At 42.2% G+C, this 288,358-nt stretch overlaps 3 protein-coding genes across 5 annotated transcripts; 1 reads left to right on the top strand and 2 right to left on the bottom strand.

Annotated features, from left to right (window-relative positions):
• Positions 1-5,049: 5,049 nt before the first annotated feature.
• Positions 5,050-31,765, bottom strand: tmem102 (transmembrane protein 102). Of its 2 annotated transcripts, XM_079370853.1 has the most exons (7): positions 31,416-31,765; positions 29,142-29,224; positions 28,831-29,034; positions 8,802-9,149; positions 6,967-7,160; positions 6,554-6,766; positions 5,050-6,359 (listed from the first exon to the last, which is right to left on the bottom strand). In XM_079370853.1, the coding sequence occupies exons 3-7, from the start codon at positions 29,030-29,032 to the stop codon at positions 5,760-5,762; spliced, it is 1,557 nt and encodes a 518-aa protein (XP_079226979.1). In that variant the 5' UTR covers positions 29,033-29,034; positions 29,142-29,224; positions 31,416-31,765; the 3' UTR covers positions 5,050-5,759. The 2 variants fall into 2 exon arrangements, with proteins under 2 accessions (XP_079226979.1, XP_079226980.1); XM_079370854.1 differs by lacking the exon at positions 29,142-29,224.
• Positions 31,766-43,974: 12,209 nt separating this feature from the next.
• Positions 43,975-46,693, bottom strand: tmem256 (transmembrane protein 256). Its single transcript, XM_079371250.1, has 4 exons — positions 46,553-46,693; positions 45,620-45,657; positions 45,261-45,341; positions 43,975-44,653 (listed from the first exon to the last, which is right to left on the bottom strand). Exons 1-4 carry the CDS (start codon positions 46,632-46,634, stop codon positions 44,510-44,512), a joined length of 345 nt encoding a protein of 114 aa, XP_079227376.1. The 5' UTR covers positions 46,635-46,693; the 3' UTR covers positions 43,975-44,509.
• A 24,252-nt stretch (positions 46,694-70,945) lies between these two features.
• Positions 70,946-287,643, top strand: LOC306841788 (neuroligin-2-like). 2 transcript variants are annotated; one of them, XM_079371775.1, is made up of 9 exons: positions 70,946-72,131; positions 149,363-150,211; positions 186,868-186,921; positions 212,764-212,913; positions 276,318-276,503; positions 280,638-280,903; positions 282,329-282,482; positions 283,442-283,808; positions 285,962-287,643. In XM_079371775.1, exons 2-9 carry the CDS (start codon positions 149,704-149,706, stop codon positions 286,794-286,796), a joined length of 2,520 nt encoding a protein of 839 aa, XP_079227901.1. In that variant the 5' UTR covers positions 70,946-72,131; positions 149,363-149,703; the 3' UTR covers positions 286,797-287,643. The 2 variants fall into 2 exon arrangements, with proteins under 2 accessions (XP_079227901.1, XP_079227902.1); XM_079371776.1 differs by lacking the exon at positions 186,868-186,921.
• Positions 287,644-288,358: the final 715 nt, after the last annotated feature.

The raw sequence follows: 288,358 nt of genomic DNA, 5'->3' as shown, positions 1-288,358 counted from the left end.
AGCACCACTTTAGTATTTCTTATAAGAAATATTTTCCCAAATAAATCTACAGAATTAAAAACACTAAATTGAAGGGCAAAAGAGAAGTTATCATAGTTATTTTAGAATATTAAAAATGTTTATTAGAATGGATTATTGTGGAAAAATATACAGAAGAAAGCCAGAATGATACCCAACTGAAAAGGTAAAAAACTTGTAATTTAGGATAAATTTGTGACTTTTTTCACACACAAAAAAAATCCCACCTGGGACATATGAGATAAGCAGATGACTTAGTGTTTAACTCAAGCGCAAGCATTAACTGTGTGATAAATGAAGCCAATGCAGAAGTGCAAAAAGAACATCAAGTGTCTGCTTGAAGCTCCAGGAACAAAGGAAGTCACATTCATGACTGGCAAAAAAAAAGCCTAGATGTTTACAGCCTGGTACAAAAAAAGAAATAGGTCTGATAAGTTATTGTCATCATGGGATGAATTTCTTCTCATTTCCAGCATGGCGGCTTCTGCTGACGAGACTCTGGAGCCCCCTGCAGGAGCAGAGTACTGACTTCACTCAGGCTCCGTCCATTAATAGTTACAGTCTCTGATCACGACCCATATATGCTAATAGTTCTCCAACAGGACGACCCCGGTTCAATTCCGACCTGAAGTTCCTTTTTCCACAGGTCATTTCTGATTTTCTACTCGATCCGCTGTCCTAAGACAATTGGAGAAGGCAGCCCCCCACCCCCCCAAGAAAAAGAAAAAAAACTTCCTCATATTCATTTTTTTGTTGATGAAGCCTGAAACTGACCCTTTCAGTTGGATAAAAAATGTTTAGTTAATGACCTTTAATTAATTTAATGTAATACATTTATTAAATGTCTAATCCTGTAAGAGTGTTACAGTCTGACCAAACAAAAAAAGAGTCCTGCACTGACATTCCCCCAGTCAACATGTGCAACTCCCAGCAGGTATGTGTGTGTGTGTGTGTGTGTGTGTGTGTGTGTGTGTGTGTGTGTGTGTGTGTGTGTAGTGTCTGCCTGAAGCACCCTCGAACTCTCCTAACTCAGTGTGACAGAGCAGAAGAGACCCTTAGTTAAAACACTGTCTTAGAGCACCCTCTCTTGGCCAGAACCTGTATTGCAGCTGAAATGAAACGTGCCACTGTGCAACATCAATGAAAACAAACAAAAGCGGAATCATTTCCACAACGTGTTGTTATTAAATGCACTGATTTATTTCATGCTAAAGCTTGAACATCGATCGATATAAACCCCCTGAAAACAAGAAATAAATACAGCAAATCAGTAGTGATATGATACAGAGAAAATAATTTGCACTTTAAGAAGAAAAAAAAAAATCAAGTCATAGAAAGATATGAAATCATCGAAAGATATGAAATCCAATTTCTCAACACTGGAGTGATTGGAGTAGAGATTTGTATCGCAGCACAGGCCGAGGAGAACATCAGTTCAGATAGCTGAGAGGAAATCATGTCTGATGTGTTCTCAAGCAGGGAGCAGATTGAAGAGATGAGGTTGATACATTCATTGTGGTGGTCAGTTCTTTATCTGCTGAAGTTGAAGGAGTGTCAAACGGCTTCCTCAGAAGAAGAAACACTCAGTAGTGATTACATAAGGAGCGGTGATGTTGGGAGCGCCGCCTGTGTTTCATGCAAACCCTGGACAGCAACGAGAGCTTCACAAATAAAGTCAAATTCACAGTACAAATTCCAGAGGGGATTTTTTTTTTTTTTTTTTTTTTTCAAAGAGGGGTTGATTGCATATGTTAAATCCAACTTTCTGAACAAATCACGATTTAAGATTCTCCACAAAGATTTCATGTGCACAATTTAAGAAAAAAAAAAAAGATTGTTTCCAGTGATTTGTTATCTCTAACTCAGCTGATGAAGATACATATTGGGACGTTTTGCACCTCCAGCTCTCTCAGTTCATCATTGAAGTGAGAAACGGGGGAGTACCTTTAAATTCACTTGAGCTGTTCATTTAAATAAATGCTGCAGCTTTCTTTACGACACAACGTGGAGAGTTTGGGTAAACGGACGTTTGAGCCCGTCTTGGAAAAGTGCTTAAAAAACCCACATCTGGCGACCGATAAGACATTCTGTACTACCTCAACCACACACTTTGGTTTTCTGCAAACTCATAGTCTCACACACACTCACTCACTCACACACAACCATCAGTCCAGACACCCTGACAAAAACAATCATTCAGTAGTAAGCACATGGAGCTTTGAAAGCAGATATTGTAACATGATGCTCCATCAGCAGCTTTTAAATCTCTTAAATAAACCACCATCACCTCCATGTTCATGTAAACATAACCGTTACCAACCTTGTGCTTGTTGTGTTTTATACCCTGCCGGTTCACCAACATCAGAAGGAGAACTTTGGTGCCCCGTAACCCTCATCAAGTCAAAGGTTAACAATACGTTTGTTTGCAGATGTAGTTCGGCTAACTTTCTCCAAAGTAAACAAGTTAAACCCGCCCAATGAATGCAGGAGCAAGAAGAAAAAAAACACACTAATGTTTGTCTGTTGGCTGTGCTGTAAAGCTCTTAATCATGTCAGCGGAAACTGTTTAAACATAAGGTTGGACTAGAACCAAGTTTAGAGCTTTGTGTTGCTCTGGACCATGAGTTCTAAAAGACAGAAAGTCGAGCCAAAATGTAGTTTGGAGGAGGAGGAGGAGGAGGAGGGGGGAGCCATGAGAGAGTTAGAAAGGGAAAATGAAGCAGAGAAAAACAGCAACAGTCCCAGAGAGAGGCAGTCATCCAGGCCCCGCAAGGCCCATCTTCCCCTCTTCAAAGGAGCAGAGAAGGGCCCGCCTCCCTCCATCCATCCCTCCTCCCCCCGGGATGACTTCCGTCTGGTGAGAAACGATAGGACCCAGCGACTAACACACACCCTCTGAGGGTATAATTCACTGGCTGGCTTCGGAGTGTCTGTCTGCGTCCTGCTGTGTGGTTTTGTCTCTTGTCGAAAACACACACTCACACCCGCACACAGCTCATTAAAAAAGACCAGCCAAGCAGAGGAGACGGGGGGACAATTATCAGAATCAGCCAAGTCAGAACCAGTCGAAAAAAAAAAAAAAAAAAAGAACAAAAAAATTCCAAACAAAAGAAACTGTGACTTTCTTGAACCAAAAAGTGAACTGAAGCGCGAACATGACGCGTGACAAGATGAACTGGGCGCACAATAAAGTAAATCCAGACTCTACAGCTCTCCTGTCCCCTTCTCCTACTGCAACTTTGTTTCTTTGATTATACAATTCAGCTAATCTGACTCTTCCACGGACAGCGTCATCTTTTCTAAAAGCCTGTTAAAAGGCCTAATGTCACACTGCACACCAGACATGACTGCCCAGGAAGAAACACGACGTTCAAAAACTTGAGTTCCATGAGTTCACCAATGTAGTAAAAACTCTTATATACATGTTACAAAACAAGAAAACCACTGAATTATCTTATTAACTAATCAATTTAACCTGCCTACCAGTCTTTACTGTTTTCCAAGGCCTGGTCACTCCCCCAAGCAGCAGGCTGATACATCCTGTGCCTGTACGTGACATGTGTGGTTGTAGAAGCTTAGCGACGCAGCTATCAGGGATGCTTCTTTAGTGGTGACTATTTGGTCTGGAAATAGCAAGAAAACTAAGAAAATGACCACTACGAAGTTCTATAGTAAAAAAAAGGGACCTCTTTAGCTTGTTTGTCAAACCTTGACCGAAAAAAGCATCAAAACTTTGTCAACAATTCTGGTGAAATCACTAAATATTCTCCATTTTTGGAAGCCAATTTGAAAGTGCAAAAAGCTGCAGTTCCTTGAGTGTCCACTTGAGGCTGGCTCCAAAAACCAGACAAGTCCCATAATAATCCCTGTTCAAAATGCTAATTCTGACAGCAGAAATAAACAAACATAAAGGTTTACTGGTACAAACAAGTGGTCTAAATCGCTCATTTCTTTATTCATGAGATTAAAAAGGATGATTTATCTGCATTTTTCATCCGTTTTGATTAGATAACTGTTCAATTATATGAGTGGTACCTGAACTCCACCTCCCTAGGTTGACCTGAAATTAATTTGACACCGCATTTTCAATATGGTGACTTCCATCTGCCGGCTTCAAAATTCCTCTTCAGAAACAAATAGATGACATAATCGGGTCGACGTCCATGTTTCATACAGTCTTATTCATGTGAGTCCGAGCGGCTGGCTAAGCTCACAGACAGCCCTATGACAGGCGTCATCACATCTTCTGCCTCTCAACATGACTGCATGTACTAGAGCTAATTAAGGCAGCAGTTAGATCCGAACCATGTCTACATAAAAGATACAGTAGAGATAACTACGGTGCATTCAAAGAAATGTGTGGAAACTTCGGCCGTTTATCACCCCCCCTCTCGAGTTTTGTTCTGAATTGTAATCGTTGGTAAAAAAAAAAATCAAAAAAAAATCATGTTAACGTCTTTCTAATTGTCAATAGGCATAAAGAAACTCATTAACTTGGCTGCTGAGGGGAGAGTTAATAAGTTCATGCTCCATTTTTAGGAGCTGTAAATTGTACTTTGTACTCATCTTTCGTGACTTTCGGCTAAACATCTTTGAGCTGTTAGAACTCGGAGGAAGTGAAACCAAACTAGACGTTGCGAGGCAGCCAATAAGCTTACAGATGTCTTCATTTATGACGTGACAGCTCTCCGTCCCTTCAAGCAAATCCACTTTTTGTAATGATTCGCCGCTTTCAATGAGGATGTGACCAGGCCTTCTGGAGGACAAAAGGTTAATTAACATTCTGACCGTTAGTCTGTAGATACATTTGAAGTTAAGGAATATATATATATATATATATATATATATATATATATATATACACACACACACACACACGCACACATATAATGCTTGTTCTGTTCTCTCCTTTCCTAAACCTCTTTGGTACATTTCATCACCATATGAAATGTGAGTGGCGCTGAAATATAATTAAAGAGCTTAAAAAAACAATTATATTAATTTAAAAAAAAAAAAGATAAGAAATGTAAGTACCTGAGATTTTTTTCTTTAATGAAATCATGCTATAAATCGAGGCGAAGGGTGGAGAAAAAAAAGAGAGAAAAAAAAAAAAAGGGGGCTAAAATGTAGTTGGCAGAGAAAAAGAGACTTTTCGCTCAAAGACTCGGCAGTTCTGGTCTCAACATTACATTCAGTTACATCAGCCACACCTTGTTTTTCCTTTCTAATTCCGCCATCACCCACTCTAAACTGAAATAAAACAGGGGAGAAATGCAGCAATCAACGAGCGTTTCTCCCCCTCACTTTAGAAGTCGAAAACCCTTCGGCTAACACACACACACACACACACATACACACACACACACGGTTTTGATCTCCACTGGACTTCTTTCACAAGACTGAAGCCGGCCCTCGTCTTTGTAGCACCAGCTGATAAGTCTCGTTAAGGCCAGCTCGTTAGGAGAGGGCCGTCTCCATGGCAACAGCTGGGTGACATCACTGTCTCTTTGTGCTACGTCCTTCAAATTGGACGTCTTTTGTCAGTAGAAGGACGTGAGTGTTTTTGGTTTCAAAAGTTGGTCGAGCAGCACAACGTCGATGCACTGTTCGGCCTTAGGAGTGTGCAGAGTCTAGAAGATTCTCTCCTGCCTCATTTCTAGTCTCTGGTGTGATCTCAGAGCTTTTCGGAGTGAAAGCTAAACAGACATACTTCCACATTTCCTCTTAGCAGCATGTCTTCATTAGTAAAACTTGTCGTCGATGCGGAAGTGCGGCCTGGTGACATCATCCGGGTTGAGGAAGACAGATATGGATTTCCCAGGGTTCTCTGTGACCAGCTGCTGCAGACGCTGAGCCAGCTTGTCCTCTGAAGGTGATATGATGCCGTTGGCTGGGTGGTGCCCAGGGGAACCATGGCCGTTGGTGCTAGCCGTTAGCTCCTTCTTCAGCTGGCCCGCCTGCTGCGCCTGGTCCAGAGCCGCACGCAGGTGCTCGCTGGGATCGGAGCGCACATGGGCCAGTTTCCTGGCGACGAGCAGCGCCTGGCTGTCCGTCAGGTGTTCCAGCATGTTGCACTGGGGCAGGAAGTAGTTTGGGCAGTTTTTACCGAGAATGCAGTGAGCCAAGTCGTCCAAGAGACCCAGGAGGAGGCGGCCTGGGGTGTCGGGGTCAGGGCAGGACAAGTAGGCAGCAGGGAGTCGGTCACAGGCCCAGAACAGAAGGGTACGCAGGTGGTAGAGGCTGAGGCCTGTGCGTGGTCGGGCCAGGATACGAGACAGAACGGCTTTGGCTGCCTGGAAAGCCTGGGCCATGGGGTACGGGATGCACTTCTTTAACTGGACCTGGTTATAAGATATATAAAAGAGCCAAGATATGAAGAGTGACTTAACGTATATATTTAAGTACTTCAAAAATGTCTGAGAAAAAGAAAGAAAAACAGATGGATATGTCGTATTGATTCTCTATTTGACATGACACGAGCAGACATCAAACATGGCGCCGCAGTCAGTGTACATTTTCATTTCCCCCCCCTCACCTCGCTGCGGGAGAATGCCAGCCTCCACTCCCTGTCAGGCCGACCGCCCAGCGGGGAGCAGCAGGGCAGCAGATAGAAGCCAGATATGGCCTCCTCTTCGGTGATTTTGCCGTCCCAGAAGTGGTTGGCGGTGAGCCAGCCTTGGGCTACAGCAGGCCAGCCGCGGAACGACACCACAGGCAGCAGGTCGTACAGCACCCTGCTGGAGCCCGCCTGCAGACAGGAGGGTGGGGAAGTATTAGAACAGCAGCTACTCTGTCTTTCATTTCTGTTCCTATGAAAAGCAAATTTGCAAAGTCAGTTCTTGAAAGTTAATTCAGTATTTGACTTCGTCTGCTTTATTATTTAGCAACCTGAAGGTATCCTCAAGAGATCGCCACGACTTGTGCTATCGAGATAGTTGCCTTGTGTACCTGGAGGATGATGGTGGTGAGAGGCCCGTTCCTCTCCAGCCGGTCCGGGATGGGGATGCCTCTCTGAGGGCTGCGTCTCAGCTCGTCCACAGCCTCGCTCACCACCCCCCAGAACCAGTCTGTCACCAGGCTGGGAGAGAAGTAGCAGCCGTCCAGAGACTGAGGAGAGCCCAGGGCGGGGATGGAGCCTTTACCTGAGAAAGGGAGAGAGTGGGAATGAAAGCACGCCAGAGTCACCAAACTCAACATAAAAGGAAATAATAATGACACTCTCATGGACATCATCGAGAGACGACCGACTCCACCGCTCCACAGCAACCCCAGTAGCAAGCGTCATCGGTTCTGTCAGTCATTGAAGTTTTTTTTCCAGGCCAAGCTGTTTTCATTCTATGGTTATCTCTCAGTATCTGATTTGTAAATCTAACAGATTCTCTGGCGTGGTTTTAGTCACGTCCGTGTTCCTCAGTGATGACGTCTTCCTGTCGCGCAGCTTGTGGTAACTTTCAAGAAAGAAATGCACACACGCTTGAACTCATGATCACGGATTACGGCGACGGTCATTCGCGAGGCGTTCAGGTGAACAATACGCCGGGGAACACGGGTATGAACGCAAAGATTCCAGGATGCAGGATATGAAGCACAGAAACACTATCACACGGCTCCTTTAGTTAACCCTTTATAGGGCACTCATTGAAATACTTCAACCTCAGAGTGTTACTGGGGAACATAACAGAACTTTATTTCTGTTAAAACATTTTTCAAAACAATTTCATGTAGAAAAATAAACATTGATGAAGTTACCATGTTTGGTTCAAATGCCACAATAGCAGGATCTGTGACGGAGGGTGATCTCTTCTGATTGGCTAAGTGAGGATCACATGCTTCTTGACCTCAGGTGCAGAAGAAATGATCAAAAACAGTCACTTACCCTACAAAGGATTAACTTCATTCAATGCAATGTTGCCCTGTAAAGTTAAACATACTAGACTTTGTTCTGCTTTGTTTGAGACTGTTTTATCAGAGCTGGATTTGTTGCAGCAACCTTCAACTTATTCCAGCGTTCTGCTTTTGTAACATAAAATTTAAAAAAAATCTCTCAGCTGTTATATAATGAATGATGGTGTGACGTGGGGTAGTGTAACCTGTAGAAGGTATTCACAAGCAGACTCTAGCTCATCATTTAGTGGCCACGTATTCTCTCAACTCAGCCTCTCCTGCCGCCACAAACACAGCAGCACCAGACACCATGAGAAATGTTGGAACTCGACCGGAGAAAGTGGCAAATTTACGACCTGAGGAGTTGAAAATCAAAGCGATTCATATCAATAAAACGTCACCGACTCCTCTCATCTCTGGAGTTCTACACTCGCAGTGTTTGGCAGATTGATATCTCCGTGTAAACTTGAACTTTTCCGTCGTGAAGTCAAACTCATAAATGCTGGAGTGTGTGTTTCTTTGTTTTTTTTTCCTGGGGTGGCACTTTGCAGTCTGCCTCACCTGGAGAGTTAGATGGAGCGGGCCTGGGCTGCAGCTTTGCCGGTGCCGAAATTGCATCACAACATCATGCATCAAATTATCTCGGCGAAACACGAACAAAATTCAATCTTCTACTTTGCACTGCTTCGAGCCTTTTTATTGTTTTCTATTCCGCTCCTCTCTACCTCTCCACTAATCTTTGATGTTTTCTTTCCAGGATATTGAGGCTGCTTTTCTGTCTTTTCCTGCTTCAAGCATTCATCCTTTTTGTGCCCCCTTTAACCACTTCCTCATCACTCCCTTCTGTATCGCTGTTCTCCCTTGATCCCTCAGTGATGACACTACCGTTTCTTACTCACCCATTCTGTCCTCCTCCTCCTCCTCCTCCTCATCCTCCTCGTGGATGAGTCCGTTCTCCTCCTGGCAGCAGACACTCCAGCGGGACAGGATGTTGGAGTCGCAGAGGCGGAGGCTGAGCCAGGAGTGGCACGGCGGGGAGTGCCTCATATCCAGGGTGACGGGCTGGTTGCGGTCATGGAGCTTGAGAGCGGGAACCAGCAGGGTGAAGTCCAAGTCGAAGTCGGCCCCTCGGGCGTAGTCCCCCAGCTCCTCCGGGTTCAAGTCCAAGACTCCCTCCCTGGCTCCACCCGACAGCAGCAGGTACTCGTTAGCCACCGGGAGGCGCTGGTCTACCTTCTGGACTAAGCCTGGATAGGATGAGACAAACAATCATCAGGCTCTGCAACATTTTATTTCACAGGAGTTGGCATGTGAGGGAAATTCATTTCACCTGCAGACGTTGACGTAAGGTTTTGAGAAGCTCTCTCTTCTCACACACGCACATTAAAAATACATTTCATATTCAGACGCACGTACAGAAAGTGAGTGAGTGTGGGAAATATCCGGCTTCTGCATATATTCATGAGTCAGCGCTGCAGTAATATTGACACAAGGAGAAGTGTGAAATTAACAAGCCACCTCTCTGTGACCACTGGGCAACAAACGTCTGATAATACGAGAGGCTCGCCCCCCCAACGTGTGTACTCAGCCAAGCCTTCACTTCAGCATGGACATGCGAACACAAAGCATCCTCAGCGTGACTGACTCGATTTGCACAGAGTGTCTGTGGCTGCTCAGGAGGCCGTGAGGTACATGTGTTTTGAAAAATATTTGATGGAATACATTCACCTATTTCTCATCTGTTTCAAAGACGGTAGAAAACACGGATGTTATCAAGCCCCATGACGGCAACCGCCCCTTTAAAAATAATACATACATCGATTTAAAAACAGGAGTGACAACATGCAAATTAATGCATACCTCTTAGCCTCTTCGTTATAAAGTAAAATCAGCCATTTGACAAGTTTAACTCATACAGATATGAGCTGTAAAGATCAAAACCTTTTTTTTTTTTACATTGACCCTGAATGGGGATTACTTTGATTTTGGAGTGCAGTTTTTTTTTTTTTTGCCATACAGCAATTCTTCTTTATCAGCGAAGAAAGGCTGTGCAAAAATCAGGAGGGAGGTCTGTCTGTTTCTCTTCTGAGGAAAGCAAAAGATAGATCAGCAGGAAGTAATTCTCTCCTGTGTCTTCAATGTCTTTTGTTCTCTCAGAAAGCACAGAACATAAACATGTAATCTAAGATTACCTCAGTCCTTTCTTTTTTTTTTTTTCTGCCATCAGGTCGGGGATACAGGACTCTGACCTGGAAGAAGGCACGCTTTAAAAAGGAGCTAATGAAGCTCTGCTTAAGATTCCATCCTGACCGGACTCTTCTGTTGTCTGTGTTCATTCCCTTTGCCTGTTATCATACCCGTGTACATACCAAATGTGCAAAGCTGTGACAATACATGTCCCCCCCGAGGTAATAATGAGGTATTATAGTGAATCCAGGCCAACCACAGCCTCCTTACACAGGACATGCACACGATACTGGCACCCCCGTCGATTTCAACTGTTTCACAATACAGCCATTAAAAAACAAAAAAAACTGCAAAATCCAAATGTCTTGCAGCGAAAAAAAATAAATAAAAAATGTGTACACAAGCAACGCTTTCTGACTCGGCATGTGTACATTTCATGGATTAGATAGGTTTGGTACCATTAGTCAGATGAGCCAATAACTATCAGCTATGGTGAAAAGAAAGCTTATAAATAAGTAACTAGTAACAGATGAAGAACAGCAGATCAGCAGTCAGAATCTGGGAGTTATTCCTTATACACACCTCTAACTTTTTTCTTTATTGTGCTTTATCATGTAATCTTAACATCAAACAATGTTATTGCTCATCACTTTTTTTCTCTGATTTCATGCAGGCACTTTGAGCTGACCCCTTCAAGTCTACAAGTGGAAAACACTTAGATTTCTCCTTTTAGACTGTAGCTAAAAAAAAAAGACAACGATTCATTATTTAAAGGATGCTTAGTTCACATCAACTTGGCTCACATTTTAGCAGTTTAGTTCGTTAATTGCCGAGGTCTTTGAATGCGGCAATAATCACTAAAAGGAAGTCTTTGACGACCGTCTTATTATCTCTAAGCTCGTGCTTCTTCATCATTTCTCAGAGTGCTAAAAAGGCACCCCCCCCCCTCTGAACAGTTTATACAAGAGAAACTGGAGCCTCCAAATCCCTTTACAGGCAGTTAGCTGTGTTGTAAACTTCCCAGGCTGTGGGCCCATGGGAGTCACAGATCTGGAGTCAAGTAAATCATGTTTTGCCAGCTTTAAGCAACTGAGCAAAAAAAGCTTGATCCAACGGCCCCGACCTGTGCTGGTTTTAGCGGGGCTGAGTGTGAGCCACAGCCACTACAGGTCAAGAGGTAAAGCACTGACACTTAAAAAGCTCTTTGCAGTGGACAGATTGTGGGAGCTTGAGCTCAAGTGTTTATCCCCTGCAGGGCAGAGAAGTGGCTGCAGAAAGCTGAACCCCGGGCGTCGGAGCGAGCCGGCAGGCCAAGGCCGGGGGCGCAAAGCTGCTAACATGATTCCACTCATCCAATTACATGGGCACACAACCTTGATGGCATGTTTTCATGTGAAGGCATGGAGTGTGTAATCTAAGGTGTGTTAATGTGGAAAAAGTGGGACAAGCCAATGATGGGAGTCAGAGTGGTATCAGTGGAACACTTTAGGAAAATATTGAAGTTGCTCATGGATGATTCGGCTGCTGAGCTGAACTTGTGACATGTACTTAAAGCATCCTTTTTTCTTTTTTTTGCTAACAAATCCTCATGTGACTGGGGAGCCAATCCTCACCCAGGTTTTCATTGACTTAAAAAAAGATTGGAAATAAAAAGGGGGACGTTGGGACGCCGATAGCTCAGCGGCAGCAACAGCGCGCGTACCATGTTGCGAGGCTTTACTCCTCGCGCGGGCGGCCCGGGTTCGCGTCCGGCCCGGGTTCGCGTCCGGCCTGTGGCCACTTTCCCGCATGTCTCTCCCCACTCTCTCCCCCTTTCCGACTCTATCTGTCCTATCAATAAAGGCAAAAAGGCCAAAAAATAATCCTTAAAAAAAAAAAGGGGGACGTTGGAGTAGACGTCAAACGATTTCAAACAAGCCTGTTTTTTTTTTTAGGGAGCCACTTCTTAAAAGAAGAAAAATAAAGTCTATGAAAGCGTGCCGTTAGATTAAGAGATTAGCCAGCACCTTCACGCCGCACTCATCTCCTGCTAACACTTCAGCAGCTCAGCCTTTCTCCTGAGTGCTAAATCTTCTACGAATCTCCGTTCCTCAGATTTATAAAAACACTGCACTGGTGGCCCAGTAGTGTTTATTAATAATGCAAGTTGGTCATTTATAATGGCACGTCATGATATAGCATGTAATGAAGAAATGAAACTGTCCCTTACAAAAGCAACATTTATGATTGTTGTACTTATTGACTGAAGTGTGGTTTCCGTTTCATCACACGTCATCCTTCCACTCCTATAACCTCGCTCTGACATCATCCTGCTGTCAACTTTCTTCGTGCTCTGAAAGACGCTCCGAGACGTTCACTGACCACCGGACCTCCACTCTTGGTGTCTGAGAAGGTGTCGGAGCAGCACAAATCAGCACCTCCTTTCCAAAGGCTCTTCCTGCTGAAGGTGATCTTAAAAGCCGTCTCTCGACACGACATGATTAAAATGAGCAGAATGTGGCGGTTAACTTTTGGTCACAGAGGCGGCAGAAAGTGTAGTCGCACAGTGTTGTTGAAAAATCACAGCATAAGTGTAGCAGGTTAAAGCTCACTCCATTCGATGTTAAACACAGTTTATTCCGAGAAAGTTCTTCTCATTAAGTTCCCAGTTATTATGTCATTATAATGATTTCATTTTGAAAATAACAGGGAATTAGGTTTTCGGCAGGAAATAAATGAAACCACACAAATTCAGTTCAAAGCATGGACTGTTAAAAAAAATGGACAAAGCCTGAGTGATGTCACTGCAGGGGGTCTAGAAGCCCGTCAATGGCGATCGCCATGCTGGCAATGCTGCCTTGCCCTAACCTGAGGTCAACCTAAGGACAGGCTGAAAGCTGAGGCGGGTTTAAAGCCCGTACGAACCGCCCGTCAATCATGAGCTTAGCAGAGCAATTCTGTTCCTTGAAAGAGGCCATGACCATGTTTATTTCTGCTGTACAAACAGGCGTTTTGGTTGTACACTCAACAGACTGAAGGTTTTTACACGTCAGCATCGACTTCATTTTGAAACACCGCAAGAGAACCCGTTCTGCAGAACCTGTTCCTGCTCCATCATGACTGTACAGAAAGAAAACTCATCACCAAAGCAACGGCCACATGACTTTCAAAACTTCAATTGTAACAGGCTGGAAGGGCGGACAAAAAGGGGCGAAACACTGAAGGAGCAGATCAAAGAAAAGAGGATGTCAGAAGGAGAAACATCATCGGACGCCAGCGAAAGGGCAACGTGAACTGTGACTCCTCTGATTTGTTAGCCTCTATCTGCCACTGATAAACTGGGTCAAATAGCTAAGGGAGGAAAGAGAATAAACCGCATCTTATCTCTCCAGCTGAGGCTTCAGTTAGAGAGAGAGAAAGAGAGGAGCGCAGATGAAACACTGTATCAATTAGCAAAACTCCTTCAATCTGCACGCCGGCTGGGGAGAAGTCTGGGGATGGTCCAATCTACTTCTTAATCCAAACTCTCAAATCAACAGTGGCACACTGCTTTACTGGGCATCTGCCAGAGAGCACACATTCACACATGCATGGACACACACATCGACACAATCCTAAATATATGCCTGTAGACTCTCACACTCTGAGAATAGAGCTGGAATGGAGACGGCCTAGGCTTGTTTCACAGCCACGGATTAAACCTAATCCTGTAAGAAATGTCTTTGAATTTAGATTTCCATTATAGGGACAGGGTTTTTTTGGGGTTTTTTTTTTCAACAGAGCTATTTTCAGACAAGACCCAGCTCCAAGTCTGTGAATCTACTATTTGATTGATATTAGTGACTCCATTCGTCTCAGCGTGTGGCGAGTGGTGGCCTGCCTACCTACTTACCTACAAAGCATGTTTGGACACGCTTCTCAAAGCCCTGGAGATGAGTCTTAACTCTGCACATAAACAAACAACAAACACTGAGTCGTACAACTGTGTTTTATCCTGAGGATAGGATTCCACTTTAAAATAAGTTTTTTTTTTTTTTTTACAGGTCTGTATATGCCTGAGTTTCATTTCTATTTTTAAGGAGGGTGACCTCATTTCAAGTACACATGTATTTCAGGGAAATTTTGTGATATTTTAATAGTCGTAATCATTTTAAAAAACAAGTAGAAGAAGTTTGAATGTGACTTTGACGTCATCTTCAAATGATATTTTAGCTCCTGGTTGTAATGTTGTACTTTCTCCAGATGGGGGCTGTAGCGCATCTGAAAGCTGTTTGCTAACTGCTATCAAAAAGAAAACAAAAGAAGAAGAAAGCATGACTTACAGGTGACTGTAGAGAAGTAAAGAAACTAACTTAGCATCTGTCAACAAAAGAACGATTGTAAATGACCGCTAATTGTATACTAGCATGTCAATGGCAATTTAAACTATGTGCTAGCATCACGCTAAACAACTAAGGTGAATAATACAACAGCCCCCACTGGTCTATATTATGAAGCATGGATCTGTGTGAGTCACTTCAGTCTGGTATCAGCTGCTTTATACATTACTCAGGATACTTCTGTGCTGCATGAGGGCTGTTTTTAATCATATAGTGCTGTGTGTTTATTTGCACATGAAGCGAGAAAGCGAGATTCAATCACACCCTTTCACTAGTGATGCTTCCAGATGGACGATCACACCAGGTGTGTGTGTGTGTGTGGATGTGTGTCATTCAAAATACATTTAAAAATTTAAAAAATACAGAAATAGATGAGATTAAATATGAATGTATCTTCTCTGTACTTTCCATGCTACACTACTCTGCTGTATACTTACACCCACGTAAATGGTCTTAAATCGAACCACCTATTGAAGCATTTGATACAAACTGAGCAGATTGGAGAATTTTTCTGAGCACTAGGATGTCTTGAGATTTTAAAGTCACTACATGTTTGCAGTGGAGGGAGAGCTGCATCTTCTGTTATTTGGACTTCTTCTAGTTTAAGGAATTCTTCGCTGAGTTTTTTGGTTTGATTTCCTGTTTTTGAGAGCTGACGTTTGGAAAGCTGATGAGTTGCTGCTTTTCAACACACTCACCAGTTAAATATCCCTAAAATACAATCAGAAATAACCTTCAGAAAACATACGAGTTCTTGTATTTTTTCTTCCAGCATCCAGTCAAATGAGAAACGAATCTTTGAAGGTTAAAAATCATGTGGCTGTTGCAATCAAGAAGCAATCACTGGAGTCTTTGAAATGACCTGCTCTGGGAGATGAGGCTGGCGGGGGGGGGGGAATCCGATATCTGATTTTGATGTCAATAAATCATCACAACTTTAATCCAGGGAGATAACTTTGATTGCCATAAACAAACAGGAGGAGGATCTGCCGCTGCTGCCGACCTTTACTCTGAGATCCACTTTGAGAAATGTTCGGGAACTCCACCGGCTTTCATGTGAAAATACTGAAAGTCTCAATATTATACTCTTAAAATGCATAGACTGAATAGTAGGGACGGGTATTTCAAGGAAAACTAAAATTGGAAAGTCACCAGCAATAGTTCCAATTAAATTCAGCGATCTGCAATAAAACAATGTCCTTTCTTGTTTTGTTATTTAATGGAGGTTATCAAACAGCTTTCAGATGCACTATAGCCACAGTCTGGAGGTAATACCAAATTACAGCAAGCGCTGGGAAAAAAAGAAAAGGCAGAGGGAATAGTGTTATTGACTATTCAAATATTCAAGTGAGAGACAGACGCTACAAGCTTAAACTAAAACACGAGAAGAGGACAAGCAACAACACCTCGACTGTGACATTGAAATATGTGGGAAATGTAGTCCAAATTCAATCTAATTAGACAGGAACCTCTGTGTGTGGGGTCTTTATGTTCTTCCTGTGTATGCGTGGGTTCGCCGGCTTCCTCCCGCGGTCCAAACACACGCTGGTTAGGTTAACTGCCGACTCTGTGAATGTGAGTGTGGCTGCTTGTCTCTATACATCAGCCCTCTGATTGACTGCCGAACAGTCCGTCGGTGTAACCCCACCTTCTCGCCCAATGAAAGCTGGGATCGGCTCCAGCCCTCCTCAACCCCGAACGGGAGAAGCAGTATAGATAGGGGATGGATGAAAAAAGATTTATTGTGAGTTTTAAATCCACAAATAGTTTTTTTTTTTGCCAACTGTCCTGAGAGTTTGTGTTACATCTCAATAAAGCAGGGTAAAGCATTTCTAACATGAGCACAGCTCGGCCTCTCGTACTAAACACGCTCAGCACAGACTGTGCATTGCTCAGATATGTGATTTGATTTCTCAGCTTTTGATTTTACATTTAGAAAGAAAAGTTGTACTTTCCTGAAAAGGAAGCGACTGACATTCTCCCGCAGACCGTTACTGAATACACGTGTTACCCTCTTGGGACCATTCAAAGATGCCTGCGTTTTAAAATGATGCTGCAGAGCGACACCGCTGAGAAACCGCCCTGCAGCAATGGCGGCGGCGGCAGCGGCATCATGGGAAAGACCTCCTTTCTCCTCATCGCGGTTAGAGCGGAGTGAGAATATTCTGCCGCACACCTCGAAGTTTGATGGGAGTTCAGAAATAGCTCTGTAAATCTCTCCGGAAAATGGGATTCCTCTAAATAAGCCGACGACTTTGAGATGCTGCTGCTGAAGCTGGAGAGAGAAAGGGCAGGTCTCGCATACAGAATGAATCTGCTCTTAAAATGTGGCGAAGAAGAAACAAGAATTTAATTCATTTTATTTTTATTTCATTTATAGTAGTATTAGTATTTCATTAAACTGTTTATTTGATGATGAGAAAACCCTGCGAACCAGCAGAACAGTAACTCTTCAGAAAGAGTCCAGAGAGGTTAAATGGTTTATGGGCTTGAGCTCGTCTCTCTTCTCTCGTCCTCTACTTAAAGCACCTTTACATTGTGAAACTGACCCGTCGTCTTTTGACTTTGAATAGGAGCAAAACAATAAAATAAATAAAAGATCGTAAATTTAAAGAGGTGCTACATTTTTCAGCTTATATTTACTCTGAAAATGTTTTTTCCCAAATGATGCTCACGACAAGAGACACACTGTTACAGGGTTAGTTTGTCTTTTTGCTTCACAAAGTTGAACATTAATGAAACTTTGACGACATTTTTTTGCTTCTTAAAAAGTCAGAATGTAAAGTAAACTGTCAAACAGAAAAATAAATGGAAGTTCATTAACGCTCATTGTTTCTTATGTCATGTAAATCTGATGAATCTATCGTGTCAGGAAACTCACCGTGAAGCAAAAAAGCTGATCTTAGGTTTAATAAAATACATATTCATATAGACTGCATCAGAAATGGTTAAATGGTTAAAATATACCAAACACCAGGGCGCCATTAGCCTAGCTGTTAGTTTACACGACTGTACTCAGCACATCAGCAGTGGGTTCAAATCCCACCTCACCCTTAGCTTCATGTCACCTCTCCTCCAAACATTTCCTCTCTCTCTTCAGCCGTCCTATCTAATAAAGGTAAATATACACACACGCACACACACACACACACACAAACGCCTGTGAAACTGTTTGTCTGGTAATCAGAGGAAGACAGAATCTTTGTCCTTTATAAATACCTGAGAGAGACAAACAGCTGAAACAGTGACGAGCGTCTTGTGTCGGGGCACCTTGGTGCTGTTGTCTCGCATTGAGATGATTTTCTCAGACACTGTTGCACTTCCCCTACCGCCATGTGACCTTTCTGTCATGTTTAACAATAAACCCCTAATCCAGCAGAGCAAGCCACAATACTATTCTTAAAGCAGCCTCATCCCAAAAGCAGACGTTCAAGTCTCTTTGATACAAATGACTCCTGACTGCTTTTGTCCTCACCAGATGTTATCTGTGCTGTTCAAGCAGCCTCGCCTTGCACATTCATAGCAGGATTAAACCCAGACAACCCAGACGCTGAAAAAGGTGAGCCATTCCGGCTGCTCGTTGTTTATGGATTCATATTGAGGATGGAGATTAGGTGAAAAATGGACTTTTTAAAGGAGAGGAATGAGCAGGAGTCTGGAATTTCATCTAATAGGAGAGGGTTGTCTCAGGCCGCAGAACCAGAGGTATACATGAGGTAAAAACACAACACGCACACGGCTCAGGGTGTTGACAGAGAGTCTGTCTGAACCGCCTGCAGAGGGAGAGGATGCAGGAAGCTGTCAGCGTCTTTCACCTCTTCACTGCTGCTTCGATGCCTTGCACACAGTGAGAGCTCGTCCCACTAAGTGACAGACAATTATCAGTGAAAGGTGAGCGCATCAGTGCAGGTTTTCTTTCTGATTTCAGAGCAGCACTGTAGCCAGGTCTCTTAAGAAAGCAAAGCTGAACTGATCCTGAACTTTAAATGATGTGCAAAATACTACACTGAACTCAATCAAGGACGGAATAAACTCACAAGCTTACATTTGGGCCCAATTAAAGGAGAGCCAACATTTCAATTTTAAATCAAAATCAGCCTCTACTCGTGAATAAAATGCAAAAACCGGCTGGCTATTCTATCACTGTTTTTTCAACACCCATAGGTATTCAATGCAGTGAGTCTACAGAAACCACTGGTGGGGATTTGAGTGGGCAACAAGTTTAGAGCTACCTTAATCTTGTCTGTGAAGTTTCTTGTTGTAAACCCAGTCTGATCCTGTACTTAATCAAGCCTATAAAGCCTTATATTTCAGCCCTGCTCAGAACACACTGTTTCTGTGCCTGTAGCTTTAAATATGTAAATGAGCTGTGTCTGACCACGCCCCTCTCGAAGGGGTTGAATGGCTTGGACTTTCTCGCTCCATGCCTGATTGTTTACGATGAGTCGGCAGAACAAACACCAAGCTGTGGGAGTGTCACCCACCCGGGGGAGGGGTTACTGCCCTTTGTGATGTCATGAAGGGGACAATTTCCAAACAGCCTGTTTAAGCAGGCAAAAGATGGAGACGGTGGACTTCTCTCATCATTGGAGGAGGTTTTCGAGGGACACACAAAAGTGTTAGAAAAACACAATCGAGTATATTTTGCATAATATGTGACCCTTAAAATGATAATTGTACTTTTATATCATGTATCTGTCTCCATCTCGCTTGTATACCGTGTCTGCACCATGCGCTGGTCACAGAATATAAATCTGGATGTTATCTTCAGATAACATCCTGCTGCGCTCTCACGTCAGCCCACACTGACTCGCTGCGGATAAAAATAAAAAGACGTCTGGCAGGAGGAACTCCAGGTTTGCCCTCACACATTCTGTGCAGCTCCTCCTGCAAATCCCACTGGGTTTTTAAAAGTCTTCTGCAGGTGAAATGCAAGTTCTTCTGGATTCCCTAAACATTCACACAACTAGCAAATGGGCTCTTTTTTTTAAGCAACTGAGGAACAAGAGGAGTAAACTTAAAAAACAAAAAGATGCACAATTTTTGAGGGTGCACCGATGCTCATGAGAAAAGACGAACAAGCTCATTACCTTAAAAACTTCCCTCAATCATATTTTGCTTCATAAGCAAAATAATTGAAATCGAGTTAAAGCTCAACTGTCTTTTTTTCTATCAGCGACATTATATGAGACAATTCCTCAAATCCTCCAAAGTATAACCCTACTTTCATCACACTAGGTGAGCAGGTACAGAGTGAACGTGCTCGCTGCATTGCTCTCTCTCACTCTGTGTCATTCACCTGAGTTTTACATCAAGCCTCAGTCACACTTTCCATTAGCGCACCGAGCACTTAGAGACAATTTCTATTGGAGTTGCGCACAGTTCACAGAAATTTCACTTTAGGTATTAAAAATGTGAAGGGCGATATGTCACTTCTGGGAACATTATTTTTTTTCTTTCAAGATCATAGAAATCGGCGTCAGCCATCGCGTGACGACTCTTCAAGAGCAGAAATCCTGACGTCGGCCTCGGCCATTAAAAGCAGCACGGCAGATGATCAGTCATGTAACGCCAGTGAACATATTTTAACGGTAATCAAATACAACGAATCACTTTGTGATGAGATGTCTGTGTGCTCATGTTTAGTCACTTCCATTGGTTTTAAATGACAACCTGTTTTCAGCACATTGATTGGTACAGTTAAGACAAAGAAAGGTGTCAGTGAACAACAATGACCCGCATTAGTGAGAGCCAGAGCTGAAGGAAGCTAAGCAGAAACAAAGCCCAAACTAGTCAAACCCAGATATGTCGTGCAATGGCACAGGCATCAAATCCTGCCAAAGACACAATGCTATTAACGAAGAATTATTCAGCCAGAGTGGCCTTGTGGGAAGTCATCCCGAGCATGCGTTAAAGACAAAACTACAGCAGAAGTGTGGAAGCATCAGAGTGGGGGCACAGCCAATGATCCAACATGTCACAGCAGTGATGTGGGCATCCAGCTGGGAGTCAGTCATCCGTACATCAGATCAGTGTTAATATGCCGGAGTGAGAGTCCGCTTCAGCACCACATGGATCCAGAGGCTACAAGTACTAACAGCTTTCCCAGAGGGGACGTACAGGAAACTGTCATGCTAAACATTCAACCAGATGAGATTTCTTTTTCGGAAGCTCCGATTTAAACAATCCAGTTGAATCAAAGTTGAAGCCTTTGAAAGTAACACAATGTAACTGGAGATACAGTCAGATGCATGAACACACAGACTGTGACTCCTGAGCAGTTTTCAAACGCCCCAGCTTTAGTGAAGTCCATCCTCTCCGTCTTTTGACTGCTCCACTTTTTCAGAAAATGTGAACTCAAACAGGCCGCCTGGAGATTTTCACAAAACAAACCCAAGCATATCCAAACACAAGCGGTAAGAATTCTTCATTTATCTTTATCAGTTTCTCTTTGAATGACTTGTGGTGATCGTTGTTAAATACAGTCAGACGTTCGACGTTACAACAACATTCAAATTGGTTACTGCTATAACAGCACCTCAGATCAATATCACGATTCATTGAACCTTTGACCTCCATTACATTTAATGAACGATTATTTGGTTTTTGCCTTCATACTTTACTGACATGGTCTCCAATGTAAACATCCTCAACTATTACAGTTGGGGTATTTTTGTCTGATGAAAGAGTGATCATATCTGATCAATTGTTTTTTTTATATATATTTCAGACTAAAATCAAATTAAGACAACACATTTTAGTTTTAAAGTCGTAATTAACTTCTCCAAAAGAGTAGCAAACACATAACTTGCATTTCTTGTGTGTTTACACTGGACTTGTTTTTGTTCAGCCTCGTCTTCCCCGAAGACAAAAAGTGTCCAAACGACGACGTTGCCTCCGCATCACGGATTGGACCTGTCGTCATGTGACTATGACCTGAAAATAATTAAAGAGTAACCGGGTACGGTTACATTGGTTCGAAGTTGTGAACGCCCTTTGTGCTGGTCTGTCTAAATCAAAACGACTCGCTCGTACATATTCGTCTTTTATGTGCTCACAGCTCCTGAATGTGTAGAAATGTTCATTGGCCTTCAAAGCAGAAGCATCAAGTCATTAACGCATTAACCTTTCGTCTGGAAACAGCGTAGCGCCCAGTTAGCTCTGTTTTGTTAGCAGCGCCGCTAAGAGTGAGTGCCTGGGGGTTGCCGGTGGCGCAGCGGCAGTGCGCGCGACCCCACGTATTGAGGCTCAGTCCTCGCGCGCGGGCGGCCCGGGTTCGCGTCCGGCCTGTGGCCCATTTCCCGCATGTCTCTCCCCCCTTTCCGACTCTATCCACTTTCCTCCCTCTACAATAAAGGCATAAAAAGCCAAAAAAAAAGAGTGAGTGCCTGGTTGGGTTATTGATTTAAACTGTTTGTATTTACACACTTAGCGTTTAAAGTAACTATTGTGCTAAGATGAGGTTTCAATACAACATATTGGCTCATTCATGATTAATCGATCAAAGATCGTTAAGGTGTTCGCCTGTCAGTTCAGAAAAACGGGTGAAATTGGACCTGCTGCTAATGCATTCTGTTTAAAGCCCAACAATCACAGAGGAGTGTGGAGAGGCTCCAGTGGGACTGATAAATATGCAGAGACTCTTGCAACATCACACAGGCAGGCTTTGTTTTGTTTGGTTGTGTTCTTCATTTTTTATAATAGCTCAAGGTGAACCTCTGACATCTGCCTCTCCTGACTCTGAAATAAAATAACAAGTTCAGGTGCTGAACAGCCTGCTCCGTCTAACAGCCTCCACTTATCACGACTTCACAGCAAAATGTGCATCAAATTAAGTGGCTTTAGTGTGAAGGATAGAGGAAAACGAAAAAAGGGGGCTGATGTAAGAAGCCCACCAGGAAGGCAAGAAGGGGGAGTTCATAGTGGGACAATCAGAAGATCTGATGCAGCAGATGAAGCGTGAGAGAGCCGCATATGAGCAGTTCTTCACAATAACTCAATTCTTCAAAAAACCGAGCAGGCAACAGGTTGTTTTTCTCATCTCGCAGATAAAAATGTTAGAATCTGGGCTGAGGCAGAGCAGTGTTCATGCCTTTTTAAACTTGGATCAAGACGTTCTTTTTTTCCACAGACATCGGGCGGGGGCGGGGGTGTGAGGGGGGGGAACTGTGAACTAAACTCTCTCTTAAGCTTGCTCACAAACTTTAAGATCTGAAAAGTTGGGTTCGGGTTAGCATCAGATCCTTCTGCTTCACCGGCGGAGCAGATTTCTTCCTGCCTTCATCAGACTTTTGTTTTTCAACAGTAACATGCAGTGGGCCCAGCCACGCTCGCCTCCAGGCAAACCACAGTGTTTACTCAAACGCAGCGTAAATAAGAGCCTCTTCTTGGATCTGTCAGTCTGTGAAGAAACTCACTGGGTGCACTTCTCTGTGTGTGTACACGCAAGTTAAATCTTTTCCTTTTTCCTCATCCTGACAGTGAGCAGAGCCCGGTGGGGATCCCTCTGCGGCTCAAACTTTAGAAAAACCTGACAAAAACAGCCACAGCGGCTTGTGTTCAGTATCATTGCACAGATCCCTGCACGCACACCCACACGCGCGCGTGCACACACACAGCGGTGACGAGTCCCAAATCCAGCAGGCCGGCGTGCTGTAACAAGACCACTCTTTAAAGACGATCTGCTTCTCCTCCTCCACAGGGCCTTGAGAGGCGTAGAGCTCCTTATGCAGCTAGCATCGCATGCTTCACTTTATATTCTTAGAATCCGACAAGAACCGGCTCTCTGCGTTGAAAGTGCAAAACTTTTTCCCTCTCTCTCTTTTTTTTTTTCTTTGCCTTCCAGAGTCTGAGATGTCACAGCAGGCGGTGAGGAGCAGGGTACGGATATACCAGCAAACAATATTGGCAGGGGAAGGAGAGACCCCTGAAAGCTAAGAAACAAGCTGAGATACTCTGAACCAAGAGGGAGAGGGAGCAAGGGAGCAAGGGAGCAAGCGAGCAAGCGAGCAAGGGAGCAAGCGAGCAAGCGAGCAAGGGAGCAAGGGAGCGCAGAGCACGAGGTTCACCGAAAAATCTTTGAGACTGTTGGTGCTCCACCAACAGTCTCAAAGATTTTTGAGACTGACTGAGCTCCAGTGAAGATAAGCCTCGTCTATTACTCAAAAGGATGGATGAAGTGAATGAAAACATCATATAACAGCAATTCTGAGAGAATTGATCTCCTGCACAACATGCATAAATAGGAAATGAAAGTGAAAGTGTAGAAAACTTGTAAAAAGCTTTTCTACTCTTCTGCACTGCTGCTTTTACAATCACGCTCTGAAATTAAAGGCAGGGTTGGTCCTTTTTAAAAAATTAGCCTGATTTTATAAGCTGCATTTCCTCCGTGCTTAGACTCCTCCCCTTTGTGCTCCCTGAAAAAAGCCACGCCCCCTTACGTACATGCCCATCGCTCGCAATGTGTCGAAACTGCGTCGCCTCAAGTCTCCTTATCGTGACACGTGTAAGATAACCCGACTCTTTTACTCATCTAGTGCAAACAAGGGGTAGAGAACGGGCAGGGAGACAGCGAGGCGTGTGATTGGTTCATCAGATTGGTAACTCGTGGCAGACATTGGTCGAAGTCTTTACAACTGCTACAGATTGTCTTTGTTCCTTCTTCAGAGCACATGAGTGAATTATTTTGTGTCAGGACCTGAAGTTACCAATCCTGCCTTTTACAGGTAAAGAAAAACACAGCTGGGTCTATGTGTGGGGTGATGTCAGTGTCTACAGGGGGGGGGGGGGGGGGGGGGGGGCACAGTCCACATGGTCAGGTGAGCAGCAGGTCCAGAGTCACATGAACAAACAGACAGGAGGACTGCAGCATAGGACCAGACATCAGAAGGGAAACAAAGAGTCCTGTATATATTATTGTATCATTGTTAGTATTATTTTATTATACTCATTTTGATTTCAATTCTAGATGAATCAGGTTCTGTTTGGTCCCTTTAGGTGCTCTCAGAGTCTCTCTGTGGTCACGGTGATGAAAAAGAACGACCGCGCTGCATCGTTGAGTGGCTCTACAAGACGAGGCACAAGTACATACAAGGCTTGATCCAAAAAAAAACATGGATGACTGAAGGTGACAATAAAAAGCAATATCCACCGCATGGCGTCCGTCATGTCATCCTTTCACCCGCTCCTTTCAGCTGCTTTTAATGAATTAAAATGAGACGTTCAAAGTGGAAGTGGGGTCTTTCTTTTTTATCACTGGGATGACAGAGAGACCCTTCGGTTGCTAATCTACGGCGGCCCTGAAGGGACAAAACAGTACGTGATGGCATAATGTTAATGCATTAATTATCTGATTTGATCACATCACTTTTAACCCTTTAATGTCTTAAAAAAAAAAATAGTGGTGTCATTTGTAGAAATAAAATGTGGACTAACACTGTTCGTCACAAGTGACAATCAGCCACGCCCACATTTAAAACAAAGGTAAAGGGAGTTACACAAACAAAAACGTCCCTCTCTGAACTTTTCCACCGGACTTTTAAATCTACTGTTGTCCACTACTTCACTCACATCTCCGCAGACTGGCTCCTTGCATGCATGTATTCTAATCGTCATCATGAAACACTTCCAACATAACGTCTTTTTACCTGCCACAGCCAATGTTTACTCTGCGTTTGGTGGCAGGCGATAATTTCCTCCCCTGGTGATGCAATCAAATGGGGAAAAAAAAAACATTCCTTTGTGCCGTTTTGATTTATAAAAGTTCTCCCTGAGTGAGGCGGCCTGTTTGATGAAGCTATTTTAAAACCAACAGGAGCCATCCGTCAACCGATGGAACAACACTAAACGAACAGTCACAGGAAAAGTGTGATATTCTGGGACACATAACGGGCCGAGAGGAGCGCTCGCCAGCTTTAAAGACAAGGAAATTAAAAAATACCGCTGTAGGTCAAGCATGTAACTACAGCAGAAAGTGACAGAAGTTAAAAAGGCTGCAGGACGAAACATGTGGCGGAGAAAGTATTGGTTCCAGTGGAGAACGAAGAGGACGGGGGACAGCAGGGAGGGGGGAGGGTGCCACCTATTGGACAAACAAACACACTTCACTTTTTTTATTTTTTTATCTCACAACTGACAAGCTCAAAGCAGTACAGATCTGAGTCAGCACGCTCGTCTCTCAGGAGTTCAGGCTATGCTCGAGAGTCAGGGAGCAAGGAAGCCAAAGAGAGCCAAGCATCGCACAATGAACCTGTGAATCATCGTGGATGACGCTTCGATTCAAACCTCTTTATATTGCACCTGATTTGCATTTGAAAGACGCCAGAATGTAAAGTTTTAAATCAGTTCCTCCCCGCTGCCACACAGCGTACGCCTCTGGATTCGCCCAAAACAACGAGTCTGTCAAAGGATTCAATTGGAGATATTGTACCTGTTCCTTGATTTCAATGCAGCCTTGATCTTGTTTGTCCCACATGCTGCCTCAGAAACCTGAAACATACAATGTGTCCCACAAAGAGAGCCACTTCTCACGTCGCTCACAAGAGGTATGCAGATTTCTGCGTGTTGACTGAATGTACACGGAAAGCGTGAAATGGAAAACAAACGAGGGCGAGGGAGCGGGTGCATCCCAAATCTCTTGAAATTGCATCAGTGTTCCCTCATTCGCATCATCGTCACATCTGCCAAGGAATCAGGGGAATAAGTTAGAAGAGGAATGAGAGGTCCTTTCCTCTGAAGCATCAAGGGAAGCAGGACTGGATGCGTTTCGGATAGCGGCGGCCAATCAGAGTTTGAGTAGCTTCCAGTCAGCTTTAACATAATATTAATGCTAATAGCAGGACGTAAGATCATATACCTGCACAGCCTGTGTTTATTCTGTGCACTATGTAGCAGTATGGCACACAAACTACTGCTGGCTGAATACATTTATTGAAATGACTTTTAAACCTCCCTTGGCTGATTTGAAATCACGATGTCTTGCTTAAAGGGAGTCTGCGTCTTTCCTGTATCTATAAAAAAAAAAAGTTAATCGGGTAAATTAAGAGTATAAAACGATCTAATAAAAAAGGTCGTTTGTGATGCTTTTCATTTTTCAGACCTACAGTTAAAGGAGGCGTGTAACTCATAAACAAACTTTTTTGTAGTCCTCACTCAGGTATCATTCTGTGCTGATGTGAGAGAGGAAGGGGGGGGGGCTTTTATAGGCCAGTAAAGACCTCCCACTTGTACTGTAAATCCTGCTTGAGGCTTTCAGAGATCACTCTTCACTACTCCATCTATGGAGCAGAAAACAGACTTTTTACACAACCTGCAAAATGGAAAATCTGTAAAAAAAAAACTTCCTGTTCAAAGAAGTAAGTAAGTAAGTAAGTAAGTAAAATTTATTTATATAGCACTTTTCACAGGCAGGGGCCACAAAGTGCTTCACAAACAGGGTTTAAATCATCACAAGCAACAAACAGACAGTACAGAGACCATAGCAGCCCTAAAAGAGACCAACCAAAAGCCTGGACAAATAAAAACGTCCCCAGTTGACTCTTGAAAGTGTCGGAGTCACATTGAACGAGTATCCAATAGGCCAACGTGGATTGACGTCTCGGAGGTAGTGTCCGTGTTGCGGAGCGGGACTGGACGAAGGCACATCCAGCGGTCACGTGAGCTCCAGCTGGTCCACGCTGGAAAAGCCGGCATAAACACGGAAGTAGGCGATGGCGATGAAAACCCCTGACCATGGCTCCAGCACTGTGAAGGGTCCAGGACAGTTGTTGAAGCGCGGGCAGGCGGCAGCGAGGACACGCTGGCGCACATATCGAGGAGAGGAATCCGGCGCAGGAACCGAGCGTGGTCCCGGCAGCCAAAGACGACGGAGCCCCCGGCAGCCGCAGCACACCCTCGCCTCACTTGGATACCGGACCGAGAGCCTCTTCTTCTGGATCTCCTGGATCTCCTGCGGGTCCTTCCCGGCACCCGATACAGCATCAAGCAGTCCTGTGAGTCGGGATCGACCCCAAACGGAGGCAGAAATGCCCGTTTGTAACGGTCACCAGGCATGAAACATGTCCTCCAATGACTCTTTGATACGAAATAAAGAGTCCCGATCATAGGTTAGTAAAGCCAGGACACTTCCATTTGTCATCTGGGCTGCTAAGATCACATATAGTGAAACAATAATCATCAATAATCTACAAAACAGAGAGCGAACCGTGGCAATGCCAGTCACAGGCGCCAGTACGGTTTGGTCTCCATGCCAACTGAAGGAGCCAGGACAGATCAAATAATGGACTTGAAATGTAGCTGAATACACCCTCTGCCTAAATCCTAGATATAATAGAGCAGCAGAATGTTTTGATGAATTTCAATAGTGTACAGAAAGAACACAAAGAGAAGCAATTAAAACAGAGATTTAAAGTACTTCATGTTGAAGCACAGCACGCCTCATGTTGAGGCTTGCTCTGGATCCAATTGATGCACTTGGTCGCTTCCAGGTGAAAAAGTGTCACGGTGCGTGAGGAGAGTGGAACAGGGCGTTCCTGGGAAAAGATATGTCATTGTTCTCAGTGACATACCCTGAGTAAATAAAGGGCTGTACTGTTCTTCCCCCCCCCCATACATTGAAAATATGCACTTCTGCAAACGGAGCCAAAGCGGGTGAAGAATAGAGAGAGCGAGGTGGAGGTAAAAAACCCTAAATAAGCAAAGATATGCACTAAAAATACACACTCATAAGCTCCACAGAGAAGTTCGGGACTGAATATTGACAGTAAATCAAACTCTAGACAATAAATAATAACCGTCTCCGAGGCTCGTTCTCCTTCAGAATCAGATTCTGTTCAACGATGACAGAGATTTTTATACAAAAACACATTAAGAGCACTTATGCAAACTTTACCGCAACGATTTTTCAAAAATCTCAGTCAGTAACTATAGTGGTTTTAATTCTAACAAGGGCCCGACCAATATGTACAAGCTAATTATCAATATCGATATTGGGGAGAAAGAAAAAGATCTGCGTTTTATAATCCATGCAGCAATCTCTGCTGGTGGCAGCTAGAAACAGAAGTGCCCCACACTCAAATGAAAGATGCTTTGATTGGTAGATAAATCTGGTAATATAAGAACATTTCTGCGATACAATGACCCTATATGGATCGTCACTGTATATGCTAAAAACAGGGATATTAATCCATCAGGCTCTGATTCTGACTCCAGAAAAAAAAAATTAGAAATGAGGCTTCAGAAGGATTTATGATTGGATAATGCTGTTTTAACACCCTTCCACCCCAAACATATCAGCCCATACACTACATCAAACCTTGACACAGTACACAGGGAGAGTTTGTTTCCTTTTAAAGTTCCGGTTTCGGATAAACTGAGGTGGACTTACCCAGCATGTTGAAGATAAAGTCCTTGGCAGTGTGGACCTCTAAGGCGGTCTGGTCTCCAAACTCTCCCTGTTCCAGTATTACAAGCTCAGACACCTGTGACGACAGCTGATCCAGCGTGGCCCCCGACCGGAAGTCCACCTCTGACAACTTCTTGGCGGGGGCTGGTGAGCGCGGCGCCACCGCACTCATCAGGGACTCCATGTCTACAAACGAAGCCGGGTGAGGGGCGAAGAAAGAGAAGCAGTTTCAGATACGTCACCGCAGAACGTCAGTGTCTTTTCTTTATTAGTCACAGAAGCTCTAGTCTCACCATTAAGAGAGGGAATATGGCTCCCCTGAGGGATGAATGATGCCGTCAAAGTACCCAACTTCCAGGGTTATTAAATCACAGAACTGTAGAACAAAACACAGAGCTAAATAAAGCTGTGTTATAAAAGAAAATGTATTTTTAGACTAAGTGCTGTTGAGCCTTCGCAGTGTCATTGCAGCATAATGCTTGCCTTGTTTTTAGCAGCCTTGTGTGAATCATGAGACAAGGCAATCCCTGAGGAACAAATAACATCTTATAACAGAAACGGTACTCTGATCCAGGCGTAATTACAGCCTTGATTACCATCCAATAACAAGCATAGTGCAACATAAATGGTGTTAGCACTTACAGTCATTCATCCTGGTACTGCTAACTAGTCTGAGCAAGCCCAAAAATGCAGAATAAACTAAATCTGTGAGCACGGGTGAAATGCTGTTACTTGTCCGGAGTGATTCAGCGTTACACATCAGTACAGGGACAAAGAATCTGTACGTTTCAAGGGTACCTAACCACAAAGAATCAGAAACAATGCTCGATCAACATCGTACAGCCTATGCAAAACACGTAAAATGATTAGCAAGTTTAGCTCGGTTATTTAGCCACGACGACGACTCCAGAAGTAAAAAATGACCAGTCTCTTGTGGGCCACGACCACACGGTCCACAGCCGTATCAGTTTAAGCTGTTAGCGTGAGCAGCGAGTGCAAAAAGACAGCCGATGAAGAGGGCAGGACGAGCAAGGAGAGGGTAGCCGATGGCCCTTGGAGGATTTGAATGTTATGGCGTTGACATTTTTAAACAGTGCAGTTTCTGCACTTCGCCGTATTTTGCGTCAATCCACTTTGATTTCAGTTATAAACAATCTGCGATATTCTATTATTCCACTTGACTCCCTAAACAGGGTAAAGTGTTGAAAGCTGGCACCACCTACAGTATGTCACCTGCCTCCACATCAGCCAATAGTAAAGTTCAATTGCAGGAGCTGGAATGCTACCTGTAGAGGTCGCATTGCGTATTTCTAACACAATATGTAGAATTTTTCAACTTAAAACGTAATTTTTCCAGGAATATCATTTAAAACATTGCACGTTGTCCAACACAAGGCAATCGATTGTAGGGCCGAGAAATTAATCGAAAGCGACCTAATCTTGTTCATGTTGTTTATTTCAATCCTTTGTCACGTGATCGTTGTTTGGACACATATTGTGTTTTAGGAAAAACAACGCTGAACAGAAAGAAAACAAGTACAATGTAAACACTGCAGAAAAACAGTTTGTAAGAAATACAAGTTTTGTTTTAGAAAAGTCAAATGTTCTACTTTAATACTAAAATGTGTCGTTTTCATTTCAAGTCACTGACGGATTTCATTCGAAATATTCAATAAATATTCATCAGATATGATCACTCTTTCATAGTTGAGCATGTTTTTAGTGGAGAGCATGTCAGTGAAGTATTACGACAAAAAAATGAATGTAATGATGTCAAATGTTCGATTAGGTCATATTACCAAGCCTTATTCAAGTTGTTGGTTAATGTAAACCAGGTTGAAATGTAATTTACTGTGCACAGAATGTTAATATTTTACATACCAGGAATAAAGACTAAGTAGGGCTAAGCTGAAGTGGCTTTAAGTTAGTAGTGACTGTGTTTAATAGAGGCAATACTTTAAAACAATGTTTACTTCACTTGACGGGTCCAAAACTTTCCAAGTAAACAAAGTTCAGTGTAGTAAATGACAACAAGGCCTCTGACCCTTTGAAACTAATCTAGGTCAATTATCGAGAAAGCTGCTCGGCACCTACGTAGCTGCTAAGCTAACATCCGAGCTAATTAGCCAGCCTGCCGTCTTCAGTCAACATAAACTAATTAGATAAAACCGAATTACAACACAATTAGCTGCTTTAGCGTGACATATTCATATAAGAGCTCTGCAGGTGTTATAAGAGAGCATTTTGACTTCAGTGTGGCCAGAGTGAGGTCAGTGTGGCACACTGCCCACACTCACCCGGCTAATTTCAGTTTATTAGCCAGTATTAGCCAACTAGCTTCAACAAATTAGCATGCTAGCTAACATGACAGGTGGGGAGGGGACAGTGAAGAGCACACACACAAACACAAGACACAAACACAGAGGGGCAAACACATTACACACTTAAAATCTATAGCTGCACACGCTTACTCTCTTTCACACACACGCACTCTCGGCTCGGGTTAGCTCGCAGAGAGATCATTAGCTATCACAGCTAAAGCTGTGCGATATCACAAACAGACACACACCCTTTACACAGCTGCGAGGGAGTCTCTTCGCTATCTTCTACGTTTGCTGTTATTGTGATCCCTGTGCTTCAATCCGCCTTGCTTAGCTGTCATTTCCAACAGGTCCCAGGCGCCACCTTCCCCCCGGCAACACCGTCCAGTCACAAATCATGGTCCTTCTATCTGTGAGGATCCTGGGATTAGTAGTATGTTTGGCACGCGCGCGTCACAGGAAAAACTACACGCGGATTTGTGAGGTCAGGTACATGGTTCAAATTGCGTCTTGCTGAGAAAACAAGGCAGCGCTTCACAGCCGGTGTTTTAATGCATGTGAGCGTTTGAGCAGCCCCTTTGCAAGAAGTCCAACACATGCAGGGTGCTGCATGTGTAAATGGGTGCTGATTCAGTGCCCTCCCCCTTATCTGTCAATAATGCCTTTGGATATAGGCTTACAGGGGCTTGCTACGCTTCTCCTCATGTGGCAATGTTTTAAATTAATCATGGAATTAAACAGTTGTGTAGTAAAATGTGTTTGGTTTAGATTTACGACCGCTGTATGTGAATATACACAAAGGGAAATGCACACCATTGTGAGGTTCAATACAGATCGTATAAGCACAATAACTATAAATAGTCATCACAGAGTTTTTTTTATTATGTCTGGGAATGGTTATTAGCCATCTGGGAGAGGGCAGATGGTGGTAGTGGTTGGGGTTATTGCATAATCTAAGTTATACTACACTGTTTCTGTAATGATACTGTGAAGATTTACAGCTAAAGATTAAAGTTTAAAGTAATGAATAGCCTTTTTCTCCCATGGCCACGGTTAATTTTTATCCCTTGCTAGTTCCTGTACTTTATTTATTCCAGTTTAAAACAGCATTTTCTTTTCAGCCAGCCTTTTCTAGGCTACCTGCAAAATGATCTTGTACCTCATCTGAGAATATTTTAAATGTAATTACAACATAAAAAAAAAGGGGTTAATCCATTTTGTTAGAATGCAATCCAGTATATACTGATCTAAAATAAAACTCTCGCTCTCTTTTAAAGTGATTCTCAGAACAATCACTGTGCCATAACCCTGTGACACCAAAATAAGATGTGCCTGTAAATCAAAGGATTTACCTTCATTCATTGTATGGACACATAAATCCACTCTTTTTGACGTCATTCGCACATCTGGCTTTAGTCTATTCCTTTTAAACAACTACAATAGCCTGTCAAGCCATGAGTGAAATAAATATGTAGTTTCTTACAATGGTTGTTTCATCATACTGTTACTGTTCATAGTCGTGTTGTGGTTCTTGAAATCGGTCTTGGTCTCAAGACCATGAAGGTCTCGACTCAGAATCACAAGCATTTTAAACTCAGTCTTGGTATGTTCTCAGACTGTGCTGACTCCAGATTTCAAATCAAGACCCCTACTGACAGGCTATATTTCCACACCTCTACTGTGATGAGTTGGAAAACGTCTCTTATGTAAAAGAACGAATCATTTGTAGTTGAATTTTTTCCCCTGGATATGTCTGCAGCCTTCTCACTGTTATGGTCTAAATGAGTGACGCACCCATGCTGACAAGATGAGGATTTTTCATTGATACTTATGGTCTTTGTCTTGACTTGGTCTTGATCCATAAATGTCTTGGTTCTCAGGTATGTCTTGGTCTCGGTTAGACTTTTTTTTGTTTTTATTTTTACACATTTGTGTATATACTATTTTCTGCACCTTAATAATGTTTTTTTTTTTGTTGTGGGGGGGGGGGTATTTTTACTTACTGAAAGTGAATGAAATAAAATAATTTAAAAAAGATTTTGTTTGCACACCTCACTACTGCACTATATTGTCTTATATGGTTTGTAAAATGAATTTATTTTGTAATTTTTATGCTTGCACATGGAGAAAAAAGTTATCCAGTTTGTGTGTGTGTGTGTGTGCACATATTCCAGTCCAATTAAGATGATTCTGATTCTGGTTATGTGAGTATTTTATTTTGATTGTAACTTCCTGAAGTCCAAAGGGAAATTCCAAGAGCCAAAACTGAAAGTCTGCATCAAAGGCTGGACAATCCTGTCCTCAAGTCTTTCATATCAATTAAACTGGCTACGCAGTGGATGATTTTAGGTTCAATTTTGAGCCCGACAGCTCCCCCACCTTCAATTCGATTTGAGGCCTGTCACAGCAAGTTAATTGTCAAAATAATCTTGAGGTCAATTTGACTTTTGTTACTGCTCCCCCGTTGAGTCAGAGCCTCCCAGATCTGGAATTGTAAATTGCATGTTTGTAATGACATCATCTTCCCCTGTAATGACGATATTATAATCCCCCTGGGGCAAAACGGACGAGTGGAGGTGAGTGAAAACCTCCTACTTCTCTGGTCAAAACAAAAACCGAGCATTCTGAATCAGAATTGAAACTTAGGAGTAGGATATATTGATCGCGGCCAGCCCTTCAAGCATGGAAAGAAATATAATAAGGTCATCTTATTAATAATTCAGTAGATATAGAATATAATAGAATTGTACACCAGAGGTGGAAATTTGCCCTAGGCTCTCCAGATGCATAAAAAAAAGTTTAAAAAAAACAACAAAAAACATTCAGGCCATCAATAACACAGACAACATCGCAGCTAGGTTTACACATTAAACATTTACACATGAAATCAAATTATATCCAAAATGGTTCAGATCTGATCAGTCATGCTGTAAGATTAGGATAAGCAACACATTTTTAGTTGCCAGACGGACTCTATAGTTCCTCCCAGAGCTCAGTGACTCAAACTGGATGGGACAGTAATACATTTTATTTTTTATTATTTGTTCAGCACTTTACATTTGTGAGTCTCAAGGTGCAACAGAGTTAAAAGGAATAAAAGAGTTTTAAAAAATATAAAACACCTAAAAGCGAAATTAGCAGAAGGCTTTTCTAAAAAGATGAGTCTTGAGGCTTTGTTTAAAAGCAGCTGTCGTCTGTGGCTTTCAGGTGGTCAGGGAGAGCGTTCCAGAGTCTTGGGGCAGCAACAGAGAAAGTCCTATCGCCCATGGTGCGGAGCTTGGTCCTTGGTGTTACGAGGGTGTTACAAGAGTGTGTGTGTGGATGTTGAATGGAAGGTGCGTGAATTTGTCTGGGGGGTGAGGAGCTCCTGGATGTAAGGGGGGGGGGGGGGCAGATCCGTGAATGCACTGATGGGTTAGGAGGGAGACCTTAGACTCAATTCTGAGTTTGACAGGGAGCCAGTGAAGGGATTTGAGGATGATGATGTGTTTGTGTTTGCACACACTCATTAGGATCCTGTATGCTCTTGCCAGGGATCCCGATGAGGAGTGCGTTGCATTAGTCCAACCTGGAGGAGACAAAGGCGTGGACGAGCTTCTCTGCATCTACCAGGGTGAGTGAAGGGTGGAGTTTGCAGATGTTTTTGAGGTGGTAGAATGCGGTCTTGCGGAGGAGATTGGTGAGGGTGTCGTAGTTGAGCTGCTGGTCCCTTTTAGCACCCAGGTTAGTGACAGAAGTAGAAAAGGGGGATGTTTTATGGCCAGAGAAAGTGATATTGGTGATGGGGGAGGAGCAGAGCGGAGCTGATGTGGTGTGCCGATGAGAGTGGCTTCAGTTTTGGAGCAGTTCAGTTGGAGGAAGTTGAGCTTCATCCACGCCTCTATGTCCTCCAGTCAGGTGGTCAGTGTGGATGTTGGCAGGGGGGAGGAAGAAGTGGGGGTGGTTCTGATGTAAAGCTGTGTGTCATCAGCATAGCAATAGTGCCAGTGTTTCCTCCGAGGGAGCCCTCTGTGTCGGGAGCGGTGGAGGGCTGTGGCTGCCTGGGCGCCGTCCTGCGGTGTCTGGGTGGAGGTCAGGGGTCCCGGCCCCGCCTCCCCTGGGCACCCTGTGATGGTGCCCCTGATGGCCGTGGCCGATCTGCCGCTCTCGATGCAGACGGCTCCTCTTTGGCGTTTACTTACCTGGTTCATCCGTACTCAGCCTTCTGTCCATATCATTGATGCTGGTGTGTGTGCATGTGTGTGTATGGGTTTAGGTCTGCGCGTGTGTGTTGGAGCGTGGGGTGACTGTGAGTATGACTGTGAGTGTGATACTGTCTGTATGCGTGGGGGATGGGGGGAGGGTGGGAATGATTTTAATGTGATTTTAATGTGATGTTAACATGTAAAGCACTTTGTGCTACTTTTAAAAGTATGAAAAGCGCTTTATAAATAAAGTTTGATTTGATTTGATTTGAATAGTCACATAACCCATGCCTGCTGATGACACTGCCCAGGGGAAGCATGTAGATGGAGAAAAAGGGTGGGGCCTAACACCGAGCCCTGGGGGACTCCGCAGGTGGTGGGTGTGAGACTTTACTTTTCCCAGGGCAACGTGCTCGGTTCTGCCAGTGAGGTAAGAAGTGAACCAGCTATGTGTGTTTCTTGGGAGTCCAGAGGCGTATTGCAGGCAGTGGAGGAGGATGTTGTGGTCGATTGTATCAAAGGCGGCTGTAAGATCCAAGAGGATGAGAAGTGATGGGGTACCTGTGTCTGCTGCCATCAGGAGGTCGTTGGTGACCCTGATCAAAGTAGTTTCTGTACTATTGCCAGGGTGGAAACCAGACTAAAATTTTTCAAACAGATAATTGTGAATGAGGTGATCCTGAAGTTGTCCTGCAACAGTTTTCTCCAGAGCCTTTGAAAGAAACAGGAGATTGGAGATGGGCCTGTAGTTGGAGAGAACTTCTGGATCCATGGTGGGTTTTTTCAGTTGTGGTCTGATGACAGCAGTTTTTAATGCAGGTGGGATATGGCCGGCCAGTAGGGAGTGGTTTATGAGTTCAGTGATGAATGGAGAGATGGCAGACATGTTGAATTTCAAAGGGGAAGGGAAGGGCAGCTCCATTGACACAACCTCGTGATCTGAAACTCCGAGATCGTAGACCTGTTATCTGCTACTCTGTGCTTTCTCACAACTAACACTCTTACATTCCGTCTTATGAAGGATCAGAACAAGCTTTCTGATTCTGAGTAACAAGATTTTCGAAATGTATTTAGACGTTTGTACTGTGTCTTTTCTCTCTCTACATAGGACCTTTAAGATCCTAAAACAAAAAAACATCACACTTTCCATCACACTACTTAATTGAATTACATTTTTTCTTAAAATAAATCAAGAGGAGTTTTTTTGCACATCGGATCAAAGTCTTTAACTTTTATTCAATCTATCTTATCTTAACTGGAAACACATGCATATTTTACCTACAATGATTTTATAATGGCTTCTTTTAAATGCTCAACGTCACTTTTGGAGTGAACTTTTTACAAATGAAACTCTTGCATCTCTTCTACAAAGGATGAGATCGAAGACCTTTCTGATTGTAAGTCACAACATCTTTGAAATAGACATTGTGCAAGGCAGATTTCGGGACACAATGTGCATTTTCTTTCAGTCTTTAGATCGAAGCCTCAAAAAATACATCACAGAAGATATTCCTGTGAAATTTATAAGTTAAAAGTGATATTTGTGTAACTGCCAGAGTAGCTATTTTCACTAAATCTGCCCTTTTTGATAAACATATATTGCAATATACTTTTAAATGTTGGAATTCGTTCAATTCATTATTTAAGGGAGGAAGTTTAAACTTTGTCTTTAATGTAAAACTTTGTCTACGTCTGTACTGAGACATTATGTCTTGCAGTCTATTTGAACCACTTGCTGTTTAACATACAGTTTGTGCATAATACTACCTGACTATACTGCAAGTTATTCATTTCCTGCATCACTGCTAAACCTCTCTGGATTGATAGAGTCGGGAATAACCTGTCAGACCTCTCTCTTAGCCTGTCGATGGATCATTACAAGCTCATACACTGCAGCATCAGCGGCTGTGTGAAGAACTGTCTGTGGAGTGTCATACAGTGTTTGATTCATCAGCCTATTCTGCGGTGTAAGTGGAACATTTATCAAGATAATGCTGCACCAAACAGCACTTAATGAGCAAGTTGAGGGAGTGACACTGCTGTTCTGCCAAATGAGAGGCAAAGAGAGAAACCCTGGCATTCAGCAGACACAGTGAGACAATTCACAATGTGATATCAAACTCTTGACATCCTTCTTGCTTTTTGTTTTTATTTGCCCCCAATTTAACCCTGATAGAGCAGGAGAACGTCACTAGATGATTTACCATTTCCTGATAGATTAGCTCTGTCTGGGACAAAATCTTCCAGATTGCACATCAGCATGAAAACAAAAGCAATTTAAATTATGGTAAGGGTGGAAGGCTATGGTGATCATAAGTACAGATGTGCTGTGCCCCGAATCAAAATAATATTTTAAATATCTATAAAACACAAATAAGTCCTCTTTTTGAACAGTCCATGTCCCAGTTTTAAGCTATTTAAATACCGAAATAGTAAACCATGCTAACATGCTGAAGATATATCAGTCAATAAAGACCCACCTTATCAATCTAGCATTTAATTAATAGTGATTTTAATGCTTGTATTTTATTGATTGTGTTTGTTTTTTCTTTCATCAATGTTTTTACATTTCTTTTATCTCTTGTTTTTTTTTTTGTGTTCTCATTCTGTTCTGTCTTTTTTGTGTATGTATGAAAAGTGCTATATAAACGAAGCTGGGTTGAGTTGAGTCAATGTCTTTGCCAAGGCTGTTGTGGTTTAAACCAATTTAAAAACATCACTAATGCATCATAAGTCAAAGTTCAAAACTGATTTGTCTGTACATGTGTCAGTCAATCTCATCTCTGGCTTTTGGCCGTTGCTAAGCTAGCCTCGCTTATCAAACTAACAGGACCCTGCTAAGTGACAGGAAGGCTAGCCGCCGTGCATAAATAGAATTCAGCAGAACTTGAAACATATGTCACTGAATATGCTGCGTTTTGCACATCCATTTCCAGTCACCCATGGTGGAAATGCTGACATACAGAGCCAATATTATAAAGACCAAAAACAAATGGTTGGTAAAGGCTGAAGGTTGCATTGTTTCCACCTAATTCAGTGAAGCACAAACCACTTATGGCTGCTCAGGACAGAACCTTATCTTGGACGGAACATGGATATGTGGGACTAAAGGTATGGTCACCTTAGTTTACCCAATTTATGGACAATAAAAGTAGAAAGGATATAGGAACAGGACATATGGCTAGCAATATTGAATACCTTAAGCACTAAGATATCACAGAAAAATACACAATGTGTAACTTTTTGATCCAGGAGAAGTCGCCCTTAAGCGTCAGCATACAAAACCAAAACAAAGTGCAGTTTGGCAACACCTCCGCTATTCTGAAGCCTCCGCTCCCCTCCAGCGACACACACAGTTAAGCACAATTAAGCACCATTAAGCACAAGCGGCAGACACAATTGGGAGCAAATGCATGTTGTCTCACATATTTCCCTCCTTTGTAGACTGTCACGACCATAGAGAAAAGGTAACTCATAAATCCAATCCTTTATTCTTATTGATAACCATCAAAGTGTCATTAGCGGTTCGCATTTATGCAGCATTAACCCAACTATCCACCATCTGGTACCCAGCTGGCTAAAAATAGTTCCCAGACGAGGCATTATTCTCTGAGACGACTACTTCTGATAGTGGATATGCTGATTTGGTAACAAAAGCAGCTCCCCCCAGGATTCATCCCTTTAGCTCCCCTGATGCATGGCTGTCATCGCTGTGATACAATTGAAGTGAAATGATGGGGTTTAAAGCCGAGAAAAAGGAGGCTGTAGTGATGGGGCCTCAGTGTCCATTGAAGTGAAGGAGTAATCTATCTGAAGGTGTGATAGTGCTGACCATTATTTAAGTGGCTTTGAAGGGTCAGCTAAGGGACCAGGATGTGAAAACGCTCGGGACGACCATTATAGTCATTCCGCTTCACTGTCCGAGATTGATGCCCGAATGAGGATTTGGCCCTTCTGTGGTGTGTATTATACATCATGCACTTTAATATATTGCCTGTGTGTGTGTTGTTGGGTAGAAATTTGTGCGTCCCCCTGCTCCATGTGAATAAGAGGGGAAAGCTGTGGGTAATCATTGAAGATAGCCAGAGCACAGAGTTTCATTCCAGGGATCTTTCCACATTCAGCTCCCATAAGCTCTCTATCACCTTACCCACGACTCTCAAAAAAAACACTCCCTTTATCTTTGACCACAACAGACTCAGACCAAGAAAATCAATGGAACAAGGAGACTCTCCCCTGTAGAAGAAGCTGATGTAATTAAGTCTGTCTGCGGGGCAAGAGAAATAAAGGAGAGGGAAACTTGTGAAGTGTAGGGGAAGTCCCTGAAGGTGTAATTAACAATATCTACCATTAGTATCCATGCTTCTTCTTTCTCTGATGCTCACAACAGCAGGCTTCAGTCAGGCACAGAGGAAAAAGTCCAGACAGACTTACTGCCAGCGGGTTGGATTCGGCAGGGCTTCCTGATTTAAGTTCTGCGGATTGAACGGCAACATAGAATGCATTAAAGAGGAGAGAATCTCACAAAGTGAACATTTGTTGACCTTGAAACTCAACGCTAAAGATCAAAATGCAGAATCGCTGCATTGCTGTCTCTGCAGACACAGTCACCACCTTGTCAAGGAGGTCCAGTCTAATGCAGACAGGGAGATGGAGGACCAGTAAGTTTTTTTAAACAGAAAGCCCTGTGTAGAAAGATGGCAGAGGAGATGCACATTAAGAAGAAAAAAGCTTTGGAGGAGGCCTTTTATATCAAGGAGCTTAAAGATGTTAAAGCTCAGCTCAGTGTCCAGACCTGGCTCGGCTGAGAGAGAGAAACACACGGAGGAGCATGAGGCTGAGCTGGGAACATCCCATCCCTGATGCAGCCACTCGCGAACCTTAAGAGGAAGAGGAGGCTGAGGTCCCGGTGAAGCCTTCACTCTGGAAAAGGTTTCGACACCCTATTGGACTGAGGAAAGTAAAGTGTTGGAAGAAGATAAAGGAGTCCGTCACCTAATCCTTCTGACTTCTCCTCACCTCCCGAATAACTCCTCTCCTCTCCCCTCCTTCCCTGGGTCGCTCCAGTCTGTCCCACAAATTCAGAAATTGAAAAAAATAAATATAACTAATTGAATATTAAGAACTGGTTTAGATAAGTTATTTAATCGCAATAATAATCATTGCCTTTTTTTATAGCCTTTTTTATAGCCTTTTTTGTATATTTTTTTCTGCTTCTTCCATGCATATTTTTTGTATATTTTTTCCAACGGAAGAGTGTTCTATTATTTATTCTATCTTATTCTTTATATTGTTACTTCTTTTGTTACCTGCTACATTTTATTTTATTGTATATGCTGCTGGAACCTAAATTTCCTTGAGGGAGTCATCCCAAAAGGATCAATAAAGTTCAGTCTAAGTCTCGAAGTCTAAGAATTCAATTCTGTTGTCCACTGTAGGAGCATCTAAATTCATTATGCTTGAATGACATTATTATCAGTAGAAATCTTGTTTTTAGTTCAAAGTAATGTCAGGATTGAATGCAGACAAACAAAATAAGACCTGTGGGGTCATCTACTGTCAGACCTCCAGTTCAAGAAGTGGTTTGTCCAGTTCATTTCAGCTAGTTTTTAGTTTGTTATTTCATTCAAAGAAATATGACGTGTAGAGGGATTTAAATCTCTGGATCACTTCGGATGAAATATGGCCAAATCAGGAGAAATTCAAGAGGAAAACAGGAAACATTTGATCATGTAAAACAATAATCCCCCTTCTAGGGAGATGTCATGTCTTACCAATTTACTGCACTGAATCAAAAAGGAAGAATCTCTGACTCCATTCATAGGACTTATAGATCATTAAAGGGTGCCGCCAAAAGTTGTTTTGATATGTCACCTCTTACGCTGCTTTAGGACTTACCTACTGAAGACTCTTGAAGAATACGTTGTAAACATTCATATCATGGTTACAGTAACATGTCTTGTTTTCCATTGTTGCAAGATGAAATGCCGACTGTAAAAAAAGGGCCATCGGCTGAAGACGTAAGTTCGTTCTTTAGGGAAAACTCCAACAACTCTACAAAACTCCTACAAACGTAGGATAGAGTAATGATACAAGGAAATGAATAAGTCTTTTATCATCCCATGGATTCACCAAATTCAATTACGAAATCCCAAAAATCTCCTTTTACATTGGGTTTATGGGGGGGTTATGCAGCAGACTCTTTTTTTCCAAGTGGTGTCTCTTTTTCCTACAAGTCACTGCTTCAACAGGTCTTTATAACAAGTTAGGCTAACCGACTTATTTTCCTCTTATCTTATTCAGAGCAAAGGAGAGAAATCCTCAAAATGTTGTACTACGGCTGTCCTTAAAAACCAAAACCCTTTTTTTTTTTTTACAATATTCTTTTTCACATATGCATTTGGTTATGTAGATTGTATGATTCAGCTCAAAGAACATACACGGGTGTAAAATACCTCACGTATAAATTGTTTGTTCCACTGCCTTTTCCAGTGTCGAGAGTCAATAAACTGAGACTATTATTAAAGCGGATGAATAATTTTAAATCTACATTAAGTCAGGATGGGGGGTGGGAGGGGGCTGGCAGGAGCCCTGAGACCATGTAATAGATGAATCCGGCCATGCGTACGAGGGATAGTTGGTAAAATGAAAGTAACAAAGTACTTAGCACATGATTTTGAATGAGTTGGATACTTATTAAACATGTATTTTGTACTTGTTCTCTGTATTGAGACGTGTAATGTTGTTTTTAGGCAACAGTAAATCCAGTGGAGAATTAATGCAAAGATAATATTAGCACTGTTAACAAAAATATTGGCAGGACTGCACAGCTTTGTCTGAACAACGGTGATATTTATTGTAAAGGAGATTAAAGCAGACACAAGTGTCTCCCTTTATCTCACTTGCTATTTCTCCCCTCTCTCATGTGCTGACACATCAAACTTGGTCTGCCAGAGCAGAACATCGGGACCTGGTTGGATTTAACACAGAGTTGCTGTGCTGGCATCAGCTGCATCAACACATCTGAATGTCAGCTAAAAAGAGAAATAAATAGCCTTTAAATAAAACCGCTGTGTGAAAGTGGTGAAATTCTCCTTTCACTGAATCATATGATTTTGCCCCTATTAACACATGGCAGAAAATGTGATGATGATGCTTGAAATAAGCGTCAGACAGCGCAGAACACCCAGTAGCTTTGAGTCAGGAGTCTGACACCCATAAACTTTTAAGTTGTTATGGGTGTCAGAGCTTCTTGTGCTGAATGATTGGTTGGTCCTGGAACAGCAGAATGCTAAATTCTAATGAGGATTTTATGAGTCGTGATCAAGAGCTCATTGGCATCGTGTTCAGTCAATAGAGCCTTCTCTTCTGAGCTGAGCCTCGGCTTATGTGCCGACCCTTGCAAATTGACCCGGAGATTTATACAGCTATTTTCTAAAGGTCTCCATTCGTGGGCCTACAGTCAGGAAGGCGAATTAGTGTTTCAATGGATTTCACTTTCAATTTGAAAGCGGAGTGGTTTGAACATGGCCCTGGCTAAAGGGAGGCCATGGGTAATGAACTCCTTTGTATTCGGCCACTTAAGAGGATCAAATGCTTGAGGCTGTGAAGACATTCAGCACTGCGAGGGAGAGACGATTTCCTTCAGCCGACATACGTGGTGAATCCTATGGGTTTTTTCCACCCTTTTCTGAAAACGACACACTCTAGAGCCCTGTTGAACTGGCAGTGTCCTCGGTACGTTGTATTTAGTTGTAACTAAACGTGTAAATGCAGCCCTGGAGCCGGGTGGCTTGGTGTTTGATTGGTAGTTAAATCTCTCTTGTGCTTACATGTGGAAAACTCAATGAATGTGATTTATTATGGCCCAACGCAATGAAGGTACGAAATCAACGAATACTTTTTTTTTATCGTATTAATAGCATGCTATTTTGTCCCTTTAGCCCCTGTTGTGCCTTTGAATAGCTCAATTTTACATTAATAAACTTCCTGATAGCTCAGTTAACAAGTCAGATATCAAACATTTCACTTGTTACTGTTCCCTTTAACTATTTTTTTTATTTGGTTTCAGTGCTTAAGTTAATGTTGTACCTTTTAATCGAGAAGTACCTTATTTTATTTGAAAATAAAAGCAGGTCAGTATCCTAACAGTGAGTAAAGAACCCTAAAACAGTGGATAAACTTCAAAATAAAAGCAAAACAAAAAAAACTTTTTGGAAATGCAAAATACTCTTTTAAAAAGATAGGAAAGGTCAACTTTAGCTCCATCCCATGCAACCTGCATTATAACCTGAGATGATGTGAGTGGGTATGATCATACCATGATGGGTACTTGAAGGATAAAGGGAAGCAACAACATTCCTGGGGCCATCCGGTGGGCACCTTCTTTCCTAGATGTTTCGATGACAGGCCAACGAGACCCCTCATCCCAGCTGTGCCCCCCCACCCCCCACCCAGCTTCTGTTTCGATGCCCCGAGGCAACACTGGAGAGAGCTGACATGAGCTCGGTTATATGCATTTAATTTTACTTATTGATGAGGTTTTCTTTGGAAATATTACTTATTTTTCATTTATCAAATAGGAGGAAGCGAGGTGATCAGCTGAATAAAACAAACAAATGTTTCTAGGAAACTTATTCATTTATTTCATTTGAAATCCTTCATATTTGTCTTTCATAATTGTGTACTCTTTTTTTGTCATATCTCTGCTTTAAATAAAGAAAAACACAACCTATATAACAGCAAGTGGCCAGAAATTAGGGCAAACACACACAATGAAGTTGAATGTTGATCTTTTCTCAAACACAAACTTAATGTATTTCTATTAACTTGTGTTGGATTCTCTTTCCTTGTTCCAAATTGACATGAAAATGTCCGGCGTACTGATTTTATTTCTTATTTAATGTGACCAAAACAAAAACGGAGAGGGCACCAGTCAGAAGAAGACAGCAATGGTTCAAAAGTGATAATCCTGTCGTGACCTTATCTCCTGTTGACACCCTCGGCCCAGGACAGGGAGCGGTTACACGGGTGTCATAACTGATCGCTTTCAACCTCTCACGACAACTCTCACAGGCTCTCCAGTTCATCCATTCACAGCGTGTCACTTCAGCGTCACATGGCGGCGCGCAGTGGACGAGTGAGAACTGTTACAGCTCAGAGAATAATGGCCAGCCAGCCTGCGATCATAGCCATGCCCCCCATGGGAGCCACCTTGCGCAGACCAGGGTCCCCCGTCAGGGCCTGGTGGTACAGAGAGCCGCAGAACATCCCCATGCCTGCGATCAGGAGGGCTCCAGCCTGTACAGAGGAGACACACAATACACGTTAACATGTTGAAAGATTAACCCCAAAACTCATCCATGTTATGTGTACCTGTGTGATCAGTTTTGTGTATTTTTAACAGCAGCCTTTTTGATCAGATGTGCAACTATTCAAATGTGTTTTTCCTACCTAGACATTTACATAAATCCATATAGTGCTAATTTGTACACATGTGCTTTTTTTGTCCAGATCTCATTTATGTTAGTACAAATTAGCTTGCACACATACTACATGTAGTCCCCAAAGTTAGAAATCCTGTGCACAATAGCTCAACTTCTCTTTTTGCAACATTTAACTTGATGCAGCGCCGAAGAGGTCCTGATCCTTCACCGTCACTTGGTATTCTATTCATGTGGACGATTGATTTTCAATTCAGTGTGAAGTGATTAATGAATCTTTAACAGGCCTTTAAGCTTCAATGAATCAAGTTTTTGCAGGTGTTGGGAAAACTAGCTACACTGATGTGACAAAAAAAACTAGCACGCACACAAACATATCTGCTGTTATGTTGAAGGAGGATCACTTTTTAAAGTCTGCTTGAGTGCATCTAGTCCTCAGTGTCGGTTGAAGCTCTTATACTCACCACAGCAGGTTTGCCAGAGTGGGCAGCACCCAGCAGGGCCAGACTGTGGTAGAAATGGTACTTGTTGGCAGTTTCAAAAAGCTGCAGAGGTAAAAGGCAAAGAGAAACGTCAAGTCACCTTCACCTCAGTAAATCGATTATTGTTGGAAAAATTCTTAAATCACATTAAGGACAATGAATTAAACTCGGGCCATTAATCAAAAAAAAACCAACAGTGAGAACCTCTAACCGATAGCTCTAGCTTTCCCATGTCGATTATTTTGATTATTTTCAGGTCAGAGTCACGTGAGTCCATCTTTTAGACTCTTTTTGTCTTTGTATTTATTACACCTATAAACAGTCTGCGGACGTTCACATACCACTCTTTGGTAGTCATCAGGGTCGCTGTTTTTGAATCCTGAAACAAGAGGAAAAGAAAACAGTTAAGCCTGCATGTGATATCTGAAAAGGTATTCACACTTCACGCTAACTTAAAGGTGCACTATGTAGATTCTTTAGTGAAATCTGAAACAATACTATTCCATATATTCTCAAATTAATAAAAAGACTATTTAAAGGGAAAAAAATATGTTTGGATCTATAAAGCTAACAGTATAGAGTTAAACCTGATTCACGCTTTTTGCAGCCGCCACAACTTCTCCTATAACTTCTGATCTTCACACAGTGTTTCATGGAGCAGTTTCCTCTGAGGACAGTTTGTGGACAGAGTTATGAACATAAACCACAGGATCTGTACATTTCTCCAACTTTCACATTTCTCAATAGTGCACCTTTAATATTCAATATGACTTCCCTTGGAATTGGGGCTACTGCAATTTTCTTCAATTATTTCATGTTTACTAAAAGAAAGAACCATCCCTATGTCATTGAGGTTTCTGACAGAGTGGACTTAAGGTTATTCAATGCTTTTAGAAACCGACTCGAGTAAAAAAAAAAAAAACAGCCGCTCTTCAATAAGTCGCCTTCCACCATGACACTTTGGAGGCGGGTCACCTTGATTACACAATTTGTTATTTCACATAACATAATAGTCCTGCAAAATGTTCCATATGGAAGCCGAATTATTCATTTGCATATTTAACACAAGCAGCACGTGTCTGTTATCATGTAAGTGTTTTCAGGCTGTGATAATAAGGAAGCAAGCCTGAACTTTGCATTTTGGTATACGGGCTCTGGCGTGGTGTGCGCTCACATCACAACCTTTCCTTACTGTGTTTTTGCTATCGAACCAACTCTCACAGACACAGTCACATTGCGCATGAGGCAAAAATCTCTGAAGGCCAAGTCCCTACCGTGTGCCCCGTATGCCCCGGCTGCCACGGCCGACGCGCCGGACAGAGCTGCTAACCTCCGGACAACAACAGAAGCCGTCATGTTTTTGTGGCGTGCCAAAAGCCGACAAGCGGAAGACTCACGGCGATGTTGCCTTCACTGTCTGTTATAAAGCTCCGACATGTGGGATTCGACAGGACAGATTATTCCGTTTGTAAAACAAAAAAGACAACATGTTGACAAAATACAGCAGGAAATATGATGTATTTATTTAATTTACAATATATTGTATATTGTAAAGTAAAGTGACGCGTTGTAAATAGCTTGGGAGGAATTTTCCCACTAATGTGTGCATATATGTAGCCTGCTATTTGTTCTGCTGACAATTGTGTCTATACGAAGTTACTAAAGAAAGTTAACACGAAACATACCTGTCCAACTTACTTCAGCAATGTCATAACGAAGAGGCAAGTCTCACGTCTCTAAACTATTTTACTTATATAATTACGACATTTCGCTCGGTCATTGAAGGCAGCACAATCTACAGATGACACTGCGTTCATCTCGCGGCTCTGGCTGCTCCCAACGTTATCCGTTTTGAGGTTTGACCCAAAAAGCCGAATTCCCTGCCACAGTTTTAGCCCCATGGCAAATTTTACAATATAAAGTTGCTCTGATACTGGCATGCCACATGAGCAGCAATGTAATGCTGCTATAGGACTCTATAAGCTATGAAGGCCAATGTGATTTAAAACTCATGGTCAGTCAGACTGTCAAAGCCATAGGCTACTGAAGAGTCTATAAGGACATATCTTTTAATTACCTGTGTTACTGTATGTTATTGTATGCCTTTCAAATGGACCTTGAGTCTTCCAATAAAGAAATACTAATATAAAAATAATAATAATCATTTTGTTCTTGTTGTGTTGCTTTAATGTGAAGTGTTAATATTGCCCAGTCTGAGCCTGGTGAATAAAAACACAGTGTTTCAGTTACCTATACTTTACAAATGGAAGAGAAAATCAAACACGTTTTTGTCCAATTTATTTTCCTCTGCTTTGTTTAAGACCTAACAATTTAAATGCATTATGCATGGCAGCCCAGAATTACACTATCGTGCCTCTTTGCTATGAATAATTAATATTCTGCACAGAGGGGATGCTCGGCTTTAGAAAGGGGTACCCTTATTTTCAGCATTGTATATGTACCACAGTCCCAGATAACGCTGAATGATGGGCTCAGTGGTGCAAAGGGTGCATTAGTGTGCAGCACTTTGCAATTTGTCCATCACTGCAATTTGGGAAACACTGGTGAATGTCTCTCTGTGGTGAATTACTCTGAATGTTTGATGTGCTTCCCTGCCAGCAGAGGTGTTGGGGACTAATGCTGTTATTAGTCTTTGATGTAACTGCACGAATCCCTGCAGAGAGCCTACCAAAAGGGGGTGCTGTATTGCTTCCTCATCTGCAAAAGTCTGTCCATAGATGCGGCGTGTGTGTGTGTGTGTGTGTGTGTGTTTGTGAGCGTGTGTTCATTGAGGGGGCAGGGGGACTTCTTCCAATTATCATTTTGAAATTACACAGGGTCACACTGCATTACTGGAGAGCCGCTAAATCACAGTTTCCGCCGCTCCTCGTCCTTAGCTGACTTTGACACAGCAATAACACAATGCATACAATTAACACATTTTAATGACCGTGTAGCTAATTAAAAGTAAGCCTTATGAGTCACAAGCCTTCATCATCAACTGTGAACTGAACCTTTAGCCATAGCGGATGTGTGAGAGCTGACTTCGAAACCCTCTGAGTGTGCTCGTGCACGTGCAAACTTTTTTTTTTGGCAGTATATGCAGCATAGTGTGCTGTATTCAGAAGGATCACTAGCTTGGACACAGAATCCACTCACACATACACGCGGGTCATTTTCATTGCGGCCCATGGCAGATGGGACAGCACAGACAACAATGAAGTATGGCTTTACATCTTGTTTTCACAGACAAGCACCAAATTATTTCTTAGTCCCAGCAGTAGTGAGCTGTGAGGTTCTTCCAAGATGCGACATCTATCTCACTTCATCCAGCTCGCCTGCCTGTCGTGTCTCCTCCTGTCCAATAACCGCTTTTCTCTCCACTAATACTTCTGTGTTTGAGTCTCAGTGTGTGCATGTATGTGTCTGATACAGTCAGATTGTTTGACCCTGGCCTGTCTTGCCTTGATTGAGCTGTCGTCTGGGGAAACATTCGTCTTTGGAGAAAACGGTATAAATAAGCACTTTCTGCAAATAGAAATCTGTAGCATGTCGTATGACTCAAACATTTAAATAGCCATTGCCAAACACTTTTATTTAATCTTCGTACAGACCTATGACAAATGCATAGTGTGAAAACGACAGTAAAGTATGCTTCAGTCCTGAAAAGCAAAGAATGTTTCCTAACCATCTATTTTTAATTTACCTGGAATCTTTTCTTTCAGCTTAATGTACTGCCTTGGGTTGTTTTGAAAAACCCAATTTCCTCATTTCTTGTGAGCTTTATTGTGAGGTACTATATCTGGTGGCGATGCGTCTTTGTTCTGTAGAGGATTTAAATGCGAGGCAAACGAAGTGCAAACAGCCTCTCCTCAGCGTGAAAATGAAGATTTTGCTTTGTTTTTTTTTTGTCAGCAAGTAACAAGACAGATGGGAACACAACTGTGAGATTTCACATTTGTCGTTATTTAAAGAAATAGGTTGCACTCTGAGTGATGCTTTCTGAAATGGAAATCTTCCACCGTCATACTGTTGGCAACTGCAGAAGTGTCATTCATCTGTCACAGTTTTCTGTGTGTTTGAGTGAAGATACAGCAGGGGGGGGGGGGGAATCGACAAACCAGACTGCAACGAAATATCCTTTGTGTGCCGAAAGCTTTGCCTGCTGGTTAGCGTGCTCCCTATCCTGATACACAGATTTAGAAGGAACCCAACATTTCTAAAATCCTCCATTAACCTTGATGTGTTTTGACGGCTGCAGCCCTTCCCTGTCTTCCTCTCGCTTTGAGAAGCAGCAACCGCGGCCAATTATCTATCTGTTAGGGCGCTTTCATGTCTCCAAGATGTTTAGTCACAAATGTATGTATTGTGGCCCGGTGTCACAGCTTTTCATGCTGTGGCTCTGTCACACGTCCATGTCATTACATCCCTTTCAGCAAAGAGGAAAGAATGAGGGGAGAGAGAGAGAGGGAGGATGAGAGATATAGAAGAGACAGGCCTGTCGAATGACATTTTGTCTGGGTGTCCAGGCTATTGTGTGCTGGGGGAGAAAACACCAGTCATTGCTATTACATTGGCTTGCAGAGCAATACACACAAACGTCCAGAAACACTGGACCACAATAGCCTCAGGTACACACCCACAGAATAGTTTCCGTCTCTATTCTCGTGCCAAACTGAAAAATACAGTAACGTTTTCAGAGAAATAGTTCCATTTTCTTCTTCTGTTGTTGAAAACATGGCAGTGTGTTCCTGATACAGAGCTACCTATAAGTGCAGCTTCCAACAGTGCAATCAAAGCACATTCAGATGTATTATTAAGCCATTAAAAAGCAATCAAGCCACTCTCTCCTTAATGTCAGGTTGTTTTTCTCTGCATTTCTTCACATACAAAAACAGGCACTCAGGAATGCATGAGCGGTAAATCTCAAATATGCATACACACACCCTCGGCTCGAACACACAAAGTTGCGGTTACAGCAGGCTCCCCACGCCGAGCGAGCATAATTAGCACACTCGTTAAGCTCATCTGCATCTCTCTTCAAAGGAGATCGATGCAAATGGATAGGATTTAGCCACTGGCAGCAATTAGTCCCCCCAAAAAATATCCTAGCTGGAGAAACTCGGTTAGAGGCAGGCAAAGTTGCTTTTCATGGCAGGGAATAAATGCATTTTCTGCCCCTGCACTGAGCGCGTAATAGAATCCTAAATAAATGCTTTCATTTACTCTTGTGTCAAATGAAGTTCTGTTTAATCACGTTTGGTTCGAGCCCTCCTGGTTATCACATAAGCCTGGTCTTCAAGGGAGTTTCATCAGGAAAAGTGTTACACTATCACCCATTTTTTCCACTAACAAGTGTCGGCTTGGTTGTCGTTTCTTGGTTTGTCCTCTTCCTTTGTACCTTAGGGCTCCGTTGATGACCACAGACCTATGAAAGCACAGCAGTGAAGCACTCTAGTGCTGCTTAACTAAGGGAAAAAAATAATATCAATACGATTTAAAAAAATGAAAGCATTCATTTTGGACCTTACAGTAAATCAATAATCAGATATTGTTGTGTGCTACTAACGATTAGCAACAATCAATTCAGCGAGAGGAATTGGATTTTGAGTAGAACAGGTTCCATCTGCTGTAGATAAGAGGCAACCGCAAGGCCCCCAAACCGTGACTTCGAAATGTCTTTATCATGACTTTTTATTATTTTGAAGGCCGAATGTGTTTGTAACATGACGATAAAGATCCAATTTCCATGAGAAAACAGTGAACAGGGCAAATGAAAAGGATACAATCAAGGCCACTCAAAGGAGGGGAAATGAACATCCCAAATTTAAGCAAAAAATGTAAACCTAAATACTTACCAACACAACCAAGAGACACGTTTTATTCAATTTAAGTATTATGATTCAGTGACATATGACTTGTGGACTTGTGCCCATTAAGCTTAACTCTTAGGCCAGAAATGTTGGGTTCATTATAGCTTCACCAGCCAGGAGGCCAGAAAGAAAGGCAGCATTTGACCCCGAAAGTTTTGTAGTAGCCTCCAAAATCTGATCAAAGACAAGCAGAGGAGGTGAATATTAACCAGGAGGCTAATGCTACTGATCCAACACGGTGGGAATGATTTGCTGACATCTGGAGGGCGCAGATATTTCTGTGGTCGGGCCTGAATATAATGATGACATCTGTGTTTTTGGTCCTGCAAAAATTCACACTCTTTGAATTCAGTCCCAGCTTTGACAAAACCAATGTTTCACTGCACACACACATGAGTCATGCTTGTCATTCTTTGTTATCTTTGTATTGTTAGCATCAATAGGATTAAAATATCTTTGTATATAACCTGTCATAAGTTGTCACAATCAACGGAGAGTGAGAAAGGGTTACCATATCTTTTAAAATGTCTCATTTATTTAGCTTGCAGCCTTACAGGAAGAGAAATGAAGTCTGAGCGGAAGTGATAAAATGTGTAGTTGCTTGAGAGTCTACTGGAGACTAGCACCAAAGGTAAGTCAGTTCCCTTAGAGTTGAATATGTTAAAATTCTCACCCTTACAGCAGAAGTAAAGATGATCATAGCCATGTGCAAGAAACATTTTTGGATCTATATCTTATATATCAGGGCACAGACTTATGCATCATTTATGGGTGTTAGCTCCAAACTAAAGGCCTCTGTCAACTACCTTTTTTCTATTCAGACAACCTCCATTTTCGAAATTAAAAGGTTCATTTGTGATTTGACAATGTCCGTTCTCAACTTTTAGGATAACTGTGGCAAGAAAGCTGAAAATATAAGCACACTTCCAGCATGTAATGATGTCTCTGCGCACTCCTACAGTGGACACAGGCGCTAAAATGTGCGAGCTGCAAATATCTGCTGGTCATTAGCTTTCAGTCAATAAACTTTACCTCTCTGCTGAGATTGTGCTGCAAAAGCCTTTTGGTGATTTTTCATGCATATTTTCTCATTGTGCACTTCACTGTGAAATCATCTAATTAGGCCATGCTCCACTTCCCCCAGAAAGTTAATTCTCATGTTGTTTTATTTATACGTTAGCACCCATCAGCAGGTGTCTGTCTTGGTGTCTTAGCTCCTTCAGTGTTTGTCATATATTGATTTATTGGTGGAGCTGGATTGTTGATCCCTGCAGAGGAGACTGCAGGACTTTTAGCTATGTGTGTTGCCCTCTCAACTCTTTCGTTCTCTGGTTATTCATACAAGCTGTGAGCTTGATATGTTCCACCCGTCTCTTAGCTTCATTATTCTGACAGAAGAGAACATCTCCGCCGTACAGCCTCTCTCTGCAAAACAATAATAAAAGAAAAAGGTCGGAAAGGAAGAGATGCTGGTGTTAGGATATTAAAAGCCTGAAAATGTTGAACTTATGTACAGAAGCATCCATCTCTTTCCTCCTACTCCCAGCCTTCAATGTAGCTCCAGGCGTCTACGCGTCCATCAGTCCGCTGTCATGGAAATTCAGGTGTTCTGCTCGAAACAAATAAGCATTCAGAAGGGGCCTCATTTGAGGATGAAAATGGACTGACAGTGACAAAAAACTGAATTAATAATCAAGGTAAAATGACAGAGACGGATGTCCAAAGCCAATAAGGGATGGATAAAGCCACAATGTGACTGGTGTACTGTATGTGTCATGCTGTATGACAGCTTTGATTAAGATGCTTGTCACATCTCACCGCTGTACCTCTGGCACAAAAATAAAACAGGGACATGTAAAAAAATATATATATAACCACAAATGATTGGACTGTTAAAGCAACAGAGTGGGCTGGTGTGTCTTTAGAGCTCTGCAGGCAGACTCCATTGTTTCTGTTTTTATGGGTTTCCTAAACACCCAAACTAGACTAAGAATCGAAACCAAATGGTACATTTTAGCCTCATGTCGCCATAAATGTCCATCTCTGATATTGCATCATCTGATTTTTATGATAGTTTATCCAATCATTGTTAAGGTGTTAGTCCATTTAGGTCAAAGCTGAGATCAGCAGGTAAAAAGAAAGCTAATTCAACCAGGCCAGTACACTTTGGCTTGTTTCCTGTTGTCATACCTCCTGACTAACCTGTGTTTTCTCTGTGAGGCTCCTGCTCATCTGTTTGGCTGCATGCCTCCACCATTGCCTGCTGCTCACTCTCCATTGCAATTCCTGTCACACTTAAGCCTCTTGATCACCTGGAAAAAACGTGTGCCTGCACCAGCCTGAGAGTAGACCTTTACGAGTAGAAGAAGAGTACGGTAAATCTTTTAAACTGATTCCTGAGTTTTAGGCTACTTTTGAGCAACATATTTAAGGTACGGCAGTTTCAGGCTGTATCTGAAATCACTCACTATTCACTTGGTAGTGCACTATATGGTAGGTAAGTAAGTAAGTAAGTAAAGTTTTATTTGTATAGCACTTTTTAAAACATTATGCTATAAAGTGCTTAACATAACAAAAGAATAGAAAAACAGTTTCAACATGTAGATACAAGCTTTCACAGTAACAGACTTTCATAGTAAGACAAAAGCATCTGTACACATGCATGCCCACACACAAACACATCGTGCACTGTCCTGATTTCAGCAAAAGGCCTGTTTATAAAGGTGAGTTTTTAGGAGTCGCTTGAAGCTGTCTATGGAGTCAGATGATCTGATGGACTGGGGGAGACTATTCCAGAGGGTTGGGGCCAGAAAAGCAAACGCACGGTCGCCTTTTGTGGATAAATTGGAGCGGGGGATGGATAGAAGGTTGAGGTTTGATGAACGGAGTGGTCGTGAGGTTGAGTAGGGAGCTAGCAGGTCGGAAATGTAACTAGGGGCAAGGTTGTGCAGGGCTTTGAAAGTAATAAGAAGTATTTTGAAGTGGATGCGGGATGGTGAAGATGTCATGTTGTTGTGGTGTCCAAATTCTGAGTGAGCATAATCACAATGCAGTGTGATTGTGAAAAGTTGTGTACAAAAGTCACTAAGTCACAAGCATGTGACATGTACCATCATGCATTGCACATCAAAGATTTTTACAAGGGGAAAGTGGTGCTTGAATTGACCACTCTCCTCAGATAGAAGCAACCAGCATGAACATGGAAAGACAAAAATGTCAAATTTTTCATGTACTGACATTGGTTTGTCCCAATGAGGATGAAAGTATTTATCAGTTCTTTAATGTCTTATGTTTATGTATTGTTTGTATTATTCATCCTCGGCTGGCGGTAAGCTGCACTCGTTTTTCGACTCGTTTGTATTGTTTCAACCTCAGCTCCTCAGTGTAATTATTCCCCTGTTTATGTTAGCTTGTGAAGCTAACACGTGTGTTCTCTGTTTGCCTCAGATGACCTGCCACTCACCTTCTTGTGCACCGCGTCAGACTTGACTGGATCTCACGGACAGTGCACTGTACTACTAATGCACTGCAGGTTTGCACTGTGGGTTGAGGGGATTGTAATTTCATCTGTGCTGGATGTTTAACATGGAGCATATTTGACAAATAAAGCCTACCTACCTACCTACTCACCGGCTACATTGGAGTGGGACTTTGCACTAACCCTCCCGTTTGTACCTTTTTGAGTCACGTTGTTAATAAATTCCTGTTCACTTATCCTACCTGTCTGATTCGAGCTTTTGGGTCCAGATCGAAACTATCATTAACACAAATGGTTTTGAGTTAACAAAAAGATATTTAAAGCAGAAAACACATGTCCTTCTGTTTCACTATGAATTACTATGAACGTTTTTAAAAAAGATATTTAAAGCGGAGACTATCCTTAACAACTATAGTGTGAAGGGAGGAGGAAGTAAGTTTGTGATTTAGGACAGTTCCTTAAGGTATAGAAAGATAGACTGCACTGTAGGTTTTTATGTTTTTATGGGATTTACTAAGCATAAGAAGACAACTTGTGCTTTGTTCACTTAATCTTTCTCATGTATTTTCCATCCCATAATATATAACATAAAAGAATGAACGACAGTGGCCTCTCTTTAGCAACAATTAAGGCTTTAACATCAATCAAGTAAAGGTGACAGAAATTATACGGATCCTTAAACATCAAAAACCACCAAGAAAATGTGGCCATAAAATCCATACTTTATTTTTGTATGATCTAAATGGTGGACAAAAGATCTATATGGAGTGACAGTAAGCCTGTCAGATAGACCTCACGCATGTTGCGCTCCCCTATCATTTCTCCATCCTCCGTGTGATAAAAAATTCAACGGCTGTCACAGTTGTGCTCCTGTGCTCACCTGCCTTCACTCAGTCCCTCAGCACTTTTCCACTCACCCTGACTCTGCTCCACGCCCACCTCATCAGCCAACTCCACTCACCTGTGCACACAGCGGCCTCTCATCTGCAATCACGCCAGACTAAAAGCCTCTCCTGCTCCCGTAGATGCTGCCACACATATCAATAGAATGTAAAAATACAGGATTATCAGACATGGGGATATTTTTGTCGTTTCATTTAAAATGTTGTTTTAGCTAATTTGGGAACCACCGATCGATTGCAGAAGCGTACATATTTATGCAATCAAAACAGATGTCTCTCTTGCTTGCAACTTTTGATGGCTTCATAAATCTCCATCCTGCATGTCTGATGAAATTGATTACTTTTTTTTTGCTACAGGATTATAATAATTTAAGTGACGTTAAGTGGAATGATTTTTTTCTCTCTGCATGATTAAGGCAGTTATATCTCATCTCAACAAAGAAGAAGAACATGCACTGCTAAATCGCTCTGACGTTCAAGCAACTTTCCCTCGGACTGATCACTCGTTTACGCTCCTGTTCCCGTCTTAACTGGCCAGCCTTGTTGTCCTCATGCAAATAACCACAGTCTTCCGTCCTCGACCACAAGTTCTGATTCTGGCTTCCTGGTTCCTGTCCGCCTCTCACTGGGCAGTTTAGCTTTTCCTCCTACAGTCCTGTCTCAATTTGCTGACATATTTACTCTCACTTCAAGACTCTCTCTGTGTGGATCTCTCGATTGACCGACTCAGTTTAAGGACTTTTACAGCTCTTACAGATTTGATATTGAGCTCTGTCCTTACCTGCCTCCTGCCTGTACCCGTTAGTGTTGTGGTTTCAAAAGAAGTGGGCATACTCTTTATTTTTTCCTAAGGTACAAACAGCCTGTTGTAAAAAAAAAGTGAGTGTGTAAGTAAGTGTTCTCTTTAGTCCATCGTGGTCTGGTAGAACGCCGTTGATCTTGCGAACCTTCAAGTCCAGCTGCTCATGGCTGGGCTCTGCTGCGCCTGCGGTTAAATCATCTCATGGGGTAGGATGCACATCCTTGGATGAAGCAAAAATGATGTCGACAAGTCACGCTGCTCACTCGGCTCCTGTGGAAGCCGTTCGTAAGGAGTCCTGTCCTATGCCTGAACACAAGTACGGCCCCTTTTAACACGCTGCCTTGTCCATAGTAGGTGATAAAACCAACAGAATTTTAAAATGACTCACATGAGCTTTCACACATTAACAAAAGCGCCTAATACTTTCAAATGACATCTCATTTTTGTTGTTTTCCAGTCCTGTCCTGGATTGTGCTTTTAGCAGTTCTTTTGCTACGACCGCCTTTCAGAAAAAGAGCAGTGAGGAATCGAAAAGAAAGCATTTTCCAGCAGCATCACGGCAGGTATTGTTATAATGCGACATCATTAGCCATGTGTCTGGAGAGAAGATGGAGAGGGGTAGAGGAAACTAAAAGGAGACATGTATCAGGGCAACATTTTCACAATGGAATGTCTTTATACATCCGTCAGTGTGCTCAATTGGTGACACATTTCTTGCCGCAATGCTCAGCTGACAAAAAAGAGGCAACATGATAGATAGATTATAGGTAGATGCTCACACTGCACTGTCAGTTTGCACCTTTTTGAGTCACGTTGTAATAAGTCATTTTCTGATCCTAGCTGTCTAAGTCGAGCTTTTGGGTCCAGATCGAAACTATCATTAACACAAATGGTTGTAAGTTAAAAAAAAGAAGATATGTAAAGCGGAAAAATGTGTCTTTCTGTTTCACTCTGAATTTCTTTAAAAGTAGGGGTTGATAAGTTCAGGTTTACAAGTCTGTGAGTCTGTGAGAGCAGCTGAAGAGAAACAGGAAACGTTGGATGGATAGAGTGGGGGATGACATGCAGCAAAGGACTGGATTTAAAACACGGCAACTGCAACAAAGAATATCGCTTCTGTTTGTGCCCAAAAAATGTTGTAGATTAAAAAAAAAGTTTTGGTTTTTTTTTGTTTTCCTTCAGATTGCCTACAAGGAATGTTTAATCTCTTAAAAGCTTAATCACATTTTCTTTCTAAACAAAAAGAATGCTTGAAAAGATTTACTGTATGATCAGAACCGTGGTATTGAAGCACTCTTCACCATGGCCTACTTTAAAACATTTCATGGCCCCCTTTCCCCATGAATACTAATACAGTGTTACATTAGCAAATGGTAAACAGACGTGTTTTTCTTATTTTCACACTCAATCAGATGATGCACCCAAATTTTAAACTTCAAGTCGCTGGGCAAAGTTCAGTTCAAAAACAAGAGGCACAGGGGGGTAAGTCAATAGAGATGAGCCTGCATCTGAAAGGCACGAATAATGAGATGGAAGCGGATATTTATTTTATATCCAAATATCTGGTTATCTGAAAAATTTTTTAAAAAGGCGATTTTTATGTTAATGCCATTTTTCACAGTCCATGTGCACCGCCGTTTCCAATCTAATCAATGCTCCTGTTTCCACATCACGCACAAAATAAAACAGAAATATTCGGATTACTGATCTCATAGTCCATCACTTTTCCCCCATTATGTCAAAACAGGCACCAAATGAAAGTAAATCATCTTCAGAATGATAAAGCAACATGTTGTTTGCTCTGAGGAACTGACACCAGCACAGGGGAGAGGCGGATGGAAACCAGGGAAGCAGAAGAACAATCTGGTAAAGTGTATGTAACCAGGGGCGGCTGTGGCTCAGAGGTAGTGTTGGTTATCTCTAAACTGGATGGTCGGGGGTTTGATTCCCAGCTATTGAAGTCACATGCTGAAGTGCTTTACTACCCGTTTCATACTGTAGCTATTCTGAAGTGACTCACAATATCATTGTCTAACCAACACACAGACACACACATTAGTTCTCTAGTTAGTGCTTAAAGGTCCACATGCACATTTCTTCTGTTTTCATTGCTCACTATATTAAGAATAATAAGCAGGCAGAGACCTCATTTTACAGGTTATTAGGCAGGCTTATACTGACCCTACGTTTCATTGACTGTAATTGTTTTCAATATATTAAACTCATCTGGTGCTCAGATTCTCCTTTGTTAATTCCGGCTAGCTGCCTTGGGAGCAAAGCATTTGGAAATGCAGAGACAACATTAGGAGCCTTTCTTAATCAACATAATGAAAGTAGAAAGCGGCTCCAGTGGGAAGAATATTCAAATGACAGGTACCTCAATGACTTTATCACAAGCAACATTGTTATCTTGGAAAGATGACAGTCCAGCTTTAAGCTATAGTTTACTCGCACTCCTTCGAACACTTGAACTTTGGCATTATTAGATGAGATGATTAGATGAAACTCTAATGGTTCCCACTGGGCGTGTTGATGCTGCAGCAGAGAGAGAGAGAGAGAGAGAGAGAGGATGCAGAATTAAACAAAGGACGTATTGAATGTAATGCAACCTGCAGTTTGTACAACAGAGCATACTGGCTGACAGTTTCATTTTAATATTTTTTTAAAAGCTGTTCAACACTGACAAGCTTAAAACTGCAGTTAAAGATTTGAAAGCTGCAAAAAAACAATATTTTGTGAACGTGATGTTACTTTGAAAATGATTAGGAATTTAATGAATGATAGATTGACCAAAAGTAATCATCAGAGTGGACTGTGCCTCCAAGACAAGAGAGCCTTTTAGCCTCTTTCAGCTTGTTTTTGTTGTAACTATTAAATGGACTTGAGGAAGGTCATGTTTCTCCATGTGTCTGCTGTGTCCTTGAACAAGATGCTGAACCCTTTGTTGCTCACGCTGCGTCATCATCCATGTATGAATGTGTATGGATAAGTCGATTTTGTTACTTCTGATGATTTCTTTACATGGCGGCCTCTATCTTCGGTGTGCAAATGGGTAGATGTGACCTGCAATGTAAAAGCACTTTGAGCAGTCTGCTCGATACAAGTTCGAGTCCGTTTGTTTTATGACTCATTTTCACAGTGGTGGTACAAGCTGGGATGTAAAGTGTCCATCAATATTAACTAATCCAATCATACAAATTCAGAAGCCTATTTGGTGTTCAGCGTCTTGCCCAAGGACTATTTGACATGTGACAGCAGGATCCGGGAATAGAACCCCCAACATCCCAAACTCTGACCACTGAGCCACAACCAGTCACTAAAGTGTCTGATGGCAGCAAAGAGAAAAGACTGTGAATGTAATAACTTACTTAAGACTGTCACTTATCACTTTCATGACTCACTCCAGCTCCATCAAAGGTTCCTTTAAACAACTGTATATCCTCCACACCCACATAACATGTACACTGTAGATAACATGTGCAATAATGTTAAAGTAAGCGTTCATACTTTACAATATAATCTGGAGTAGTATGTTTCAAGGATTTGAGGAATGCAAGACAAAAAGTATCGGGTGGCAGGAAAAGGGGAAAAAGGCAAATCTGTCTAATGGATTTATGAATACACGTTGCTGTCAGGAAACTTGTATTTCTGGCAAAAGATTCTAAATGAGACAAATCTGACTCTGTAAATGAAAACTGGAATCAGGTGAACTGGAATAACATATTCAACTAATAATAAGCACCTCAGCCGAATGCTAAAATCTTTCTGCCTCCACAAGATGGAGAGAGAAGGATTGAATTTTAAAGCAACTTTAGAGAGGAGTTTTGGTTTGGTACACTTTGGTGCCTACTAAAGGCCTCCGAGTGCAATGCCATGAAACACACATTGTTACCTAAGGAGTGCTACATCAAACCTAAGTTTGTGTCAAACAGTACCAAGATTGCCTAAGCAGTGTCTTTTAGCTGAAGGCTGGTGAGTGATCCAGTGCCATAAAGCCGTACGCACTTCTCAAGGGAGAATTGCAACCCCTTCCCAAAGTTACATATTGCTGAAAGCTAGCAGTGGGGGAACTCTGTCTGGAAATGGTATGGACACCATTCTGACTTTCTCCTCTTGAATTGACTTTCATATTGGGGAAGTACTTTGGTCATCCTGGTAATTTCCAAAAAGTTGAAACAGTGGCAACAAAAGGCTGGAAAAAACATGGGACATCTAACAAATACTTAGATGCTTTCTCTCAACAGGTAACATGATTGGGTATAAAAAAGAGCATCCCAGTGAGGCTCAGTCGTTTGCAGAGGTAAAGATGGGGAGGTGTTCATCACTCTGTGAAAGACTGCACTGGAAAATGTTGGAAAAATTCAAAAACAATATTTCTCAAAGTGAAACTGCAAAGACTATGAGAATTTCATCATCTGCAGTATCTTAAAGACAGGCTTTGGATCAAAAACATTTCTACAATCCTTAACAGACAGGGCCTTGTTTATTTAGGCAAGACGATACCGAACCAAATTCTGCAACAGCGTGGCACTGTAGTTAACAGAGTCCTGATGCTGCACTGAACTGCTTGCTGTGATTATTTGGTCACAAAACTGGTAGAACATCTGCAGCAGCTTTTTGCAGATGCTGAAGGACCCCTGCCTTCCCATGAAGCACAGACAGCTCTGTCCCCCTCTACAGATAGAGTCCAGATTGATGGTGAGCAGTCTGGCCTTTCATCCAACTGCAGCTCCAGATACCTCTGGATATCTGGAGGTGCAGTTTTTACACAGCTTCCCAAACTTCTTTGGGAAAAGGGTTGTCAAATTTTTTGCAAAAACTAATGACTGTCACGTTCAGAGGTAGAAAAACTGGGAGGAGGACCCATGTGCAGAAAAAACAAAATATTTATTAAACAAAAGGCAAAAGAAAAACTTACTCAAACAATAAATCCAGAGCGTCCAAAAAAGCCTCAAGGAGAAACAACAAGATAATCCACAGGAGCACAGAGACAAACCACACCAACAGGCTACAAAAGACAAACTGACGACAATAAACAAAAGACAGACAGACTACCAGACACAATGAACTGACAAGAAACTGAGGGAAAACACATAAAACTAAGACTAAAACACATGAGACTAAATAGACAGGGGGGTATTCAGACGCAGGTGAGACTAATCAGACAGGTGAGGACAATCAGGGTCATCAAGAGAGGAGGGAAACACAGAGCAAATAACACAAGACCAGAACACTGATGACAACTACAAAGTGAAACCTGACGCCGAAAACACATCCTAAACCAGATAATACAAAATAAAACGAGACTAGACTAAGAAACATTAAACACCAAACTAAGAACCTTAAAACACAAGTAACACTGGAAACAAGCTTACGGACAACATAGGTTTCAACACAACAACACAAGAATACACTAAAGACTAACATGAATCACACTATAGGAATCATACATACACAGAACACGAGGGAAATCAAAACTAAAACAAGATGAAATACAGAAACAAAACCAAACCATGACAATGACAATGACAAGATAAACGATAAGAAGGTGGAGGATCAGATGGACAAAGAAGGACACATCCATTCTGGAAGGTGGCTCTGGAAACTCCTCAGTATTCATTTTAAAGTGTGTGTGAGTGTGTCATGAACTTAGAAATATCAAAAGTCCTTATAGGCTGATAGGCTGTAATAAATCTATTTTTTTTCTCATCTTGAGCAGGAGGCATACAGGAAATTGCTATGTTTTATTTGAAGTGAGACTAGTCCAGCTATTAACAATACAAATGTTTTGTAAGGCAGAATATATTTGTGAGTACACTTAACATTTGACACCATCCATCACTGAGACCACCTCCATGCTCATATCAAATAAGCACATTTTCCCTTTATGTGAGTTTACTCTCCCTGCCATGAATAATACATCAGACATGAGCAGCTCTCTCAGCAGGTTCCCACACGCTCACACACTCTCGCACACACTCAAGCCACACAGGCACCGGCACTAGTACCGACACAGTATGCCAACCTATTAATGTTAATAATGTCTACATGTGCATATATGATCATAAGGCCATAAACCCAAAGTTTCCGGGGCAGAGGAACTAATGAAAAATGCAAAGTCTCACTGTGAAGGTCTCGTTATTACATTTTTTTGCTTCCAACCTCACCGTGGCAGCTTGCATGATGGGACATTTTAAATTATCAGTGGGCGATTCATTGATGTTGAAGCTATGCCAGTGCTCAGATGGGTACAATTAAAAGCAGATGCCTCTCCAGCTAATAGGGTGTGTATGTATGCGTGTTTGTTTGTGTGTGGTAGGGAATAGTTCGGTTATATAGACAGAAAGAGAGGGGGTGGCATATGGTGGAAACCAATGCAAGAGAAGCTACTTACATACTAATCGGGTAGGCTTGCTGCTGCTACAGATCAGAGAGGAAAGATATGATCCTCAACCTCAGGAGGCTGGAGGCTTGCTTTTGTGCCGAGATACAGGAAAACATGCAGGGGGGGGAGGGTTGGAAGAAACAGGTGGTATGTGTGCAAGGTACAACAGTTCTTCACCAGTCAAGGACACAGAAAATAAGAAAAGCCTCGGCCACCCAGTTCAGAATAAATGTAGGTAAATTTTAGGGCTCACTTGATTTTATTATATTCATGAATTCCAACGATGAGGCAGTACGAATGAGGAAAATGGAAAATGAGTTATTGGATCTGTTGAACATCAATCAAAACCATCGATTCTCACGTATAGAGTTACTTTTAATTAGAATTGAAAATGTTGCCCATTAAACCACAAGTTGGGAAGCTATATAAAATTGAAGCCTAGACACAGATGTCTGGGGCTGCAGCTGGATGACAGACTGGACTGATCCCCAAACATGGACACTATCTGCAGGAAGTCATATGCAGTGTACTTCCAGAGAAGACTGGGGTCTGCAAAAAGCCACTGAAGATGTTTTATCAGATTATGGTAAATAATCTGGCTGCTGTTGCTCGCTTGGTAGAGTCTGTCATCTCTCAACTTGAAGGTTGGGGGTTCAATCCCCAGTTCCTACTGCTACATGTCCAATATGTCCTTGGACAGGACCCTGACCCCAAGTTGCTTCAGCAGCAGCATGTGATTGTGTATGAATGTGTATGAATAGGATTAATTACCGCTGATGGACACATAGAAGCCTCTACCATCACGGTGTGAATGGGCATGAATGGTTTAGTACCAGTCGTATAAAAACACTTGTGGGACTGCAGATTTTTGCACCTCCGCATTGACTTCACTTTTCCACACTTGAGGCTTCCACTTGGCTGCTCTTTAAATCTCCCAGCATTTCTTCAGATGTGATGTCTTTTCTACCCTCACTGCCTCTGCTGCTTCCCATCAAGTACATTTTATAAAGAACACGAGGCTGGAAAATAACCGAAAACATTTTCGCCTTAAAGCTATTGCTCGGAATTATTTCCAGGTTATAAAATGGGATTTGACAATGATGCCTTTATATGAGCTACAAAAATGAATGAGGCCATTATCATCAAGATTGACTATCTGTTTGTATTGATTTTCTTCTGCCTGACGCTACAGCAGGGTAGGTGTCAGGCTCAGTAATTAACTGCTTACTGCTAAAACAGCCTCGTATTTTTCTCAGCAAAGATTCACAGAGAGACTGATATCTTTGATTGTTGAAATAAATCAGGATTTGATTTTTTACTCAGAGAACCATGCAAATGTGTACAGCGGAAAAAAAAACAGGAGAGACATATGAGGTACTGGTTTCGACACAGGAGCTGCTGCCAAAATGGACATGAAGTGAAAGTTCCTCAAAGGAGTTTTAAATAAGCGCTTGAAAATGAACTTTGGTCTCTTTGCTGTTTTCACAGATGAGGATTTTCTTGGCACACATCTTCAAATGCAGTGGATTAGAAAGATTCAGTAAACCACTTTGGCTTGCTTTGGGGAATGAAAAGTGTTTGCAAAAAAAAAGCCACACACCAGACACATTTGAAATCGTAACTGATTTGAAAAATGTTGCAGACCACAGGCGTACAGTAAGGAATGTTTCAACTGTTTTTCCATCGCTGTGATGCTCTGAACGCACACGCTAGATGCTTCGGCCAGGCATGCGAGACCACACAGATGCTGTTCATAGAGATCTCACAGATATTGCATGATCAAGCGTGACTGCAGATGAAAAACAAATATGGAGGACAATTGATATCATCACATGGTATGTGTTGCATAAGCCCTTCAAAAGGCCCTTCCTTGTGTTGTTGCCGTAATTACACAAGCTGATCTTCTTTTCTAATATTCCACTTGGCTCGGGGCAGAGTTGTGTTTGTGTTCGCTGCTATGAATGTATGCAACGTCCAGTTTGTGATGCTTCCAGGTCTGCTTTCAGAGAGATCAAAGGTAGATCATCTTCAGTAGACTCTTCATCACAACATGATGATGACGACAGACGAGGATGATGATGGTGATGGTGATGGTGATGGTGACGACGACCACAGTTGTGCCAAAAATGTGAAAAGCACAGATCACTCAGCATCCTGTCTCTGATCCTGCTCAGAGCAGAGGCAAGTCTTCCTCCCCGTCTTCAATGTCCTCCGCGTCCTGCTGAGGCCTCCTCGTCCTCTCATTGTCCCCTTTCTCTCACTCGTCTTCTTCCTCTCATTCATCCTCCTCCTCTCACTCGTCCTCTTCCTCTCACTCATTTTCTTCCTCTCATTGTCCTCTTTCTCTCACTCGCCCTCTTCATCTCACTAGTCTTATTCCCCTTCCTCTCTCGTCCTCGTCCTGTCTCCTCTCAAATCTCAACTTAATCCTATTCAAGATACAGTTGGCCCTGACTCGATAGGGAGCAGTGAAATAATGGCATTGACACCACACCCTTGAAGATCATTTGAGCTAATCATGGGTTAAGACAAGCTTCGAATCAGGTATTTTCTGTAGTCATGAACTAATACAGCTTTTATATGAAGCTTTTATATATCTTTTTTTTTTAAAGAAAAGGCGAACAAAAACTTACGTAATACCAATCCAATCAAAAGATGAAACCACAGGGAGCCTAGAGGAATCACAAGGGCCAAGAAACACTGACAACTAACATGAACTCACATACGACAATGATCTGACACAGACTGGAAGAAACTCAGAAGAAATAGACATGGGGTAATCAAACACAGATGAGACCGACAAGACACAGGTGAGGACAATCAGGGCAATCAGGACTGAGGGAAACACAGAGAGGCAGGACTGAACACAAAAACAGAAACACTGAGGACAACTACAAAGTAAATCATGAAACACTGAAGACACAGAACTGAATAATATAACAAAACACAGAGGGTGCGTTCAGATTGTTCCTCCTATCCACTTTCACTCTCCTTAAACCTGGAAGTATTTAAGTGGCGGCCATGATAAGAGTCGTTTGAATTCTCTAAAAGTTAAGGAAAGGTGGCTCAATGCTTCCTTTATAACTTCCTTTAGCATAGGAAACACTGGACCATCCTTTACCAAAGGAGATGAGAAAGTGCCGCCCCACAATTCATTGCGGCCACAGGAGGAGAAATGTGGAGACAATCTGCATTTAATTTCTATATTGATTTGACTCATTATTACTTACTGTCTTCATATTTATTTTATTTCGCGTGTATGAAGAAGGTGAACATTGTTTTCATCATGTTTAGTGGAGATTCTTTGCTGTTATTTTAAGTTGGTTTATTACGAGAAATTGTTATAGGCCTATAAAACCTGACACAGATCATGGAAGTTAGCACTGTAATAATTTGCCTTAAACAACTTTGAACAATTAAACCCAGAGGTGATGAATGTGATGCTGATGCTGTGAAACGATCGAAGTGAAGTATCCTGGTGCTTATATTTTCTTTCACACCTCGTGGTTATTAGGATTATTTCACCGGTAAGAAGGCACCGGGGAAACATTTTTAGATGAGCATTTTGTAGTCCATTTTCTGAAAACTGTAGTTCCACCACGGCAGACTCACGTCACTAACCTCCGCCGTAGTTAACCGCCAATTCAAGGCAATCATTGTGTTCATACAGTGGGTGCTGCGTTTGTCTCTGGAGCAAGCCACGTCGCTCTGCTCCATTTCAAAAATGCTGCAGGTCTATTTTTGATAACACGCATTGACACGCATTATTAATCTGGACATAATATCACCACCCCGACGGGAAGTCTGACAAGTAAACACGCAGAGTATCCAGTCATTTTCAAAATAAAACACAATATGACGACTCGCAATCGTATTTTCCTCACTTTTTCAACGTAATGTCAAAACAAATCACCCTCAGAAAAACAGACAATCATGCCATCTGCATGTTTTTGTCTTTATTCTCACGTGATCTTGTAGTTCTCCTGTCGTACAGCTGATCATGGCTGCGCGTCACTCCTCAAACGTTCCAGAAACGGATCCAGAGTGAATGGGCACGCACCATCCGACGGAACAAAACCGTGGCGCTGACGGACCACGGTGCTCACAGAGAGTGTGTAAATGCGCATTGAAATTCAGACACATTCTTGCTTAACCTACTTTCAATAAACGATTCTCTTGTCTTATCTGCTCTTCGGGCACAAACCTTATGTGACATCGAGCTTCCATGTTTGTGCTTATAGCCCAAGAAGAATTGCCAGCTTTGGTTAAGAAGTAGCCTAATAGCCATTGGACTACATGAGGCCAGAGATTGACTCATACAACACATTATTGGTGGGCCACTTTGCCAAACAAGAAAAAAATACTCCTCACAATACATTGCATTGTGCTCTAACATAAATCCAAGCTAACAGTGATAAGTGAGTATGTGAGACACAGAACACGCTGCCAGGAGTTAAAGAGCAGGAAAAGGAGGTGGGAGTGAGATTGGAAGAGCACCAGTTACCTTCCCAGAGGGCAGGTACCTCTTGGTGGGCAGGAAGGTATAAAGTGAGATGAGAGAAAAGAGAGCTGGGAATAAATGCGAAGGTACAAGGAAGTCAAGAAAGATTACCAGTGATGAAGTGAGGAGGGGTAAATCTGTGTACGGAATGCAGACAGCGTGCGATGTGTAAGAGGTTTAAAGGTGTGAGGGTGCGAATGAGGACTACGAGATAAGGACACTCAGGGGAGAAGGAGAGGGGTGAGACTTTGAACTTCCAGTGTATAGGCGCATGAGCACACATCAAACTGTGCAAACATCCAGTCTTTATTTCTTTTTTTATTTTGGAATAAAAACACTTTTGGTGTCTGATTGACTTCATTCAAACATTTGGAGTAAATGTAAGCATTTCATACGTGTGCACAGATGACAGTGTACAACAATAATAAACAAACACATTTTTTTCTCCGCTATTCTATTTTGTGAAAATGCAGGCAGTCACAGTCTGCATAGAGAAGGGATTTGTGGGCATGCTCAATAGGTCAGGATGCAGGAAAGGTAAATTAGGCGTAAAGAAAATGGGCTTTCTGCCTTAGACAGAAAGGTTAATGGCTTTATGAGATTGCAATGACATATTACTGCAAACACCTCCAGGCAAATAAATAATTTGATTGAAATATCTCGCAAAGCAGTCGTTGCAGCCTGTTGTTAATGGAATATTAAATCCCCAGGCATGTTTAAATGTTTGATAATGGCTTACAGCAATATGAACACGCGTGTATGTGACAAGTTAAACAATGATTTACTCATAGTCTGTTACAAGTTCAAAAAAGTAAAGTACATTTCTGTTTTTAAAGTTATGGTTAAATCTGTTTTAAGGTTGAATTAATAAATATGCATCTGTAAGACAAAGCCCTATTGTTAAAAAAAAATACATCTCAAATGCTGCAGTGGTGTTAATCTCTTTTTTCATTCCATCCATCCATTTTTTTTCTGCGCTATCCAGGGCCTTGCCGCAGTCGAAGTTGCCCCAGGCGTTCCTTTCCCCAACAACCTTTACTGGCTTTCTAGGGGCATCCCCAGGTCAGAAGGGATTTATAGTCCCTCCAGCGTGTTCTCAATCTACCCCCGGGTCTCTTCCAGGTGGACATTCCTGGAAGCCTTCCAATGGCAAGCAACTAGGAAGCATCCTAATCAGATTGACCCACCTCAACTGACTCCTTTCGATGCAAAGTATTCATGATCTCATTCCTGTAAAGGTCAGAACCATGAGGTGAGGGTTGGAATGAAGATCGACTTGTGTGTCCAGAGCTTTGCCTCGCAGATCTCCTCCCTCTCCACCACAGTAATCAGGCACAACACTGCTAACGCTGCAGCAGTCTGTATATCCATCTCACACTCCAACTACTTATTGTTTTACTTAAACTGCAAAAGAGTCTATGTCACCTGCAAAGCATTGTGATGAATCTGAATCTGAGATTTTGCCATGAACTACAGTTTCTACTGGCCCCAAAAGCCAAGTGATCCCCATTCGGTCCCATGTTAAAATGTACATCTTCAGAGCAGAAATAAACGTATTTTAAAAATGTTTCTGCAGTCAATATTTCCAATCTATTAAAAGCCATCCATGGGCTTTACAATGCCTCTTCAGGAAAACCGTCTGTAAAATGAAAAAGAATACCATTTCCATGTTTTATTAAAGGTCCCATATTATGCCCTTTTTGGGGTTGGGGGTTCTGCTAACAGGAGGAGGTAGGAGAAGCCGCATTTCCGTGGACTTTGATTTTTTTTTTGAGTGCGTCCCTCTTTGTTTGTATCGAGGAAAAACTGCAGAACTGTCACAGGAAACTTTTATACATTTTTTTCAGACAAAAAAAGGAGGAGACCTTGTCTTATCATTGTTGTGATTGTTTCTCATCATTTTTCAAGGGCAAACAATTTGTGCGTGCATTACCATTTCTAACAATAAAAGCTTTCATGTGTGTGTTATTTTAGAACCTTTAAAAGCCAAGCAACAGAAAAAGACAGCCTGCCCTGGTGTCTTCAGGGGCTCACGACTCAGGGGCCACATGAAAGGGCCATTAGCAAGGTCACTTATACGTCAAGCAGTGCTAATGCTACAAGCACAAATGCTGTTCTACTGTACAAGCATCAGAAAAGTCTAAAACACTTTGGAGGAATTCTCTACAGAACAGCAGCTCCCCCTGGGGCTCTGCAGTGGCAAACTTAACCTCAAACCACATATGTGACACCTGCAAGTGTCTATGTGTAGATAGTGTGTCGGTGTGTTGAGGGGAAAGGAAGAGGGACTGTGTGTCATGATACATGTGTTTACTACCCCTGTATCAGTTTAGCTCATCAGACAAACCACAAGAAGTTGTGTCAGATAGGCATTGAGGTGTGTGCTCGTGTGTGTGTGTGTGTGTGTGTGTGTGTGTGAGTGTGCTGTGTGTATCCTGGGCTCAGCTGTCAGGTCTCCCTGGTGGACCATTAACGCTGATGCTTGGCTAGAGTCTATCAAGTGTCGGATATCAACATCACCCTTGTACATGAAGACACACACACGCTCACACACACACACACACACACACACACACACACACACACACTCACACACACACACACAGAGGCCCTCTACCTCGTCACCTTGGTCTGATGGGATATCACTGGGGGAATGTACATCCACCACCAAAGACAATTTGTCTTGATAGGCGAGATCGTAGCCCCATAGCGATCTTTCTGTTCCTCTCTCTCTGCCTCATCTGTGTCCCTCGGGTTGCTGGATGTGTCCGAAGGTAAAAAGCACGACTGGCTGACATGATGTTTTGGCTGATTGACGACAGGCTGGCTCCCCACATGAGTGGAGAAACAGCCTGTCTCCCCGCCTGGGGTTTATACGAGGAACCGAATGAGCACTGGCACATGGATGTTAAGCAGTAAATCTTCTCTTCAATGAGATCCGGGTGCTGCCTGAAAGCACACAGCGTCATTCAGATATAACTGGGGGTAGCACTCATTATATTTCAGCTTAAGTGGCTGCAGATAGCAGCATGAAAATAAGCAGAGATTGAGCAAAATTCAAAGTTTTATCAAATGAGCTGGGTAAAATCCTGGCAGGCCTCAGCCCACCGACTGTGGATACATGGCTCTGTAGTGGGAGAGTGACGGAGGCAGATGTTTGGCTGTGTTATGACCCTGGTAATAGGACAGACATGTGGCTGTCCTGCATCCAGAGGAGCAGGTGTTGCCACAGAACAGCCATTACCATTTGCATTGATGAGATCAGGGACTCAGCCTTGCAGCATACTCGATGGTTATTGCACCTAAAGTAAAACATAAAATAAATAAATGTGCAAGCTGGTAAAGTTAGCAATCCTACCCTAAAAAAATTTGTAAAATATTCCCAGTGGGACTTGTTGAGATGATTAGTGAGTGAGTGAATGCATCATGTCCAAATCGCATCATCATTTTTATCTTGTGTTGTTTCACTATACAAGTCATTTAATACCCTATTTGGCACTCTAAATGCTTATGTGATATTTAAACCCTCTCTAATTACAATTGTTGGTCTTGTACAGGGATTAATGCAGGCAGAAATTAGGAGAGTGGTATTCTGTATAAAATTGAAAAAGATAAGGTGTAATAACTGAGGATAGGACGGAAGGATGCTAAAAGTCGATGGGTGAACAGTGAACTGATATTGGAAAGGGAAGATACAGGGTGGAGGGATGGATGAGGAGAGGAGGTGAATAAATGGGCTAGTGTCCCTTTAACGTCTTCTGACGTCATGCTGATGCAGATCTGCCCGGCTTGATGCGAGCAGAGGAGAGGAGAGGGATGCCGTAAAAATTAAACTCCTCAGCACTAATTTTCTCATCCCTCTACAGGAGAAGATTGAGAGCAACCCTCCACGTCACCTTGCACACAAAGAGTGGATTAATACGCGCTTCACCGCTGAGTGACAAGGCCGTCAACGCGACAGAAACTGCAGTATACACGACACTTTTTTTTGTAGAAAAGCGACAATATTGAGGTCAGAGGAAAGCGTTGCCAGGGCGACCAGCTTGCTGGGGAGGACACTGCGGCGCGCGCAGGGAACCGAGCTTGCGTGCCTGCGAGGCTGCGCACGTGCGCGCGCGTGCCAGAGCTCGCTTCGACGGACACGGCATCCACACAGCGGCAGCAGCGGCGGCAGCAGCGGCAGCATCTTCTCACAAGACTACCCGGTCCACTGAAAACTCCACGTCCACCTTTACAAATACGAGCGACAGCCAGCCGAGGCTTGAACCAGGAGCAGGTGTGTCGGTTGTTCTCCTCGAGGAGGATTTATGGAGTATTTATCGACGACGTTCCAGAAAAAAAAGCTCAAAAACTGAGTAGCTGCGGTCATTGGTCAACACAGATAATACTTCCCGACTGTCAAATTCACCGAGACCCCGCAGAGCTGTTCGGGTTATCGGGGGTCATTTTGCTGTTTTAAGGCGTCGTAAAAAAAGAAACCCTTCCTGAGGTGAAAGGGACTGTCAGCTGTGAAATTAATTAATTTATCTTGCCGTGCTGGAGAATACAGGGACTGAGCTGAGCCGAGCGTGCCTGCTTGGACAGGGAGTCATGCTATGTCCTGCTGTATTTGCTGTGTGATGCAGTAGTGCAGTCTTATTTTAATTTTGATTTGTTTTCCGCCTTTCCCTTTCCCCGTCATTGTCGCCGGTCATGAAGTACCACCTGCAGCCCTAGTTGGATTGAACGAGGCTCAGCTGTTATTGTTTTTTTTTTTTTTTTTTTTTTTTTTTTTTTTAAACGAGCACTTTTTGCTCGCTTTACATTTAACGCTGTCGGAGGAAGATTTTTGAGAAGAGGAGGACGAATACATCTTGACAACAATTGGTGGGAATTTGGCTCCCAACCAGCCACGAGCGTCACAAATTAACAGGTAGGCTTGCTTTTACATTATCTCTGAAAATAAGATCTACACACATAAATACATTGTTTTAATTAAGTATTATTCGAAATCTGCATCTAATTTACATATTCAATTGCATGTCTTCGTGCGCGCGTGCAGAAACAGGAAGCCTTTACAATTGTACAAAGATTCTGTTTGTGAGCTTGGTCACTGGCTTTGATATTTGTTGTGACAAGCGATTCTAAAAGATTTTTTTTGTGTGTGAAAGAAAACATAATAATCTGGTGATAATATGTTAAAGCTGTATAATAAAAAGAGGAAACGTAAACTGCAAAAAACCCCACAAAAAAAAACCCACACTTGTCATAAACATGTCTAATGACATGTCTTGTTTTCTTTGCCAATATGGTTTCTGCTTCACGTTTTGGTATGTTGAATGTGTGTGCATTTGCTGTAAGGCAATCTCCAACATTTTACAATGCATCATGCAGGCAAGCTTCATAACAGAGAAGATGTATCCACCATACCCACAAGGAGGTCTTGGGACTCAGAGATCCTTTTGATGGAATGAGACAAACAGAGGCTGCTATTCAGTGAGGCTGAGCTAATTTCTCTGTCCTGGCAACATGCAGAATTTGAAGCTTTGCTGAGATGCCATCGATGCTGGATTGGTCACGTGTTGTTAACTGTGCTATTTTTTTGTACCTCAGTATTGTTTGAAGAAGAGTTGAAAGGAATAACATTTCAAGGAATAGGTTGAAGGCCAACCAGTCTGTGATGCAAACACTCACTAAAGTCTCTCTTCTACATTAAAATCCTTTAAAATGTTAACGAACTTAATATGAGCCTGTTTTCATGGGTGCTTTATACTTAAAAGACCAGAAATGCCATGACCATGAGGACAAATTCCCCTTAATAACCCCCCCCCTCCACACACACAAATTGATGCGCACACACAGCACGAAGAATGGGGTGCATTTATATGCTGTGGCTGGTGTTGTGGGGCATTCGGAATCGGCAGGGCCTGCGAGATGATAGAATTCAGCAGGGACAAGAAGACCTCTGTTCTTATCTGCAACGATGAGGAAGGGGAAGGCAGCTCTGCTCAGCTCACCTCGGCTTCTCTCCTCGGTTTTTAGGCAGCTAGCCTGCCCATATAGCAGATAGTGAAATCTACTCTATGGGGAGAAAACATTTAAATGGAGTCGAGGGGAAAATATGTGCAACGGTGCTTGTGTTAAATAAATGTTGCCGCGGAGGAGTTGATATTTATCTCACTGGTTAGTTGGAAATGTTGAAGACCTATGGAGATGTTTAAAGGGGATAAAGAAGGCTCACTAATGCAGTCTGTTAAAGGGATTGTAGTTATGTGGGAGAAAAATGAAAGCAATGAGGAGACATTATGGAGCGTTTCTACAGCAGTGCGTTACCTTACATTTGTTTCGTTGACTGTTATTTACACTTTTGTGTGTCTGAACCGATATGCAAGGCCTCATGAAAGCCTGCTCAATGCTTTTCAAATTGGAAAGGAAAGCTGGAGGCAGATGTTGTTTGGTAGATTGATGGCTCCTAGAGCAGGTCGCCAAGCAGTCAACAGATGCAAGCTAGTGTGCTGCCAAGGTGGGTTGAGATAGTCATCACAATCAGTCCTTAAAATTCCCATCACTCCCGTGTCCTACTGCTTATTTTATAACTCACTATTTATTCTGTGTGTAGATAAATCAGTGACAGCCGGCCCCCCCCTGTGCGCGGGAATGTTTTTCTGACTGGCTGACAGCAGTTGCTGCTAATTTTAGGTGAGAGATGTCATCAGTGTAAAAAATCGTCAGCATTATGGCAGCTGACATGTTGACTGGAGAACAGGGGACCCATCTGATGAATGCGGGTGAAATTAAATGTTTGTTTAGTAAAAGCGAAATTAATTAGTAAAGCAAAGGCTGGCTGAACACCAAGTCCTCAGGGAGGCGCTGTTGCTCATATCGCCCGTCTGTTATGAGAAGCAGATGAAGGAGAACAATTTGTCAGTCATTGCTTTGAAGGTGCAGTATTTATTTCAGGACTGCTGGCATCATTTTGTTTCCTCAGTAGCTGTATGTCTCGTTCTTCTGGATAACTTGAGTAGATGTAGGCGTTTATGGGCGGCTGTGGATTAGTTAAAGTTAGTCGCCTCTCAAACGAAAGGTTGAGGGTTCCATCCCCAGCTCCTTCAGCAACACGTCAGATGTGTCCTTGAGCAAGACACTTAACCCCAAATTGCTCCTGTTGCTTTGTTTGCAACGTTTTAGATCAGTTACTTGTGATGGTCACATCACACCATCAGTGTGTGACCAGGTGTGAATGTGTGAGTGTGAAAGCACTTTGAGTAGTCTGTAGACGAGTAAATTGCTCAAGTCTGAGGTCTATTTACCATATGGCAGAACATTGATTGCTCAGAAGTTGAGAAAAAATATTAATAAAAGTGTCTCTAAAGAAAATGCATATCATGGTCGGTTTCTTTTGTAATAAATAGCCCAGGTAAACTCACTTCCAAGAGAGCTGAATATTTGTCCAGTTTGTGCGCTCACCTATATAAATATTAAAAGACAAAAAATACATAGTTTGAAGGGCATTTTGGATGTGGCTGTCCTGTGGCTTTAATGACCACCTCTTGTGTTGAAGTAATAGAGAAATATGTCTCCCTGCGATAACAAAAGCCTGTTGTTGTGTTGTTATTCGTGCCTGGCAATTTGATTGTTTCAATTTCAAAAATGATTTTGACTTCGATCTCAGTATCAAACAAAATAATCATGGTTATCATGTTTTCCACCATTGAACAACCATAGTTATCTTCTATGTAAACTGATCTGTCTAACAAAGTCAATGTGTGTGTGATATCACTGTGCAGCATCGTCGTGGGTTTAAGTTTTTTTTTCTTTGGTTCCACTTTTAACTACTTTGAATTCTGTGCCATCCATCCATCTGTGTTTATAGAGGCTTTGGAATAATCGAAAAGCACATTTCAATATCAGCTGCTGCTGAATTCAATATGCTGGAAGTGGCTTTTTTTCCCTTCTTTAATGATAAAGCAAAGGAACCATTTTTCCTGGGGCTGTGCAAAGTCATCAAATATTGTTCAGACTCATTTTTAATATTAAAAATAAAACAAACCTAAGTATTAGCACGTCATATTATTCACCCTCTTTCACAGCGGCTAATGTCCAGTGTTGTACAATGGGGCAGTGCATGCCTGTCTGCAGTTGACCAGACGATATTCTGATGAATTAATTGAAGAGGTAAATATAAATAACTTCAATATGTATCGTTGAAGGTTGTTCTCTGAGGCGAGTACCTCCATCTTCCGAGCGTAGTCTCTTCTGTTTTGTTGTGGTTCTCTTTAGAGAGCTGGACTCCCACAGTCCCTCCACAGTGGCCGCTCTCTATCCTTTGTCTAAGGCTGTTGAATAAGAGCTTTGCTCTCTGGGCTGCAAGATGGAATCATGACAGAAGTCAATCATGACGGAACTCACTAAGTTCCCCCTCATTGTTTTTCAGCTTCAGTCTACATCTCTGCTGCGTCCTGCCTTCATTTTGTTTGTTCCCTCTCATCTTGTCTTTCTCTCACATTTGTTTTTTAAATTTCTACCTCTGTCTCCTCGCCTTGTCTTCAAACCTCCATGTTGTCTGTCATCCTCGGGCAGACTTTGCTGTAGTGTCCCCCCAGTGAGCTTATTAAGGTGAGAATCAAGGTCAAACACTGTGACACATTCGATAAAAACAACCTGATGTGTGCTTTCTGAGTCTCAAGCCAACAGCCGCAATAACAAACCTTTATATCCCCGACCCCTCCTATCTCCTGCTGGAACCAAGGCTGACCACCGCTCAGGATCAATGGACATTTAGTCTCTACTTCAAAGAGATAAAAGCCCAAGAAAGTCAAAGACATGGCAAGAAACCACCCACAATACCCATCTCCACTGTGGGGGCGGACCCCAGTACGGCTCTACATTCCCGTCGACAGTGTAAAACCTGCAGAGATTAAAAACCACTGTCGAGTGATCCTTTTTTTACCCGTGATTTTTAAAGACATAATTCCATTCATCACAGAGGTGTGAGACTACGATGGGATTTCCTGCCTCTGTGTTGAAGAGTAAGATCCTGAATAGAAGGCATGAAACACATTTGATGGAATCGACATCAGTCAAGTCAGCAACAGCTGGGATTAAACACATCCTTCTTTCTGGCCAATCAGATTGACTGACAGTTGGAATCCATGTTCCTCTGAGTCGTGCGGCTCATCCCTTTAGCAATTGGTTGACTTCCCTTTATTGTCCGCATTGGAATTTCACCTGCGTGCTTTGTTTTAGACTTTAATACCCCTTTGCAATCCCTTTTGTAGACTAGGGATTTTATACAGAAATCTCAGTGCAACATCATTTTGGAGATTAAAGTGTTTAAGAAAAATCTCCCATGTTACTTATTACATTGTCTCTTTAACACAGAACTACATTTCATTTGTGTCTCACACGCACACACAGCGTTACATAGGGAAGCATATCAATTGAGTGAGTTATGGTATTGACAGCATCTCAAGGTCAGGAGTAGCCACATCTTTGCGAGTACTCCACAGTATACCCTCAGCATCTCAAACAAGCCCAGGGGTCAACAGGTCTGGAGAGAGGCAGGTAGGCAGGTCGCTAGTTCTACCTTCTTACCCCAGACAGAGAGGAAGAGAGAGAGCGAGAGGGGAAGAGAATGTGCTCTGAAAGTCAAGTGACCTTGGATGTCAGGAGGAACCGTAAAGAGCAGAGGAAGGAGGAAGAGTGTTTCAGAAAAGCAAACTGTGAAGAGGCAAAGCACACGACAAGCTAAGAGACGTCACAACACCGCAATTTCTATTTTGCAATCCTAACATCTGCTGTACGCTCCCTCTTCCCTGCTGTTGTAGCCACATTAGTATGGGCTGACACACCAGCACACATATTAGTATGAGCTGTCAGTTGGAGCACTAACAACTAGCCAGAGAAAGACCTGTTGAATCGTTATGCTGGCAAAAGAAGCAGCAGCAGTTGCGGATGTGTTGGCCAACATACTGAAGTGTTATCACTGTGGCTGCACTGTATAATGATGAGGGTTGTTATAAAAACACACACTCTCTTCAGCCGGCACACATACACACACCACTCTGACTAGCAGCCTAAGCCAGTCAAACATAACAAGCCTCTGTGGCCGTCCCTTAGTACAAGCAAGGCTGTTACCTATTTGATATCCATCTGTTGACATAAGCGATGATGGTTCGAGTGCTTAAGTTTGAAGCATGGCCAGAGCTGCCTTCTAATGGCAACACTTGGGGATGCTGAGACACCAGTCACCGCTGTCAGTCTCCCAGGGGTAACTGCTGCTAAGAGTGCTGCCTTGATGAGCTCTGGTTGAGCTGGGGTTTTTTTTTCTGTACCATTTATGCTATCTCTTCTACTATTAAGGTATTTATTTGACTCCGTAGGAGTGCACATACTTTGCGTGTCACCCCTTCAGCCCAGCTATGCGCGCCTCAACCTCTCCACCTCTGAGCAAATGGAGCGTTTCAAGTACTTCCGTGTGCTGTCTAGCTCCGCTTGATGCATTGTTTTGGCTGCTGGGCTTTAGCTGTCATTATGGCGGACGCTAATGAAAAGAATCAGCCTGTTCTTACATAGTGAATTAGGATGTCTCCTTCTTGACAGGCCCTTGCAAGATTCAGGATATGCTGGTGTGTTTGTGTGTATGCTGGTTGAGGGGGGAAAAAAAAAGCAGAGGCAAGACAGTGATGAATGAGTACCCGGATGGCAGCGTTACACTTCCACGCTCGATGATGCCAAGCAGGCAATGATCTTCGCTGTTATTGTCACAATCAGCAAAGAAAACAATAACCCTCTGGAGGAAAAAAAAGGACACACAAATATGCATGTGAACACACAACAAGAGAGTGTGCACGTTCTCGAGGGAAAAATGCCTCACAACCGCTGGCACGCCTTCCTACTTTGATTTGTTTTAACCAAAGGCACATTCTTTTTTTTGTTTGTTTTCTTCCTGTAATATTTAAGGATGCGGCATGTGTGTCCTCCATCCTTCATTGAAAACAATGTGTGTTCTTGAATCATTCATCTGCGGCTCTTCACACTGTCTCTCAAGGCTGGAGCAATTGTTCTGCTGACAAATGGTAGCAGGAAAAAAAGAGCTAAATTCCAATCTGTGTGGATCACTCCTAGGCCTAACTCTCTGCATGGGTGGATTTTTTTTGTGTGTGTGTGTGTGGAAAATACAGGTAGCATCAAACAGCACAAGGGACATAAATGTCAGTGTTCTGGCGCTTACTGAACTTTATTGAGTGCACTTATCTGCTACCCTCAGGCCTCAGTATCTTGGTGAAAATGACTCATCTTTCCTGTGCAGTGCCCTTCATGCGTCCCTTTGGAGGCTCTGAACTTAACCAAAAGTGCAAGAAAGGGAAAAGGAGGTGATTTTTCCGGTAAGGAGGCGAAAGTGATCACAATAGTAATATAAAAGAAAGGAAATACAAGCATATGGACTATACGAGTTGAAGAACAAAGAATGTACAAGTAGCTTGTCAGGGGAGGGGAGCTCTACTGCAGGAGGAAATATTGGGTCGTCATTTTAATTAGCTAAAGTAGGAGGATGTAACCTTGATCACATGCTAGCACCAACAGTTAATCAGTGGTGGTATTCTATGCAGAGACATGTGTTGTGTGGATTGCCTTTCAATGCTGAAAAATGGTTGGTGGGTGTTGTTTCTGCAAAGACAAGAGCTGGGAAGAAAGCACCCAGAGCTCCCCTGGTGCTTACATGAAACAACCTCTTTCCGTTTGGGTTCAGACACCAGGGACTTGGCTATAAGAAGGGGGCGGCGATTTAAAAAGGCTTTGAGTCAGCAGGATTTTTCCTTTCTGCCTCACTTCTCTCTCCTTCAGAAAGGAATAAACATATTTGAAATGAAAAGCTCTGTCCTTTTGAATTGAGCGTGTTTTGTATTCTGGAATACAGAACAGTACGCTTTGATGTGTTGACATGTGTTTTCTCCCTTTTCACAATTTTCTACCGGCATTCAAGTGAATGTGTGAATTGATTTTCCAAAGGTCTCTGAAAGACTGCCCCTCTGGATTGTGTTTGTTGACATCTTCTTCTGCCAGACTTTGACTAATCTGAGGAGGTGGAGAACCATTGATTCATGTCGGTGGCCCGATAGCTCATAATCATAACTAAAATTAAAGAGTGCCATTCATTCTTGTTGGATAGTGTAAGACAATTTAGTAAAATACATGAGGGAATCAGGCTTGATAGTTAGCTCCATAACCTACCTCTCCTTTTGTCAACCTGCTGACCTCCACCAATTTACCCTTCCATTCCTCCTCCTTTTTCTTTTCCACTGCTCTCCAGGCCAGCCTCTGCCCTCTCCATTTTCTCCTCTCTTCACTTAATTAACCCATTGATCAGGATGCTCATAAATTAGCCCTCTGGAGAGGCCCTCATAGAGCACTCCTTCCTTTCTCCCACACCCCCCACACCCATTAATCCTGGGCCACACCACTGTTACAAACAAGGTTCCCGGAGCGACACAGGCTGCAGTGGTGTCATCGCGTGCTGCCAGATGTACTTTTCAAGATTTCATTTGATTCAGCTGAGAGCAAAAAACTGAAGGATCGTGGAATTGGGAATTACAGCAAGTCGGAAGCTTGGAGTTGGCTAGAGGTCAATGCTGCCCTTGTACAACCCCTCAATTCATTAGACGCACATAGCTCAACCTTTTCATGGCAGCCCCCTTGTGTCTGTAAATGTTTTCCCCTTCCTTCCGTCTCTCTTTTGCTCTCTCCGTCTGACCTGTTCTCCAGAGCAGGGTGCGGGGTGCCTGCTCAGAGATTTGCCCAATTAGGAGAATCTCCGAGATCATTATGGAGGGAGGCCCCACTAACACCCACTTCTCAACATCCTCTTGCTATTATTTCCATTTCTGTCCTGCCTCTTCACTCTTAATTGCTGTTGAAATTGCTTGTACCGGCCTAATCAGCTCCATCTTAACTCTCTACCTCGAGCAATAATCATTGCCTTTATTTCCTTTATCAGTATACCTTTTTCCTTATTTGCTAAATAGCATGCTTGACGCTTGCATGACTTTCCTACATATGTAATGCCGCACACATTGCCCGATGGTGCATCACACCTTAAGCCCTCTTTTCAGTTTTCATCCTTTTCTAAAAGAGTGCTAAGTTGAAGTAAATGGATCTGAACTCGAAATGTGTTTTATATATCGTCTGATTTTGGGTGGGTGGATGGTTTGATTTAAAAGCCGAGCCCATCTGTACATGATTCATGCATATCCCGAGGTCTCCTATTGGGGCCACAGCCAGGAATGGAAATTTTTCCTGAGCCAGAAGCTGTGTGCCCTTCTGAGGGTTTTCTTAATATAGAATTATTTGGAAAACGGCTGAGGGGAATAAGAGAAATATTTCCTGTTAAGAGAGTAGCAACAAGAACTTTGTCACAATAATACTCACATGGAGTGGGCTACAGTGGAAATAGATTTATCCGCCACAATTGTGAGGTTTTCTCCTCAGCTTTGGTGCGTCTAGCTGCACACGGTGCTTTATCAACACCTTTGGCGAGTCGCAGCTGGGAGGGAGCCACACAAGAATACTTTCTTCTCTGCAGTTCAGCAGAGGCTCAACTGTAGACTGTGTTTTAGAAGTGGACCTAACCACCTTGGTGTCTATCTCTATCTCTGTCTCCAAGTCGTGTGCAATATTTGTGCACCATGAGTATGTGTATGAATTGGAGCTGTTATGCAAACTTCTCTGAAATTCTAACAAAGACATTAAAAGGCCAATTGTGTGATGGCCTTAGTTTATTGGTTTATTAGACTGGGGATATGCACAACTCAACTGTTGAACCAGAGTTAGCAGTAAAGCTAATTTGCATTCTTTTCTAGGAGCAAAAGAAAGATGCTCTTCTATAATGGTTTCCATGGCTATGGCTGCTATTAGACGATTTGTTACCGTATGAAGCCGTATTTTTTTTTGTTGAACTATAGCTCTTGCGTTAGTAGTGAAATGCATTCAGACGCTATTACCATCCCTTGTGGTGTTCTGCAAATGAAAACGGCAAAGGCAGTGAAGGTTCAAAGGTGCAGGGTGCCTGCAGGGAACATGTGTGCATGCCTGTGGCTGTGATGAATGGATTCCTCCCTGCCACTGTGGTGGCCTACAGTTGGTATGACTTGAGGGAATAGATCCTGAAGAAGAGGATATTGCCGGAGATCCGACTCAGGCGGCCTGCTTTGGGATTACATGTCTTTGTCCTATGGAGGTTTGGCCGATACGTCAGAAATAGATAGATAGATAGATAGATAGATAGATAGATACTTTATTGATCCCGAGGGAAATTCAGGGCATCCAGTAGCAGTATACAGACAGGCAGGACACAAGACACAAGACATTGGTTACAGTACAAAACATCGGTTACAATACAATACACACCCGCTGTCCCCCCTCCCCTCTCTATACAATAATCCCTCAAACAAGATTTAGCAGCCCCTATGTGACTAAGAGTTAAGGCATTAGCATAAGATTTAAAACTTATGTAGCATGGTGTACCTAACCTGTGAGGAGAGAGAAGCATGTGCGCTGTTTGCATGAGAGAAGCATGTGTGCTGTGTGTGCTGTGTGTATGTACAGAGGTCTTTGAGCTTATGCCCGAGGTGTGAGTACAGTCGTTAAACAGTCGTTAAACAGTCGTTAAACAGTGAGCAGTGATTTGCATTAAGTGTCCTAAGACAAAGAGGTGAGACTAGGGATGATTCGGGTGATTGCCAATTAAGTACCCAACTATTGAGGAGCATATTAGCATTAAGTGTCGAAGACAATAGAGTGAAACTTGACCTAGTTAGGGTGATCATGTCAACCCTTACAGATGTAGCATAGCAATACAGTAGGGTGGAACCAGATGATTAGGGTGATTATCGTTAAAGTGACCAGTGCTCAGTAAGGTGACCATCAATATGCGTTAAAGTGTCCAACTGGAGGCTGACTCTGAGGTCAGCAGTGCAGATGAGGAGTGAGAAAAAAGTGAAAAAAGAGTCCAGGGATCACCGTGCGCTTCTTCCCTGCCGTGACAGTGAAGTGTTGTACAGTCTGATGGCCAGGGGGACAAAAGAGTTCTTGAGTCTGTCCGTGGAGCACGACTGTGACAGCAGTCTGTCACTGAACATGCTCCTCTGGCCGGTGAAGGTGCTGTGCAGAGGGTGGTGTGTGTTGTCCATGATGGAAAGCATTTTGTCCAGAGACCTCCTCTCTACCACTGTCACCAGTGAGTCCAGCTCTGTACCCACCACAGAGCCGGCCCTCCTCACCAGTTTGTCCAGGCGTGCTGCGTCCCTCTTCTTGCAGCTTCCTCCCCAGCACACCACGGCGTAGAAGAGGACGCTGGACACCACAGACTGGTAGAACATCTGCAGCAGCTTTTTGCAGATGTTGAAGGACCCCAGCCTTCTCAGGAAGTACAGACGACTCTGTCCCTTCCTGCAGGTAGTGTCCATGTTAGGCGACCAGTCCAGCTTGTCATCCAGCTGCAGCCCCAGATACCCGTAGGTCCTGACCACCTCCACGTCGACCCCCCCGATGGAAACAGGTTCTAGATGTGGTTTGTTCCTTCGGAAGTCCACCACCATCTCCTTGGTCTTGGAGGTGTTTAGCTGCAGATGGTTGTCACTGCACCATGTCACAAAGTCCTTGATCAGGCTCCTATACTCCTCCTCCTGTCCATCCCTGACACAAGCAACTATCGCAGTGTCGTCCGAGTATTTCTGCATGTGGCAGAGCTCAGAGTTATACTGGAAGTCAGAAGTGTACAGGGTGAACAGGACAGGGGAGAGCACGGTCCCCTGTGGTGCTCCGGTGCTGCTGACCACAGTGTCAGATGTGCAGTCCTTCAGTCTGACGTACTGTGGTCTCTCTGTGAGGTAGTCCGTGATCCACCTCACCAGGAACGAGTCCACCCTCATCTCGGTCAGCTTGTCTCTCAGTAGGAGGGGATGGATGGTGTCGAAGGCGCTTGAGAAATCAAAGAACATGATTCTCATCACGCTGCTCCCTTTGTCCAGATGAGAGTAAGCCCTGTGTAGGAGATAGAGGATGGCATCGTCCACGCCCACCTTTGCCTGGTATGCAAACTGCAGGGGATCCTGTGCGTGTTGGACCTGAGGTCTGAGGTGTTGGAGCAGCAGCCGTTCAAAGGTCTTCATAACGTGGGATGTCAGAGCGATTGGTCTGAAGTCGCCCGACTCACTGGGGTTTTTCTTCTTGGGGACCGGGGTGAGGCACGAGGTCTTCCAGAGTACAGGAACCTTCCCAAGCCGCAGGCTCATGTTGAAGATATGCTGAAGTGGCTCCCCCAGCTCAGCAGAGCAGGCCTTTAGCATCCTGGGACACACCTTGTCTGGGCCGGCTGCCTTCCTGGGGCGGAGTCTCTTCAGCTCCTTTCTAACCTGGTCTCTGGTGATGGTGGGGGGGGAGGGGGGATGGATTGTCTTTGGGGGTTGTGTTTGTCCTGGTGGAGGTGTTGGGGGGAGTGAGAGGGGGGGGAGGTGTTGGGGGGAGTGAGAGGGGGGGAGGTGTTGGGGGGAGTGAGAGGGGGGGAGGGGGTGTGTAGAGGTGTGCTGGGGAGGGGGGGCGGGGGACAGACACTGGCTGCAGCGACGGGGCTGTCAAACCTGTTAAAAAACAAGTTGAGCTGGTTTGCTCTCTCAGGGTCCCCGTCTTCTGCGTTGTTATTTTTATTCCTGCAGCCTGTGATGGTTTTCATGCCCTCCCAGACCTCCCTCATGTTGTTCTGCTGCAGCTTCTGTTCTACCTTCCTTCTGTACTCCTCCTTTGCTTCTCGGAGTCTGACCTTGAGTTCCCCCTGCACACGCTTCAGCTCTGCCTGGTCTCCCTCCTTGAATGCCCTTTTCTTCCTGTTAAGGATCTCCTTGACATCGCTGGTGGTCCAGGGCTTGTTGTTCCGGAAGCAGCGCACAGTTTTAGTGGGAACCACAACGTCCATACAGAAGTTCATGTAGTCAGTTGTGCAGTGTGTGACCCCCTCAATGTCATCACCATGAGTCTCTTGCAGGGCACTCCAGTCAGTGGTCTCAAAACAGTCTCTGAGCGCCTCCTCTGCCTCAGGAGACCACTTTCTGAAGGTGCGAGTAGTTATCGGTTGTCTCTGGATCTTAGTCTTGTACTGTGGCTTGAGTAGGACCAGGTTGTGGTCGGACTTACCCAGAGGTGGTAGGGGGGTGGCAGTGTAGGCGTCCTTCACGTTTGCATACAGGAGGTCTATTGTCCTGTTCTTCCTGGTGGGACAGCTTACAAACTGGTGAAAGTCCGGTAGTGTGGAGTTCAATGTAACATGGTTAAAATCCCCTGAGATGGCAATGAAAGCATCCGGGTGCAGCGTTTGTAATCTCGCGATGTTTGAGTGGATGACGTCACACGCAGTCTCGGCATGTGCACGGGGTGGAATGTAAACACAGACCACGATCGCGTGAGAGAACTCCCTCGGCATGTAATAAGGACGGAGACCCACCGCCAGCAGCTCGATGTCTTTGCTGCACGTTGCCTCCTTTACAGTAATATGTCCATGGTGGCACCATCTGTTGTTAATAAACAGCGCGAGTCCTCCTCCTTTCCGTTTACCGCTGAGTTTCGTGTCTCTGTCTGCTCTCACTGTAGTAAAGCCCGGTAGATCCACGTTAGCGTCCGGGGTGTTTTGAGTCAGCCAGGTTTCTGTGAGGCACATTAAACTGCACTCTCTAAATGTCCGGTTGTTCCTCACGAGAGCAGCCAGCTCGTCTGTCTTGTTGGTTAGACAGTTTACGTTCCCCATAACTATCATCGGAACCGAGGGCTTGTACTTCCATCGCTTAGCCGCGAGCTTAGCCCTTAGCAGAGCCCCAGCTCTACAGCCTCTGTACCGCCGCCTCAGCTCATCAGGTATCGGGTGAACGACGCCGGCTTGTCCCGCTGACCGGAGCGAGAGCAGCGTCTCCCTTGAATAAGAAAGTTTTCCGCTGCTATTTCCACGAAAACACGAAAAAGTATCCATAGGATACATGAAGTTATACACTGAAAGTGTACTATAACAACTATAAAACTATAAAAGTAGAAGTTGGCACAGAGCCAAGACAAACAAATAACATATCACGACAAGTACGACAGGGACGGAGCTACTGGATATGCGGCCACTCACGTCGGCGCACAGGTGACGTGAGAGAAAATAAACATGTCTTTTGAGCATATAAACACAACGAGGCAAAGCAGGGGCTTCAGTCACCTGCTGTTACTTTCTGGGGAAATAGAAGAGCCTCAAGTTCTGGTGAGGTGAGTGTCCTCTTGTTTGTCAGACCACATTGACTTAGATATTGCAAGATTGCTGACTCGTGTGTTCTCCTGTGGCTCAGCCTGTCACGCACTTGCTCATATAAGCAAGGACACACACATGCAGGTTTAACAGCCCCGGGCATGTTTCACCATAGCTGTCACTGCAGCATTAGAGTAAATATGTTTGGGAATTAGCTGATCTGCCAAGTGCCTTCCCTAGCTCACAAGTCTACTCTGTACAACATTTAAAGTGCTATTACATTTACTCTAGTCATAACCACACTTCAAGGTCAGTTGCAATAGACAAGGGTTTAGAGGCAGAACTAAGCGGAGAACTCGTTTAATATTGTGGTTTTTATGCATTGGAGTAAAGCGGTTCTCATGGGTTCTAAAAGTCAAGGTCAGTGATATCACTATCACATGCAGCGAGACAGGGAATGCAACATTAAGTGCCAACTGTATCCCTGGACCCATCAGAGCCTGCTGGATCCCAGAACTTCATCTGCTGGTGTCACCATGTTCACTGACAGAGGAAAAGGCATAGCAGCAACAGAAAAAAGTTTCAACATCCTGGGAATTCACGTTCCTTTAGTTAAAGTGGCATGGCAGTTTTCAGACTCTTGGTTCAGGACTTGACTGTATGTTGAACAAAGCTAGACATGGAGTTCTGCAACAAATGGAAACTAGGTCAAATATGTGTAGTTAGGATTTAAAAAGTCTTCATAAGTTTAATAGAATTTTTTTTTTATCTCTTTAAAATCTAACGTATGTTAATGTAAAGAAATGCTCTAAGACGTCCCTCAAGACTCCATATTGATCTGTTTTAATGATAAACTGCTGGATGATCTATAAAAGAGTTGTGAACATTTTCAAGACTTCAATACATTTTCTCCACCACGTTTTAAAAAAGAAATGATCTCCATTACTGTTAAAGGTCAATAGAATCGTTAAATAACACAACGTCAGCCAACCTTAGAACCAAAAGCTGCAGAGAAGACTGCCATTGATTTGTGCATTTAGACAGTACAGTATGCAGCAGGAGTTTGGGTGCTGTTTTTGTTTCTGTGACATCGAACAGGAATCAATATTAGTATATAGTATCTTTTACATCGGAGCTCTGATTCTTGAAAATAGATCTCAATTTATTTATTAGCTGGGTTTACTTTGCTCAAGACTTTATGATTGTTTACCATAATCCATTCCATTATCTTTAACCTGGAAGCACTGACGTGGTAAATAATGACCCGCTGTCTGTCGTCATAGTGCAGCTCTGTTCTGCTGATGTAAGCTTTGAAACCGCAGCTGTAATACCCAACGTCAGAATATTGCAGTATCATTTCTATTTAACATCTTCCAAGCTATGTGAAGGACCTTTTATGTGTTATCTGATTCACCTTCACTCATGTTTTATTTAGTTTTCCCCACAGAGGACTTTTATTTCTTCAAAGTCAAATTCTGTGTTTTTTTAAAGGGATACTTCACCCATTTGCATGAAGCTTTGTATCATTAGAAACATGGTAGTAATATTGAATGGTCATGAATCCAAACCTCATTTTTCCCTGAGCTTCATGCAAATGGGTGAAGTATCCCTTTAAGACAAGATCAGGAGTTTTGGTACATTTGGCCACTCCAGTTCCCCTACCGTCAGTGATCCTTGTGTTGAACGGTGACACTCTAAATCAGAACAAACATCCAGTCTATCATGTTATCTACAACCGATGCATGATGGGTACAGACCCTGGCACAAAGCAGAAAGCATCCTTCAGATCGCTGCCGGTGTCTGTGATGGAGTGGCTGCTGTGGTGCAGGACCGTTGTGGGCTCTTTGCGCCCCATTATAGATGACAGGCAAGGCGCCGTTCGCATATATAAACAGGTTTTTCTGCATTGAGAAATGTATGAAAGCAGCTTTGGAGAGATAAATGCAGAGAGAGAAAAAAGGAGATGAAAGCTGAGCGCAGAAGTAAAAGATGAAGCATGCGCAGAGTAGAAGGAAAAGTTTTATGAAGCCTAGTTACTCCATCATAGTCCCAGTCATATGAAGTCTGGTCTCAATGTGATAATTAGATCCCTCACTCAAAAACCATTGAAAAATGAAGTTAAGGCCATGTATCACCATTGAAGGAATCAAAGTGAATTGCAGGGGAGTTATTAAATCTGCTCTGCAGTCTATCAGAAGTTAACGAGACCAAAAGAAGACAAGCAGCAGAGAAAAGTACCAGGTCCTTGCAGGTGAGTCACTCGGAGTTGTCTGCTTTGATATGTTCCATAATGAAGGAAGAGATCGCGGCTTCTTTCATACACTTCAGACACAGCTTGATGCATCAAAGAAAGAACTTGACTGCTGTTGTCAGAAGCTCGAGGAAAAGAAGGAAGGGCTGGTCAGCATGAAGTGCAACGTTGCCAGTCAAGTGGGAGTCCACTTTGGTCTTTTTTTTTTTTTTTTTTAGGGCAGCAAAGTGAGATATGATTTAATGGTTAGGAAACGCTTGTTCTGCACATTTGGAACCTGTTGGGTTGAATTTGACTGCAGAGTCAAGGATGCAAAGCTAAACCATTATAACCAGGAGGTTCCTGAAATTTATTTATGACAGCTAAAAGAAAAAAAAGAATCATCCTCATGACGCTCTTGAACTCTGCATGACTCTACTCCGAAAGTGATTAAGAAACACAGAGCAGGCTGTCATGAATTTGAGATCACCCCAGAATTAAGGGAACTCACTAAAAAAAGAAACTGTGCAAAAAAAAAGTAGAACAGCAGGTTCTCTCAGTCAAATTTATAAAAGGATACAGAATACTGTCACAGTATTAGAAAAAGAAAAGGAGATTGTTGTTATGTAAATAAAATTACAGTCAATTATGTTTTCTAAATGTGTTCCCTTTACCTTTAGTAGTTTATTCAATGAGATGAGCGGTCTTGACTACAGCGTGTTCACAATGGTAGGACTGTGTGATGCTAGGAAGGTAGAGAAAGCAATGCTCTTTTTATGTCTAAGGAGAGTAGCTGGAGAGAATGTAAAAAAAGAATAATGTAGGCTCGACACACGTCTGAGCACACTTTATGACTTGAAGGTGTAAGTAGACACTGCTGAGTACAAACCTGTGTATACTTAGACACATTGAACATGTCCAAAGCACTCGCACAGTTTGTCTTTAGGGGGACGTGCATCATTGAGTGTGTGTACAGTCATGAACATAACATACAAATAGTTTGTAGAAAAGCATTAACAGTAAATGTATGCAGGCAAACCCAGCATACTTCATCACACTTGGTTGAATGTAAATTAAAAGTCAAAAACGCACACTTAAAAACCACTTCAATTCTGTCATAGTAATCTAGATTAACTGCATGAGGTATCCCATGTGGTCATTTATTTGTACCTTATTCAGTCAGTAAACATTACACTCAATCTAATCTTTCTAAAAGGCTCAATTACTCACACAAGGACTAGAGATTTCTCATCTGGGCATCTATTTCCCCCAAAGCAGGTGTTACATGCTAATGATGTTTGAGCCAATGCTTGTTATCTGAAACCAAATCAGTGCTTTCATTCAGATTATGCATACATTTAAACTTCCAAACATGGACGCTCACAGATGTATACCTTCGTTCACTGTAAGTTCTCTTTTTGTTTTCTGTCTCCATGTGCGCTGCGTGCATCTGTGTGGTCGGCACTTCCGTAAGGCCCTAAAGCAGGTGTTGCTGAGAGATTGTGTTTTTCAAGCTATTTCTGCTCACAGGTGGACACGGACAGTCAAAGCAACACATCAACGCTCCCCAGACAATCCTCCCATTTGGGAGCCCAGATGTTTTAGCAATGGCAGGACTACTTTAGATCTATGTGGGTGTGTGTGTGTGTGTGTTTATAAACACAGGTATTACTGCAGTAATAGTGCTTACAATGACATTGAGGGGGGGATAAACAAGTGTAAGGCAGTACAATGCTCTGATTGTATCTGTCACAAATACGTTTATTTTGTACTTAAAGACGTTTAATAGCCTCAGACTGGATATCTGACTTTTGCTGCAAATACATTTTGTGCCATCTTGCCACACAACATACATGCTCCTAACTGCTCCGAAGAAGATAAACATCCTCGAGGCGACATGTTTATCTACAGGTTAATGCAGCACAGGAACATTCTCCGTGATCGCCGATAAGACACAAAATGGGATCTGAAGCGCGTCTCGGCCTTGACGGTGACGCATCTGGTCTTCTATGTAGGTGTACATTTTGTGTGATGCTGAGATTAGAGCCCTATTTTCAATGATGCGGTTGGCTTTTAGAGAGTGACGTGTGGCCTCACTGATGCCGTTGCTCTGATGTAAAGCCATATCCCATTACTGAGACCTCGGCATTAGCACTCAGTCACTTACCTCAGGGAATGACAGACGGACAGAAAAGAAGAGAAGGAGAGAAAACCAAGGGGACACGTGAGATTACGGAAGGGGGGGGGGTTGTCGTCGGCTGTAAAAGATGAGGAGGGCTGGCTGAATGAGGAATAGAATTGAAGAGGGGGGGAGCATAAAAGAATGGGTTGAAAGAGCAAAGATGAAGTGAGAGACTGAGCCCTGCTGCATGGATAGAAATAGAAAGGGGCAAGAAGAAACGGCAGAAGCATGAAGAGAAACCAAGGCAAGACATTACAAGGAGGGGAGAAAGAGAGAGCTGGAACACCAGATAAAAGCCGATGATGAAGATTTGATAGTGTGGCTGTGAAAGAAATAGAGTGCATTAGGGAACAAAACCATGAATGATGCATCAAAGAAAGGGCTGTTTGAGTTATTGGGGCTGGGAATAGGGTAGATGGGGTTGGCTTGAAAAGAGAATTCTATAAAAAAAAAAGGGGGGGGGGAAATAAAGGCGATTGGCAACAAAAGAGCAAATGGAGGATTACTGCGGATGGCAGGAAGACGAAGAAAAGATGGAATGAAGGGGGAAACATGTGAGATTAGAGGCGGAGAGGAGTCATTCCTGGACCGGTGCGACAGGAAGATGAATAAGAGAAAGGTGAATGAAGAGGGTGAGGTGTGCATGAGCAGAAAGGAGAGCTACAGGGGGAAATGCAAGAAAGAAGAAAATATAGCTACATGGAGAAAGACTGATGAAAACAGAGGACAGGTCATTATTCTGTCAACCTCTCTCCCCTGTAGATTGATCCAGTGACACACAAACATACAACCCCTCCACACACAGGAGCAGTGGACGTTGAACCTGCATTGATTTGATTGGGATCCTGTCTGGTCCTGTGTTGGCCTGTTGTTTACGAGTTCCAGGCACAGCGTCACACACATGCACACATACAGCCCCGTAGTTTACAGCCTGACTGCAACGTTGCCCTTGAGTGTGTCCATAGTGCAGACACAACCTTCGATCTGCCACCCTCGCCCAGTAAATTCAGGGCTGCTTCAAAGTAAAGCTGACAAACAGACAGCCTTTAGGAGACTTTAAGCACATGGTCAGACAAACATAAGATCTCATAGTGATGGCTTTGACCTATTTCAAGTTTGACCTATACAATTTTAAATTTTTAATGAAGCAGTTCAGATGAAATGGGGAATAAATGTTTGAATTAAAATGTTTCATAGCAGTCAATGATAGTGTGTCATTAGTACCACAAAATCACTGAGAGAACCATTATAGCTTAAAGCTAAGTCATTTTAAATATAAAACGACGATTGGCATTGGGATTGGCTACTTTTTATGAAATGAACACAGCTATCCGTGTGGAAACATTTCTGCTTGGGGTAAATTAGGCTTATATAAAAGTAGGAGGTAAAAGCCCAATGATTTAATTTACCAAGTACTATATTATGTCTTTATATGCTATTATAGATTTTGCTATAAGCTCCAAGGTGAAATTCAACCATCTCACAGTATCAGCAGCATTATCAGCCTGTTTCTTTAATAGTTATTTGGCAACTAAAGCAAACCCACCCCCACGCCTCAGCGTTGTCTGCCGTTGGTCTGACTTGTCCTTATGAGGCAGCTTTGGGTCTTGGGTCTAGTTTTTGGACAGGTAGTTGTGCATTAACAGCTAGATCGATGATTCACAACCTTTTTTTTGGAAGTCCCCTCCCCTACTTAAAATCAAAGAAAAACCTGAGTCCCCACAGGACTCGGGACCCTTCGACCTCCCAGAGATCATGGGGCATTGGGAACCGATGGGTTAGATGATTGGTAGCTGGTTGAGCCCTGAAATTTGGTATACACGTCCCATTTTGGAGATTTTTCTCCTTGTTCCAAACTGACTGTAGATTTGTTGACAGCAAAAGTGTGTTTCAATACATGTTGTTTTGAAACCAAAGGAGCAGTCGATGCATGCTCATTGATGTAAGAGAAGAGTTTTTATCATTGTAAAAAAAAAGGAACAACCCTGAAATGTGTGGTTATGGTGGTAGCTCTCCACTTCCTGCATTTGGCTTGTCAAGAGGGCAGGATTCCAAAAGTGTGGCGTCTCTTTACAAAGACAATTTGTTTCTAAATATTTTGTTGGCTGGACCATTTTCAAGAACATATCAATCAGTGGTAGCATTAGGGGTGTAAGATCGAGTGTGCTGGTACAGGCTGTTTGGTAAACCATCCAAGTGTCTAATATTTATTTCGATTCAAGGTACTGGAACTGGACCCAAGTGTAGATACTGAAAGAAAAAGATAAAACGAAAAGGCAAACAAAACTCCTTACAAAAAGTGTTTAAACAAAGTCCATCAAAATTCAACAAAAAATCCACAAGGAGAAAACGAGATAAACCCCAGGAGCACAGGGAGACACCCGACAAAGACTACATCCAAGAACTAACAACAACGATCTGACACAGAAAGGAAGAAACACAGACACTAAATAAACACAGGTGAGGACAATCAGGACTGAAGGTAACACAGACAGGCAGGACTGAACACAAGACCAGAAACACTGAAGACAACTACAAAGTAAACCATGAAACCCTGAAGACACATAGAGAACTCGCAAAACAATAAAAATTACAGAAATAAAACAACAAGGACTGAACTAAGAAACATGAACACACAAGGGAAAGAAGCAACACGAAGGAGTCATTTAGAACTACAACAAGATAAGAAATCCAAACTCTGAAAATACACAACTAAACAAAACAAAACCTATGAGACCCAGCTATCAGCTAAGCTGTATTTCAAAATGAAGTTTGTAAATTAATGCAATTGGTTCAAATGCAGTAAAAACAGAACACATATATTCCTCTCATGATTTCTTGAGAAATTGAAGTCATAAAAGCTGCCACCTACACATGAGTTTGAGGTGGGTTTTTAGAGTCAGTAGAGCACAAAAAAAATTCAAGTAAGTGGAAGTAACTGATTTAATTCTGTTAAAGGAAGATGAACGTCAAAGACATTTTGATTCAACATGTTTGCAGTCAGGTACAATTGATCATTTAACAAAGATTTCTGGAGCTAGACTAAAGGACCATCTACAATGTTACCTCACAGCACACTGAGCTTCAAAAACCTAAAAAGTAAATTAAAGGTTTGGCTGAGAGGTACATTTCTAAAAGAATCAATTCTCTTAAACGTAAGCACAATGACAGAATTGTGATTTGTATCCGGCTCCTGTTTCTTTGGGGAGCTTTGCCAATATGTGTGAATATGAGCACTGTAAAAGCTGCTGAGTCTCTCCTGAACTATGACGTCATTGAGACATAGAACATTAACCTTCTCCTGATTATTTATAGAAAATAGAGGATAACCTTTGTAGAACTTGGACGACCAAACAACCTTTGGTCGTCCTCTCAGTAACAATAATAGATCTACCCTGGAAAGCCACTGAAGCTGTGCAACACAACACTTCACATTTGTCTCTGGTGGGAAAGAAGTTTTTAAATCCGTGTTGATCCTAAACTTTACTGATACTTCGACGGTATTCTGTTCTTAAACTTCTCCGCCGGTAACTCAGCTATTATAAATAGCAATCCTGTGGGAAGCGCTTTGTCGCATACTTCAAACAGAAAGAGAGCGCTGTACTTTCAAAGAACAAAAGCTTTTAGGCCCTCTCAGAATGGCAGATTACAGAATCACAAACGTGTATTACAACATCTTTAGTCTCTTCTTAGAAAGTAAACAACAGAAGGTAATGCATCTAGCCTGACTATAACCTTCCGGAGTAAACACAGCATTAGACATCTCAACATGACGAGACGAGCAAAAAACCAACCCTGAATACTGTAAATATTGAAGTGAAATGTATGTCCTCTTGACATATTAAAGAGATTGAAGAACATGCTGTGTGCTACAACAGTATTCTTACAGTGTGCAAATCATGTACAGTATTTTGGCAATAAGACACATCACAAAAGCCTAAAAACCCAAATGTTCACACAAGCAGTCCACGAACAGTATGTTGTAGGGTTGTGTCGATGCATCAGTTTTACTTATATATCGGTGGATGTTGACAAACAATGGCCCATCATCGGCCAATGGCATGAAGCCAATGTTTATCTGTCGTCCCTATCAATTTAATGCTGGTAAGCAAGTAAACCCACCTGCTGATTCAGAGAAGATATTTCTTATTTAGCAGAGGAAGAGCCTCCTGGACAAACTGACAGGATTTCATGGTTAAATGTGAGAGCGAATGCTAGCAGTGAAGGAAGTCCTACAGCAAATGAAGTGATTGTTCGGACATAGCTATCTGTATGGGCACTGATTTTCATGGGGTATCTCTGGTATACATGTTTGCTGTGTCTACAAATGTTTTTTTATTTTTTAGTCGTCGACACTAAAAACACTAGAATTTATCCTTGTAATAATGATAATGCACCTTGAACTACAAAGACCTGTGTTTGTGTAATAGCATTAATAAGGAAACACCCATAGGTCAACTTTTAGTCCAGTGACTGCAAATAAGGATACCATTTGTGCTGGTTGTCAGCCTCTATTGACTCTTTAGAAAAATGACAGCATTTAATTTGTTTCTAAATTATCCCTTCCAGCCAAAGCATGTTAGCCAGTTGAGAATTTGTCATTTTTTGCCCACAGAGGCAGAAAGGGCCAGAGTCAGTCGATAAGAAGCTGATGATGTTGGGGAGCCATCGGCCATTTGGCTTCATAGTTAGATTCTTTGGTTGTGCCAATCACTGGATAATAGAGGCACAAAAAGGAATACATAGTGGGCAGTTTTTTAGAGGAATGCTGGGTACAAACCAATGAGGCTGCGAAGAGAATGAAATTGATAAGAAATGCACCCTCGCAAGCTACGATGGTTTATTAAAATGTCAGGGGGACACGGTCAAATCAAAGGTCTTCTACATTTTGAACTGAAGTGCTATTGTGTCTAACGCGTGACAAATCATTAAATACATTTTCAACTTATCTATTTCCTGGGAAAAAAGTATCTCACAAACATTTTAAGGAAAATAAAAAAAATTGTGTGGCAGGTTCTAAGGCTAGCTCTTTAACTCAGTCGAATGCCAAACGGAGCAGCAAGAAATTCAGCCAGTCCCACTGATGACTGGAGTATGATTCAAAAATACTTTAAATTGAAAGATTCCCAGTCCTAGTCGTAATTCCTTCTAAACGATACATTTTAGCAGGAAAAACTATTTAAGGACACCTATATTAAAAAGTCATTGTCACAAATATTGTTATTAGATGACTTACATATTTGATTCCCACCCTCCCTTTTTCCGTTCACGTTTCCATAATTCCCCGAGCATACTTGGCGATCCCCCGTGGCTTCGGGAATCCCACTTTGAAAAACACTGATTTTAGGGAAGCGAGCTGCCTTTGAAATTGCATGAACACATCTAATGGAAAAACAAACTATAGTATAATTATGGGGCAACAGCAGATTTTTCAGAGGGAACAGGTGTAAATATTATCCGGAAATAAATACAGCCTTCAAATGGAGTGCTTGTACAAAATGTGAAAGGCCATACAGAATGCATTAAGTGAGTGCTTCCCTTTAATGGCAGGTTAGATAACAGTGCACGTGAAACACGTTGCTGATGGTCCAGAGTGCTGCTGTTTATTTTTCGTCTGATGCAAAACTGCAGAGTGTAGTAAGCGGCAGATTTTATATGAAGTCGTTTTTAAACGTGTTTTTTATTAGCCTGGTGTAGATGCTGTGTAAACAGTCTGATGCAGCTTAGAATTAAAAGCATGATGCCATTCAATGTCGGTTTGGGATTTAGTCCCTGTTTACTTGTTTAAAAAACCACCAATTTGTGTGATTTTTTTCAGCATAAAAATAGCATCAACTCGTGGATGAGTTGGAGCGCCATTTGTTCGTCTCTTGAACTGCTTTATTATCGCTGATATTAATTGTCCTTTCTTTATGAGTTGCAGGACTTTCTGTGGCTTCGCTGTCTTTAAGTAATTGAGCAGTGTGTTATTTTTATGTGTTTTGGCGGCGCAGTCATCCCAGGCTCATGATCATCGCAGCGCCTTGGAGACCAAATGCTGGTTGCTCCAACAAGAACCTTACTATTAATCACAGAGCGGTGAGATTGAGAGGAACCTGGAGGAGGATGGTATTTCAGGATGACATTAAACTGAAGGTGCAAATATACAAAGTGTGTTGCATTGTTTTAGCTTCTCCTCGACAGTGTAGCTCAGGTTGATTGTGTCTGGTGTTGAAGGGTTTTGGTGCCTGATTTAAAGCATGGCCAAATAAAACAGATGTGCCTGCACTTTGGGGCTGCGACTGGAGTGCCCTCATGGTGGCCCAAATGGAACTAGCTCTGCCAGTCTTCATTAAGTGAAGCCGAGCTCTGCTGTGCTCTGCTCTGACAGCTGACACACTCTCGGAGAGGTACTGGGAGCCCCTGGAGGGCACAAGACACACAAATCTAAGATCATGTAGGAACAGAAAACAGTGACACAGACCTGCAACACACCTCCCACAAAATAAAAAACACACACTCTAACCTCTTACCTTACTCTTCACACCAAACCTTTTAGCCCACGAGTGGTTGAGAAATGAGAGAGAGGCTTGGAGTGAAGATGGCCCCAGTTGATTAGGAAGTAGCCAGCATTTACCTCCTTGTGTAAAGATGATAATGACATCTCGAGCATCCCCTCGGCCACAGCGGACCAGCTTCGAGGGCCATGAAGAGGAGCTGGAGTAGATGGTGGGCAGAGGTTTGGCTCTTCAGGTTGAAGGACGCTCAGTGATACCAGTTGTGAACTTATTTTTTTAACAAGCTCTGCGTTGTCCAGAGCTGCCCCGGGAATAGTGAGCGATGGAGAGTCAAGGAGTAGAATCTGATGAAAATCCAATGAGGCAGATTAATTATTTGTGTTTTACACCGCTGACTCTCTTGGATGCTTTTCTGGCCTACTGTGCTAAATGTTTTTAATACGACAACAAGTAAAGAATACTCAACCACATCAAATGAAAAGTCGTTGATTGAACAAATGTGCAGATGTTTATGTTGTGATTTAATCATCTGCAGATTAGTTTTGGAGATGCTCTGGACCAGTCATCGAACAATCACAATTTTTAATGTCTCTTGCATTTTTACTCTTGCCCATTTTTCCTGCTTCCAAACCATCAACTAAGACAAAAATAATGACTGCCTGACTTATCAAACCCAATGACAGGTGTCATTGTTAAGAGATAATCAATGTGATTATCTTCGCCTGTCAGTGGTTATTATGTTACGGCTGAACAGTTTAAGAATGGAAGGGTTTTTCACTCATATAGGCCTATCAGGAGCAAGCATTTGGCTGCAGTGGCGAGTAACAACTACCTTATAAAAGGTGGGAAAAACTTGACTCATGGTGAACATTAGTCACTAGGTGGGCCAAGAAATTTGGAGATGCAGTAAGAGGGAATCGAATCCAGCCAAAAAAAAAAAAAAAAAGATTCCATATGGTTTGGTTGAGCAATGAGAAAGAGTAGGTGCCACTTTTTTTCCTCTTAAAGACAGACACCTCTGGAATTTATAGACAGACTTAATATAGGGTGAGCACATAGTACTGAAATACCACTTCACTCTGTCTCTCCTCTCTGGTGACAGGCAGCATTTTCCTTCTGCTCCCTGCATGACTCTCTTTTATTGCCAGCCCCCCTTCTCCTCTGTGCATCCATTTCTCCTGACTCTGCATACCCTCATACAGATATTACCAATGGTCCCCATGTCAGAGCAGTGGGTGGGAAGCCAGATCTGCAGATATGAGCCAGTCCTGCCATCAGCAGAATGGAGCGGCAGTTGTAGAGGACTGGTACGAGGCTTGGCCGGGCATCAGTGGGCACTGAAGGGCAGACACGGGCGAGGACAGCCGAGACCTGCTGCTGCCAACATAGGCTTTGAAGGAAATTGATTGCCTGTCATACTGAGGCTGCAGTAATTTGATTTCAGAAAATCAATATTTGTAATCACACATATGCAGAAGTAATCAGCCTAGAAGAGAGAATATTAACTCAAAAGAACAGGTTTTGTTAAGCACAGTGTAAAAAATGGGACGAGAAGGCATGAATTCATTTCTAAACTAATAATCAAAAGACATTCAAGGCGTTTTTTAATGGTTGGTTAGCTGCCTGTAAGTAGTGTACAGTAATCATGTGTTTCTCTGTAGTTTAGTTGAGCAGATAAATTAATTTCCTGATTTTAAATGTTAATGTGCCTTTCCAAAATGTAAATGAAATGTGTCACACCAGAAACTGCAGGGTTCCTTTGAGCTTTGTTTGGTGTTAGGCATAATCAATAGTCAAAGGGGCGCAATAGATAGCCTATTGGTTACGTCCCATGTATGAAGGCTCATCACCAGGGTTGGAATCTGATCTCGGCCCTTTGCTTCATGCGGGCGGTTCAGTCGTCATCTCTCAGCGGGAAGGTTGAGGGTTTGACCCCCAGCTCCTGCAGCAACATGTCCAATGTGTCCTTGGGCATAGACATGTAAATGAGATATGTAAAAGTGCTTTGAGTAGTCAGAGAATTCAAGAACCTCAAGTCCATTTATCGTTTACCATGTCATCCCTCTACTCTCCCTCTCAACGTTTCCTCTCTGTCTTCAGCTGCCCTGACAAATTAAGGCAAAAATGCCTAAAAAAAGAAACAAAAAAAGAGACAAATATCAGACAGTAGATGATTCATTCCATCCATCTATCCATTAGTAGTACAACTCATCCTGTTTGTGCCGCATGGGTTGGAGCTGATCCCAGCTGTCATTAGGACGAGAGGCCGGCTACACTCTGGACTGGTCTCCAGTCAATCACACAACCTCTTTAAGGGACTCTAGTTCCTTTACCATTATGCTGCCTATTTGTCTGCCATTTTTGCCGAGCAGGATGTGCCAGCTGTTTGAATCTTGGATCAAATTCAATAACCCCTGAATAACTTAAATACTAAGTATTTAAGTTTGTGGCAGAAAATCCAGAAAATGAACTGTCAGACGACGACCAAATTCGCCATTGTCCTCGCACGTCGAAGCTCTTTTGAAACACTCAACCTTTTCCACAGCTATTTCCCATTTCTTATAACCAGCATTATACATTTTGCTGACACCGATTCATTTGTGGTTGGGCAGTAAATAGTTTGCCTTTCAAATGTAATTGTCTTGCTTTAATCTAAATAGCATGTTTATTTGAGTGCATGGGATATTGATGGCTACATTTAAAAAATATGTAAGGTTTAGAGTGCCCATAAAAAACGACTTAAAGTAAGAAATAAATAAGAACAGCTTGACAGAGTAACGTTTGCATGCAAACAGGCTCATTACTCTTGCTAAAGTTGCCACTGGTTGATGAAATAGACTAAAAGCTGTGGTCAGCTGGCAGGGAGCCACTCTGTGTTGGTCTGCAGCTCCTCAATCAGCTCTCTTACTCGCCCAATGCTCTCTCCCACACTGTGTTTGGAGAGTTGTAAACAAAAACACACACATAACCCCCTGTGACGTTTCGACTTCAGTCCTTAATGATCTGGAGGCTTAAGTGGGGGAAAAGTGACCCCTCCTCGACCATCATGGAGGTAGTAACAGAGGGATCACCCGATACAACTTTTTCACTTCTGATACAATAACGATATTGCAGCCTTGAGTATTGGCTGATACCGGTACGATATCAGCTCGAATCATACATACTTTTCGGACTTATTTTGTACTGTGGAATGTTAGAAAAGGCTTGATCAAGTGACGTTACTCAAACAGAGAACAATACGCAGCAACAGTAGGTGTAAGAAAAATTGATCCATTTATTATTACATACATAAATTTTAACCATTAACATGATATCTAAAGTATTTTACAATTGAATATAAACATAGACAATTATAGACCCTGAAAAATGACCGAAATAAACCCAATAAAAACAAAAATACTTTTAAATGGTCTGCTTATCGGAGCGCTTATATCAGAGATTGTAGATGTCAGATTGTTTTGTGGTTGATATCGGACCGATAACCGATATGAATATTGGATCGGGACATCCCTAGTATTAGCACAAGGGCTTTGACTATGTGGAGCTCCTGCTATTCATTGTTGTAAGACAATGTGAAATTACAGACAGGGACATCAATATTTTGCCATCTCAGAACTAATATGAATGTAAAAGGAAGTAAATTTGCAAAAAAAATGGAAAAAGGTGAGTGAATCTTCTTCCTGCAAGATGCCATTAACCTCTGTGTCTGACACTGACCCGCTCTCAGCCGTTTCAGGCATTAAAAAGGACTGTAAAAAAATTGCCAACCTTCTTCTCGATGCTGTGGTTTACTCTTGTAGGTCATTTAGAAGCACCAGTGTTCATTTTATTCTGTTTCACAGCCAGTTCAAAATTTCTCACTGGAACTTTTAAAGTCCAATTCCAACTGGTTGTATTCAAGAAAAAAAGATTATATGAATAATGGTAAGACCGGAAAAAGGTGGTTTGCCCTCTTCGGGTCGGTGGGGAGTCCTTGCCCCAGGTGGAGGAGTTTAAGTATCTCGGGGTCTTGTTCACGAGTGGGGGGAAGATGGAGCGTGAGATCGACAGACGGATCGGTGTGGCGTCTGCAGTCATGCGGTCGCTGTATCGGTCCGTCGTGGTGAAGAAGGAGCTAAGCCGAAAGGCGAAGCTCTCGATTTACCGGTCGATCTTCGTTCCTACCCTCACCTATGGTCATGAGCTTTGGGTCATGACCGAAAGAACGAGATCTCGGATACAAGCGGCCGAAATTGGCTTCCTCCGTAGGGTTGCTGGGCGCACCCTTAGAGATAGGGTGAGGAGCTCGGTCACCAGGGAGGAGCTCGGAGTAGAGCCGTTACTCCTTCACATTGAGAGGAGTCAGTTGAGGTGGTTTGGGCATCTGGTCCGGATGCCCCCTGGACGCCTCCCTAGGGAGGTGTTCCGGGCATGTCCCTCCGGGAGGAGGCCTCGGGGTAGACCCAGGACACGCTGGAGAGACTATGTCTCTCGGCTGGCTTGGGAACGCCTCGGGGCCCCACCGGAAGAGCTGGAGGAGGTGTCTGGGGTGAGGGAAGTCTGGGTGTCTCTGCTTAGACTGCTGCCCCCTCGACCCGGCCCCGGATAAGCGGCAGAAAATGAATGAATGGATGGATGGATGGATGGATGAATTATGGTAAGTTCAATAGAGAATAAATAATGTGTTACCATTAAAAGTGTGTGTGTGTGTGTGTGTGTGTGTGTGTGTGTGTGTGTGTGTGTGTGTGTGTGTGTGTGTGTGTGTGTGTGTGTGTGTGTGTGTGTGTGTGTGTGTGTGTGTGTGTGTGTGTGTGTGTGTGTGTGTGTGTGTGTGTGTGTGTGTGTGTGTGTGTGTGTGTGTGTGTGTGTGGTGACTTGTGCATATGCAAACATCAGAAATTATTGAGTAGTTAAAATACCTTTAGAAACACAAACCAAGGGTAACACATACAAACAGAGCCAAACACACACACACACACACACACAAGTTTAATTTAAATCACAGCCGCACCCGCGTACGTCCCAACACTCTACTTTTAATAGACCTCTGCCTCTTTATGGCTTTCCGCCTACTAAACCCATCAATCGTCTCCCCCCCTGTCTCCCTCTCCTCTCTCTCCTCTCTCCGTCATATCTGATTGGAGCTGTGACGCAACCTTCCTCTCTCATCCAGCCTCGGTCTTAGTCTGCTTTATCTCCCTCCTTCTTTCTGACACACTGCAATCATTCTGTCGTTTTGTTTCACTCCTCGTTCAGTCTCTCTCCTCCTCTTCCTCTTCCGTCTCTCCACCGCTAGCTACCCTCTTGCACTCGCTCAGTTTTCCCTTTTCTTTTTGTTACTCTGCTCGTAAGAGAGCGGGAGCCAATGCAGCAGTGCATGTGGAGAGGGATTAGATAAAAGAGAGAGAGAGAGAGAGATGAGTGGAAAGTGAGTCAGAAAAAGAGACCAAGGACAGCAAACAGAAGGAGACGACTTCGACTTAGAGGCAGTAAATGAGTGTTTAGGAGGAATGGATGGAAGGATTGAGCAAGGACAGCTGCTGCACGATGGATGGACCGATCCAAAATGTTGACTTTTTCAGAGCTGAGCTGATCAAATGTTTTGTGAATCACTGAGCCATGATTAAATCATGCTTTGAAAAAAACTTTAGCACTGTATTCAAAGTGTTGATTAAAGAAGGAATGTTATCATCGGAAACAGTTTGTATTATACTTCCAATTTCTGATTCATTAACAACAAATAACTTCAAGTCAGCTTTTGGCCCTGCTAAGGTAAACCGGACATGGTGTCCTGTCGCATTGCAATTTTTTGTGATTTTTAACAGTTTAATTAGATTTTATTGGGTTGTTTTTAACAGGGGCCATGTACAACACACCTGGGGCCAGAGTTAGCTACAAAGCTAATTGACATGTATGGTCCCACCAGCAGGAAGGATGTTAAAAAATAAATATTATAATAAAGATTAAAGTCCATACACAACCAATGCAACGCTACAAAGAGTGTATCACATGAACAGGACATTTATGAAAACTCAGTTTTCAAATCAGTGCTCTCCTTATTAGCAACATTTATGTGTTTGGTGCTATTCAAAGTAGTTTTCCGCTACATTGGACAGAACTGAGTATGCACACACAAACTGGTTTATTCAGATGGGAAGGATTCTTGCCGTTGATTGGCTCAGGTGACATGGACCGTGGTGGGGTTTCGGGTTAGGAAGCAGCAGGACCCTGACCAAATCTCAACACCTGGACCCTGCCTCCCACCTCCAGCTTCCCCGCTCCTCTAAACAACTCCCCACACAGCACTTCAATATCAATTACTCTCTGCCTCAGCCTTCCCTATCCTTGTTTCTTCTTCCGTACCGTCAGCCACCTCCGAACCTCTCACCTCTCTCTCAGCTCTACACCCTTCCTTCAACACATCATCAAAGAAATAGATCAGCCTCAAAAGCACTCCATTTGTGATCTCCATGGCTTCCATATAAAATAACTGATGTGAAATACTAAATTCAGTTCATGAATATTAAACTTAAATTAATCCAAAACCTCACTGGTGAGTTCCTACACTTGTGTCCCTGGCAGGGCTGAGTAAGGTTAAATGTGTTTGATAATTAAACCATTAATTGACAATGTGAAAGACACAGTTGTGCTAAATTAATCATGACTGGGGTCCTGTGCAAGCCCTCTGTTCTTCCACTGAACACACTCCTGTATGTAGAGTTGTAAAACTATAATTAGTGTGATCCCTGTTTAGATGGAGGATGCTGTTATTACGTTGAATCAAGGGGGTTGGTCTTGGGCCACTGAGCTCAGGCAAATTGAAGATTTGCTATAGAGAGGAGTCAAAACCAAAACTATAAATACAGACTTTAGAAGGAAGAAAAACATAGTATAAAAAATGGACAACACATCCATTCAGAAATGAAGCCAACCGATTTCGAGCTCCCCCTGTTGACTGACTGCAGTACAGGTCTTCAGCCCTGCCTCCTGCATGTTAGCGAATGAAACATGGGGCTAACTTTAAAATGTGAATAAACATCAGGCACATTTTTGTCAAACATGGTTTCTGTTATTAGTTTGTTCACTTTTCCAAGAACTTTGGTTAAAAGTTATTTGTTTTAAAAAAAGAGCAGATGTAACATCATCATTGACAGCTTTGTTGACATATGCAGCTCGTGCAGCGTTCCTTTCCTTTCCTTTGTTTTGATTTTATCGTTTTACCAAATGCATCTCGAAATTCAAAGTTTTTTGATTTACCTAAAGTGAGGTTTGGCAGTGTCCATTTTTCAAACATTCTATGGTTGAACTCATTCGTCGATTGGGTTAGCTTTGTAATGGCTAGCATATTAGATTAGCATTGTCATTGTGGAGATGTTAATATTAATTTCAGCTCAGAGCCCTGCTGCACTCAAGTACAACCTAACAGTGCTGCCTTAGCTGTACTCTGCTATATTTCTATATGTAATAGGATATTCACAGGCTAAATAGCATTTTTAAAGGAGATATTTCTAGCAGTGAACACAACTTGACCATTTCAGCGAAAGAATTTATGAGCCAAGGATATAACCCCCATTAGACCTATAGCACCTGTGAATAAGTGGCTTGGGCAGTTTGGTGTGGAGGGAATATAATTTGAAGTGGTGTATTACAAAACTTGCCTGTCAGGCTGAATCACTCCATCGCTCTCTTTCTGAGCGACTCTGACAATCACACACAAACTCACACGTACACCAGGGGGGTGTTGAGGTGAACTTTGAGGCCTCAGTAATACCTGTGTGCACAGGGGTGTTTCAGCGACGAGACGTAGCCTCCTCAGAATAATAAGAGGATGGACAAGGGTGAAGAGGAGAGGAAGAGAAGGGCATGAAGAGGAGGAGGTAGAAGAAGGAGGGGTTAGGAGGGGGGGATACAGAAACTAAAAATAGCACAGAATGGCCAGCCTCTCTCGAAACAGGCTTTTGCGAAGTCACATTTGCCCCAGGCGAAAGATTTGAAGTCTCCTGGAATAATTGATTCTCCATGCACTCCTTTCTTTTCTACATGACTTTCTCCCAAACTACAAAGAGCTGCAGTACACGGACAATCATTTTTTCCCCCCCTCCATTTAGACCCAAACAGTTTTCTGTTTAAACAAGGCCTGAGACAACGTCTTGTAATATTGATGGCATCCTTTTGATGTCAATGAATAAATTGATCTGCAAGTTCAGAAAGACATTGAAGTATTTATTTTCTCGCTCTGCTGCCACAGATTCTATTGAGGAGAATGTAAGTCAACTCATTACGATTCCAAAATGGATTTATAGTACAGTACTGCATGTGCTAGGAATGGTTCTTGACGGTATTGCAATTCATTGTATTTAGTAATAATTCATGCATGATTCTTGAAAGTGGAGGAATTTAGAGGCTGAGGGAAAAAAAATCCATGTGAAAGTATGGCAGGTTTTGCAAGTTGACTCCCCCCCCCCCCCCAGATGTTAAAGTGGCCTTCAGTACGTGAGAGACAGGCAGTAACCTCGTTGATTTTGTGACTGAGGGAAATATCAACCTTGTGCGCTTTGGACAAACCTTTAAAAAAAAAAGAACTCCCGCTGTATCGATCGCTTTAGGGAAATTGTCTCGCTGGCACAATCTGACCACAGTGAGGACAGAGGTCACAATGGGCTGTAGAAAAAGCACCCCGAAGCGAGCGGGGATACAGTGTATTGCTCAAGGACAATCCAGCAGCTGCTCGCTGATACGGGTCTTGAAAGGTTAAGGAACATCCTGCTGGCTAAATAATTGATAGAGGAATTTTAAAACGAGAAGTTGAAAGCACAAGAGGTTATTTCAGTTCTCTGTCTGCAGCAGTCACATCCTCAATGTGTGGAGCGTACTTTTTACACCATAGCTTGATAAGAAACTATCTTGTAGTGCCAAACAAGGACAACTTTTGTTAAGAAGAAAACAAGTCAGAAATATGTAATGCTTTTATCTCTGACTTCTTTGGAGAACTAAGAAAATGTCAGTGTGTGCTCTTCAGTTTAAAGCCATCAACAGGGTGAATACCATCTAGCAGGCTTTTAAACAGTACATTAGCCACATTGTAATCCAGGGATCATAACAGGGTTCCTTAAGAAGTCTTCAATAAAAGTTTTTAGAATCGAACTTCTCAAAATGTCTTAAAAAGAGCAGAGAGCTCGTAACTTTCAGATGGCTTCCACTGAGGAATGTTTTAACGTCACGTCACAGAATTTAAAAAGAAGTTTTCTTTTCTGTTGATTTTTCTCTTTAACGTGACAGTTCACAGCATACGGCTGCATTTACAGCAGCATTTTTGTGTACTTCTGAAGAGGGGGAGGAGAAGAGGATGGAGAAATGCAAGTTTAAGGACACGTCAATACAGGGATTATCAGAGGCAAACAACGGCTATGAGGCGACTTGTAAGATACGTTTTTTCATTTTGGGACAGAGCCGTTGAGTCCCACATGAAATCTGAAAAGCGCGACTATGTGCAAAATGAAGTGTTTGTCACTTGGAAACGTGTGCTGCATCCCTGGATGATGGCTCTCTGGTCCTTGCTGAAAAAATTCTACAGATTTCTAAATTTCATAATTCAGTTAAATATGTTTTAAAGACGAAAGACTCTAATTACTTTGGGAACTGGGAGACTTTACCTTTCTCCCCACTGAATAAACATTTGTTGTTTTCCGAGTGTGAATCAAATACCTGTTAAACTAATTCCCATCAGCCTCAGTTGCAAACATTATTGCTCTAGGTGATTGGAAAGGCTGTCAATCGTCTCCTGTTCGAGATGTTCGAGAGCTGCTAGAGAGGCTCTAGACATTGTCCTTGAGGGTGACATCAGCGTAACTACTCTACCACCAACACATAGATTCCATAACAAACGTAAACTGAAATGGAAGATGGATAGAGAAATACCTGCCTGGGAGTGAAGCCAACATATGTAGCGCTCCTTTTGCTTACTGGCAGAAGTATAGGCCAGTAACTCCGCCCCTCCATTTTAACAGACGGGACATGGGCCAAACTGGAAAATCAAAGCACACAAACCCGAAATCTGTTGTGAAAGTTAGTTTTTCATGATGCTTATTTATGTCAAAGTGTTTGTGTATAGCTTCATTTTTTTTAAGAATAGAGGAGTAGCACGGATGAGAGAAACTCAAATTCTACCAATCCAGTCACTGAAGTGTCCATAAACAGTGTTTGTTCTGATGTGGACAAGAGTTTGGTAAAAAGTACTTGTTCCACAGTTCCACCAGCTAAAATCGTCATCCCTCGCTGGATGGGCATGGGTCTACTGGATAACTATTCCAACTTGGCATTCTTGAAGCATGCAGGGAAACCTTTTGGGACCCAAGAGGCACAGCCGCGCCTTGAGAATGTCTGGAAAGATGCTCCCACCGAGCCAAAGGTCACCGCTGCTTGATAGAGTATCATACAAATGAAACCTTGCTGGAAGATGTGGGCAGACTAGACACACACACACACACACACACACACACACACACACACACACACACACACACACACACACACACACACACACACACACACCAGTGGTTTCAAAGGTGCTGGAGGTCATAATATCAGTAATGATTAACCCCTTCTGTTACCGTGCCAGTCCAGCCACCAAGATACATTTAAACTGTTCTGTAGCGAAGTCGAATTGGGGTCATGAAGCCTGAAATTCCAAACGATTTCACTTCAAAGTACAAGTTCAAACATTCAGGCAGCCAAACTGCTGGATACAAACATCAGGATGATTTCCTGCTTAAATTGTGCAGGGTAAACAAACAGTCAAATACAAACTCCTTCGGTCCCTTGATTCCAATCCCCCTCAATCCCCAATGCAGCCAACCGGATCGTGCTCGGGTAGCAAAAGTAAAATCAAAGTGTTGTGTGAAATATGGCTGGGATTCATTATTAGGTGCAGGCTTTGTTTTCCCTGGCACGCAGGCAGACTGGGGGATTTAAGCCTCCCTATTGGAAGGCATACAGATGAGCCAGGAGGGAGGCAGCCGCTGCAGCTCGCTGCTTTTCAAGTTTGTTGCATGGACAACTCTGAGCTGGCCATGGGTGGAGGGGAATGGATAAACATAGTAATAGTGCTCTCCATGGCTCCTGGAGAGCGGAGGAACCGAGAGGTGAAAAAAAGAAAAGAAAAGTTGAGCGCAAGGTCCAACTTCAGATGAGGAAAATACTTTAAAATATTTCTGAAGTGCTGAAGTAAACAAGATTTTTATTTGTTAAATCTATAGCTTTAAATGTACACGTGCTTAAAGGGAAAAATAACAAACTCCTCCTTTTAATGTCATTATCCGTTCTCAGTTCACTGCACTTGTTAGGTCAGCTGAAGATGAAAGCAAATTACTCATGCGTACTAATATGCACGGAAAAGGCTTCTTTAATACATCTACCTGGCTATTTTTATGCGCTATAGATTTCTGCATAAATGTACGAGAGGAGAAAAAAGCCCCTAGCTCAAGGGCATCGGGCTACATGTGGAACACGCACTTAGACATGCTAAGTGCTAGCATGCTAGCGCGAACACACAATATATACGCGTTTGCACTCGGGATGGCTTTTGTGGGGGGGGGGGGGGGGGGGGGGGGGGTTTGGCTGCGCTGTCCTGTCATCTTTTATTCAGTGCCGCTCTATATGTCTATTTTCAGCTCAGCATCACTTTGTACAGCCGAGCTGCTCTCCACCGACAGGATTTAGGAGAATGGGATGATTCCAGAAAATTGTTCTTCCTCGCTGCCCCTTTCCTGCCTGTAAACAACCACACACACAAACTGTGCACACACACACACACACACACACACACACACACAAACAAACATTATGTTTAAATTACACATGATGTGTAGTTGCTTTGCATATTCATGGAGGTGCTTTGTGCCAAACCATGGCAGCTTTCCACATTTAACAGCAGGGTGACACATTCATTTAAATACTGCTCTCACGCACTGCTTTCTGCCTACACCAATTTACTATATATAGACACCTAATGAGTGTTTAATGTCATTGGGAGGCAGACAGAGTTTAAAAAAAAAAGAGGAGAAGAAGAAGTGCAAAAGGAAGATTGGACTATCCTGCCAGAAGTAGAGGTCTAAAGTGCCAACTACCTTGGGGAGCAGAGATGTGGGGGGATGAGAGGTGAGGAGGTTCTTCGGAGGCAGCCACAGCCCCTCTGGTGGCCTCGATGACTCAGCTGTGGAAAACCTGTATAATTAGAGCCACGCTCTGGGTCTCGGCCATCATTAGATTGTTGCACATATTACATATTCAATGAGACATTTTGGGCCGACGTGGACGGGAGCAAGTGAAAGGGCAACTCTGCTCGAGTACTTGCCGTGAGCAGGCGACAAAGATATATGAACGTGTGCATGTGTACTTTCCAGGGCTGATTTGTGTACTCGTGAATGTACATGCACGTATATTTAAGGCTGCCTCTCGAGTGGCTTATGCTAATAGAGCTACTAATCTAAGTTTGACCCTGGTAGTCAAGGACATCAGTGCTCTTACAGAGACTGTGAAGTCTGTGCATCATAAAGGCAGCGGCCCTGAAAACTTTTAATTGCTCTTGCAGCTCTTGTAACAATTGTTTGGATAAAATGTTCAAATGACTCACGACTTAGGCGACCGTTTGCTCGATAATAATTAGACATCAACAGAAATAAAGAGCCAGCAAATGAACAGGCACGGTGAGAATAACACCTGATTAAAGTAGAAAAGAACCAATGACGCACCACACGCTACAGGCCCGAAAAAATAAATCTCACACTTTCTGAAAATGTACCACAGTGCACCAAATCAAATCTACAAAGTACAACTTCAAAACACCAACAATTTAAAACTTTGGGCAATTGTGACACCTTTGGGTGCAAAACTACGAGTCTTATATCCTTGTTAATGTAGCTCTGTGCATGTGTCAGACAACAATGTTTAATGTTTCTATTTTTCAAAGGGCTCATGCTCACAATGAAACTTGTGGCTGATAATCACATTGTCTTGACACTTACTCTGCTGGTAAGATGAAAAGTAGACAGAAATCACCAACCTCCTGACGAATGCTGCGGCTTGCTTTAGTCAGTCTGATACAGGCATCAGTATTAGTTTCTGACTGTTTCATAACCAGCTTAAAACTCGAGCTTTAAAGAGACACCTGTCCAGTGATAATACTAACTGTAAGAACATTTCAGACCTTGAGCCTTTTTCACATTGATGTAATATATGTCTTCTTCAAATCCAACTGGATGCAGGATTTCACATCAATACTCATCCATCACATTTAGAATCTATTAAAAAACAAAACATGAATCGTTAGTGGGACAACTGTGGCTCAGTCGTAGAGACGCTCCTTTCTCAACTGGAAGGTTGCAGGTTCGATCCCCAGCTCCTGCAGCCACATGTTGGTGTGTCCTTGTATAAGGCACTAAACTCCATGTTGTTCCCTCTCTTTCGACTGTGGAGTGAATGTACGTGAGTTGGATCTCTGCCAGCAGTGTGTGACTGAGTCGTTGTGTGACCTGCTCAAGTTTACAGTTCAACAGCTCATTTTGGGAATATTGAATGTTGTAATTATGTGTAATTGTTGTCTAAGCATTTAACAATGAGGTTTTAGGTCTTGGTCTTCTTAGAGTTTGGTTGGTGAGTAAATTTTTTGGCCATTCGGAAGCTGATGGAGACGGGACATCATGGGAGTAGAGGGTGGGCTCCAGACTGGTTTCCAATCCACAGCTTGTGCAACAGTACCCTGTGCTCATCGAGGCCACAGTTTGTTTGTGTATCTGCGCGAGACCATCATCATTCACCATGCGAAAAAAAAAAAGGAGAACAGCACTACCACGCACAGCTACTTACAAACAGATGCAGGTACACAGCGGGCAGATGGAGTTTTCTCAGGCACCTGTCCAGGTGCACAGAGAAGGAAAAAGCCCATTAACCTACTGAAACAACAATATGGCCGTGTCCCTGGGTCACGTCCTGTTTTCCTCAAAGACAGACAGATCTGTACAGCCAACCCAGATGCTGAACAGACCCGGATCACTGGTGCTGCCGAGCCAACTTGATACCAATGCTGTGATAATTACAGACTTTCTAACGGCACGAAGCTGTGAGGTTTTTCTTCTTTTTCTTTTTTTTTGTATTCGTCGTGTGAAACACAATGAGCACAGGAAATCAAAGTCAAACAACTGCTCAAATGTTATCATCTCAATAAGTGATGTTAAAATAAAGTCAGTATGTCCATAATGAAAATACAGTTAACACATTTATACTTTAGAACCGCTATGAATTTGCACGGTAATGAATCTTGTTAGCCAATTATGACTGTGTCAGCCTTTAAATAAATGTAGCTTCTTCTTTCTTCCAAACTCTACACACGTTTTCACATTTGGTTTTACTTACAGTGTGAGAGGACACAATGAGCTGCACATAATCATTTCTTCAAACTACTGAGGATTTGATTTGGTGGTAAATTCTTTGCTTATATCGAGAAAAACAGGAATAATTGCTTAAGATAGGTAATTGTTTTGTATTTCTTTTGTACGTCATGATTTCTGCGTTTATCTTTTTAAGTCCTGTTGCGTGTGAAATTCACTTTTATGTCTGTGGTGGTTTTTAAATGATAAGGGAAGAGGAGGTAGGGAAAGTAGAGTGTTTTTTCCCCCCTCCACTTATTTGCATTTTAATTCGTCCATCCCTTATGGGTTGTGATAATTGGGGGGGGGGGGGGGGGGGGGGGGGGAGGAGGAGGGGGGAGAAGGGGGGAGAAGAAGTTCCACCAAAGTCTTTCCGTTGTGCTGGTAAAAATAGTTTAGCCCATTATCTATGATCATTTCTGCCTGCTCCTTATTTCAATATCAAGAGTCTGATATTGGTTACAGATCAAATATCAACATCAGATTTTACAACTGGTCTCGACTTGGGACAAACCAACAAATCAGGACCCAAATGTCTGATATTTATTTAGCCAATAATTTTAATTAAATTTGAAATTGTGCAGTTTTGGTAATTTTAATTATTGTCTAGTTTGATCTCAGATATCTAACAGATGCTGCAACTGTTGTGTATCCAAACCTTAGACTGGTCGTGTACATTGTGTACTTCCAGTTGAGTGACCATCTTATCTTCATTATTCTATCTATATTTTGTTATATTTTTTAGTCTATATGTTTTCAAATGTTTGATCACTTCATTAAAGATATAAACGCAATAAATGCACATCTATATATCTATCTCTATGGATCACACATAGCTGTCGGAAAGATTTTGACAAATTTATTGATATCGCATTTGTTTGTCTTCCTACTTTTGATTTCGTTTTTAGCCCCTAAAATCCCATATGGGTCGGGCCCTATTCAAGACTCCTCTGCAACCCACTTTCACCAGTTGAGAACCACTGATCTATACGTATATAAGGAGAAAATGTTCATGAATGAAGTTTTTGTTTTGCCTTAAAGCTCCTTCCCATTTAGAATTCAAGGCTCAGACACCAACAAACAAAGGATATTTGTAAAGGTTAGCTCCTCCTCTTTCTTTTCCGTGGAGCCAACCATTATTTTAAGACTCCATTTGTGAATGTCAGCAGATGTCACGAGCGACAGTTTGTCCTGTAGCTCTGTATGTCCAGTGGGCCTGATTCCAAACTCTTCAGACAGCGTATCCACTCTGAGTAAGACATGTTGGCATATTGCTGTGTAGAATAAGCCTAGCACTGAAGAAGACAACCATTTCCACACTATTTTCTCCATCAATCCTCTTTGGAACAACATGCTTGCTGCTTGTGTCTGATGTATTGCGTCTCTCCATTGTGCATTGGGGCTCCATTTGTCTCAATCACCAGATTCTTCTATTATCATTCCAGCTCAGTTACTTTGGGGAACGGTACCACACATAACAAATGAATAATACTCCACATATTCATTACACAAATAAAATGTGAGATCTCTGCATGCCAAAATACCCTTCTTACAAATGGCTCCTTTGGCTGTTGATTCACCAACGCTGCATTTAGCTGAGGAATAATCACAACAAAATATACTGGCATCAAAACTAATGGCCAACGGAGATCAACAAACAAATGTATCAGTGCAATAATTTGGCAGCTGAACTATTAAATACGATTTACACTACTCTTGGAACTAATAAGTTAAAGTGTAATGTAACAGTATCACAGTCCCGGCCAGTTGTTACTGTTAAATGAACAATTAGCACAGTTTGGGGAATGGACCAATGCTTCAAAATAAGACTAACATCATGTCTTGCTTCTCATATTGATGTTCCATCTAATCAGACTAAAGACTAACAGCACAAAGGCTTGGTTGGGTGGAGATCTGGGAAGTCAGATAGGTCCACCTTGCAATGGATTTTCATCTACCTTTGCAGGTTTCCATTTTTATCTTCAACCTCTATTCGGTATTGACTTCTCATAATAATTGATTTCTTTTGAAGTAAGGCAGAGTAAGGTATAAGTTACTTGACATGCGTTTGTAACATCATCTATATAACATGCGTTAGTGATGCTAATTTTCTACACTTTAGTAGCGTTAAGAATAAGATAAGTTTTAGTTAAATGATGTCATGCTAGCTAGTCGACTCCATCCCAGTTGGTTGAACTTAATATAAATGTTATCAGTTAAATGTTGTCTCTAAGTTGTAGAGCAGCCACCTGTCACACGCCGGTTGCTGAAAGCCGTAGATTGGACGGCGCCGTGTGATAATGGGGTGGACGCCGTTCTTCCTGCTGCAAATAATTGTACTGTTAGATATATCATTCCAAGGTGGCAAAGTAACACATTGATGTTTCAATGCAGTTAAAAAAAAAAAGATGCATTTTATCATGTCTCTATGGATATTTGTTCAGATTTTTCTACCCATCTACAAAATCTTTACAAACCTGACAATCCAGTGATTTTTGTAAAACCTACTCTTCAGTTAATTCACTATAAAAACTAAGCAGAAGCTGAAGTCGAGCAGGAAAAGTTTAGAAAGAGCTAAACCAACTGCAACAAAACAGTCCTGCTTAATCTACTGGAAGCACGCAGACCAGCTCCGTGGGAAGATGCTATCTTGTACTGCGGAGTGTACTGGCAGTATTTTGATCAAGAAATTGGAGCTAAAATTGTATGTAGGCTGTGTCAGCTTACATCAGTCTGAAGCAGTGCGTCCCCATCACTGGCATGGGAATGTTAACCTGCTAGTAGGACTGAAGGCTGAGTAAGCCACACTTGGCAGATCAGCTCGACATCGTTTACCCACCGACTCGGTGATCTTGTGTTCAGAAGAGTTCAAAACATAGTGCTCAATTTTAAAAATGTTTTTTTGTTTGTTTTTGCCTTCATAGAATAAGACCGCTGAAGGCAACAAGTTAATTTAGGGAAGAGAGGGGAGGGTGACATGCAGCAAAGGGACGAGGTCGGATGCAACGACGAGGACGACAGCTACTGCACACGGGCCGCACGATAGCCACTAGGCTGTCAACGGCCCGTTCTTAATTTCAACTGAGTGGTTTTTGACCTGGTTTTTAGGCCTTGTTGACGATGACCTAAATTTAGGTTCATGTTTAAACAACAGAGAGATAAGTCACTTGGAGCACCCCAAGTTATGACTACTCGAACTGGGAATGTTTGGGTGTCTAACAATTCTCAATCTTGGATTTCTTGATCCATGGATTCAAGATATTTATATTTATGATTTAATACTTACATATACTTTTCTTGTTGCACAAACATAACCAAACTGACATTTTAAAAACAAATCAAACTGGATCTTTTTCCTTCAGTATCAAAAACTCAACCACTTAACTTTATTAGTTCAACCATATCTAGCTAACGTATTATTACTCAGTGACTGCAAAGCTCTGCATGTGTAACTGAGGCTAGAGGAGGTACCTAGGCAGTGATATATTGGAGTGTAAGGCGGTTGAGCAAGCTGTAACATGTTGGAAGTGAGAAAGTATTATAAGTTTAAGTGTATCAACAGATCGTGTCCTGAATTGAACTCGAGCCGTGCTTGTAGTTTCTCAATCTGGATTCAAACATTTAAAAAAAAAAACAGCAGCGCAGCCTCACTGCAGAATAATTCACACGCTACAGTCCTCGCTTCTTTCTTATAAGCCCGTCTCCTCCATCTCCCCTTTCCTAGTCAATAGTCCCAAACTGGATTGATGGCTGTTTATTGCATGCTTCTTTATGGCCAAAGGCAGAGTGAGTGAGTTTGCCGCTCCGCAGGGAACGAGAAAACAGTACAAGATTACACGCTAGTGTTCCACTCCTGGGCCATGCTCTGTCACAGCTCGCCTCAATCTAATAAACACATGTCTTTATTGATCGTCTCTGCACTCATCTCTGGGTTTTTTTTTTTTTCATTTGCACCTCCCTCTTTACCATTTTGTTTTGTAATCGCAGCATTCCCTCGGTACAGTATTTGAGCTCAATGATGTGAAAATAATATTTTGAACAACTGGTTGGCTTGGTTTGTAATCTGTAATGTATGCATGCACATGGATGCTTATAAAGTAATGCTACAGGCTTTACACATTTCCATGTTGTAGGGATGCTCAGAGTTGTATTGTAAATTGTCTTATCAAAGCTGTACAAACTAAAAAAAGATCTTTAATCTCCACTGACTCATTATGCTGTATGTGTTGAATTCTGTGGCTGCTTGTTAAATAAATACTGGAGGACAAGAATCGGCTGCAGCGATCTCTGACGTTGAATGTTTAATTTATGGATTGAATAATTTACCTTTTTCAACTTTGTTTAAAATTCCTACAGTTCAGATCTATTCCTACAGAAGTTCACTGTTGAAGAAAAGCCTTTATAAATACGTTGCATTTTGGATTGTGAATTATTATTATGGCAGCGATTAAAGGCTCAAGAGTCCGCTTTGTGTTATTCAAGTCGGTTGCTATGGCTACAACAGCAAGTGAAGTCTTTTTTTTTTTGGTTGAGAATTTGGGTCAAGGTGTGTGTTTTGTGGGAAACGTGTGTGTAGCGGGCCCTGACCACGTGCAGTGAAGCGATGGCGGTCAGCGGTTTGGGGCGCCGTGTGTGTGCTGAACCACGGCGACAGGGAAATGGAAGAGGGGGAAAAAAAAGAGAGTGAGAAGGAGCGGTGGGGGGGGATTGGGAAAGGTGGAGGTGCCAGTCATGAGGGTTGACAGAGGAGTAGAGGATGATGAAAGTGGTCACGGAGAGATTTAAGGCTACAATACGCTACAAGGTGGACTGCAGGGAGGGTAGTAGGGCACCGAGCACTCAGGACTTACAGGGGATGAGACACTGAGAGGGGGCAGATAAAGTTACACCGGTCAGGAACTTGTAAGTCCAGTCTGGAGAGGTTTTGTTCAACAACTGCAAAACACGCTGTACAAATAACCCAGAACACACAAACAGTGGAATACCTGACCCCCAGTGTCCATGTTCATCTTTTAGAGTATTTTCTAATGCAACAAATATCTCAACACTGTACAGTCTTCAGGTGCACTCACACTCGGCTGAGATGCTCTGTATTGTGCCAAAGCACGACTGCCGCCCCTCTCCGGCCCCCCCATGGCCTGCTCTCACTTCGCTCCGTGTCCATGCCGGGGCCTGGAGCCGTCACGTCGTCATGCACCACGCGTTCGGCTTTAGGTCATTTTTATCCTGTCACTTCTCTTCTCATTCATCCACAAATATATGTCAACACTAAGTTCAAAGGTACCTCTAATGAAGACCTGCCTTTATATTAGTCAACACATACAGCAACACCCGGCTAGTTATGGGCCTTACATTGGGTTGCTCTTCTATTAAAAGCTGTCTGGATATTGATTCAGACATTTCTATTCACATCTATTTATTTTTGGAATTGACTAAATACAGATAGAAATGTATTGAAACAATTCATTTTGAACACTTTCTGTTCATGCTTTTATTGGTTAACCGCGATTCAGTTCCTAAGATTATCTTCAAATTCTCAAATCCCTCAAATCTGAACCACCTCAGGGTTTTAGTCATGTGATGTAAGTTTATCTCTGCAGCTTAAAAGTAATGACCTCCATTCTATGGCCACTCGTCTATTTGACACAAACAAACGTCTTCGAAGCAAGCGCTACACAAAGTAGGAACTGTAAGCTTTTCACTTCATGCAGATGGAAGCTTCAAGGTTCAGTTTTTAGTTTAGATCAAACTTGATACGATCACAATAAAGATAAGAGAGCAGACACACACACACACACACACACACACACACACACACACACACACACCCTTAAATATACCCAGACATTTTTTTCCCAACAAGGGACTTCACACACTCTCAATAATCCATTCCCTTCACACACTTGTTGTGAGGCCGTGTCCTTCTGTTTGCTCTTCTATGATTGTATAGTGTGTGTGTGTGTGTGTATGTGTGTGTGTGTGGGTGTGTGTACTATTCAGCAGGCCCTGTCATCCAGTGAGACATTACGTGGGGATGTGTTCAAACAACACCGACCAAGTGGACATTGAATGTGGTCACACGAAGTTTAAACCCAAATAATTAAAGCGCATATCGTCGTTCCATCTTGAAACACACTCAGAGTATTATGAGAACTATCCCATCTTGAAACACACACCCCCCAAACATTCTCCATGTGTTATCGGAAAAAAGGTCGGCGACAGTAAACACAGTCTCAGCTCCCTCCGGCTCCTAAATGACCCAGCGCTGACATTTACTCCAATTAGATCCCCCCTATCACACTCTTTCAGATCAGTGCTAAGTGGTTCGAGATAAGAGAGGAACGTCGCTGTCGCTGAAGCCCGTGTCTCCTGCAGATGAGCCATATTCTCCCGAGCCGTGACCGCAGCAGTCATTTTAAACAGCCTCAGTCACTGCAGCCATTACACACCTCGTTGGATTAAACGTAAGCAGGGAATCATGCGGCGACCAATGGTGTGATAAAAGACGGGGGGGGGCGCCGGATGTGAACGAGCATGTGTGTGCGCATGTCACCCCATGTCTGTGAGGAGCGAGCTGCTTGGATGCGCATAATAAATCAACATACTGTGTGTTGGCTCACTGAGGACATCAAATGAAAGTCAGTGAATCCTGAAATGGTCCTCAAAATGTTTTTCTTCATGAGAAATAAAACTGATGAGGGATTTGGGCGGGAAAATTGTTTGTGATTATTCTTTTGCAATTGAAAATCAAGCAATCTTGTGTTGCTGGTGGCTTATTTTAATAAATAAAAGCGGTGTGTGGAAAAAAAAAAGAAATAATTGAATGAATGGGAAATGATCTCACACATTTCAGAGGATTAAGCTTCCCTAATGGGTTGAGAAAGTCTGTCCAATTTTTTTTCGGAAAAACAAACCCTCGATAAACCCACTGGATTATCGTAAAGATGTATTGTTACAAGGGATGTTCCCACCCCAGAAATGTGGGCAGTCCAGTTGGAATTGGCTGTTTGATTAATAGACTATGAATGACGCCGCTCATGTTTTCCCATACAAGTGTGTGTAAATCTTAAATTTGACCTGAATACCCTCGTGTCAGCTCACCTCGTTAGCCCTCCTGATGTTATGAATCTGCATAAAGGCCGGTCGGTTTCATGTGATAAAATGCTTTATTCAGTGGTTGTTTCTGTTCTTATAAAACGGTCTGACTTGAAGATCACTTTGCAGATAATTTGGCTCTGGGTTGAACCTTTCGAACGATCTAAAACCTCAAAGGGCGACTGTCAGTTGGTAGAATCGGTATGCTCTCCAGCTCCTGCAGCCACATGCATGATGACCCTGCTGCTTCGAAGGTGGTGTATGAACGAATAGGATTATCTATTTCTGATAGTAACTGGACATAACAGCCTAACAGATGTGAGCAGTCAGAAGACCAGGGAAAAACATCCATTTCCCAAAATCAACTTCAGACTTAGAAATGAGCAGCAGCTCACCACGCTGTGTTTTCAGATACGAGACTGCTTCTTCAGTGATCCTTCCAGTAACAGCAGGCATGATCCTAGCAGAGAATGTCTTTGTTGGTAAGGCAAAAAGACTAGCCCGCTGACCTCAAATTTTCCAACTGAGTAGGTTCACTGCATCTGCCGGTAAAAAAATGTCAAATTGGTTTGCGTGTCTCAGAGTGGCTAGCATTAGCAGTGCTAGCGCCAACAGCCTTCAGTCCTCCACACAGGTCAGCATCTACTTAACTGTACTGAATGTGGAATTGCATTACCTGACACAGCCTATACAAATAACTTGCTCTTCATTTTCTAGATACCACCAAAGACTTTAGCTGTGCTTGTTTAAATAGAGTGAGGAGAAAAGGCCCGTTAGCTACGGCTACAGCTATAACTATGACTAATTTCTGGTACCGACTCGACAGGATGATGATGTCTAACTCTTTTATAAACAGATGTTTGCAGCCTACTAATCGGCGGGCAACGTGTTTTTACAGAGAGGAGGAGAACTCTGTGGATAATCCCACATGATGTGAACACTGTGAACGAAGAACACTCATTTTACAACCTGATCCGTCAAGGTTATCGCCGTTCATGTTGCTGATCCTGTCTGACACGAGATTGGTGCATTTAAAAAGAAAATTACGAGTGCAAAGATTCGATTAGACAAATGTAGGTGCACTCAGTTCTTTCTTTTTTTTTTTTTTTCTGAAGCGATGATTCAAAGGAGGCCCCCTCGAATTCTGAATCCATCCGTCATAGCAGAGAATCACTTTAGCAAAAGCAGCAGTAAAGTCGTAATAGATTGTTAGAAATAACTTCATTAAAGTGCTTCTTTGGACAGAGTTATTGCAGCAGACTGACGTGATTCCACACATCTATCTGTTTCACTGCGGCTTTCCTGTGTACTTTCTAGTAAAGGCAGAAATGCCACATGAATAATAAAGAAGTGAATGTAATCGGTGAGTTGGTGCATGAGAGAGAAAGAGGCAGAAACCTTGCAGCATTAGAACAGGTAGAGGCCTAGTTGTTAATGCTGATGTGCTCTCTCTATGCATTTCGACGAGGTTATATAACACATCACGCTGCGTAGCTTGCAAGCCGTGCTGCCGCTATTTATAGAAACACTTTGATGGAACAAGCTCTGTGACACACAGACACAAAAACAGCAACCTGGGTGTGTTTGTGCTAACTCATTTGTAGGCTGCACAAGCTTTGACTTAAAGTAGCTTTTTATCCATATTCTCCCTCTGTCTCTCACAAACACAAACAACAATAAGCAGAGCGGAAAAAAAGAAGAAGCAGCTATATTAAATCCAAAGGCTGCAGCAAGTAAACAGATAATTATTGATGTGTCCTGATCAGTCACCCTGTCCGTGGCGTCTTCGTCTCTGTCTGTGTCTGCCTGTCTCTCTTCATCTGGATGAGTCAATCTTTGAAATAGGCTGCTGCTTTAGCCACACACACACACACACACACACACACACATACACACACACACACACACACACGCCCACACACCTGAATGTGAGTGTGCAGTCCCAACAACAAGACACCGCCACAGTCTGGTCCTTTTGTTCATTTAAATACCAAGGTGTCCAGACAGAAAAGGAAGAAAAAAAAAACCCCAAAACATTACAAGGAGCAATGGGGCGTGACTCTATTTTGATGAGCTGGAGAGAGAAATGAGGGGAGAAGTGTTAAGGGCACTGCCACTCGTTTTCTCAAGGTGCTGTGATAACGTTTAACCAGCTCATTGCTTTGTTTAGAGCCCTGACACTGCAGCCTGGAAATGTTACGCTAATGTAGGCTCCGTCCGTCAAGTCATGCCGGCAGAATTTTAGGTGGTGTATCTTTTTGCATGGGCACAGGTATTTACTGCAATTGCCATGTCAGTTAAGGATGGATTTATACAAATATGAAGCAGCAATTTTGGAGATTTGTATAATGTGATCTATTTCTTTTGATCTTGAAGTGCACCAGCGAACCTGGAACCCTTTTCATACATGCACTCCTGACAATTTCTAATCAATCTCAGGGAAACGCTGCTCCCAAAAGACCCCTGCTGGGTGGGAGAATTTTACTGTTGGACATGTTGTGAGGACATGATGTTATGGTGACAGTTTTTCTTCATGCTTCACGTAGCTGGACAAATTCACAGCATCAATGTGGTAAAGAGCTTCCATGATGAGTTAGCTACGTACGTTAAGATCGTACTGGTCGCTTCCAGGTCGTGTGATATAAACGCTACCAACCGTCATCTGCTTGATGGCTCAGGGAGAATATTACGTGCTTCGATCTTACATGGCTAAACCACACTTCACATAGACATTTTACTGTACAAGATGGCTTGCAGAAAACAACAAAAAAAAAAGGTTGTCTTTTGGGTGTATTAAAGCTAATTAAAGGCTGCTTGGCTAACATGATGCCAATGTTTCATTCGTTGGCTTTCAATTGTGGTCTAATCTGGAATATTGCAATAATTATTTGATACATGACATTACACTTTGTACAAGCATTCCAAGTTCTAGTCTTCAAACTGTTTAGTACCCCACTGTTTCCTCTCAGACTGATCAGCGTTCAGTTTCTGACTTTGGTAAACGTCCTCATGACTTCTAAAGTAGTTCTATTTCAATTAGACTCTCAGTACAAAGTTTGCCATTGTTACGATCTAATCAGCCAGTTTAAGTTAAGACATTCAACTAAGATTGTCTTGCCAAATTCTTTTTTTTCCCCTCAATTGGTGATGTTTTGTGATTCTACAATCGAAACTCTTACACAGCTGAACCATCAATCATTTTCCCCCTTTCAAAAAAAGACATAAAAAAAATGTAAAACAAGGTTGTAGCCTCTAACTTTTAGGCTTGGTAGGACAAGTAAGAAGCATTTTGAAACCAAGAAACACCCAATCATCAATCTTAAATGTCTGCAACTGGCACCAATAGTCACCTACAGTTCCTCTATAACATAACAGCTTCCATTTAGCCATTAAAAATAGACAAAAAAAAAAGCATGTGATCCCATTGTTTTTGAAAGTCACTTCAAGTTGACCACATGCTTGCTAATTTACCTCCATGCGGAGCATATGCTACATTAGCTCCCTGTGGTTTAAGATCAATTTGTTAGCGTCACTGTGCTATGACGCTAACATCGTTCCTTGAGTCGAAAGGCGAGGCTGCAGCCTGAGCATCATCCATCCTCTTTACCTTTTAAACAAGTGACTTCACCATGAAGGAGGCAGTCAAAGGCTTCATATATAAAGACAGGTTTTATGAGAGCCTCAAACAGTTTGGTGTTCCTGCTGGCTTGGAGCTGTCACAAGCCCTGAAACAACGCAAACAATACTCTCAAACAGATAAAGCCTGATATGTTTGTATCCAAACAGCTCCTGTTATAAGGGGAATCAATAATTTCTTAAACAGACAGCTTTGCAGGGAAAAAAACAGCAAAAAAAGTTATACAGCCAAAATGTAGACAGACAACTGAATTACCAGATTCATCTCCAATTAAGAATGTGTTAGTGTGCGAGGTCCAATATTGTGATGACACATTGAGCGAAACAGTGAAAACTGTGAATTGAGATTCCTGCCCTCCTTGTTGTGATCAAAATGATTTAAAAAAAAAAAAGACTGAGGGAGATTGAGCGGAGAAATAGAGCGAGAGATATACAGATCAAGAGGAGAGAGCACACGCTGACAGCTGCCCAATCCGCGCTTTGGAGATATCAGAGCAACTGCAGCACCACGGCAACAAAACAGATAAGACTCCAGCCAAGATATCAAACAGCATCAGCAATAAGCAACCGCCACAAACAAACACTTCTCCAACCAGTCATTGGCTCCTCACCAACCGCTGCCAAACAGCCCGTGGGGCCTCCTCAGGAGGTGAGGAGGAGGAGACAAACTCAGACAAATTGGAAATGTCGAACGGTACCCTGGTTGACTTTGCTCCGCATCTTCATCTCACACTTGATCAAGTATCACTTTGTTATATCTGATGTGATTTTTTTTTTTTGTTAAGAAGTACAGTGTAGATGTGGGAAGGTATTTCTTGGCCTTGCATCATTATTGTATTGCTTTTACAGTACGATATGAGAGGGCGTTTAGAGGTGACGAACAGAAGAGACTAAATGTGTATGTGACTTATAGAAGTTTTAACTGAAATACTCCTTTATTCTCTGTGCTGTGAAGAAGTCCCTTTGTAAATGAAATAATGATTGTGATTCTTGTTACTGTTTTCTTTGGACTCTGTTGAATACTCCACACATGCACAGCCCTCCAATCAACAAAATCCTCTTCAGGGACAGTAACTGAGTAAAGCTAAAGTGTGAAACCTTTGATAGTTGTCGAGTAGTCTCAGTAAAGACGAATGGAGAAGTCTTTTCATCTTTGGCCAGAGAATGTTCTGCAACATTTCCAAACGTCCATTAATTTCAAAAGCTCCTGAGACACAAGGACATTTTTGACCGATCTTTAACATTCAAGGTTCAAGTTCAAGGTTGTTTATTGTCAAATATGCTCCATGTTAAACATACAGCACAGATGAAATTGCAATCCCCCCCAACCCCAGTGCAAACCTGCAGTGCAAAAGAAGAGCACTAAAAACTAGCAATAAAAAAAAACTATACTATAAAACAGATAACTTAACTAAAGACATTTGGACAACAAATAACAAACGACAGACAATCGACAGACAAGGGCACTTGTGAGTATTTCACCATGAGGTAGTAGTGTGTAGTATGTAGATAAATTTAAAAATATTAACAATATGTATGTATGTAGAATGTAGATAAATTAAAAATATTAACAATATAAACAGAGTGCAGATTAAGTTAAACAGTGAGGTAGTGCGTTGAAAGGTGCAAATAGCATAAACAGTATAAACAGTAAACATGATAATAATCTGAATGGACACACTAGACAACTCAGCTAGACTGTTCAAACGGGACCCAAAACCAGGCCTAATATCATCTAGTGTGTAACCAGCCTGAGCTTACATTAGCTAACAATAGCAATACCAAACTAATTAAAGTTGCAGCAGAAAAACTGTTTTAAATTGACGTAAAGTAATAAATGAACATTGTGAATTAACGTCTTCTTGTTTGCAACGTGTCCAATGTCACAATCCTCGGTGCCACTGTGTTAGCAGCCATCTCTACATCAGCATTTCACTCTTACTTTTATGGTCATTGAGTTTTCGAGCTACTGTGACCGCTTCCATCACCATCATGGCAGGTGGGTTTCGTGCAAAAGTGACCATGAATTTGCACTGGCAAGACACAAGGAGTAGTCCTTCACATTTTGTGGGGGGAATAATAAGCTTATGTCAATACTCAGTTTTCTTGCCCCTCAATTGGTCCATCATAAACTTGGTCAAACAGGCTAACCAATGGAAACGATATTGCCACTGTAGCTCAGCTAGCGTACGAGGTAACTGACCCAACATGTTGCTGCTACGCTGCTGTAAAATTCAGATATGACAAACTTGACAGGAGCATCACTTTTTTTTTTTATTGACAGCTGTCCTATTTGTTTTATTGTATTGGAGGGGTGTTGGGACATCCGAGTAATTGATTTGGATTCTAGTGCGAAGACGCTTTTAAGATGAAGTTATTGCAATCACGTTTTTTGTACAAAGTCGGAAAATCTGGCGAGCTTCTAAAACCCTCGGAGCCTATGAGCTTGGAAGAGACATAATTTAGGCTCGCTTCTATGTAGACAAAATAATATGAAGCAGATAGCCTGATTAATGGCACAGTGTTTTTTAGATGAAACTGATATTGATTAATTAACACTGCACTAATTAAATGAACAAATCACAGTAAAATAGCTTGTTTGTCATTTTCCTTTTAAAGCTTCCATTTTAAATGTTGCCCTTTTAAACCCAAATATATTCAGCAGTGTTGTATCAACAGTGTGTTATCGTTTGTGTGCTGCACCTTACAGCTTGTTTTGGATGTTGGGAATACTCTTCGTCTCTTTTTATTGCGAGCTGAGGACAAAACCCAGCTGACGGCGGTAGATTCATCATTCCCCCTCATAATGCCGGATATGAATCATGCTCTCTGTGTTGTCCTCCGCTAAAGGAATTAGTTAAGAGTCGTGAGGCTGTCCCATTCCTCATCCGTTCTCCTCCGTCTCATTTGTCTCTGTCTCCGGCAGCTTGTGTTTTTTAAACGCTCGTATTTATTGTCATTATCACAGAGGTGCAACGTACGTCTCACTTCAAAAACAGACGCAAATAAAAACGCAGAGAGGGAAAGCAGACTGCTGAGCTAATTATGAGAGGAAGATGAGATAATGAGTAAAATAATGATAATAAAAAAAAAACAGCAGACATGACACTGTGATTGGAAAATGACATCTCTTAGATCCGTTCCAGGTTGCACGTGCTCCAAACTAAACAGACCTCACCTTCTATGAAGCTGCATGCCGCAGCCGTGTGACAGGGAGAAATTGACTTGTAGCTGGAGGGATGGATTTCCTTTTCCTGGGTTTTTTTTTCCTTCAGTGGAGATGACTGTTGCATGGCAACCAAAAGCACATAGTGGCGACACATGTTCCCTGAAGAACTCATTTAGCTGCCACTAACAGTCTTTCCAACACCGTCCATTTGAGCAGTTTCTCGGGAAGGAGCAACAATCTTTGGCAAGTTTATATCCAATTTGATAACGATTGGTGTCATGGTAGAAATGGTGGCAGTAACAAGACACTCGACACAAGTCCACTGCATGCCATGGTACTAGTCATTAGTCAGACATTTGAGACCATGAAGCATAAATCACAGACAATGAAAGCTGCCGTCCAACTTTACAAAAAAGCAGGGGGAAGAGTATGTTGGTGTGTGATTTCTTTTTACTTAAAGACAGCTTGGCTAACATGAGTGTGCAGACCCTCATTTTAACCACTTGACGACTGAATTTGTGTCCAAGTATGAATTTTTTTTTTTACATTGCTAAATTAAGTTGAGAACGTTTATTTGAAAATCGATCATAAATAGAAATTACATAAAAATAGCACATACATAGCACCTCAAACGGATGTTGTTCTGTCTCCGACTGGTCCTTTGAGAAACTAATGCTTGCAAAAGGTTCCGAGGTCTGTACTGAAAGTGCACCAACCGGCAGTGGAGGAATACAGGCGCTGTTTTGGCTGCATTTGGAGCGGAAGCGGTTTGATGCAAATTCGCGACAACAGGCGTCGAGGGGTTAAATCAATCAATGGCTTTGTGAAAACTCGAAAATCACCACCCAGCCCTGACATTGATCTCTTATAAAGAATGTGTTGACAGAGGCATGTGGTAGCTTTTTTTGAAAAGCCAAAAAAAATAATCGTTTAAAATGGTTTTGTTGTTTACGTTGGTCGTTAATACGTTTGTGATTTAGTACAGCTGCCACCTTGACCTCTTTTAAAAGTGATTTTTGGATACCAATGGGACTCTATTAAAACTAAAGGTATAATAAAAACAGAAATACATCTGGAGTGTTGCATAGTTGTAAAGTGTAAACGCAACATGACAAACCATCAAAACACTTCTTATTGAAATATATGCTTTCCGTAGAGTGAACTTTTGGATGACTGCCCTGAGGATATTTCAATCTTGAAACAAGTTAGACTTTCTTGTATCTCACGCAGTGAAGTTCTTTCATGAGCTTTTATATCCAGCCACTAAAGGCAAACTGTTTTTCATATCAAAACAGCGTGGTAAACAGAGCCGAGATGGAGTCGCTCTCAAGTACATCACTTCTGCTCTCCCCCCTTTAATTTCCTTTCAATGGCTTCTTTATCAGTTTACTTTACTCCACCATTTTCTCTCTTCACCCTCTCGCGTCTTTGCTCCCTTTCATCTGCAAAACTCCATCCATCTCTCTGGCACCTTTCCTCCTCCTCTTCTTTTCCTCATGTCCTTCATTTGCCCCCTTCCCTCCATCCGACTCTTCCTCCCTCCCTCCCTCCCTCCCTCTCCTGCTCCTCTGTCACTGTGCAAGCATTTATTTATTTTTTATTGCATGCAAGTGATGTCACAGGTGTGTGTGTGTGTGTGTGTGTGTGTGTGTGTGTGTGTGTGTGTGTGTGTGTGTGTGTGTGTGTGTGTGTGTGTGTGTGTGTGTGTGTGTGTGTGTGTGTGTGTGTGTGTGTGTGTGTGTGTGTGTGTGTGTGTGTGTGTGTGTGTGTGTGTGTGTGTGTGTGTGTGTGTGACACAGAATGATCTCTCTCTCTCCTCTGGACCGTGTGAAGGAGATGATCCACCTCTTCGCGCCCCCCCCCCCCCACACACACACACACACACACACACACACCTCCTTCACTCACTTCGCACACTTCCACTCACATAAAGGAGTCAATTTGTCAGAGATGTCAAGGGTGCTAACGAACAGCCAGCATCTTGCCATATGCCTACGTGTGTGTGTGTGTGTGTGTGTGTGCACGTCCGGCCTGTGACTGCAGCATGGTGTGAATGAGCGTGTGCCAAGTGTACTAAACAGACAAGTACATGTGTATATATATGTATAGAGCTGCTGTGTGGAGGGATACGGAGACAATTTTGCAGGTGTGACATGTGGTGCGTGTGTGTTTATTCCGCCTATAGAGGGTGTAAATGTGTTAATGAATAAATTACAGCTCTATGTTATGGATGTGCCTCTGCCTGCCTGCCTGCCTGTGTGTGTGTGTGTGTGTGTGTGTGTGTGTGTGTGTGTGTGTGTGTGTGTGTTTGTGTTTGTGTTTGTACAGTCTTTCTGCATGCATGTGTGCATGTTCTTCTGTGTAAGTGTGTGAAGTCTCCTCTCTCTCCAGTGGCGCCCGAGGAGCCTGATGACCAGTCTATTTGACAAGTGTTCCAGTCACAGCGGTCGGCCCGTCACCGCGGCGACCGGGGTCATTGGAGTTAATTATTCTCCGCGCTGGTCTGTTATGCCCCGCGCTGCGGACGCACACACTCTGATACGCACACATACGCCGTCACAGCTGGACGTGTGAAAAAGAGACGCGCGTTTTCACAGCTCTGACCTGCTTAGGCATGATGACTTTTAAGTAAGGACTGGGGGAAAAAAAAAGCACACCCTCAGGAGCGTTCTAGTGACCCGGCGTTCTAAAGTGCACACTATGTAACGTTCTAGCACATCCACCTATTGCAGACAGTTGAGGAGAAATGACATTGACTAATGCAAGGCGGTCCTCTTGTTAATTAAAGTCTAGTCATACACTAATTACCATGAGCTGCACTATTTAAGGTCTTAATTGAGAGCAGGTGATTTTCCCTCTGCTTAACCAGGATTTTCTTTCAGTTTACTTTGTCTTCAGACAAAACTTGAATCTACTACTGTATTTTAATTGGACGAAACAGGAAAGTCGTCTTCATTTAATTTAACGCCGCATGTTACATCTCAGTTTGAATGAAAGCACTTTTCACGAGTGCAGTTTATCGTTTGTGTTCAGCTGCACTCCAAAGCTCGGCTCCTTTAATAACATGCTAATCCCTGTTATCTGGGTTATTGTTATTCTTGCAGGCTCATTCAGTTGTGTCAAAGATTTATAGTTTTCTTTTTTTTTTTTTCATGAGGGGAAAAAAAAAGGCGAGAAAAGAGAGTTGGTTTCACATCTCAAACGCACCAAATGACAGCGGCCTGGAAATTACCGAGCAGCTCTGAGATGAGATTAAACAGGTGCAGAAAATCTCAAGAATTTAACAGAAAACGATGTTGTTGAGGAATTGTTTCCTCTGTTCAGGAAACAGTTGATAGTCTCAGTGTGGCTCGGAAATTGGTGTAGTATTATCGTGAAAAGAAATATCACAACACTTTGCTATGTTTTTTTTGCACAGCCGTAGTCTAAATCTAACCTGCTGTCATTCTTTTCTCTTAATTTATGTCAAAGTTAGCTTTGTGGTAGCCTGAATGAATCCTTAAAAAAAAAGAAAGAAAATTGCATGTGCACTTTTATCATTTCATAGAGTCAGGAAGTGTTCGGAGAGGGAGGGAAGAGAGGCACAGTGCAAAGTTGACAGCAGCTCTATTTCCATAGACCATTAACAAAGACTCTGGAGTGTCATCGTAACAACCACAGAAAACACAAAACAGTCTTTGAGTGGATAATTGAAATCATGTTTTTCTTCCCCTGCATTGAGTTTACAGGAGCAGCTTTAAATCTCTCTCTCTCTTTCTACCCACTGGCTTTCTTTCTGTATATTAATGAAGCTGTGTTTAGCTATAGGAAGTCCACAGAGGACTCTTCTAACAAAAGGCTGTCGAATGGAAAACTATTGTTTACAGGGAAAACGTATATTTATGGATGGATGTTAACGCTGAGGAGAGTCCTGGCTGTGATTTTTAGAACAGAAGGTAGCCATGTGTGAGTGGGCGAGGTGATGGCAAAATGCTAACATGGATACATACACTCACTATAAGTGAAAGAGGCCATGCTGTTCAGGAACTATCTGAATTAGATTATTGTACTTTCACAGAGCGGACCAAATGTTCCAAATGTGTCTGGGTCTGCTTCTCTCTCTCTCGCTCGCTCGCTCTCTTTCTCTCTCTCTCTCTCTCTCTCTCTCTCTCACACTTGGTGTTTCACAGCAGGATCACAGCTTAAAAGGGGAGCAAATCCCACAGCTAAAACCAGAATCCAAAAAGCCAGGAAAAAAAAAAAAAAAAAGCTACTAATTTGGCAAAACAAATGAGCATCCTTGCGCCTGCAATCACATCAGGCGAACGATATGCAAATCAGCGCTCCATGTGCCTTTGAGCAAGCTTGCCAGACGCTGGAGAGCCCAGCCTGGCGGGGGAGGGGGGAGGGGGGGGAGTTCTGGAGGTAGATCTCAGAGAGAGAGGCAGGGAAAGAGGTGGAGGTGTTTAAATGTGGAGCGATTAGCGCTGATTTTTTATTTTTGGCATTTCCTTTCGTTTGGCATGAGGTGTGAAAGGTCCATTTAACAGGGAGCACTAAGCCAGTCAGTCATTCATAATGTAGAACATGTGAGGCTAAAAGTTCTTTTTGGACCATGTGGATGAAGACTCCTACACATCAGGTGTGAGTCGTCCCTGTACACTCATTTTCTGAAGAAAACAACCTTTAGCAAGCAAACTGCTACCTTAAGTATAGTGTTCAGTGGTGCCTCCTCTATACTGGTTCAACCAATATACCAGTATGAAATGCTCTGTCATTATAGAGAGTGCAGACATCACCATCACATACTTAGTGTGAGCTGAGATGTTTGAAAATTCGCCTCCAAGCTGCAGGGACACCTACTGTTAGAGACTAACCCTGATTGAAAGACTCCTCCATTAAACTGACCAGCGACCTGCAAGGTGCGCTGCGTGACTCGTGTGTGGTCGATATTTCCGAGCTTTCGCCGTAGGCTGAGAGCGCAGCTACCGTACTGAAGCTAGTAGGAGGGAAAAGTCCTCAAAGCGAAAACGGAAAGAGCTGCAAAGAAAATGTGCTTTAGCTGAAAATCATCACCAAGGAAGTAACTTTCACCTCTTTCTCCAAAAACTGTCTGCATCTTATATACTTATAACTTATATTCTTTGTGGATTTGATTTTACTTAAAGGGATGCTCCATGTTTGTAGTAGAAATGTGAAATACCTGTGGAAGTTGGTGCCTTTTCCACCAACCGAAAAAAGGCAGAAAGTGTCTTTTTGGCTCAATGCGGATGAAAGACATCAACTCCCAGAATGCCCAGCACAGCTCTTGTGCCTCCTGTTCCTCCATCAGCCTCAACTTCTCGTCGCTATCTGACTTAAGCACAAGACCATCCAAATCCTCCTCATCCATATCAGTTTGACTTTGAAACTTGACTTTTTCTTCTCAGCTTTCTCCGCAGAGCCTTTAAAGCAAAGCTTTCTGGCGAGATGGCGGATGTTGCTGTTAGATTCTGGGAGTGAGGTCCCGCCCACTGATCTGTAATGGGTCTGTAGCTTCAGTGGGTCCCACCCACTCAACCCTTCTGATCAAATCAACCTCAATTTTGCATCATCGGAGGCTGCTTTTTCAGTCAAGAAATATGAAAGATGCTTGACCATTCAAAAATACGACAATGTTTTTAATGATGCAAAGCTATCAGTCCAAAAAAGTATAAAGGCTGATTTTAATCAGAACTCTGATCGATGATTACTAATTATAATCAGCTTCCCAAGAAAACGGAAGGCCAAGCTCGAACAACAGCCAAGCTTTCAGAAATAAAAACAGCAAAAAAAAAAAAAAAAAGCATTAAAAAGTGTTGACAGGTTTACAGGTTAAAAGCAAAATGTGCCAGTGTGCATTAGTCACCCTTCACATAATTAGCTGCACAGATGGAGGAGTATTAAGAATAAACTAAAGCATGTGCAGATGTGCGAGCTGCAAAGTCAGCAAGCACAAGATCACATGGAGAATAAAAAAACAAAACATAAATACATTAGACGGCCTTTAAAACCAGTTTGTGCAGGAATTCTGCGTCGGCTCATAAAACTGACGGATACCTACAGCACAGTAAAAGTGTAACACACGTTCCCGATGATGATCTCAGAGATCTCCGCACACGGTTGATCTTGGAACAGCTTGACGGAAACCTCTGCTGCTATAGTACACACTCTCATCTGCATGTTCTCATTATGCCTGAATGAGCAGCTCGAATGCTCATGTTTAATGCACAGTGTGTGCTTGTTGTGTACGTGTACGTGTGCGTGTGTGTTTAGTGCAGTTGTCACACATTCTCAGGTCTGCCTCTGTGTTAAGAACAAGCAGATCCAGATCGCATTGTACGAGAGTGCTTGTGAACGATAAAGTGTTGTGATCTGAGCCGTTTTAGCCGTGGTCGTCGGCGTCTTGGCTTACAAATGCTACACACAGATCACATTACTGACAAACTCCCTGTACCGATGGTTTGCATTTTTTAAAAGGCTTTTACAAACAGAGGAGACGTGTAATGTGGGAATCTTTAACTTTTCACTTTATACTCTTAGAGCCAGATCCACAAAGAATGGAATGCGTCCGCTAATAACACCACTAAGAAAGTAGCACCCACAATTTGCCCCGCTTTAGCGCCCTATCCCAAAAAAAAAAAAAAAACTTCACTCATGACTGCGCTGACACGCCCACAAAGTTGCTCATGTTTTGTGGGTGAATTATCTGGAGGAACGCATTCTGCAACTTTACCTCTTTTGTCCACGTAGGTGATGAGCAAAAATTGGCCAGACTTAAAAAAAAAAAAAAAAAAGTTTTATAACTTTAACTGTTACAAAGTTTCTTCTCTGAATGGAATAAGCAAGGGCAAAAAAAAACCCTGTATGTAACGGGTCGAGACCTCCCTACAAATCTGCAGCACCAGACTGATTTCAGCCTCGTGTGCATACTGGGCCTGTGTGTTTTAATACACAGTAAGAAACAAAATAAGAGCGTTTGTGTTCCAGCTGTAAGCGGCGTTTCACCTCGCAGCTTTTTCGCACAGACGATATTCCATCGGCAGAAGAGTCGACGCGGTGACGCAGGTTATAATAGTCAGCAAGCTAAAGGTGAAGAGCATCATCTGGGAGGATCTTTCCTTGTATAATCTCTCATGTCATCTGTCAGCCATTGTTCACCCCCCTCACAGAGGCTTCCCTAATCTGAACATGATGTATGCTATTGTGCACTTGTTTGTTCAGTTATTACCCTTGTGTATGCATCATTTGTTCACACACCTGTTCACTGATCATGTGTGTATGGAAAATAAAAAAAGAAAAGCTTGGTTTTTGTCATTGAAAGCTACCCAGCTCTGGTGAAATAAAGCAAATGAATCATAACTCCACAGTCGAGTGAGCCTGGGAGGCTAGCGGCTGACGCTAGCGTATTGTTGTGAATCAACCACCCTGTCAGAGCACACTGTGCCCCTCTTCCCTCCCTTTCCTAACAGCCCGTGTCACCCGGCTCTCTTGCCAACGCGCACACACAAGCGCGCGCACACACACACACACAGACACTGAAAGCTGTGAGCTACAGCAGTTTGAGAGCAGGTGCTAGCGTGGCATGTCAGCGCCCGCAGGGCTCAGAGGCCGTAGACAGACACCAGATCAACTGCCAGTTTTCCACATTCTGCTCGCTGGTGCCCAGCTCTAATTATTATTGGAAACTGTAATTAATTACAGAGCCTCAGAGAAGCCGGTAGACATAATCCAGGATCACTTCCTGACTTCGGTGGTACATTCGGACTGTACTGTTGTAGCTGCATTTAAGAGGCTTCTCCACAAAGGACACAGTCTTGATTCGTCTGTGGACCAGCTTGAGGACCAAGGTAGAATTACTGAGTTAGTAAAGTTTTCAAACCACCAGTCAAACATGGGAATCCCACTTTTTTCAGTCAGTGGTCGCTCGTTCCGTTTCTTATTCTGGTTTAGTGCTACACAGTTCCTGGCTGGATTTGTCCTGTCCTTGTGGTTTGAGGGCTGTTGCTGCACTTCCCACACATTGCAAAAGACTGCGTTCACAAACCGGCGCCAAGATTTTGGGAGAAAAAAAAACAACTAGATGAGTATTGAGCTTTAAATATAGCTCAGAGAAAAATTGCGCCCAAGGGAGAGAGGAAGGAGCAAGTGATGGCTAAAGAGAAGGCAAAATGGAGGAAGCACACTAATAGAAAGCCATAAAAGGCAGTTATGAGATGCAAGTAAAATAAGACAGAGAGGGCTTTATGGCTGCAGCTACTGTGGCTAGATTTGCATCATCTTAAAGGGTGGGTTTATGTTGCCCACCCCCCCCCCCAAAAAAACAAAACAAAACAAATCACACAGGCTTTCTCAAATTACAGCAGAAGCTGTGAGAGAGGATCAAACACGCAGCATTGTCTTATTCATTTTCCTGATGCTTGACTAAGGAAGCAAGGGAAAGGCTGAGGGAATATATACACACACACAAAAACAGTGACCTAGTTTTTGTTTTTTTTTGTCTGCGTGTGCATATGTAGAAGCTTAATGAGTGGCACACACATGCACACACGCATGAAAAGACGTTTCTTGCAATATCCATTCTCCAGTCCGTGCTCAGGAGTGGAGCATCACAGATCCCAGAGGTGGGAGAAGCATTCAGGCTAAGATACAAAGATAAAGGAATCTGTGTCAGTACGCCAACATGCACACACCTCTCTCCACTCTGCATGATGCCAATAAGGGTGCAGTATGACCCCCCCCCCCCCCCCCCCCGTACCAAGTGGAACAAGTCCCTCAGGCCTCTTCTTCTTCCTTGCACCTCGCTCTTCAGACGTTGCTCAGTGGTGGAGCTGCCACTCTCCTCTGGCACCTCATTATTTCCCCGGGAGCCGAGGGGCAAAGACTCAGGCTTCCTTCGATGCAGAGATGGAGAATAAAAAAAAAGAGTGACGAATAGAGAGCGCGAGGAGGCAAACGTTCGATATCCCACTGTGCTGCACCGCACCGCCTCGACACCTCAAACATCCCTCAGACACACACACACACACACACACACACACACACACACACACACACACACACATTGAAGTACAGTAAGCAGCAGAGGAGGAGGGATGAAGAGAAGTAAGAGGAGAAAAGGAGGCGACGCATTATAAGAATTGTTCCGTGGCAAAAAAAAAAAAAAAAAAGCAGAGACAGCAAGGAGGGATGTCTGAGAGGAAATCTAAGAGGGAGAAGGCATCGGCTGAAGAAAGAGCAACAGTAAAGTGTGTGAGAATGACAAACAAGAAGGAGCCGAGTGAAACTTTTTGCTCATTTTACCAAAAAACTCTGCAGCAGCTGAAGAAGTACAAAAAGTCCGTCTGTTTGCTCAAACTAGTCCAAACCTGAAGACCTCATTCAGTCAATGAGACCTGTTGGTATACACATCCTCTATGATAGTCTGCACTCATGATTGCAGACAAATGTATTCACACAAGTGTTCGAATCCTTAGTTAGAGTGTGAAGCCACCATTCACTACCCAGTGAAAGATAGCATGATGAGAAACTATCTATTGCATCACTGCATTACTGTCGTAAACTGAAGATTTGTAATAGAAGATTATAAAACATTACAAATGTAATATTAGTTACATTCAGTGTAACTAACACACGTTTTTGCAGCTTTTTTTTAATTTTAGGTCCACTTGTGAGGATTAGTGTTTTTTCCTCTGCTCTTCACTGCTGCATACAGTTTATAACACACAGTACTGTACATTATGCCACGCATCTGCATATCCAGCAGAAACCCTCCCAATCATGATCCATATTATCAAGCAGATCATGTACGACATATTTATGAGCACATCTTCCTCCTCCAGCTCGCTCCTTATTAATAAACAAACACCGCTCTTCTACATCAGCTCAGCTATAGATTAAAGCACTCGATGAATATTCATTGCTCCTGTTAATAGCCAGTTGAAGGGAAGGAAAATAAAGAGTGAGGGGGAAGATGTGAGGGAGAGAGGAAGAGTGTTTAGCTGCTTCAACTTGGTATTTCTACCGCTGATTATGATCTGGAGATTATACTCGCATTGCCCTTTCTTTTGATATTCATCCCTCGTCGCCTCCTTGGCTTTAGCAGGATGCATCTCAAAGTCCTACTCTGCATTCAATTCAATTCATTACAGACCAAAATAGAAAGTGTGTCGAGAGGAGGACACCACCAACAACGACAACAACGACAACAGGCAGATTGAGGCAAACAGAAACTGTTGACATGGCCTTTTATTTGGGGAGCAGGCGATCACACACATCAGCTGCTCATGTCTCACCGGCCATCTGTCAGGGACGACTCGATCAGCATGGCAGCCCTCCAAACCCTCCCACTCCCCCTCTCTCTATCACTTTCTCTTCTTCGTTATGTATATCATTCTTTCTCAAGGTTCAGAGCAGGTCATTACCAGTCAAGTGACACTGACTTCATCTCTCAGTGTAATGACCTCAGATAGCATCCCTCCGTACTGTAACTGTGTTTTTAATAAGCAGAAAGTTAGTCATTTTAAACGCACAGGATGTCAATTCTGCTTCCAGGACGCTCTCAATCAAAACTATAACAAACGAGGAATCCTGGGAGTTAAATTCTCTGCTACTCCCCATCCCGTGCCCCTGATGAAGACGAACTGAAGTCTAGTCGAACAGTCGAAAGTGACCTGAGGAAGAGAACATGTTCACCGACGAGCTAATGTGTCCCAGTATGATTTAAACGACGCGTTTACCGCGGCAGCACACACAGCCACAGTACAACAGCTTCCTTCTTCAGCTGCCTTTGACGTAACATCCTGTGTTTCCACGGCAACGAAAAAACATGTAGGGTCTGTCATGCTTAAGATCAATACTTCTTTAGGTGTCAAAGAGTAGTTATATATCCAGAAGTCACCTTAAAACACACTACATTGACATGTAACAACAGCTATTAGAGGAATGTGACCAAACGGGCCAACATGTGAGTTTGAACATAAGTCTGGACTCTGACCAGGAAGATGGCCAGTCACATTAATGGGTCATGGGGTGGCACCTAGGGTGGGCATGTTTTACTTCAGGAGGGCTCTATACAACCCTGGACCAATTCCCTGACATGACATAAACACATGTATCCAAAGCTCTTCTATCCTACTTTGGATCTGTTCTGTCCCACAACTTCTATAAACTTCTCCATATGATGTTATAATTACATCTCACGCTGTCTGACTGCATCAGCGAACATCTGTATTCACTCAGGCTGAGCTACACTGAATCAAATATCAAAGACTTCTATAGCTGCGATATCTCAAATTCAGACTAAATTATTTGGCTGCTCGGAAACTTTTCAATCTTATTACCATTTCAAATCAAGTACTACTGGTGGCTCAACATTGTTCAGTTTGGACCACCAATGTTTTTTTATGAAGTGTGAGTTTGAAGATAAATGGAATATAGCTATTGCTCATACTAAATACTTTGACCACCAGTAGATGAAGCTAACACATTAGCAGCAGTTCTCCCCAGCCCGGTCAAACAGTCACAGAGTCATTTCACAGAATACTGGTTGTAGAAACATGTACAAGTACAGCCATGACCTCCACGTCTCGTATTGTACCCACTTTTGTTCAAATGTAGGCTAAACTTTCTATCCATCATTTGATGCCTTAATTTCTCTTCTCTGGAGCCTCAGTGGCCTCTCAGTTGGAAAATTACAGAGTTCTGTCACTTTACACAAGTTCTCCTACCTTCCTAATCCTCTAAGTCAATATTTTAATGGAAGGCTTTTATCTGTCCCATGTCGCGGCTCCCTATCTGACTGTAAACAAAGTCCAAGTGCCTTCCTGCTTGTCAAGTGAGCAGCTGTAAGCTACTATTGACATTCATCAGCTTTACTTTAGCCTAGCTTGGGGAACAATATTTTTTTTTTACAAACCTCGCCCGCTTCCTCCATTTGTCCTTACGTACCCTCTATTCTCCACCGTCTCCGCTTTCTGTGTGTCACTTCCCTTCCAGCAGTTTTAATTTTCTCAATTAGACCCCACTCACCCTTCCTCACAAACACAGTGGAGTCATCGCCTTGGGCCAAACCTTCTGTATTGGTACATTCGTGTCTCTCAATCACCCAGTTTAAAATAAATCCTCTGTGGACTCTTAGTTCAGGTCTTGTGTGAAGTTTCAAATGAATGACACCAGGAATTGCCAAAGCATTATTATGTTTCTCATTCAGACCACCAAGAATATGTGACACAGTTGCCAAACTTTGTTGTTCAACTTTTGCATTTTTGACCTAAACTGGCCCATAAAGACTTGTATATGTTAACTTTCAATGTGGGGATAAACATCTAACAAAGCCACTACTGCAAACAGTGCCTTAAAGTTGTAAAATTGACTGATAGCCAATATTGAAAATATTTTAGACTCCATGGACCAGAGCTGTGTGGTTGGGAGCAGGCTTCCTTTGTTCTTTTAACTCTCTCTGCTGAGAGTTGTTAATAAACCATTTGAAAACTGCAAAGCAACACAAACGTAGCCTAATGGCGTTAGTTGATGCAAAACCATTAGTCCTAAAACCTATTAAATCTGGGACTATCTCACCCTCAAAGCTGCAAAGAAAAGTGTGAAATGTTCCTGCTTCTGCTCCCCGATCGTTTCCAGAGAGCACAAGGGAAACCTACGGCTGTCAAATCTTCTGCAGTCAAGACACGGGAGCCCGGCTTGAGTCTTGATCAGTGTGCTGATGAAATGTTGCACACAAGGCTTAATCTTCAACACTCTTTGTCCAGTCACGTCCACGTAACACATCCAAACAATCTCTGCCTTTTATCCTCACATGATATTTACACACTCAGCTACCCTCAAACAGGACAATGCAACTTGTATGAAAACATATTATCTCCATGTGAACATTTGAGTAGAATGAACGCTGGACGAATGAATGCTCTCTTCCAAAACAACCATTCCAACGTAACCTGATGTTTTTTTTTCATTTACATTTTTTTTTTACTGAAAATCATTTCCGTCTTCTCCATCTTCTTCTCGATCCTTTTTCTTCTTCCAATCCTGCCATTTAACAGTTGAGCCAACTGTCACCATATTACTGTAGTAACCAGCCAATGCAAGACAAAGAAACAGTTTGACTGGAGTCACTGACGTCATCGACGAGTGTCTTCTTATTGTTTTAAAACCACTTCACTTGCTGAGAATTGTTTAGATCGAATAATAAAAGTAAAGTGTAATACACTACAATAGTGGACCCACCTTGAACTTTACCCCCCCCCCAAAAAAAAACAAAACAAAAAAAAAGGTCAGGACTGCCAAGATTCATCTTTGCGTTTCAGAATTTATTAAAGTCAAACTTCATGCTTCTGTCAGATTTAGTTTTTCTGCTTTTAATGGGTGACTTATGTAAATGCTAATGTTGCTTGGCCTTTACTGACCACTGCACCATGAGTTGTGGGGGGGGCGAATTGAACTTAAAGTTGAAATACTCTCCCACGCTGTGGTGTAACCTACACTTCCATGATCCAAGGTCAAGGACACGTAGAAGTCGATCAGATATTCACACCACATGGAACATGTTAAATGCCACCGCTAACAGCCAACTACTGAATCACTGAGGTCTTCCCCCTGAGGCGGTCCCACGCTGTCCTCTCCCTCTCCTTAATACCCCTGCTGGAGGATCTGCAGGGAGGGGGGGGGGGGGGGGGGGGGCACTCAGAAGCTGCCCTCAAGCAAAAGGAGAGGGGGAGATTTAGAGCTGCCGTTTTATAGACTAGACAGGGGAAGTAAAGGTAAGGTAATCAGAGCACGACGGCAGAGCAGGGAGTCTGAATCTGGATGTGTTTCTCTCCACAAAAAAAACCCTGAAAATATCAGAGAAAATCAAGCAAAGCTGGGTGCACTCATCTTTTCTGGGTGAGAGGGAAACATCCAAAGTGCTCCTGCAGACGAGGCCGCCTCAGTGATGGTGCTGCGGAGAATGCGTGGTTGTGAGGCTTCTGCTGTCAGCCTGTGATTAATCTACCACTGACTGCCTAATTACCACTCGTGCCCCTGCATGTTCCTCCGCTCTGCCGTCGACGCGCTGACCCACACCGGAAACTCAGCGCTCCCAATGCAAATTAAAGCCCTGTAAATATTTGCTTTTAACTCTTGCCGACACATTGTTTCCAATTTTGCGCTCCGGTGGTCCGCATCCCCCCTCCCTCCTACACACACGCGCACACACACACACACACACACACACACACACTTCACTCTCTGCTAAAACCACTGATGTGTATGTGTGTATCTCTGGGTTGTCAACAAGTTTGCTGACAGCCCCTAGACTCTCCTCCTCCTCCGTCTAGGCCTCACTCTGTCTCTGCATCCTCCCATTGTGTCTGTATTGTAGCTGGCAGTCTATCAGGCTCTTCTCCGTCTCTGTCAGCCCAGTCTCATCTCTGTAACGGGTGAATAGTGTCTAGGGGAGGGAGGGAAGACAATTATGTCTCAAGATAGAACGGCTGAATAGAAACTGTAAATATTGACAGGATTGCTTCAGCGTGAAAGAGAAGTTGATCTTCCTGTAAGGCTGAAATTTAATCTCTGTTATTCTGCATTTAAATCTGTGCATTCCTGCAGAATTTAACTTTTCAACCACTTTTCTTCCAGGTAATATACAGATGCCACAAAGAATCTAAAAAAGTAAACCTAAAATAATCTCAGAAATCTAAGCCCAGGTGTGATAAGGTTGTCAGTAAACCAAATAAATGTCTGTTTAGTAATCTTAGGGCGTAGTTCTGGGTTTGTGAAGAAAGTTGTATTGAAAGCCTTTTGCGGCTGCAGAGGGAGCTGCATAAAACCTGATAAATTGCCTCAAGTAATTTCAGTGTGAGTCAGTGTCGCTTAGTGCTGAACACTACGGGTTTGGGGAAGAAAAAAAAAAAAAAAAGTCAGGAGGTGTGAAGTTAAAAGAAGTCAGCATACAAGACCTCTGTGGCTCCGTTTCTGGTCTCCGCTTGAGGCTAGCTGCTCGAGGCTACCTGAAGCTGCTACTAGCGGAACACGCAACTATTAGAGTGAACTGTCAACAGTTAAGATGCATTGTGGGTAATGCAGGTGCCGAGCACAATGTGCTGAAGAATAGCAAAATGTCTGCCTCGGTTTTCTTTCTTTTTTTCTCAAGACAAAAAGTGCAACATTTATTTATCGAGTACTCGAAATAAAATACTTGTTTTTGTCAGAAAGTTATCCAAACTGTTGGTTTCATGTAAGATGTCAAAGCATTAAGAAACCAGCCTCATTTAGTTCCTTCAAACTAAAGTTGTTCGGAAGGTTTTTTTGTTTTCCCAGCAAAATATTAAAGATGTGAAAGTAATTCCAATCTGTTTATTTGGATGAGAGGGATAGGACTTTTCTTTTTGTAAAGAATTATATGCTGCTGTGGCTCAGTCGGTCGAGTCAGACATCTTTCACCCTGAAGGTCGGGGGTTCGATCCCAGCCCCTGCTGCTTCATGTCCGATGTGTCATTGGGCAAGACAGTTGACCCCAAATTACTCACGGCGTGTGAAATGACCTCTGATTGTCTCAGAGGAAATCCATTTAGCATTTCCTGTTAAAAGAGTATAGTTCTTTAGTCCTGACACCAAACAATAGGAAATGATTGTAAATTGGAGATGAGCTTGTATTAGGCTTTTCTCTCTCTGACTATTTAAAGTGCTTTCAAACTGCAGGTCACACCTACACATTCACACCCTGATGGCAGAGGCTGCTGTGTAAAGTGACCATCAGTGTCCATCAAAGCTTGTGGCAGAGAAGAGAGCACAGTGTTTAACTCCACTGCTTCCACAGGACTAAACATCAGGTCAAGGCTGTGGCCTGAAATGTTTTTGTCTGCGTTTTTTTTTGTTTTTCGTTAACCTCTAAATTTCCTGCAATACTGATAGTTAGTTGATTGTTCTCCTCTACATAATGTTAAAATACATGCCCTTGAGCTCTATGTGTTGAACTCTGGCCCTTAGTCTGATTCCTTCTTTTCCTCACTGAGAGAGATGGAAGGATAAAAAGATTAACAGTAGCCTGAGTGAGCACTGACCTCCCCGCCGGCTCTTTTCTATTCAGAGCCGACACAAGAGCGCTGTCAGCAAGGCGGCAAGCATACAAACAGACTTTTACGTCCAACCCATCTCCAGGCATTAATATGGCATCTGAGGAGATGTAATAGCCCCCTTTTCTGTTCAAACACTCACCGTCTCCGTCCACAATGCTTTCAAACTTACTTTGCGATCAGCACATCAAACTGCTGTCACGCGGAGAAAGGAACACTCGCCAGCGCCTCAGAGATATCCCGAACAACGTTTTAACATTTTGTTCAAAATATTAAAACTATCTCTCAAGGACTCACACGTCACGGGATGTTGATGTTCAAATTTCCAATTACCATGTTTGAGCTTTTATATATTAATTAGCAAATGCCAAAACAAACATGCCATGCTATTAGACTTTAAAAGCCTTGATATGAAAATGACAGAAATGCGTTTGTGTGTGGGCGTTTGCATTTTTCAATTCTGCTGTGAGGATTCACGTTGAGTCTTAATACATGCAACCGTTATCTATCCACCCTCTGTCTTTCTTCTGCTGTCCACAAGCTCCTGTTAGAGCCGTTACTCCTCTTGACCTAAACCATCCAGCACACTGGATCCTAGCTATTAGCTAGAACCAGCGGCCTGGTATAGTCAGGTTATTATCTATCATTAGGTTGAACCCAGTGTACTGACACACTGACTGGTAAGACAACACAGAGGGAAAGGTGGCAGGCAATTACTGGGGAGGTTGTATTGGGTGCTACTGCCACTGAATTGGAGTAGAATTGAGTGGAATCGGTTTTAGAGTGCATTTCAGAATCTATCCAACAAAATGGGGATGATTCGATCCGAGGCTTTCCAGACTTATTTGTCTGTTGGAGGAAGACTGGGCAAACTTTTTTAGCAGAAGAGAGAAAATAAACTTCTGTAACCAAATAAACAGGCCAAACAATGATCGTGTCATCTTGAATCAGGGTTTGTTTTAAGGTAAGGAAGAGTTAAGCTTTCAACAACCCAAACTGTGTGAGTAGCAAATGAATATTCTCAAGTGCACAATATTGTCAATATGGTCCTTTCGGTTCCCAGTACTGAAGCATAACCAAGTTTAGGCACCGGTTGTTGGCATCAATCATTGGCTCAGTGATGGTAGTCACTAAATTACAAGCGCTGTTTAAATCTAACTTCTCTCAGACAAGTGATGGGCTAAGAGTTCGACTTTAGGTGGGTCTTCAGCTCCCTGGAAAACAGCTTCAACGTGCTCAACTCTCTGTCACATCGACCACGCCTCTAATCATTTAGAACTCTAATTATTAACAATGAGTTAAAAACAGAATCCACCCAGACAATGTGTACAATTAAAAAAAACTTGACACCTACACATATCAACTGGTGGGTTATGATGTAGGAACTGACGCTGTAACTCTTCTCTGTCAGACTTCTGCATTTCAAGGACAGCCAAAGTTTTGTCTGAAGGTCTCTGGTCTTCAGCCTGACAGACTGGAGCTCTTTTTTTAAACTTAAAGGGATACTTCACACATTTGCATTTAGCTTTGTATCATTAAAAACCTGGTGCATCCTGTCCTCATGTCTGCAAAAAAATCGTCATTTTGCATCATCGGAGGCTGCTTTGGTTCATGTTTTCAACCACTGAAGTTACAGACCTATTACAGATAAGTGGGTGGGAATCAGCGAATAGCGACAAATGTTTCAGCTATCAAACTGATATGAAGGGGATTTGAAGGTCTTGTGCTCAGATCAGATGTTCATGGCTATTGGATCTCTTGATAGATTATTTTTGCAGATTGCTGATTTGCATATTTGCATAGATTTATGAACTATTGGCCTCAGAGCAGCTCTTCATCTCTGATATTTTCACAGGATGACGAATGGTTCATGTAAGAAGCCATTCTCCATCATATGGCCTGATAGTGACCATCTTTCGATTTAAAAAAAACAAAAAAAAAACTGCAGTTTTGGACAGTTCATTTGGAGCTGTCCTTATTTAGCTCATTACCAATCACCTTCACTCAAAAATTACATTTTTATACAATTGTGTCATCCACTTTTGACACAAAAAAATCCACTTCAGTCTTTTTTATTGGGGAATAATAAAGTCCTAAGTGACGAACTTCATTTTCTGTTTATCCTTGACCAATATTTTACATGACTCATGTTAAATGACTTAATTACACATCTCATCATCTTATCCGAGTCCACAGTCAGCCTCTAGGAATAATGCTTATTCCCTCCCAAATGAGAGCCACATTCATCACCCTCACTGATCACACTTTACTCACCACGAGCAGAGACGTGACCTTCATATGGAAGATTAACAGCAGGTTAATTGAAGGAAGCCTCTGTTACAGCACATAAAAGTACTGAAACATCCCTCACAGCAATTAAAGATAACAGAGTCGGCCTGCTGTTGAAAACATGAAATCACAAGCACATGGTGTCATTCTTGTCGTATTATGAGCGCTGAAGCAGCTCCCCTCCCTCATGGCAACAACATCAAAGTCTGGTGTCACTTTTGAAGTCGAGATCAGCAGAATAAAAGACGAGTTGTAATTTGTGGGAAATGATCTCTGGTGAGACTTGTTGTAATTAATGAGGGAGAAAATTGTTCACACATACAAGACAAAGACGCAATAAAAATAACACCTGCAGAGTGTAATACACTTTTATTACCCATGCAGCAAATTACAGAGCTTACAACACTTAATTTGAGCGAGAAAAGGCATTTAGATGTTTGAAGTCATAGTTTGTTTTCCCCCCCTGTATTATGTGACTGCAAAGTGTCTTTTTTTTTTTCTGAAATCAATGCGTATGTTCAAGTCTCACAAACGCCTTGACTTAAAGGAAAAGCTTAATTTAATAGTGCTTCCTGATCAATACCACAGTAAAGAAAAATCCTCCTTTTCTGTCTTGTTTTTTTCTTCAAACGGTGATGTCTCTATTATAGGCTTGGTTACCTTTGTCGTGAGACAATCCCACTAAAGATTCATGTTTTCCCAAACTAAAGAACCCTGAATTTATTTCCACAAAGCAACAAGTTCTTCTGTTACATGGGCCATTGTAATCAGTGGAGTATTACATCCAGCAGTGGTCTGTTCCCTAAAGAAAGAGTAAAACATCTAGTGGTTAGGTCTGATTGGTTTTTCTTTACAAAATCAGGCTCTGATAAAAAAAACAAAAAAACAACACATTACCAAACAGATTATATAACAGTTAGAGTAACATTAAATGGAAGGACAGAAACATAGTTCAGCTGATTTCTGTGCTACATATTAACAGTCGACCAGATTGCCATTAGCACTTTAAAAAACTGGATACCAGTACTTGGCGTTGGGTTGTAGTCAACAGCAAACACTATTTAACATTTATAAATAAAATCACAGTTTTAGTCTGGGTTTGATAAATACATTTGCTCTTGGATAAGCATGTGACGAAAACATTACTGGCCTCCTTTATACCAAGAACCCCCCCCCCCCTGAGATTTTTTAGTGTATTTCCTCAACAAGTACACAACATCATCTAATCCACAGTTTATCCATAACCATGTATGTCGCATAGGAGCTGTGGCTCAGTGCAACAGTTAGTCTGCCTTCAACTGGGAGGTTGCTGGTTTGATTCCAGTTCCTGCACTCCATATCTATATCTAGTAATCTTGGGAAGGAAGACTTGAAAAATCCCCATGTGCCGTTTACATTTGAAAACTGAATAAACATCTGACTGTGTATCTTAATTACTGGAAATACAAGTAAAGTCAAAATGGCCACCGATACGTGATGCCAATGACCAAGCTGGCTACTACATTTGAAAGCTCTCTGTGAACTGGATTAATAATATAGAGTACTTCTGCAACTGTAGGATGTGATACAATGAAACTTTCTAGAGTTGAATTAGCCAAGTTAACTGGAGAAAAGGGTGAATATATTGCATATATTGATCTCCAATGAGGAAGCTGTAAAATGAAAACAAAAATGGTTGCTGGTTTGAATCCGTCCAAAAGAAACACAATTAACAAAAACCACAAAACTGGGTAAATTCCATTTTTGTCCTCTTGCTTGATCAATCTGCATCGAAACCATACCCAGTAAGCAGTTTAAAGGTCGAGCGTTACATCCTCAAGTATTCCTGTGTCGAGATAAAACACTGACTTTGCATCTCTTTAAAAAAAAACTAAGCAAATGAAACCCAAAATGTCAAACTACTCCAAAAGGCAGGAGCTCAAAGGGAGATTTAATTTAGCTTCTAAATAGTTACGTCAGTGTTAGTCATCTCGCGCTAAGTGGCTGAACAGCACGATGAAGCGAAACCGTTAAAGTGCGCTCTAAAGCTGTTTCATTTGAACTCTTTGTTGTGATTTTCTCTCTTTTCTCAAAACGTGACTGTTATTCATACCTGCCTCTGAATTCTACAGTCCTTTTGTAAAACTGTGTTGTCTTCCTGAGCTTGCAAACTGATGAGACAGTAAGCCTGCCTTTTCTCCCTTTACTTTTAAGGCGCTCTTTTTGGTGTATAGATCCTGGAAAAAAACGGTGCGTGATGTTCTCCACTGAGGACTCCTGACAGATCAGTCATCCTGCGTTCCTCTTGAGCTCAGTGAAAAGTATTTAGCTGTCTATTCTGTGTTATATGCTCAGCATTCACTGTCGACTTTCCTCTTTACACAGCTCCCTTTTTTTTTTTTTTTTGCCGTAGAAGGGATATCGACTGTACTGAGCAATGCTGACATTGTTATAGCCTTGCTGTTGGGCCTAATAATAAGAGCATTACTGTGCCGTCTATCAGAATTTGTTCACAGGCAGGAGACGTTTCAGGTCAACAGATTAAGCAACAAAATTGTATCACTTACAGATTTGTGGGTCAGATTAAAGTGTTTGACAGGCTGCGTCTGGCCCACAGCCTAAGGTCCTGCTTTACCCGTGTCTGATGAAGGGCACAGCAGTCTATGAGAGCAGTGTCAGTGTCGACGTCCTGGAGCATGATGCTTAACACCTCCGTGCTTGAAACTGTGGATTATTAGTTAAAGGACTAAATTAAACCGAGTCATGGAGAACTTTATTTCGCCTTTTTTTATTTTTAGCGCTTGTTCAGAATAATAGATTCATGCAGCCCTCTAGCTACACAGCCTGCAGGAAAGCGACTGGTCAACATGGGACAATAGAAATGTTTTTATTTCATTGTGCCCTAGAGGGTCTGCCTGTTGCTCATTCAAATGACGACGTAAGATGAAGGAAAGGTGCAACAGAGATGAGCTTTATCCACCGCACGGCTGCTTTTCCCTCTGCCTCCAGGGAATGAGGGAAAAAAGAAAACATCCTCCTGATTGAATGAATCATGGATGAGTGTTCATCAGTGTGCCTGGGTGTGATAGCGCCGCAGATCCAGTATATCAGGACAGCGTGCTCCTTTAAATCTGTGTCTGTAAAGCACTATCCATGTGAACAAAAACCTCAGAAAACCTGTGGAAATTATCGGGTTTTGCACATTTTTCACTCCAACTTAACCTGGAAAAATTTCTCCTGCCAGCTCCTTTAGAAGTGTCCCATAGGAAGTCATTGGGAGCCTTGGTTTTGGAATATGCAGGAAAGTTCACCACACGCTTGGGGAAGGGTTAATGACGTAAATCCTGGGACAAGCCAGCCACAATTCTCCTGTACGTTCTTCTCCTGTCTTTGGGTGAGAACGTGAATTTGTCGATCTGCTGGTTGCGTTGATATTAAGGCAAACATTGTCATCACAGCACCCAACTCTGTTTGCTTTGTCTCCCGTTTTACCTCTTCTTTCTGTTTATGCTTTGAGCGTCTGTGTATAAAAGGCTTCATATGGCTCTGTTGCCATGCTAAACTCTGCTTCCGCTAGTCCCCCCCCCCCCTTTCATCTCTCCCTCTCTGCTTCATCAATCACTTAAGCTCTCCCACTGGTCACAGCAAAGCCGGACCTATTAGGCGCTCTAATTGAGCCAATTAGCAATTAAACACTCAGATGCACCCCCGAAAATCTGGAGGTCCCTCCAGGCAAACTCTTTCCTGCCAGGGTCTTGGATTTTTACCAGGGATGCTGGCTTTTGCAGGCCTGTGCTGCCCTCTGCGCCTGCAAAGGCTTGAGGTGCAAGTCTGGGGCATTTGGCCCCCTCCCTGGGTCTATTAGATCTCCGCTTTTTGAGAGACTCCAGGGTTAATGATGCAGCGTCTCCTGTTGCTTTAACTCAAGTACCCTCAAGGATGTGTGCTGTCCAGAAAGCAGCATTTCATTAACACCAGGACCTGTTTCCTCTTCATCTGCATTTGTCTCCCACTCCTTCCTCCTCGCTCTATTTTATCTCTGCCTCTCTATCTCCCAGTCTCTTTTATGTGTTTTAGAGGATGAAAGTTTAATGGTAGATGTCGGGGGTGTGTGTGTGTGTGTGTGTGTGTGTGTGTGTGTGTATGTGTGTGTGTCTGTGGAGGGCTAGTCCCTGCCTGCAGGCCGGCCTCCAGACTCTCCACAGTTTAATTAGAGCGCACACAGTGCTGTCCACTTCTCTGGGAGAGGCTCCACTCCCAGATGCACACCCAGGCGTGTGGGCAGAACAACAAAGTTCACAGTGAGAGGAACAAAGGCAGACTCCAATACATTTCGACTGAACGCAGACCGTGTAGCAGAAGACGACAAAGAGACGATGCAAGAATTTTAAACTTTGACTTTGCGACTTTTTGATGAAGTCGAAGTCGCCTACATGAAACCAAAACCAGCCGCTTGTTTGGCTGCACCTCGGCCATTGTCTCCTCCAGCGACACACCTCCGACCCTCCTCCACTCGGGGAGTTTAGCCCAATACTGCCGGCGATATTGTCCTCTGCTCGAGCTACATCTGCCTGTGGCGTGCATTGTTGTGTTGTCAGGCTAACGTTCGCACATTCAAGTTAGCCTGCAGCTTCACACAAAATCCCAGTGATCCAAAAATGTTGACGTGACATCAAAATAAGCAGCGAGTATGTTCATGACCAAACACATGCTCGCATGTAAACACGGCTCTGACAACGACACAACCCGGCAGGACTCGAGCTTCTCACTCATCGTGCGAAGTCAGGACGAATTCAAGGATTCACTGGATGTCTGGATTTTTTATTTATAAAATGTTCTTCTTTGCATAAAATCTGTAACACCTCAGCTAAGATAATAAGAGGACATTCTTCCCACACTTTTTCCTCACAAAGCCTGAGTATACCCCCCCCCCCCCCCACACACACACACACACACACACACACACCTCAAAGAGTCTGTTGCACTTTAAAAACTTCAACATCAAATGAATGAGCTTCATTATGTGTATGTGTTACATCAGTGTGAGTCAGACTGCTCTTCAGCGTATAGACTCTAATTATCTGCCGTCTTGCCTCCGGGTTCTCCACTCCCATACTTTATACAATTCAAATGGCTTTATTGCGAGTGGGAGAAAGAAAAGACGGACAACAAAAACACAGAGGCGCTTCCGTGGGTGCAGGCAACACAATAATACGCTTAATGATGACTTTTAATGGGACAATTACAGCATGGTGATAAAGCAAATAAGAGCGTGAAAGAGAGCAGGAAGAAATGTTTCAAAAAATATATCAGATAAGACTGAAATAGAGTGAACATAAAATAGATATTTCCTCTGCAGTCATTACTTCTAGGAGGTGTGTGCTCTAACATTACATAACACCATCCAACAATGCTATGACGCTTTAATCCCCTGCATGCCTCATGCATTTCTGACTGGGAGGATTTGCACATTTGCGCAGTAGATTACATGAATGAGTGTACAGTGGGTGGGCACTGATTCATGCGTGGGTCGATTTAGGGTTTACTGTGCGCATGTGTGTGGCTCTTTGTGCTCTGCATGGAGCGCTGTTGTAAGCTGCTTACGGGCGCACATTACTGACCTTTGACTTTACTGGGCAGTGAAAGGCTCGCCCTAATCTCTAGCCTCTTCTCTTTGTCTACCTTATCTGCTGTACCTTCATTTATAGAGGCAGCCCTGAAGCCTTGGGGGTATCAATGACCGTAAATATTGAGACATCAGCCGTGCGGTTGTTAAAAAAAAAAAAAGAAGGAAGATGTGATTAGATCAGATGCACTACATTAGCTCTGTTCAGCGACGTTAGCGCGTTAGGCTAGCAGGGAAACACAGTTCAATGAGAGGGAATCGGTTCATGTCCTTCCTCAGGTCAGACTAGGACAGGCCGAACAAGTCCGGTTTAAGCTTTTCATCCATAATAGATAGGACGAGTCATGTAGAAGTGAGCTCTCAACATGGAGTATACATGAGATTTCCACGGGTGAGAGATTATGTTGCACAAAGCAGGGGAAGTAAAACGTGATCGCCAGGATTGCATTTTCAAACTTCCTCTACATGCAGCCTGTAATGTGAAGCTTATCTCTTGAAATGTTTCCAAAACAAGGCAACTTGATCTCCACCAATACTGATTATTGTTGTTCGTTTCATTTCAGGCAATATTTGGCACTTGGCAACAGATGAAGGGAAAAAAAGCAGCACTCACAGCATTTAATGGAATATATGTCAGATAAACTATAATCTCTCTTATCTGTTCTCCTCCTCTCTTTTTTTTGTTTTTCCCCACTCTCTTCAACTGTCCTCCCTTCTGCAGAATTCCGTGGCTGATCAAATCAAATGATCTGGATTATAGAGGACCCAGAGGGATGGAACGTAACAGAACCATGGCTTGGGAAGTGTTTTCGGATTGCTGTCGCTGCTGAGAATCAACACTGATACTGGCACCGTGGTCCGTCCTCCTTGTCCAGCTCCCGTAGGACCCTCTCCTCTCCCAGCAACTGCTTTACCCTGCACTCCTGGTCTCATCGAACCTTGGTCTGTTTACGTTTTAGTACCCTTTTTATGCTTTGCATTTAAGACTATTGGATAAAATCCGGTCCGTTTTAAAAAGACACTACTCCAATACTCCAAACTGGAAGCAGGTGGCTGAACAGTATGAATCCAGTTATGTACCCTCTACCACTCGCCCGAAGTAAACAAAGTCGGCGGGGTACTATGCCCAGGACACGCCCCCTTAGCCGCATGACAGACTGGTGCCTAATGGGCGTACTAGGCCTCATCTTGCTCTTCAGCCTGGCCTCGAGCCAGAAAATGGACCCTTCCAAAAACCCCATAGTCACCACCAACTATGGCAAGATCAGAGGCATCAAGAAGGACCTAAACAACGAGATCCTCGGCCCAGTAGAGCAGTACCTCGGCGTCCCTTACGCCACAGCACCCATTGGGGACAGGCGCTTTCAGCCGCCCGAAGCCCCTGGGTCCTGGCAGGAGATCCGTAATGCCACCCAGTTTGCCCCCGTGTGCCCACAGAACGTGCATGGCGTGCTGCCAGAGATTATGCTTCCAGTGTGGTTCACCGACAACCTGGACGTTGCAGCGGGTTACATCCAGAACCAGAGCGAGGACTGCCTCTACCTCAATGTCTACGTGCCCACAGAGGACGGTGAGTAATGATTATTACATTAAAGGCACATGGAGAGTGACAGATGAGATTTTTTTAGTATGAAAGGAGATAATTGACTGTTTGCTTAGCCCCGCCTCCTGTACTGAAAAACAAACTCACCATCAAAACATGACTGCATCCACTGAAGTTCTGCTACCAAGCTCAGCTATTCTTCACGTTCTTGTTTAACATTAATGGACAACAAAATGGTGCACGTCCAAGAGTCCAGTCTTTGAATTCACGCTGAGTTTCTGCAGTTTCTGCTACACATACACACACAGTAAGACGTGCACAAACACACAGCGATGCGCTCCCACTCTGGGCCACATCATACCACCTCTGGTACTGCAAAGACTTTCAAAGTAGATATAGCATATAGAATTCCTGAGTCCGATACATTGGGATAAAATATACAATTCACTGATTTGGCAACTGGTATATTCTGTACTTAAACTATAATGCATTCACACAGTTTTGAGGACTTCTTCTCTGTAATGAAAATAGAAATGTTTTCAGTTGTTTCTGCACGTGTATGTTTATGTGCTGTGATCAGCTCAAATCGGAAAACATACTCAGATATAACTGCTGTTATGAGCCTTTTTTGACCAGCCGTATTACAGAATATTTGTGAGGCTGAACTGTAATGGAGTCTTTCTGCTGGCGTCAGAAGTAACATTGGTTTTTATAGGTTTGTATTCCAGATCTGCCCAGAGACAGTAATGTAAGTCAGACAAAAAAAAACAACCCTGTTGCTGTTGTTTTTGGTTGAAAGTGAAGAAATAAAGGAAACAACCATAAACACACCCTCTCAACAAAGTATGTCTTCTACTACTCCCATTTGAACACTCCTTCAACAAACATCAACACCCAAAGCTTGAAAGACTCTGCGTGCTAAGCTATGACTGGCTAAAGACTGTCGAGGGGAGGGGCTTAGCAAACAGTCAATGACAGTAAGGGAGGAAAACCAATATGAATCTTTTCATTCTTTTTCCAGGTTCATGCAAGCACCAGTGTTTTGCACATGTTTTTTTTTTTTTTTTAGATAGTGATCATTGTGTTCATGTTGTATAATACTGAGTGTCATGGCACCTTTTTTAAAAATAACACATCTGCAAAATGTTGAGGGTTGAAGAATTTTTCCCTGACTCTTCCCTGGTTTTACAGCACATCCCTTTCAAGGTGTTATAAAAAAGACATAAATTACAAAGGCCAAAAAAGGGAACAGTGTTCAGGTGCTTTATGAGGAAAAAAAGGTTTCTGTGACATTTGACTTTTCTTCCTTTTTTTTTCTTCTTCCTTTTTTTTTTTTTTTTTTTTTTCAAAACTGTCGAGCACCCTCTCCTTTAAACTCAGATCTTACTGCGGATGTTTTTGTCTGTCCTGGCACCGTTAGGTCTGCGAGCAATAAAAGAGAAATATTCCCATTTTCGTCAGAAGGCTTGATATGAAGAGTTGTGACTTCCCCTCTCTCTCTCTCTCTCTCTCTCTCTCTCTCTCTCTCTCTCTCTCTCTCTCTCTCTCTCTCTCTCTCTCTGCCTGGGGTATTGTAGTACGTTTCCCGTTTGTCTTTTCATTTTTTAAAATCCTAAATATAAGCTCCAAAAAACCTGCATATTTCACAGAGGGAAGTCAGAGCTGTGCTTCACATACAGAATTCATAGAGAATGGTTTTCTTTTTCTACTCGGTTTATTCTAAAAAAAAAAAAACTGGAGGAATGAGGGGCGCTCGTGGAACAGTGGTTAGTGTGTGCGTGTCATATATGGAGGGCGGCCCAGGTTTGAATCCAACCTTTGGCTGCTTTCCCACGCCTCTCTCACTTTCTGATTCGTATCTCTATCCACGGTCCTATCTCTCGAATAAAGGTATAAAAAGCTCAAAAAAAGAGCAACGTTTAAGAGGGTTTTTTTCAAACACAACATCATCCCTGGTGATAAATTGGCCTTTTTAAAGAGCATTTACATGCAAATGCAACATGATAGACTCTGTTTTGGGAATATTTATATCAACACATATGTGCCTTTTTTTTTTTTTTTTCATGTATGTTTCTCTTACTGTCTACCTGTGCACATGTCAGTAAATTGGTGAGGCAGTGATTTTCTTCAATCTAACACATCTGAGTTTCCTTTTCAGCACTTTCATCACTTGACTGGAATTTTTTTTTTTTTTTTCGCCCCTTCACAGCTCAACACCCTTCCCTTTCACCTTCTACTGCACTCCCAACACTGCAGCCTCAGCCCTCAACATCCCTTCATTGCCACTTATAGCTCCTCGGGCACATATAGAACAGTATACATCAGGTCTTGAGTCATTTCACACCGTCACACTGTTCCCCCCCCCCCCCTCCTGTTTTTCAACTTGGGAATGCGGTGCCATCATACCACAGAGAGATGTGCACACACTTCCACCTTCTCACTTCCACGCTGTCCTCTTGGTGTAATGTGCAGTCTCTGGAAATGTCACACAGGTGTGAAATACCTCCCAATATTGACCTTCATTCATCATCTTGAAAGACGAGCATAACACACAACATCGTCAGCATAATACTTCACTGGAACTGCGAGGGTGTGAGCAAATGTTGAATGAATTTATAATGTGGCACCAACATTTCCAAATATGCATGATTAGGATAAATATGACTTCATTAGCTTTTATCATCATGGAAAGGGAATCACTTTTCATCTCTTTTCATCATCATTGCTGCTATATTTACGGTGGGCAAGTCGTTCATGACATTGCTAGCCTCAGCACTTTTGGAATAGCCCCAGGGTTATCTTTCTCTCTGCTCCTCCTTTTCCCTGCTTCTCCTCCATCATTGATTTTCAGGGATTTTTTTTTTTTTTTTTTACATGAACTACTGGGGATGGAGGAAAGAGAAAAGAGAGGAGAGGAAACAAGAAAACATCAGAAGCAAGGCGAGAAGGAAATGAGAGAAAAGAGGAGAGTAGATGAGACGAGAGGATTGGAAAACTGAATACAGATCGTGGGAAGGAATGAGGGTAGAGGAGGAGAAGAATCAAGACAGGGAGGCAAAAATACACAGGAGGTAAGGAGAGGAGTGGAGAGAGAGAAAAAGAGCTTTTGGGCAGCGGATCAAAACTCAGCCACAACTCTCTGTCCGTGGGGAATGTCAGCTCAACTCATCGTCACAAAACACAACACAGTGTTGTTAAATATGCTCGCATAGTAACACACTTACACGCTCATCCTCTCCCATCTCCTCTTTTCCGTGATGTTAATCCCATTTCTATTCTTCTCACTTGGAGACATGAACGCTACATCTCCCAGAGTCTCCCGAGGCCTTTAACTTCTATCCCTTTTTTTCCCTTTTTTTTCCTTTTAGGACACCCTTAAGACCGAATCCTTAAAAACATCCTCTAATTTTAAGTGGATTAAGCCTTCCGAATTACTTCTTAATGCTGCCATGAGTGCAAATGGAGGAAAGTGGGACACTGACATGGATGTGTGTGTGTGTGTGTGTGTGTGTGTGTGTGTGTGTGTGTGTGTGTGTGTGTGTGTGTGTGTGTGTGTGTGTGTGTGTGTGTGTGTGTGTGTGTGTGTGTGTGTGTGTGTGTGTGTGTGTGTGTGTGTGTGTGTGTGTGTGTGTGTGTGTGTGTGTGTGTGTGTGTGTGTTGTGTGTTCCTTCATAGATAAACAAATACGGTAACATGTGGTGGTTACGCATGGCTCCTTAATTATTACACAAGTACTTATTAAGTTGCTAAGCCGGCCATTTGTTGTCAATTTTTCATTAATTCCACAGCATTCATGAATAAATATCTCTGAGTGAGCGAAAAAACACGACAAGAAATGACACCAAGCCAATCATGGTACAGCAATAATGTAACATTACTTGTTACTCTGTAATTAACAGAAGTTTAATTTAATATGCAAATGACGGTTTAAGTGCTTTTAGATTGGTTACTTTGTGTATGAATATTTTAGAGCTGGGGATAATATTTTAATCAATCTTAATCTTCAACATTGTTCTCGATGCCCGTACATTGTCAGAAAAAAACAAAAAAATAAAAGACACCTTTTTTAGACTTCTACATGCAAATCCATAAACACCATCTTTGGCCCTCATGCCGAACAACGTCGGAGAATATTTCACTGCTTGGGTCTGGGTCAGCACCTCAGTTAAATAATTGATGGTCCTGGTTTTCTTTTACAAGTAACTCTATAAAATGTATTCATGGATATTGGAATTCCACTATAATGCAAAGCGTTTGCCATAAACTTCGCTTGTTTCCTCGTCTCTGGTGTGGTATCACATATCGGGCGTTAGGACCCAGGGGGACAGGTTCAGCCCTGGGGCAAGCTACTCCCTCAAACAAACGCTTGGAGGGAGGGCCTCTCCACCAGTTCCCCTGGAGATGACGTCCCATAAATCATAGCGAGAGGTTTTCATCTGGCTCCTTGCAGAGTCACGGTGGATCGATGGACGAGGAAAAGGGAGGGAAGGGCAAGTCGTTGCTGCTGCTGCTGCTGCCTCAGGCGAGCAGACAAACCACATGCTTCTCCAAGCAGTCAACAGCCATTAACACGGAGCAGCAAGACTTTCATGGTAAATAAGTCGGAGTAGCAGGACTCAGCAGCCTCAGAAAAGGAAACGGCTGTAACTGTTAGCCTGCACACAGGCTCTCATTTCTCTGCACCTTTCCAAGAGGGCACAAAAGTAGTAGAGACAACTCGCTTTATTCAGAAGAAACGCCGTAATGAGATGACATATTGCACTTCCATCCACTGCAAAGTAAATCTACGAGTTGAGAAGTGTTTTCTCTGGCCCAAGAGAGCTCCCTGACAGAGAGTTTAATGTCATCATAAACCATATAACACCTTCACCTGTGGCTAGTCCCCCCCCCCTTTCATGCAGCGACTTCCACCTGCTTAATGTCGCTGCTGTTCAGCAAGCAGGGCTGCGTCACTCCTCCTGTGGCCTCACGTTTTTGCCACTACAGAGTGTTTTCTCCACTCGCAGAAAATTTTCTTCAACTTATAATCAGAATCCTTGAATTATGGAGGAAATTTGGAGGCTACAATTGCTCTTATATTTCTCTGTATAAAATATCTATACATCCATCCGTTGTCTATAACTCTTTTCCTATTTGGGGGTTACATCTCTCTGCTTTGGAGGCTGGAGCCAATCCCAGGTGCCACCACGAGAGGCGGGATTACACCCTGGACTGTTCGCCACTCAATCACAGGGCTGACGTTACGAGACAGACAACCTGCCACACTCACATTCCCACCTACAGACACTTTAAAGCTTCACATTTACCTAACAAGCATGTCTTTTGACTGTGAGAGGAAGCCAAAGTACCTGCAGTCCTTCACAGTAGATAGTTGCAAGGACCTTCGTAAACCCAATAACATTTAATCTGGCATCTAACATCACCTTCCTCGTCCTCGTCCAATCTTCCCCTGCTGTGGCCTCTTTATTAACAGCTCAGGACCTCGGAGAGCCAAGTGTCGTCCTCGCTGGCAACGAAGCGTCTTCACTCACTGTGTGGTATCTTGCACAGCTCTCTTTCTTTATATTCAAAACCATGACCTTTTCCCTCCTGCATATATAAATACTCTCTCATACTGCTTTAATTCAGTAAAGTTACCAGGACCAACCTGCTAGCACCCAACACCAGAACGTGTATCATCAATGGGTTTCTTCTACATGTGCATAATGGAGTGGAAATCCTAAAATCTAAAATCAAACCTCAGCTGCATCATTTCCTGAAAGTGCTTTTTGTATCATTTTGTACCATTTCCCCCTTTAAACCACTTTCCATCAAAGTTAATTTCCTTCAGTTCACCTTTTGCCCAACCAATGCTTAGTTAATGTGTTTTCCCTCATCAAAAGACAAGCCTTCAGATGGCATTTCTTTTATACATCAACCCTAAAAGAAAACAGTATCTGGAGCCTATTAGGCTTCTTCTTGGCTTTTGAGTCAGTAACTGTTTGGAAAACATACTCCAGTTTGTCATGAAATACTGAAAATGTTCCTGCTACTGTTGGAGACGGCCTTTAAACATCAGTGATTCCCCCAAAAAACAAGCATTGAAGCATTGGTCTCGAATAAACTAAGTCAGAATTCACCACGTCTGAAAAAGCGTTAGAGGCGGTAGGCTGAATTTTACCCTCATAAGCTGTTGCAAAGTGCTTTTAAGCTTCCAGTTGTGTTCAATTAGTCCTGGAGGATAAGGGCAAGCATTGGTTTTGCCAGATAATCTTCTGAGATTTGAACCGCTAACCTCAGCGTCGTCAGCGCCATGCCTCTTTTGGCTGAGCTGCAGGGTGCGCGCAGGGGCTTTATAAATTATTCCGACCGATACTTCATCTATCGCCATGCATCAAACTCAAACTCCCACATCTCCCCGTTCTGCAATATTTCAATTTTCTGAGGAGATTCATCAAGAAGGGTTCAATACTAACACAATAATACGCATGGCGGGCCAGGGATGTGCTGCGACATCGGCATCGCCATAGGGCCAGAGATGAATTAATAAATAAAAGAGATAAAAACAAACAGATAAATAATGGATCAAGAGAGAGGTGCCAGCGCCTTGCAGTGGAAATATGATATGTATTGCCTCTGATGCCAGAAAAAAGCCTTAATTATTTTGCTCCATCTCCTCTTTATGTCATCTCTTTTTCCTGCCAAACCCAGTTGATACCCCTCTTTAGAACTGAAATTGGAGAAAAGTAGATCAGCATCTTTCTGCAGGCTGGTTTCACTTCCCCTTTGAATGAAAAATTGCTGTTACATATGGTATCTGTGCCTGCAGATCTAAAGGGACAGGAGAAAAGTCTGCCTTTCTTCTTCTGTGCACACTTTCTTAGAAGTTTTCTTTGATGTGAGCATGCTCGCCAGAACGAAGAGGGAAACAGAGCCCCTATTAAAAAAGACGCGGAGAGATGGAACAGCAAAGTCAGGTTTGGAGTAAGGCATTTGTCATTTTATAGAAAATGGAGGTCAGAACAGAAGTCCTCATCCAGCCTGTGGTCCAACCCTTACAAACCCAATCTGACAGAGTCCATCTTTGCTTGTGTGCCTTTTCTCATTTCTCACTTTCTCCCTCTTCCTTCTCAGTCTGCTTCTATCTGCTCCTATCCTGAGGCACTTTGGAGCAGACATAAACTGAAGACAGAATTGGCCCTGCCTTGTCTTTAGACTCTGTCTTACTCTGACCCCAGCTGATTTAATTCCTCCTCACCCTCACCACCTCCCAGTCACTAACTTTGAACTTTTCTTTTCATCTAAGTTACTACTACTCATACCCAAAGGCCAACAGCAGCCACAGTTCAATGGGTCATGGTGAGATGACAAAAAACTCAGACAAGGCTAAAATTGAAAAAAGAAAAACTTTCCTGGGCTTCAAAGATTATTGATTCCATCTGTCCTTTAGGCGTCCAACTGAATTCTCCAAAAATGTTTATTGGACCGGACTTAGTTCCACCTCAGCCATTGAATCAAGAGTTTAATAGTCGGCCAATCAAGGCTCTTGAAGGTGGAGCTAAAGATAGGGAAGTGGACCTCCTCCTGCAATGTGAAGTGAAGTCGAGATTTATTAGTATTCACAAGTAGTTAGATGTTGGGATGGGGTCGAAACGTGGTTCCTTGAAGGACCCAGTTATACCTGTTTCAAAACTGGAAACTCTAGCTAAGCCTGGAGTCATTGATGCTGCTCTGTCCTATGACGGGTCTTGGTATCTCAAAGAGACCCACTTCATGCAACCTCGTCTACACAACCTCCATGGCCAAGCACATCAGTATTCTGCATCAAATTAAAGTACATTCCTGTTCTGTGAATATCCTCCTATAAAGAAATCCTCATGAGAAACGTGAAAAGAAAAGAACTGCAGGAGAAATGTGTTTATTTTCCAATCAATGCCAAAAAGAAATTACAGATGGGATTTCTTCTTTATGTTTAGCCTTGGTTATTGAAGGCTTTTCATTGTTTATTCTGTTTAGAATCAGTCATTCCTTCAGCAAAACCAGTAATGGCTGGCAAGGCCAATGATGTTATGTAATAGGTCCCTTTTTCTTACATTCCTCTAAATCTGCTCAATGGCCGACCAAGGTCGACATAGGTTTTCACCATGCTCCATTACCATTCCTTTTAGCTGTTCAGTTTTTCAGTTAGTTATATTATTTCCATCTCTTCGCTGATACTGTCCTGTATACCCATGTAGAGTATATTACTTTGGTTCCTTTCAGCTCTCATTACTGCACAGATTTGGGAGCAGCTGTGGCTCAGTTGGTGGAGTCAGTTATCCTGTAACATGAAGGTTTGGGGTTCAATCCCCAGCTCCTGCAGCCACATGTTCAATGTGTCCTGAGGCAAGACACTTATAAACTCAAGTTGCTCCCGCTACTTATTTTCTTGTGATGATTATTTTGTTTGTGGATGTCTCTTTGCTTTTTCGTCCTGTTTTATTTACAATTGTGTAAAATGGATTGAGAGAGCTACATTGGAACAGCAATAGACTTGGTTTATTTTCGTTTGAGCTTAGCATGCGTCCCAAATAGCTTCCAACATTTTTTGGTAATTATTGGGTGTTAAATTTGCCACTGCACCATCATAATTAGATTTTATTTTTAAAAACCCCTGGGAACTGATGAAGCATCTTTTTGGATGAGTGGCGAACACATCTTCAAGACGAAGACAGCAAAGATATTTGCCTTTGTTGTAGTGCAGCTAAAATACTATTTATTACACTATGTTCATTTCCTGTTTGATTATGTGGATAAATGAAAATCAAAATGATTGACAGGCTAAACTTAAATATAGAGACTTTTACTGGGTCATTTAAAATTCAGATTGTTCCCTTGCAAGGTCAACGCTTCAATCTGGACAGTTACATCTCTCCTTTCAACTCAAACCTACAATATCCACTATGAGACGTGAGCTGCGAGGAGGAGAGGATTTCAAAATTGCTGACTGCTAAGCCCGTGTAGCCTTTGGGTTTCGACGGACTGTTGAAATGAAGGAAAGGTTATTAGAAATGTGTCCAGAACTACTAAGGCTGACATGTCCTACAAGGCAAATCAGAACTGTGCAGACAAAAGGGAAGAGTTAGGCTGATCCTACACCAGGTGTGATAATAGATGAATGTATCAGAGCTCTGTCAGGGGTAGATTTCTATTTTATTTTTTTAAACTTGAGAGCAGATTTCCTTTGGAATACTTTCCTTTGTGCAGTCTGATTATTAGTTATGGTCTTAAAGTGAAGCAACAGTGAGAATTTAGTTTGATGTGCTTTGGCGCCCACCAAAGGTCTCTTTTACTGTCGTAAAACACGTGCTGTGGTACAGTTGGATGCTTAACCAGATTCTGCTAGCAACATATACGATGTGTCCTTGGGCAAGACACCTAACTCAGAATTTCTCCCGCTGCATCGTCTGCAACGTATGAATGCGTGTCAGTGGATTAGTTACTTTGGATCACTTTACATAGCCGCCTCTACCATCCGTGTGTGAATGTGTAGGTATAACATGTGGTGTAAAAAAAGCTTTGAGTTGTCAGAAGAATAGAAAAGCTCTTTACAAGCTCAAGTCCATTTACCTTTTACACAGTGCTGCTACTCCTCTGCCTCTTAGATATCGTGCATTTGTCGATGAACAAAGGGGTGGCTAAGCCGTCTGTTGACTCTGCTAGCATCTTGAGCACAACGGTTTGCTTTTTATGTCGTCTGAGCTTCATCCATCATCGTCCTCTTCCGCTTATCCGCAGCCATTGTCGCAGTCGGTACAAAGACTTTGACTGAACATGGTCTTGAAATAATCAAGCACGTGACTCCCATTCGATCTGAAATGTGTCAACAATGTCTCATCATGTTGAGCACATTTCAAAACTGTCTTGAAAGAACTTCTGCGGACGTCACCAACGACTGCAAGAAACGATTTGCATCTTTCCCTCGGTATCCTTACTTATTGTGGCTGAAGCAAAAAAGCAGCGGTTTTATGATGCGATTACATGACGGAGACGGAGAAGGCTGCCAGATTATGATATTGATCACAATTTGAAGCCTTCACTTATCCTCTGAAGAAGGAGGCTGAGAAGCAAGAGTATACTTAGTGAGAGACACTGCAATAAAGAGAGGATGAGAAGCAGGGAGGGAAAGGAGGGAGGGATGCTCAAGGACTGCAGAATTTAGATTGAAGACACAAGAAAGGGGGGAAGTGGGGCGGAGGGGTTGTCTTGGCAACCATCCAGCACTTCCTGTATCTTCCTGTCAGGGAGCGCATCGAAGGCCGCATGCATTTTGCCTTTCCACTAGACTCTGAATGAAGGAATTAGCAAGGGCTCAGTTCCAGCTATTTATAGCCTGTAAGCCGGAGAGAGGGAGAGAACGAGAGGGAGTTTAAGAAGGAAGAGTGTGTTTATGGATGCATGCGTTGGTTGGTTTTAGTATTCAGTGGGTGTCTCTACATATGTGTACGCATGTGCATGAACATCACGTGATCTTAATAATCCCTGCCGGGTTTTTCTCCCGTTGTGTTGCATTCATATGGGACATCGGTTTGATCCTCTCTCCTGTCCTCCCCCCTTTCTCTTTCACTATTCCTCTCATTCAGCCAATATGATTGATCAGTTCATTCATTTCCATTTTCTTCATCCTACTTCTGTCCCGATCCGTTCCCACCATTTTGCCTACCCTCTCTCTTCCCTTTTTCTCTTAAGCGTATCCACCACGTCCTGTGTGAAATTTTCTCACAGCTTCCCAGTCAGCACCGTATGCCGTGGATGAGCAATGAAGGCAGAAATAGGATTTAGCTGTAGACAGTCCATTTAAATGATCGCTTTAGCCTCAGGAGAATGAATTGACTTTACAACAGTACTTAAATAATAAGCTCTCAGGCTTTGACTATCCATGTTCGTTTGGCTTGGCTTCTGTAGCGGCACTCCTGCACAATCTGGTATATCATCAGATTTAACTCGGGGATTGGTGAAGTACATCTGATGGGATTTGATTCATTCTGAGGTACCCTGTCCTTTCAATTAACCATTCTGTTTTATAAAAGCCCAACATCACAAGCAGCCAGTCAGAGTCCTGCACAGGAACGAGCCCAGGTGTTACAATTTGAAACTCACTGCTACAGTTTGGAATGGACAAAGAAGCAGAACTGATGATTGATGTTGTGAAACGGTTGGTTTTAGTGATAGTACATGTATCAAAGAACATGACTTGATTTAAGTTTGTGCACGCTGTGACTTATATTAGCAACTCACACACTGAACAGTTGAATCTTATGTCACCAACTTAACTTATTCAAGGAACATTAAAAAACTGACACCATGAAATTAAGGAAAGTAGCATTACAGAGTTAGCATAAGCAGTGTCCCAAAAGTAACGCCACGAAAGAAATTAACATCACGAAAGTAACAAGGACATAAATCACACAGATGTGTCACTACAATATGGTTAACTGATTAACTGAAACAGTTAAACCAAACCTAAACCAAACTGCATTCTTTTCACAACAGTAAACAATATGCTCCGCATGTACAGAGTGTTCATGTTTACTGCAATCTGTTTAGATTGGTATTCTTTTAAAACAGTTTTTCCCCCTTTCCATCACCAGCTAGATTGATTGAAGCCACTTGGTTGTTCGTTTGGAGGATTTATTAGCCTATTATTTTGAATCATTGGCGAATTGGTAAAAGTCAAATCAGAGTTAAAAAGGACCTCAGCGTGGAAACTTGCATTGCGGTTAAAAAAAATAAATAAAAAAAATAAAAAAAAAATCCACACAGAATACTCGAAAAATCAAAAGCAAAACGAGAAAGCAAATAAAAAATAGTTTTTGCACAGTTGACAATGTGATTCGCCATTAGGAACTTTGGCGACATTGAGACTTTCTCAGCATCAGTGAATGTGAGACAGCAGCTAACATATCCATGATCTCTGTTACTGTTTAATCATGATTAAAATGATAGGGTTAGGGTGCCTTTGAGTTTGAACGCTATAGTATACCTTAAAAGCATATTGTAGTTTTGCAGTGGTATTCTTCCATTGATGTATTGGTGTAGTTCTGTGTGCGTGTATTGCTGTGGCGTTGCCTCGGCTCACTTTTACACTGCACTTAAACAATTAGGCTAAACAGGATTCCGGTTTGTCATATAATGTGTAGCAGCAATGGAAAGTCATAAATTTCCCTCGGCTCGCAGTGTATTTGCCTTTTATAATTAATCCTCTAGTTTATTGATACAGTTCACATTCTGAACTGCTGAGTCGGCCGTTCCAGCTGAGCGTGGTCAGCTATCCTGTTACCGTGTTGTTGTGCTGGGAAATGGAGATAAGCCGGAGTACAGAAACAGGGTAGTGCAGTTGTGCAAGAATTTATTGAATTGAAGAATCGAATGGAGTGAGAGTGATATCACACATTTTCGACTGAAATAGGAATCATATTTTCTCCTTCTGCTGAATGCAAACTATTTCACATTAATAGAAGAATCGCTTTGAAAATAGAAGGAAATCAAGCAAGCTCATAAAGGATTTCCGCACACACAGAACCTTATTAACTGCATCACTGTGTACCTCTGTCCATGAAAATCAGAAACAGATGGGGTCCTAAGACTAGAAGTGTACTAGTTATTCGATTAACCTTGAGAAAAGAAGATGCTGCATGAGAAGATGAAAGAGCCCAACAACCTGTGAGGCTCACAGCAGCAACAGAATTCAGCTGTCTGGGGATTAATAATGGCTTTGCTTCACCACAAGGCTGACTTAATGAAGGTGCACACATTTAAAAGAAACCACCCATTAAAACACTTGTTTTTGCATGATCATACTAAGTCCCACACAGGATTGACACACACTGTACTGTACACACTTGTTGAGCCGCACGGCTCATTCTGCGTAATGAGATAACGTTGTTGCCTTTTCTTATTCTTTACCCACCTTCCATCCGCCTCTCGCTCTCTCCTTTTTTCCCCCACATTAACACATACACCCACACACACACACACACAAACGCACACACATGTACACTCCATCTCTTTCACTACAGCTCAAAGGCCCATCTCTTCAAGGCTTCTGAAGCTGAGGCGACCAGTGGCACTGAATGCAAATTACCCTTCTCCTCCCTCTGCACATATACACCTAAAGACACACACATATACACATACACACACACACAAACACAAGCACACACACACACACAGCACCCCTGCCAGGTCCCGCTGCTCACAGAGACTCCCACAGCTCTGAATGGTTAGGGAAGAGAAAAAGGAGAGATTCAAAGAAGGGAAAACAGAAAGCTGGAGGTTATCCAGAGGTAAGTTGTCCTCCTCTGGTGGAAGACGTCGGCTCATGTGTTAATGCAAGTGAACAGTCAATATAGTGTTGCACCACAATATGACATGATACAGCAAAAGAAGCTGATGGGTTCAAACTGAGTTTTTAATGACTTAAAGTTCAGAGTAGAAAAACAGGGATTTTATCATCTTTGCAGGTCTGATACGTTGGCCAATACAACACATTGTTGAATATCCATCGGCCTAAGAATCTTGAAGGGGTGTTTGAGTTACAACAATGATAAATGAAGACCAATTACATTTACCTTAGATGAAATCATTTCTAAGAACATAACTTCCACAGTTTTTTTCCCCTTTGTTTCACTTTTTTGGGTTGCTATGCAGCGTGGGCGGTTAACACTAACGCTAGAAAGCAACACTTTCTGTAATATCTCCCACTATTTAATTAGGGTGTCATGTTTACCACCTGTAGGGACATGCATGCAAATAATCACAGTAAAACATATTAAAAATACAAACAAAAACCCCCCCACCGTCATACATACTCATATTTGCTGTTTGTGTGCTTTTTTCCAATTCATATGGTAGCTTTGGTTTGTAAGATCAAATTCCTGTTTCCAGTCTAAAAACCCAAATCAATAACTAGCTCGTCCAAAATGATTGATATCCAGTCACTAAACGTTATCATTTCCAGTGTACCACCAAAGATGCCCACGTCTCACAGCATCTAATTGATGTGTCGAGGGGGAAAATGATGGGAAACACTTTCCTGCTCAGTTGACGTTTAACCACTCCTGCTAAAACATGAGACTCCCAGGACCCATAAGGAGAGGAAATAATGCTTAATATCTGTATAAAACAACTGAGAGACGACACCTCTCATTACAGCCTCGACTTTACCTTTACTGTCCCCACGGGGGGAATTTGTGTTGCAGCCAGGTGAAACTGTGAAACGTACAGACAACACACGAACATACGCTCCCACATTTAAAAGCAAGTCAACAACATTCAATGTGTAGATACTACACCAAGTAACAACAGGAAACCATCAAAATATAAAACCAAAATAAAACCCAGCATCAGTCATGAAGGTCGTCAGTAGAATTCAGAAGCCTCCTCGTCCGAGTTATAAAAGAAAAGCTGCACAGTTTGATTTGAGTACAAAAAGCAGCATGTGTCACAACAACTGGCAAAGTGTCATTTTCTACTGTTATCATTAGCATGGCACTTTGTGAGAGATTTCAATAAAGGCACATACAGACTCACTCTCTGTAAAAGCTTCTTGGACTGCAAGGCCAAACATGTTCTGTTTATTCATTACGGAGTCAGTCTTTGCCGAGGAGACTTTGTTCTTCATTGTGATCTTTAAGTAAAATAAATAGATAAATGCACCACACTCCTTCCAGAATGAACCCAGCCACCTAGCCATAAATCAACGTCTGAAGACATTGTAGAAATGAGAAAAAGAAGCTGCAGATTATTACGCCCACCCATCCTACAACGTGAGATAAGAACATTTATTTGAAAAGAAGCTGTACGGTGCAGACTCGTTGAATTATGGCTCACAGTTTCAGGTCACCCACACATGCTCTGCTTTCCCTGGAAAAAAAAAAAAAAAAAGCCTTGTTTTCTTTGAATGTTGTCCTCAGCACCATGAACTGCACACTCACGTCAGCTCACATTTCAGCACCACGGACAGCGACCTGACACATGCGCTCACACAACCCAGTCTCATTTGAAGCTCTCCAGTGTGTGTTTCTCCCACTCGTCGGCTGAGTGTGCGATGCTCCGCTCGGTGTAAAAACTGTTCAGCAGTGAGAAGTGGAGCGCAGTTGTTATTACGAGACGTTTCATTCAATTGAGTCGCTTTTAAATGTATTCGGCGGTAAGCTTTTAGTCTGTGACCTCTAAAGTGTATGATGCATTGTGGAATAAATTACATAAATTAAAGCTCCACTGAGTTGTTTTGAGCTATTTAAGAAAAAGACTGAAATCATTAGTGATGCCTCTTTATTACCAACAAAAGAAAAAAAAGACAGAAAAAAAACTGACTAAAGCTATTTTGTTTTATTTAATGCCTGTTACCTCTGCTACCTGGTAGGCTTACAATAAAGAAACAGCAAGTAGCACACCATTGATTATATTGGAATAAGGGCACTAGTAGCCTGATGGTTGTTGTGCAGAGGCTGTAGTCCTCCAAACTAACCTGTGGCTCCTTTACTGTATTACGTTGCCCACCCTCTCTTTCTCTCCCTGATTTCCTACTCTGTCCACTGTGCAAAAAAACCCCCAAACAAACAAAAAAAACAAAAACAAAAAAACATGATATATCGGGATGGCGATTCTGAATTAGAATATGTCAAGCATGAGTTTTAGTTGAGAGAATCGTCTTTGGTGATCCGCTGTAGCTCCTGAGCAAGACGAACCCCTCTGAGGGCCCCGAGGAAAGGAGGAAGGAAACAAGTAGAGAATAGAGGACTTAGGGTTTGAAATGTGAGAATGGAAGGGGAAGAGAGGGATCAGCTTGGAATGCCGAAAGAGGCGCGATACAGCTGCAGTCCTGCGCCTGAAACAATCACTTTGTTTACGTTTTCCAAAGTTTGATCCTCACAGCGAGTGATGACTCTGGAAAAGACAGCAGGAGGATTGTTGTTGTTGCTTCAGCGAAAAGATCGGCCGTACCACATGACCACAAGGGGGGGCGCCAAAATCGCCATAAAGAGAGGGTGGCTTCAAGCTCATTCTGTAAGAAAGTAAAGGATCTGTCCAGAGAATAATCTACTCCTTAGATATCGTGCTCATAAATACAGCACAATGAAAACACTCCATTTCTGATGAGATTTCAAGGAGACATGAGGTGAAAAACACATTCGGGAACCACTCTAAATGTAATAACACTCCCTAGAAACTCAGTCAGCTGATGCCAAGGCAAACAAAGACGGGAGTGAAATGTTAAAAATTGCAAAGAGACAACAGTTTGGTGTCTTCCTTTTTAAATGGTTTTCAATAATCCAAACTTTAATAATTAGATATTTTTATCAATGAATTAGAAAAAAATGCTCTCTGAGAAATGACAAAAGAAATTCAGCATTCATTTTTTAATTTTGCGCTCATGTTGAGAAATTGAAAAAGACTTTCTATTTGTTTATTACATACTACAATCAGCATCATTGTATATTTACCGTAAATTTCGGACTATAAGCCGCTACTTTTTGTCGCGGTTTTTAACACTGCGGCTTTTAAAACGATGCGGCTTATTTATGGATTTTTCTTGCGGGACAATGAGCTTGTGCCGCAAAAACATTTGACTTCGTCACATCGGATCTTAATATCAGTCATTTTGCGCTTCATGCACGCACCCTCATCATGGAAAACACACGGAGAAATACATATGATGCAGTTTTCAAGTTAAAGGCGATCGACCTGGCTGTCAAAGAAGCTAACAGAGCTGCTGCACGTTAAGATGACACTGACAGCGACAACGAAAAAGAGACTGAGGAAGTGAGTAATGAAGTCATTCTGAGTCAGTGAATGGATGGACTTTTTCCTGTGAAATGTATTACGGTAATCTTTTTCATCAGCCGCGTTACAGACACTGTTTGATAAAGGATTTACAGTAGGCTTCATATTTGTGGATGTTACCAGTAGTACGTATTTCATTAAAAGTTAAAAAAATTTATTTGTGTCACGTCTTTCTGTGTAAATAGCTCTTGTTATAGCGTGGACACCTGCGGCTTATAATCAAGTGCGGCTTATATATGTACAAATACATTTTTTTACCTATTTTTAGCCGGTGCGGCTTATATCCAGGTGCGCTCAATAGTCCGGAATTTACGGTAAATACAAATAAAAAGGTTTCAAATCTAAAAGTGAGAGAAGGGAGCTGGGCATTAGAAGAACAGAGAAGACTCCCTGTCTTGCATGTGACAGAAGCTTGAACATCCTCTGCAGCTAGCTGTCAAGGTCAAAGGTCAACTAAAGCTGAACCCTGTGCTTGGAGTGCACTTCAACTTAAACTCACTTCATTCCTAAAGAAGATGAGCACACGTTACATAAAGTTCCAGCTCCATTTAATGCTTCGCTCTTAGTCAAGGTTATTTGATCTCTCAACATTCAATCAAAAGTCCTCCAGAAACGCTCCCTCCTTGCCTGTACAGTAAACGCTGCAGGTTTGTTCTCCAGGTGACACAGCACATTACGCTCTCTCTGTTGTGGTGTAATGCTGCTCGGGGGCGATGAGGTGGCTTGATAGAGCGAGATGGCGATTGAACTGTCCAGAAGCATTAAAATAACATGTATCCTGTTATATCACTGTTGTCAGCTCTGCCTTATTTCCCAGAAGCCTCCTTTATTTCTGCCATTAACTTTAACAGGATTTCGATCCTTTATAGGATGACCTTAGCAGGACAATTTAGGGAGAAAAAAAAAATCTAAGATCTCTCATGATTTCAAGCAAGTGTGTTTATTTTTAAAGCAGGCTTTTCCTTTAATGGAGTATGTGCACCTCGGGGAAACACGAGATGTGGGACAGAGTGAAAGAGTCAAAGGAAGACACAAAGAAAGTTTGAAAAAATGTGTCTGCAACTTGGTGTCCCTCCTGGGCCTTTGACCTAAATTACCCCCGTCCTCCGTCTTGGCGCTCCCACTGTGTTCCACTCTGTCAGCATTAGGAGCTCTGCCTCATCCGCTCACTGGTTAGTAATGTCCCAGTGCTGCAGCCCGCGGAGGAATAAGCTCTTACAACGCTGGCCTGAGAGGGGGAGGATGGATTTAGACAGAGGCGGGGAGGAAAGATGGCAAAGGGTCTGATTCCAAACAAGCTTTGTGCTTCATTTCTTTAAGTCTAGTCCAGTCCTTAAGACAGATTCCGGTTCTTTTAGAGAGCTGCTCTTTGTCCTGAACCCTGGTATCATTGTTAAGATGTTTTCAGAGGAAGTAAGTCGTACCAGATAGAAGCCTGCAGGTGGATGTAGAAATGAAGCATTTCTTTAAAGCGATGCTACATTCAGCGGTCTCCCAGCTTTAGCCTCACGTCTTCATGGGGCTCAATGTTTGCTGACGAGCGTGTTACAGCTGTTCTATATTTTAGGATAGGATAGGATATAACTTTATTGATCCCCAATGGGGAAATTCGGGCGTTACAGCAGCAGCAGCAGTGCAGAATCATTTTGAATTTTGTTACGAGAATACAATTTTAGAAAGCCCCTTATTTAGCGCTGTGTCTTGTTTTTAGCTGGTTGCGCAGTGACGATGCTTTAAAAGTCATAGACTGAAAAGAAAAAAATCATGGACAGCTGGTTTTTAAATGGGCTAACAGGGCAAAAAAAAAGGGCTAACGGGGCAAATCTCTCCCTTTTTTATCCAGTAAAGATAAGAAAATGAAACTTCAAATAACTTGCTAAACTTGTTTTTCTAATTTTGGTGCAACTTAGAGTTGCAAAAGAACCTGACAGTTCAGAGGAAAACATTAATTATTTTTCAGCTCTGAAACGAGAGGGGGGGGAAACAAAGGACTATAAATTGGTACAGGGAAAAAAGTTAATCATTAAATTTATCCTTAAGAATAGTTTTCAATAATTCAAACTTTAAAAAGTTGGTGTTTTTATCAATTAATGAGAAAAAAAATGCAAATGTGATCCTGCCCTCTGGAAAATGACAAAAGAAATTCAATCAAAATTTTTGAATTTTGCTTTCATTTTGAGAAATTGAAAAAAAAAGAAAAATCCTTTTAATCCTCATATCTGTTTATTACATATTACGATCAGCATAAATGTTTATTTAAATACAAATGAAAGATTAAAAATCGAAAACCAAGAGAAGGGAGGGGGGCATCAGGAGAACAGAGAAGACCCCCTGTCTTACATGTGACAGAAGCTGCTCTGCTGTGAAAGCAGCTGTTAGAGTTCAGAGCCCACACAGACAGATGACAGTGATCTTAGATCTTACTCCAAGGTTATTGCGCGGATCACCTACAAGCCTTTGTTTAGGGCAGAAATCGCCCAGGGGGTTGAGTGACGGTTCAAACACTCCAACACAGATTGGTTCCTCTGTGTTTTTCACGGACAAAGGCGTGAAAAGACAATATACCGCAGAGATTACCTCCGAGATGAAATACTACATGAAATGGCAACAGAGCAGCTGAGCCTGTCGGCATTTTGATAGCTCAACATAACAACCTCCCATCGTATTTTTCTTGTTTCCTTTTACCTTCTCCACCTTCAGCGTGTGTCAGACAACATAAAGATTCTTTGCTCTTCAAAGGTTAGCCCAATAAAGAGCACACACACAGCTCAGCTGACAGAACAGCAAATGTCAACGTGGTTAAAAAGTGGGATTTTCTGAATTTACAGCTTATCTTTTTAATGGGGGAGACAAACAGCGGGCGCTTTTCTGACAGAAGCAAAGTATCATGGGAGATGGAGAGAGAGAGCCTCTCCAGTTATCTATCACCTGTGGAGCAGAAGAAATAACACTTTAGAGACTGACAATTGACAAGTGCACCACACACACACACACACACACACACACTCACACACACACACACACATCCTGACACTTAACATGGATTAGGTTAAGCGCTGTTGCTTCTATTTTTTTCTTTAACAAAAACAGGAAATCAAAAAAAAAAGACACGCACGTCCCTCAGAGGGTGCTGGGTCCAAAAACTCAAAGGAGGTGACGATTTTGAGCCAACTTGCTCACAGACTGAGGGAGAGCACGTTTTAACTAAGAACATGTTTAGGCCTATGCGATGTTAAGAAAACGCAGTGTATCACATCAAATATTGCATAGGGCTGTTCCTGAGGCCATTTCACTCTTTTATCTGATCATGCTTGGGCAACCGTCCCCGAGCTGCACTGTTAATGCTATATATGCTAGCCTTGTCTTTAGAGACAGTTATTACATGTTGCTGTAGGAATTAGAAAAAAGAACAACACGTGTTGTGTCTTACTCTTAAAGGCACATCGTCTTTACGTCTCTGCAAAGACTGTGTAGGAACATGACCTTACATTGACTTTGCTTCATTTTGTGCTTTTTGCTTTGTTTATAAAATAAAGATTGTGATTATATCCTTTAATCATTTTCTTATATAAATGATTGACTCATTGTATAATGTAATACAATTACTATTATAGGAGAAACATATTTTGCCTGCTCCATGATGTAATAGCTGACCCAAAATGTATCAACTTGTACACCACTCATTTAATTTCAGGTTTTATTATATTTTTTATAACATTTTGGGTCGTTGTTACATTTTGCAAGCCTTACAAGCCTTTACATTGAATTCGGAACGAACTGAAAATGCTAAAAACGTCTCCTTTTTAGGCCAAGGCCTTCAATCATTTTGAGCGACATCCTTTATTTCATAAACTACAGATCTTCGGCTGTAGTGACGTACAGGTAGAAAAAAAATAGAAAAGGATTCCTGTTTCAAGCTTCAATCCATTTAAAATTCTTTCAAGCTTCACTACTAAATTGTGGTGGTTTTATCACACTTCAGAGAACGATGTGCGATTATTTCTTCCTGGTATTCAGTGTCACATTGCCATCTTCAAGGCTGCTTCCCTGTGAGTCACATATAAGCTGCAGAAGTGCCCACATATGTGTGGCAGATTTATGTAGCTCCTTAAGCTAACGTGGATGTCTGCTTCACAGACTGACAGAATCAGCGACCTCGCAACCTTGAGTCCCAGAGGACCCAATCCTGAACCTTACACCTATAAGCAAAGTCATTGTGTTATATTGCACTTATGAGATTCATAATATTTACCATGTGCCTGCTCTTTACACTCGATGACTTACAGCTAATGCAGCATGCCATCTGGAAGTGTAAACTTTTTGGCTGCTTTTTTGAGCAGCACTGTTGCACACTGGACCTCTTACATTTAGAATGACACTTTATTTTCAAAAGAAATCAACTCCGCCCCTATCCCCCAAAACACACACCAAGCTTGTTGAGTGGAAACCACAGATTTACAGATCATGTGTGAATCAGTGTTTTGTCAAAAGGGTGATCATTATAATGGACGGCTGTGGCTCAGCAGGTTGAGTGGGACGTCTCTCAACTGGAAGGTTTGGGGGCTCAATCTCCTGCATTAATCTACAATGTGTACTTGGGCAAGACACTGAACCCTGAAATTGCCCCTTATTCTGTAAGAATAAGATTAGTTACTTCTGTTGGTCACTTTGGATCAGCCTCTGCCATCAGTGTGGGAATTAGCAGCTGTGAGCTGCGGTGGAAAAGTGTTTTGAGTTGTCAGAAGACTCGAAAAGCACTACATTCATATGTTCCATGCTGGTTCAGACTGGAAATGAAACTCCGAAGCACCCAGTTGTTGTCGTAGTGTTTGTGTGAATGCAGGATCAGATAAAGCTGCGCCTGTGTGTTTGGGCGGTTCTGTGCGTTTATATCTGGTTTATATATGTGGAGAAAATGACTTTAACCTTCAATCCAACTTGATGATTACCACTCGTAAATGTCACAACATCTGCTTCACCGCCACTCTCCACATCTCTGTTTGCCTTTTGTCTCTGCTTCACATAATCTCTGTTATCTCTCTTCTCCTCACAATCATCTCTTTATCTTATGGCCTTTTTCTTCTATCCGTATCTTATCCTCCTTCCTCTGCAGCAACTTTTACCCTCCTATTTCCCGTCTCTGCATCCCAACTACCTCCTCCTCCACCCAATCGTTTCATGCCTTTTCACTGCTGCTAAAGAATCCCCTCTGGCCCCTCTCGCAACATCCTTTCCCCCTTCAAACTTCTCTCATTTTTCTCCCCTTACAACCTTGATACCTATACAAATAACAGTCCCTTTCTCATTTTCTTTTTGGCTTCACCTTACTTTGCCTTTCTATAGACACACACTGATGTTCTTCTCCTCTGTCTCTTTAAACACACATCCTTCTTTAAAGTCCTTTGTCAGCATCCTCTACATCTATCTTTCTCCTTTAGTTTCCCTTTCCAATCTGTCTTAGACTTAATTATATCCCCCAACAGCCAGCTCGGAACGCTAACGCTCTCCGTCTGAGGCTTGAGAAGAAGGCAGCAGGAGAATGAAAAAGGAAGAGTGAGCGTTGACGTGAAAAGAGAGAAATGGAGGCAAAATAGAGAAGCTAAATTCTAAAGGAATTGAAACGGGACAAGGAGGAAAGCGTGTAAGACAAATCACAGGATTCATGATGGGAAAGTGTCTCACAGCACTTCTGACTTTGCACCGCTGCTTTATTTTACACAAGTTACACAAACCTTTGAAAGCGATTTTATTTTATAATTCACTGAAACGTTTTACCGAGCAGGGAAGGAAAGCAACTTCATTACTGAACGTGAAGTGAACACTTTCCAGATATTTCTACAAGTTTTGATTCCCTGAGTTCCATGGTTTACATGTGCGATCATGTTCAACGTTAAAGAATATATATACATCACTGAGCTACAGTTACAACAAACTCTACATAAGAGAATATTTTTTTCTTTAACTACCCTGTTAGTGCTCGAGTTTGTAAAATGGACATTTTCCAATGAGGCACATTTGCTGAGGCCAATGTTTCCCATAATGTCTTACTTACTGTAAAAACATGCAGACAGCACTGGAGCTCACAGACACGACTTCTCTGCAGCACAGTTAGGGCTGTTCTTCACCATTTGTGCTTCAAGTACTATAGTTACTGTCCAAACAAAAATAGTTTTCAATCAATTGTCAATAAATGATGAGCTTTAAATTGATGAATAACCTCAAGGGGGCAGACATATGAGCAGCTTTACTAAAAAGTTGTTTTTGAATATATGACAGAAAAGAGCTAGTTTGAGACAATCTGTAAACACCTGCAATCAGCTTTAAATGGCAGCTTGTTATCGCCAACAGCAATTTGACCATTACAGTATACCAAACCAAGACATAAGAGACTAAAAACTCAGATTTGAGTAATTGAGAGGAATATGGAAATTGTTTCCGGGGGCATTATTAATTCTGCTGAAGATTCAATAAGAACCCTTTTTGTTTACAGACATAAATACACCTGACACATCTGCAGAACCATCTAAACATATTTAATTCATTTGTTGTTTTTTGTTTACCAATTACACTGAAAAAGGCTGAAGCCAGTTTAATCGCATCTTCTTCTTATGCACCAAAAACAAACGAAAGAATTTCAAACAGGGGAGACTTCATTAAGAGTGAACAATTATTTATTTAACAGTTTAGGAAAAGATAAATATGCAATGTCTTTGGCAATTAGATGATGATGACTTCATTCACCCAGAGGGAAAGCAAGACTGAGAGCAGGATAGGATGACGCTCCACTCCGACCCCTGGAGTCTCCACACTGATGCTGGTGATCTGGTAGAGTCTCTGATGTTTATAATTCAATTATAAAAACCTGAAATGTTGTGGCAAAGAGTTTTCTTAATTATATCCCGAACCTGTGCTTAAAGTGCTTCTTGAAAGATTAAATCAAAACCAGAAAAAGCATAGAAACATTTTCATTTAGCCTCTATCAGAGCTGCTAGATGCTAAACCTATACCGTGGTCATTATTTGAGCTGGAATCCTTCAATCCTGACATTCTCATCGGTCTTTCTCTCATAACTTCAACTTCTTCAAGAGTTCTAATAATCATCTCATTGTTGGGGTCCAGCCAAAATGACAAAGTTCAGGCTGTGTCGTTTGGAGAACTACAACAAAAGACTCTTTATCCCAGCATGCCTTGCAGGTACTCCCAGAATGCCTTGCCACACCTAACACATAGGTGTGAAGTCTGGGAGGTATAAAGCCAGCCATGCTTCATTGTTCTGCCTCTTTCAAACGTCGCCTGCCGATGTCCGAAGATACCCAACTTTGTTCCTGTTTCCAGCACGCTGCTCTTTGTTTAAGTTTGGCGCGCAGCTAATCCAAAGGCCTTGAAGCACACCGACGTCCGAAATTCCGAGCTTAGATCATCCACTTGAACGCATCTCCCAAGCAGATCGTTTATTTCTCCCGTGTTAAAACGGTATAGAGAGAGATTGTAAGGATTACGTCTCGTTCCGTCCTTTAAAGAAAGGACACCCACGGAGATCACCTCGCTCGACGGAGGACACGACGGCCCTGCTCAACCCCTTTGGACACACACGCCGCCATCAGCTAACAACTGCAGGAAGGCCGCTCCAGGACCTCTTTTCTTCCTTTCATCAACCGTGGACGAAACGGTGACAAGTGAGGCTTAGCTAGGTCTGGGCAGTTAGATATAGAGAGTGTGTTTAATAACTGAGTTATTATGGTGAAACGGTGATAATATTTGCTTGGTGTTTGACCGATGTGTCTTAGATTTTACTAGAGTAAAATCTCTTTTTGTTTCCTTTATTTGTGTCGCTGTGCCCCCTGTGTTTATCTGTGAGCTCCCGCGTCATAACCGGGCAATAGACTCATTATCAGAAAGACTAGTGTGAACGCTGTCTGATACAAATCCAGCCGCTGGCTTCTGATAAGTGAAAGTTACTATGCTCTGAGTTGTGGTGAGCTCCAGTCCGAGATTGAGCTGTCGAGCTGCGTTGTTTTCTCTCGCTCTCTCGCCTTTACACACACACCTTTCGGTAGACACACACACATAGATCTGTGGCTTTCCAGACGCTGCTGAAACGTAGATCACGTTCTGTGTCCGCCATCACGTGACCACGCGTGGTCGCCGCCATTTTTGATCGCTGTCTGTCTCTGTCTGTCCCTCCCCCTCTCACTCTCACACACACACACACACACACATACACACATGTGCCACGCTTGTTTGTTCTGTTTGTTACTTGTAGTTTGGCTTATGATGGTTGTTTGTTTGATTGAGTTTCATTGATTAACTTGATGTTGCTTTGTTAAATAAATTCTATTATATTTTACAAAGTCGTTATTTGTGATCACTGTGAATTTGCTTTGTGACTTAGGCTGGGTGAAAGGGCTTTGTGTTCGGATTTCACACCTTCAATTAAATACAGATTATTAATTATTAATATGGGTATTTAATTAAATAATTTGAGACTGATATTGGTAATATTTTGGTTGTTCCCTGTTTACAGGGTGGTGCCCCGAGGTTTATTAAACGCAGTTTAATAACAATTATTGATTTAGATTAATAATTAAATAAACTTAATTATTAATTTATTTTGACAATCAAATTTTACTTCATAAAACCCAACATAGCAGTTGGTCAGGTATTCGCTCCTGAAAATTCCCAACATAATGGTGCCCCGTGTGAGGCCCTTAATAAACCAGCTTTGTTACATTGTTTGTTCACAGTGATCCAAACTAAGGAAATTCTCTTTTCTTTGGGAGATTACTTTTTGTTGTTTTTAAAGCAAAGCAAACATCAAGTTGTGTGTTAGTTGTGCTGCTGCGTGTTGACGAGTGAGTAGTTTAATAATTTTTGTGTGCTTATTGTTGTTGGAGACAACAAGTTAGCCATTTGTTTAGTCAGGAGTGTAACTTTAAAATTGTTACAGAGCCAGCTGCCTGAGAGGTGTGTCTTCCCCCAATCCTCAAAAGGACTTGAGGTGTGAATGTTCGCACCTAGCTGCCAGGACAGACTGCACTGATCCGGTTTAGAACCGTAGGTCAGAATTGCCTCCTGCTGACTTTTTATCTTGCAGCTTCACAAACAGTAATCCACTAAGGTATTCTGTTTTACCACATCAACATTAACATTAACATGGGTACCAAAACTTCTTGTGAGCCAGGAGCTAAGACTCCTTTTGGATCAGACCACCACACATCACCAAAAGAAACTGTTGCTGGTCTGACGCAGCTCTCCTTAGAGGGGATTGCCAACCTGATCAGCTATTTCATTAGCATTTGTAAGGACACCTTGAGAAAGGTAGGTGACCAGGCCAACCCCCGAGCCAAGATCACCCCCAACAAAGACAGAATGTCTGCGAAAGACATTCGGCAGTCAGGGACCAAGGCCCCCTGTGGATCACACAATCCACCCCCTCAGGTTGGAGTTGCAGGTTTAAACCACGTCCCTTTAAAGGTCAACAGTCTGAACTCCTCCACCCTCAGCACAGGCGAAGATAAATTAAATGAGTCGGTTGAGTATATAACTCATCGAACAGGGAAACCACAGTACACATCTTCGAATGTTCTCGGCCAACTTCTCCTCCCTTTTCAGCGCAAATCATATTTGCAGCAAAAGAGACACCAGGCACAGCTCGCCCAGGTGCAAGAAGATAACCAGATCCTAAAGGACGGCTTCAAAAGGATGCAGGACCGACTTAAGACCTTGCAAGTCGAATGCAAGGCCCTGCAGGAGGAGAATAAAATACTGCAAGAAAGCTGCAGGTTAGCCAGACGAATGAAAGAAAGTGTCATGGTACCCGGAATTCAGGAGGAGCAGGTACGCACCGCAGCCCCCACGCCAGCTGAGGAAGCCCTACACAAGGGATGGGATACTGAACCAGATCCCTGGAGGAAGGAGACAGACATGTTGGACGACCAGAGGACTTATGAGTCTTCAGACGACTCGGGCAACTCCCACCAGGCTGTTACTCATGGTTTACGGACCAGACAGAGTGTCAGCGCCTCAGTGGAGACACTCCAGCCAGAGGTCCAATCCCTGCCGAAAGAGAACAAATCTCTTTGTCAGCACCGACAAACTGCCAAGCAGAAGGTGTTAGACACGTTTGAATTAATTCAGGGAGCCACGTCGTCAGGATACGACTCTGATCGTGCACCAAGCCCCTTAAAAAATCAAACGCCCCTGCTGAAAAAGCTCAGTAGAAAACCGAGCAGCCAGGTTAGTCTAATGACTAAACAAAGTCTTGTTCCCCCTGTCAATCCTGAACAGAAAGATTTTGACTGTAGAGCCCCTCCCTTTGACAAAACGCTCCGGTATATTGACAGCTGCCACACCTTTTCACACCTTCACAGGTTTGAATCACCCCATGGGAAGGGGGGTGACATCTCAGCCCCCTCAGGCAGAGATTACAGCAGGCCCTCTCCTACTACCTGCAGGTTCCCACACATACACCCTGAGCGTCACAAAGGTGACGTAGCACTTGAAGGCAACAAATTGCCTCGTGCTATGAAGCAGTCCAAGAGACCACGTCACCGGCAGAGAAGACGACAGAGCCAGGGGGGTGAAGGGTTGAGCCAGCCGTAGGGTAGGTTCCAGCCTGAGGAGTCAATCACTGACAGACCTGAACAGAACTCTCGGGATGGCCGAAGCCTAAGTCAGAAGGGTAGGTATAACCAGAGTTCCCAAGAGCTTCATAAGGAAGCAGGTCTCGGCAGTGAAATGACTAGCACAATTCCGAGGGGGGTGATAGATGGGGTAAGACAGTGGCAGGCCTCCAGCCCTTACAAAGAACCAGGTTCTGACTCCACATTGGGGAGGCGAGTAGCTCCCATTTCAAAATCCAGTAACTCTACTCACGCTTTTGTTGTTGTTGTTTTGTTTTGTTTTGTGGCCTCACACCCATAGTGAGACTCTACATGTACATGTACATTACGCACTGACATGCCACAAACACACACAGGCTTTCTCCTGCCCAGTCAAGGAGTTAGCCCACACATCTACACATGAAACCCTTCTCTTTCTTTCTTCCTCTTGTTTGTTTGTTTCATGTGTTTTGTCCAAGAATGCACCTTGAGCAGCAATGCTTCGCTAATGTCTGATTATGTTTTGATGTTTAGCGCTAGACATAGTTAGACAGTCTGCCCAGACTTTGCCTCAATGTCTGCCCAGACCAAATGCCTCTTGAATTTATGGACTGTTTGCCAAATTAACTTTTGTACAAGTATCTCCAAAGCACGTGGACTGGTGGCCCATAGTGCCCTGAAGACCATGACCTGCATCCCGCTCTTCAGGCCAGGGGGGATGTTGGGGTCCAGCCAAAATGACAAAGTTCAGGCTGTGTCGTTTGGAGAACTACAACAAAAGACTCTTTATCCCAGCATGCCTTGCAGGTACTCCCAGAATGCCTTGCCACACCTAACACATAGGTGTGAAGTCTGGGAGGTATAAAGCCAGCCATGCTTCATTGTTCTGCCTCTTTCAAACGTCGCCTGCCGATGTCCGAAGATACCCAACTTTGTTCCTGTTTCCAGCACGCTGCTCTTTGTTTAAGTTTGGCGCGCAGCTAATCCAAAGGCCTTGAAGCACACCGACGTCCGAAATTCCGAGCTTAGATCATCCACTTGAACGCATCTCCCAAGCAGATCGTTTATTTCTCCCGTGTTAAAACGGTATAGAGAGAGATTGTAAGGATTACGTCTCGTTCCGTCCTTTAAAGAAAGGACACCCACGGAGATCACCTCGCTCGACGGAGGACACGACGGCCCTGCTCAACCCCTTTGGACACACACGCCGCCATCAGCTAACAACTGCAGGAAGGCCGCTCCAGGACCTCTTTTCTTCCTTTCATCAACCGTGGACGAAACGGTGACAAGTGAGGCTTAGCTAGGTCTGGGCAGTTAGATATAGAGAGTGTGTTTAATAACTGAGTTATTATGGTGAAACGGTGATAATATTTGCTTGGTGTTTGACCGATGTGTCTTAGATTTTACTAGAGTAAAATCTCTTTTTGTTTCCTTTATTTGTGTCGCTGTGCCCCCTGTGTTTATCTGTGAGCTCCCGCGTCATAACCGGGCAATAGACTCATTATCAGAAAGACTAGTGTGAACGCTGTCTGATACAAATCCAGCCGCTGGCTTCTGATAAGTGAAAGTTACTATGCTCTGAGTTGTGGTGAGCTCCAGTCCGAGATTGAGCTGTCGAGCTGCGTTGTTTTCTCTCGCTCTCTCGCCTTTACACACACACCTTTCGGTAGACACACACACATAGATCTGTGGCTTTCCAGACGCTGCTGAAACGTAGATCACGTTCTGTGTCCGCCATCACGTGACCACGCGTGGTCGCCGCCATTTTTGATCGCTGTCTGTCTCTGTCTGTCCCTCCCCCTCTCACTCTCACACACACACACACACACACATACACACATGTGCCACGCTTGTTTGTTCTGTTTGTTACTTGTAGTTTGGCTTATGATGGTTGTTTGTTTGATTGAGTTTCATTGATTAACTTGATGTTGCTTTGTTAAATAAATTCTATTATATTTTACAAAGTCGTTATTTGTGATCACTGTGAATTTGCTTTGTGACTTAGGCTGGGTGAAAGGGCTTTGTGTTCGGATTTCACACCTTCAATTAAATACAGATTATTAATTATTAATATGGGTATTTAATTAAATAATTTGAGACTGATATTGGTAATATTTTGGTTGTTCCCTGTTTACAGGGTGGTGCCCCGAGGTTTATTAAACGCAGTTTAATAACAATTATTGATTTAGATTAATAATTAAATAAACTTAATTATTAATTTATTTTGACAATCAAATTTTACTTCATAAAACCCAACATAGCAGTTGGTCAGGTATTCGCTCCTGAAAATTCCCAACATCATACTGCCAGACAAGGTTATTGTGTATTGATTGAGATGGACAGACTGTAGGGAGAAAAGCCCCGGTAGTATCCGTAAGAAGTCTTCTGACTCAGCAAGACATGCAGTAAGCCAGAACATTGTATCATCAGGGCTGCAAGATATTGGAAAAACTGACATTGCAATATCTTTTTTTTTTTTTTCTTGTTGTTGCTGCAGTATGTATTCACAATGACTAAAATGCAGGATGTGTTGCTGAAAATGTTAGAAATGTTTTGATAAAACCCTTATTCTGTGTGTAAGTTGTTTCAATGCATTCTCAAGTTGCATGGAAGAAGAGACGCATGCTTTAGCAGGCTACGGTTGGAAACATTTGAATACCTAAGAACCAAACAGATTCATCCATATACAGAATCAGACTGTCTTACAGCCACCCTTGGCTGTAAGACAATCTGTCTGATTCTGTCTCCAGACCAACTGGGGCACCAACCTGTGCAGGGGTGGCCTGAAGTTTGTGTGCACACATAAATGAAGAGCAATGATTTACCCCTCCTGCGTGCTCCAATCACATAAAATACCTAATACCTAAAGAAAATGGCAACACATGAAATGAAATTCAAAGACCCCAAAAAACATGTGAGTATTTTTAAAATTATGAACAAAGATATGCACTCTGAAAACGATTAGCTGCATGTTACAAAACAGCCTGAATGGTGGATTTCGACATAAGTACCGCCTCTAGCAAGACAAGTAGCCAATCTACCTTAGGGATTTTGGGGAGGTATCATTGGATGGCCATTAGGATTCCAAGGGCAATCCCTGGCCTCCCCTCTGGACACGCCCCTTGCTCACAGCCTCCTGTTAGAGATACTTTTATAAAAGAAAAGCTTTGCTTTGCTTGTGACTCATACAACACTACGCAGAGTTATTACTGCAGGTGAAGCCAACCAGACGTGCTGGTCAAGCACATTCAACAGGGAGCAGTCCAACCAGCCCGGTGCATTCTGGGCGTCGAAGAATTTCCCTCTTCAGGCAGATGGAAATGATAACAGCTCTTTCTACTGCATAGATAGACTTTTATGACAAGTGTCTCTCCCCAGCAGCAAATTTGCCCTTTAAATAATATTTTAGCATACTCCGCTCAACCACATGAAAATGCAAAGCGACAAAATCTGCTCGAGGTTCTTTAGGGCAAGTGAAGTGTCTTTACATTTCCTCTGTAGGTCAATCAATGCGTTATTGCCCTTGCTTATGAGCACCTCATGTTCACACTGCTGCTACATGTTAGCTTACATGTGTGCGTTAATCTGTAAGCGGCACACCTCTTCTTTGAATAGCATCACTGTGTATTACCAGAGGACTCAGCCTTCTTGTTGTACAATTACAATAATTTCATGACCTTCCCTATTAACTGTGTGGTGCAGCCCTATAGGCCATGCACAGGGGTGTACATGTCACCTTTTTGTAGCCGCAAATTGATTAATTTAGCAGTTCTCCTACATAAAGGATGATGTGCTATTAGAGCAGCTTCTTGTCTTATGGTCTTCACATTTTGTATCCCGCCTTTATGAGACAATACTGTCTAATAAACAGTCATGCAAATCACATCATTTAATTGAGGGAACTGAATTGAGACCTAATTATAGAAGAGCGGCAGAAAACTGATTGTGACAGGGTGACTAATGACGGCTTTATAAATCCATTACGAACGCTTCTGAAGGGTGAATGTTGCACGCCACCTGAAAAGGACAGCAGCTCCTCTGCCTCGCACACGGGGCCGGTTTGAACGCGCCATCCATCTGAAAAGCAACTTCACAGTTTGTCTGTAGCGTAGTCACAGCTTACTCATGGCAGCTACTCATCTGTGACCTGCCCACACACGGCTCCGCTCGCAGAGTTTAGTGGCTAAGAGAGCAGTGGTGTGTGACAATGAAGCAGAAGATTGCTGTTATAGGATGTCTTCCATCTTGCCTGCATGCCTGGTTGTCTGTACATGTGGCTATAGTGTCTCTTTCACTGACAAGACGTCGCACGTTGAATGCATGAAATGTGTGTGTGTGTGCGGGTGAAGGACTTACACGTTGCACTCATCCAAATTACTCATCTAAAACCTTCTCTCTCTCTCTCACACACACACACACACACACACACGCACACCTCTTTTCTGCAGCAGTATTTTAGCTCTTGGACGACAAATATGTCCCACCTGTCTTTCCTTTCACATAAACACACATGGACAGTGCTTTGTGCATCCACTAACAAGCGTCCATCATTCATGTTCGCCGCTCACTCACAAGCTGTCAGACGCACTTCCATTTCCTCATAGATCATGCCGGACTGGCACACATTGCCTAAATGAGCTACTCAACACCTACTTACTTATGTGCCTACACACACACACACGCACGCACGCACGCACACACACACACACACACACACACACACACACACACACACACACACACACACACACACACACACACACACACACACACACACACACACACACACACACACACACACACACACACACACACACACACACACACACACACACACACAGGGCTTTTATCCAAAAACATAGAGGAAAAAAGCTTCTTTTTTGTCTGAGGAAATGAATGAAAATGCTATGATAACTAGGTTCTCTGATATTGTCTTTGCCATTTCTCTGATTTTAGCTCTTGATTTTTCTTCACCACACCTCCTGATTTCCAGTCTGTCTTGCATGCATATGAGCTGTATGAGAATGTTTGTGTTTACAGTTCATGCATTTATGTTAGTGTGTGTGTGTGTGTGTGTGTGTGTGTGTGTGTGTGTGTGTGTGTGTGTGTGTGTGTGTGTGTGTGTGTGTGTGTGTGTGTGTGTGTGTGTGTGTGTGTGTGTGTGTGTGTGTGTGTGTGTGTGTGTGTGTGTGTGTGTGTGTGTGTGTGTGTGTGTGTGTGTGTGTGTGTGTGCTGCCGTCGGGAGAAGTGCAGCTGAAGAGAAGCCTTACGTAACTCGGCTTCAAAGTGAGCTACAGTCGGCCGGCTGTACAGGCACGGTGAAAAAAACACAAGGACAGAGAGAGAGAGAGAGAGAGAAACGTTAAACGGAGAGGAGGATGAAAGACGGAGACTTAAAAGAGGAGAGAGAGGGTTAACAACACAAAGGAGAGAATGTACGTTCTGAACAAGGTTAATTAGCTGGAAAAAGGAAAAGAACATGCGTGACTCATACAAGCTCCAGAACTTGAATAACATGTCTTCTATGTAATGCAAATGAACAACTACTGTCCATACTTGATGGGTTGTGATTGCATTTCCTGTTATTTTTGTCATCTCCAGATAGAGTTTGGTGTCTGTGTCCATGAATTGATAGAGAGAGAGAGAGAGAGAGTTTTGATGGGAGGGGGTTGATGGGAGTTGGAGTATGGTTCTCCATCAAATTGCCCCTGTCGCCTCAGCTCCTGTGATTGGGAAAAATAGTCTTAAAATGTCAAGCAAAACCAGCCTTTTTTTTTTTTCCTTCCTGCCATGGGCTTGATTCCCAGCACTGCCGGGCTCCTCGCTCGCTCATTTCTAAAAGATGTCAATCAAGCTCAGTTTTTTACACTTCCTCTCAGCACGTTGCTGGGACCGTTAATGGTTGCTTGATTTCTACTCTCCTCATTTTGCCCCCCTCCCCCTCCTCGAAAAGTTAGCGTGGTTTCTTTGATGGATGGGCTCCTATTTGAACTTTTTCATCACTTTACAAACTTCTTAGTTAATAGTTTTGACAGGCATCAGTCAATTCCAAATCTCTACGGTCACTTTGCACTGTATGTGGCTAATAAGAAAAAAACCCTCTTTAACAATCAATACTCTAATAAGGAGCTTAAAAAAATAAATGTGTCAGATTATTTTGAACCTAAAAAGATTTGTTGTTTTAGATCTTTATTGAGCGTGTTATGTCATTCCTTCTTTTATGAACCTGTTCAGAGAATCTCGACCAAGGTCCACTAAGTCGCCTCTTAATGGCTACGTCTCACACGCTTTACTTTCATAAAAGCTCCAGTGCTGAAAATGTGTCCTTGAGTGATGTTTTTGTTTTCTGCTAACCGTTTATAAGGACAAGACTGAGCTTAAAGGTTCCAAGATTTTACAGGTTTTTCACCTTTTTCTCAAAAATAGCAAACTAGCATTAGAATTAAAGCTATCCAGTTTCACAATCTAAAAATAAAAAAAGGTTTTTAAAATGTTAAAATTGTGCATAATAATCTTTAACATGTGTTCCTAAAATTAATATGTGTCAGTAGCCTATCAAGAACAGTTCATCCTCTCCGTTTTTTACCCGCTCCACTTTTTAGAAAATGTGTGCTCACATCAAGCCGGAACCTTCTGCGTTGAAAAATCAAACTAATGCGGAAGAGCAGGATCCTGCAGTCTGTCAAGGGTCTTGAAGCTGGATCCAAGAGCTCCAGATGTCACATACACGCCACATTAAAAAAATAAGTTATTGTCTGTGTTTTGTATTGTCTATTTTTACGTGTTTTCCATAGGTTAAAAGGTTTATTAAAACCCGCCTTAGCTCCATCTCTTAGCCTTTTGTCAAGCTGCTGCCAATGAGCCTCTGAAGGCCTCATCTGTAACAGATGGGTGACGCCACTCAGGCTTTGCCCACTAATATTTGCAGTCTATGGCGCAAACCGGCCGTTTGGAGATTTTCCCTTTATGACATCACAATGGGCAGTAACCCCTCCCCTGAGTGGATCACACTCCCACAGCTAGGTGGTGTTCTGCCCTCTGAGTCTGCCTTCTCACTGTAAATAATAGATAACAGAGCGAGAAAGCCAGAGACCCAAATCCTTTGAGAGAAGGGGCGTGGTCAGACACAGCTCATTTACATTTAAAGCTGCAGACGCAGAAACAGCCTGTTATGAGCAGGGCTGAATTAGAGGGGGTTTATAGGCATGATCAAAAACAGGATCAGAGTGGATTTAGAACAAGACACTATGCCACTAGACGTGTTTTGGGGAGCTTTGACACTTATTAAACTTTTTGAAGAAGTCGATAATATATGAGGTTTAAAAATAAGAACACATCACAAACTCTATTTAAAAGATTTTCAACACTTTTAAAGATTAACCAACCACTACCAGCTTCCACAGAGATCTTTGTTGCAGGAATTGAAAACATCCCGGATGTAAACCAGTGCCTGTTTGTATTAAGAAAAAAAAACCACAGTATTTATGCTTACTACTTTTAAGTTATTTATTGACTTTTCATGAAACAGGGTCAGCACCAGTCGATATGTGCTCAAATAAACATTTGAAGACTTTGCTCTGAATGATTTTCTTAAACTCCATCTACCAGGTTTTTGTTCAACTACTTTTAGCCTGGGTTAAGTTTTTTTTGGAATGGGTCTTAAACTGCTTACTTAATGTATATATTCCTTTTCATGTGAAATATCTGTGTTTTTTTTTGTTTGAAAGTAATTGGGGCAACACTTTTCTGAACCGAATCATGAAGAAGAGACAACGCTTCCACTTAGTCTGCCGGAATTATCTTTTATGAGTTAGACATCTTAAAGGTGAAACCTCCGAACCTGGATTCATCAAATTAGAGCGATGAAAGGTTGAGGGTGTTTTTGTCATATCTGAATTTACAGGTGAAGAGTTTCTTTTACAAACATTTACCCTCTGAAGGTTGATGGTAACAGGGTTCATTCAGTCACAACTTGCATACAAAGAGGTCATGTGATTTTTTTGGTGTGATTTCTTGACATGAAAAATGACAGGTGGTGAAATTGGTATGAAAAAAAACTGAGGTCAAACAGATTTTCTGTATTTGTCCTTTGACGCCTCACTCCATGCTTCAACTAAATTTATTCATGAATAAAAGAAAGAATCAGGGTGCAAAAAAGGCAGTTGATTGTCCTTTAATTCCCCCAACCTCCCTTTCTCTGTCTCTTTCTCTTCTTCTGTCTTCCTTTCGTTACTTCCCGTCACTCTTTCAATTTACAGAAAAAAAAACAAAAAAACAGCCAGTGGGCAGATGGGGATCAAATTACATTCACCTTTTACCTGAACTCCTCTGCGCAATTAGCATCACGCTTACTTGTCATTTCAAATTGACACACTGCTGTTGTGCTGTGTAATTATTTACCCGCCTGGGGAAAAGCTCTCTGGTTTAACCAATAAATAATGACAACAACAAACACTCACACTCAAACACACACACACACACACACACACTTAAAAAACACAATAGCACCTGTGCCCTTTTTTTCTTTTTTTATCTGCGACATGTTTAACATGCCTTTTACCATTGCAGGATCTTTGGCTGTCTAATTAAAGGTGTCATTGTGTCCAGTGTGTCTGCGTCAAACTGTGCAGCTGACTCATGTTGTGCAACAGCCCTTTAAAGTGTTTCTGTGCTTTTAATGCCGAACAGTGAGCATTCCCATTTCGAGGTTTGAGCATCAGGATCCAAACCGTCCTATCTCCTTAAGGTGCCCTCTTCTTTGCCTGTTCTTTTTTAATATATCCAACTTTTTATGGTCATATGGTGGGAGGAAAAGGCTAGTTCCTGTTCTTCTAACTACAGAGGCCTTATTACTCAACACCCCCCCTCCCCATTTCATCTACCCCACAAACCCACTCAGCAACCGAAGATTTGAGAGGCTCAGGGGACGAACAGGGTTTAAAAGAGAGAGCGAGAAAGAGGGACCACAAACAAATAAAAGCAGCCCTTTTCTTCTGCAGGGGGAAAGAAGACAATCCAAAAACCAGTTTTCTTTGATCTTGTGTCTTTTCTTGTGATAAATCTGTCTGTGATGCCTTTTGTTTTTGCCTTTGTACTCTTTTTAAAAGGAAAAAAAACAACAAGAAAGCAAATAAGCAGCCATGAACTCTTGCTGATTTGTCCTTTTTGCTCTTTCTTCTTTTCTTTTTTTGATATTCTTTTTTTTTCCGTTTTTGCCAGTAATCTTTTTTGAATTTTCTCTTTTCTCTTTTTCCCCCCTTTTTTTCTTAACCCTAGGTCCGCTCACAAAAAAAACTGATGAATCTTCAATGAACAAGCCTCGAGACGAAGGTATTTTTGTTGCATGTTTTTCCTTTTTTCTTGTTTTGAAGTCTTTTTGGGGGGATGTGTACACATACAGTACAGCAGAGTGGAAAACACACACATGCGCACACACAGGTCAAACATTTCTCGGGTGGGACTCGAGATGCACACCGGTGTGTTGGTGTAAGTGTATGTGCTGACCGTTGCAATTAAAAAGCTGTCTTTGCTATGCTAATCATTAGCCTTATGTAACCTTGATGATCATAACGCCTGGCTAATGGAGCCTCGATACCCTTCATTATAAAGTCATCTACAGGCGGCTGTGTGTGTTTTCCGGAGGTCCTTATGTGGTTCTCAAACAAAAGAGGGCCTTTGACTCCATCATCACCACCGTGCCCTTGGAAATACGCTGGCCAACTAACAGCATTGTCACCGCACAACAAAGCAGCCATTGAGTACGGCTTACACAATGAGGCACATTATTATTGCGCCTCAATCCCCTGCTCAAGGATGAATTTGCTATTGAGTAAGGACCTACACCGACATTAAGCTAGTCTTATTCCAAGTAAATGATGATAACATCAAATCGAGCAAGGACAAAAAAGAAAGGGGAAAAAAAAAGGGACATCGAAGGACGTCCCACTTTTGAAGATTTGAGTGTAACGGTGAGGACGCAGCTCTCCCAGCCTGCTGTTAATTTATCTCCTACCTGCAGCACTTACAGTACACTGTGGAGGGGGTTTTATCTGCTCTTTCATCCCCCCGTCTTCTTCACTTGTTCTTTTGGACCTGTTTCTTGGGGAAAAAGATGACTGGTGATATTTTGATGCATATTTCTCTTTATGCTGTTTTGAAGGGGGTTTGTGCGGGTGAGTCTTTTTCTTGCTCCGTCATGCTCTTTGATTTGGGATGTTTTTTTGAAGTTCCGAGTCGAAAAGGAAGTTTGACGCGAGAGGATTTTCTTGGGGATCTGAGGCACAACTTTTTTTTTTGAGCTGCCACATGTGGCAAGGAGTCAAGTCCAGTAAAGATACTTTCCCCTCTCCTCTAAACAAGTCACGCATCCATTATCATGATCTACTGCACAGTTTTCCCTGTTTTAGTGTCTAATTCCAATTAACCATCTCAGGTACTAAAGCTCAAACTGGATATCCACCCAGATATAAGGGTAAACCTTAAGTCAGCCATTACACAAGCAGACAGTCTGGTAAGGGACGTCATTAAACACACCACTCTGAGAAGGGCAGATCATTTCCTGTGTTAAGGAATAGAGATAAAGAGACAGGAAAAAAAGCTGCTGTTCTGGAAATTACATCCTGCACAGTCCATTAGTACCACCACTATTATTGCAATGGCTGGATTCTTAGAATCACTGCGGTCATTCTGCATACCAAAGTTCACTACTTTCATCAATAAAGGAAAAAAAAAGTATTTTAAAATGTTCACAGCCCTTTTGTTCATAAATGATTGTGACAATGTTGTAATGTTTCTTCCTACAAAACCCGAAATGCTCTTTCAAATCCTTTTCTGCACTCCTGTTAACATCATTCAAAAGGAGAGACGCTGAATATATTATTTTTATTTGAATAGTATACTTCTTATAGAAATGTTAATGAAGAGTTTGACATTGAAATCATTGTTTGACGCACACCTGCTCAATGAGAAGAAATGACCTCGCTTTAAATACCAGATGTGCGAGTACATGCAGGACTGTAGACGTCGTCATAGGGTTCATTCTGTAAGGAACTACACGGTGAGTTTCTTTGCATACCTTTCATCATAAAATCTGAGGGCTCTTTGGCCCAGATGTTAAAAATATCACATCGATAATATCTACTCATGTTTGTTTGAGTGATTGAAGTCAAGCACAGGCACAATCACAACATAAGAAGCAGGTGTAGACCTTACCTGTTTATTATACATACTAAAGCCCAGCATTAATCCACCATGGACAAAACACTTGACATCATTTAGCAAATTAGCCTCAGCATCGACTGAAACTGAGTTGGGCCTGGATAACGTGGGATACAGGAAGATGCAGAAGGACAGATGGATAGAGACGAACAAACAACAGCTAACACAGACTGTTGGCTGCAATGCCTACAATAGAGATCAGATATCACAGAAACGCTCGGACTGATCCTCGAATCGATATGTTGAAGTCAACAGGGTGCATGTTTAAAATCAGCTCGTCTAGAAAATACCACACATTGCCTTATACAGAATGCTTTACAAGATTTCTAAAAACTAAACTATATCAAAAGAGATCATGAACTGAGTGTGTAACGTTTGAAAGACTGTTCTAGGTAAAGCAAGTAAGAGTATAAGAACAGCAGTCAAGTGTTTCAACCCAGTAATCACCTGCAAGTAGAGCTGCAACAATGCTGCAACTTGAAACCATACAGCCAGTTTCAAGATTACACGAAGTTGCAGCATTGTTTAATCATATACAGTAGTACAACACAACAGGGAGGTTGAGGTCTTATCTTTTGGTTCCATCTAACCTGGGGGAATTAAAATAATTCACCGACTCCAGGCTGTGTTACATTCATTGTTGCAAATAAAGATGATAATGGAAAAGATGCATTAACCTTGCAAGAGTTCTCAGGAGATGTCTCCTTTCTTACTTCTGTATCAAAGAAAACAACTTGATGGACAAGAAGTTCTAAATGACACGTCCAGCTTCATCTGATAACAGAGGCAGTTGGCACAATCAGTCTCTCCATTTCCGTCCACTGTTTTGTCCTCATTCTTTCAGCTGGGTATCAACAGCCTTTTCAATTTGTGCATGCTTTGAAGCTGCAGATTCTAGGCCATGCAGAAACCTATTCATATGCTATTCTATTGAAGTAAAAAAAAAAGAAGAGAAAAAGTACATTCTGTACACTCAAGAAGAGCAACAAAGAAATACAGCAGCGTCCTCCACCCGGCTGGATGACTTCATTCAGCTGCTCGAGCTCGCTCTCTGCTCTGCATCAGGTGTGAAGGAGTAGAGGCTACTGGGCCGCAGCGCTGCTCAGTGCAGGCGTGTGTTTGTGTGTGTGTAGAGAGAGAGAGAGAGAGAGAGGAGAGAGGAGTACACACCGGAGCAAGATTGAGCTAAATCAAGAAAGAGACAGCTAGAGTGTGTTCCACTGCCATGGTGTGTGTCAGCTCTGATCAGAGACAAACTAGAGCCACCTGAGCCCCAAACCTGGAACATATTTCTGCCAGGAACAATGTCACCTCTCTCTGACACACACACACACACGCACACCGATGCTAACATACAGGGAGTAGCACAAACTGGGCCATGCAACAAAATCATGGACATAACCTTACAAGGATCGTTCCAAATGTAATAAACCACATCACTGGAGACAGATAATTACCGTGAGTAATATCACAGTATTACTTTTTAAATCACATCATTTTAAGAACGCAGCGCAGGGATACGCACCTGCTTTTCTTTTTTTATGTGAAAAACATGAATAGTAACTCCAAAGATGAAAGAGTCGAAAACGTGAAGGCAGAATGTAACTTTAAGTATGTCCACACTATCGGCATATTTCAAAGAAATGAGTCCTATAAGGGAAGACGCTGTATCACTGAAGTTAACAGCTTCTGTATGTGATTTTGGACAGAGAGAATCTCTATTCTGTAGCAAACAGTTGAACTCCTGAATCGTGTTGGCTAAAATAAGCTCGGCAAGACCGAGTGAAAAAGACCTCTTCTGAAAAAACAACAACAATCGATCCCATATCTTGCTGTTTGGTTAAAGCCGACCATTCCACCTGCACAAACGTACCATTTCAACCAATCAGTGAACGAGTCATTTCATGCTGGCCTTATGGGGCTGCCTGTGGCTCAGTAAGTAGATGGTTACTGTCCCAAGGTTTACAGTATTTTGAGGCTTTTATGCGTTTTATTGATGGACAGTGGATAGAGTCGGCGACAGGGCTTAGAGAGAAAGGATCCACTGGTTGGGATTGAACCCAGGCCGCATGCTGAAAGGAGGATATCCTACTCACAATGTCACTGCTAGAATATCCAGTGCCCCAAGGAAAAAAAAAGAAAAAGAAAATAAAACAATCTCTTAATCCCAACCAGAAAACCAAAACGACAACCTACTTATGACCAAGTAAAAGAGATTAATTACCAAATCAAGGAAGGGAATACAAATATATTGATAAAATATGATTTCCATATCAGTTATACAGGGCTTTATCTTTGTTCAATCCTGAAACAACCTTTAACAATATGTCCAGAAGTCCAATAATATCTACAAAGCATTCAATGCATTCAAGGATTCAATGTCAATCAACCAATCTCCTCCTTTTCTACTCTCCACGTCTTCAGTGTTTGAGAGGCAAATATTATGCAGTACTTCATTAGATTATGGTGATCTGTAATCTGCACTCGGTGGCTTTAGACTCCTTGTGTGCTAAAATGAAACACTCTGATTTCTCTTAACCAGCGAGAACAGCCACCAACAAATTACAATACAAGCTTTAAATGGTATTCTGCGATGAAATCGTTGGCTTGGTCTTTGAAATGAAAAACAAACAAGAAAAGAAGACGTAAAAATGTCTCGCCTTTACTGCTTTTATTAAAGTGGAGAATAACGTACTGTGTGCTTTTATTTCATCCCTGACTGAAACGGTTATCATCCTTTCAAGTCAAAATGTGTCAAACATGAAATAAATGATGTGATGGGTCTTGGGAGGCTTTTTTCCAATAATGCAGTCAATTTTCTTCATGACTGCTGAGGATAAGAATATGAACCATCCAACTGGTTATTTAATTAGAGTATAATGTTGGGTGTCATTAATCAAAGAAAGCAGTGAAAGGTTTATATTCACCTTCATTGAAGCAGCCAGTTAAGACTGAATTTCTAATAATAGGATACTAATGCTGTGACATCCCCAAACTGATGAGGTTATACAAGCATTCAATTCAATATGTTTTACTATACAGTTCTTAAAAGGCGGTGCTTTTCATTGACAGAACCGAGATGACAGCATGCCGACTTTCTCTCCGAAGCAGCTATTTCAATTCAACGGTTTAAAACACAAACATTTAATCTGTGTTCAATTTGAATCTAACTTGTAATTTCCGTTGAACGAGGAAATGAAATGTTTGGTAATAATACAAAATTCCATTTAGCATGGCAATTTTTTCTCATTTCCTTAAACAATCTGAAGGGCAATCACACAAACTTCTAAGAAGATAGAAACAGATGGTCAAACTAAGAAACTAACTTTTAATTGGACCACCAACAGAAAATCTGATCTTGTCTATTTATTTATTGTTAAATTTACATGTGAAATCTCATGTTGGTTGGTAATGTAGCTCTTTCTGTAAATTGTCTTCATTCATCATGATTAAGATTGATTGATTGGTCGACAGAGAGAAAAGGTCAGATATCGTTTTCTGCTGGAGCTTTTTAATCTAAATATGTAATCTAGTTTTATGTGCATGTTCGTCCTAAACGTCCACATGATTGGTTTAGCCATTGTTTACAGTATGTAAGGACTCATGTATAGTAAGGGTATTATTTTATCAAAGTGACACCGTAAGGCGCTTCCTCTGTGATAACAACCCGCCAACTATTTCCCTCTCTGACTTTAGGCTGGGAATCTTTGGCTGTCTCACGATTTAGAATATAATTGTTAGCATATAATTTACTTATTTATTGAAATAGGGACAGTAATGAAACTAAACATGTCAATATGCTAGATTTTATTTTCATCTGTAGTCCCTTGGCAGGTTGATGGTAAACAAAATTACATTTAATCATGATGACAAGCAAAAACCTTATATAATGTACACTAGTGAACAATTGTACAGTAAAACAATTGTTACTCATGTTAAAAGGAACGAGCTAACATGCTAACCTAGCTGTTACAACATTCAACCCAACATTTCAATAATATCAACCTTTGTGATGCAAACCTAAAAAAAAACATTAGAATGATTGTCTTTAATATATCTGTATTGATGAATATGTTTTAGTTTTTATGAATAGACATTTTATTGTTATTGAACAATAAAAACTACAACCTCCAGAGATCTGTGTTTACTGTTTAGTACAACATTGCCAGCATTCATTACTTATCTCAACTAGGATATTAGAAACAGCATATTCTGAAACAGAGTGCTTAACTCTTGCACGCAGGCTCTAAAATTAATAAAGCAGGCACCAAGCGCTTGTTAAACTTTATCTGTAAAAGTTGCGGTCCCTGCTGACCGCTGTATTCTCGCAGCAAAACAATGGCTCGGTATCAAACAGGCTTTTGATTAACTGCCTGTGACACTGGCTCGGCAGAAGGAGAAAAAAAGCAGTTATCCACCGACTGAATGAGTGAGCACGGTTTACTGAATCAGCTTTTAATTAAGGTCTTTAAATTGAATGTGCCGCACAACAGCCGACAGTATTCCCAGGAATATTGTGTGTTCTTGGCTGCCAGAGATTATTTTTACAGAGTGGAAGAAGAAGAAAAAAGGAACAGAAAGACATAAAAGGGTATTAGGCAGAGTGATGGCTGACACCAGAGGAAGTGTCGATGCTTTGTGTTTGTCGATGGCGACAAGACGAGAGATGTCAGCGAGCTGGAGGGGCTCATAACAGAGACACTTGAGGACGGAACAATATAAGAAACTCACCATCCTCCGTCCTGGCTGACAACGTGCTGGATGAGGAGAGTTTGTCTTTGTGAGATTTTGTCTCCACTTCTGTTTTTGTCCGCATCAAAGTATTTCTCTCAATTTGCTACTTTTATTTGGCCTGTTACTCTCCCTCCTCCTCCTCCTCGTCCGCTCTGTCTCTCTGTGTTATGTAGTGTTTCCACTGTGCTTATAACTCCGCTAACAGATGCTGGCCTTTGGGCAATGCAGCATCTCTCCATATTGGCTTCTCTATCCCTGATCTCATATGCAAACATTCCCTCTAACAACACTTCCCCTCGATTACAGTACTCGCTCACAGTCCCTGATTTTTGTTTTAATTTGAAGAAGAGCGACATTCCAGGATGGAGACTTGACACATTTCATCTTTCTCATATAATTAGGATCATCGAGGGAGATGCTCCCCTGCTAAATGTCTCCATTTCCTGCAGGCTTTTCTTACCATAGACACTCCGTACAATACAGATTCTAACAGCCAAATGTCGAAAAAGTGTGAAATACAAATGGACAAAGAAGCCTCGAGCAATCTGAAATTAGACAAACGGAGGCCAGCATCCGTTCTATTATTTATTTCGTATGCGCTGAGACAAATCGCGGCGTGGATTTTTTTTTTTTTTGTGGAAAGAGGTGGCACGGGGACAAGATTGAACAGTAAATCGAAAAATGATGAAAAGAAAGAAGGCAAAATAAAAAAAGGGAAGAAAAAAACAGAGCGCCATGAGGGCAGAGAACTTTGGGTAAAATGCTGAACATAACACCAAAAAAACCCACAAAAAAACACAAAAGTGACAAAGAATAAGCAGAGTATAGCTCGGCACAGTAAAACAGCGCAGCACAGAATAGAATCGAATCTTCTGCAGGAAAAGGATCAACAGTACTGTCAAACCAACTTTATTTTAACATTACTACAGAGGCGCAATCTCTTGTCTCTTTCTATCATTCCGTCTCGCGGCGGGCCCGTCGGTTATTTGCTGTCGGAGCGCTCTGCCTCCCTGTTACCTCAAAGCGCGGCCCACGTTGTGTCAAGGTTGTGTCAATATCGTGTCGAATACACCTACTCCATCGTATGCTGACAGATAGTATTTTATTGAGCTTGAAACCCTTTTGACAAGACAAAGAAAGTGAAGAGGAGTGGAAGGAGAGACGCTGAGGGAAAGATGGAGATGAAAAGGAAACGGATGGTACTGGGACAGCGGGCGAGAAGGAAGGAGGAAGAGAGAGCCGCTTGGCGCTGTGTCGCCTGTCAGATAGCTTTGCGCTTGGGGAAGAAAAAAAAAAAGCTCAACACAGTTTTTTCTAGTTTTGCACTTGGCTAGGTTTATTGCCATGTGTAATGGCTTTAAGGGAACGCCACAGTGAAAGGCTGGCTCAGCGCCTCCTGCACTCCTGGATCTCAGTGAAAACCCCCAAACGCTGGCTTTGAGCTCGCCAAGAGCAATTATGGGTCTATTTAATCCAAATCAATAAAGTTTAAATTGCTCACTGAAACAAATGAAGTTTGGAATTGTCAAATTGTATCACAGCAAAGACCTCACAAGACGCTGTGCGGTCAGTAACCTTGGTGACATAATGCAGAATTAATGCTCACGTGAGGCGCGATTTTAAAATGTAAAACGCACTTTGTGAAGGAATGGGAGGCTTTACAAGGACTCTGCAGTCTCACCTATTCTGCTGCAGTGCCTGTCAGAGATTTATATAGTGTGTACTGTGCTTTACCCAGTCCTATAATGGTGCATTGGAGATATGGCCTCTTAGATTGTGTGCAGAATTGTCCCTGTTTAATTATTGATGGTTGAAGAAGTGGCGGTACAGCGTTTGATGGAAAAAGACTTTGGAGTAGAAGTTGCCGTGGCCCCATGCCAAGATTCTTCAGTCACTCCGAGACTTTTTATCGGACAGTTGATGGTGTCGGAAATTGTGGTGAGGGAGGGGGGAAATGACAAGTGTGGAAAGAAGCCAAAGGTCGGGTTTGAACCCAGGCAGCCTCACTTTGAAGGGTACATGGAGCGCACGATCTAACCGCTAGGTCAATGACACCCCCTTCAGCCACTTCTTAATGATCCACTTTCACCATCTTGAAGCTTGAGGTGGACTGATTATAGCATTTAGAATTCATACAGAAAGGCCTTTGGTATATTTGAAGGGAAGAGCTAGCTACTGAAACTCTTTATTTTATTTCACAAAATGTTCCAGTTCTAGATATTCCAGTGTGAATGGAACCACGTCATTTCATTACGTAGATGTGTTTGCACAAGGTCTGGTGTTTGTTTATTGGCTGCCTGCTTTTTAAACCTGTTTAAAGGAATCACAGCTGAATCCAGAACACAATGATGTTCAGAGAAAAAAGATAAAGATGGTTCCTCAAATTTGTATAACCACTTTCTACTGAGCAAGTCAGGAAAATGTCAGCAACGCACTACCATGGACTTTACACAGTTTCTTTCAGCTTTAGAGATTACCTTTTGTTCGGCTGAGGTGCCTAAAGCAATGGCTTGAAATGGGAGTCAGCAACACAAACATTCAAATGAAAAAGAAAACCTTCCACTTCTCATTCTGCTACCTCGTATCACTCTGCTAAGCCCCGCCCACCAAATTATTCACTAAATTGCACACCAGCCGTTGTCATTGCAATGTGTAGCTTCTATTGAGATAGTTAAGTAAGACGAGAGGATAAAACACCAGCAGCTGATAAACAAACAAAAAATGTTTGGCCGTGTCATGTAGAAGCCCAATGATGTTGTTTTTACAGAGTCCATGTGATTGGCCAGTTACATGCAGGGAAGGCTAACCCTGATTGGTTGTTTGATTCAGACTGAATGACATATTTTAAAGATGTTGTATACAAGGGAGCAGGCCCTCTCAGAAATCAATTCATTATTTTTGCCTGCAGTGTCTTTAAGATGTGGGAAATACAGCAACGTCTTTGTAAGGTATCTTTGGTCTAAATGTGAGAATTGCTTGTTGACAAGGACTGATGGAAGTCCTAAACTGTCGCCCTTTACTTGTTTGATGTTCTACTTTGGTACAAGAAATCTCCTTCTCAACTGAAAATGATCTGTGCAGTAATTAGGTTGTCTTTACTGCATATTTGGCGAAAGTAATTTGTACATTTATGATGTAAAAATATCCTCGAGGAATCTTTTAATTTGTGATCAAGTCTACAGCTAGGTTATTTTGGCTAATGTGTGGTTGTTGAATAATTCTCTGGACTGAAGTCAAAGTAAAGTGATTCATATTATGGACTGACAAAAACAGAAGTAATATCTTAAATGTAAAAACTGAACTGAACTAACATCTAAAGCAGTGGTTGTCCAGTGGTGGGTCGCAAATGTGTGCCTGTAAAAAAGTCTGTGAAGGGCTTTTTAAACATGATTGTTATGTAGAGTTTTTTTGTTTTTTTTTGCTTCTGTGACACACTTTGTACCGAGTGAGGTCTAAACTGCACCATTTATCAGCAAAAAAAATCTGAATGGTCGAAAAATGTCAAAAATTTGGCTTGCAGTTTTTCACAGAGGAGTGGCTCGACGAGTTGAAAACCACTGCTCTATAGTATAGGTGAGTTTAAGCATCGAGATCTGGTGCCGTTTGTTTCAGTGGTTAGATTTTTGTTTGTTGTCCATTAATGGAGTTAATAGTTAAGGTTTAGTTAATGTTAATATTGTTGTTTTTTTTTTAACTTGAAGGCAGTTCTGGTTCTCTGCATCATCACTTTGTGGTGTTTTCCTGTAGCAGTTTAATTTTAGCATGGATACAGAGACATGTGGGTGTGGTGAATCAAAGTAACAAAACCCAATCAGAGCTGAAGGTCTGACAGCTCTGTAGCAGAACTAGAATTTTCTCCTCCACTGTCAGATTAACTGTCAGGACCGACAAGACGAGATAAATGGCTGCTGATAATCCATAACCCCCCTGGTGTGACATGCAGCACAAACAGGAAGATCTCCAAGCATGTGAAAATGTTTGATTACAGACGAACGACTGCACATGCACACTCACTAACAACACACACACATGCACGCTCATACTCACACCCCCTCCCCGTGGCGAAGCGAAGCCAGGCTCTTGGCAGTGGCGGTCTGTGGCGGATCTGTGAGATCACAGCTCAGACTGCAGGCCTGCTGGGGAAACGACGCTCACATGCTGCACTGACACACACAGCTGGAAAGATGAATCCTCACTCCGACTGCGCGCACACATGCAGCTCCACACCTACATGTTGAGCAAAGTTGCTCTTTTGAGTTCCAGAAGTTCGACTCACTTTCACTACTCGCCGCTGCCCGCCGCTTATTTCGGATTGTATTGTCTCTTTCTGGCTTTGTACTCACTGTGTTTGTTTGTTTTCACCTGCATTGTATTGTAACTGCATTCCAATTAAGGTGGTATTGTTATATATGAGATGGGGAGCGGTGGCAAGAGGCAGAGCTGCCAGCACAGCTTAATGGGAACGCTGGTGTCTGAATAGAAACGACAGCGGAGACTCTACATCCAATTTACTGTTGCTGCCCTTCTCCTTCTGGAACGTATACACTGGAACAGAAGAACAATGTTACCTCGATAAGGTAATACATTCTACAGCTCTATGTATACAGACACGTATACAGGCGGTAGCATTCAACTAGCCCGTCTCTATCTGCTTATCTGATTTAAATACAGTTCTTCTTAAGAAATAACTGTACATGAGTACCTGCACTATGCACATGTTCTCAACACTGAATATAGCGTGTATTTTATAAGGTGTAGTTCCTGTTTGTTTTTTATTTACATTTTGAATGAAAATGTGCCAGCAGTACGGGCAGCTGTGGCTCATTTTGTAGTCGTCTTTCAATTAGAAGGTTGGGGGTTCGAACCCCATCTTCTTCAGCTGCATGTCCGATGTGCCTTTGGGCACGACACCAAACCTCAAGTTGCTCCCACTGCTTCATCCTTTCTATCTGGATGTGCGATTTTAGACGTGACCATGTGGTGCAAAAGCACTTTGAAGACTTGAAAATGCCGGACAAGCTCAAGGCAATTTAACTCCTAGCATCGGCCTTTTTTCATCTGGATTTGTCTAAAAAATCTGAATTACTCTGAAGTAAATACTTACTTTATTATTACTGTCTTTTTCATTGTCCTGTTGAGTCCACCACACTGTAGTCCTCTGTATCTATCCCACCCATACTACCTGGAATTGTATTTATGTTTATGTTATTATTTTTATTCGGCTTTTGACTTTTTGTTTTGATTCTGCACTGCTGCTGCTGCTGTAACGCCTGAATTTCCCCATTGGGGATCCATAAAGTAATATCCTATCCTATCCTAAAGACGGTTTTGAGATGTATTTTAAGTATGGCCGTCAGCATTAACGCATGAGTTTGCATGAGAAACTACTTTCCAAAAATCTTTTAGTGAGTCTAATTTGCAGAATAATTGGTGTGTGTATGGATTTTTTTACTTTCAACATTATCATAGAGCTGTTTCTGCACCTAGTTTGAACCTATTCATTGACATTAAGGGCCTGTGTCCACTAGTGTTTGTTTTGATGCTGGCACACAACCTCAGCTTCATATTGATCACTGTTGCTTGGTAACGAAAAACTGTCTTCACTTCTGCTTCCCTATGAAGTCCTTTTTTAATTGCTTTGTGTCCTTGATCTTTGTAAAAAGGAGGATATTTTACAAAGAAAGAGGAAACACATTGGGAAATGAATCATGTCCTGGCTTAAGCAGCAGCTCTAGCGTTGGAAATATTCCCCTGCGAGGGAAAGCATTAGTTTCTCTTCAACCTTTCAGAAGTCCTGCCTCCTCTTGATCTTGATTGGTCTGTGAAAGAAAGAAGTGACATGACTTAAAGTTTGAACATTTTCAGCTGACATCATGAAAACTTCATTTAGTGGACACTGGCCCTACATGCTAAGACAATCTGAGGTGGCGGTAACTCAGTCTGTAGTGGGTTTGGAACTGGAGGGTTGCTGGTTCAAGTCCAGGTGTGGACCAAATCTGGAAATCTGTCTGGTAGCTGGAGAGTTGCCAGACCTCTTCCTGAGCACTGCTGAGGTGCCCTTGAGCAAGTGTCTGACTGAACGATCCAGAGTCAAGTCCAGCCTAAACAAGCAGACGGGACATTAAACTAAGTGGTTGAATGAAGAGTCAAACCGCACACAGTCGTTAGATAATGGGATGAAATTAGTCTGACACAATGCTTTTGGTCTTCCAATGCATCTGGAAGGTTAAAGTATCTGTGTGCAGTTCCAGTAGAAGACGTCTAACACTTTTCTAAGTACTGTAAATGCTTGGATATGAGTGGTTTTTTTCTATATCTAAAGACTCACTAAGAGTACATCTCTAAGGGGAGTGTGTGTTGGGGGGAGGGGGGGGGGGGGGGGGTTGCCTCTGGATCCCACCCTGCCTCAACAAGGCCACACACCAACAAACACAGTCTGTCCCAATTAGACCCCAGACGCCCTGTGAAACCAGGGCTGGAACGGCAGTCCCCAGTAATGGCCAGATCGTTATAAGAAGGGAAGGGAAGAAGGGATGGAGGGAGGTGGACTGGAGATAATGAGAGGTTGGGTGAGGACAGATGAGGAGGGAGATGGGCAGGATCGTCGGAATGTGCACGATTAGATTTTATTCATAGACATACACAATGTGCAAATACAAAGGAAGGAGCGGACCACATTTGTATACTTGCAGGATTGCCTCAGAGCCTTTCGTTGACATTCAGGCATATATTGCCAAAAGTAATAACCTGCAGCATATGCGATCTCAAAGTAAGGGATAATGTATAAGTGAGCAATGTCGTGGATTGGGACTGTGAAAGAGTGAGCAGTGGGGTCTTGTCTCACCCTGAATAACTTCCTCGGAGGAAACCTACTCATGGTGAATTACCACGCTGATTCCACAGATGTTCACTCAGAAATAAAAGAGGCAACTTTCTGGTTTGACATTCAAAACATTGCGGTTGATAATCAAAAAAACAACCTGTCAATCTTCCAAAAAAAGCTAGCTGAGTAACTTTTTCTCAATTTATGATTTTTGAATATGCAAAAAAATCGACATGTGGCTAAAGCTACGGCGGTTATGGTCAAATAAATGTACGATTTGATCAGTGTAGGCGTGACGTCACTGCTGCGGCTTCATTAGATCCTGTCTGCACAAGTTTCTCCGGCGCCATTTGTCAGCGCCTGTGGCGGGGGAATTTTGGCTTCACTTTTGTAGGATGGAAGGAGATAGAGACGAGTTGTCCATATTGATACAGTCAGTAGTTGTATTAATCTTCTGCTGGGTAACTGCATGCTCAACTCTTTTCTTTTGGGCGATTTACAAATCCTGGTTATTGTCAAGACTCCAGACAAACAAACACAGATTCCAGATCTGGGTATCTTTATGCCACGAGTCAAGCATGAAGAATTCAGAGATAAAGAAGGGGGTCATCTGGAGTCCAAACAGCTTAAGGCAGAAAGAAAGGGATGTGGAAATTGGACGAGAAGACGACGGCTATGAGGGGCAAGTAGAGAAGTATCAGTGGGGGAAAAAGAGGACAATGCCTGCGTTTGTGTCAGTTTGGTCACTGTGGCATTTCGGAGGACAGAGAGTCTGTGTGTCTGAATGTGTATATGCATGTGCCTGTGTGTATTCGCCTCCCCATCCACTCAATTTGTGGAATTGATCCACTCCCTAATAGTGAGCCAAACAAAAAGTCAGCCTAATCCAGCCATTATTTATAACACAGATGGGAGAGGGGAGGGGGTGATGGGGGGGTGTAATTTAACAGTAGAAGTGCTAGAAAATCCTCTGACGGAGAGATGAAAAAGATAGAGGAAGACAAATGAGACGAAGAAGAGGCAGAGGAAGAGAGGGAAAAGGAAGAGACTGAGTGGCTTAAACATGCTGGGCTTCTTTGCAAGAGGTTACAAATAGACTCTCACAGCGAGAGGCCGAGCAGTGGTAGATGAAGTCGGGGGGGGGGGGAGAATAGGAGATGAAAAGAAAAGGAGGGGAACCAAAGAGAAAACGGAGATCAGAAGACAAACAAGTGGAGAGGATGAGAGAGGTCAAAGGAGAGTGAAAGATAATGAATATGTGAGAACAAAAAGACGAGCATGTACTTGTTGGGAGAGAGAAGAGAGGAGTGAAGAGTCAGAGATAAAAGGAAGAGCGATAGATGGGGAGAGAGAGGGAGAGATAGAGAGAGAGAGAGATAGAGAGAGAGAGAGGGGAAAATGCTGCTTTTTGAGATGATATTGAGTCAAAGCAGAGCATGCTGTTGGTAAAACAGACCAGGGTGGCTTTATTCTTCTTCCCAGTGGTCCTACTCGTCTTTTTTCTCTCCAAAGCTCTGCTGCTTTTCATCTCGCCCACGTCTAATCTGCTCAGGGAACGAAGAAGCAATGATCTCTTATATGCTCCAAATAAGAAATATAAAGAGTGCTGATGCTTTGCATGTTGGGAAAATCCAAATATTAACTAGGTATGTAAGTAATACAATGAAGCAAGTGTTCCTCCTTTTTACAGCGTTCTTCTTATTTAGGCTTTGAAATGTGCTTTAGTCACTTTGAATCAAGCTTGAAGACAGTTTAAAGATTATCACTGTGGCATAATAATTACAGAATATAGCATCATTACAGAGGAGAAGCATTGCTGTAGACACATGTGATGCCTTTGAGCAGCATCTGTTTGCTTCTTTTGCGGTGGGTCTGGAGGGGTTATAATAGTCGGATCTTTGAAGCATATTGAGCTGTGAGTTGGTTGTTTGCTTGCAGTCGCAGACACTGAAGTCGGTGTAGACAGAGTACAAACAGTACAGCAGCAAGATCATCTCAACTCCACACCGGTCCCCACAGCCCCCGAGTTATAAGCTGTGGCAGACAGTGAGGAAAGAGACAACAATCAGTGTGTGTGTGTGTGTGTGTGTGTGTGTGTGTGTGTGTATGTGCAGACTTGTGGGCAACTAGTGGAGCTTTTTGGGTTCTCCTTGATTTTGTCTTTCATTCTTTAACTCATCAATAAATAAAACTTTCCGTATGTATACTTCTGCAGAATTTAAGTATTTTGGACAAATGCAAAAAAAAACATAAAATGAAGCATTTGGCATTGTAACACAATCACCTCCAGCGAACATGCAGCAGTGGGAATTAAAGTCTTTCTGTATGTCTTCTTTTTCGTCAGTGCGAAGCAGCTGCCTGAGGGGAGCAGCTGAAACGCGTAGTGAAGGGGATGTGAAGAGTCCTCGGTGATGCAGTGACCACTTTCCTTTCTGCTGCACACGTCACCTTCTGACTGTTGGATTTGGGCGGCGCACAGGATTTTAGCGCCATGTTTAATGATTCCAGAGAGTTTATTTTTCTTTCATTTCTAAATCGGGAGTCGAGCGCCCCACGACCACTGCAGGTGGCGATTAGTCACCATCCTCTTCCTCTTAGCCTCAGCTATTGTATCAAACCGCAGAGAAAAGAGCAAAACAGGCTTTTCTATTAAAACTGAACTAGTGTCATTAAGCTGCATGCACAGCTTCAGCCTGCTGCCACAGTTACACTGCAGTAAAGAAGTGATCAGTCCCCGCTGTGGACATCAGAGAGATTCCACTCCATGTTGACAGTTACTGTGCTCTTAAATCCACCTTTAAAGCTACTTTTTAAGGTGGAAAAGTGACATAACGTTGCTTTAAATCAATGCATTTATCAATTTAAGAATCAGAATCAGAGCTTTTTTTGCAAGCAGCAGATTACAACTACCTTTATCTTGAGGAGTAACCTCCTGATAATGAATTCAATATGGCATAAACAAAAGAGATAGTCAGAGTGAGACAGTACATGGAGGGAAGAGAAAGAGGAGGAGGTGTGACAACATCTACATATAACAATATAATACCATATGAAAAGACATTATAATGCCGGTTATATTGTGAGCCCTGTGTGGGTTTTTGAAGCCTGCAGTCCAGGTCCAAGCACTCAGCAGCAGCCTGTCACTCCTCAGTCTCTGGTCCAAGTGTCCTGCTTCATCCTGCGTTCTGCTCGACAGTAATAATTCTAAGACAAAAACATGAAGTGTTGCAGCAGGTGTTTTCATGAAGGTGTTCAAGTCTACCTTCTAGATGCAAAAAAACCCCGAAATCTGATCATCTCTAACGAAGCGATGTAAATGTTAATTATATTCATTTAATTATGCACACTTTAATTAGAGTGTTAAGAGGTTCACTGTACAGCGGGACTGACATTTGAGAGTGGCTGTCATCTTCAAATCAAGTATTTCACATCCTCCTACAGGACATGCAGGTTGTTGTTTTCTCCTGTCAATTGTTTTCTTCAAGTGTTTTTTTTTTGTTTGTTTGTTTTTTTAACTATAGCAATTAAGACTCAGGCCATTTTTCATACAGCTTTTTCTTGAGCTCTTGAATGCACCATCAGTGAAGAAGTTTTAAGCAGTACCTGGTGAGGATGTGCTGACTTCAAAGTGGAAGATTAAAAGCAATTAAAAGTTCAGACAATCGACAAGTCCCAAGGAAAGAAAAGACTCCAATAAACGTGAGATCACATTGTGCCCGACGTCGCTAACATCGCCTGCCACCTGTCTGTAAACAAGCTATGTGGTTACACGTCGCTTCAGTTCAATCTGACACTGCCGAACCTGCTCCAATGAGCTGCCACGCCCTCATACTATATGAGCATTTTTTAAAAACATCCAGGCAGAAGAGTAAGGAGAGAAAGACCCAATCAAGCAAGCTTTTTAGGCTGTGTGACTCTACGGCTACACCCCCCTCTAGTGGCAGGGGTCGGTGCTACTACTGGGTATTTGACCGATATTCACGGCAAAGAACTTAAAAGATAATATTTTTCTGTTTTAGACCAATCCCCGACCTGTCGATTGAAACAGTTGAGTCAGCAGATGTTACCCTTAAGCACCCGTCGCTCAAACCAAAACAAAACTGTTCCTTCTTCACACCGCCATTTTCAATTCTGTGAATTTTATCCTTGACATTATGCCCCAATGTGGCCGGGCTAACGTTTGGAGAGTCAGGGGATAAAGTGAATAAACCTAAGCATGCTGTAAGCCATAATAACACAGAGATCCATTTATCAGCTACAAATCCCTAACACCTTCTGATAACCACAGTTCTACTCTAGAATAACATTTGATTCAATGCTCGGACGGACAGATGTGAATGATAGAGTGTACGGTCTCATGTATCAGTCGTTCATTATTTATAGCGCCAATTCATAACCAGTGTTATCTCGAGACTCTTTACATATATATGTATATGGATATGATATGCAGGGAGGATGTTTCCCTTGTGTCCGATTGTAGAGGCTGATTCATTTTCATTTTGCATTGATATAAAAACCTCTGCATGGAAGTCACATCAGTAAGGCACGTCTCCAATCCCGTGCATTGTGTATTATCGAGTGTTCGTGATGAACGTGAGAAAAACACAGATATTAAATGTTGATTGTTGGAAATGTAAAATGATTCTGATAAGCTCTTATTCTAATAGTAAGGTATTAATGGAATACCAATGACAACGTGCATTCTTGGTATCCACAACTGGTTCTCACAAGTGTTAAGATAGCAGCGAGTGATTGGAGACACACACACGAACACACACACACACGCACGCACGCATGTCCCAGATGCAATCAGCATGGCCTTTGCCTTGATCCATTGTGCGCTAACGATTAAGCCTTCGCCCTGCTCGGTGGCCTATAGGCCAGCTCTGCTGCTGTGCATCTCATCACATCCCATTCATCACCCTGCGTCTGTATCCACCTCCAACGCTCCATCTCATCACACTGACACTGACCTCCTAATGACCCGAGTGCACACACAACCACACACTCGGTGCGTTCAAACAGCAACGCTTAAGACCCTCTTTACAATATGAGATTCTTGATAAGCAACGGCTTTATTTTTTTTTATCAAGATGAAAACATCAAGAAGGAAAAACATCTTCAAATCTGCATTCAAAATTAATACTCAACAAAAATGCAATTACAGCACGTAAAAAAACAAAACAACAACATGTTTTGAAGTACTCTCCTCTGACACTTTTTCCTGAGATTTGTACAAATCCTGTTTTCTATATAGCGGGATGAACTGCATTATAAAATAAAGCCTATTTCTGAGTTCTCTTTAGAAATACAAAGTGGGATGTCTATCCAAAGAATGCTTCAGTTGTTTGACCTGCACGTACAAGATAAGCTGCTTTAATTCCAACCAATAAAAGCTAAAAACACAAATCTTACAAATACATAGAAATGCATAAATGCTTTTTTTTTCCCCCATCACACTGCTACAATATTTCCCCCACTTTCTAACCTTTATGTTAATTGGTCCACTAGTACAAATAGCCTGTGTGTATTTGCACACTGATGACAGTTCATCATTTGCTGTGAGCAATTTCCCTGTTATTGTAGCTTGGAAACCTCAGTGTAAAAGGTCAATATTTAACCACACCTCACACACACACACACACACACACACACACACACACACACACACACACACACACGTGTTTGCACACACACTGTTCTCTGCTCCATCCATGCTAATGAAAATGGAAAAGCGGGAAAGAGAAGTTGAGGATCCCAGGGAGGAATGGAAATGCTAATTTGGAGAAGGTATAAAGCTCTGTATGTGGCGTTATTCCCCGTTGAGTTGTCGCTTCACCCTAACATGATTCAATATCTTTTTAATTATGGCTCTCTTTTAGAAAAGGGCCCTACACTTCTATCTTTCAGCGCTTAGTTTAATGTACAGGGAGATTATATCGCAGCAGGCTTCCAGTTCTGTTAACAAGTAATTTGCTTTTTTTTTCTTCTTTTTTTTAAATGCATGTGTTCCACACAAAGACTTCATGAATCTCTTTTCATCCGCATGCAGAAGAGCATGTGGTTGAGTTTAATCATACCCCTACAGCCTCTATTGCACCGTCCCTGGTCTTCCAGTCATGGCAGATGGCAGTCAACTTATATGCAATATTCACATGGCACTGTGCTCATGTGAATCATCAGGCTCAGGATCGGAAGATTAAGGGCTGGATGCGCTCACCCTGTCCATCTCAGAGCGCTTCTCACCAGAGCTTTGTTGTTGCTAGGTTATGAACTTCTGCTTCCCTAATGTCAGGCGTGTTTAGGATGGCTTTTCATTTTTGCTCTATTTGAAGGACATATCCGGCAAATAACATGAAACAATGCAAACGAGTCGACATGTTGTGGCATCAGCAGCAGCTCTGGAAATGATACCTTAGAAAAGGCGAGTCTGCGGTACTGGTGGCGGTTCAAATCTGGCCTGTGGCTCCTTTCCCTAATTTATCTATCCACTCTCTTAAATCTACAATAAAAGCCCCAAAAAAAATCTTACCAAAAAAAAAAAGAAAAGATGAGTCTTGTGGGGCTTGTTTACGTCATAAGCCCCACCCCGTCTTGATTCTGATTGGTCAGTGAGGGAGAAGTGACATTGATGAGCTGTTCTCAAAGTTGAACTCTTCTCAACTGATATCATGTAGTTCTGTTGTGAGTCGCAAATACATTTCCATGTCACAGCTTCCACTTGGTTAAGAAGCCACAAACTCAATAGATAAATGACATTTAAAGAGCAGATTTTAGGTTGAAAAGATGATATGAGATGTGAACCTATTAGCCTCTATTACACAGCGGTCAAGTACTACATATGTGTGATGTGTCTGTGTAGCTCTGCCATCCTCAACAAACACTAAAAGTTTAGTCAAATCCTGCCAATACTTGCTCATGTTGAGCTAGTATTTTGCTGCTTTGGATTATTTTACAAAAGTATCACTCAGCCTGAGCTTCATTTGAAGTGTAATTAAATAACTTTCAGGTTTGGGCGAGATATAAGTAAAATGTAATTGATTGATAATAAAGACCTCAGAAATGAAGGCTTATCTTTTCAATTACATGCCTCAGTTCAGCCGTGCATCTTAAGTGCACGTCAATCTTTCCCCCTTCCTCTCTGTTAGTGTTTACTGACATCGCTTCCAATCAAATCAACAGCCGACGGTGACGTTCACGCAGCAGCAGGAACGCGTTCCATCCTCGTGACTAATCACTCAGTCGATCATCGGGAAACCGGAGGGTGGTGTCTCTGAGGGCCTCCGGTGGGCGGCGTGCCAAACTGGAACACTCGACACAAGTTTACGCCTAATCGTCTCATTGTTTCCGTTCTGCATGAAAGGATCAACAGCCATGCTAAGCTCCTCGGGGTACCAGCCCTCAGCTGCTCCCTGCCATCCTGCTTCGTCTTTGTTGCCGTTGTTTGTGTTTGCAGAGTGCAGCCCATGTTTTCAATAAGCGTTGTCGGGGGTTTTTGATTTTGTTCACCTTTTCAATTTTGCTTTTGTTGTGGCGAGTCTGTGGGTGTCATCAAAGTGTTGTTCTGAAATAACAGAGCAGACTGTCAGCCTGTCAGTTATTAAGTATTTATTGTCTGAAGTCATTTTGTCTCTTAGCTTGTAGCATGGGTGGGTGGAGTGATCTGATGCTATAATTAAATAAATGTTGCAAATGTCACAAAGGAAAAAGTGCTCAATCAAACGTGAAAGGCTTTTAATGTGATGCAGCGGTGGCCAGAAGCTGTTTATTGTCACTCTGACACTGAAAACAAAACTCTGATCATCATCAGTGTGTCTGTCTGAAATCAGCTAAATACACTCACAAATATGAACAACCATTCCATCCACCTGGTAACACGGTTTTTCTTTCTCTACACAAGTTTGTGACTTTGAGTAACACCTGCTTCTGCTCTACTGAAGAGATGGAAAGTAGAGCAGCTACATCAGATGTCTGTGGAGCAATTTCACCACATTCATTTCAGAAATGTCACTGTTCCCATCATGCCGAGCGGCTGTGTTGGTAAAGTTGGTCGTCTCTCATCCAAAAGGTTGGGGGTTTGATCCCCCGACACAATCTCAAGTCCATTTATCATTCGTCAGAGAAGCCGGAACTTCATCATAGCAGGTTTTCTTCTGTCTGATGTCATTTTATGACTTCACTCAGTAGATATCTTGCAGATTGCTCCTTTAATGATATCTCTGCCAGAGGGTAGGTGCATGATCAGGAAGATTCGGACCTTCTCTCTCTGCCCTTTCCACTTCAAACCATTACAATGACTTTGTAAAAAGAAAACACAATGTTGTTGTTTTTCTCTCTCAGAGAACATTTTTTTACACATGTTCAGGGGCTGGAGATTGCCCCTGCTCAATTGCACTTTAACACATTTTTGAGCTTCCTGTAACATAATAATAATAATGGAGAGGTCTCAACGTTCCAGAGCAGTTTGGTGTCTTGCTCAAGGGCACCTAGGCAGTGTTCAGGAAGTGGTCCCAAGTCCCTACAGACTGAGCTACTGCGCTCCCTTTTGTTTTAAGAGAAAGTATGTTCAACAAAATTATGCATTTTTAAATTGTCAGTGATACATTCAACGTTATATTTCAAAAAGGGATTATATACGCTGCTATGGAAATAACCAGCAGGACTAATAGACACTACGAGTTTAAACATTAATGACATTCAGCCGTCTTTGAATCTTCATAATTGCTCAGTAAAAAGTGAATTGCTCCAGGAAATTAAAACGGTGAAGTGTATTACCTCGATCTGTGGAGCAGTAGAAGAAAGTAGAGTGGAATAAAAGGCAAATCAGAATATATAGGTGGATCACTCTTAAATTTGCTTTGACCTTATTCCATTGTTCTGTTGTTCCTTTAGTTAGACATCAGCGCCCGCCGTGCTGCTCGGAGTGAGCCTGTCCCCGCTCAGCATTAACTCAAGTCTGTGTTCAAGTGTTTACCATCTGCTGATAATCTTTTATAGGATGTCCAGGATTTGTAAAAGCTTTGTGTGTATGTTCTGGACAGAAACTATCACCATGTTGCATTACTCTGCATGCATGCATGATATCCATATTGCAGAGTCATTTGTCGGCCTTTTGTGTATGATAGCTTCTCTGAAAAGAGCTCACAACCTGATTAGACACTTCGCTGCATTGCATTTGCATGTTTTCAACGGATAAATGATTGAGGTCCTTTTGGTGTTTTCTCTGAACTTTGAAAGGGAGTTGTGCGAATCCTGAGGCTGCATGTTCACCTCACCACCTGCCTGTAAGTGGGCTTTGCATGCTAAACTTTTGTGGTTGGGAAAACGAAAACGAAAAAAAAAAAAAACACAACAAAGCCTGAGGCAGAGAGAAACCGAACGCCTGAGACAGAAAGAGAGACAGAGAGCGAGAGCTTGTAGCCCCTGAGGGCCTCGGTCCCGTCTGTCACTGTGCCAGAACGATCCGCCCTGTAACTGATCCATGGACACAGAGTCTACAGGTCAACTGTGACAGTCTGCCTGGAGTGTGTTTGTCTACGATGTGGGTGTGTGTGTGTGGGTACATCTGCATTCTGTCTCCCATGATGCCACTGGCTGTCACTCTTCATCTCTTGTTGCATGGATGCAGAGTGTGTGTGTGTGTGTGTGTGTGTATAGGGAAGTGTGTACATGGTCGTTCGTCGCTAATGAAATGAGATGCAGGTAGAAACATGGCGAAGGGCATCACAGGGTTAGAGATGCACAAGAGCAATGCGTCGCCACCGCAACAGTCAATGAGACTTTGTCACAGTGGCTTACGGTGAGAGAGTGCTCAGAACGAGGAGAGGGGAGAAACAAGGCGAAGGGAAGCAGTTGCCATAGTGACCCGCCATTGCAGCTGCCTGTAAATTTCCCTCTGCCCTGAGTGTGCCTGACTGATGTACCGGTTTTAGCGGCATTGCTGTGTCGTAAGCATACAGTGTATGTGTGTGTGTGTGGGTGTGTGTGTGTATTCCATGTGAAACACGAACTGCATGTTTCAGCAGGTATTTCTCAAATATTTATTTATTAATATAAGCAGGTTTCAAAGGGAGCCAAATACCCTCCATCTCTCTCTTCCCCTTCCAACAGATGCTGTGGTGGTTATTTATGTGGCTGTTATGCACTACTGCTCTCTATATCCCCAAGCCTACACACAGACAAACACACACAAACAAACACAATCACACACACACACAGAGAAAACCAACGGGGGCTGTCAGGGTGCCACAGTTCTATGTCTTGTGTGCCATATGCTACCGTAGGCTCCTGGCAGGCAGGAGTATCTCTGCTCTCAGTCAGCAGGGATGCTGGTTCAAAGGCCAACGAGGATCCATCAGGGACTTTTCTGCACACACACACACACACACACACACAGCCCTGTGACTGACATTGAGGGGATTCTCTCAGAAATCTTTTATGTAGAAATTGTTCCAATAATTGCTCTGGATGTCTTTATAGGTTTGTTGGTATTAAAGCTCCTGTGAGGATCCTTTTAGTTAGTATGTAGCACACGGCCATGCATTACAGATGTGGAGCGCTAGCTAATGTTCGCAGCACAGCTGACCATCCAGGATTGATGCCCCCTTGCTGCACTGTTGTGCCTATAGGGTGGAAAAGATGCATGGAAGAAATGTGTCGACAGTGGGGCTGCTGTGCTCAAACTGGCTGCTGGCGGAATTTGGCTTCACACTCGGGCCTGTACGATATGGTATGTTTGGGTCCGATACCAATGTGGCTATTTGGGAGACTCTGATAAATTGACCAAAACCTTTTCTAGATTTATCTTAGACCTGAAGAGAGAGATTAAGCTTTTCATTTATTACATTGATTCTTAAAATGCAGTTATCATGCCTGACACTCTGAATGTAATGTTTGTTATAATCCATAAAGCGCCCTCTGCTGGTGAAAGACAACTGCTAGGGACATAGAAGGAAACTCAAAAGCTTTGTGACTAGAGAATAAATTGAGTAATATCAGCACATATCTGCGAGATAGCTGCTTGATATGCTAATATCGGACTATATTATCAGCTGGCTGATTAATCGTCCAGGCTCGAACTTAGGACAATACAAAGAATGTTTCAAAAATCTATTTTGGCCTCCTAATCGACCTAGAACAGTAGAAATAAATGATTTTGTTTGTGTTTTTCCCCCACACTCTTAAGACTGTGTCCATTTGGTAGATGGATGAAAAGAGTCAGGCCATAAAACTAAGCTTTAGTCCAGTGATAGAAAAACAATTTTCACATGAAAGTTTTCACTCATTTGTTCCTTATTTTACCACTGGGCAGGATCCACTTACAATGTGTGCCGCTGCAGAAATGATACCATCCAAGAAAACTGTGTTTTCCAAAGATCCCCCTCGAGGGAGTTGACCCAGAAATAGGTTGATATAGCTGTCGCTGCAGCCCCGGCCCGAGCAGCAATTTGCATTTATGGGAGTTCCAAGTTCTGAGGTGCAACATAAAATGAGGGAATTATGGAAATTCCTAGCAGACATGATGCATTAAGAGCCAGTGGCCTTTTATTATCTGCTGATTGCACACAGAATGTTTTCCAGACACCGGCTTTAGTCCTTGCAGGCTTTGCTTTAATATGGCTTCTCATGTCACACTGGCGGCTTCTCTTCTTTCTTTTTTTTTTTTTTGTAACCTGCAAATTGCACTTTCAGTGTGTTTGCTGTGTAGTCCCAGAGTGCCTTTTTACCCAGCGTTAAAGCATCTCCTCTCAGCAGCAGAGAGCTCTTTGGGGTGAGCTCTGACACCCTGAGCTCTCGCAGCAGAAGAGCGTGTGCGCTTGTTGTTCTCTCCACCATTCGCTCTTTGTCAGTTCGCTCTAATTGCAAACGTCTGCCCTCATCTTTTGTGCTTTAATTCAGTAACCGACGTGGTGCAGGTGGGACCGGTAGTTCACGCAGTTTCTCATGCGGCGAGCTTCAGACTGCGTCATTATCGGTCAATCAGGGCCTCGGTGTGAAATAAAGGCTGTCAGACGCAGTGATATACAGGTTAGCTCCAAGATTGTCCACTGCCCGGTGATTTCCCTCCAACATTACCGCTTTAATCACCAGGAAACATTTGATTAGATTCTTGTTGTGCCGTCTCTTCTTATTGCCTGTTGCTGGAATCATTGCCTGAAATCTAAATTACCTCCAGCTTGTTTTTTAAGAGCTGACATCCAGCTGCAGAGAACAGAGCAGTTCCCAGGCTTCCACCCTGAAACTGTATTTTTTCATCCTGCGAGCACTTTGCTGTTTGCTCAGTATATTATGGTCTAACACAATATGTGATCAAAGACAATATGAAAGGCCTTAATATGGTTATTGACTTTTTCTTTGTGTTCTCTTTTCCCTGCTCTCTCCTCTCTCTGTGCGTGCAGATATTCGTGACCGCAGGAAGAAGCCGGTGATGCTGTTCATTCACGGAGGCTCCTACATGGAAGGCACCGGAAACATGTTTGATGCCAGCGTCCTGGCCGCCTACGGCAACGTGATCGTCGTGACCATGAACTACCGGCTTGGCGTGCTCGGTAAGTGAGCCGGATGTCGTGAATGCCTTAAACTAATCCCACGGCTTTGACACGATCATGTGACTCTGAAGACGTCACGCGTCACACAAATGGATTCAAGTTAAGATGAACTCGTTTCGCTACCACACTCAAAAATAGCCGTCCCTGCACACGCAAGTCGATTTCACTCAGCGGGCTCTTTCTTCTCTCGTCTGGATTGATTAAGTCGGTGATGGATGACATCAATAGAATTCATCAATCTAATGACAACCAGTGCAGGCGTTCATCATGAGAGCTCACTTTCTCATGGATTTCCTCTGTTGATTATTCCTTTTCAAACACTCTGATTGTGTAATTGTTTCTCCGTCTTTGGAAGTTTCATAAAAAAGACTCCTCACAATATCAGCCCTCCTCCATCAGAACAAGTACTGTCACCAGTGCACAAAGAAAACAACGGCCAATCTTACATTTGTTTAGTTTGAAGCATTGCTTCAGACCTGCGAGTGTCTCCTTTTGCCTGATTGGGATTTTTCTCTGAAATGCTCACAGATAAGAGGAACCATTACCGTTGTCAAATGAACCAAAATTTAAAATAAAAACTCAACAATTCGTCCTGATTTCACGGAAATAAATGAAATCAGGATGACTGGTTCACGCTCCAGATTGTGTCATGTTCAGTTTAAATGATGTGCGAGGCTAATGCACCTTTTGAGAGGAAGAAGAAAGCCTTTTTAACCCGTGAATGTGGATGTAAAATGTCCCAGTCTGAATGTTTAATTTGCATCATGGCTCAAAAATGATGTGCTCACACTGAACAATCGGGAAAGATTGTTGATGTGAAGGTAAAGTTTCCTTTGAGGACTGAAGGTGAACGACAAGGGGAGGTGAAGATTTTATTTGCTCGAGTTCTTATCTGACGTGATCGGAGCGGGAGACGACAAAAAGGGGCCGGCATGCCTGCTGCCATGGTGCTTTCACATGCTGTTGGACATGCTGCAAAAGTGGAAGCTCGGTAGAAAGGTCTTGAAGTCGGGGGATTGGCGTGATTACGCAGTGCAGGATTCTGCAGACCAGAACTTCTCCAGTGAATGAAATGAATCGGCTGTAAGCAGCTGATCACATCTTGTGCATCACTGCATGGAAGACAACGGGAAATGGAGCTGACATTCGGACCGACTCAAAATGTGGCTCAAAATGTTTTCTCACAGAATAAACAAAGAAACTGTGCCATTCATTAAACTGAGAACACATACGTATGTAGGCTTACACTAGTGGGAAGCATTTTTGCATCCAGAACCAATGTTAATATTCATTAACCTTCTATTGGAATTGTTGCTAAGGAACCAGTGTGCAGCTATGTGAGGCACTGTTAAGACATAATGGTCACTTTGCACATTTCTGTAAGACCACATGAACATTTTTAATCTTTTTTCAATCTATGTGTAATTATCTTAACAAGCTCGGCATTGTGAATATTTAGTGATTTCAGCGCTCTTTAACAGCAGTTAAAGCGTGCCAACAGTAATATTTTGATTTAACGACACGGTTGGAATAAGAACTCCTTCTCAGAAGCTACGATTAGAGTTCCATTGCTCTTCTTATTTCAGGAGTCATTCCAGGACAAAAAGTGAAAAACTCACAACCTTTCGAATCATACTGATCTATGTCCCTGCCACGCCTTTAAACTTCTCACCGCGTAACAACGGACCTTGGTTATTTATTTAGCTCCCGAGTCGTGCCTTCAGTCTCAAGTTACACTTCACCGGCGACTTTCATAGAAAGCCATTTATGAGAGAAGATGCAGAGACAGCAACAAGCATGCCAATCAGATACAGTTCTGGCCTTTTTTTTTGTTTTGTTTTTTAATATTTTTATTTTTTTTTAATTTTTACTTACACAGTAATACACCTCACACTGTTTCATTTTAACTGCACACCCCCGCCGGGTGCCTCCAACCTCTTAGGTGGCTACGCTGGAGCTGTGTAATTCATTCCACAAAGAGCACGGATTGTTACATGGAAAATGTCTTTACAGAGTGTTTTGGGTGGGTGAAGGCACGGTGATGATGCACTTTGGAGCTGCTGCGATACAGAAAAGTGAAGCGTTTAAACGTTTAGGTGGCTTTTCAGGCCGACTAAGGAGAGTGTGCTGTATGGAACCTGAGTGCGAAGGTCACTGAAAAAGTCCGACACCGACAGCTTGAGAAAAGGAGTAAAAAAAGAAGTCTCATCTGTCACCGCAGCTCACCAGCTCCGGCTCATCATCCTTTCTGTGAAAACACACTCGACTTCTCCTCTTTGTTACTCGCCGCGCTGTGTCTCGCTCCACTGAGAGCAGGTAATTTAGCTAGGAGAGGAGGAACATGCCTCTAAGGAGGCAGGTGCTAACTAAAGGAAACTAAGTGCATTACATATTTCATCAGCCGAATAAGAGAGCGGGCTGCTGGAAGCTGTTTCCAAACGAGCTGTCTCCCTTTGATTTGCTTTGTAGCTTCTTCTGTTTTTGGAAGGATGTAACTGTGTTGTTTTCCACATCCTTTAAACAGAGTTTACAACAGTGACAGATTTTCATTTGCATGTCATTACCGAAAGAGTTTGCTTTTTAATGCGACTTCATTGAGTTGATTAGCATTTTCTTATAATAAGTAGGTAACAAAAAGTGATCCAGAACGTGACACCAGAGATCAATGAAGCTGCCAAGAGCCCGAGTGTGACAAGAGTGGCTTTCTTTGTTTTCATGACGCAGATAAAATATACTGTTTTACAAGTTCAGCTTTATCACACTGATCTGCCTTTTCTAGAAATATAATTCTATTTCCATCAAGCAGAGATCAAAAGATACATTTCTGAAACGATCGATTTCAAACAAAGTCGCTAGAAGCATCATCCGAGGAAAGTTGTTCAGTTAATTATCAGATCAGTCGATAACATAATCAATTTGTTTCAGCTGCTAATTGCCACAAGATGGACATCATAATAAGACTCTCTGTTTTGGCAAAACGCAGCAACACTGTTTCTCTGTTTCTTTTTATCCCAGCTTGAGCCTCGTGTGTGGAGCATAAGAAGGAGGGAAAAGAATCCTTTTCAGAAGGGATCCAAATAAGTAGATTACCAACAGAAGTTCCGTTTTCAAACAGGAGGAAATGAGGCAGAACTATCAGCTGCTACTCCACATTTATCACCCAAATTGCTTCTTCTAAGAAACAAGATACAAAGGGAAAAGTTTGAAGCTCTTGCAGGTTTTCATTTTGTAACTGTTGGTGCATTTTGATAAAACCTAATTTCCTCATTTCAACTTTTCAAAATGATTCCTCGGATAGCCCAACCAATTAATCAGCCCGCTAATAACATAGTCCGATATTAGCACATTAGGCCCATATTAGCATGTCGAGTGTGCAGTGTTTGACAACTGCATTTGAGTTATCAATGTGATAAATGAAATGTATCAATCCCAACAAACCGAACATAGAAAGATATCGGCCTATATATCGGTATCAGATTTCTTCTCTCCCTCACTATCGACAACGATATCAGCCCCAGAAATTCCCCATCTGTCAGGATCCATTTCCTAGAATGTCTATGTTTGGTGGTACGTTCTTCTTTCAGCACTCGATCTGTGACTCTCATCGCAGTCTTCGTGTCAAGGAGAAATCAAATTGAGCGGGAGACGTTGTCATTTGTATGCAAAGAGAAAGCCACAGCTCTCTCCCAAATATGAGAGCCATCCAGTGCAATTTGGCCCAGATTGGGAGAACTGTGGGTAATCTTTCACCCCATGCATCCTATTTGATTGATGGTGTAGTCCTCTGTCAGACACACTCTCACACATACAGGGACACCAGTGTGAGTGGTAGAAATGCATATTCTGTTGCGATGAGGTGTTGTGTGCGTCTCGCATGTGTGGCTGAGTGCATTCATGCATATGGATGTCCGCTCTGTGGCAACACTGCGGAGGGTTCCTGCTGTGTTTGTATTCCTGCTTCAGCAATCTGACATGCTGATTTGGAAGGGCAGTGCAGGAATTATTGATACAGAAGCTGGATGCGGTCAGGGGAAATGCAAACGCAATGCTGCGTGTCTGCCAGGCAGAAATGGTTATCTTTTCACGAGATTATATTTCATCTCTCATGTGTCAGCCCCCTCTGCTGCACATATTGGAATCAAGTAGCTGTTTTTATGAGTTGATTTATATAGTCCCTTGCAGCTTGTAAAAGTTTTCTACTCTTGATTATCTAAGCCTGTTAGAAATGATATGTGAGGTTTGCAAAGTTCTACAGCAGCGTATGTTTTCAATTTAGCCAAGTATTTAATAACCCTGATCATATAAATGATCACAGCTGGAGGAGAGTTAATTTGAATGCACTGCTCCTAATTAAGACTTAAAGCTGGTTCTTTTTAAACATCTCTCCCATACTGTATCTGGAAAGAAGCAGATTGTGAATGAAAGTGTCGGTTCTCTGCTGCTGGATTCTGGTTGTCAAATCTAACAAACATATTTCAGAACTGTTATTCATATCTGTCCACATTAGAATAAGAGGCATTTGTGGTGTAAAACGTGTTTATTGGAGGGAGAAAGAAGTCGCAAATCAGCAGCTCTTTATAGAAGGCCTGTGTTTTCATAAACACTCTGAACCACTGGCTCTTTTTCATCCTATTTTATTTTGCTTTTCTAGGTCTTGATCTTGTGCTCGAGTCATCTTGAGATCAATTCTCTGGACTGTTAAAGTTGGGCCTAAATTAACTCCACTACCCAGCAGGCACTGCAAGGTGTTTACACCGGTCCTTTTCTCGCCTGCCAGCTTTTGGTGAAGCAACACAACATGTTTACAGTTGCATTCCCCTGTCGAGCATCTCCAATGAAGGCTGCTGGCATTGAAGTCTCAATGGGGACCCCCATCTTTCTTCCTATTTGGAAATATGTACGCTCCTCCAACAGGTTAAAACTACAAACATATACCAAACATTCCTGAAACTCTCTAGAGCATTTTAGAGAGCTTGTACCTAAAGTCTGTCTGGGTTGTTCTACAAATGTTGCTGAGACCAATGGGGGTCTCATGAGGAAACCATGATGTATAAAAGACAAGTCAAGATGGCGGACGAGCAACAGTCAGGCTCTATGGTGAAAATGTTTGCCACCTGACATTTCCTGTTTGTTTTTTTTTCTTGCTGTGTTCACAAATCAACTCAGCCTGACTGCACGTGCGTCTGCCGAGAAAAATTCCAGAGGTCAGGTAAAAAAAAATCCTGCTGTTTGTGGAGCTGACGTGCAGCTCACTCCGAAAGTATCAGCACATTTTCCGGAGTTGTGTGTCTAAAAGGGGCTTTAAAAGATGAATATCTCATCGTAACAATTCGATGAAACAGCAGCAATATACTTATTAAACGTACAGTATGGCAAATCCACTGCCAGGGGGCTCTCAATCAAAACAATAACAAAAGACACTGTCAAAGCTAGCGGGGAATCATGGGAGTTCTATCTGCTCACCCTGGTCAGGGTTGTTGTTTAAGGAATAATGTTGTAGCCACATTACCTTGTCGTGCTTCTCATACAGCCAAGAAACTAAGACAGAAATGGACAGGCTCGGGGAGGTTGCATCAGATGGATGTTTGTTCCAGCCTTCATGCTTGTTGTAAGAACTCCACAGAATACTGACTTCTGAGGTTAGAGAAAATCTCTTTTAGATGTTACAATATCCTTGATGCAGTTCGAGTTCTTTATTTGATCTTTCAATGCAAATTAAAAGAGCCTTATTCAATATGAAAGCATTTTCAATGTGACATAACCTTTACATGGGATGTAAAACGGCTCAGCGAGCGTAAGTGTAATGAATGTATTCAGACATGATCCAAAAAACATTTCTGATGAATGCCAGAGTGAAGAAAACACATTTGTCGCTTTAGATAAAGTATGACTCCATCTCTCTAATATGAACATTTGGAGCAAGTATGCAAAATACTCCTCTCACCTCCTTTCCCCGGTTATGGCTTAAGGACAAGTAAGTCAGCTGCTCCTCTATTCCTTCATCCCATCCTTCTCTGGCTTTTTTTGTACACTCTCTGCTTTGCTACGTCTGCTGCCTCTTTAGATCGCCTTATCCCCCGTGGCAACTTGGCCATCAGTCCATCCATTCTAAACCTTTCACAGCGTCCCATTTGGTGAGCTACAAGTCTGGCCAAGACGCTTACTGTGTGTCCTGTGGCAGGAACAGCTCAAAGAATCATGGCAGAAGAGAAGGAATTTTGGCCTGTTGTCTAATGACAAACCATTTTTCCACTTGGCTGTTCTTGCCTCTTTCCCCTCCAGTTTTAAAGCATGTTTAATTTAGAACAACAAGCTTTTTGAGTTGTACTTACACATAATATGCAAAATACACTTTACCACTTTACCGCTTCAAGATTTTCCCTTTATGACATCACAAAGGGCAGTAACTCCTCCCCCAGGTGGGTGACACTCCCACAGCTAGGTGTTTGTTCTGCCCTTTCTCACCATTAAACAATAGGACATGGGAGCAAGAAAAGCCCAAGTCGCCCTTCCAGAGATTGGCGTGGTCAAACACAGCTCATTTGCATTTAAAGCTACAGACGCAGAAACAGCGTGTTCTGAGCGGGGCTGAAATAGAGGAGTTTATAGGCATGATCAAATACAGGAACAGAGTCCATGTTTAGCAAGAAACTTCACAGACGTCATGTTTTCAGGACTTCCGAGACTTATTTAAACTCGTTGATAAGGACTATGATATATGACCTTTAACTGTGTTGACTGGAGCTGTCAGAGGATTTTTAAACATTAGTAATATTTTAGTTCAAATCAAATGATAAGAATATCTATTTTGAATACTAGCCACCAAATATTGGGTTATATCTTCACCAAGTCCTGCACATTGTCTAAATTGCACATTTTTCACTGTTAGTTACATATATGTAATAAAAGCCATCTCCATCTTCTCCTTACCTCTTTCTTAGAATTCTGTCCACGTGTTTCCAAGTGTCTAACCTGTTTGGCAGCATTCTAAAAAACAAAGCTGAATTAAGCCTGAAACGACAGAACTGGCATTCATGAAGGTCAGGCAAGAGAAATCAACCATCTTCCTCTTTTTTTTTTTGTCTTTCTATCCAGAAGATTGAGAGACGTGATCTTTTCTTCCTCCGTCTCCTCTGACACCCTCATTTAACAGGCGCCTCTCTGGACCTGCCAGCGCAACGAAAATGCTAACCACCGTGGAATCACTCACGTAGCAGAAAAACGCTTGACTTTATCGGTATGCTAATATGGAAATTTACCTGTCTGCAGCCTGAAAGAGGAGTGTTTCAGGCTGCAGCAGACATTGCCGAGTGGCATTTGGGTGAGGCAGCAGCAGCGGAGGGCGGCCTCCAGTGAGCTCTCTGCAGGGAATTCTGTGGAGTTCAATATGTAATGAAAAGCCTCGCCGGGCCACTGAGCGCTTGACCTTGCCTTTGCTGCCTTGGCGACAGACATGCTTACAGTTCATACGTCACCTCCAACCCGATGAGCTTTTTATATCCCTCCGCCAACGTAACGGGAGCTGGGGATGGATAACAAGAGCAAGAGAGAGAGATGAAAGTGAGACAATGCGTTCATTCAGACATTAACAATGATGATAAAAGCCGGGAGATGGAACGGCGCGCGACAAAGCTTCAAACATTTCTCTTTTTTTTGGTGCTGTAACACTTACACCGACATACTGTACGCGGCGTGATCTGTGTGTTTGTGTGTGCTCAGTGGCCAAGATACACACACAGAATTGGGTGAGGGATTTTGAGGGATGAGAGAAGTGACAGTGGGAGAGAAATTGCAGAGAGCAGGAGGTGGGGGAGAGGGGCTGCATTTGCCTGTGATGCTAAAAATAAAACCTGCAGAGCGGCTTTTTGAGTGTGCACTCGAGCAGACATCATCTAGAGCACAATTATATGTGCTCTGGAGTGCTTCCTCTGCACATGCATGCAGCAGAGATGGCATCTTCTGCATCTCTTGAGTAAAGAGCCTAAATACACACACACACACACACACACACACACACACACACACACACACACACACACGTGCACACACGTGTGTGTGTTTTGCACTCGGGATGAATCCTCAAAAATAAAAAGGCTTCTGACTCACACACACAATCACGCACAGTTACTTTGCTAAACTCATTATTGGGTGTGGAGGGGAAAAATCCTGCTTAACACTGCTGCAGGTGGTCTGTTTTGTGTGTGTGTGTGTGTGTGTGTGTGTGTGTGTGTGTGTGTGTGTGTGTGTGTGTGTGTGTATTTCCTTTCGAGTGTGTGTTAGCTGTCCCATGACCGCAGTAGCAGTGTGAAAGGCGAGTGGACAGGACAAGGGAAGATTTTTAGACACACCTCATCCAAATGAACACACACACACACACTACTCTCTGTCTCCATAGCAACCTGCGGCAGAATTGATGAGCATAGTCCTCTTGACTCTTTGTGAGGAAAGAGAAAAGGGGGCCGTGGTGTCTTAAGTGTGTGTTGCGTGGTGGAGGAGTGTGACTTTGAGAAAGAGGACAAGCTGGTCCACTATTTTCCGAGTGTGGATTAGCACTTCAGTCGGCCCCACACCACACACACACACACACACACACACACAATCACACCGATTCCCATGGGCAGGTGAGATCCACACAGACACCCTCCTGCGCTGACACCCACATTAATACAGTCACAGACACACTTCCAGAAAGCTCTACATGCTTTTCTTTCATCACTCCTCAGACATTGTTTCTCCTGTTTGCCCGTGGCCTTGATACTCTCTCACCTGACGTCCCTTCATCCATATATTCCGTGTGTTAATTATCTCCTCCTCTCTGTTCCCTCACCTCTGTGTGTGTGTTTTCCCACCCTCTATTCTCTCCTCCTATAGATTCACACTTTCAGGGACTTGAAGTGTAAAGTTATGAATGCCTGCAGCTCTGCCTCTGTCTCTGTTAGTACAGGCATCATTCATACTGAGGGGGATAATCCCCACTATGTACAAATGATTAAAAGCTTGACAAATATTGTCCTTTGTCATCGTTTATATATATTTAAAAAATATATATCCAGTTCTCAGTCCCATGCTCGGCAGAGTATTCAAAGAAAAACTTAACATATTCTGTTTCCATGTCCAAAAATGTTCTAATCCTCAAAAACGTCACATCACCAGACTGTCATGATGTGCTTTAAAGTTGTGTAACACATTTATTGCATTAGTTTCCAGCCTGGTTGCACAGGGAGTTATTTGGCCAATGCAATATTAAAGTGAAACACTGGTTATGTCAAACACAGTCTATGTACAGATTTGGGAAACACAAGAACACATGTTTTGGGGCTAAGCAGTGCTGGCCTCCTGAGGCTTTCGGGAGAAATTGAAATTGTACATAAATCATTACAGACGCTTCTCTTTGAGTCCTCTGGATTAGCTACTGTAGCTAACTGCTGCAGAGGGATCTACTTCAGAGGCAGCTTGGCTGGAAACCAAACAGTTAGGGAGGCTGTAGGAAGCTTGCTCTACACTACTTTGGTTGATAAACTTGTTGTTTCTATGTGCCTTGAATTCATATTAAAGAGGTGAAGCAAAGGCAAAGTAAGAAGCGTCCATACGTCAAAACGCTTTTCCATAAAGCACCTTTAAAACACAGTCGATTTTTACAGAAAAGATGAATTAGTGGAGAGCAATGTATACAAAAAACAAGCAGGAAAACACCAACCATATTAAACATGTGGGGAAGATTTTATATTCAATTGTCAACAACAAAATAAAGAGTGGAGATTAGGGCCTGATTTACTAAACGTCTGCGTGTATTAAAACGTGTGCAAACATGATACCACCAGCAAAAAAAAAAACGTGTTATATGATGTACTAACAGCGTGCAGTGAGGATTGTGTCTTTCATATGAGCTAAACAACACCTATAGTTCATTTGGTACGTTTGCTTTAATGAATATGTAATTTGAGGCTTTTCTGCCTCAGCGTGCAAAATACTGGGAGGAGAAAATGCAAAGAAGTTTAGTTAGTACACGCAATGGGATTTACCAAGCCAGGCAAAAATTGTGGTGATTGTGACAGTGTGTGAATTTAACACCTTTGAAAGGAACGTGCTAATCCAAGAGCCCAGTGTTACGCACTGCAGGCTGCAGTTAGGAGGAGACACAGGCTCAATAAAAGAGGGCGTAAAGATCACTTTTGTTCCCCCCACACACGTTAACGTGAGTCAATGACAGAAAAAAAATGGCATTCAAATTCATTCATAAAATGAAGTGAAGAAAAGAGAGGCACGTTTTAATTCTGTGGTTTTTTTGGAGTGAACACGCACTTCAGTGCTCTTTAATTAGGATCTTAGTAAATTAGGCCCCATGTCAGCGAAATAGTGTGAGAAAATAAAGCCAGTGTAGAAAAAGTACACGAGGTTTGAAAATAAGACCAAGGTTTGTATCAGGATGCAGTGGGACTCGCTGTAACTCAGACAGTAGTAAATCAATGCTAACCTGTATACGATACAAGTTAAACTCAAATGATATTGATACCTGTTTTGATGGAAAGAGAGCAAAAGTAGACGTCCCACACTGACAGTAGGCGCTCAGAATTGAGTAACTTAGACTTGACTTTCTCATTTTCCATTACTCAGCAACGTTTCGATGTCGTCGTGTGATGTAGACAGCATTCCAGTGTGATTGCAAATGTCCTACCACTCCTGTACACCTGTCTGACAAATGGATGACTTTTTGTTATTGTCTGGGTAATTTCCTGTCGAGTCAATTATTTAGATAATAAAGAGATTGTAAAGTTTCAAAGCACATGGCACTGAAAAGTAAAAGAAGAATATCCTTTATTAATCCTTCCAGGTGAAATTCCAGGATCCTATGGACATGGGCTCATGGAGGGATATCACAGTGTTGGGGGGCTGCACACATCAGGACATACATATTTTTGTGAAAAATGTAAATAGTAGCAAAAATAGTTGTTTCAAGTCTAATGGCTAAAATTGATTTGTCTTTTTTATGTGAATCTCGTCTGTCTTGATTTGTTTGACATTTCCCGAGCTTATTTCCACTCACTGTGTCTTTTCCCTTGCTCATCGCTTCTCTTTCATTTAATCTTCACTTTAGAGCCCGATACTGTGGGCACTCTTTAAAAACTGAGTTATGGAGCAGATTATGCTGATGTATGTTTCACATGTCAAACAATCAGCTTTGTAAGTGAGAAAACCATGGGCTGGTAATAGCTGGGGATGGATCATCATTACTGAGGGATGACAGCCGTTTGAATCATCGCGCAGGGTTGCAGGGCTAACTGGGAGACTCACTTCTCCCCGGGGACATGGCAGAGTTGTTTAGGGAGCCAAAAAAAAAACCCCAGCATCCCATGCATCTTTACATTCAATTTGACACCCGCAAATACAGGCTGTTAGTGAGCGCAAATACATGTGCAGTGAAGAAAAACAGTCAGCAATTATGCTGGAATCTTCTGTGGCACGATGCGATGTTTGTGTCTGTGTGGACTGAAAGTAGCACGCTCCTTTGAGCTCTCTTTGCATGCAGCCTACACACTGACATAATAAACAACATATGGCAACAGGATGCTCCAGTGCTGCGTATTTAAAATAGCAACACATTGGAGTCTGCTTGTTTGTGTGTGTGTGCTGCTTCTATTGATGTGTAGCGCTACAGAAGGGTTAGCTTTAACATAGGCAACTCACAGACTCACCACTCAGGACAGATTAGTCCACTACTTATGTATTAGAACTTGTCAAATGGTAGGCATTTCTTCCATAAGAAGAGGAGGTGTTTCATTTTGAATCTTCGCTCTACATGCATCCCTTGTTATTCTTTGACTTTGTCTTTCTTCATGAATATCCTCCAGTTCGCCAACCATTTTGAACAGATTTGAGGGAGTAGGTGTGATGTTGATGTTGGAGAAAGTTTAGTCAGCTGCGTACATTTAGAAGTTTTTTTTTTACGCAGCCCTCCTCAAAAATGTTCCTCATTATACCTTAGACTACTCAGGCTGCTGCTTTTTTTTTTTTCTTTCTACCTTCATGTTGTTAACTATGCCGGAGTCGGTAGCACGGAAAATTTGGATTGTATTCAGGAATCGTTCTGGAGCAGGCCTGAGAGGTAAAACTTTGAGAATCATATTCATACACCTTCCATCAGAGTGTGTACTTTGAAGAGGTTGCTCCTGGCAACCAAAGGCCTCTCTTTGAATCTCGATAGTATTCTGTTGTTTGATTGAATCCACAGTTCTACAATTATGTAGCATGCAATGGCTATTGTAGCTGAAGCTTGCAAGAAGGAAGGAGGGAAAAATAGATAATTATTATTCTGCTTTCTATTTTATCTGTTCATGGATGACATGAAGCCACATACCGTATACGATGAGTCCTTGGGCGAGACATTTAACCCCAAGCTGCTCCCGTTGCTTGAGGGTTCAAATGTGTATGAAGAGGTTAATACTGATGGACACTTTAGATAACAGTCTCTGCCATCAGTGTGTGAATGTGTACCTTTGACCTGCAGTGTTAAAGCACTTTCATTAGTTAGAAGACTCAAAAAGCCCTTTACAAACTCAATTCCATCTACCATCACACCAGTTAACATCGACTGTATGATCCATGGAGAAAAGTGCTGAACTAAACAGAGACTTAACAAGTCTCTGAATCAGCAATGCTAAAAAGTAGAAGTGAACGCTTGGCTTATACAAAAAAATGTACAAGATGCAAAGTGATCTTGGCAGATAAGCCCTAGATGAGTCATAAACATAGTCAGTGAAGAGATCAGAGAACCCTTAGTAATGTGGGGAAGTTTCCTGACTGGTAATCACTGTCAGGTCAGAAGGTCAAGGATCAAAGGATATGATCAAAATTATAGAAGGCATCTTTGTATACCTTCTGAAAAACTCATACAGAGAAATCTCTTGAGGCATAAATTTTGGACTTTGTTCACAAATCCAGGACATAAAATGGCCTTAAAGGCTGACACACTGTTAGTATAGCAATAAGTAAAGTCTTTTACCTGCTTTTTGTAAAGCGTCTTGAGACATCTTGACACACTATGCAAATAAAGATTGATTAATTGAGGGATTGGTCAGTGGCTAGGACATAAAAGCCAGCTTTGCAAGACTTTAGACACATTGAGATATCTGCTTTTTGACAGAAATGGCATCTTTGTCAATGGTATCATACAGATATAGATACAGATAAGGATTCCCAATCAATGCAATGAATGTCAGGGGATGTTCTTGATTCAGCACCATGGACAGCATCCCTACAGCATGTATCACTTACTGCCTGGAAGCGTCTTGCATGAGCATTTTCTGCTTCCAACATCAGGTTAAAACCATTATATTTGCATAATTTCCTCGTCGTTCCCCTTTGCTGCCTGCTAAGTCCTCAGTCCATTACTCCAGCCTGAGCTTATCCATGCCAGGCTGCTCTCCTTGTCCCTCTGGTTCCACGGACACCGGATCCTCCTGAGGCACAGCTGGGCCCATTGGCTCATCCACCCTCCTGTCCCCCAGATCCTCTCTAACCCTCGCTCATCCACCCTGTCGTCACCACTGCATTAACCCATCAAGCTCGGCTAACACAGCACCTGCGGCCAGGAGAATGTGTGTGCACGCTTCATTACTCGTGTCAGATGTTCACCTCTTTTGGTACCGTAACACACGTATAAAAAGCACACTCAGGCCGTTTGAATGATAATAACAGTCATTTGCATTAAACGGAGAGTGAGGTCAAGGACGGGACTGGATGTGTCGAGCACACGGTTGGCCAGAGCACCTGTGATTGACAGGAAGGGAGAGCATGATAATGTCAGAGGCGATGAGATATTTGGCATAAGCACACACATAGATATTACTTGCACACACACGTAATAAAATGAGACAGCAGAGGACCATGGGAGAGGGAAGTGAGGGAGTTCAATCATGCATGCAGTTCACCCTCCTCCTCACACACACACACACACACACACACAGGCTTGCCAAACACAGGCTGGCCGTAGTAACTCACTGGCCCAAATAACAGATGCCGGGAGCAGTGTGAGAGCAGGGCTACACCTGCTCTCTTCTGCTGCTCCACCTCCTCTCTGGTCCAAAGCTGACATCCATTCCGGCCGCTTCCCCCCTTTCTCAGCCAGGCCACCTCTCGACTTGGTCGCCTTCCGAGCCATGACCACTGCCCTCTTTCTCTCCACCTGGGTTCCTCCAAATACAGGCCAAACTTTAGACAAATACACAAAAAATCCCACACAGAAAAAAAAAAAAAAAAAACGGTCAATTTTAGGGATTTCCATGTTTAGAAGACTCAATGGTTAAATGTCTAGTTTGCATTAAAATCACTTGTCAGTTAAAGGTCCCATGTTCTGCCCTTTTTGGGGCTCATATATTTAATTTATGTGCATACTAAAGTACTTTCAAAGTTCGGAACAAGAGTCAGGTTTCATGTACTGCCGCTCCATTCAGGTGTCTCATCTGCCTGTATTTCTATCGCTCAGAATCCCCCACGCTCAGGGTCCCCACGTGGGCCAAGTCTGATCTGATTGGTTGGCCAATCTGCTGTGTTGTGATTGTTCAGTCATTCAGAACTGTTCTCTGAAATGTTACGCCCCTTTTACAATATTAGGAATGCATACTGTTGCTCCTAGCAGAGCAGCAATATGGGACCTTTTGTATATGTTGAAATAAAATGTTATGATCTTATTGCCACTAGCCAGAGCTGTAGCTCCAGACTGATTGAGGCTCCAGCTAATGGGCTTGCTCTCCTGGCTCTACTACCTCAATGTAAACAAGCATAGTGAACGGATACCCTCTTGTAGGAGCAGTTTTTGATTTGGTAAATAAATTGAGATAAAAATATATGGGCCCATTTAGAACAGGAATGTGTTCATTTACATGTAAGGATGAATGATGGCTGGCGGTGAAAGCGTTACTAGCCTCAACCAAATTCATCAAACCAGATCACTTTTTTTACATACAACATACATACACATACAATTTCAAATAAATTGTGCTAAATTGTAAATGTATTCTGAATGTTTTAAAGACTAGGCACATCCCTAGTCCTGGTAGGAAAACATTTTCTTTGAGTCCTTTTCTTTTCAAACACATGGAGGAAGACGCATCAATATGCTATTTCGCTCAATAAGAATTGGAGTTTATTGCAAAGTAGCTTTTCTCGAACACAGAAGTTGTCTTGGTGTTTGTCGTGAATTATCATAAAGAGAGAAGAAGAATATAGTCTATTCAACGTCATTGTCCTTCCTCTACATAGACACACTTAGACACACTGTTACTTTCACTTTGAATCGGAACACCTGGTCTATTAACTGACAATCTACGGTTCTCTAAGGTGCTTAATGTGTGTGTACAAATGCATCTGCTCATATTCCCCCTGCTCAACATATTAAGCTGAAGTTGTGTATATGTTAGTCTGAATGGGATGTGAGTATTTACATGGTGGGTGTAGGTGGGGGCGACGTGTACCCACCTGTGCTTCTCCGGCTCTCCTCTGCTGATCAAGGATGAAGCAGTGTCGGCATCTCATTAGGAAGCTGCTTAGACTAATGAACTAATTAAACAGCCTAACCCAGGGAACCGACTCTTCGCCAGTCAGCACACCTACAAACGAGCCGCCTTCACCAAGCTGAAGGGAAGGCTGCAGCCAGCTGTGTATCTTTCCCTCCATCTTTACTCTCTACAACCGTGACGGGCTCGCTCAGACTCTGCTGGTTTGAGACAAAGACAGGCTGATGATAATGAACAGATATTTGTTGCCTCTGACGGTGCTGTCTTGTGGATACGCGTGGGCACACACAGGTTGAAAGTAGTTTGTGTTTTCCATGTCATCTTTTGAGCTGTGATTGATGCCGATTCTACCTCTGAAGTAGGACCGCAGCGAGCTCGAACTGAAACCTTTTCTCTCAGTGCGAAGCTGTTTCCTGAACACTTCTTTATAATAACCGCTTTTCAAAGTCAACCAAATAGACAGCTTCTTTGTTTGTTGCATCAGGAATCACATCCATGCATTTACACCAATGTGTGAAACATGATTGTTACAGTTATTACAAGCTTTTTTTTATAAAGCTATACTATATGTTTAAATGCTAACATTAACACACTAATGAATAGTAAATGGACCAGAGATTGTAGAGAACATTTATAATCTTCTGACTACTCAAAACACTGATACACTGCAGGTCACATCTACTCATTCACTCACTGATGGCAGAGGATGATATGTTAAGTGACCCCATTCATACATATACAAGGACACATCAGACATGTTGCTCCAGGAGCTGAAGATCGAAACCTTCAACCTTCCAGATGAGAGACCACCAGCTCTACCAACTGAGCCACAGGACGAAGAAATTGCACGTGTGCTTATGGTTTGTGTCTAGTTGCTTTTAGCTAACCTTTCACAATGTTTGCTCGTGCAGGAAGCCTAGCTGTGCTTGTGTCCTCTTTTAATGTTGAATTTTTATAGTTTTTTGCCCCCCTTTTAATCAACCCATATCAACCTAAATGAGGCACAGCAGGCTGGGTTAGCTTACATGTTTCTCGTTTATCAGTTCACGGGCCGCAAGGTCCAATAAATCGTGCATGAAGAGTTGAAACCGTTTTTTGGAGTCATGTTGAAATAGAAATCCAAGTGTAATCCAATGAACAGGTCGGGCTCAGATAAACTGTAACTCTCGAGGTAGTAAACTGAAGAGGTACGACAGAAACTGTGAACGTTGTGAATGTTTCTGTGCCGATGAGCGTGTTAAAAATGTAAGCTGTGGTTGAGAGTGTATGTGACCACACTTCCAAACATCGTCTTGTGGTTTCACAGCCGTCCACTGAGACACTGTGAAAAGTTAACTTTAATGAATTCTGGCCCGCAGCTATGTGACCATCCACATACTGTACATCTCTGTCTGATGCATTAGTGGTACAGCACCCTGGGGTCTTACTCACAAGAAGACTGTGATGTATGATCCAGTGACTCCCACGCTATCCAACAAAGAAGCGGCCCAAGCTCTGCTATCCGTGGGAAATTTTTCCTAATTAAAGGACTAGTTTGTCAAAATTTCAGTCTATAAGAAGTGCCCGAGAAGTAGGAGTAGATTAATTTTACTCTGTGATGTCAAGTGTGTTTGGAAGAGCATGATTACAGCCCCATCCTGGTCATGACACCAGAACACGAGCGTTTTAATACACGATCTTAACAATGGCAACACTTTGATCTTTCCCTACAAATGATTGGTTGGCTCTCGCGTGCCCTTTCTCTGAAGTGCCTTCTGTCTTATTAGAAGTCACTTGAATATATTGCCATCATCTGTGCTTAGGGTGAGACTATAATTAGCTTTATAGAGCACACATTGGCCCCGGAAAAAAACTCTTTAGTTGTTGTTCTTGCTCACAAAGCGTGTCTTCCTCTCCCTTCTCCTTATTGCATCACCTCCTCGAAGCTTTCAGATACCCGCTCTGTCCGACCTCCCCTCGCCAATTTGCACATTTTCCTGCTTTCTTGTGTCGAATGTTCATAAGAGAACAAATGTGCTCATCATACGGCAGTTTGTAAAGCAGAAGAAGACAAAAAAAATGAAAAAAAGATGCTTGTGTATGAACATATTGTTGAGACTTAGAATTAGAGTCCAACAGTATGTGTTTGTCTACATAATGTAAACATCACATATCTGGATAACATTGCAAAAAAATATGCTGGCTAACACTGCATTTGAGCAGATGTGAGGGGTGGAGAAAGCAAATTGGAATTGGCACGTGCCCTGACAAACTTGGCAGTGTTCTTACCTCGGTATGAGTGAGGTAAACTCAATATGAGAACAAGATGAAGGGATGAGTTCTTTTCTTTCTTCTTTTGTTTGTGTTACTTTTGGCTCACTCGTCGGTTTGTAGATGTCAGTGGATCCTGAAGATACTGCCTTGTTTGGAGTTTGGGAAACATAGTTTTGACAGATAATTGGAGATCGCTGATGTTGACTTTTTTGCATTATTTCCGACATACATATCTTTACAAAGAAACCTGTAGTAGTAAGCACACCAACTCACTCACACAAACCAACATGATGTACTTCATTTAGTTGTCATGTGCAGTACATGTTGCCTTCTTTAATCGGCACTCTTGTACATTGGATGTACCTCAGATAAAGACGTGGATATCTCCAATGTGAAATACACTTACTATCCCAACAGTATTCATATACTCTGTGTGTGTGTGCGTTTGTGCGCGTGTGTGTGTGTGTGTGTGTGTGTGTGTGCATTCATATTCATGCTTTCAGAACATCTTGACTCCCTCAATGATTTCTAAGCAGGGGGCCCTCGATCGTCCCTGTTACGCCTCCCAGGGAAGGTGGCTGCAGCTGTGGGGGGTACAACTAAGATTATGATTATGTGCTGCTCACTATTCACACACTTCTACTGTATTACCATGTGACAATCTCCTACCAGTCTTAATGTTCACGTGTGTGTGTGTGAGGACGTTTGAAGAGTGTCAACGCCTCTCTCTCCTCCTCTCTGAGACGAGTATCAGGACCGCAGAGAGCTCCACAAGGAATTCCTGCAAATACAATTTTCAGTCACCACCAGCATCAACTCTACTGTTTACACAGCTACAAGTCTCGAACCCGCCACCCTACATTTTTTTTAATTGCTCAATTTTTCTGCACCTCTTACTCCATTTGCGTCTTTCCTCGCTTTTAGTTGCTGTTCTATAATATTACAGCTTGTTGCTGTTGAGGTTGATAAATCTTGCACATATGTGCGACTAATTGTGTCTTATTTAATGGTCCTTATGATTAGATCCTTCAGTTGAAGCCGCGCTGAGTTGTTTCTCTCCAAAAATAAAAGTCATTACATTTCACTTATTACAAGCTGAATTTGAGATACCTAATTTGATGTAATTGCAGAAAAAAGATTTCTCTGGTGAATAACCTAATATCTAAGCTCCTAAGGCAGCTTCTACAGCATGAATGCATTTTGAAGTTATTTGAAGAAATGGCCACTGTCAGCCAATCTCAGCACAAAATGCAGCTGTTACGCTGCACAAAGTAAATCACAGCTTGTTTAGATAATTAGGAGTAATTACCAAAGTATAGCTGGGTAGAGCCAGAACGTAACGCCAGCATGGCTGTTAGCTCCTTAAAATGGGCGTAGTATGTAAATGGTTCATGAAAATGACAATAACAAGGTTCCTGTCATGGTTTGGTTTTGTTTCATTCTGTCCTTAGTGTACTTGTTTCCTCGTGTTGATTGTTTTTCCTTGGGTGCTTTTAATGTTTCTTAGTCTTGTGGTTTACTTTAGTCCTTAGTGTGTTTCCCTGTGTCCTTGTGTTCTTCTACGTTGTCTGTAGGCTTGTTTTCCTGTTACTTGTGTTTTCAGTTTCTTAGTTTGGTGTTTAATGTTTCCAAGTCTAGTCTTTAGTGTTTCCTGTTTTATTTTGTATATCTGGTTTTGGTTGTGGTGTCAGTGTCAGGTTGTACTTGTCCTCAGTGTTCTTTGTTCCTTGTGTTTCCCGCCTTAGTGATTACCCTGATGTTCCTCACCTGTCTCGTTAGTCTCACCTGTGTCTGATTACCCCATGTCTATTTAGTCTCTGTGTCTGCCTCAGTTCTTGTCGGTTCATTGTATTGTCTTGTCGGATGTCAGTTGTCGTGGCCTGTTGTTTCCTCTCCCTGCTCCATGTGTTTCTCCTCGTCGTGGTTTTTGGATTTTTGGTTTTTCTAAGTAAGTTTTTGTTTTTGCCTTTTTTTTGTTAAAATAAATTAATGTATTCTGCACTTGGGTCCTCCTCCCTGTTTCCTGCCTGCTACTCCGTGACAGTTCCCTTCCCCACATGTCATGATTTTGTATATAAGTGAGAGATTCAAATGAATGAATTTGCTGTCTTTGGGAATCCATCTCAGATGTTCAAAAAATGCTCACATGTTAATTCTCTGCAGGATCGTTTTTTACACTGTGCTTTGATACAGCATCATTTTCTGAGGATTGAGCTGCGTCATGTCCTCAATAATTTTATTTTGCTTTGTTTGTGCAAATCAGCAACCAGGAAGTGGCAGCTAAACAAAACAGTATAATGGGAATGGCCAATGTACTGACGTTTACCTGTGTGGGAGAATTTCACTCCTGATGTTGCTCATAAGTGTTGAACTTTCCTGCTTCAGAGTGTTAAACAGAAAGCACAAGAGAGGCTTATTGGTCCGCTCCAGGCTGAAGTTAGACACGGGAGCCTGCTTTGATTCTTGAAGAGTTTGGCCGTTTTATCGTTGCTCACACAGCTTAAATTCCACATGTCTATTTCTTACAGCCAACCATTGTTCTTTCTCCACGCTCTGCTGCTCTGGTCATTAGAACAACATAAATCACACACACACACTCAGACCTCTAGTGTACGCTACAGTACCACCCACACTTGTATGCTCAGCTGTTTAGAAACAGAACAACTCGTATAACAAACAATGCATTATTTTGCTTGTCGTGACATTTGACATTCAACCCAACAGCCCAAGTTTTTCTCCTCTCTAAAACACTATTATTCTCTGAAAAATCTTTTGTATAGTTAGAAACATGTTCCAAGATTCGATAGACGTCCTTAATTTAGAGTTACAGCCCAAGCTTTCGATTCTTATTCTCTTTACAGAATGCAAAGTGGTTGTATTAAATACTGTCCTTTCATTGGAAAGTATTTATTTCTTCTTGGTACAAAGTAGGTATGAGTTCAGACAAGCGATCAAACATCCATCCTTCTATGCTTCCTTCCATCTCTGTAGTTTCCTAAGCCAAGCCGGTCAGATTAGTTCAAAGTGAAACCTCCTCCGTGCTCTCACGGTTTGCCTTCGTTACTCCATCCCCACCTTTCCTTCATCTCCGTCTTCATCTCGACTCCCCACTCTCCATGCCCTCCTTTCATTCCACCACCTCCTGCATGCGTCCTCAGCTCTGCGGGTCAGGCCAGTTCACAGCGTCATGATGAACAGTCGGCGCCCGTTATGACAGCCTGTCCAAGTGAATACACCTCCTGCTCCTTCTCCTTCAACCCATCGTCCACCTCTGTATCTCTAAGAGGCAGCTCCCCTCGACTCTTAGTCCGTCCTGATCCACCCTTCCTCCCTAACTGTGATCACACTCCTGCCCTCTTCACCGTCATCTTCCATCCCGTGCTTCCGTCCAGTCCTTGTCATCTCCTCTTCCTGCTCTGTAACCCCGCGTTGGCCCTCCCATCCATCACCGGCTCTCCCTGTCCTCTCTCGTTCCCATGCATATGTCTCAAACCTTAATAGCTGTCTCTCTGTCTCTGTCTCTATCCGTTCATCTGTCTCCTTCTCTTTCCTCCTTCGCTTACACCACATACAACACCACCATCACCCCTCTGATGTCCCTCATCTGTCACTTGCTTCATCTTTTTTTTCCCATCACTTTCCTCCTGTTTTTGTACTTTTCCTAATGAAAGGACCAGTTGTTCTGAAACTAGGAATCGTTCATCTTCTTCTTTTTTTTTTTTTTTTTGCGTAACAAGCAGTCTGCTAGTTCATTAATCTTTCACTCGAGTCCTGTCCCTCTCTCCTTTATCCATCATCTCTCTGTCTCTATAAATCTATTTCTCCTAACAAACCACCCCTTCTAAGATCAAACACTTTCCCATTGGAAATATATTGATCACTTTACCTGCGCTTGTTCATTTGAAGTTGGCGTGAACATGTACTTTCTTCATGGGCTTCTCTTCCAATAAAATACTGATGAAAGGAGAGGATAAAACCTTGTGCAGAAATCGACTTTATCGCTTTACCACTCCACATATAATTACAAACAATAAAGAGGATGCTTTTACACCTAATTGGAATCGCTGTAGAGCCTAATTCAATTCACTTTGCAATATATCCTTACAACATATCCCCAAAGGAGACGTTTAGTCTCTCATTGGGCATGTAATTTAACCAGCTCACACTGTGAAAAAAATTCACCCTCTCATTCTTACTGAATACCATGAACCTGAACAGTGGCAGTGTGTCATTCTTATAATTAAATTGAGCATTGATAATTCCTGATAGTCTTGAATTGTCTTTTTCCAATTCTTTTGTATTGATATTCTCATTTAAACAAGGATGACACACACCAAATGACTGTATGTAATGAATGTAAGCTAAAGGTTCAATGATTCGACAGGATAATTACGAAATGTTAAATTTCTTTTCTTAAAAAGTCAATACAAGTCTGTTGTTCATCCCGTAAGATGTGAAACTTAAGTCAGGACGTTCACTGCATCTTGAAGAAAAGTCAGCACACACTACATATGATTCTATGATTAAGTAATACTGAACAATAAAATATATAGTGCACATGACTACTTAGCGAAACGTCACCATCCTCACTGAACAGCACCAGAATCGCCAGTCAGTTAAATTAATTACTGATAATTGTATTAATTTGGGCCGTCAAAGTTGTGGGTATGCTGTAATGCAGCTGCCTGCCATTAGCTGGAGCTGGAGTTCCGGTTCATGGTTATTGCCATTATCCAATACTGCCCAGTTTGTCCAGCACTTTGCATATTTTAGAAAATGGAGATATAGTTTCCTATAGGATGTGTCTTGACAAGAGCAATGCACAATTTTTACACATGTGGACCTTGTTTAGCAGGAAGGAGGACCAAAGGCAGGCGGTGCAAGGACTGTCAATGTTCACCACACTGCAAACCAATTTGACATTCTTTCCCTGCTTAAGCTATGAGCCCTTGTTTAGCCGTGTAAATTTATATTGAGTATTTTCTTAATTTTAGAATAGGCAACTGCCCTGAATCAAATTTGCATACATTTGACAGAACATGGCTGTTTCCCCTTTTTCAAGACATAATGCTAAGCAAAGCCAATTATCTTCTATTGTGGCTAACAGGGGGTAAGATTTTTCTTTTCTTCCACCACTTGAATTTTACAGTCTGAAAATTGTCAACATTAAAGGGCGTAAAGAAAATTCAAGTTTGAAGTTTAAAAATGTTTCGTCAAAGGACTGGATATTTCTTCTTCCATCTTCCTAAGTACCACCTTACATTTTGTCTTTGTCAATTTGAATTTTAATTGGCTTTTACATCTTAACCCTGAATGCCTTATATATCAACCTAGTGCTTTAAGCTTTATCCTGGCTTTTCCTTGCAGCTAAAAGCCCTGACATCATAGTTGTTGTACTGTTATGTACCTGACAGTGACCTCTCAACTCTTGTTAAAGTAACAGAAAAGAGAATTTCTTTGAAAACAAAATCAATACCACAGCACATTATAATTGAAATCTTAATTGGTGTCATCAGCCGCCATTTTTATGGGCAGTGCTCTTGTTATCTTTCCACCCTAATTAGTTTGCACACCAGCATTAGCAAGAGTGACATTCCCCCTGGTTTTAATTGATAGTTAACATAAGCTCTGACAGTGTTAATTTTTCCATCTTTACTAGTTTGGTTTAACATCACTGGAGTTTTCTCTCCTCATTAATTAAAATTAGCAGTTAGCATCAGCCAGCACAGTGCTAGGTTTCCCTACTTCATTGGCTTGCATTAGTTGTTAGCGAGGACAGTGCTAAGCTTTCTCTAGTCATCTCCCATTAGCGGCTGTTTAGCCCCGGCTTTCCCTTCCCATTACTGTGACTGACAGCCCAGCCGAGTAGAGGAGAGCCAAGAATGCAGAGGACAACAGGCCAGTGCACATTTCATTCTGCTTATGCATCCACACACGAACACCCAGCTAGCAGAATGGTCATACTTGCAGATAAGACAAACAAGGCACGACTCTGGTGATTTATGAGAACAGTATATTTGTGTGAAACTCAAGCATGCAACACTTGCATCACTTATACTACAATTATGCTAGATTCTTTATCCCTTCATTCACTGACTTTCTGACCATTATAGACTATTAAAATAAAATATTAACCCGCAAAATGTCTAAATTGGTAGCCATATGTGCCTATCTTGTCTTGATGAGCTAATGAAAGGTCTGGCTTTGCTTTACGCAATTGCCAACAATATGCCCATGACACATTAAGTACACACTAATCCTTTGCCCAGTAAGTCCCATGGTATTCTTGAAAGTTACTGCAAGCAGGCAGGCGCATCTGTGACGCACAAACAGGATCAATAACCACCAATGGAGCTTGGGTGTGAGCCTGTGAAGGCAGAGTGTATCTTTTATCAAGTCTTTCTAGGTCATGTCTCTGGTCTCCATGAGCCAATGCAGTACCGGTGTGACAACACATTATTTTCATCTTCTTCGCTTTGCTTTTTCTTGTTTCACTACATCTAAAACTGAACTGACATCTGACTTCTGCTCAAAAGTACGTCACTTTTACCCAGAAAGCTTGCATTTTATACTCATGATAAATGTGTTTACGATTGTAAGAGAGGAATCCAATCCTGTATTGATTCTAATTTATCATAGTTAATATCATTGACAAGTATGAAATCAAATATTTCTGATGATATAATTAATTTTCCTGCTGGCAACCATACACTGCAGGACTTATTTATTCCTACAGTATCTGTAGAAAAAAAAAAAAAAGAATAAGGGGAAAATTGTTCTGACTCTGGATGTTCTGTAAGTATAGTTTGGCTTATCATGCCACATTTAGTGTATCAATATACAGTAGCAAATACAGTGTATCCTATATATTGAGGAGTAACGTCTTTCTAAAAAGAGAGGGTTTGTTGTTCTCAGCTCTGTGTTCAAACTGTAGGGACATAGCTTCCCTCAATTTGTTTGTGTCACGGACTCAAACATGTTTCACACGTTTGTCTTAAAACCCTCTCTTCACTTTATTCTTACCACCACATGGGGGACGAGTAACAGTCCTGCCAACTCATGGACGCTATTTCGAGTGGCAGGATGATGAAGAGTTGCAGCACTGATAAAACTAAGCGTGGTAAAGTTGGTAGAGTCGATTGTTTTCCAAATGGAGAGTCCGGGTTTTCGATCCCCAGCTGCTTGAGTCACATGTTCAGTGTGTCCTTGCACAACACCTAAGTCTAAGTCTGCAGTTAGTTGAAGGGGATTAGTTGCCGTAAATTCCGTACTATTGAGCGCACCTGGATATAAGCCGCACCGGCTAAAAATAAGTAAATAAATGTATTTGTACATATATAAGCCGCACTTGATTATAAGCCGCAGGTGTCCACGCTATAACAAGAGCTATTTACACAGACGTAGGCTACCGGTAACATCCGCAAATACTGTAGCGTCCGTACGGACGTTAAAGGACGACGAGAGCGTTCAAATAATAACTTTTAATAACCCGATCACTGTCGGCCGTGACCACGCCGTTTACAGCAGAGAACAACACATAACTTGCCGTAACAATCCAACTCTCTCCCCCAGCGTTCTCTCATACAGCCACTCAACACGTTCTCGCTGGTGCATTCACCGACTCTCCACATAATCGGAATTATGAACACATTATCAACTACTGACTTTACAACATGAACCGTTACAATACGAAGCCTAGCCGACGGTGTCTGTAACACGGCTGATGAAAAAGATGACCGTAATATATTTCACAAGAAAAAGTCCATCCATTCACTGCCTCAGAATGACTTCATTACTCACTTCCTCAGTCTCTGTTGTCGCTGTCAGTGTCATCTTAACGTGCAGCAGCTCTGTTAGCTTCTTTGACAGCCAGCTCGATCGCCTTTAACTTGAAAGCTGCATCATATGCATTTCTCCGTGTGTTTGCCATGATGAGGGTGCGTGCATGAAGCGCAAAATGACTGATATTAAGATCCGATGTGACGAGGACAAATGTTTTTGCGGCAGAAGCTCATTGTCCCCCATAAAAAATCCATGCATTAGCCGCACCGGAGTAGAAGCCACAGTGCTCGAAGTGTGAGAAAAAAGTAGCGGCTTATAGTCCGGAATTTACGGTACTTTGCACTGATAGCACTCTACCATCAGTGTGTTGATAGGTTTGACCTGTGATGTAAAAGCACTGAGTTGTCAGAAGACTATAAAACCATGATATATTTAAGGAAAGGAGAACCAAGACTGAAGTAAAGACCTTCTTTCAATTCAATTCAAAGAACTTTATTTGTTCCCGGGGGACAAGTCAAGATCACACAGAGCAGTAAATGAACGACAGTGCAGTATACTCAAACATTTAACCAAGATAAGAGTCAACAAGGAATGAAGTGTCAGAGAAGAATACATGTCAAGAGTGTTAGTACACAGTTAAAATACAAAATTACAACAATTGCAAGGTTAGATAGAAAGGACAGCAAAGAGTAAAGAACGGTAGTGCAAAAGAAAGAATAAGTGGACAGTGATCGGACCAAGATGTAATAAGACGTAATGCACATATGCAGTAATGAACAGACGTAACTATAGTGCAGTAAATGAGAATATAAATATATAACTATAAGCCTTATGCAAGTAGGCAGATACTAAATAATAAAGTGATAGTGGTGCATGACAGATATTAGAACAAAGATGAATACTTAAGAATAAAGTGACCGTATAGTGTTATGATGGATACGGTATGAGACCTGATATCAAACAGAATACAGTGGAGTAGTGCCTGAAGACCATAAATAAGCATACTTAACAGAATAAAGTGGAGTAGTGCATTCAGACCAGCATAAATACAATAAACAGAATAAAGTCTTTGGCCCAAATAGGAAAGATAACAACTAAATCAACTTAAAGGTTCAATTTGTCACTTGATATTGATCTCAGAATCTTGTTTATGAGCACTTGTCTGCCACTCTCTAATTCATTCGAGCATGGTTTTTGTCTCAAATTGTTCTCTAACACAGCCACACAATAGGCCCTAAAGTGTTTCAGTGCTTTACTATCCAACCAAAGGAGAAATGACACCCTGCTAACCCATGAAAACCAATCATTTTTGCTATTTGTCTAAGACTTTTATCCCGTATCAGAAATGCAACTATAGCTTGACAAAACGGAACAGTTTGTTAAGCAGGTCCTTTTTTAACCACTGGATTTTCCAGTACTATCACACATCGACATCTCTCAGAAGCTGTCTTCTTCATTTCATAAGTCAATGTTGCTCAATGGTCCTTGAGCATTGCAGGACAGCAAGACGTGAGGGAGCAAAGAGTACAGGATAACAGAGAGATCAATGGCGGGTCTAGAAACAAAGAGAGAAGAGAGCATTGGAGAGAGTCATCAGTGGGAGTGATTGCGATGGAGGAAGGGACGAGGGTTGACAAGCGATGGCAATGAGGGCAGAAGAGTTGGAGAGCAAGTGCATGCGAAGTATCAGTTGACGAGGAATGAAAAGGACAGATCAGGCAAGCGAAAGGGACACCAATCAACACCTCCTGATTGCCTCAGGTGTCCCAGGGGAGAGATCGATCTGCAGGGATGGGGAGGAAAGAGGGGCAGGACAGAACGATAACCGCTCCAGACACTCGTCAAAGAATACAAAGGAGTGTCAAATCTTCTGCCGCCTCTCTGTCTCTCTTTAGGCCACTCCAGGGAATGAGTAGAGATAGAACATGGGCTCTGTGTTTGTCTTGGTTCAGTTGTTGTTGACAGTAATTTAACGCTCAGACATCCTTTCCCAAATGCATTTACCAGCCAATCTGTCAATCCATCAATCACTCAACCTCTGTGTATCTTAGTCATTACTTAAACCATGAATGATTCAGTGTAGTAAAGTGGAAGGATCGGAGAAAGATCACAGACATGCCAGCATGACGAGGCTTTGTAAAGTTACAGAATGGAAAAAAGAAACAAATATTCTTTAGACTCCTGCGTCAAGGAAAATCTAAATATAACAACATAAAATCATTACTTTACTCCGAGAAGACAAGAGCATACTTTTTTTTATATTATGGATCTTCCTAGCTTGATCATAAATCTATTTGAGACAACTGATGTGTTTTTTTTTTCAGGTAAAAAGTGTTCTCAAGGTTCTTCTCTCAGTGCTTCATGTCATTTTCTATTACAGTTTAGTGTTGTATTTTAACTGTCAATGTTTGAATAACAAAACAAAGAGAATGGCAGACCAAAAGCATTTTAATAAAACAAATTATTCTTACAGAGTCAAAGGTTACCTTAGATTAAGAAAAGAAACTACACAAATCCACTGAAGAGAGAAGAGGAGCCACAATCAAAATCCACAAAATGTAAGACAATAAAAAACAATACAAACAATGTGTCATGGTTTGGTTTTGTTCTATATTTAATCTTGTTTTAGTATTCATTATTTCCCTCGTGTTCTGTGTATGTATGATTCATAGTCTTGTGTTTACTTTAGTCTTGAGTGTGTCCCTGTGTCCTCCTATGTTGCCTGTTAGTTTATTTCTTGTCTTGTGTTTTAAGTGTAGTCTTTAGTGTTTCCTGTTTTATTTTGTATATGTGGTTTTGGTGGTGGTGTCAGTGTCAGGTTTTACTTTGTACTTGTCCTCAGTGTTCTTTGTTCCTTGTGTTTCCCGCCTTTGTGATTACCCTGATGTTCCTCACCTGTCTCGTTAGTATCACCTGTGTCTGATTACCCCTTGTCTATTTAGTCTCTGTGTTTGCCTCAGTTTCTTGTCGGTTCATTGTCTTGTCATATGTTGGTTGTTGTGGCCTGTGGTTCTTGTCCCTGCTCCCTGTGTTTTTTCCTCGTGGATTTTTGGATTTCTGTTATTTAAGTAAGTCTTGGTTTTTGCGTTTTTGCCCTTTTTGTTAAAATAAATAATTTAAGTTTTTTCTGCAATTGGGTCCTCCCTCTCCTGTTTCCTACCCGCTACACCGTGACACAATGTCCTTTAGAAGTTTGATTTAAATTCCAACGAAACATTGAGACACCACAAGGATAAAATACGTACATGAACACAGGCAGGACGATGTCACAAACTCACATAGATGGGAAGGAGACTGAATACACACCGAGGCAATGAAACTCAGGTGAGGATAATGAAATCAGTCAGGCTGAGGGACACAATCATTGTGAAGGAAAAATACAGAATCAGGTGACATCTTATAACATTATTATTGCACAAGATGTAGGAGTAGATTGTCCAGTTTGGTGTGTTTTATGATCTACTGGGAGTGGGCTTACTATTTAAAGACTAAATCCAGAAACACAGGGAGGCACTAGAAGAAGTCACTGGGAAACGCAGACATCCAACATCAGACAGGACCCCAAAAAAAAACAATGAACCAACAACACGAGGGAAGGAATATAGACTAAATAGACTAATGAGACAGGTGAGCACAATCAGGGTAATCAAGACTCAGGGAAACACAGAGAGGCAGGAAACAATACGACACTGAAAACCAGAACTATATAATACAGCTCAGGAAACACTGACTGAAGACTGAAACATTAGCACACAAGTAAAACAGGCACCAATATTAATGACAACACATGGACACGAAGAAACACGAGGGAATAAATAAAACAGAACTCAAAACCAAACCATGACAAGACAGGCAAAAAACAACTAAAATCACAGAGGTAATTGAGGAGTGAGTTTTAAAGGACCAAATAAAACGGGAAACGATAAATAATAGGACAGTTAAGTCAAACACAGTTCGGTAACACAAAGAGCAAAGAAATGAAACAAGAAATGAAATCTGAACCATGAATGACAGAAAATAGGTAACTAATCAAGAACAACTCATTACAAGCACTAGTTGTATTAAGCAGATATGATGTCCAATGACTGGAGTCGTTCTTTAACTATATAACCCACATTTTCTACAACTTTGTAACAAAGCTAAAAAGCTGGAGAAACATTTCTCCTAAATTTGACTAACCATCTAAATTGAATGCTTTCATTTTATTTTTTAAGAAGGTACTTTACTTTCACTAACAACAATGCAACATACTGTACCACCCACGCGGCGTTTTTGACATTGCATAACCAGTCAACCTTTATTTAAACAGGGTGAATTATAACAAAGTTTTCTCAGAACCCCTCATAAAAAGAGCAGGTCTAGACTCCACTCTGTGTTGTTTTATTTACAGAGACCTAACACAAATCCACAATTAGCAACAATCAGCAAGTAGCAGTGGCAAGGAAAAACTTCCTTTTAACAGGCAGAAACCTTTAGCAGAACGAAACTCGTGTTGGACAGCCATCTGCTGCGACTGAGTTGGTCTTGCTGACCTGGAAATGAACAAACAGTACCAGCCACAAATGAACAAGATCTATGGATACAGTGCGAGTGGTTGACTGCTACTGTACCTGTAGATGTAGAAGATGTAGCCCAGTTGGCATTCACTCGTAGATGCTGAATTTGCCATTTTTCCAAGCACATAAAGGATGTCCATGACGTTGTATCCAAGGTGTATAATACAGAATATTATTTCAAGCCAACATGGATGACTCGTCTCAAAATTGCCCCAAAAACATTGCAGTAGCCGCTGGTAACATCATGCCCATTTCACAGCTCATGGTGGGAAACGTGTGACGCAAATGATTGCTTCTGAACACCGCTGAGCTTCAAACTATGGCTGTTACTCAAATTTGATCTCTTACTTCAAACTCACTTGATATGGCTTCACCACAAACCTCCCATGTCCACCAGCATCAAATGAACACAGCACAGACTGATCAGTAATATTCCTCAGAGACATGTTGTGTGCACAAGAAAAAGTACCGCTCACGGCTGTGGAAACTAAAGGAGCAAGGTGTGCAGAGATTGACGATTGTCAATTTCATTCAAAAGGATAGTGGTATCTCTCCAAGCTAATTCATAGAGATGCACTCAACTTAAGTTGATGATTCAGACACTTGAAGTGTATCTGACACACACACATCCTATTTACATCCCTGCTCTGTCTCTGGCTCCTCTGTGGCTTCTAATCACAGAGACAAGGCTGTGATTTGAACCAAACCAGCCATGGCTAAGTCACGTTCATGTTCGGTTGACCCTAACATGATGGAAATCAATATCCTCTATCCCCTCTTTTCTATCTCCACTCTCACTCTCTCGCAACGTCTCCCTTTTCTCGATCCGCCCACCACCTCTATCTCCTCTTCTCAAGGTTGCTAATGAATTATGAATCGCTCTAATTCATATCCTCCGCAAAGTCCTACATCTATCTGGCCTCTGTGGCTCACAGTATAGCTCCACTTGCTTGCATTGAGTGAAAAAGCGCCAAAGTCAAAGCAATGAAGGTTACTTTATTGCTGTATTTTTTTTCTGCTGGCATTCTGTAAATAAAGATGCAGAGAATAGAGTGAGTCATGGAGGAATCTGAATGGAGTGTGCCTGCTTTCGAAAAGCAGATCGACTGAGGCTGAAGGGCTGCATTTGTTGAATTTTAGCAAAATCTCAAGGTTCTCAGTTAGCAGTTTTTCACATCAACGAGCATTGTTCAATAAGATTACACACTTTTTTTCCTCAATACCTTCTCAGGTGGTGTTGATTAACCGATCCTCAGCTGTTCTTGTCTTGTCAAGTTTTCACAGCATGGATTTTTGCTTTTGAGATAATGATGTTTTTGTGGAATTTCTTTTATCTCCAAAAAAAAATAAAAAATCTTTGCTCACGACTTGCATGTAACAATATTCTTTAACAAGTGCCTCCTTGATTTTCTCTTCAGCTTTAAGCTGTTATACAGAGACCAGGAGTGCCTAAACGCAGCAATACTATTTTTTTAGATGCACATGATCTCTCTCAAGATAAACCTTGTGAAAAGAGACCTGGAATCGTTCTTTTGAGAAGTCTGTTAAAATTGATTTGATTGAACCAAAGCTGACAATATGTTGTGAGAGAAAGCACAGGCTTTGATTTTTACAATTATAGTGTGAATGTTACAATGTGAGTAAGTGCCAAACAGCTTCAAGTCAGACTGGACACACGTGCTGACAGGTTGTGATCGAAGTTGTCTTTAGGACTCGTGCTCTGAAAAAAGGAACAAAGAAAATCTGTCGTCTGTAGCACTTGTAAGCCTGTAAAGACTTCGACCAATATCTACCACGAGGTACCAATCAGATGAACCAATCACGCCTCACTGTCTCTGTGCTCGTTCTCTACCAACACTCACAGCGCCTCTCTGATGAGTTTATTCTGTGACTTAACCTCCCGCTGAATGAGACACGTGACAGATAATGTAGTTTTAGCACAAAGCAAGCGATGAGCTGAGGTCCGCTTCTGGAGCAACGGCACTCATGCATAAAAGTGAGGGGTGTGGCGTTTGAGGGAGAGCAGAGAGGAGGGGGTGGGTGTTAAGTGTAGGGAATGCTACTTTTAAAAGCATGCTAGATAGATAGATAGATAGATAGATACTTTATTGATCCCGAGGGAAATTCAAGAATAAAAATAAAGTTTTCAGAAAAATGAACAATCCTGCCTTTAAGTGTGTAACGTGTTCATGAAAGCGCAGAGTCTTTAGCTTGAAAGGGACCACCTGTGATTTACCCCTAACACATTCTCTGTGCTCGCCACAGTCCGTCAGCACTACGCCGTAGTTAGCTGCCACTCTAGCCAATCATTGTGTTCACAAAGCCGGTGCTGCGCCCCGTTTCGGAAACATGTTAACAGCACCACTACACTCTATGATGCAAGCAAGCTTCAAGCTGGACAGAATATGACAACCCAAGGAAATGCACAGAGCACCCATTCAATTTCAAAATAAAGCACAATCATATTTTTCATCACTTTATCAATAATATGTTGAAACAGACTCTGAATGAAGTAATTATCTTTTATTCCCGTGTGATCTCGTAGTTCTCCTGTGATGTGTGTACAGCTGATCAGAAGTGCGCTTCACTTTGTTGACGCTCCATAAACGCAGCGTGCATTCGGTTTGCAAGTAAAACATAAAATCGCCTTGTGAGGCTCGACATCAAAAAGTCAATGAAAACATAAAAGAATGTAAAATATGTGGAATATATTCTTCAGGCCGTTCAGCTCCTCAGTTTTTTTTCCACACACTGTGTTTTTACAGGATTTGTATGGCACACCAGTTGTGAGGATTTTTTCTTTGATTTACTGTTCTGTCTATGGACACTAAGAAGAATAGCTGTAACCACGGTAACAACTAATGGATCGTAATAAGCTCAATAAATCCTTTCTCTCTTAGTCACTCTGTATGGATTAGTTGTCCACTTGTGGTTTGTAAAAAGAAAGCTGTTGTCATACGAGGTCAATAAAGTTCACTCAGGCTTATTTGGCTTTCTGTTGCTCTCCATGGAATCATCTGAGATACTGAAGAAGTGGAAGCTCGCTCCGGGATAATCATATTCCTCTCGACATTTTTTGATCATGGGTCAACACATTTCTCGTTCTCTGACCAAAAACAGTGAAACGAGTAGCAAGTATGAATCTTCAACTTCTGTTTCTTAACTAAAGATAAATTCTGCGTTGAGCGGCCGACCTCGCCGCCCACTGCTGATGAGACTCTCCATCGGACGAGTGGACGGCAGTGATTTTATTAGCAGTTCGGTGGAGGGTGTGCGAGCACGTTGATGTGCATTTGTGTGTAAATGTTAATGATATAAGAAATGGAAGGCTGGCTAAATGAAAACCGTGTAAAATGTCAACTGTGCACATGTGTGTGTGTGTGTGTGTGTGTGTGTGTATTTTTTAATTTTCATTATTGCTCCCGTCTCTTTCTCCCTCTCTGGCTGTCTGTCTCTCGCCGCTCTCGCTTTGCAATTATAACCTCCATTAATTATGAATCAGGGCCCGGTTGAACGGGGTGATGTGGCTGCCACTGTCGATCCAGCCAGGAAGCCAGGCAGGCAGAGAAACCTGCTGAAAACTCCTGAGCTGTTGACTGTGCCTACAGAAGCCCCACATTTTAATTCTCTTTTATTAATTCAGAACTCTTCTGGTATGAGCGGCTAGTGGAAGCGAGGGAGTGGCTGGAGGGACAGTGAGTGGTATAGAGCTATAATTACCCCACATTATTAGTAATGATAATATTGCTGAGAGAGTAGAATTTGTTTGTCCCTCGGCCTTGCCCACTGCTTCATCTCTGCAATGTGGACTGATGAATTCATACAAAAAAAAACTCTCCAGCTGACTGACTGCTGGAGTGGCATGTGACACACACTTTCTGTCATCCTCCCACTTTTTCTCTCTCCGTCTTTCTCCAGGTGACTGGCTCGCCCGTTCACTGACTGAATAAGCATCGCAGAGACCCGCTTTCAGGAGAGTGAATATAGGAAAGACGAGTAATCAACAAAATTGAGGCAAAGCACTGCACTTTGTCCACTTGAATTCACAGATGACGAGCGGTGTGTGTGGGTTCTGACATTTCGCCCGTGTGTGTGTGTGTGTGTGTGTGTGTGTGTGTGTGTGTGTGTGTGTGTTCCTCGACAAGGTGACTGCCTGATAATCAGGGCAGAGAGTGCAGACGGGTCGGGCCGGGAAATGCCCCGCACCATCAGTCAAAATTTCATCACTTAAATGCCATGATCTGACACTAAATCACGTCAAATCACCCTAAGGAGTGCTGCAAGTCTTGACAAATGGAGAGAGTCTTTTGGAGATGTTTATTACAGATAAGTTGTTGTCTACGATGGAAACATCACCGGGAGGCAAGTTCCTAAAAGGTTGAAGATGATGCTTATTTTTCAGCACTGAAAAGAAAAAGTTCTTTCACAAACTGCAGAAACTTCGGCATTAATGCTTCTCCAAGTCGACGATGGAAGGAGCCTTTTAAGGTCAAAATGTTTTCCTAATTAAGTCCCCATCCAGCATAACGCCCTGTTAGATTTCAAAAAGGCGTCTCGAAAAAAAACGAGCTGCGTTTTTCCCTCCTCTGATGTTCGGCGCGTGAAACGCTTTGTTTTTGCCGACCAAATTCTGTTCTCCCAAGTGAGCGTGAAGTTGACAGCGTTCAGCACAAGCCCGTCTTGTTCTGTTCTTTGTGAACCCGATGAAGCTCCTCTTAATGAGACACAAGTATGTTTCTTCCTCGTAACTCTTTAATTCAGAAAGCCTTTTTTTCCCCCCTCCCGTCATTGCTTATTATCCGACACATTCTCCTTTTATTCACTTCACTTGTTTGTCTGTCTTACATCCCTTTCACCCCTCTCTCTCTCTCTCTCTCTCTCCCTCTCTCTCTCTCTCTCTCTCTCATTCCCTCCTGAGGCTGATAATGTTGTTACCTGTTGTTGTCATTAATAAAAACGACACCTTAAAACTCTCTGTACTCCCCAGTGGCCTCCACCGACGGATCAGGTGCTCGGAGTGAGAGGAGTAAACGAAAGCATTTAGCAAATTCAGGTGCTCTGTGTTGCATGTCACTTTGATTATCTAGGCTGTCTTCGCAGAACCGGGAGGCTATTCATTTTTTAGTGCCAGTGTTTGTGTCTCTTCCAAGTGCAAATGAAAACAAGTTTTTCCTTCGTGTCAAATAAATGTAGTAGAATAAATAGAGCAGTATTTTATAGAGTTAAAGAGTAAAAACAAACACAAAACAACACAGTTTGTGGCAATTGGTGTATTCAAATAAATGGAGATCTTAAGCTGTTTCTCTTGATAATATTTAGACCTAATAGATCCGGCATACGCTTAACCACGTGATACATGTCTTGTTAGAATGTCAACCTCCGCTAACCAAAAAAGGGTATGGTTGTCTTGGAAACCCAGGCAAGATCAGTGTACCGAACCAAGCCGGACTGCTGGGTGGAAACGGGGCTAAAGTGAGATCTATGTGTCTTTTAGTTGTCCCATATGTTAAAGACAAACGCAGCCTGAAAAGTCTCGCTCCATGTCTTACACACTTCCCACAATCACTTCTCTCAGTCATTTCTATCGCATGGAGTAAATACATCAAACAGGCCTGCCTGATGTCGCCATGGTAATCAGCGATGCTGCCAGCCATGTTTTAGCGTATAAAAAGTCCTGAAGTGTGCTGAATCAGCTCGTGATTCTGCTCACACTGTGCGTATGAGTATTCAGTCATACGACCAACATTTCAAATGTGGATTAATGTTATCCTTTTGGCTCTTTTGCCCCTTGAACACTGCATGGCAAACGACACACTGAGAATTGGCCCAACTTTGAAATCAGACATGCAGCTTGTATGCCATCCTTATGTGACTTTATTGGAAGTGAAATTAGATTAGATCAAAGAAGAACTCTAGACACACTGATGGAAATGGAAATACTATCTTACATTGGAAAATCGTTGACTTCCTTATTTAAAGAAAGCCACATTTAATCCACTTTGATTCAACGTTGTGAGGCAATAAATCACAAGAACATTGAAAGGGGATGGAGACATTTTAATAGGAAGTGAACTAAGCACCCTTCTGTATTCCAGCTGCTTTTTTATCCCCTCAGCTTGAGACACAAACCCGCCCCCCCCCCCCCCGCCCCCCCCTACACACACACACACACACACACACAATGCAAAGAGACATCCACATCCTTTAAAGTGTGACCCTGTTTGCTCTCTTGAGGATGGTGTAACCCTTATCCTGGATACAATAATAATTAGCAAGTCTAATGGAAGCATCGACTGCCTTTGCCTCCTTTTGTTGGCTCAGCACCCCCCCCCCCCAGTTAGCGGTGCTCTGTCCGACATCACAAGACAACCCGGTGAAGCAATCCATACAGTGAGGTCATCACTCTTCGCTACAGTGTCAGGACACAACACAGGAAATGTCTCATCCCAACCTGTTGCGGATTAAGGACGGTCATCTGGCAGTGTGGAAGATTAACGGGGCCCCGCTACAGGCCCACAGACTGTTATGCTATCGTTAGCATCTTAATCGTTGTGGCTATCTGGTGCTGATAGCTATCACAGTGCTGGCCAATTTCAACAGCCGAATAGCCATCTGATCTCCTCACCAGCAGGGTCGCGCCGAGCATAACGGTTTCAAAACCATAAATATATAACCTCTATCTCACATCTCTGATTTTGGCATGGTTTTATGTGTGTACTTGGAGCCCTGGTTTGTGTGTTTGGAACAAACTGCCTACACTGTAATGCAAGGCAGGAGCAGTGGTTATCCAAACAAGGTTGAGGCTAGCACCCAATGTAATCCTGTGAAACATGCCAGTCAAGTCATCTTATCAGCACTGACATACCATCCACACAACACCTAATCCTGCTTATGTGCTAATGGAAATGTGCATGTACACTGTATCGCTGCAAACTCCCCGAAGAAAACAACAGTATTAAGATGGCTTAATGCTCTCATCTCTCTTTCTTTCTCTTTCTCTCGCTCTTTTCGTCCACACACACACACACACACACACACAACCACCTCCTGTTCCGGTAGGAGAGGGATATTATTTAATGGAATCATTTTTTTATTTATTTTTTGCTCTTATCGCCCTTTCCACAGACACCCTGTTTGCCCTGCCAGAAAAACAATGAGAGCACAAAGCCTTTTGTCAGGACGAGTACCCTGCATTTCCACCTCTGCCGCCCACCCATCCCAAAAAAAAAATCAGCCCACACCGTATTTATACATCCCAAAATGTTATCCATGCAGCAGGTTTTTATTTCAGTTTTTTTTTTTTTTTTACACTGCGGTCAAGATGTGCTCAAGATTGGCTTATCGCGAGATGGGAGGTGAGGGGAAAGTGATTGAGGTGGTGAGAGGGAGGAAAAAGGTTTAGAGCGGGAGACTGAAAGAAGAGGAGGTGGATGGGTTGCTGTCATTATCAGCTGCTTTTAACATAGGTGTGAGGGCGATCAATCAAGTTGATGAAACTTATATAGAGGTGAAGTGATTGATCAGCTGGTGACCAGATTTGCAACTGTAATCAGTGACCAGCCGTTAACATAAAATATATCAGATTCTGTGCCAATCAGATGAAGAGCTTGAAGCTTATTTGTCTTATTGGAGTAACATTAAACAACAAGGGAAAGAGAGACTGAATCTTTCTAGACTGCGACTTCGTGACAGAAAATAAAACTCTTCTAGAATTTTGAAGGTTAACGAGTTGAGTTGGAGATCCATTTTTCAGACCAAAACAATGCTCCCTTCAGACACACCTTCTTTATCCCTCAGCTCCCCCCGCCTGCACTTCCAAACAGACAGGGGTTCCTGTCTCTTTTGCAGCTGAATACAAGATTCTGCAATGAATTTGAAGTGATGACGCTGATTCAGTTGTCAAGTTAGACGATGGAAAGTATTTTCTTCAGTTTAGAAAGTCTGTTTAGTTCTCCTGTACTGTATTCTTGAGACGAAACTCAGCCATTATCTCTCTACCTAAGGCGTTTCTGAGTGAACGGGGCTGTCTCTCTTCGCCCATTTGTTAGCAGTGATATTTGGAGGGAGACAGGTTTATGAAACACACATGAAAAATGTTTGAGACTTTTTGCAAAAAACATAATAGAATAAAGGAAACATCATCATATGGGTGTAAAAAAACAGAGCTGAAAACAACAAACTTGACTTTGCTTACCCCACAGTATATTTACTCTATATAGGGTATATTTAGACTTTTACTAAAGTACTAGAATTATAATTTTCTCTTAGACCTTTGCGAGATCATTTAGTATGTCATTTGGTTTGTTGTGGTTGAGATTTGTCTGAGTGACAATGACAGATGTTCATGTGATCTGATGCAGTTTGGAAAATTTAAAACAAAGTCAACGTTCAATTATGGATATTCAACTGAAATTTAAGTAAAGAACGTTTTTTTGTGCCAAGAATGATTAAATCATAAGGATGTAAAATGTCTTCCTCTATCCTGCTCTTTCACACCTTTTTGCTAAAGACGTTGCACTCAGTACACCGACTTATTCAGCTGGATCTCGGACTAAAAGCAAGGCATGCACACAGCTGCTCATGCTTCTTCCTATATTCCTCTTTCGCAGACACACATCTCATAAGCCTCCTTTTCCATTAACGCCACCATCACCACCAGCATCACCTCCGTCAATTTCCACCGTCTTAACAGCGCCTTCCCTACCACAGACACTGTCATTAAAACACGATTAATTTCCTCCAAGCGGCTATTACAAACCTTAATCTCCCTCCCTGCACCCATTGTGGAGAAGACAACGTGCTGATATCATCCAGCCTCACATAGATGTGCACACATTTACAGCATGAATTATAGAATTTAGAGATAACACAGTCTCATTACTATATATGAAAAACCTACATCTTCAGGGAATAAGGTGTGTGTGTGTGTGTGTGTGTGTGTGTGTGTGTGTGTGTGTGTGTGTGTATGTGTGTGTGTGTGTGTGTGTGTGTGTGTGTGTGTGTGTGTGTGTGTGTGTGTGTGTGTGTGTGTGTGTGTGTGTGTGTGTGTGTGTGTTATGAAGCTGCAGAAAAAAATTAGCCTGAGACCATCAGATAAAGATTTAAGTGTGTCTGTACATGGTAGTGTGTAAGCCCTGCCATTGGCCAGGATAAATGACCGTATATGAATAAACGTTCTATAATTACAAGCTGCGATTACATCGCCTCAACCGATCTACAACCATTCACCCCAAGGCTTGAACAAACACTTTCACACGTATACATCCTGTACGTACGCTCTGATTGTCTCGTGGTTTAACGCCACTTCCAGAAGCTGGTGCTTTATTAATTCAGTTTCTTCTCTTCTGTTCTTTGGCCAAGTACTCTATGTTCTCTAATTCTTCCTCTTTGTCCAGTCTCACGCCTACTGCTTTTGTTTCTTTCTCCAATGTTCTGTCCGTGGCCCTCTTTCCATCTGCTCCACTTCTCCCGCTCTTATTTTTTTTTTTTCTTTTCTCGCCGTCTGTCTCGTTTCGGACCAATCAATCCCATATTCTATCTTTAATACGGTCTATCGTAATTTTCTCATTATAATCAGAGAGTGATTGGATTCTGGGGTAAATGAGGGATTCTGAGAGGTAATTAGCAGACTATTAACTCCAAGTTCTGACATGTTGAAATAAGAGACGGATGGGGGGAGACTTTCATCCGTGCGAATGAGAGAGGAGGTGGAGGGGTGGGGCAGCTCTTCTGAAAACTCTCTCAGATGGATCAGCAGCAGGCTCAATATTATTCTGTGGTAGTAGGAGGAAGGGACAAATGTGGTAGAATGAGTGGATACATTTGCTGAACAGCAGGCATGTTTTCTCCGAGTATTTCCCTCAATTTGTCTTCTTTAGGAGTTTCTGTAGCAAACAGCTGGAAACACGATCCAGATCTTCTGGAACATACAAAACGCCGACACAGTGAAACTTGAATTTGGTTGTTAGAGAACTTTTGTATAGTGCCAAATATTTAGTGAAGGAAACTTGACACAGTATTGATTATATTTTCCAGTTATTGGAGTGCTTTGTTATTGGACTGCCCAAAAATGTTCTTGGAACAATTTCAAAAGAGATCATCCAAACCATGATGCCAATTTTTAAACAGCAACAGTTTGGAAATAAGGCGGCTACTTCCATCACTGTCTACTTGTACTTGAGCCCTTGTCCATACTTTTTAGATTTAAATGTAGTCTGAAGGATGCAATGACCCACGGCCAATGAAGGGCCTTTAAAGTTTCAGCTTCCACCCTAGAACCCCCAGGTGACCCAAAAGGGGGTCAAGGCCCACACTTTGAAACCCGGTGTTTGGCATAATCACTACTTAAGGATTATTTTACTTGCGGATATTTCAGGGATGGTGATATTATCTTTTACCCCGTAGTCGGAGCTTACAAGTGGGTGGATCTGAGGCAGAGTTTAGAAATCTTGCAGCTTAAATAGACCGCCATTTGCTCAGTTACATCATATACAATATGTTTGTATACTTGTTGCTGATGCAATAGGGGAAACCACATCATCATATTTTGAAGTGAAAGTCCACTGACCAATCTGTCGTATTTGATGAGCTCTCAGGAGAGCCAATCAGAGGAATTTTCTGCTAAATTACAGCTCTGAATATATTGGTGATATATTGACTATTCATGTTTACATCAAAAACTAAAAATCCTCTGATTTCTTTTTCTGCAAACATGCATGTAAACAGCTTCCAGGACAAATATTTGCATGTTTTCCAGTTGCCTGCATACATGAATGCATTACTGTCTCAACACATTACTGCTAATGCATAACAAGCACTATAGTTTGGGTTTATAATGGTACACATTGTTGCACGCCCGCCTTCAGGGATGTATAGTACCTGTTAGAGTTGCATGTGTCCAATGGCCTCGGGTGCATGTGTCCCGGCCAGCGGAGCGCGTGATTAGCCAGCACTGCCGGCCATCCATCTTGGTAGCTGGAGTAGACGGGAGGGTTGAGCTGACAGCAGACCTGGCTGGATTGGCCCCGGGATACGACTATGTCTCCGTCCACCTATGAACCAGGAACACACACAAACACACACACACACAGCGGCAGCACCACCAAGCCTGCAGGTTAATGGCTTTGACTCCTGTCCACTCCATCTCTCTCCGTCTCCTGCTCTCTCTCTCTCTCTCTCTCTCTTCCTGTCATTTCTTTATCCTAGTCAAATGTTTGCTCTCCCCGTCTTAATCGCCGTCTTCTTCACCTCCATGCATCCTCCCATCTCCTGCTCCTTCCGTGCCTCCCCTTTGCATTTCTTCATTTGTGTCTTCCATTACCTATTCCATCTCCTCATTACTTCACTTTAGTGTTGTTCTCCTCTCTCTCTCTCTCTCTCTCTCTCTCTCTCTCTCTCTCTCTCTCTCTCTCTCTCCCTGTCTTACCTGGGGTTTGTGTTGCATATGTATGAGGACTGTGACAAAGTGCTGCCCTCAGCACAAACACAGCCAGGCATCCAGAGTGAAGCCAGTATGATGTGGAAAGAAAGATGAGGAGAGAAGGGAGGGCAGTGGAGACAAATAAAAAGGTGAAAGAAGAGGAAGAGGAAAGAGAAGTGGTCAGCAGGAAGCAAAGAAACAGGGAAGGATTTCCTCAGAGTGTTCTCTTCTTTTAGTCAAATGTAGCACACATTCCTGGTGAAAGGAGGTTATTCCCAGTCTCTTTTAAAGTATTCCAAGCAGAGAGTTTGTAGTAAAGAATCTTTTCCATTGATGAAATGAAGGGTGAGAAGTTAATTGATTAAAGCATTATCAAAATGCAGCATTTGCATTCTCTCCTTCTTATTCTGTCACATTGTGATTCTCAGTAGTTTTCTCTGTCTGCTGTTTCCTCCATGGCTGACCTGTCACTGGTGTTTGGAAGGAGAGAGAAAGGGAAGTAGAGCATGAAACAGGTTGGAGAGGTTTGTGTGTGTGTGTGTGTGTGTGTGTGTGTGTGTGTTTGAAGGAGAGGCAGAGGTGGAAAAGTATGAATGACAAAAGCCGGGGAATAAGGCAGCATAAAAACAGTGAGCGCATATAAGTCAGGTTTCATTCCAGGACAGGATGTCTTTTTCCTTTCTCCTGCTCAGGCAACTTTTCACACTAAAAGAGAGAATATACAGTATGTGTATTCAACTGGGTAAAAGTTTAAAAAAACTTTAGGTTTTAGTGTTAAAATAAACCATTAAAATTAGTTAAACTCTTTTAGAAGTTAAATTAATCAAGATTGAGTTTTTACAATGAGCTGATTGAGTTGGGATATCAAAAATAAAGTCAAAACATTTCCAAAATCAAAATTTCCTTTTTGAGCATTTTGACTTATAACTTAAGTCTGCAAAACAAAAAACGGCCCATTTCTTCTTCTTCTTCTTCTTTAAAGATCTTATTTATGCTTGAATCAAATTCAAATGTATTACTGTTATTAGTTTAATTAGTGTTCTAGAAGTTGAAGGCAACTTGACAAGTACCTAAGAAAGACTAAAGAGAACAGACAAAGGCTGGAAAAGCATTGGACTAAAGTTCTTCTTATTATAAAGAGGATTTTAAGTGATGATTAAAAACAACAAGTTGAATGGGAAGTTCTAAAATAGAACAAATTGAAGGACAAGCACAAATTAGAGCAGAGACACCAGAAAAGTGGTGAGAAGAGAGACAGGTCTTCATCCCCTCTTGCCATCACTAGTCATGTGCTACCTTTGGCCAGTTGCCAGGCAACGGTGGGCTTGACAACAGCAGAGGATAAGTTGATGTGCTCTCCTGTCGGGGCGGAAATTGTGGGTAGCCAATGTCAAACAGCCTTCCCCTTCAACACACACACAAGGTCAATAAGAGGACACTCGTCTTTTACCAACGGGGACACTGGCGAAACATCATGGCTGAGCCGTGTGTTTTTAATTGTGTGAAGAAATACAATCCAGAGGGCTCTGCCTGAGTGTTACAAACTCACTGCACCACTGGGATACCGCAGCACGCTCACACAAAGGCTCACACACAAAAGGAAAAAAAGTCCTGCACACACTCCATGCATGTAGCTCAGCCCAAAATATGTCCATTGTGTCATTGAGCCTGTTTTCTAAAGTTTTGGGGTGTGTGTGTGTGTGTGTCTGTGTGTGTGTATACTCCTCTTCACTGTCTCATGCTGCGTCCATGAATAAGTGAGTATCTTTGTATCCTACTGTGTGTGAGGCCACCTGCCCGTGTTTCATTCTCTTTTAGTCCCCAAGCAAACACCTTGATGGAGACCCACCACTGTTTACACCTGTAGCTTATGGTAATACAACCATTGATATACACACATGAACACACAAACACATCTGTAGCGGTATATGAGGGTCACAAACAAGAACGCAGCACTATGAAGGCATCTGACTCTGTCTTTGATTTGAAGTTCTTATTTCAAAAGTAAGTATAACATAAATATTTTTAAATAGATTCATTTATTCAATACTTTTTTTAAAGGCACTGATTCGGCTCAGTCAATCTGAAGAATAAGATAGGAACATGTTTAGTCCAAAAGATAGTATAGATAGGACATTCAATAAAGATTTCTTGTGGACATGTTTAAAGCTTTCAAACAAAATATTGAAATTATTTTTCTCCGACGTGGCCGATTGAAAAACTGTTCTCTGGTCACATGATGCCTTGAGCATAGGATAAACTTAAATTTCAGTTGAGCATAAAGAAACTTTGGTTGCTTTCACACCTGAGCCGTTTGGTCCGTTTGAAACGAACTCTGGTGCGGTTTGTCGGACATTGACGTTGCACACATTCGTAGCATCCACGCTGCCTGGATGCTATGAATGTGTCTCTGTTTCAAGTAGCCTAATAGTTGGGCAAAATGTTGATGTAAAATACATAAATTAGCTGATTACAATGTATCTTAACATTAACAAAACATATTTTGCCCCCCAAGTTGATGACGAAAATGTCAGCAAGTCAGGCATTTCATTTTGTAGGTCATTGTTCCAACTTGAGAACACGGAAACTCATTTTTTGATATGTCCCACACCACCCGAATGCAGCTACAGCCCAACTGGTGACGCATGTCAAACTTTGGTGCGCTTGACAAAGTGCAGTCTGAACGCAAACTAAACCAAAAGAACAATGCAACAATGTTGCAACGTTAATCCTGAATCGAAACGAGTCCACCGAACTTTATATGTGAAAGCGACCAAAGAGTCCATTTGAAGATTTTCCCTTTGTGACATCACAAAGGGCAGTAGCCCCTCCTCCAGGTGGTTGATACTCCAACAGCTCAGTGTTTGTTCTGCCCTTTGAGTCTGTCTTCTCACCGTTAAAAATATGGCATAGAGAAAGAAAGCCTTAGCCACCCAGAGAGGGGGCGTGGTCAGACAAATCTCATTTACATTTAAAGGTACAGACACAGAAACAGCCTGTTCTGAGCAGGGCTGAAATAGAGGGGTTTATAGTCGAGCACAAACAGAGGATCAGAGCGGATTTAGAGTAAGAAACTTCAAAGATATGTTTTGGTCAACGTTGAGTTTTTTTTAAGTTGTATAAAAAAAAGTACAAGTGACCTTTAAAATTTTGAGAATAAGGTATTCATTTGCACCCTGCTTCTGACATTGATTCATTATCTTCTATTTTTTTTCATTCCTGTAAAACACAACATTTATAAATAATAATTTAATAATAATAATTTATAAAGATGGAAGTGTGATCACTACAGGAAGACAACCGGGGGTGGCTGTTGTCGTCCCTCAATCGGAACAATCCTGTGAGTCAATCCTGCAAGTAACATGTCCGATGTGTCCTTAGGCAAGACACTCAACCCCGAATTGCTCCTGCTGTGTATGAATGTGTGTGAGTGGAATTAGTTGCTGGATGGACTATATAACTGGATTAGATTTCTGGATGGTGTGAATGGGTAGGAGGTGTACACCTGTGGTGTGAAAACGCTTTGAATAGTCAGAAGACTAGAAAACTGCTATACAAGTTCAAGTCCATTTACAACCAAAGAATACCATTATCCACAGAACTACAAGGAAGTCTTTCTAAAAATAAAATCATTGTGGAATCATTGTGAAGATGTTCTGCACCTCACATAACACTTCAGCATCATTTATTTATCACCTGAATTCTGTTTGAACGCTGAAAGATAGTTCTTCATTTCCCCTCACGTTTCAATCATTCTGTTCTTACTCGGCTGTCTGAGAATTTCATGTAACAAAATAAATGGATAAAAAGATCAAATCAAATAAAAGGCTTAACAACAGCCATAAACATGACGAGACAAATACTTGTCAAGTTTTTTTATTAGCTTACTTTTATTTATATCCGGCTGTGTCATATCTCCCGTTGTATTTTTTTGCTCCTCCTCTGACATGGCATCGGTAACTAATGGCAACAGAAGTGGGAAGTACTCCTTTATGCTTTGCTGCCTCCTTTGCTGAAGAGAAATGGTGCGTTAAAGAAATGCGATAACACTGCTGTGATTAGCTGCCACTCAAATACAGCTCTGCTGAAAGAGATGACAGTGATGAAGCTGTGTTTTATTGGGTGTGTATGAAAATATACTTGTCTATGTGGGAGCGAGTGATGGAAAATGTGAGTTTTCCCTCATGTTTATGTTAATTTACACCTCAGTCAGTCTGTTCTGTGTTATCAGCAAACCGGCTGCATTATTGCTTCTGGTTTTGAGTGCGTGTGCTCTTTGTGAGTACACGTGAGAGAGAGAAAAATGAGTAAAAGTGTGTGTAGATGTGTGGGTAAACACGTCTTGTCTGTGTATTTGTGTGGCATTAATTTACCAGGGCACTTGAAGTGGCCAGGCAGGCCGGTACGTTAGCGTAGTGGCTCTGCCACTGCTTATTAATCAACGTGGCACACAGACATTGGTGGCACTGCCCCTCTGCCTGCCAAATAGGGAGCTGGCCTCACTCTGATAACTTTCATCACACTACACCCACAGCTCAGAGGCTGCCAAATTAGGAGCAACTCTGGCTAAGATAAGTCTAATAGTTGCATGCTGTGGGAGGATGATAGACTGCAGCCAGCATGAAAGACTGATGGTTTTGGTTTTTGGAGCTTTGGGGTGGGGGTGAAGAAGAAGAAAGCAAAGGTTGAGAAGAACGGGGGAGAAGAAAACAGCTGAACTTTGAGCCTTTTTTTAACTATATCCTGTGAAACTTGAGCCTTCTATGTTTTCAACAAGCAGAAACCTCCGTTGAGGTTGAAAAATGAAGCCAATGTGAACAAAAACTTCATTTCCTCCTGTGTCCACTTGAGGCTACCTGAAAAAGACCTGGAAGTCACATACACACCTATTCATAAAAGTCCATGTTCACAACCTGAAAAAAAAAAAAAAACATTTTTTCTTCTAAATAGTGTATGGCTAACACTCAGTACATACAGTACATTAAACTCATCTGTTCGTATTTTATGAAGGGTACGAATCATGCATCGTTAGGAAGTGACTGAAGAGGGTGCATTGTAGCTCATTGCCACGAGGCTTAAGACCTGCTTCAGCTATTTATTTATTATTTATTTTTTATTATTTCAGCTAGTTTCTCTTTTTCAGTTTCTTGCTTTACCAAAAGTTAGTTACGGTAACATTTTGAATACAGCCATCATTTAGCTTCAAAAAGCACTGGTTGATATCACTGAGACTACATCCATGTTATATAGAGTTGAATGTTTTCAAACAGAATTTAGAATGACGGGAAGTGTCCTCCGTTTGATGACGAACAGGTTGGATGAATGTCAGTGTTCATTCATGTGGAGCAGTTTCTCTTGAAGGTGACGCTTAATTACAGTTTTAGTACTAGTGGTAGTCCAACAGAAGCAAAGTCAGCGCCAGCATTTGTTGACAAAACTTCCAATAGGCACAATAAAATCAGATTGATTGGCCAAACCGTGACTTTGAATGGTTCTGATGAAATCCCAGAGCTCGGTGCTGAAGTGTAAATAATTATCGAAACCTCAAGAACGTTAATTTGGTTCTTTTATGATTTGCGACACATTCAGTTTTAGACCATTTTGTGATGATTCAAAATCTGAATAAAGGACATTTGTGGTGCACAGAACCATAAAATGTGTTGAAAAGGTAATGTTACACAGTGAACACTTTCCAGGTTGCTTTGTTGCTTTATGAATTATTCATTCAGACTTTGGACAGCTTTCATATCAGTCCTTCTTTACATACACAATACACACATACACAGTATATTTTCTTCTCCCTCCCACTCTTTGCTCCCCCGTACTGTACCTTTGTCTTTTTCACTACACTACTGTCCTGCACACTCTGTATATACTTCTTTGATTCTTATTTCTGACATGAACTCCCTGTATCTGCTCTCTCTCTCTCTCTCACATTGTGTGTGATCTCTGCACCAGTTTGAGCCATCGTCTTGCAGTGAGGAGAGCACAGGAAAGCGTCTCACCTCTCAGGTTCTGTCACTGTGCTCAGACTTCAAAATAGGAGCTTGTTTGCTGCTGACCTTTCGAGCACATCCGATAAGATTTCAGCAAACTAAGCAGCAGTGACGTGAAGGATGCATCTCTGAGTTTCCAGACATACAATCAAGTCCTGACACTGACAACACCATGGCTGTGTTGGTAGATGATGGGTTAATTCCCCAGCTCCTGCAACCACATGTCTGATGTGTCCTTGGGCAATCAGTGGTGTATGAATAGGATTATTTACTTCTGATTGTCACTTTGCTTAAAGCTGATATCTATTAATACTGGGCCAAAGTGAACACTTTAGATGAATTCACAACATTTTCTATACAACCCTGACTTTTTAAATGAATATTAAGAAAACAGATCTTGAATCTGTTTGGTGTCTTTCTTGAATGTTTCTGTATTTCCACAGTAAGTCTGAATCAGTGATCGGAGGGAGATGATGGGGAGTCATATGAGAGGGAAAAAAAGGAGAGGAGATGAAATCTACTCTGTAGCCTTGTTACCAGAGTTGTGATGTCAGCAGCTTCGAGACTGTCTTTGTAGCCCCACCATGCCACATAGAGTACTGGACACGCACACTAACTTCCATTACCACATGGGCTTGTTCAGGCACAGCTGGCTGAATTGGAGAAAAGAAACGTAACAAGGGAGCGATTCACTAGATAACAGAGAGCGAGTGGTGGAAAATTGCAGGAACAGGTACACATTGCCTATCATGGTGCACTATGTGCTGCCGTCTGTCAAGTGCTTTTAGCGTGTACCTGTTCTCCTTGCACATTGTTCGTCTCTTGTACAATGAATTCTGCTGTCAGTGGGGACATGAAGATGTATATTTGAGATTCTACTTGAATTTCTTCCTATTAAATTTAGTTTTTGTATCGCTTTTGCTGCCCCCAGTCAATGCCCAGCTCTGGTGATAATAAGGATTTCCTAAGGATGGGATGCTGGGGAAATATATTGACACTATTGGGGTGTAATTTATTTATTCCAACAAAACACAGTGGATCATTCCAAAGTCAAATTAGGGCTTCATAACTGTGCACCTGAAAATGTATGCAAATCCTTGGCCTGTTAGTGCACCATAAGATAACTAAATCCAAATCTTTCAGTTAAGATTCGGTGCACTTTTAATACCTCATGTATTTTCATCTAAAAGTGGGCTGTTTAAATTTGGTAAGGGCAATATACCAGTATAAAATGCTAAGACATGCAACGTAGTGACTGAAGATGAGGCTGTAACAATAATACTTTTCATGTGACCTGATGGGATTTTAAAAAATCACCCCAAGTCATTGTTTTGAACAGGAAGTGAACTAGGCTGGCTGTGCCGCTTATAACAACTTTTCTGCCTTATCAGGTCAGAATCATACATTTAAAGATGGTGGGTACTGTTCAGTAAATACACTTTAGGATTAAACGACTCTTCAATTAAAATCAATTTCAGACAGCTAAAGACTGGCGGGCAGCATGAATCTTGTTGCTGCACTTCACAATCATCACTGCAGCAGGCTAAATAGACTTTTCAGGCTTTTGTTCCTGATTGGTTAATGTTACAGCATGCTGTTAATCACAGGTAAAACACCTATAGAGCTCTTGTGAGGAACTTCTGGTTTAACGTTGTGCTCCATGTGAACGAACCATCTCTTTGCTGGTTTTGTCCTGTACATTAGGTAAAGTACAGTTTTCAACATATGGACAACTCATGCGTTCTTTTAAAGGAGTGATGTATAAGATAGATTCTGAATTAAATCATGAAGTGACCTTACTATCATCACACATTAAGGAAACTGTGAAAATGCTTCTCTGACAATTATGCAGCAGCCAGTCTGTCCTCCTCTTAGGTTTTAATTCCAGTCTGAAATGGTTTGTTTTTGTTTTGACCATTAAGCTAGGTGTTTTAAGGCACACATGGCTTATGGATGCCACTTGATTTGCCAGGCAAACAGCAAAACAACAGGTGTTGCATTGATGGAAACGAACATTCCTATTGGTTCAGATATAAATGTTTCTAACCGACCTAAAAAGCATCAAAATGTTCTGATAAGGAACACGACCAGACACAAGATAAAACTAGGATAAATATCTGAGATGCTTTTAAAAACGGGAGAAAGGTTTCAAGAGTGCTCCATGTAACAGGCGGAGACAGCTCTCTTTTCAATGCTCTGAATTTGGACTGCAGCGCCACTTTTAAACGCTTCGTGTCAGAGTTGGTCCTTCAACAGTCAAATGAATATCTCATTGAGAATATTTGCTGTGATTTTAAGAACGTATGTATGTCGCATCTTATTTTTGCTTTTGACACACATTTGTATTCTGACTGTTTTATGACTCGTTATCTCCTTGGATGGATCACATGAGCTTGTTTTTTTTAAATCATTTGTGCCATCTGGTTCCATTGGACCCTCCTTTTTTGTACCCATTTGAGTCACATCCAGCTGGTCATCAGCAACAATGCAGATTGTTGTATTGGCTTTACTTTTGAAATCTAGAGGTTACATCCACTTTTGAACACCATGCTCTGGTTGACACATTGATTATGATCTGGGAGAAATTCTGTTTGAGGTCATGACAATGATTCATTACACAGAAAGTCAATTTTTAAGCTCCACAGACACCTCATCATTATACACTCTGTTCAGACAGTAGAGGCTCAGTTTGTTCTGTCTGTAAATTCTAAATTGTCTTGGTGTGAGTGACCTTGGTTCTTCTTCTTCTGCAGACTGCAGATAAATCATTTCGCCGCTGTTTCAAGCAGCAAATCTAACAGATTCCACAGACTGGATTTACCTCCCTAGACGGACAAGTCTGTGAGTTGATCATATTGTGGCCTTCCTGTCTCTTAGAGCGATTTCATTCAGGGCATTACCTCCATGCATCCAGAACAATGAGTGATACGACAAAGACCCGGGCACAAATCATAAGGTTGACAAACAGTGTTATCTGGCTTCGCACAGGGGAGCAGTGTTTTCCATTTGTTCGTGATGGTGGGGAGAAGAAAAACATGGCCTCTAAAAAAGCCTGCAGCACAGTTGTTTGTTTGTCTTTATTGCATTCTAAAATAGCGGATGATAGCCCAGCAGCTTTTGGCCACTACACCACTCTATGTCACGTACCATGTGTCCTCCTGTCACTGTGATGGGGCTTTTCTTATTCCAAGTATTTATGTAGCTCATTCTGCTGCAATGTTACTCAGTTCATTTTTGAAGTACTGTGCATGTACAGATTTAGGCCTTTTTACTTATCTCAATATTTAACCATCATTATATGTTTTATACCTCCACATACATTTCATGTATTCAGTCTTTGCCAGTAAACTTCTGCATGTTAATGCATGTTATTAATCAAATGAAATGAAGGCAAATTAGTAATATGGCTTGATAGGCAAATCAGCACGGAGCCTCGTTCATCTTATTTAGCCACTGAAAACATGAATGTGACTGAACAGCAGAAAAAGGGCGTCATGATGGACCGAAGTGATGGCGTGATATGTTACCTTGTTTGATCATGAAGCTTGATGTTCCTTCTAATTATTATTCATTCATAATGTCGCCCTGCATTGGTCTTGGTCTCGTCTCGGTCTCACAGCACTCTGGTCTTGGTCTCGTCTCGGTCTCACAGCACTCTGGTCTTGGTCTCGTCTCGGTCTCACAGCACTCTGGTCTTGGTCTCGTCTCGGTCTCACAGCACTCTGGTCTTGGTCTCGTCTCGGTCTCACAGCACTCTGGTCTTGGGTGTGTCTTGGTCTCGGTTCCTATGGACTTCACTGCAACCCAAGGTGATCCTACTATTACCCATTTACTGTTACCATGCAGGAGTGATGTAGGGTGTTGCCAGCGACAAAGGGAGCACCCAGTCAGTAAAATGGTGCTGTGGGAGCCCACACACAGGGGTATCGACCACACCGTCATCCCTCATTAACATACAGTATGTGGATGGTCTTAGGAAGGATGCAGGTGCAGAAAGCATTGGTGAGTTAACACGTTGGCTGGAAGATCAGGATGACGTGATTCGTCGTTGGTGGGCTTGTCTTAGAATGACAAAATAATTACGTTGCTTAATGCAGCTTTAAGGTTTTTCCAAATTAAGGTACTCATACAAATACCCACAAAGGATTGTGTCCACCGTCTTCAATAAAATGTGTAGGTTTGGCTGTGGGAGGTGTGAAAGATTTGTTTACCTGGGTGTGGGCATCATGTTCATGTTTGTGTCATTTAAGTTTGGATGATGTTGATATCATGTTTTTAAACCGATGTTAGATTTAGAAAAATGCCAGATGGGTAGATTCTTTTTTTTAAATGGAAATTGTTGCTGCTGTGACAATTGTGTGTCTCCATAATCATACTTATTCATGATCAAAGAAAAGCCGAGATGTTATAGAATTTCATGGTTTTCCTTCTTTTTAGGAGTATTGCTTGAACCCCAGAAGATACATTAAACCCGTACCTGTCCCTTCATTTAAAGAAACTCCTGTGGAGGTGCATAGATTCCTTTGGAGAGCGAAACCAAGTCGACAGTGGAGTGTGTTCGGCTGTGTTCCTCCTTCAGCTCACCTTATCCGCGTCAGTGTGCAATGGAATCCTGAGCCGTGTTACTAAGCAAACACACACACACACGATTGTGTAGGATATGGCAGTGCACGCTTTTCCAGAACAATGTTTATCTAAATTGTTTACTCAATATACATGCAAGTGGAAGGTCAAAATAATCAAAGCATTGCAGAAACGTGTGTGTGTGTGTGTGTGTGTGTGTGTGTGTGTTTAGGGGTGTTTGTGTGCAGGATGAGCAATCGAGGGATATGAGAAGTTGTCCTCCACACAAATATATGAGTGAGCAGGAGTCAGATTAGTTTCCTTGTCACTGCAGATAAGAACTCAAAATTCTCTTTGTCTCACACACAAACACAAAACACTCACAGGACCATGCCATAAACATCTCTGCTGTGAGGCATCCTTATCTGACAATAAGCATCCAATACTGAAGGCATCCAGCATATCCGACACTGTCACCATCAGAGTGAAATGCATTTTATCACATTATTTGCATATTTTAATTACTCTGCCATGGACAGGGAGAACATCAGACATCTTTATGAATGTCTGTTATGCTGTGTTTAGTCTTGATGGACAGGATGTCTTTGTTGAGATGCGTGTCCAGAGGTGTGTGCGTCATTGTGATAATAATACTTATACTTAGTTAGCAGTGTACAGTAGAAACAAAGAAAGCCAAAGGGGAACTGCACAAAAAGATCAGGTCCATATTGTAATCTCTGTTCTGTCATATTACAGCGACCACAAATTACATCACCAAGAGAAAGCACTTTGACAGGAGTTGCAAGGAAAATCTTTCTTTAACAGGAAGACACATTGAGCAGAACCTGAGTCATTGGTGGACCTCCATCTGTTGAAACCAGATAGGCTGTGAAAGTCACAAAGAGGGAGCTGGACAAGAGACACAGAATGAAATCGAAAACCTACTATTTAGTAAACCTATTTAATACTAAACTTGAAAGACTCACTTTTCCAGCAATATTTGAATTTATAGCACAACTATAAAAAAGGCTGAAAAAACTAGAACACTTCATTATAGTATGTTTTACATTTCTGCCATGAAAGTTATTAATACAGTTGTGAAATGAGGGGTGACGAATAGTCAAAGAAAATGATTCCAAAAAAGCCCCAGTGCCAGCTGAAGAACACCCATGCTCAGCTAAATTGCACCATGCTGGCTGCATTTGGTGCCATGCTAACTTGGTGCTGCACGAGGAGGAGTTGCAGTATGTAGGCCAACACAGCATGGGCTCTGTTTGAAGTATTGCAGCATTTTGCCAGCACATAGTAGAATAGCACAGGTCTACTTTTAGCTCCAGAGCTGCACAGACACAACAGCCGTTCATTCCAGTTACAGAGAAGTTGACGGCACACACACACAAACACACACACCCCTACATATGCACATAAATATACAAATAAAGGACCCATGTGCAGAAGCATACACAAAGACACACACATACCTACATTCACAACACCCCCACACAGACCTACAATGAGTGTTTATCCATTTATTTTTGCTGTTTGTTTGTTTTGCTCAGTAAATCCTCACCACGGCACAGATGCTGCTGCTGCTCCTGGAACGGGCACGGATTGGCAGTTTGGGATTCATTAGCTCTCTCTGTCCCCCTTCTGTTCCCCCCCCCCCCCCCCCCCCCTCCTTCTCCTCTTTTTTTCCATCCATCCCTCCATCCTTTCTCAGGAATAAATTGTATACAGTGGACCAAAATACAAGCCCAGTAAGACTAACTTTGGCACCATTGGGACTATCTTTTCTTAAGTTTTGGAAATGTATTGACCTCGGGTCATCTTCTCTTCAGGCTTTTTGCTTCTTCTTTTTTTACCCACCAAAAAAAACTTTGAAAATGTGAAATCCTGGTATTTGGTTAATCCTTGACCTAACTTGGGTTATAAAAGAAAGAATATCTTTGTATCAAAATGAACAGTCTCACAACAAGCCCCCAACAGTAGAGAATTATTTAATAAAATCCCCCTCAACGTGGTGTCAAATTCTCCCTAATATAAGATAAGGACGCCTTAAAGTCTTATCATTGAACAAAGTGTGAATTCTACTTTCATTTTATCTGTTGCACTCCTCTCTCTGGTGCTCCTTTGTGGGGCATCTGGAGCAGTTGTCAGTGTTCACTAAATGACGGAAATACATCACCCCCTATAGAGATGAAGCCATCTGAAACTCTCAGGATGTATCAGTCATTCAATCATTATTTGTATAGCGTCAATTCATAACAAGAGCATATGTGATAATATGCAGGAAGGATTTCTCCTTTGTATTCCTGGCGTTCTTGTTGTCCACACTCCATTGCCACTGAGGCTGAGTCGGGAGCAGGCCGTGCGTGAACGAGGACGGCGGTGGTCGTGTGGACGACACAGTCTGATGGTGGTGGCTGGGCGTCGGGGACATCGGGTGGCAGTTTTAGCTTTACTATAGATCTTCACTTGCTGCAGCATTGAACTGATAAAAGAAGGATGATTATCTAAATTTGAATCTGGAACCAGCAACATTTGTAGTTTGGTACAGCCATAGATAGCAGTCACTTAAAGCTCCTGTGAGGAGTTTTTATACAGTTATGAAATCGGTTGAAATTAAAAGTGATGCCTCGTAATGACTTTCAAAAGCAAATAAAACCTTCAGTAACAAGATAGACCATTTGTATATTGTTATTTTTCTGTAATCTTTCCCCATTGGGGATCAATAAAGTTATATCTTAATCATTGCAACTGGATGTCTGCAGAGACGACTCACAGAATAAACCACAGCGAAATTTTAATATATTCTATCATACACTTGATTGTTAAAGGAATTAGTAGGACAATATCAGCAAAGAGAAACAAGACACAAAATCGACACAATCCAAACCTTTAAATACTGTAAGCAGCCATTAATATAAAAAGTACTTATGGCCTAGTGGTTAGGTCACAGCCCATGTACGGAGGCTATCATTGTCCAAGTGGGCAATGATCTCCTTTTCCACCATGTCATTCCCCCACTCGCTCTCCCGTTTGCCCTCCACTATCCACAGTCCTATCAATTAAAGGCCTGTTAGTTTGACTAAAAGAGGACCATGTTGGCTTGATTTGATTGGAAATTGCAAAATTGCACACCACATTGATTGGACATTTTGCTGACTGGTGATTGGTAAATGAGAGTTTGTGACATCACCTTGAACCAACAAATCCCCCCCCACCCAAAAAAACATCTCGAGCCAAGGCAAGAAATCTGAGACAAAGCAATAGAACCAACCTTGATGATGAGTTATGATTATAAATGAACTCGTGTACTATGTGCACTTCCTCACAGGAAGCCTTAGGGTCAACATCTCTCACCTACGATTCCTTGAGATGTAAAGCAATCACATAAAAAAAACGACGATTCGGCTCATATTCACGTAGCATCACAGGTGTCCTCTGAGCCGGCTCCAAACACAGCAATGACTAAAAACAATTACTGTGGCTTTGTGCAAGCGCTCCCCTCACACATTATGCCATACATCGTGTCCGATCTGGCCCGTGGCACCCCTATTTCACCCACCATTACCCTCTGACTGGGAAGAAGCCCCCAGGGGCAGCAGCACCCAGGGGAGTCAAATGATGGATCAACAAGGTGGAAGGAGAGGGAGGAGGCAGAGGGAAGCGATGAGGGAAATACAAAAAAAAGGTGACAGGAAAGGTAAACCTATACAAACACGCACACATGAAAAGAGTCATGATGGGAGTGTGTGATCAGGCCATTGTTCCGTGGGGGCTGTAAAAGTGTTCACAGGGCAACAAAGCCTGATCGATAAACACACACCGGCACTCTATAAAGTCTCTGGTTAAAGAAGGGAGAGTAAAATAGACACTAGTCCTTCATTTGATTCATGACGACACACACACACACACACACACACACACGCACACACACACACACACCAGACTATGTATCATCTCACTTCCTCTCGACATGTTTGTCCCTTTTGTGACTCATTCTGTCTCTGTCAGCCGCTCTCATCCTTCTTCCATTCTGACACACTCCTTCTGTACACATGTAAGTAGTGAGTGTGTGTGTTTCTTTGCATTCCTGTGACACATTTGGACTGTGCTGTGACAAAATGAGAGTAATCACACACACACGTGCACGCATGCATGTGGAGATTTGCGAGTCAGAGAAACCTTGTGTGAACACCGTAGTACTCTGCTGGGAGCTGGCCTGATTTCTCTTTCACTAACACACACACACACACACACACACACACACACACACACACACACACACACACACACACACCACACACTCTTTCACAATTTTCTTTCTTACTTTTGTGGGATCTCTGTTGTTGTGCCACCCAAACACTGACCATACAGTCTGACAACTCAAAGGACATCAAAACACATTCATCAACACACACACACACACACACACAAATGTAGACGACTACAGCGAAGGGAGAAAGAGACAATGACTTGGCTTGAAGTGCCCCAGAAAGCATCCAAATGCAAATACACAAACACACATGCTCTATCATAGTGGGAAAAAACTGAGGCTTGGAGCCATAGCTAAAACATCGAGGGAGATTAAAGTCATATGTAGTGCATATATAGTGCATATTAAAATTATATTTGACACACAAGCTTTTTACAAAAGGTTTTGTTTACATAGATTTCAGTTTGGGTTGATTCAATGCCTTGCTGAGGAGCTTCTTTGTCTGCAATACCTCAAACAAAGATGACAACTCTCGGTCATAGACTTCCTAAAAGATGGACATAAAGTCTCAGTGACATCAACACCATCTCGAAATGCTATCTTAACCCAAGCTTTTAGCGTCTCAGTGACATCAACACCATCTCGAAATGCTATCTTAACCCAAGCTTTTAGCAAACAGCTACGACACCTCCACCCGTCAGTCAAATCAACCACGCAAATGTATGAATAAGTCTTTGGCTTTAAAAAATCTCTGTTGTTAAAATTTGCATTTCACATAGCTCATTGGTCGAGTCTCTCAACCAGATGGTTGGGGTTCAATCTGCAACCAGCTCCTTCAGCCACATGTCCAACATGTCCACGGACAAGATGACATTTAACCCCACGATGCTCACACTGCTTTGTCAGTGGCATCGGATTGTGTCAGAATGGATTAGTTACTTCTGATGGTTACTTAAACAGCTTTTTCAATCAGGGCGTGAATGACCTGCGGTGTAAAAGCACTTTGAGTAGTCAGCTCAAGTGCATTGACCAGTCCATTAAATGGCTGTTTCAGTCAGCTTCATATTGACACTTCAGAAACTTCAGTTTTTGCCTTTTTTTTTGCACTTCCCACATCGATCTCATTTTTCAACATGTGTATGCCTCAGCATGAGGACAAACTGTTGGATTGGAATTAGCTTTAACTCATTGCACATGTGATGTCAATTGAAGTTTATTTATAGTGCACTTTTCAAATCATTGTTCTTTACACACAACATAATCACGATAAAGGGAAAAAAAACTAAAACAAACCATAAACATGCACAGGGAAGATTAAAAAGTGTTTTTAAAAAAGATTGAATATGCATGCTGTTTTTTTTTGCAAAGATCCCAAAATAAATGTGATTTTGGACTCAGCCACTTGCAATCAAGTAACACCACAAAAAGTAGGTTAAGAATATCAAAGAATTAGAGTCAGCTTAAAATGATCATAGTAGCATAAATGTCTACAATTAGATGTTTCAACTGAGCATTTACACTCAGCTGTGTTTTTTTAGATTAAGATATTAGAAGAACAGGAGAGCCAAGGGTTAATGAAAAAGAGATCATACATGAAGACTAATGAATGAAGAGGTGGAAGTGACGTTCTGACTTGTCCTGACACTGAGAAAGTCTTACCTTCATTTAGCTGATTGTTCACAATGTTTGACATATCCCCCTACCCACAGACCCAGAAGGGTCCTGCTCAACATGAAGCTGTAAAATTAAAATACTATCACAGTTAACCTGGATGTCACAGCACAGCTATAGTAATAACAACTTTAGATAGAGAGAGAAAGAGGACAATAAGGAAGAGGAAGAAGAATCACCCAAGGCCAATCGCTGTGTCTAAGCCCGAGTGGTGTTTGTGGGGGAAGATGGAGCTACTTTTCAAGCTCGTTGGGAGAAAGATATTTCTTCTTCTCACTTCTAAATCCCTCTTCTCCGTCCTGTGCGTCACTCGGTGTGACCCTTTAGAAATGACAAAGAGTTAGGGGTGGCGGCGGGATGATAGCGCAGCTCATCTTTGGCGATGGTGGCATAAGCAGTGAGGTATATGCTGCTCTGTATTTAAAACGATACCTTTGAAACTTGCAGCCCATCTAAAAGGCTGTTGGCTTTCATCACCTTGGATGGAAGTGGTGACAAAGAGGTGTGTGTGTTTGTGTGTGTGTGTGTGTGTGTGTGTGTGTGTGTTACTGAAATTGCATGTCCATACATTATTCACATGCTTCAAGCCGCCCACATCTGTTCCTTTCTCCGGACGACGCACACACTCCTCTGTTAGACAATAATTACTATGCCGCCAAGAACACACACACACACACACACACATTCTCACAAAGAGCTCTGGCACCTATATCAACCTCTAACAATGAATCCACATGGGATGTTGTGCGTTCGAAGCACTGTTTGTCATCCAGCAGCCCTACTGCTGGCACACAAATCATAATCACATGTTTGGCTGCACCTGAAGTCGCAGATCCATGCACCTCTGAGTACAGACACAAATCATAATGACACGTGTGGCTGCGTACACACAACAAACCTTCGCAAGGTTTCCACAAGCATAATGTCACGACTCTCTGATGGTACATAAAAGGCTCTTTGCCTCTCCATTCACACCATACATAAACAAAAGAGTAGTGTGTGTGTGAGCATGTTTGAACTGGTTTTGTGTCTTCTACATGGGTTTACATGTATGTCAGTGGAAAAAGGATGAGTGTATGTTGAGTGTATGATTTTTTTTTGCATTTCTCTATTTATTTTGTTCATGTTGTGTTCCTCTGATTGTGTGTGTGTGTGTGTGTGTGTGTGTGTGTGTGTAGAAGAGAGAGAGTGAGGTAGAGAGAAGGAGGGAGTCTTTTCTGTGGTGTCAGCCTTTGATCAGTGTCCCTGTGCGTGCGTGTGTGTGTGTGTATGTGTGTGTGTGTGTGTGTGTGTGTGTGTATGTATATAGATGTGTGTGTGTGTGTGTGTGTGTGTGTGTGAACTTGTGTGTGTGTGCAAGTGCAAGCCAGCCTCTGGTGTCTTGGAAGCAGGATGAAACACTGTGCCTCTATCCGGGACTCACAGAACACCCACTATCCTTCTCTCCTACTTTGTTTCTCTCTCTCTCTCTCTCTCTCTCTCTCTCTCTCTCTCTCTCTCTCTCTTTTTTCTCTCTCTCTCTCTCTCTCTCTCTCTCTCTCTCTCTCTCTCTCTCTCTCTCTCTCTCTCTCTCTCTCTCTCCCTGCCTTCCACCCATCACTCCTTACCACAGCCATTTTAAAGGCTATTCATGCAGAGCCGCTCTTTCATCTTGCATTGCGGCGTTTTAACCAGCTCCACTGTTTTTTCTGGCCTTTTATCAGATTATAGAGGAAGAGGAGGACGGGTGAAGTGCATTGGCTCACAGTTAGACGGTGGCAGCATGGAGCTGCAGAAAAGACGACAATGATATACTTCTCTTTTAGTTCTGTTTCACTCTTTACAGTAGTTGGGAGAGTGATAACTGAAAGATGTGAACTTGCTGCATAAATTGCAAAAAAATGAACACTGCTTTCTTATTTTGTGCAGAAAGCGACACTGACATAGAATGACTGCTGTGGCTTTAATTAGCTATATTAATGACCTCATAAGCATAATTGGCTATGTTTAATATATCACAGCCATTACAGTAGGGCATTAGGCAGCTTATTTACCTCTTGTTTGTGCATGGCTTAATTAATGTAGCCAACCATGCAGCTTATTTATGCTTGGTAGTGGTGTTTAAGAAAGCACGAAAGTGGACGATCTGTTTACTGACATGTGCTTTTGTTGTTTATGGACCTAATGCAATTATGGATATGGATTGATTCTAGCTGTACTTGCAGGAACAAAGAATACACAGAAACCTGAATCGATGTAAACATCTACCTATATGTTGCTTATTACCAGTGGTGGACAGTAACACAGTCGATTTAGTGGAGTACTTAATGTTTGGAGGATCTGTACTTTATTTGAGTATTATTTCAAGAACAGTATCTCTTCAGCTCCACAACATTTGCAAGACAAATATCCTACTTTTGACTCCACTCCATTTTTATGAATCTTTAAGTCACTAACTACATTTCCTTTGAAGTCGACTGATATATATATATATTTTTTTGTTTTCTAAAATCCGATCACAGACAAGACAATAAACTGTGTGCGTGTAGTTCTGCATGTGGTTTGTTTTGGATTCAGAGGGCATAACAAACCCCTCGCTGTGGGAGTGTCGGCTCTTTGTGATGTCACAAAGGGAAAATCTCCAAACGGCCTGTTTGAGGACACGTTTTCAGGAGGAGCAGGCAAAAGATGGAGGAGGATTTCTCATCATTGAGGGGTTTGTAGACAGACTAGGGGCACATCATGTTTGGAACACATAGGGAAGTTTATTTTGGACAACATGTGACCTTTTTAGTATTTCTTAAAACCAAATAATCCAGAATGTTTACTGAAGTAATTATTTTGATTGAGAAACTTAGAAGTATCCGTACTCTGACTCAAGTAATGAAGTAGAGTATGCTTTAAACATCACTGCTTATTACAGACAGGTGATTTGTCATTTTTTCTTAAATACCATTTACATTTCAGTATGGAATTGATTGTGCAAAACGTGATCAGTCAAATGGCCAAAACACATAATAATTCCTTAACTATTGTGGTCATTTAAATGACACTTTTTAGGGGCGCTGGTGGCGCAGCGGCAGTGCGCGCGTCCCATGTAACGAGGCTATAGTCCTCGCGCGGGCTCGCGTCCGGCCTGTGGCTCCTTTCCCGCATGTCTCTCCCCACTCTCTCTCCCTGATTTCCACCTCTATCCACCTTCCTCCTTCTATAATAAAGGCAAAATGCCAAAAATGAAAATCTTAAAAAATTTTTTAAAAAAAAGACACTTTATAGTGTGATAAGTCATTTGTACAGTCGGTGTAACTCCTCTTTTTATTACGTGTCATTAGTTTATTCATTTATTAATTTGTGTAAATATATATTTGTCTACATCTTCAGCTTTAATCATGTTCTGCTACAGAAAATGTTGTGAAAAGAAGTGACAGATCTGCTAGCTTGATCACTAATTACTGTATGTGTTCAGAATATCAAATACATTTTGTGCTCATGCAGATGTGGCAACAATTTATGTTCAGTAACTGCTTTATGACTTTGCACAAATCTGTACATTATGTTAATGCAAACCAGATAATCCAAATATCCTGAAACTCACATGAGGAGAGAGCACATGTGGCCACAAGGGGGTGTCTTATCTCTACCAAAAAGAAACTGGCTACTCTTTAAATAGTATCCATATAAATGTCCTGATATAGATAACAATGATTTTTTTTTGGTAATACTTTTTATTTTATATTTGTCATTTAAATTATTCTATCCTGGCATTTTTTTTCTTCTTTTTTTTTTTTTTTACACATAAAGACGGATGAGATGCACGCCTCATCATCCCCCTTCCCATAAACTCCTCAAGCAATAACTAATGACCACTGTTTTGTTCTGTTATTGATGTATATATTTTAGTAATTTTCCAGTGGTGCTCCTGTTTCTGTGTATTCCTTCTCATTATTGGATTCTGAAAGCCAGTCTGTGTCCTTCCTTTACACCACAGACACAAAAACCTCCACATAGACTCACAGCTTGTCTGTAGTCACCCAGAACTAGAGACTCCTATCACCAGAATGGAAAAGTAGCCTTGCTTAATAACTTTCTCTCCGGTAATTATATCTGCCTCTCGTCATGTCCTGATGTAACCCCGCAGAGACAGTCACATCTCCCTCAGCAGCTCCCTACCTAAACCTATTTTACAGTTTAATTAGCTCTGAACAAAGGAATAGATGTATAGCCAATTGTTAAGTGTCGGACTGTAATTTGGCTCTAATTGCAATTGTTGATAAAAGATCTTGAGCACTAATTTGGAGCTGTTAGCAGACAACATGCTGTTGGTTTGTGTTACAACAGGCGCCAGTATCTAGCTGTATACAAGTGTTTAACCTCTACTGTATCAGGCTTAATGGATGACCTTTGCAGTGCACCTGCCTTTAATAAAGCTCTAATTAGGAGTCCCATTAGGTTCTGAGAGGCTTCCAGTTAATGGGTACTTAAACGGAAAAGATTTAGGTCTTTGGTGGAACAATCGAAGATACTGAGCAGTAATCAATGGAGCCCAAATGTCAGTTTACAACAGAGAGGGTGGAAATGTATGATGATGCTCTGATGAATGAATGACTGTCTGACAGAGAAACCTTCAGGAAATTGTTTTGTTGATTGAAAAGTTGCAACTTTTGTCTGGAGACACTTAACAAAAGAGCATATTGGATAATATGCAGGAATGTGAAAATTTTGCAAAGACAGTTTGGAACCTCCCTAAGGGGCCCCCATCTGACAGCACTCAGTCACGGCCCTACTCGGTGTTGCATGAAAACCAAAGTTTGTCAAGGAAAGTCTATGAACGATAATGAAGAGCAAGCAGTGAGACAATAGCAAGTTGGAAGGGCCCCCGGTCTCCAGGGGTCATTGTTGCAGAGGGCCTCGACAGACTCTTCTAAAGTGTCATGGTAGTTTTCCGCAGTGCAAAAGCTTAAAAGCAAATGAGAGTCAAATAACAAAAATGATGAAAAAGGAAACATTTTACAATCCTAAATTCCTGTCACGTTTTGTCGTGACTTACAGTGTAATCCAGTTCTGTGTGTGATTCAGATGAGGGTCACCTATATTTCTCAGCGTGCAGCCTGCTGTACTGTAAGTGGCTTTGTGGACTCCCTGCTCCATTCTATTAGACAGAGTAAACGTCATTAAGAGAGGAGCTGAAGCAATTTTGTGTCTTACTCCCTTTGCTTTCTCTGTGTACCGTCTGTCACTCTTTTTCACGACTGATTGTGTTGCGCGCGCACACACACACATATACTCAAACACTTATAAGGCAAAAGAAGGGAACATTTGCCAGATGGCTGTGAATACTAGTGGGACTAATACTAACATTATCGTGTCCCTCTCTTCTCTCTTTTTTCTCCTCCTGTCCTTACATCCCTCCTTCCTCTCTACCTCTCGCTTGCCTTCCTGCATCCTTGTTTCCAGGCTTTCTCAGTACCGGCGATCAATCCGCTAAGGGAAACTACGGCCTGTTGGATCAGATTCAGGCTCTGCGTTGGCTCAACGAGAATATCGGCCACTTCGGTGGAGACCCAGAGAGGATCACCATCTTTGGCTCTGGAGCTGGGGCGTCATGTGTCAACCTCCTCATCCTCTCACACCACTCAGAAGGTAATCAAACGCTCTTTTTTTGTTTGTTTCGAGGTGCAGCATGCATTCTACTTAAACCTTTGCTATTTAATATGTGTATTTATTTCACAAAGCTTTTATTGTAGCAAATCTTTCATGCACATGGTTCCCACTGGTCATGGGACTCCAGAAATATCCAGATTTATTTTTGTGCTGTTAATGGCCCGGATCAAACCCTTTCAGTGACTCATTAACCACACATTTCTTGACTAATGAGTTGTGTCTGCTTACATGAATGCCACCTGATCCGATGACATTTTCAGCCCCAAGCTTGGATCATTCCTTGCTTATCCCAGAATAGATCAGAGCAGAGGCTCAGTCTGCAGGGACTTGGGTTGGAAAACCGGAGGGTTGCCGGTTCAAGTCCTGGTCCGGACCAAGTCTGGATGATGGTCTGGTTAGCTGGAGAGGTGCCATTTCACTTCCTGAGCACTTCTGATGTGCCCTTGAGCAAGACTCTTTGTGACATAACAGATTATTTAGTGTTATAATTTAAAAACTGTTTAAACTAGTAGTATTGAATGGAACACCATTCAACAGTGTCATACCTAGAAGTAAGAGGAAGTGTAGATCAGCCTCTAGAAGCCTTCCTAGTATTGAAGTGAAGACAATAACTTTTATAAAACAGTTTGAGAAATTCAACATTTGGAATGTGTTTCTATAAAAGCTAAACTGAAAAATGTAAAAATATTGTATTTTACAGTGTTTCTAGGTTGTGCCCCTTATGTTAGGCTTGCTGCGGTAAATGAATGAACTGAAGTTATCCAGGGGACGTTGGTTGCCTCGTGGTCATGCTGGGTTGTGGATCTTCCGAATTCAGCCTCGGCTCGCTTTGCCGCATGTCATCCCCCCACTCTCAGCTCCCAACATTTCCTGTCTCTCTTCAGCTGTCCAATAAAAGGACAAATCTATGTTTAATTGCTTTTTGAAAATGTAACCTTGGCAGCAAGGTCCTGTTCTTTCTTCTTGGTCAGTTGTCGAATCAGCTAGCAGCAATCAGCCTGGACATCTCTCAGTCCTATGACGTTCATTTCCTCAAATGCGAACACTTCTTGTACCTTTAACTGAGACTTTCAGCAGTCATGCAGCTTTTTAGTCATGTTGGATCCAAATTATTCTTTTATAAATCTTTATAGAGAGTAAATGACACTAAAGCTCCAGCATTACCTGACGCTGTGATTCGAGCGCCCCTGGCTGTCTTAACGCTCCACCACTCTGCAGCAGAATCCCACTCATCCCCACCCCCCTCCTGTCGGAAACCTACATCCATGTGACCTCAACCTCCCCATTACCAGCAACACAGCCCCAGGGCACAATGTTAACATTGAACCACAGACAGAGAGGGGGCCTACGGACCAATCGCATTTGATCTGAAGTGAGATCAGTGAGGCTGCCGACCCGCAGCCAAATGGCCACACACTCGCTCGCCTTTGATCATGCTGTTCTTGAAGCTGTCCTCTTCCGATCGTAGCTTGTCTTTCAGCGACGATGCTCGAGGACTCTCCTTCACTCCTTTATCTCCCTCCTCTTTTCATTTTTTGTCTGACACACAAACTGCAAAGGACAGAAACAGAGTAAAAATGGTGGGTGAAAAGAAAGACAGAGATCAGAGACAGTGTGTTTCACACAACCACACATCTGTTTCAACCAACATTCTGCGTGTGTGTGTGTGTGTGTGTGTGTGTCTGACAAACCACAGACGTCTTACATGTCTCTAACTCTGTCTCATTCTGTGTGTGCGTGTAGATGTGCCTTGAAAACAAATGTACAACTTCCAAGCTTGAGTGAGCATCTGTCTGCTGTTGCCATGTAACCTTGTACATTTAAAACACCCTCTCTCGCTGTCATTGTTGTCAGATAACCTTTCATATCAACACAGGAATACCCAACTTTTTATTCCTTCGTAGCATTGACCCACTTAGACCAATCATGAACTGTACAATTGTATAAACATCTTGGTGTCATCTTGCATTGTATAAGTCAACCATTCAGAATGCAGATCCAAAGCTCACGAATGACGTGCTCCCACTGTCAAGCACGACCTCTGCTGGTTCAATCAGGACAAAGTATTATCAGTTAACCTTAATAAGACCCACAGACAGGAACGTGAGGTGAGATCCAGGTGTGTTTCATCTGCTCTGAAATGTCAGAATGCAGACCACAGCAAAGGTTTCTCCCTTCTACATCTTTTGTGGTAGGAGGGGGAAAGACCCATTAAACAATGCGGCCTGCTGTCAACATCGTGCGTTCAGATATTATCTGGGATTTTGCAGAGATACAGGTTTGGGAATGGGCTTGTGGCTCTGCTCTCGCTGCTCAAGAGTATGCAGCTCTATCACCAATATTTCAAATAGCCTAGAAATTTATCCGGGCTGTTATCTGGCCCACTTGTACTCTGCAAGGCACGGGACATACAATCAATCTTAATTTTGCTAAATTCAAAATATGTCGTGTGTCTTAATACTGGAAGCCATTCTCAGATTTCAAAAACAGGAAAACTAGCCATTTCCCCATCTCTTGGTCTTTATGCTAAGAAAACTAATGACCTCCCAGTTCCCTGCTTACTGACACAATTTTGGCATAAACCATCTATAATATAAAAACAATAAAGTGATAAGTAACTTAAATAACTTAGTTTCCATAATTATATTTATTTCATGTGTGTTTCCTAAACCTGTTCATTAACGATTATGAATTTTGAGATGGCAGCCCGAACTGACAGTCATCGCAGTTTAACCTTTTTTGTGTGTGTGTGAGCCCCACTTTAGCAGCTGAGGGACCCTATCGTTTGGGAAAGCCTGTATTAACCTCGTGTTTTCTGTTGCTGACAACCAACCTCTTCACACTTCCATCTGTCCACTGTTGTGCATCTGCGTTGTCATCGCCCCATCATCATTGTCCTCATCTTCATCAGCATCTAACGGTGTACCATCAGCCCTCTAGACGCCGCCTGTCTGTCATGCTCCCCCCCCCCACCCCCCCCAACCCTCCTCCCCGCCAGGGATGCTAGGTAAGGAGTCTGTCATCCCCACCCTTAAGGGACACCAATCATGTCAACAACACAGCGTCACAAATCAAGCCTGACAGCAGAGACGTGCAGGATGGATGGCAGGAGGGAAGTGGCAGACAGGGAGGAGGGAGGAGTTGTAAGTTATCTGTTATGATGAAGGGAAGGGAAAAATAGAGGGGGAGACAGTATCCGTGGTAAAGTTTTATACGTGTTAAAGAGGAAGGGATGAAAGGTAGTGACACTGTGGAGAAAGGAAAACGGGTAGGAGCCAGAAAATGTGAAGATGTGGCAATCAGACAACAGAAGTTGCCAAAAAGGGAAAGGAACTGTGCAGGGAAGGCAAGAGGCACTTAGGGAGGGACAAAGAAACTGATTTTGAAGACGAATGAAACACTACTACTTTCTCTTCCTCTCTCTCCCTCTCTCTCTCTCTCTCTGTCTTTTACCCTCTCCTCCTTTCACTGCAGACTACTGCATGTAGGTATAGCTGTTTCCCTGCTACTTCTTCCTATAATTGATTTCCCAGGGAAAGGGGGGCTCTGCAGCGCTGCTTAATAATTAACTGACCAATCTGCAGCCCAGGAGAGGGAAGAGAAAGGAAAAAAGGAGCGCAGGAGGGAACGAGTGAGGCAGGCGGCCCCTTAACGAGCCACTTGAGTGGTTCAAATAGCACAGGACAGGCAGAGCTAAGGAGACAGAGAGAGACAAAGTGGAGGAGAGAAAGCAAGACGCAGCAAGAGAGAGTCGGAGAGAAGAAGCAGCTAGCACAAGACAGAAGAAAATGGCTCTCTTGACATCGCAGATGAGCTTAGTCCTGCTTCTTTCTGTAATGTATTTTTGCAGCTGCAAACACATAGCATGCTCCATTTGAGTGTCTGTAGTTCTATCTTTTCTAAATCAGGGAAAATACTTAAATGAAAGAAGTCAAAATCTATATTATTTTGTTAATGAGGTTACATTCTGACAGTAGATACAAAGAAAACGATATGTGGAAGAAAGAATGTAAACAAAGTGACATGTCATTTAGCAAGATCAAAGCAGAAGGTTTTTTAGGATGTTAAAATCATTTGACCTAAATATCCTTTCTTTTCCATCTTACCTTTCAGGTCTGTTCCACAGAGCTATAGCCCAGAGTGGGACTGCCATCTCCAGCTGGTCTGTCAACTACCAGCCCCTCAAATACACAAAGAGCCTTGCCCGAAAGGTGGGCTGCACCTACACAGAGACAGCCGACCTGGTTGACTGTCTGAGACGCAAGAACTTCAGGGAGCTGGTGGATCAAGACATCCAGCCAGCTCGCTACCACATCGCGTTTGGACCTGTGGTGGACGGAGACGTGGTGCCTGACGACCCAGAGATCCTCATGCAGCAGGTGATTGTCTGGCACCAGTGACAAGACATGTTCATACTGGATTCATACTGTGTAGAGGTCGAGTAAAAAGAGCTATTGACACACCAGATAGAGGAGAAGATAAATACATTTTAGCAGTAAGTGAGTGCGACCTTTCTGCGTTGTCAGCAACTGGTAACACACTGAGACTTAAAGTGGAAAAAGCTGCATTGTAGGTGGTGTATATTGTTTTTGTGGTACTGTTAAAACCAGTCTCTTTAAAAATGTTGCATACACTGTAGATTGTTGCAGGCTAACTCTTCAAAGCTGCTGTATAGAGCTTTCAGTATGTGTTTTGGCGCCCCCTGTTGGCAAGACAGTACCACTGATGCCTTAGCTGATCTTTTCCTGTGCTCAGTCGATTTCTGACAAGAAATGTCATACTGCTTTCTGTTTACCATTAAAAAGAAGGAAAATACAGTCTCTTCAGTGAGTTGTAAACAGTCTTCGCTGACACCTTCCACCAGGCAGTGGTTATAGGTGTTGAATATTCAATTATAATATCTGATGGTCTTGTTTGCTTATTTAGGCCAAAAAGAGGTATCACTCTTAATTCACTCTGTTTCAAGATGATAGGATCTAAAGAGGCCTAAAGATTGAAGTCACAAGTCATATCACATTTTTCATGAACAGAAATCAGTAATACCTAACTGTAAATAAACTATCAGGCCTGGAGAGATAGTTTCATTAGAGTTACATCTCACATTTTTTGGAATACTGAAGCTGAGAAAACAAGACTCAGGACATTTACGGCTACTTCTTTTCCAGCCTGTCACATTAGTTCTGTTTACATGTAAGAAATAATCAGAGATTAGCATCAAAAGGTTTCTGTGTTTTTTTGATGGGGAACAATTTAGCCACATCACAAAGCATGAAATTGAGCTGTTGATTGACAGGACTGACTTCAAAAACAACATGTGTTAAGAGGTTTAGCTGAACTGTTTCTGTAGAATTTATCTTTGATTTGTGAGCTTACATCGGAGTAAATGTTTTCTTAAGTTAACATATGGCAGGAATTTAGAAAAACAGGTATCATGTACCTGAGTTGGAGTTCTACCGCACCTTAAAGAGTGAAAGCCCCTGGAGAATTGACTGGAAATATTAGAAATGCAATGTTATTAAAATGTAATGCATCATGAAGCATACACAAAATCTGAGAAAAAATTAACATTCATTTGTCAATCAGAATCATCCCCCATTCATTGTGTATTACAACTGTCTGACTTACAACCTCTGATTTAGTTTTCCAGGATCTCTCCAGATTTACAATTCTTAGTATTAATATCAAACAGAAAAGATTAACAAAACTTAATTGAGTTTACATTCATATAATAAAACAAACACAGAGACCTGCTCTGTTAACGCAATCTTATCACTCAAAATGTTCTTCCACCATTTGTCCACTAGGGGGAGTTCCTCAACTATGACATCCTAATAGGAGTCAACCAAGGAGAGGGGTTGAAGTTTGTGGATGACAGCGAGGACAATGATGGCATCTCAGCTGCAGCATTCGACTACACCATCTCTAACTTTGTGGACAACCTGTATGGCTACCCTGAGGGTGAGAAATCACATCAGTTTACTCCTCCAGGCTTATAATGTCTTTTATATATTATGTCCTGAACCACCTCTCAGATCAGAGAACTTTGTGTGTAATTGTTAATACTCGTTTCAGGAATCATGACATTTTCTGGATTTAATTAAAGGAAATAATCTAAATAAAGAGATAATAGGGGACTTTTTTGATAATCATCGACCAAATATGCTCCCTGATACCTGACCAAGGAGTGACATGATTTTCAAAAGTTCTTAAAAACAAATTTTATGAAATAATGAGAAAAGGTAAATGTGAGACGAGCAATGAGTACCAACCAACACATACAGTTCAAACCCAAGAGATCACCAAATGTATCACTGAGATTATCCTACACTATGGTAGGTCTGTCTTTGGCCTTTAAGGCTCTGTGGGCCCTGATGCAGTTTCTCATCATCCCCCAGAGAGCCAGATCCCAATCACTGTGCTGTTGTTTGGAATAGATCAGCCTGCAAACCTCTCACAGCAGGAAACAATCCAAATAGAGATACATTTAAATAGCGTAGTCACACTTTCTCTCAAGTTCTTGTCACTCATCAGCTCTCTGCTACGTTTATGGTCTCTGTTAACCTTTGTGCTGCTCAGTCTTTTTCATTATCTTTTAACTATTCCCCTCACAAACAGGAGCCTCTCTAGTTTTTTGTTGTTGTTGTCTTGACTATGAGGAACTGTCATTCCAGTTTCTCAGGGCGAAGATTTTTAATTTTTCCTGATAGTTATTTCAGGTTCTTGTAGCAATCAAGTTACTTTTGTTTTGAGTATTTGTCCTTCCAGTTCCCCATAGCAACATGAAGTCATCAACCCTCTATTCTTTAAAAAAGAAAATCTAAATGCTCTGTCCGTCATGAATTTTTTCTCAGCTTGTTAAGTTTTTTCTTTCTGCTACTTTCTTGTCCCTTCCCCCCATCCTGCACTTTATCCTCCAGGCAAAGACATCCTGAGGGAGACCATTAAGTTCATGTACACAGACTGGGCAGACAGGGACAATGGGGACATGCGAAGGAAGACCCTCTTAGCTCTGTTTACAGACCACCAATGGGTGGCGCCGGCAGTGGCCACCGCCAAACTCCACGCTGAGTTTCAGTCCCCGGTATACTTTTACACCTTCTACCATCACTGCCAGACCGAGACACGACCTGAGTGGGCTGATGCCGCCCATGGAGATGAGATACCCTACGTGTTTGGCGTGCCCATGATCGGTGCCACTGACCTGTTCCCCTGCAACTTCTCAAAGAATGACGTGATGTTGAGTGCTGTGGTTATGACTTACTGGACCAACTTTGCCAAGACTGGGTAGGCCTTGTTCATATTTGTTATTATCAGTATATTATAGACAGAGCCCCACATATCTAAGCCTTTTAAAATTGAAACTGTTCAAAAAAGATGATCACAGATATGATGGGTGACACAGTGAATTACTGAGTTAGAAAGTTTTAGGGTTAACAGAAGTGTTTTTTCTTCACAAAAAAACTTAATTTAGAAATATGTATTTACACTGTTAAATATTGTTTATATTATTGTTAAACAAAACTAGTTTAATCTAAAAAGCCATCAATGACTGGACTGGAGAACAAGTTCCAAATACATGTCCCAATCAAAGCAACAAAACCAATGCCCAATGTTCTTTCCAATTTTGAAATAATTATCCATCCACATTTGTATTTTCTTAAGATTACGAGCACATAGCCTTTGAATCCATTCAAAAGATGTCACATTAATCCCGTACAAAATATAACAAAACAGATAAACTCATACCAAGCTCACAATAATACTCCAACATGCTGACAGGGTCAAAAACTGTTTAATACATTTTAGCTCTGACATACAATGTCAACCAATCCTGGTATGAACAAATATCTGCTCTTCAATAATGCTCTTATCTGCTACTTGTGCTGCAGTCAGTGCTTAATTCGTTTTAAACAGGGATGTGCTTGAAAAGTCGACTTAAGGAGTCAAGTCGGCACCCTGGCTATTCAAAACCGTCCGGTTATTAGTCCATTCATCCATTTTCCACCGCTTATCCGGGGCTGGGTCGCGGGGGCAGCAGTCTAAGCAGAGACGCTCAGACTTCCTTCGCCCCAGATACTTCCTCCAGCTCTTCCGGTGGGACCCCGAGGCATTCCCAGGACAGCAGAGAGATATACTGTAGTCTCTCCAGCGCGTCCTAGGTCTACCTCGAGGCCTCCTCTGGTAGAGACATGCCCGGTACACCTCCCTAGGGAGGCATCCAGGCGGCATCCGGACTGATGCCCGAACCACCTCAGCTGACTCCTCTCGATGTGGAGGAATGGCGGCTCTACTCTGAGTGCCTCCCCGCTGGCCGAGTTCCTCACCCTATCTCTAGGGGTGTATTCACACCTTCACTAGAAACAAACTTGAAACTAAACCCAGCCAAAGAGGTAGTCTCAGTTCGCTTCTGAACAAACCCTGGTACGCTTCGTCTAGGGTGTGAAAGCAACCAGACCTGAGTCCGGCCCAGTTCTAAAAATCCTATGCCATTTTGGACATCATAGGCTCCTGATGCCACTCGTGTTAAGGGAAATATTTTTTTGGGTAGGAGCACAGTGTTCTTTTTTGCTTCTATTGCCTACCTATATAAGCACTGATCTTCGGTCTATCTTTCAGACACTTACACTGGTGTTTCATTGCTCTGTTCTTTTTTTATCCAATACTTTTAAATCACACAGACTACGAACATATCAGGAGCGTTTTCCTGGGGCTTCACTTTATTTTTCCCTCGTGGCAGTCTGATCCTCTTCCTTTCCCCCTGCGCCACATACTTCATTTGATAACCTCAGCCATAATTATCATAACACCAGTTGATTGCCTACACACAAGCATACGTGTGTATGCACCCAAAAGGTGTGCCCAGCCACCCTAGGGAGAAAGCCCATTTTAGCCGCTTGTATCCAGGATCTTGTTCTTTAGGTCATGACCCAAAGCTCATGACCATAGGTGAGGGTAGGAACGAAGATCGACCGGTAAATCGAGAGCTTCGCCTTTCGGCTTAGCCTTTTGGCTTAGCTCCTTCTTCACCACGACGGACCGATACAGCAATTGCATGACTGCGGATGCTGCATTGATCTGTCTGTCGATCTCACGCTCCATCCTTCCCTCACTCATGAACAAGACCCCAAGATAATTGATCTCCTCCACCTGGGGCAAGGACTCCCCACAAAGGGCAAGCCACCTTTTTCCAGTCAAGAACCATGGCATCAGATTTACTACCCCACCAGGGTATAGTAGGGTCTTTTAGAGGTTTGAACCAGAGAATTAGAGAGAGCTCTCCATGTTAAGATGATCCCACGATCCAAATGTTGACTTGATGTAAGTAATGTAAGTTCTTAGTTAAAACCTTAGAAAACAAGCCTTACATTTTGAAAAGCCCTGAATGAACCCTTGTTTTAAAAACCTGTTACTAAGATGGCAACTTTGTCCTCCATTAGGGATCCAAACCTGCCAGTCCCTCAAGACACCAAGTTCATTCACACAAAGCCCAACCGATTTGAAGAGGTCATCTGGACCAAGTTCAACTCCAAGGACAAGCAGTACCTCCACATCGGCTTAAAACCTCGTGTTAGAGACAACTACAGGGCCAACAAGGTGGCCTTCTGGCTGGAATTAGTTCCCCACCTCCATAGTCTACATGAGGAGCTGTTCCCCACCACTACCCGCTCCCCATCAGGCCCGGGCCCAGGAACCCACAGACCCTGGCTCAGAACACCTGGCCCTCGCACAACCCGTCACCCTTACCCTACCTTCCCTTCTGATCCAGAGCCCGAGGGTTCAGAGCGTCCACACCAGGACCTCTTCCCAGGAGACACCCGAGACTACTCCACTGAGCTGAGTGTGACGGTCGCTGTTGGAGCATCGCTCCTCTTCCTCAACATTTTGGCCTTTGCCGCACTTTACTACAAGCGTGACAAGCGACATGAGATGCGGCGTCACCGACTTTCTCCCACACGAGGTGGCCCTGCCAACGACCTGGCGCACAGTCAGGAGGAGGAGATCATGTCCCTGCAGATGAAGCACTCAGAGCATGATGCCCACCACGACATGGAGCCACTCCGGCCCCATGACATCCTTCGACCCGCCTGCCCACCTGACTACACCCTGGCTTTGCGCCGTGCCCCGGATGATGTGCCACTGATGACACCTAACACCATCACCATGATCCCCAGCACCATCACCAGCATGCAACCCCTCCATGCCTTCAACACATTCCCTTCCACCGGCCACAACAACACCCTGCCCCATCCTCACTCGACCACCAGGGTATAGTAGGGACTGGCCCAACACAGTGCCACCTAAGGACCAGGGAAACTGGCTCTGATCTAGAAGTGAGGCCTCTGGAGGTGGGCCTTTGTTCTGTACTCTTTTTCTTTTGTTTCTCCAAAAAGAACTTCCTTCATCATGTGCTGTCAAACTTAGCAGCTCCACTGGTGGTGTGTGGAGAAGTGAACTGAAAGACAGCATATGATCAGTCTGGGGCTGATTTAGATCTTTCAAAGATACTTTTTTCAAAGGTCTGCGGTATCCAGACTAAAGCCCCCTAACATTTGTCAAAAGGACGAATGCTATTCGCCACTTGCTGTTTTCCCTTTTTTACTTTTCCGTCTTCTCTTTTTTCACTCCCTTGTGTGTTATGTGCATATATCGTTCTCTTTTCTACATCTGTGTCTTATCTCGGCTTTGTTGCTCTCATCTGACATGTGACTCTCTCCCTTTGTTCTGAGGAATTATGAACTATCGAGCTGTAGAAGGCCTTCTGGGTACATAGGGTACATACAGTTATCATATACCTATGAAAACATTGACCAGCATTCTTGGTGCCAAGTATGTACTACTGTGTTTGCTTTCTCATTGAGGGAGAAAAAAAACCTAGAGAAAATTCTACAGTGTTCCTATTTACTCTCAATTACAGATGCTGTGTGTTCTCATGACAAAGTGCCAAACTGGCCCTCGATTGTGTTCTCAGTTTTTCATTTTCTGTTTATTTTTTTAAGCCATTTGTTTAACTGTTGTTTTCTTGTGGAAAGATTTTTTTGCTGAAAATATAGATATAGAGAAATGATATTATATATATATAGTTATATATAAATATGTACAAAGGAGAAAGTATATCAAAGGGTTTTCTCAGTGGGGATCTATGCATGAATTCTTTTTAAAGGTGATGATGGGGGAAAGGACACTGTATCTGTCAATGCACGTTTCCCAAATCTAATCAAATCACATCGGTCCAGTCTGGATGTTTTGTTTTATGTCACAGGGAACAATAACGCCACACAAAATCTTGTAATAACCAAACAAATCCTTGTCTCTACACTCATTTGTTGAAAAATGTCATTGTCATAAATCTCAAAAGATGTTGGGGTCAACACAACAACTGTGAACACACTCCTCTATTCATTTTCTCCGTATTGTTTTTAAGCCTTTTTTTTTCTCCCATCAGGGAATGCAGCACGCCAACAGGAAGCCCTTCATCTTACAGTAAATACTTTTCCCGACTGCATAGAGATGATTGTTTTTTAGGGTACGTGAGGAACCAAATGTGTTGTTGTAGCCCGCCTGTTCAGAATTATTTTTGTATTTCAGTGATGCATACGAACAAAGCCCCTGCTATTTTACGCACACCTTCCTCCTCCTGTCTGCAGCCCTATTTCCAGCCCATGCATTTTAGTAGATGTGTGCGTGTGAGAGAATGTGTGTAAATGTGTGTGCATGTATGCAGACCTGATAATTAGAAAGCAAGGACATAGAGAGGAAGACAGGTACGATCGCATTCATGATAAAAACTCCAAATATCCAATCACCCTCCACTGTTACATCACTCACTCACACTC

Source organism: Symphodus melops (genome assembly GCF_947650265.1).
Source record: "Symphodus melops genome assembly, chromosome: 20".
Taxonomy (NCBI): Eukaryota; Metazoa; Chordata; class Actinopteri; order Labriformes; family Labridae; genus Symphodus; species Symphodus melops.
This window is presented reverse-complemented; position numbering and strand designations above follow the sequence as displayed.

What these genes read in the sequence shown, in the direction of transcription:
- tmem102 (XM_079370853.1), bottom strand. Translation starts at nt 29,032, where the DNA reads ATGGAGTCCCTGATGAGTGCGGTGGCGCCGCGCTCACCAGCCCCCGCC. An exon ending in CTTTATCTTCAACATGCTGG is followed by an intron (nt 9,150 to 28,830) that starts GTAAGTCCACCT and finishes CATCCTATCCAG; the next exon opens with GCTTAGTCCAGAAGGTAGAC. An exon ending in GGAGGAGGAGGACAGAATGG is followed by an intron (nt 7,161 to 8,801) that starts GTGAGTAAGAAA and finishes TCCCTTTCTCAG; the next exon opens with GTAAAGGCTCCATCCCCGCC.
- tmem256 (XM_079371250.1), bottom strand. Translation starts at nt 46,634, where the DNA reads ATGACGGCTTCTGTTGTTGTCCGGAGGTTAGCAGCTCTGTCCGGCGCG. An exon ending in CGGGGCATACGGGGCACACG is followed by an intron (nt 45,658 to 46,552) that starts GTAGGGACTTGG and finishes CTCTTGTTTCAG; the next exon opens with GATTCAAAAACAGCGACCCT. An exon ending in ACTCTGGCAAACCTGCTGTG is followed by an intron (nt 44,654 to 45,260) that starts GTGAGTATAAGA and finishes TCCTCTGTACAG; the next exon opens with GCTGGAGCCCTCCTGATCGC.
- LOC306841788 (XM_079371775.1), top strand. Translation starts at nt 149,704, where the DNA reads ATGAATCCAGTTATGTACCCTCTACCACTCGCCCGAAGTAAACAAAGT. An exon ending in CAGAGATCCTCATGCAGCAG is followed by an intron (nt 280,904 to 282,328) that starts GTGATTGTCTGG and finishes TTTGTCCACTAG; the next exon opens with GGGGAGTTCCTCAACTATGA. An exon ending in ACCAACTTTGCCAAGACTGG is followed by an intron (nt 283,809 to 285,961) that starts GTAGGCCTTGTT and finishes GTCCTCCATTAG; the next exon opens with GGATCCAAACCTGCCAGTCC.